Source organism: Carettochelys insculpta, chromosome 7 (assembly GCF_033958435.1).
Source record: "Carettochelys insculpta isolate YL-2023 chromosome 7, ASM3395843v1, whole genome shotgun sequence".
Classification (NCBI taxonomy): domain Eukaryota; kingdom Metazoa; phylum Chordata; order Testudines; family Carettochelyidae; genus Carettochelys; species Carettochelys insculpta.
Window position 1 is genome coordinate 73,465,581 of NC_134143.1, and position 286,982 is coordinate 73,752,562.

The following is a 286,982-nucleotide window of genomic DNA, read 5'->3' on the forward strand; positions in this document are numbered from 1 at the left end:
TTTCCCTGCCACTTACAACTGAGCATTGAGTGCCTTGAAGCAGAAGAGGGTTACTTTCCCTTTAGTTCTTTACTACCTCGTTTGTTTAACTCTGCACTGCGTTTGCTGGGCTTTGTGTTGGTTTGGGGGGTTGTCTCTACTGCCGCCAGAGTGCAAAGTCCCAGTTCCAATCGCAGCGTGTGATGGCGTGATCAGTTCATAGCTCCGTTGGCTGAGAAGAGTGAGCTCGCCCTTCCCCGTGCACTGAAGCAGCAAGGTTTTGGAACTGGTGTGTAAGACGCTGCATCTGAATTCCAGCAATGCATCTCCCAGGCAGGCCCGGGGTGACGGCCAATGTGCGCAGCAGGCGCGTCTCTCAAGGTTGCAAGGGGAGTTCATTTCCCAATTTGTGTTGACGTGTTTCACACCTGGTAGATTCTACAAGTGCATGTGTCTGCTACAGCTGTGAACAAAAAAGCCACAGATTCTGCTCAGGCAGAGGTTTATGTTGCACTTCCTTGGACACCTTCGTCCTCACATGGAAGTAGAAGCTGTCTCATGCATGTCTCCCAGTGCCTCTGCTTCTCAAGGGTGGGAGCTAACCAGATAGGCCCACAGGTGCTGGAATTAGGGGAGCTGGGAGTGTTCCCGCTCCCTGCTGCCCTGCATGGAAGAAGGAATAACAATCCAAACACATGGTTTTGCCTTAAAACTTGTCCCAGCACCGCTGGACAAGACAACAGCAAAGCTATCCTAAGAGCTCTGACATGGTCATGCCAGGCCGAGTGTCTGGTCTGGTCTGGCTATCACCTGAGGAAGTGGGTCTGTCCCACGAAAGCTCATCACCTAATAAGTTATTTTGTTAGTCTTTAAAGTGCTACTGGGCTGCTTTTTTGTTTTCATGGTCAAGCCATGTGCGGCTTCCTTACCCGTTTTCACCTAGCTCTTCATCCAGCGAGAAAATCTCCCCATCACTCCTCCACTCCTTCCCAGGATGCCCATTGACTGCTGCACCCCAGCCTGAGCATCTTCCACCCCAAGGTAGGGCTCCTTGGTGGTTTGTGGGTGTAGACTCAGTGTGTTCTGTGGGGGCACAGCAGGTATTATTGAATAATAGGAAAGAGCCTACCAGACAATACTCAGCCTTCAAAAGGGGAGAAGTTTTAACCTCTGATGTGAACTCCAGGATGCTGTCCCCAAAGCAGCCTTTCTTCCGCTGGTTCTGGAGTAACTCCTGCCACTAACTGGACTGGATTTGTGCTCTCTGGGTTCATTTGGCTGCCTCGACTGCTTTACATGCTGCTGTTTCTCAGTGCTGGCTCACCCTGTAACTGGCTCACCCTGCAACCTTAAGGGTTGGGTCAAGAGTCAGCAACCAAAAGAGCAATAAGAGCTCTTTTTTTTTTAATTCAGTAAAAAATTCAATAATTCAAGAGCTGCAACATATGCGAGCTGTGCTTTTTGAAACCCCTATTTTAAGAACAGTACACACACAGTGATTTGTCTTGTGATACATGTTTACAGCAGGACATTCAAAAACTTTTGACATGCTCTCTCGAGGTTGCTAATTTTTTTTTTTTTAAGTTGGTGGTGCATTTCTCTTTGCAAATGAGGCATAAAGGGAGCCCAGACGAACTCGATATAAATGTGAAGGATTGGATCCATTCAGTTTGAAATTCAGTTTTCATCTTCGATTTTCCTCTCTTTTTGAAGCCATTCCAACCCCACTTTAGTGATGCCAATTTTTCTTCACATTTAATTTCAGTTTTCTTTCATAAAATGCATGTTGCCCATCCCATCAGGAATGCTGCAAGCTTCCTCCTCTTTGTCAAAATCAAAACTATATTAGCAACATGATCAAAATACAGATACAGGATCATATCCCACAATGCACTGCATATATTAAAGGGGAGTTATCCAAAGTTCTGAGATCACATATTGTTTGCTGTTTAGATAGGAGTTGAACAGTACCAGAGAGATAGCCGTGATAGATTATAGACTATCAAAACCAAAAAGCAGTCAAGTAGCATTTTAAAGACTAACAAAATAATTTATTAGGTGATGAGATTTTGTGGCACAGACCCACTTCTTCAGATCTACAGCCTTACCAGAACAAACTCAATGTGTAAAGCATGGAGGTCCAAAAATTATAAATGTTGACAAATCAGAAAAATTGTTATAATTGTTGGCAAATCGGATAGAAGAGCAAGAGAGCAGGGTGAGGGGTAAGGAAGTAGGTGTTAGATCAAATATCAAAGTATATAAACAAGTCCTTGTAATGGGTCAGGTAACTGCTGTCCCTGTTCAAACCATGTGTTAATGTGTTGAATTTGAATATGAATGTTAGTTCCAAACATTCCCTCTGTAGGAGGTTGTTAAAATCTCTTTTCTGTAGAACACAAACTCTCAGGTCTTTAACAGAATGGCCCACTCCATTAAAGTGCTGGCTGACAAGTTTGTGTAGTTGGAGATTTTTGATGTCTGTTCTATGTCCATTCATTCACTGGTGAAGAGTATTTGCAGTCTGTCCCCTATATGTGGTGTGTGGGCATTGTTGGCACATGATGATGGCATATATGACATTAGTTGTAGAACATGAACTACACGAAAAAACTCACCCAGATCTAGACAGACGTCATCTTTCTCTCAAAATGCAAGAAAATGGACGTTGTACCCAAGGGACTGACAGGGGGAAAACCCCTTACAATCAACGTACTACACTGACTGCAGTGAAAATCTATGCCACACACTAAGAAACTGAGGAGTCACTTGATCAAAATCCTTTACAACGAACAAAAAGATTAAGAATGAACTCTCTGAACTTGAAACTCTCCTCAATAATCAGGCATCCACGCAAGATCCCACAGAACGAGACTTTACCTGTGCTAGACAAGAAATCTATAAAACACACTTCCACTCTCTACAAAAAAGAGAAGACAATAAACTATCTAAATTACTTCATACCTCAGGATACTACAACTACAACAACCACAGCTCACTGAATAATATTGTTAACCTTTCCAGCTACAAAGTCAGCTCAACAGAAGAATCTCTCTTATCTAGGGGTCATTCTTTCTGCCCCACTTCCTCCACGAACTTAATACAATTCTGTGGCGACCTCGAAGCCTTCTTTCACCATCTCCAACTAAAGGAATACTTCCAACACACCTATGAACACCAGTCTGACTTGCTCAACATGCCCCCTGCCCCAACACCAAAAGAAGAAGAACTCTATCTGGACTCCCCCTGAGGCCATAGTGAAAATTTGGATTTCTACAGTCAATGCTTCTGCAACCGTGCACAGACAGACATTATATGCAAATAATGCCAAATGAGACGCAATCTCAACTATGCTGAACTCTGTGCTATCCAGGCTACGTCTACACGTGAAGCCAACATCGAAATAGGCTATTTCGATGAATAACATCCACACGTCCTCCAGGGCTGGCAACATCGATGTTCAACTTCGACGTTGCGTGGCACCACATCGAAATAGGCGCTGCAAGGGTACGTCTACATGCCAAAGTAGCACACATCGAAATAAGGGTGCCAGGCACAGCTGCAGACAGGGTCACAGGGAGGACTCAACAGCAAGCCGCTCCCTTAAAGGGCCCCTCCCAGACACAGTTGCACTAAACAACACAAGATACACAGAGCTGACGACTGGTTGCAGACCCTGTGCCTGCAGCATGGATCCCCAGCTGCCGCAGAAGCAGCCAGAAGCCCTGGGCTAAGGGCTGCTGCCCACGGTGACCATAGAGCCCCGCAGGGGCTGGAGAGAGCATCTCTCAACCCCCCAGCTGATGGCCACCATGGAGGACCCAGCAATTTCGACGTTGCGGGACGCGGATCGTCTACACGGTCCCTACTTCAACGTTGAACGTCGAAGTAGGGCGCTATTCCGATCCCCTCATGAGGTTAGCGACTTCGACGTCTCGCCGCATAACGTCGAAGGTAACTTCGAAATAGCGCCCGACGCGTGTAGCCGCGACGGGCGCTATTTCGAAGTTAGTGCCGCTACTTCGAAGTAGCGTGCACGTGTAGACACAGCTCCAGAGTCTCAAAAATAACCCAGACATTGTAATCAACCCAGCCGACAAAGGGGGTGCTGTTGTCATCATGAATAAGTCAGACTATGAACAGGAGGCAGCCAGACAACTCTCCAACACCACATTTTACAGACCTCTCTCCCCTGATCTCATGTTTTAGAATTCCAAAAGAAACCGCACCATCTACTTAAGGAACTACCTGCTTCTACTTGGGACCTTATATGCTCAGACACACCATCTGAGCCCTGCCCTGGATTATTCTATTTATTTCCTAAAATCCACAAACCTGGAAACCCCGGATGACCTATCCTTTTGGGTATTGGCACCCTGACCACCGGACTATCCAGCTATGTGGACTCCCTCCTCAAACTCTATGCCACCAGCACTCCCAGCTATCTCCAAGATACCACTGACTTCCTGTGGAAATTACAAAACATTGGAAAACTTCCTGACAAGGCCGTCCTTGCCACCATGGATGTCAAAGCTCTCTACACTGATATTCTATATGAAGATGGACTACAAGCTGTCAGGAATATCATCCCTGATGTTACCACAGCCAATCTGGCATCTGACCTCTAACTTTGTTCTCACCCACAATTATTTCTGATTTCGGGACAATTGATACCTCCAGATTAATGGCACTGCTACGGGCACCCACACGGCCCCACAATATGCTAATATATTTATGGCTGACTTGACACAATGATTCCTCAGCTTTCGTCCCCTATTACCCCTCCTCCACTTATGCTATATCAATGACATCTTTATCATTTGGACCCATGGTAAAGAGACTCTAGAAGAATTCCACACAGACTAACAATCTGCACCCCACCACCAACTTCAGCCTTGACCATTCCATACAAGAGAGAGACATTTCCCGGACACCACAGTACAAATCATTGACAGACAGATTAATACCTCCCTCTACTGGAAGCCCACTGACCGCTACACTTACCTACATGCTTCGAGCTTCCATCCTGCACACACTACATGATCCATTGTTTACAGTCAAGGCCCTAGGTGACAACTGTTCTCTCCTATATAGACAGCCTCCTAACCTTATGAGGATTCTCACTTGCAACCACAGGCTATATCACAATAATACTAATCCTGGAACTTTTCCTTGCAACAAGCCCCATTGCCAACTTTGTCCACATATCTATTCCGGAGATACCATCACTGGAGCTAATCACGTTACTTACAGAATCATGGGCACATGTGAGGCAGCGCTCCCATGGTGATTTAAAGGCCTCCAGCCACCCCAGGGCTGCATGGCCTTTGGTCCCTTTGCACCCCGTCCCCCCCATTGATGGGCCCAAGGACACCCGTTCATTGTGACCATGCTCAAGGTTTCCTCTTAAGCATTGTTCCAAGTGCAGATTTTTTCCAGCCACGTGAGGAATAAACACATTCCTTGCACAGCAGACGGAAAAGGTTAGCAGGAACGTTGCTCCTCCAGAGTCTGAGTTTCATCTAAACCAGATCGTTTACCGTCCCCTTTTCTTTCCAAACCCATGCAGCTCCAAGCTGGTGGCTGCCTTCCTCCGAGATGGCAGGAGGATGTAGTTCTTCCATCTCGATAAGACTAGATCGTTTTCCTAAATCTCCTAGATTGTTTCATTCCTGGGCAGATCGAAAGGTTGTGTTATTTCTGCCCCAAGACTCTGTGACAGTGGATTTCAGGGGCACTATAGCTGATTACAGTCCTGGGGGAACGCCAGCCTGTTGGCGTGGCAGCAGGCCACAGTCGATAGCTGCGGCTATACTTGAAAACATCCTGGTATCTGCAGAGCTACCGCATAGTCCTTGGGCCATCCGTTCCCCAGGCACTACGCCTTAGTTGTCCCTTTAGTCCTGCTAAACCGTTCAGTAATGCAGGTCTTTCTCCTCCACCTGACTCAATCCCTTCTCCTTGCAGGGCGCTTCCCAGGCATCGCCTGAAAAGAAGCACTAGAGGGACACAACTTGGAGAAGAAAGAGGGGTTACCTGCCTTGGGTCATCTCTGTCGTTCTTTGAGATGCGTCCCACTACCTGCCTTCCTTCCCCTTGGGGGTTTCCTTTAGTTGGCGGAGCCCAAGGCAGCCTGCTGACAGTGGGGCCTGGCCAGTAAGCAGTGGATGTGAGAATGAGGCCCTGAAGGTCAGGGCCCAACACAACCACCTTGATCTAAGGCTGGGCCTATGTCTGTTTCAAAACCAGCAAAATGGAAACAACATCCAAAATGTTCGCAGCATTTTTGCCCTTCTGTTTTTTTTTTCTAGTGGGCTAAGTGCAAGGAAGACTGAGGGTCTTGAGATCCCAGGTATGGCAGGTTGACCATTCCCAGCTTCTGGCAAATAGACGCTAGGGACACCGTCCCTGCCCATCCCAGGCAACAGCCATTGACAGACCTGTCCTCCACAAATAGTTTCAGAAAAGTAGCCAAGTCAGTCTGCATCTTCACAGACCATAAAAGCAGTCCTGTAGCACCGTAAAGGCTCACCACTTTATTTATTAACTGATGAGCTTCCGTGGGAAAGACCCACTTCAAGCATGGGTTTGTTAGCCCACCCCCTTCCTTAGCCTGTACTGGCTGATCCTCTATACACCGTAAGCCAGCTAGCTTCCGTGTGACATTATACAGCTCTTTCAAGCTTCTCTGTCCTGCAGCTTGTTCTGCTTGCTGTGCCAGGTTTTCCACAACGTTCTTCTTGTCCCATTCTACAACCTTTTTGACTTCTCTGTTGGCTTCTGAATAGTCTCTCAGCTTCCGCCTTGGCTGCTCTTGTTTTGCTGTTGTTGACTGCTTCTTCTCTGTCCTTTTGTTCCTTCACTTTTTCTCGGACAACATGGAGATCTACAGAGACAGAAGGACAACAGCTGGGATACTCATGGGGTCAGCTAGGAGTTTGGTCTGGAGACCATTTAGTGGAGGAGATTTGTAGATGACCCTTGCTCCATGTGGAGTACAAGGGTTTCAGTCAAGTAAGTCCTCAGGGAACTACCCCCAATAACTCTTGCATCACTTCCCACAGCAGTAACAGCCATCTTAGACCCCAATATTTTATATATACACAGTTGGGTTAATGTTTTCCAGTGTAACCTACTTTGGATTCTCCACATTGAATTTCATCTGCCATCTTGTTTCCCAGTCCCCTGGTTTTGTGAGATCCCTTTAACACTTTGCAGTCAGCTTTAGACTTAATGATCTTGAGTAACTTTGTGCCATCTGCAAACTTTGCCACCTCACTCTATACCCCTTTCTCCAGATCATTGAGAAATATGTGAACAGCACAGGTCCCAGTACAGCCTGTGGGGGACACCATTAGTTACCGCTCTCCATTCTGAAAACTGATCATTTCATAGAATCATAGAACAATAGAGCTGGAAGAGACCTAAAAAGCCATTGAGTCCAGCCCCCTGCCCAAGGCAGGACCAAACCCATCAGGTCAGCCCAGCCAGAGCTTTGTCGACCTGAGACTTAAACACCACCAGGGATGAAGACTCCACTACTTCCCTGGGTAGACCATTCCAATGCTTCACCACCCTCCTAGTGAAAATGTTTTTCCTAATGTTCAACCAGGACCTTCCCAACTGCAACTTGAGACCATTGTTCCGTGTTTTGCCATCCATGACCACTGTGAACAGCCTCTCTCCACCCTCTTTGCAACCTCCCTTCAGTAAGTTGAAGGCTGTTTATCAAATCCACCCCCCATCAGTCTTCTCTTCTACAGACTAAACAGTCCCAATTCCCTCAACCTTTCTTCATAGGTCATATGCTCCAGCCCCCTAATTATTTTGGTCGCCCTCCGCTGGACCCTCTCCAGTGTGTCCACATCCTTCCTGTAATTGGGGGCCCAGAACTGGACACAGTACTCCAGATGCGGCCTCACCAAAGCCGAATAAAGAGGAATAATCACTTTTCTGGATCTACTGGCAACTCTCCTCTAGATGCAACCTAATATGCCATTAGCCTTCTTGGCTACAACAGCACAGTGTTGACCCATGTCCAGCTTCTCATCCACTACAACTCCCAGGTCCTTTTCTGCAGCACTACTACCGAGCCAGTCGGACCCCAGCCTGTAACAATGCTGGGGATTCTTCCAGTCCAAGTGCAGGGCTCTGCACTTGTCCTTATTGAACCTCATCAGATTTCTTGTAGCCTAGTCTTCCAATTTGTCTACATCACTCATTTAGTCCTACCCTTTGTTTCCTGTCTTTTAACCAGTTATTGATCCAGGCGAGGACCTTCCCTCTTATCCCGTGATAGCTTACTTTGCTGGAGAGGATTGGCTCAGACCTGCTTGGGGCATGGTTAAACCTCCTGGTGGTTAAAAAGCCAGTGCCAGCTGTAAGGTCGAGCTCCCATCACGGGCATGCTTCACCAATGGTGGCAATGGGGACAGCTAAAAATTAGAAGTTCTCCAGCAACGTACAGAAGCTGCTGTGTCCTTGCAGACTCCTTCCTGGAGATAGGTTTGGCTTCCCCTTGCAAAGCCTCTTGTGTATATTGTATGGGATAACCCAAGGAGCTGGCACTCCAAGCTGCAATTCTCTCCTCTCTAATTCAGCCGGTGCACCAAAGCAGCCAGCTCCAAGGCAGCCCCGTCTCGTTAGCTTTCCGAATACGCCAGCAAAAGAGGGGAAGATTTTCTTTTTAAATGATTGCTAAAGTGCAGCGTCGCGTGGGTCAGCCTATCCCAAACCTCATCCATAACCTTCTGCGCTGGCAGCTTAATCTCTGCTTCCGTGCGGGCGATGCGCTGACATTTAAACCCTGCCCACGACAGCAATGCTGGGAGGCAGGCTGAGGCCAGCTGAAGATGCTAATGCACTCTGAGCTGCGTGTGCCTTCTCGGGCGCAGACCCGCGCACGTTCTGAATTGTTCACCCCCGGGCCTTATTTTTACACAGCCGTTTGATGTTTGTAAACCACTCACCTGACTGCGTTTAAACCAGCATGTTTTGGCTGCTGGGCTGTTTGGGAGCAGTTCCTGGGATATCGCTCCTGCTGCAGGATTGGAGTGTCATGGCTACTAGCTATTACTGAATAACGGGAAAGACCGGTGCATGCCATTTGTTAGGCACAGACAGGACGATGCGGGCAGAGGTCAGACACTCAGCGAAGATACGTCTCTGGGCATGGCTCTTAGCCCCTTTTCAAGAGGCACAGACCAGCCTGGGCCAAGGAGATGCTCAGAACTTGACTATGGGTTTAGACCCCTGGAGGGGTCTGCAACCAGTGGGTTCCCTGGTCAAGATGCTGGTCTGAGCATCTCATGCTCTTTTTATTGTTGAATAGTAACAGAGAGGGAGCTGTGCTAGTCTGTACACTATCAAAACAAAAAGCAGTCAAGTGGCACTTTAAAGACTAGCAAAATAGTTTATTAGGTGAGCTTTCGTGGGACAGACCAGAAGACTATTTTGCTAGTCTTTAAAGTGCTACTTGGCTGCTTTTTCTTTTTATTGTGTTTCACCTCACCGCCGCCCTGTGAGAAACTGAGGCGGTTTGATGAAGGGAAACCAGGCCCTCCAGAAGGTCTGTGACACAGCTGGCCCAGCTCTGCCTCATGCTCACAAACACACCTTTGGAGCGCTCATCTGTCTCTCATCTGGGATTTCTAGTGCAGAGACCATGAGGGATAGACCACGTGGATTCTGGAATTTGGCCTGAACCAAACCCCAGCTCCTGCCATCCCAGTGCAGTCTGTCTCCCAAGCTGGCTAGGGCTCTATAGAAGTCCCCACAGAAGCTGCCAGTCCCTGAGCTGTGGGGAAGTCACACTCAGACTTATGCTCAGCAGCTCCTCTGTGGAGCCAGACCCGTTTGGATCAATGGCTTCAGGAAAAGACCCGAAGGAGCTGAAACGTCAGTATCTCCCTTTGCTTCTTACCTCTGCCTCTGCCCTTCCTTCCCCTCTGGAGCCAGGCCATGTGCTGTAGCTCCAGGGAGGCCATGCGCTTCTGTTCTCCTGCCCCACCACAAGCAGGCAGGGTGTAGAGGGGACCTGCCTGTGGAGAACCTATGCAGGTGGTGAGCATGCAGTGGCCACGGCTGGTAGGTGCAGGGCACATGGCGGACGTGGCTGGCACAGCCGAGGGGTTGGGCACAGAGCGCCTTTCCTAGCTGAGCAAGGCCAGACCACGCCAGGGTGGCTTTGGAGCAAGGTGTAAACAAGGAAAAGCAAAAGCTACCTGCAAATTCCTGGCCAATGCGAGTGACACAGCCGAGCGCCCTGTGAGCGAGGATAGTTACAACTTTGCTGCCCTGCCCTACTGGGAGCCTGACCTCCTCCCTTCCAGGGCTCCTTTCACCTGTCTTTATGCTGCAGCTGGGGAGAGGGAGCTCACACCTCTGCCTCGCCAGTTGTAACTCCCCCCGACTCCCGAAAAAGGGCCGAGCAATCAGCAGAGCGGCTGCTGAGCCCGGGTCACTCCGCAGCAATCCCATCAGGGTGGAATTCTTCCCGCTCTCCAGCAAAGCCCTCGTGAAAGACAATCAGGCTCGCTGTCAGCCAGCTAATTCCGCCCGTATAAAAGCGGTAATGAAATTCACGGCAGGGTTAGCCTCTCCATCCAATGGGCCGGCACAGCAGTGACATATCTCGCTTATGGCCCGAATGTAACACACCAGCTAATTTACGTCGTGTAGCGAGCGGGAATGAAATGTTCATAAAGAATTGCTGCATCTCGTCACCTTAACTGCGGCCCCAGGCTCTGAGGCATCTGTCAGGGAGAAGAGAGCAGAGAAGGAGGTGCCTGCCTCACGGAGCGGAGACCGGGGCTCTGGGAGAGGGAAGAGGAGGAGCGTGTTAATCTTCTGGGGCCAGGCACATCTGGCTGCCCATGTGCTATGGGGCGCTCAGAGGGCTGGGTGGATGGGGCAGCGGAAAGGCATGTGTGGATTGTGGGGTGAACATGAATGGGGCAGGTGTCAGGGGCCGCACTGGGTGTGTGTGTGTGTGTGTGTGTGTAAGGGATGAACATGTGAGGAGTCATCAGTACAGTCACAGGTCCATGTGCATTGATGTGCATCTGGCTGGTTGTGGGGCGTGTGTGCAGCTGGGGGTTACCATGCATATGCCTTGGTATGTGAGTCTGTGTGTGCCCTCCCCAGTGTTGCGCACACACGTGTGTGGAGCAGGCTGCGAGTTCCCAGCATGGCATGCGTGCGCAGTCCTCGTCAGCCCTCCGCTTTTGGCTCTGCCAGCTCTGGCACGTTGATTTGCAATTAATTTTCCTGGATAGTAATGGCCTGGATCCTGCTAGGGGTTTCTCTTCCTTGACTCTTCAGTCAGAAAGTTTGCAGCAGAAAAATAGCCCTTCCTGTTGTGTTCGGAGTAATAGCATTTCGGTGTCCGGAGGGGAGATGGCAAGACAACAATAAACTTTATTAAGAGGAAGAAATTGAATTTCCTTGAGCTTAATTGAAACTGCCTGGGCCGGCAGGGGAGGGTCCACAGCTTGGCCAGGACTGCAAAGGGCTGCTCAGGAGGCATCTGGCAGCTTGCAAGCTTGGGCCTGGTGTGTCCACACGGCAGGATCTCATTGGCTGATTGTGCGCCGAGGGGGTTGCTCGCGCATTAACCCTTTCAGGGGGGCGCCTTGGATGCTCCCGTCTCCCATCTCCCAGTGTGGCTTGTCTGGCTTCCCATGCAAAATCGACGGGGCCTTGGTGCAGCTCGGCAGGCCCATGGTGAGAGGGAAGGCAGAGTGGGTCTCCAGTCCCAGGGCCGTGGTAAATAGGACTCCTGCTCCCCCTTTCGCCCAGGGCCATTCGGCCCTCTGCCCAATTTATGACACGTGAGCAGCCCCCCCTCATGAGAGATGCAGAAGGTCAGTTTGTCCCCACTGTGCTAGTGCTGGGGCCCACAAGCATTTCCCCCGTGCAGGGCCTGTTGGGGGCTTGACATGGGAACAGCCAGAGCTCTGTGCTGTGACTTCCGTGGGGCAGCTGTTTGAGAGGGAGGGCCTGCCATTAGCTGAAGTAGCCCCTAGGATTGCTGGAGGCCCCGCTGGAGGCAATATGTATTGAAACTACATTTGTGTCTCATTTCGCACCCCCTCCTGGGCTGTCGGAGAAGCACCCAACACCAGCTAACCCCGAGCTTGCAGACTGCACCTGGTAGTGAAACTGATCAGCTGCTTCCAGCCTGGGAAGAACAGGGTGCTGAGTGAGCAGGAGAGCCCACCTCTGCAGATACAACTCTCACAAGTGTGCAGAATAATGTGGGAATGCAGCACCGGGGCTGAGAAATGAAGTGCTGGAAAGAAAACATAAATACAGCGAACCCCATCCCTGAAAAAAACCCCAGATACCCTTAGCTGTATAATTAATAACCCTTTGGAATGCAAGTGAAAGAAAGGTTAAACAACTCACTCTTGACTTGCTTGCTGCTTGCACTCCTCCTAGAGAAGAGAAACCGACTAGACTCGCGGGTTTCACCTTCCAAACGCCTGGCTCCTGGCAAAAGGCTACCGTGCTTTGGGGTTGCAAACTCTGTAGGGGACTGTCAGACATCAAAGAGCGCACAAACCTGCTTTAAATGTTCTGTGGCTCTTAGGTTTTGTGAAATCCATTTTTTTCCCCAAAAATCTCCATTAGCCTGACCTGACGGTGGGTTGGCTAGAGGGCAGGGTGCCCTATTGCAGGGGCCCACAAAGTGGGGGGCGTGAAATTTCCTAAGTGGGGGGCACAGCACAATCAGCTTCTGGGTCTCAGACTCAGCCATCTCAGTAAAAACGTTGAAATCTGTTATTGGGCTTTTTTTTTTTTTTTTGTGTATGCGTAGTCGCATTTAGACACCGATTCGTAAAGTTTGTACATTCTACAGGCTTATTTTCTTACATGTGCCAAGAGTTTTGTTTGTTTGTTTTGTTTTTTCATATGAACATAACCAAAATTTCCATCGGTTGGGATTACATGGGACAGGTTGGAGGTGTGGGGGGGCGGGACCTGCTAAAGTGGGACCCAACGTAAAAACTCTGCTCACCCCTACCCTATTGAACACACCCAAACTTGTCCCCCTGTGTATCTGTCATGTGTTGTATTCCCATCCATCCTGATGCTTGAACGTTTTGAATTCTCTTTGAAATATGACATGGAGGAGCTAAGAATCCTGCAGAAACCATGGGTTAGAATGCTCGCACATTGGATCGTTAAAGTCACGACTTTTTGTGTTGCGTAAAAACGGACTTTCAGGTCCGAAGGGACCTTCCTGATCCTCCAGTCTGATTTCCTGCGCATCGCGGGTCACAATATCTCGCCCACCCATTTCAACAGACTCCTAATCTCTGGCTGGGTTACTGATGTCCTTAAATTGTGATCTAAAGACTTCGAGGTACAAAGGATCCACCACCTTCTCTAGTTCAAATCACTCACGGAGATGTCTCTCCGATCCGTGGCGGATGAAGATTGTTCTTGTCCTGTTCGGTGTAGATTTTTGTACCACCCGCATCTCTGTAGCGTAGACGCTCCTGCTCTGTGGTCTGGCCTTTGTACCAAATGAGGAGATGATCTCCATCTAGACCCTTCTGTACAGTGACCGTGGTCACAGAGGTACCAGCTCTTGGTAAACCCTCCTCCTTCCAGACAGTTGCAGCATAGAGGTAAAGTTGTCTGATCTTTGGAGGCTGAATGGAGGCTTCTATTTCCTCTCAGCTGTGGCTGACCTGGTAAGCCCAGGCCCAAGATGGAGGTCAAATTTGAAAGGCTGGTTGAAGTCAAGGGAGAGAAGTTCCCCTCGGTTTTGTACAACACACGCAGGAAGACCTGGTGAAACGTGCTCCAAGCTTCTAAAGAATGCAGGTAATTAATACACTGGCAAGTAGATGTAGTGCTACGCTCTGGGAGGTTTCCTCTGTTTTTAATCGGTGGGGGCTTGTCCCTTTTTCGAACAGAGATTGGGCTCTTCCTCTGGGGGCCCTGCTCCAGAGCGCAGGAGGAATTTGACTGACGAGAGAAGGCCATTGATGAAATGTCCGAGGGAGTCAGACAGCAGAGGGCGGGTAACCGTGAATCCCACAGGGTCCAGCCCTGAAGCTCCTCATTCAAGCATGGAAATCAACGGGACCTTTGCCTGAGTAACAACTTACGGATTAGGTCCGCGACCTTCATGCCCTTCAACGCCACTCCCTGGTTCTTTCTGTCCTGCTCATGCAGCAATTCCTTTTGGACCTGAGCAGCATAACCCACCTCCAAAGGACTCGCTTCCTTGCGCGTGGGTATTTGCCAAGCAAAGCCTCGTGTGTAGTTACAATGTAAGTCAAGAGTATTTACAGGAGCTCTTGCTGCCTGTAACTTAAAGCTTTAGCGAAACAAATTGGAATTGCCTTCTGGAGGCCATTGTTATAAATTACAGACCCAACATCTGCAATGTCTAGACAACCCGTCTCGGATACAAGAGAGAGTCTGGGGGAGGGAGGGCTTGGAGCAATGAAGGGACTAAGCCAGCAGCACGTCCACCTCCCCCCCTCCAATGAAATTGTCACTCGGTCATCAATGTAAAGCTCGAAATGAGGGTCTGTCCCCTTTGTGCCCAGGACAAGAACCCCGCACCTGTACCACCCTCGAACAGAAGCAATTTCTCAGGGCTCAGCATCGGCGGTGGGACCAGAGAGCCCTCCCCACTAGCGTAAGACCCTGCCTCATTGTGAGTTCCGCTGCAGTCGGTGCCCTGACACCAAGGATGAATTTGGCCTTTCTAGCCTCTCTTCACTTATTTATGACATGTTTGGCAGCTGTCGAGGAAGCCGGTCCTGCAGGCAGGCTTGTTCCTTCCTTCCCCGGCCCCTGGGCAGCTTTTGCGCTAGGCCTTTCAGCTGAGCGGGAGTATTTTTTTTTTTTTTTTATACAGTTCCTAGCACAAACCTTCTCATTTATATGTAAAGCAGCCATTAGTCATAGCTCCGTTCCCTCACACTGCCTGATGTACAATCACATTTTGCAGTGGATGAATCTTTCCACACAGCTGCTCTGCTATGAATAATCCATCGCTGGGCCCATAAATCAGAAAAAAATCATGCACCTTCTTTGCCTGATCCTTACACAAAGTCATATATTTTACATGAGGACAAGCTAAATATTCATGAGGCTTTACAAGGCTTTTCCGACTCCGAGGTCCTTGTTGTTAAGGTGCTTGTTGTTCTGTTGGGTTTTGTGGGGGGGTCCTTTCTCCTTTGCATTGGTCGAACGAAGGGAGAGTGACCCTGGGCCTGACTCTGGTGATTTTCATTGAAGGATCTTGTCTAACATCTGAGCTAACCCAGGAAGGGATGAAACCGATTCAGGACTGAGCTCCACCCGCAGAGGCCTGTGTGAAGGCAGCCTGTGACTGGGTAAGCGAACAGTGCTGTAGATTGGGATGAAGGTGCATTGCCAGAGCTGTGTTTGGGAGTCTGATACCTGGAAGACCAGGAAGCCCCATAAGTCAGGACTAAGGTGCGTTGCCAGAGATGTGTGATTGGTGCCAATGACCTTATTGGCAGCTGCGTGGCGAAAGCTTATGTAGCATCCAGTTCGATTAGCCAGGCCCTTTCAAGGGAACTAAATTTGCTCTCATGTTAAAAATCACAGATAGGGACATTTACACCCCTCAGGGATGGTCAAAGTTCAGCCTACACCAGCCCTGCGAGGTCGGTATTCTCAGCCTCCCTGTACAAATGGGCAATGAGATGCAGACAGAGAGGCAGAGATGTGCCCAAGGTCACATGGCAAGTCAGTGGCAGAACTAAGACTAGGACACAGAGATCATTCCCAGCGTCCTGCCTGAACCCTCGCCATCTCCTGTGGCTCTGCAGTCACGTCTCCCAAGCTGTGTCTGTCGTTTCGCACCCTAACCAGTTAAATCTCCAGGGTGCGCGAGAGAGTGTGACGGAGAGGCTCTCGGCCTGCCACTGCACAAAGATCTCAGTGGGCAAGCCAACCAGCCACCTGCAAAGGAGAAAAATCCACGAGCAACCCCGTGAGTCACCTTCCTCCTTGCAGCATGAAGCACAAAGCCACAGCTGCTGCAGCACTCTGCTCTGCACGCCAGCTTCCTGCCCCAGCCCTGCGTCTGCCGGGAGTTACCGTGGGCAATCAGCACTGTTCTAGGGAACCTCCCGGCCCTAATGAAAGCACCACAGACCTTGTGAGGAGACGTGTGCCAGTCTGGATAATTGTGCCCGTCCAGGAGTCACAAGGCGCCTCTAGGACATGGGGCCTGCACCAGGGCTCAAATGCCAGCCTGCCACGAGCTGAGCCTTCCAGAGAGGGTGTGAAACGCTGAAAACTCTGCGCTGCTCCCGGCTAAACCCTGGGAAGTCAGGACATCTCCCCTGTCATCACAGTCCATTGCAGCCCCCTCTCCACTTCCCCACCACTGCTCTCCTGGCGGCCGATGTGGTGTTCCCAGTGGGCAGAGCTCTTGGGATGGGGTGTGGGGGTGAGAGGAGTTTGCCCCCCGGAACTCTTACCCAAGTCACTAGCAGCTCTGTGGCAGGACAGAAGCAGGCGCTGCCCCTGAGTCGTGAAGCGCAGAGCAGGGGACAAAGCTCGGCTCTGTGGCTTTGCAGGAAATTCCCAGTGTCTTTGCATTGCCCCTGGAGATCTCCAGCTCCATCTAGCCAGGGCCGGATCCTCGAAGCTCTGACAACTGGGCTAGGCACAGATCTGGATGGGGGAGGCCAGAAGTGGCCTCGGTCCCGGCGCTAGAGAGCGTCGTTCGTCCTTCACTCGGCTCTACCTTGCGCTGGCTGCTAGCAGCCCTGTTCTGGCACCTCGGGATCACTGCGGTGTCAGGATGCTTTAGCTAAAGCACTTCCCCCTCCCTCTCCCCAGCAACGCACCGGGCTGGCAGCTGGAGGCAAGAGGCACAGGGGCTACTACTTCAGGGCTAGGAACCTGGAGGGTTCAACCCACTGCCGGCATCCAAGTGCAACCACAGGTGCTCTGGGCAGCAGGGGCAGTGCAAAGCACCCAGCTGTCGCTGCAGAAGGGGGCTTAAGCCTCAGGGCCAGAACAGAGGGGACGTGCTGTTCACACCATCCGCTCCAAGGTGGGGCTGGAGTTGATGACTTCTCGAGGTCCCTTCTAGCCCTCCATTGCCGTGCTAATCCTTTGAGGCTTCCCGGGCTCAGCTATCCAAATCTAATGCTGGGCCTTTCCTCCCTGCAAGCACAGTATTAATTCACCCAGCGCACAACGGGTGCTAGGGGGTGCACAATATAGAACAATTACAGCCCATGCCCCAAGATTTTCACATGCCAAAGGGAATAACAAGGCTGTCTCTTGCCAATTTTCCTCTCCCCCTCCATACCCTCCCTTTATTTTTACTTTGACATGGGAAGAATTAAGGCCAGGGACTGCCAAGGAAGAGGAATATGAGTCCAAACACATGCAGATGGCAAGCCCACAAATTGAATTTAAAATCCTCCTTTATTATTCAAAATATGAAAATTCAGGCACTAATGCCCAAAGGAGCTGCTCTGATTAAAGCTCCCAATGTTTCCTGACTAGCTCCTGCTGCTTCCTCCGAGGGTCACCGGGACAAGCAATGAAAGCACCTCAGAATGGGGAGAGAGAGAGCAAAATACCCGCGGTAGATCATTTAACCAAACGTTTATTTACTGACCCAATCAACTTCACTTAAAGCACAACACCAGCTGTTCCTTATCCAATTAATGATTGCCGCAGCAAATTAATATGGAGTTACACCGTGGATGTGGTCCATGGAGTCTGCCAGGCACAGAGCAATATGACAGCACAAAAATATTCCCTGTGATAACGTTACAGTAAGGCGTCATCTTTCGTCGAGTCGGCTCATGGCATGTGGCTCGCTATGAAATGCAGCCATGTCTGCAGAGCTCAGCCACGTAGGACAGAATATTGGATCGCCTTGGAAACTGATGTTTGTAGAGCTTTGACCAGGACAACTGTGTGCTGTTGTAGAAAGAGCCATGGGCTCATTGGCCCTAAATTTCAAGGATCTCAGTAACTGTGGGCTGAATTACCCGGTCTAAAGGCTGGAGGCGGGGGGGCGGTGCTTCAGATTTGCTGTGCTTCATTCTCTAGTTGTGTAATGAGAGAGGGTAGGAAAGGAGGGACCAATCGGTTTTCTTTGGAACTGGGTCCCTAAATCAGGTACAGGTTGTACGGAAAGGTACTTAGAGGTAACGGTGGATGAAAGGCTGGACATGAGCAAACAGTGTGCCCTTGTAGCCAAGAAGGCTAACGGCATACTAGGGTGCATTAGGAGGAGCATTTCAAGCAGATCTAGAGAAGTGGTTGTTCCTCTCTATTCGGCACTGGTGAGGCCACATCTGGAATATTGTGTCCAGTTTTGGGCCCCCCAGTATAGAAAATATGTGGATGTGCTGGAGCAGGTTCAGAGGAGGTCAACAAAAATAACGGGGCTGGAGCACAAGACCTATGAGGAGAGGCTGAGGGATTTGGGCTTGTTTAGTTTACAGAAGAGAAGAGTGAGGGTGATTTAATAGCAGCCTTCAATTTCCTGAAGGGGAGCTCTAAAGAGGATGGAGAGAAACTGTTCCCAGTGGTGATGGATGACAGAACAAGGAGCAATGGTCTAAAGTTGAAGAGGGAGAGGTGTAGGTTGGATATTAGGAAAAACTATTTCCCCAGGAGGGTGGTGAAGCACTGGGATGCGTTACCTAGAGAGGTGGTAGAATCTCCATCCCTTGAGGTTTTTAAGTCACGGCTTGACAAGGTCCTGGCTGGGATGACTTAGTTGGGGTTGGTTCTGCTTGAAGCAAGGGCCTGGATGACCTCCTGAGGTCCCTTCTGGCCCTATAATTCTATGATTCTATCCAGCATGCTCAGCACCTGGTAGGTCCCAGACAAGAGAATTTGCCAGACCAGGGCTTCTGCACCCAGACAGCTCTGTGTTCCGGGGCTGATGCAGAACCAGCCTCCCTCTCCCAGGACACTGGCCCCCGCTTGGGCTACCAGAGTCTGCCATGGGACTCCAGCCCCTGCCCCCTGGCTGCTGTGGGGCAGCCATGTGGACATCAGTTTACGCCCATCTCATGAGTTCTAATAAGAACAAAACCGGTCACGTGCTAACGTGGGTTCATCGGAGCCTTATTCTAAGTACCTTACTGTTTCCTTATACTCTTGTACATAGACCGTAAATTCTTTAGGACAGGGACGGTCTTTTTGTTTTGCGTTTGCACAGGACCAGGCACAAAGACACGTCATACCATGACTCTGGGGCGCCTGGCTGCTACACTGGTAGAAACAATTAGTAGTTTTAATAACTTAGTTCTCCTGTCCAGACTACATAAAGTAGCTGAACTCTGACTTTATCTGGCACAGGCCGCATGTTGGATTCTGTAGTTCTCTCTCCAGGCCTGTGCTTATGAGGACAAGCAACTGAACTTGAGTTAATATAAATTACAGTGGTTACAAGCTAGAGAGATTAACCGTCCTTAAGGGCTTCGGGACTGGAGCGTATGCTCCTGTAGCGTTACACTTTTCAGGTTACCTATACTTGGGTTCGCGTCAAATAGTGTTGACAAATACACCACACCATCAAAACCACTGAGCCTTTCACACTGTTACAACAAGGTTCTTATCATGCCGCAGCCACCGACATCGAAGTTTGTATTGCAGCTGGAGCACTGACCCAGAGCTTGGGACACGGGGGCTCTAGGGCCTGATAGGCGGCCCACCAGCAGGGTGCGGGGTGGGCGAAGGAGGCAGCTTCCCCAGGGCCTGGCATTTCAAAGGCCCCGGAGATCTGGCTGCCGCTGCTGGAGACAGGGCCATTGTTGAGGTCCAGGCAATGCTATGGGCTGACTGCCCAGGCCCCACCCCTTCTAGGGTACAAAGTCAGGCCCCTTTCCTACCTTGTCCTGGCCCACAGTAGCTGTCTGTGCTCACGGCCCCATTGTATTACACCAGGGGTGGATGATAGTTTTTGTAGAGGGACCCTTCCCTGAACTGAGGTACTGGTCATGGGCCAGCTCTGGGGCCCCAGGAAGAAAGGGTGGGGCTGGGGGCTGCAGAGAAAGACAAAGCGTGTGAGTATGTGAGAGACACACTTTGTGTGTGAGACACTTTGTGATACAGGGAGCACATGCTGTAGTATCTGTGTGACAGTGACACACACGGTGTGTGCTGGTTGCTGGTAGGTAGGTTTCTAAGAGAAACCCCCTCCCCACTCCCTGCTGTGCAGAGATGGGGTGCAGGGACAGGGAAACCCCCAGACTTCAGCACAGCTCTCTCCTCCCTACCCGCTCCCCCAGAGCACAGCGAGCAGGAGCATCCTGGGAGCAGCGCAGCTGCAGACGGAACAAGGCGTGGAGGGGGAGCTGGACACATGCCGCTGGCTGTAAGTGTGCACGCTCTGCTCATCAGCTGGGAAAGACAGAGAGAAATGCTTGGCGGGCTGGATCTGGCCTCTGAGCCTGATTTTGCCCATCCCTGTATTATGCCCTTATTCATAATGATGCTTGTTTATACATTGCTGTAAGTGTTCCCCCTGCAGTACAGAACCAGGAAAATACCCAGTTCTTATTACAGTCTAATTCTCAAGCTGGTGAGTCTTTGCAACTGACAAAGACTCACAGGAGTGGGTTTAAGAAGAGCTTTATTTGTGTTGGGGTTGGCCTGGGCAGAGCCCAGCACCTGTAGGGCTTGGTAGTTCATAGCCCTGCTGCCTCTGGGCTCCCAGCCAGCAGCCACAGCTCTCCAACCCCTCCACCCCAGCAGGCAGCGTCACCACCAGCACCAATGCAGAAAGGTAGCAATACACCAGATCCTGTCACCCTTCCTTCTGCGCTGCTGCTGGCAACAGTGCTGCAAAAGAGCTTGAGACCTGACCAGCAGCCGCTGCCTCTGGCTGCTCAGCTAGCACTTCATCTGTGCCAGCGTAACCCACACACCTCCTGGGCGTGATTCACTAGCTCATGGACTGGCACCAAGACCACTTAAAGAGCGAAAGAACAAGCCCCCTCTGCAGCCTCAGCTGACAGCGAGCTGGCTTTTTGTACAAGCTGTAAAGGCTCCTGCACTAAGTTCCAGAGGCCCCAGGTTCAAGTCTGGGGTTACTCCAGCACCCTCAGGCTGAGTTCCAGCATCTCTTTGATGATAAAAGAAGCAGTGGCTCAAAGAGGAGGGAAGGGACTGGCACACAGGTTGCTTGTGGCTGTTTAGTGCCTAAGGGGAAGCACCAAGTGGAGAAGGAGGCAAAGGGGTAAAGGATGAAATGGCAGCAGAGGTTTGAAGAGCACATGTGGCAATGCAGCATTTTGAGAGCCAGCGAGCACTGTGATGCAACACTTGGGACGTTTATAGTCTCATACGCTCCTAAAGTTATTAGTTTTAGGTTTTGTTCAACCTACTAGACCAGCTCTCAGATCACCTGACGACATGCCACTCGACCCTTTCTATGCCCATTGCACAGTCACGTTTAACACCCTGTCACTTCTAATGTGAGTTTTCTGCAGCTCGGACTGATTTGTTCGGTATTTGTAGGCTCCTGGGCCATGACTGAGGTTCCCAGGTGTTACCTCTGGACAAACAGTACGTCTTAGCTAGCACAGCTCCCCATAATCGTATTCTGATGAGATCAAGGTTTCTAGTAGAGACAAGTGGTTAATAACCATCTCCTCCTATTCACTCTTTTTTTAATCTTCTGCATAAAGCTGTCTGAGGGCCCCAGGCCAGCTTGATCTGCCACTCCAGGAATGCGACCTTCTGCATCCTGATGTTCTAGAGCTCCTGCTCCTCCTCCACAGCAATCTGACCTCACCATTCAATATGCACTGGCTACGGCTGCAGCTGTGGCTGCTCTGAGAAAATAGATCGAACAGGAATACCTGACTGGCATTTCAGCACGGTTTGTCCTCTGGCGACCTCCTCTGCTTGCTGCTGTTCTGACTGGTGCGTGGGGGCCAGTCCAGAACAGCAGAATCTGCCTTTCTGCTGTCCTGGGGCAAGGAATGGCATATTTCCCTGGGCCTCATCCACACTGGTGGAGAACAGCCTGGAAATGGCGGGGCAACATATAATCTTAGAATACTAGAACTGGAAGGGACCTTAAGAGGTCATTGAGTTCAGTCCCTGCAGTCACACCAGGACCAAGCACCATCTAGATCAGGCATGTCAAACTCAAAGCCTCCTGAGGGCTGCACAGATGAAAAACGATAGCTTTCAGGGCCACCACAGAAAACATGCTTCTGTTGGAGAGCTGTTATTTATTATTATAGATTATGTTTTAGGTATATTTTGTAATATTTTTTCAGGTCTTGTCTGCATATAATACAATAATTTTAATTGAGAATGTAATGCTTCCTATGAATTTGATTGTTTATATCTTTTATGAATAGTTCATAAAATGTGATGTGTGAAATTATTTGCTCATATATAAAAATTTTTAATTTAAATGTAAATTGAAGGTGCTCTGTGTCCAGTCAGCTCCCAGGCCTGGAGCTGCTGGAGTTTCCTCAGCCCTGGCAGGATCCCCGGGGCTGGAGCTATTGCCAGAGCTCCATTCCTCAGCTGGTTCTCAGCCCCAGGGTTCCCCAACCCCAGCCAGGTCCCTGGGGCTGGAGCTGCTGGAGGGGTTCTGTGCCCTGCTTGGCTCCTAGCCCCGGGGCCACAAAAAAATGCGATGGGCCATCATGCGGCCCCTGGCTGCATGTTTGACGTGCTTGATCTAGATCAACCCTGACAGATGTTCATCAAATCAGCTCTTAACTATCTCCAATGATGGACATTCCCCAACCTACCTAGGCAATTTAAGCCAGTGCTTAACCACCCTGATGGCTGGAAAGTTTTCTCTAATGTCCAACCTAAACTAGCCGGGCTGCAATTTAAGCCCACTGCTTCTCGTCCTATCATCAGAGTTAAGGAAAATAAATGTTTCTCCCTCCTCCTTGGAACTACCTTTTAGGTACAAGAAAGCTACCATCATGTCCTCTCTGTCTTCTGTGTTCCAAACGAGAAAACCCAGTTCTTTCAGTCATCCTTTACAGGTTATGTTCTCTAGATCTTTATTTGTATTTTTTGCTCTTCTCTGGACCTTCTCCAGTTTGTCCACATCTTTCCTGAAATGTGGTGCCCAGAACTGGACACAATACTCCATTCGAGGCCTAATAAGCACCGAGTAGATGGACCAATGACTTCTTGTGTCGTGCTTATGACACTCCCGTTAATGCCCCCCAGAATGATATTTACGTCTTTTGCATCATTGTCACACAGTTGACTTGTGATCCCCTATGACCTCTAGCTCCCTCTCTGCAGTGCTCTTTCCTAGACAGTGATTTCCCATTTGTGTGAAAACGGTTGTTCCATCCTAAACGGAGTGCTTTACATTTCATAGAATCGTAGAACAATAGAGCTGGAAGAGACCTAAAAAAGCCATCAAGTCCAGCCCCCTGCCCTAGGCAGGACAAAACCCATCAGATCAGACCTATAACTTGTCCTTGTTGAATTTCATGCTGTTTACCTCAGACCGTTTCTCCAGTTTGTCCAGATAATTCTAAATTATGATCCTATCCCCCGAAGCTTTTGCAACCCCCACTCCCCCTTTCAATCCTAGGGTGCTGGGGAAGAGCCAGGATGATGAGCGTGGGACGTCTGCTCCCAAAATTCTCTCACAAGTCGACAGGTATCCCACAATCTGCCACGGAAAATGCTTATAATTCAGAGAGCCAGGAGGCAGTTCAAGGCACCTGCAGCGCATCCCACTTACACTGATGAACCCGGGGCTGTGCAGACACGAGTGGCTGTTGCTCGCATTTGTGCGAATACAGTAGTGTGAAATTCTGGCGTGAGTGTCACCAGCATAGTGCAGGGGCACAGCAGCACAAGTGTCATTTACCGTCATTTAAAATGCGCCTGTGTGAACTCCACTGACAGAACCAGGCTCCGCGATGCCCGGAGGGCAGGGGACTGCAGGGAGGTACCTCCCAGACCCATCATTCTAATCACGTGACTCCAGGAGCCGGGCCTCCAGTCCTCTCAGTGATCCTGGACAAACTACAGTTCCCATCAGCCACCGCTGCTCCCTTGCCCCGGCCCAGCATGCGCACAAGTGCGCTGGGGCAGGGAGGGACTTGCCCCGCGCGGCATGCCGGGAGTTGTAGTGTCCCTGCTCCGCCCCGGCCCTTCCCTGAGCTGCGGCCGGGGACTACATTTCCCGCGGGCCTGCGGGCGGCGCGCGCGCGCGCCCTGCCGGGGCAAGCGGCGGTTCCTGTCTGCGCTGGCTGCGGCCTGCCGCTGAGGGAGGGGGCGGCCAGGCCCCGGCGCGGTGGCGGCGGGAGTATGGACCCGGCGGAGGCCGTGCTGCAGGAGAAGGCCCTGAAGTTCATGGTGAGGGGGAGCGATGAGCTGGGGGGCAGGACACCTGGGGGGGAGCTACCGGGGGTGGGGGTGCAGGGGGGGGCGCTGAGCTATGGGAGTTCCGGGCGTGGGGGTGCAGGGCGGGGGGAGGCACTGAGCTATGGGAGTTACCGGGGCTGGGGGTGCAGGGCAGCGGGGGGGGCTGAGCTATGGGAGTTCCGGGGGTGGGGGTGCAGGGCGGGGGGGGCGCTGAGCTATGGGAGTTCCGGGGGTGGGGGCGCTGAGCTATGGGAGTGCCGGGGGTGGGGGTGCAGGGCGGGGGGAGGCACTGAGCTATGGGAGTTCTGGGGGCGGGGGTGTAGGGTGGGGGGTGCTGAGCTATGGGAGTTCCGGGGGCGGGGGGTGCAGGGCGGCGGGGTGGGGGGGGGGCGCTGAGCTATGGGAGTTTCGGGGGTGGGGGTGCAGGGCGGGGGGAGGCACTGAGCTATGGGAGTTTCGGGGGTGGGGGTGCAGGGTGGGGGGAGGCACTGAGCTATGGGAGTTTCGGGGGTGGGGGTGCAGGGCGGGGGGGGGCGCTGAACTATGGGAGTTCCGGGGGTGGGGGCGCTGAGCTATGGGAGTACCGGGGTGGGGGTGCAGGGCGGGGGGAGGCACTGAGCTATGGGAGTTCTGGGGGCGGGGGTGTAGGGTGGGGGGTGCTGAGCTATGGGAGTTCCGGGGGCGGGGGGTGCAGGGCGGCGGGGTGGGGGGGGGGCGCTGAGCTATGGGAGTTTCGGGGGTGGGGGGTGCAGGGCGGGGGGAGGCACTGAGCTATGGGAGTTTCGGGGGTGGGGGGTGCAGGGCGGGGGGAGGCACTGAGCTATGGGAGTTCTGGGGGCGGGGGTGCAGGGTGGGGGGCGCTGAGCTATGGGAGTTCCGGGGGTGCAGGGCAGGGGGAGGCACTGAGCTATGGGAGTGCCAGGGTGGGGGCGCAGGGCGGGGGGGGCACTGAGCTATGGGAGTTCCGGGGGCGGGGGTGCAGGGTGGCGGGGGGAGGGTGCTGAGCTATGGGAGTTCTGGGGGTGGGGGTGCAGGGTGGCGGGGGGCGCTGAGCTATGGGAGTTCCGGGGGTGGGGGCGCAGGGTGGCGGGGGGGGGCGTTGAGCTTTTGGAGTTCCATGGGTGGGGGCGCAGGGCAAGGGGAGCGCTGAGCTATGGGAGTTCTGGGGGGGGGGTTCAGGGCGGGGGGAGCGCTGAGCTATGGGAGTTCCGGGGGGGGGGGTTCAGGGCGGGGGGAGCGCTGAGCTATGGGAGTTCTGGGGGTGGGAGTGGGGGGAGCGCTGAGCTATGGGAGTTCGGGGGGGGGGCGTTCAGGGCGGGGGGAGCGCTGAGCTATGGGAGTTCGGGGGGGGGCGTTCAGGGCGGGGGGAGCGCTGAGCTATGGGAGTTCCGGGGGGGGGGGGGTTCAGGGCGGGGGGAGCGCTGAGCTATGGGAGTTCCGGGGGGGGGGGGGGTTCAGGGCGGGGGGAGCGCTGAGCTATGGGAGTTCCGGGGGGGGGAGCGTTCAGGGCGGGGGGAGCGCTGAGCTATGGGAGTTCCGGTGGGGGGCGTTCAGGGCGGATGGAGCGCTGAGCTATGGGAGTTCCGGAGGGGGGGTTCAGGGCAGGGGGAGCGCTGAGCTATGGGAGTTCCGGGGGTGGGGGCGCAGGGCAGCGGGGAGCACTGAGCTATGGTAGTGCTGGGGGTGGGGATGTACTGGGTTATGGGAGTGCCGGGGGGGGCGCAGGGCAGGTGGGAGCGCTGAGCTATGGTAGTGCCGGGGGTGGGGGTGCAGGGAGAGGGGAGCGCTGAGCTATGGGAGTGCCGGGGGGGGCGCAGGGCAGCGGGGAGCACTGAGCTATGGTAGTGCCGGGGGTGGGGGTGCAGGGAGAGGGGAGCGCTGAGCTATGACAATGCCAGCGGTGGGGGTGCAGTGTAGGGGGAGTGTAGGGCGTTGGAGGTGCAGGGCGTTGGAGGGTCACTGAACAATGGGAGTGCGGGGGGATGTGGGCACAGTGTAGGGGGTGGGGGGTGCTGGGGTATTGGGGTACCCAGGGCAAGGGGCACAGAGCAGGGGAAGGGGTGTTGAGCTTATAGGAGGGCTGGGCGCACAGGGTTCGGGGAGGAGGGAGTTGAGGGGAAGGCTGAGCTATGGTATAGTTGGAGGAGAGCTGTTTGTCAAGTTACAGGAGAGTGGTGGGGTGGGCTCTTTTCAAAGGGAGGGGTAAATGTTTGGGGGTCAGGTGGTGCTAGGATGTGGAATGGCCAGAGTGTGGGGGATAAATGGGTGGAGAACAGGGCATGGGGTGGGTCCTGAGCAATGGGAGTGCCATAGTGAGGGGAGGCAAAGGTCTGGGGCCGGTGGTATGGGGGAAGGGGTGGGTGGTAACGTGAAGGGTGTCAGAGCAATTGATGATGGTGAGGGAAGGTATTGGGTATCTCAGAGGGCTTTGCTAGGAGGGAAACTGGTGCAGGGGGACATGGGAATTGGGGATACTTGCATGGAGAAAGATGCCAGGGTCTGGAGTCAGGAAGAAGTGAAGTTCTGTCATAAGAGAAGCAGGGACCTTGGAGGAGTGGTGCGTGCTGGGATGTGGGAAGGCATTTGGGCATTTCTAAAGTTGCAGTGAGTTTTTTGTCTAGTGTTTGCAGTACATAGTGACACAAATAGCTGGGCAGGGGCTATTTTTGGCTGGGGTGGGAGATGCTAGCTGTTGATGGGGAAAAAGGACTTACTTCTAGGAGGTGGGATTAAGTGCTTTGATTTGAGTGCAAGAGCATGTGGACAAGAGACATTGTGCTGGAGGACAGGGAGGCACCTGCAGATGTTGCAGAAGGGACCTGCAGGTATGTTTAGGACCATTAGAGACTTGCAGAGATTCAAAACAAGAACTTTTGCCCGATTTGATGGTAAGAGGTGATCCATCGAGTGTTGGTGAGGGATGAGGATTTTGTTCTGCATGGAGTGTGTGTGATGTATTAGTTTTATCTCCACATCTGCTCTCCATAGTCTTTTTTTCTTATCCCTTTTTTATTCTGAGTGCGGAAATGTATATATTAATGTTTTAATCTGTTATGTCTTCCTGCTCCCTATCCATGCTAATAGGATGCACAGAGATTTTATATTGTCTTGGTTTATAAATTGGCCTGTGGCACAGAAAATAACTTTGGGCATCACTAACCAAGTCAGTTTTCAAATATAACTGGTCTTTTTAGATTGGGTATAATATAACAAATGAGACAACAATTATATTCCTTGTGTATCCTTGTTAGTATTTCTAGGCTGTTTAGTTGGAAAATAGCATCAAGAAACTAAAGCAAACAGTGATGCCAGCTTAATTGAAAGCTAATTTTAGATACTCTAAAGTGTTCTGCTTTTAAGAATACATTTCAAGTGACTGGCAACATTTGCTGAAAGTTTATTTGTTGTGGATTAATGCTTTCAGTGGCACAGGATTAAATCTGTTCATAAAGAATATAAAATGCTGCTAAGCCTTTTGAATTCATGCTGAGTATGGAAATATTGAAACACTAGATATAAATCTTGGCTTTCACTTGCACTCTGAAAGGTGGTAGAAATTCTCAACTCTTAATTAGCTTCTATTTTTATCTTGTAGAATTGGTATCTGTTTTTAAATCTCTTATTTCTGTTCAGATCATTAAATTCTTTTGCCACTTCCTATATCTTTGTTGGTCTTATGGGATCTCAGATAGTGGATGTCAAAATATCCTTGGCAATTAAAAAAAAAAAAAGTTCTCTTTATATGTGATTGACTAGAGGAATGTTCCCGGTCTTGTTGATCGTAGAGATGAGCATGATAGTCCATTCATTTGTGACCTCTAGACTTTATAATCGCGACTTATTGTAACTAGGAGTTACAAAGACTTGCATGCAGAAAAAACTCCAACTGTCTGCTTAGTACTACAGAGTCACCATATTGGCTCCTGATTCTTCATTAGGCCTCTGTTGAATAGAGACCAGTTCAAGGCCTCTGACCTGATGTTTGGAGCCCTCCATGGTAATAGCCATAGCTACCTGCCAGAATACCTGTTCATTCATGACCACAGCTTGACTATGTGCTGATGCAACACTGAAACTTCAGTCAATTGAGACTTTCCCAGGAACAGGCCATAGAATGCTGAACTTGCTCTCAGTGTTATGAATGACCAAGGAGTTCACTACATTGAGGAATAAATGACAAACCAAGCGCTATCATTTTTAGTTTTCCCTAAAAGAGTTCTTCATGTACAGATCTGCAAAATAAGCAAGTCAAAAAATGGCAATCCGACAAGGAGAAAAGGTAAACTAAGCATTTTCTTTAATAGACTCAAAGGGAAGAGAAACTTTTATTTGCAGAACTACGAACAGTTGTATGGAACCTATCTCTTAAATCAGCTTCCATACCAGTTGACTGGAGGATCACTAATATGATGCCAGCTTTTTTTTTTTTTAAAAGCTGTGAGGTGATCCTGGTAATTGTAGGCTGGCAAACCTAACTTCAGAATCAGGCAACTTGGTTAAAAGTATAGTAGAGAGTAGAATTATAAGCCATATAGGTAAACATGATCTGTTGGGGAAAGTCAACACATCTTTTGTAATGAGAAATCATGCCTCAGCAATAGATTAAAATTCTTTGAGGAGGTCAGCAAACATGTGGACAAGTGGGAGCCAGGGCCTGTTGTGTATTTAGTTGTTCAGAAAGCCTTTCACGGGATCTCTTACCAAAGGCTGTTAAGCAAAATAAGCTGTCATGGTATAAGATGGAAGATCCTTTCATCGATTGCCAGTTGTCTAAAAGATAGGAAACAGAGTAGGCATAAACAGTCCATTTTCAGAATGGAGAGAGGTAAATAATGGTGTCCCTTTGGGGTATGTGAATGGGGGCCAGTGCTGTTCAGCATGTTCATGAATGATGTGGAGGAATGCGTAAAATAGATGGCAAAATTTGCAGATGATACAAAACTATTTAGGATAGTTAAGCCCAAAATTGACTGCTAAGAGTTAGAAAGGGACCTTGCAAAACTGGGTGACTGGGCAGCAAAATGGCAGATTAAATTCTATGTTGATAAATGCACAGTCGTGTGCATTGGAAAATGTACTTCCAACTATTAATGCAGAACAGTATTCTGGGTGGAGGCAGTTGTCACTTTGGGCAGGGGTCTGGGATGCAGGGGTCTGGATTGTAACCTGGCACAGGAGGGGGTTGTGGTTGGAGCAGGGACTTAGAGTGCAGGGTCTGGGAGGAGGTATGGGTGCAGGAGGAGGGGCAAAGGGTTTTTTGGGGTGGGGGAGAGCTTGTGTTTCAGAGGTAGGCTCTGGCTTGGAGACTCCCCCTGGGTGGCTTCTGGCCAGCAGCACTCTGAGGCAGGCTCTCTGCTTCCTGCTTCATGTTATTCTCTGCTCCAGATGCCAAGGGAAAGAGGGGGGCTTCGCATGCCGCTCCCGTCCTCCAGCAAAAATCTCCCTGCTCCAATTGACCTACACCATAAACCAGCCAGTGGCAACAGAGATATTTTGCAAAGGAGCAGGAGCTTTACCTGAAGCCTCCACCTCCCTCCCTGTGTCCAGAGCAGAGAGCTATAAGTGAGCGAGAAGCTGCTTAAAGCAGCGGCTGGCTGCTGAGCCTGAGATTGCCTGGGGGATGTATTCCACACCCCCCAGTCTATGATATGCTCATCTCTTGAATACTGCATGGAGCTTTGGTCACCTCATCTCTCAAAAAAACTGTCGGAATTGGAAAAGGATCAAAGAAGGAACACCTTCCTTATGAAGAGGGACAAAAAAGACTGGGACTTCTCTGCTTGGAAGAGAAAAATCAGAAGGAAAATATAACAGAGGTTTGTAAAGTCATGAATGGTGTGGCGTAAGAGAATATGGTAACGTTACTTACCCCTTCCCATGATACACAACCAGGAGTCATCCAATGAAATCAATAGGCTGCAAGTTTAAAACAATCAAAACAGTCTTTCTTCACACAATGTGTAATCAACTTGTGGAATTCATTGCCTGAGAGTGTTGTGAAGGCCAAAAGTGTATGTGGAGTCAAAAAAGAATTAGCTAAGTTCATGGATGATAGATCCATCAGTGGCTATTAGCCAAGACCATCAGGATGCGCTCCTATGTTCTGGGTAACCTAAAACTGTAGCTGCCAGAAGCAGTGTGCGCATTACAGGGTACAGGTCTCTTGACAGTTACCCTGTTCAGTTTATTCCATCTGGCATTGGCCACACTCAGAAGATAGTATCCTATGTTAGATGGCGCATTAGTCTGAGCTAGTGTGGCTGTTCATATGTTATCTTATTTATATCTATTATAGAAGGGTTATATTGGCACCCATCACTATAGCTTCTGAGCCTTTCCCTCTTGAATTAACTTTGCAAAGCAAAGTCCCTTACTGGACATTTTGATCTTCTGTTCTTCTCACTTCTCTGATTATAGATGCTCTGCATAAGCAGTTTTTTGGAGGAGGTACAAGAGTCAATTGTCCATGGCATCTGTGTCATGTTGGAAAATTTGTTTTATGAGTCACTGAATGCTTGGGAGGTGCCTAGGTATTGTGGTGTAATGGGAACCGTATAAGTAGCCACATAGATCTGGAAAGACATATTTTAGTTCATTCAGTTACAGATCATCTACAGTATTGTTTCCATATCTCCATGAAGGTGATATTCTTAGTACCATCACTCTGTTTGTGTGGGTCATAGATTGGGCTGGTGTGCTATCTAATTAATTATTGATTTTCGTCTTCCACAAGTGCCAAGGCGTCCCTTAAGTTATCAAATACTGAGACACTCTTCATAACAACCAGACCCATTATCTATCTGGGTTCTGCTATTTTCATTTTGATTGCAGAGTGACATGAAATTACTGTTTGAAAATAACAAGCAGCCCCATAGCACCTGAGAAATTAACAAATTTGTTAGGTCATGAGCTTTCATGACCCCCTGTGAAATCTCATGATTTAATAAATTTGTTCGTCTCGTGGGTGCCACGGGACTGCTTGTTGTTTGCGAAGGTACAGACTAACATGGCTACCCCTCAGAGACTGAACATAGTATTTCTGTCCCTGTTTTTGAGCTTATTTTTCATTTTTAGAATGTTGCGTGCTAATAATCAGGAATGACATTGGACCAGTGTCTAAGCCACTAGATGTCATGCTAATTTTTTTGTTGCTTTCACACCTAGCTAACAATTGGCAATGTTGTTGAAACTTCATCCAGTGATTTAATCAGTGAAATGAAGGCCTATATAAAAACAGGAACATATTTTTTCTGTATGGCAGGAATCAGTTTATAGATTTGACATTTTGAAAAATTTTGGGGCAAAAACAACAAGAAGTCCTGTGTCCCCTTGTAGACTAACATATCGGAGCATAAGCTTCTGTGGGCAAAGACCCACTTTGTCGGATGCATTGGAGTGGAGATTCCAGCGACAGGTCTAATATACAGGCTCATGAAAAGAAGGGAGTGCCAATCAAGAGGAAGGCCATTTCGATGGGTGTGGGCAGGGGTTCTTCTTTTAGCTAGTGAGACTAGCAGAGGAAAGGAAGTTCTTGTCCCTGCTGGTTGGTATTGGCTTATTTACATGTCAATGATATATTTATGATGCATCCAGCCTCTACCTTGTATAGGTTTATTAGATAAGTCTGATCATATGTAATGCTTAATATTTAATTTTAGGTAATTACATTCTGCTCAACCAAATTACTTCAGCAGTTTCAAGTAGACATAGTATTCACTTACAGTCCTAAATTGGGTACTGTTAAGCAGTCCATCCTCAGATATTTTAGTGGTGAGTCAGGTGATTCCGTCTGTGTAGTTTATGGATCAACCTAATTCTACAAGGATTCCCGTGGATCCTTTGGATGAAAATCACTGTATAAATGCAATCTGAACTTTATAGGCCTCTGTACTGTAACAAGTGCATATGAAATTCTACAGCACTGTAAACCAGTGTTTCTTAAACTTTAAGACCACAGAACACCAAACAGTGCTATTTTTTTAATGAAAATGTTCTTCAAAAAATTATCAGGCCAAGAAAAACAAACAGCAAAAACAAAATGAAATAATTTAATTAGCTGTCATAGCAATGAAGAAGTAACTTTGTATCTGGCTTTAAGAACAGAAATTTTATGCTATCAGCATAGTTTTCTAAAGGCTCATGGCACCCCTGCGAGTTGTTCACAGAACACCAGTGCTCTGTGGAACAAAGTTTAAGAAACACAGCTGTAAGCTACTTGTGTTCCCATCATCTGTTCTGTGTTGTTTTTTAAATACTCTGGATAAAACAGCCCTCCTCATAAGTTTTAAATCATAAGACATACGGTGTCCTATTAATGCATAAGCTTAGAGGAGAATCACATATGTATGCTCTTCTAGTTTTTTGGAGGAAAAAAGCCCAACTTACTGCTTTAAATAAAACTTTGTTTTTGTTACAGAATATAGAATTTTATTGCTGTAACCATTTTCAAAAGTACTAAGAATGAGGAGTTCAATAAGTAACTTCCCTGTTTGAATAAACTGTTTAAAAATGTAGATACAGTACTTAAAGAATAAATGTAATAGGCTCAGCTGAAACTTTGATTAAATGTCATATAAACTAAACTATGTACTCCTGCATAGAATAGTAGATATTTTTTTCAAAGTAGCTTCAAATGGTTCTTTTAAGTGTATGAATGTTCTGATGATTATCTTTTTAATTAAAATGAGAAATCTTTGTTTAAAGTGGCATTCTTCTCTTTTTTTTTTTACAGCCTGTTACAGTCTTCGTAACAATCATTTCTTAAGTCTGAACGTTTTTAATTCCGGGAATCCATTTATATGAAACTGTGTTTAGACTTAATTAAGGAATGATTCTTACAAAGCTTGTAAATAGCCAGGAAAAAAGGGACAGAAAATAAAACTGACAGTCATGCTTAACAAAATGATTGTTACAAGGTATGTAATATGCTATAAAAATACAATAAAGGCCTTTTTATAAGAGTTCATATTCTTGAGTCTCATTCTGAAAGGTATTTAAGAAAAATATCAAGGCTCTGTGAAACATCTGTTTTCTTCAACGGACTAGTGACAACTTCAGTAGTATTTAATTAGCTGTGCATGGAGCTGTACCTGACCAATTTAGGATCCTGTTTAAAATATCTCTGCAGGCAGTATTTTAATATAGATTTAAGTTTTACCTTCTGTTTTTCACGGTATTTGAACGAGGCGTTCTCTACCCACTGGCATGCCTACTATTATTTGTGGGTAGGAAGATGCTGATACTGACTTTTTTTTAGTGATATAGTCTGTGTTTTTCACATACAAATTAACATTTTCCTTCCCTGGAATGGAGAGAAAACAAGGCCTGATCCAGAGAGATGCTAAATGCTCTTTATTGCCACAGGAATTTCTGGTCATTAGCCTTTAGAACAGATTCTGCCTTTGTGAACTCTTCCTGTTCTTTTTAATAAATACATATTTGTTTAAACCCCATTGAGTGGATCATCTCTGTAACTGACCTGGTGTTGATCTTCTGGGACTGTAAGTACTTTGAGATCTATGAATGAAAAGTGCTGTAGAAGAGCTAGTTATAGTTGTTGCTACTGTTACAGTGCTATTTAAATGCAGAGTATATAGTTGACAGCAGCTATGGGAACATACTGTCATTTTATTGCTAGAAAAAAACCCTGTTTCCTTAAATTTTTTGATTTACTAGATTTGTAGTGACTTTTGACCTCCTTGTAGTAAGCCAGCCGATAAGTTAAGCAGGATCCAGCATGATTTTAAATCTTGAAAGAGAAGTCAATCCTGAGCTGATTAACTGTTTTTCTCTGGCTGTTTAGTAAAGGCGTGTGCAGTGGAAACAGGCATTCAAATTCTTAGTCTTAGTTGGTCCTGTTTGTATTGACTGCTAGTGTGGGTGGTGGTAGGATTGAACCTTTAGTATCCCAGAATGTAATCGTTACATTAATACTTATTTTAGATGAATTGCTTTTTGCAACTTCTCTACTAGTATGTTTGCATTGTTTTCAATTTGATGTAAAATACCAAATATCCAAGACTTGGGAAACACAAGGAGACATGTATCTAAAGAATAAAATAATTCAGGAGAGCTGGTAGTTTTTCAAGGTGACGGTATTAAAGAGAGAGCAACTTATCCTGATGAGAAGGAAAGATATGAAGAATAATAAAAGGCCAGTATGACTTGGCTGGGAGGTCTTTAACGACCTGAAAAACAAAAAAAGAATCCTACAAAAAGTGGAACCATGGAGAAATTAATAAGGAGGAATACAAAAAATAGCACAAGCACATGGGGACAGAATCAGAAAAGTGACATTTATTTTGTGTGTTAACTTATCAAGGAACATAAATGGTTTTTAAAGTATATTCGGACTGAAAGAAAGTGAAGGTTCTTGACATGATGGAGAAGGAGTGTTAATAACAAATGACACCGAGACAATTGAGATGGTTAGTGCCTATTTTGCTTTAGTCTTTATTTAAAAAAAATTATGCATTGAATAATTTGTCAGCAGGAAATTCGCGTAAGGTGCTTAGGAATTAACTGAAGCAATCTCGAAGCAATATATAGAAGACAAATGAGAGCCCAGCATGACTGAAGAAGGGCAAATAAAATACCTATCTTCAAAAAGGGGAACTAAGAGCACCTGTGAAATTGTAGACCAGTGAGCCCAAGTTTGACACCTGAAAAGATACTGTACAAATTATTAAACAATCAGTTTATAAGCATGGGGAGGATAAAATGGTTCTGAGCCATAGGCAACATGGATTTGTCAAGAAGAAATCCTGCCAAACCAACCCAATTGCCTTCTTTGATAAGTAGGGCCCTGTCAAATTCATGGTCCATTTTGGTCAATTTCACAGTCGCCGGATTTTAATAGTGATAAATTTTGTTCGGGATATTTAAATCTGAAATTTCATGGTGGTGTAATTGTAGGGGTCTTGACACAAAAAGGAGTTGTACTGGGGTTGCAAGGTTATTGTATGGAGGTTGTTGTATTGCGACTCTTCTTCAGAGCTGAGCAGCTGGATAGTGGTGTCTGCTGTCTGGGAGCCCAACTCTGAAGGCAGCAGTGCAGAAATATATATGGTATGATATGGTGGTGCTACCCTTACTTTTGCTCCGCTACCTTTAGAGCTGGGCCCTTAGTCAGCAGCCTCTACTCTCCAGTCACCCAGCTTTGAAAGCAGCAGTACGGACGTAAGGGCAACATGGGTACCTAGACTGGTATGATAAAGCCTTCAGAGCTGGGCACCTGGCTAACATTATAACCACCTCTTTCCAATTGTCCAGCTTTGAAGGCAGTCCAGAAGTAAGAGTCGCAATTCTGTGAGTCTCTTAAAATTCCTCCTTATGATTCCCCTGCAATTTGTTTTTGGGTCACTTTCCCCAATTTCAGAAATTCTGGTCTCCCCTGTGAAATCTGTAGTGCAGGGTTAAAAGCACAAAAAAAGGCCACATATTGTGGGAGGACACCAGATTTCCAAGTCTTTAACACTTTTGGCATGGATATGAATTTGGTAGGGTCCTACTGATAGATTTACTGGGGGGAAGCAGTAGGTAAAATAGATCTTGATTTTTAGTAAGGCTTTTGGTACAGTCCCACAGAATGTTCTCACCAGTGAGCTAGGGAAATGATGTTTAGATGAAATTATTATAAGATTGTTGCACAATTTTGTACCATATGACCATTTTGATTAATATGAAATTAACATGGAAGACCTTAAACAGATTAAAAACTGGTTCACTGATAGATCTTGCAATTGTAAATGTGGAATGGTCATTGAGTAGATGTCTATCCCAGTTCTTGGCCTTGTGTTATCATACATCTTTATTGATGACCTGGAAGAAAGCATAAAATCATCACTGATAAAGTTTGCAGACATCACAAAAACTGGGGGAGTGGTAAATACTGAATAAGATGAGGTGCTGTTTCAGAGCAATCTAGCTTGCTTGATAAACTGGGCACAAACAGACTATGTAAATTAGTATGCCTAAATGTCAGTGTGTTTATCTGGGAGTAAAGAATGTAGGACCTAGTTATAGGATAGGGAAACTCTATCCTGAGCCTCTGAAAGATTTGGGGTTTGCCAGGCATAATCAGCTGAATGTGAACTCTGAGTGTGATCCTGGAATGAATGCATAGATGGGGGAATCTCAGGTTATTTTACATCTGTACTTGGCAGTAGTGAGACTACTGATGGAATGCTGTGTTCTGTTCTGGTGTTCATAATTAAATAGAGATGTTGCTAGGCTGGGGAGTCAGAGAACGGTCAAAGAGTTAGAAAACATGCCTTATTGTTCCAATCTAGGTAGCTTATTAGAGAAGAGGCTGATGGGTGTCCTGATTAGTCTTCAAAGATCTATTTACAGGAAGTCTACATTTCAGTTTAAGCCTGTGGTTAGTGGTACTTGAGTCAGCTGACCTGCGTTAGAGAAACCTGGGTTTGAGAATCTACGCCGATTCTAAATCTTATGTTAAGATTTTTCCAGTTGGGCTTGAACCTGGGATTCTGACATTCACACAGCAGCTCACCAAAATGAGGCAGACCAAACCTATACCAGAATATTTAGTGCCTCCTGAAATATGGCTGCTCTAGCCCTTTGACCATGATGCACTGTGGGAAATCTTTAGTGCCACCCTGCATGTTACAAGAATTTTGAGCAGCCTGCCTGGCAGTCCTTTTGGTCTGTGCACTCTGAGCTACTGAAGCCAGCAATAAGTTGCTTATTGAAGAACTTCTCCGGCTTGCGCTTTCACTCCCATGTCAGGAATCAGGGAGAGAGCTTGCACAAAGTGCTGCTGGACATTTCCATGGTATTTTGTGATCCACCAAAAGTACCTGATGAATTTTATCCTGGAGGTGGAGAGAGCAGTACGATGGCATGGCAGACTTGCACTGGCAGATGCTGCTTGGTACAATCTGTATAGTCTCTGATGCCTCGTATGTAGACTGCTGCATCTGGTGTAGAACCACAAGCACACAGACTTGTGGGATCTCATTGTCATGCAATGGAGAACGATAAGGCACAGGTCCAGAACTTCCTCATGAAGAGAGCTACGTTTCTGGAGCTTTGTGAGCAGTTTGCCATGACTCACCAGTGCAAAGACACACAGGTGAGGAACTCTTGTCTGTCTAGAATCCAGTTGCTATAAGCATCTAGAAACTGGCTACCCCAGACTTGTACAGGTCTTTTGCCTTCCAGTTTGATGATGGAGAACTGACTGCGGTTAAAGTGGTAACAGAGGTTTCTGAGGTAATCGAGCATGTGGTTTAGCCCCAAGATAGGAGGCATTGAAGATTTTTGGCTGGTTTTGACATAATGGGGTTTTTCTAAGTGCACTGGGGCCATTGACAGTACTGATGTGTTTTTAGAGTGCTGTCCTTAAGGAGCACGTGAGCATATAAGATGCAAAGTTTACTACTCTATTGTTATGCAGCCCTTCATGGATCACAGAGGCTGATTTATAAATGTGAGCACAGCTTGTGCTTGAAAAGTTCGCAGTGTCAGTTTTTTGCTATTTGGAAGTTTGCATTTATGGACAGACTGGCATGTTGCTGCCACTAAATGGTATTATAAATGGAGTTACAGTCCCCACTGCTATTCTGGGGACTCTGCCTACCCCCTTTTGCTTTGGCTTATGAAACCGTAGCCTGATTTCCTACGCCTTGGCAAAAGAAGGCTTAATTACACTCTCATCAGATGAAGAATGGTAGTTGAATGTGCTTTTGGCAAATTAAAATCCTCTTAGAGGTGTCCACAGAGCCATTTGGATGCTAATGTCATCAGTGCTGCCAGCATTTCTAGGGTTTGCTGTGCTCTTCACAGTCTTTGTGAAGTCAGAGGTGAGCCATACCCCAAAGTACCTATGACAGTGAGGGGTGGTTGTATGGCTGTTCTTAGCCAGACACCTTAGGTTGGCTGCACCCAGGCAACTGAAGTCAGGGATGCTTTGCGTTCTCATTTTGCAAACTTGCAAAACCCAGTAGAAAAGAGTGCCTGTACGAATGTGCTTGTGTGGGAAAAGGGGCTAACTGATTTTGTGAGATGGTGTGTTCGTCATGCAAAGCACTTGTGCATGTCATGTTGAGTAATAGATTGAAAGGTGAAGTTGAATCACAGTGTGGATTCATAGAAGGAAGTTATTGAAGTGCTGTACCAACTGCATACAGGAATAATGTTGCTTAGTCTTGTATAATTGCCCCATAGTTCATGATTTTGAGAGGTGATGCACTGATAGCAATAAGCTTTTTTGGTATACAAGACTTTATTTGTAACCATGTTAAACCCATGCAGCAGCCAAGCTTGCAATGCAGGCCAGCTGACGACACTCAAAAAAACAAGTAACAGAAGAACATTTCCAAAACAAAAAATAAAAGTGTAGGAAACAGTGTGAACATGACACCTCTACTCCCATACTACTGCATGTCCCCTGGCTTCATGTTCTCCATTCCCTTGTTCCACTTTCTGCACACTCCATCCCAGGCTTGCAGGTGGAAGTATCCACAGGAGAGGCTTTCAAGAAGGAAGGCTCCATGGGGTTTAGTTATTCTGCCCATCTGCATATAGGGCTTGAATGCGTAGGCTGCCCTGACATGGAGTTGTCCAAGGTATTTCTAGATTGTGGATACATTGTAGGGGGATCAAGCTTGGGTGGAATGGTCTGTGAAACTACATTGGGCCAGGGGTTGAATTTTGGATGTATAACAGCAAATGGATGTTGAGGGGCCGGAAATAGGACAAACAGAGAGGTTCAATTCCAGTTTTACAAAAATTCCCTAAGCGCTTGGATTACAGGCGCATGGTGGCAAGTGAATTTGCAACAAAAGGCTTATTATCATTTGAGGCCGTTCACGTTATGGAGGACAATTGTTTTCCTGGTGCCTTAATAGAAAAGGGAGATGTTATTCCTAGCTGTTGGTGGGAATTGTGCAGTGTGTGTGTGTGCAGCTGAAGTATTCAAATGTATAGTGACTGAACAGCACACTATGAATGGTGTGAGTTGGTCAGTTCCCAAGAATGCCCTAGGAAAAAATGGCTTTCTCTCCCTGCATTGTAACTATCTGATGTTCCTGCTTCAGGAAGAGTTTGCAGCTATCAGCAAGCAGGCGTGTGTCAAGAATGCATGAAGGAATTAATAGGATGCTGTGATAATTTACACAATGCTTCCCTTATTATAGGTGCGTGCAGAGAGACAGTCTTTCTCCTCCCTAGCCAGGGCATGTTTCTGGACAAAAATTGACACCCCACTTGTATTTGGGAGAAATGATTTTGTTACCCACGGAATGCATGGACTTCTGACCTGAAATGGATTAGATTGGGAAATAGAACAGAGTTTCCCAAACATGCACACTGAGTTCACTGTTTCTGATTTGCTCTGTAGACTGCTGAGTGGTTAAAGTGTGACAAACTGAAAATCACAGCAATGTAAGGTATTATTTATAGGAAACAGAAATGGCCCTCTGAAAAACTTGAGCTTGTTCTTTAAATCTGTCTTTTACTATTGCAGTTCTCAGTGTGTGGCCTGGGTTCATGGACTGTGTTTAAGGGGTCCCCAAAAGACTTAGGGTTTGTCTATGCTAGAGAGCTTATTGCAGTGCAGCTGGACTGCTGCCGGGATGCTGCTGGAAGGTCTTCAGTGTAGCTGCTCTAGGCTGATGGGCGAGAGCTCTCTTGTTGACACTTAATCCACACCAGTGAGCACTCTAGTGCTTATGTCTGCATAATCTGTCACTTAGATGTGTTTATGGAATGTTCACATCCCAGAGTGACATAAGTTTTGCCGACAGAAGTGGTAGTGCACACATAGCCTTAGATTGAAAACTGGCTGAATAGAATTCAACTATAGGCAGTATGTCTTTGCTATAACAAACTCTCGGGGACCGAGCTGTTTGCTCAGGATAGTCAGGGGGTCATCACAGCAAGAGAGACTTGCTGCAGCTCTGGGAGCAGTGGAGTGGGGAGAAAGGTCTGCAGCTCCTTCAGTCTCAGGGCTGAAGTTGGGATCAGGGGGCCAGGTCCATTATATCCAAAGATTTGTTATTTCCAAGGGTTTTAGAGTGAGAGAATTGTATGTGCAGACAATAGATTTCCAGAGAGGCCCACCAATAAAAGAAGGTTGAGAACCACTTCTTTACTGTTTGGAATTCCTAGCTGATGTTTTGAACTCCACATGGTTGGTGGAGGGAGGGGGAAGACATCAAGGTGCTGTGATACAATCAGTGATTAGCAGATACACACTGGAAGCCAGGGCATTTAATTACTTTTGCATTAGTTCTTAGCGTGGAAGTCCTTCTCATTACTATAGTAACAAATTTTCAGATTGGAGTCAAACTTACTGGGCTCTGGGTTTCCTACAAGCTCAGCAGCAGGGTGGTTTTTTGGAGGGTGTGGGCAGGGAAGAGGCATGAAACGTGTGTTCCCATTGATCCTGTCCCACAGCTGGCTATGGGACTGGTTTCGGAAGCAGTCGCTTCATCCTCCTCCCTCTGAGCTGGCTGCTATGGGTTACTAGCCTTGATTCACGGGACAGCAGAGCCACCATCCTGACTGATGAGGTTGCCATACACCAGTGTTAGCTCCATGTTGGGCACAGTGTCCAGCACCAGGTTAAACTCCTCAGAAAACAGGCATGCAGTTGGCGACCTGCCTAAGGTGCTCTGAGCCGGCGGTCTCCTGGTACATAATATTAAGCCTCTCAGCCTGCTCCCTACAGTGGTCGCCAGTCTGGAAAATTTGCGGAGCTGCCAGCTTTTTATTGATCTGCTGGTAATGCAAATTCCTTGGTACATTGCTTAAGTCCACAGTTTTACTGGCCTCATGCCAGATATTTGCCAATATCTGGCTGTGCTGCCATGACTATGAATCAGCACGCTTTGCAGAAGGCTAGCCCTATTCCAACTCCATTACGAACACAGGAGGCTCTCTGATGTTGTGTTTACAACTCGGTGATCAGGTGAAAATTGAAGGGTTAATGCTGGCTCACTGAGCTGCATCTGCACATTGGAGAGGGATATCTTCCGTTTTCACTTGAGTCAACTGGAGATTATTGGGATGGAGAGGACTAAGGAAGTTACCCCATGGGATTGTGGGCTACTTCTGACAGACTCCCAGGCAAGTCAAGCAGAGTTGCACCACCCCTGCAAAGCAATAAGGCTGTCTTGGTTCCCAGCTTGACTCTGGCTTAGACTCTCTTGCTGTTAGGGTCCCAAGTCTTTGATTAGCATGATTCATCTGCAGATGTAAAGGGGATTACACACTGTGAGCCTGAGTCCAGATACTTATTGGATGGCAGATATACCTTAGGGCAACAAACATTCAATAATGGGCTCTTCAGTCTAGCAGAGAAAGGTCTTACATGATCCAATGAACAATGAGAGTAATTAGCCATTGAAACAATTTAAAAAGGGCCTTGGTGAATTCTCTCACTAACAATTTTTAAATCAAGTTTGGGAGTTTTCTAACATCTGCTGTAAGAATTTTAGAGAAATTCTAGGTCTATGTTAGACAGGAAATCAGAATAAATTATCACAAAGTCTCTTTTGGACTTAGAATCTATGAAAGTGTTTGAAAGGCTGCACTTGGAGTAGCTGTCAGTGGTTTGTTGTCAAACTGGGAGGATGTATCTAGTGGGGTCCCAGAGGGCCAGTCCTGAGTCTGATGCTATTCAGTATGACTTGGCTCAGGGAGAGGAGAATATGCTTATAGCATTGGCAGATGATGCCAAGCTGGGAGGTGTTGCAAGCACTCTAGAGGACAGCATTAGAATTCAAAATGACCTTGACAAATTGGAGGATTTGCCTGAATTCAACAGGGTGAAACTCAATAAAGACAAGTGTGAAGTACTTCACTTAGGAAAAAAACACACACACAACTACAGAATGGAAGATAACTGGCTAGGCCAGGGATGGGCAAATAGTGGCCCATGTGCCAGCTCTAGTTTCCCATCGTTAGCCTCTGGTGGGCCACTGCCGATGTATTTACCTGCACTTCTACAGGTACTGGCGGTTGCAGGTGCTGTTGACCACAGATTGCTCTTCGCTGTCCACACTGCTTCTTGGTGCTATGATTGTCTGGGAGCAGCAATCGTTGGTCAACAAGATCTGCAGTCACCTATACCTGTGGAGGCACAGGTAAATATAGTGGCAGCAGCCTGCCAGGGGCCAACCCTGGTGAACTGCCACCATTTTATTGCCCATTCCTGGGCTAAGCTCTAGTATTGTTGGGGAAAAAAATCTGGGGTTATAATGGATTGCAAATGGAATTTGAGTCTCAGTGTGAGGCAATTATGAAAAAGTCTAATACCATTCTTGGGTATATTAACAGGAGTATTGTATGTCAGACACAGAAGGTAATTTTCTTGCTGCACCAACACAGGTGAGGTCTGACTTGAGGTAGTGTGTCCAATTTTAAGAACATAAGAATGGCTATACTGGGTCAGACCAAAGGTCCATCCAGCCCAGTATCCTGTCTGCTGACAGTGGCCAGTGCCAGGTGCCCCAGAGGAGGTGAACTGAAGACAATGATCAAGCGATTTGTCTCCTGCCGTCTGTCTCCAGCCTTTGACTAAAGGCTAGGGGCACCATACTTTACCTTTGGCTAATAGCCATTTATGGACCTAACCTCCAAAAATTTACCAAGCTCTTTTTTAAACTCTGTTAGAGTGCTGGCCTTCATAGCCTCCTCTGGCAAGGAGTTCCACAGGTTGACTGTGCACTGTGTGAAGAAAAATTTTCTTTTATTAGTTTTGAACCTACTACCCATTAATTTCATTTGGTGTCCTCTAGTTCCTGTCTTATGGGAACAAGTAAATAACTTTTCTGTATTCACTTTCTCCACACCATTCATGATTTTATATACCTGTATCATATCACCCCTCAATCTCCTCTTTTCTAGACTGAAAAGTCCCAGTCTCTCTAGCCTCTCCTCATATGGGACCCTTTCCAAACCCTTAATCATTTTAGTTGCCCTTTTCTGAACTTTTTCTAATGCCAGTATATCTTTTTGGAGGTGAGGAGACCACATCTGCACGCAGTACTCAAGATGTGGGCGTACTGTAGTTTTATATAGGGGAAGTATGATATTCTTCATCTTATTCTCTATCCTTTTTTAATAATTCCTAACATCTTATTTGCTTTAGTGACTGCCGCTGCACACTGTGTGGATGTTTTCAGAGAACTATCCACTATAATTCCAAGATCCCTTTCCTTCTCTGTTGTATCTAAACTTGCCCCCATCACATTGTATGTATAATTGGGGTTATTTTTCCCAATGTACCAATTTTGGGTACCATGCTTTTAGAAAGATAAATTAGAGAAATGGTCTGAGGTAAACAGGATGAAGTTTAATAAGGACAAATGCGAAGTGCTCCACTTGGGAAGGAACAATCAGTTTCACACATACAGAGCGGGGAGAGACTGTCTAGGAACGACTACAGCAGAAAGGGATCTAGGGATTATAGTGGACCACAAGCTAAATATGAGTCAACAGTGTGGTGCTGTTGCAAAAAAAGCAAACATGGTTCTGGGATGCATTAACAGGTGTGTTGTGAACAAGACATGAGAAGTCATTCTTCCGCTCTACTCTGCGCTGGTTGGGCCTCAGCTGGAGTATTGTGTCCAGTTCTGGGCACCGCAGTTCAAAAAAGATGTGGAGAAACAAGAGAGGGTCCAGAAAAGAGTGACAAGAATGATTAAAGGCCTAGAGAATGTGACCTATGAAAAAAGGTTGAAAGAATTGGGCTTGTTAGTTTGGAAAAGAGAAGATTGAGGGGAGACATGACAGCGGTTTTCAGGTATCTAAAAGGGAGTCATAAGGAGGAAGGAGAAAACTTGTTCTTGGCCTCTGAGGATAGAACAAGAGGCAACGGGCTTAAACTGCAGCAAGGGAGGTTTAGGTTGGACATTAGGAAAAAGTTCCTAACTGTCAGGGTGGTCAAACAGTGGAATAAATTGCCAAGGCAAGTTGTGGAATCTGCATTGCTGGAGATATTTAAGAACAGGTTAGATAGATGTCTATCAGGGATGGTTCAGATAGTACTTGGTCCTGCCATTGGGGCAGGGGCCTGGACTCGATGGCCTCTCGAGGTCCCTTCCAGTCCTAGTATTCTATGATTCTATGTGGACAAATTGGAGAGAATCTAAAAAGGATAGAAGTTTAAGAAAACCCAACCAATAAGGAAAGGGTAATAAAACTAGGCATGTTTAATTTTGAAAAAGGAGACTGAGGGGAACTTGATAATTGTCTTCAAATCTTTTAAGGCCTGTTACAAAGAGGACTCTGATCAATTGTTCTCTATGTCCACTGAACATAGGCCAAGAAATGCAGATTAAGATCATTAATAAAGGAAATTTAGGTTGGATATTAGGAAAATCTTTCTAATTATAAGTAGACTTGGAAGGGTTAGAATATCACTAAATGTCAATAAATGTCAATTTTGCCATACTCACAAATGGAGGAAGAAATACTTCCATCAATAATTCAAATTTACAGTGAGGCAGTAATATAAATGTTGCCTGAGAAAGTATTAAAGGTTGATTTAAGGATAATTACTTCATCTATTTTGATGTGATGTTGACAGTTTTCTGTTTTAATGGCTACCAAGTTCTAAGTTTTTGAATCCTAATGTTTACTGCCATTAAATAATTGTCTGACTTTCCCTATGTAATTTACTGCGACTGTGGAAAACTTACCTACAAATAGAGAAAAATCTTAAAACCCATAATTTTGCACAGCTGTGAAAAATAAATGAATTGATAAATATCTTTGAAAGTGCTTAAAAATAAACATTTATCTATTGAAAGCATCACAAAAATAAAAATTCAATTCTTCTGGGCCTGACAATAAGGGTAGTTAAGCTTTGGTACAGGCTTCCCAGGGAGGTTGTAGAATCCTTATCATTTGCCTGTTCTTTAAAACCTTCAAAGCAAAAAATAAAAAAAAATGACTTGTCTGGAATTAATTGGTCCTGCATCAGCACAGGAGGCTGGACTTGATGACAAGTCCAAGTCCATTCCAGCCCTACATTTCTATGATTGTGTCATGTGAGATGTGTGTTTCTGTAAAGCAGCTGTTGTTAAATCTAGGGTTGCAGGGGATTGTTGCATTTCAGATGACTGTTTAGTTGTTAAGCTAATCACATCACAATTGCGTTTTCTGTTCAGGTTGTGGGGTTTTTGGAATCTGTGTATATCTGAATATAAACTTTGATTTTTTTTTCTTCTACTCAAACTGCCTGCTTTTAGCAGCAGGTTTTTTTCTATGGTTGGTATGGGCTTTAGGTAGTTCACTAACTCGCCCCTACTCTTCTAATTTTTCATTTTAGCCACTTAGCTCCATTAAATGTATGCAATTATAAAAGCAAATGGAAGATTTGCTATTACAGCATTGAAGTATTTAGTTTCATAGACTTAAAAGCAGAATTTGGTGCTCCATGCCTTTACTGTTGTTATATATACTATAAACATCAGAGAGAATAGGCTGACCTTAATATTTGCTTCCCATACTAAATCACTGCCTTGCAGCAGTTATTTCACACTGAATAAAAAGTTTAATTTCACGCCCTGATTAGTGCTAGAATGTTCAGGTGGATATTTGTTTTATGCAGCTAAACTAATCTGCTTTGGCAAATGATTTGCCAGTCAGCAGAGCTCTAATTCCTCATGAGTATTTGGTGCTAAATTGTAGTTTATATAAAATTTATATATAATATATGGTGTGTGTATATAAAATGACTGGGGAGAAATTAATAGTGACAAGGATGCAGCATATGGTGTCAGACTGGCACATGATATAGAAGTGAGCGGATAAGGAATGTTTCTAGGCAGAATAAAAGAAGTGACTGTTATGTGGTATGTGTGTGTATTCCCCAATGAGGCCATGCATATAACACAGTAAAGTGCTTTCATATCTGACATGCCCGGGACTGAAAGGTTGCCAGATAGTCAAATATTCTGGATAGTAAAGAGGTATACCTAGCAGTGTATAATACTAAAGAAGATATTTAAGAAACAAACAAAAATGTCTGCAGAGTACTCTATTTACCAACAAGAGTAGCATTGTACACTGTAAACTTATACTGTATTTGCCGTATTTATTTATAATTACTTTCACTAATAGTAGTTATGAAATAAGTAACTAAAATTTACTTATGGGTTACAATGTCAGTTATTTGAGAGTTCTGGATGATAGATTGCCGGAAATGAAAGAGTTTACTGTGTAAACTGCTTTTAGGTTGCCTAGTTCAGTAGTTCCAACTGAATAAAACTACTAAGCTGTGGTCTGTGGTAGATTTATTAGTGATCTTCTGAGTTGGGGCTGGTTGCATAGTGCTGACTCCTCGTTTTGGGTGCTACGATATGTTAAAAGGAAATAAAAATATTTGTCTTTTTTTGTTCGTTTTCCACGTACACAGTTGTCAGATGTTAGTTGATTTTAGTAATTGTCAATTGCAGGAAAAGGGGTGAACCGATATTTGTGTGAAGATGTGATCCACATACTGGAAATGTTTTTAAGAATTGACCAGAAAACACTTCTGCTACAAATATTTGTTGGCAGCTGGGTCGGTCCCGACAGCAACCTCTTATGCCAGGATGTTTCCATGTTAGCAGTTTGGTTTATTGTCATTATTCTATCATTGAAAAATACCTATTTCTGATTACAGGAAAGCCCATTTATCATTAACTTGAAAAGCTTGAAACTTTGGTTCCAGTGACATAAGCTATGGAGTTAGCAATTGCAGTTTCCTCATTCACTTATTCGTGTGTAATGCCTGCCATATTCTGTGCCAGTATGCGGTGGTGGAATTTTATTGGTAAGGCATATGTGGATAGCTCTGTTCAGCCTGCCTGGTTGTAACATATTAATGTTTCCCCAACCCAACCTTTTTCTCTACAATATTTTGTTTTGAGAATGTTCTGCCAGTCACTTATTTATATACCATCTTAGATGCTTACATAGAATTGCTGATGGTATGTCTCTATGGAAACAGAAGTGTTAAAGGAAAACTGCAGGGTTTCTAAGTGCTTCAGCTAAATATTAAGTGTTTAAAATGTAATTATTAAGCAGTCAAACATGAAGTTATCTTGGCAACTTGCTGAGGCAAGTTGGGACTGAAAATTCTGGAATCCATTTTCAGAGTGATATTAAGGTATACATCTTATATTATAATGCACATGTGTGTCTTTGAGGCTATCAAAGCACTTTACAGGCATGGGTATATGTTATTCCCAATTTGCAGGAGGGGAAACAGTCTCAGAAAGGTGAAGTAATTTGTGTAAGGTCACAAAGTAAACTGGTAATGGCGAAGAGAGGGGAATCCAGTCATGTGTTTATTGCTGTATTTTGGTTAATTTTACAATTCACTAGCCACCTGTTAAGAGAACACATTATATCATTAAAGTTGATTTAAAAATGGTTTGAAACTTGTCTTATTTTTAATAGGATATGAATATTATTAGTTCTAATTTGTCTCATGAAACTTGTGATTCTTCTGGGAAATACGGTATTGCATCATTACTGATGCCCCCTGCTTTTTATGCTCTAACTCCCCTCTTTTCACAAGGGGTTGGGGAGACCTGCCCCTCGCCCAATCTGTATGCCACCCTGGAATGCTTGGGGGAAGTGTTTCTGGATGGCTTTGGGGTGGTAGTAAGGGAGGTGGGGTGGAGTTGGCCCAGCTGTCTGTAGCTTAGTGGTTTGAGCATTGGCCCGCTAAACCGAGGGTTGTGAGTTCAGTCCTTGAGGAGGCCATTTTGGGTCTGGGGCAAAGAGAGTTTTGTTTTGTTTTGTTTTGTTTTTTAAATATCTGGAAGGGATGGTGCTTGATCCTGCCAAGAGGGCTGGGGACTGGAGTTGATGACCTCCCAAGCTCCCTTCCAGCTCTGTGAGATATGTATCTGCATATATGATCATCTCTGGCTGTGGGTGAAGGGAGGAATTGGAAGCAGCCGCCACTGCTGCCAGGCTGTGGCAGGGAGGGAAGGTGCTGATCAGAGCCGTGCTCTGGCCGCTGCTACTGATGTAAGTCTGCATCCTGATGCTCAGCCGGGGGGCGGGAATAGTCACTAGCAGCAGCTGGAGCTTGGCTCTGGGAGGCACCTTCCCTCCCTGTCATGGCTTAGTGGTGGTGGCTGCTCCCAGCTCCTCCCTTTCCAGAAGACTCCCAGGGCTAGAGGTGGGGAGAGGGTCCAGGGTGTGGGTAGAAGGTGGAGGAGCTGGAGACAGGCAGGTGGAGGCAGGAAGAGGGTCCAGGGCCAGGTGTAGTGGAGAAGGCAAGAAGAGGGACCACAGGAAATGTAATAATCGTGAGGCTTCTATACTGTCTGGTTTAGCCGATGAGAGAATCTCGGCTATTTTGGGGAACGTGCTCTCGAATGAGAGTTGGCCAATCTAAGAGTAGTGAATCCCTAAGACCATCTGGTTCTTGCTCCCAAAACTCTTGATTCTCAGCCAAAGCAAAATGGGATGGAGTGACACACTGCATGGTCTCTGAGGGTTTGGAATGGGTGCCATATGAAAAGATTAAAAAAACAGGGACTTTTCAGCTTAGACAAGAAGAGGTTGGGGGAGATGGGAAAGAGGTCTATAAAATAATGAGGTATGGAGACGGTGAATAAGAACATAAGAATGGCCATACTGGGTCAGACCAAAGGTCCATCCAGCCCAGTATCCTGTCTGCTGACAGTGGCCAATACCAAATGCCCCAGAGGGAGTGGACCGAACAGGTATCAATCAAGCAATCACTCTCCTGCCAAATGATGAAAAGTTATTTATTGTGTTCCCATAACATAAGAACTAGGGGTCACGAAATGAAGGTAATGGGTAGCAGGTTTAAAACAAAGGAAGGTTTTTCTTTTTTTTTTACACAGTGCACAATCAACCTGTGGAGCTCCTTGCCCAAGGATGCTGTGAAGGCCCGAACTTTATCAGGTTTCAGTCAGTAAATAGATACATTTATGGAGGTTAGGTTCATGAACACTTATGAGCTAGGATGGGTAGGAATGGTGTTGCGAGCCTCTGTCAGAGTTTGGAAATGGGTGACAGAAGAGGGATGACTCGATTACCTGCTCTGTTCACTCCCTCTGGGCCACTTGGCGTTGGCCATTGTTAGCAAACAGGGTGCTGAGCTAGATGGACCTTTGGTCTGACCCAGTGTGGCCGTTCTTATGTTTATCTCTGTTATGTGGATTCTGAAATTTGTCCTAAGAGATTGTGCATTGGATATAGTCACATACCCTCTTCCCATTCCCAGGAACCCCCAGGAGTTTGGAAATGCAGCCCATAATCCTTCATGTCCTGCATGTTAGACCAAGGAAATGAGTTGCAGCCCAGGAATGTACTCCATTCTGTTCCTGGTCAAGAACAAATCCGGGGGCAGAAGAGCAGTGCTTGACCTGAAACTCCTCAACAGATTCATGTCAAAGCCCAGATTCAAAACGGAAATGTTAGTCCATAACAGCAACCTTCTGTTATCAATAGGCTTGAAAGATGCAAACCTCCCCATTCGTCTGTCTCATTGCAGACTTGCCCATTTTTTTTTATCACTCAAGTCTAGCACTTCTAATATAGTTCATTATCATCTGGCTACATCCCTGCACCCATGGTACTTATGAAGGTATTACTTGTCTTGATAGCTGCTTTTATGTTGGAAGAGATTTACCTCTGCCCATTCCCTTAATGACCTGTTAATAAGAGCTGCATCCAGAGACAACTGGTACAAAGTGCTTCAAGGACATTCTGTATCCCAGAGAACCATGATTGTATTGTGAAATGGAAAAAGAGTCTCTTAAACTGAAGATGGCGAATAGCTCGTGCAGGGTTGGAAAGTAACACACAATCTCTCAGGGATTTGATTTCTGGACAGAAAGGACAAATTATCTTTGTTTTGGTCAGATGATCAGCAACCTCTGGGATATTTCAGTCTGTTTTTGAGGTATTTTTTGTTGCTATTTGTCATGTATAAGGATGCTGCAGTGAGTTTCAACTTACATGTGAGTTTTCCAACTGTTTCTGCTATCCCCGCTGCCTTTCATTCATTCATTCATTCCTTCTTTAATACCTCCTTGAAGGCACATTCCTGTAAAAGCTTCTTTGGCTATCAGGTCTTTTGACCTTGTAGAGGAAACAGAATGGGAGAATTTATTTTGACTTAATAGGGCAATGCGGTGTAGGTTAAATGTGTATAAGACGGGTGTATACCTGATTGAAAGACCACACTCAAGATAGTATTAACGGTTTGCTGTTAAACTGGGATGGTGTATTTAGTGGGGTTTCGTTCATGGGGGGGTGGTGTCAATCTTGAATCTAGTACTATTTAATTTGATTAATGACTTAGGTAGTGGAATAGCAAATAGACTTACAATATTTGCAGATGACACCATGGTTGGAAGTATTGGAAGCACTTTAGAGGATGGAATTAGGATTCATAATCACTTTGACAAATTGGGCAATTGATCTGAATTCACCAAGGTGAAATTCAGTGATGACAAGTGCGAAGTATTTCATGTCAGAAAGAAAAATCAAATGCACAGCTACCAAATGGGGACCAACTAGGTAGTTCGTCATTCTCCTGAGAAGGGTCGGAGCATTTCAGTGGATCACAAATTGAATCCCAGTCAACAACGTGATGCAATTGTGAAAAAGGAGAGTCGTATGTAAGACATGGGAGGAAATCATTTCACTGTACTTGGCACTGGAGAGGCCTGACCTGGAGAAATGTCTGGTTCTGGAGCCACTATTTTACAAATGTGCACAAAATTGGAGGGAGTCTTGTGGCGGGGGGGTGTGGAGAAAGGTTTAGCAAGCCCAACCTGTGAAAAAAGATTAAAAAAAACTTGGCATGTTTAGTCTTGGAAAGACAAAGAGACCACCTGTTAATTGGCTTCAGACATATTAAGGGCTGTTATAATGAACACTGGGGTTTTTTTTTTAGACTTTTAAGTACTACATTTCTGCTGTTTTGTTTTGTTAGAATAGAGAGTCACATGGCTACCTCTCCCTTACTGTGACTAGTAATTCTGTGTGTCCACTGAAGGTAGCTCAGAGAAGAAGTGGCTTAATCTGCAGCCAGGGATACTATCTTAGATACCAGAAAACATTTTCTAACTATCAGGGCAGTTAAGATATAGATCAGTGCTTCTCAACATGGGGTATGTGTCCCCTTGGGAGTACACTGAGGTTTTCCAGGGGGCACATCAACCCATCTAGATATTTGCCTAGTTTTAGAACAGGCTACACAAAAACACACAAAGTCAGTACAATCTAAAAGTTCATTCAGACAGTGACGCCCTTCTACTGCTTAATGTGTCTTATGCTGAAAGGTAAGTACAATATTTCTATTCCTATTCATTTAGTTGAAAATAAGATGGTGTAAAATGAGCAGATTTTCAGTAGTAGTCTCCGGCGATATTTTTGCATGGTTTTTGTAATTGTTTTTTAAGTGAGGTGTAACTTGTTGGATGCCAAACAAATCTGACTCCTGAAAAGAGTGCAGTAATCCAGAAAGGTTGAATGGCACTTGTTTCAAGACCTCAGATTACCTTAGGCCCAAGTTTCTCAACCAGTGGTATGCATACCCTTAGTGGTATGGGAGAGAAGTCTGGGGGTACTTACAATTTTTTGAAAAAGGGGTACTTTGTGAAAAGAAAAAAAAAAGATTGAGAAACACTGCTGTAGATTAGCATTCCAAGAGGAGCTGTGGAACTTCCATCATTAGAGGTTGGGCGAGACTTGGTCTAGGTTTGCTTGACCATGCCTTAGCACAGAAGCCTGGATTAGAGGACTTCTCGGGGTTCTCCTAGCCCTATATTTCTATGATTCTGTGAAATACAGTAATCCTCTCTGAGTTACAAGGTTCTGTCTTTTTTTGAAATATTTCTTTAGTCACAAGAATAAGAAATCCTCTTTATGTCATTTAAATTGGGTCATAATGTTATGCTTTACAGTAGGTGTTCAGATTGTTGCTGTAGTAAACACAAACTCATTAAATTCCAGTCCATCATTCTGGGTTATGAAAGTGGTCTCAACTGGATGGCTTTTCAGTGCATATGGGTATGCCTTTTCCCGTCAGTGACGGACTGGTCTAATTCTGCCCACATAGCTGCATGGAGACTGAGAGTCCAGTGGCTAAGGGATATGTGAACCTTGTAACTCTGAGGAACTTTCAGCAAGTCTGTTTTCCTATTCAGTAAATTCCATGGTACAACAAATTACTGCACAGAAATGTTTCTTAAGATACAATTTAAAAGGAATTAATAGTTAATCAGCCCAGCATTTGGTCTGTGGAGTCATGAAGGAGATGCGGGTTCAATTTTATTTCCAACTTTGTTGATGTGATTTCATGGGGTGGAGAAGCTGAGGCTTTCTCCTCCCTTTTTTTTTTTAAATGCTTTATTAGTGTTATTTAATCAGACTTGCTAAAATCTCATTCCGCTTTGCTAAATAACTAGCAAATAGAGAGTCCATGCTGATTCAAGCTTGTTCTGTTTTTAGTGCACTTCACCCACTTCTCTTCTGATATAGGATATGCAGATATGGCAACAATCAGACTTTGCCTTTCATGTATCACGGAGGTTTCCAATTTATAGTTATCCCATTCTGATATATTTATCCTTTTTTAATCAAAGTGGAGTTGCAGATATTTAAGAACCCTTCTTGCACAAGGATCACTGTACCTGCTGGGTACTTAATTAGCCCTTGTTTATGACACGGTGTCTGATTTGATTTTTAAAATAAATTGCACTGTAAAGTGGTGGATATTTAAACTGTATACACAGTAACCACAGCTCCAGCTGTGACTCAGATATTATAAGCCTTTAGGGGTTATGTTAGGCTTAGAAAATAGGAACTCAGGCCTGTAATTTAATGTCCTCTAAAATCAGTCTTTCAGAGGATAAAGAAGGGGCTTTCATAGGATTTTAAAATCTTGACTTGTTCTGAGAAGTCAGCCATTCCAGACCTCACAAGGGACTGCTCAAATCTATTAGGTTAAGCCTAGAAAAGGGGACAAGGTAACTAAAGAAGAATACAGTCAGCTAATGCTTGTAGGGAAAGGACAAGGGCAGCAAAAAACAAAATGAGTTATTCTGGTCCATTGGGTTATGAGGAATAACAAGGATTTTTAATATAGCTGGGGGTTGGGGCAGGGAGAAGAGCTAGGGAGAAAGCAGGCCTATTAATAAATACAAGTGAAGATTAAATTTGACTCAGAAAAGCCTGAGATATTGTGAACTCCTTTTTAAAATCAATCTTCAGCAGTAATGATAAGCACCTTTCAAAACAAGGAGGACACTACAGATTAGCTGCTGATACAGGGCAGAAAATGACAGTGTCACAACACTGTTAACTAAGTTAGCAAATCAACTTCCTGTATCACTGGTGGTTATTTTTATTTCTTTTGGATAACAGTGTAAGATTAGAGGAAAAGAAAAAGTAGCACCAGTTATCAAGGGAGAGGAGAGAATTTATCTTGGCAGGGATGACCCCAGTAAATCAGACCTCTGTCAGATGTGCTGTAATGGAGCAACTATTAAGATGACTCATTAGTGGAGAATAATAAAACCATGAGAAGTAGTATATATTTATAAAAAGGAATAGATCTTGCCAAGCCACTTGATTGCTTTTCAGATATAATTGCAAACTTATGGAAAAACAATAAATCTGAAACATTTGAGTGATGATTGATTTAAATGTAATTTTAGTGAAAGTGATGCTGCTGTGTCTTGTAGAAAAGGCCTCACCCCATATTTATTTAGTTGCTTTACCCCATATTTATTTAGTTGCTTTAGTTGCCTTTCCCCTTCCCTCAGAAGTGCCAGCAACACAGCTCCCATTTCAGTCATTTGGAGTTGTAGTTCAATTATTTCTCATATGTGGGGCCCTAGCAAAATCACAACCATAAAAAACACATCACAGGCTGTGAAATCTGGTCTCTCACCATGAAATCTAGTCTTTGGTGTGCTTTTACCCTATATTCTACAGATTTCACTGGAGGGGACAATTGCTTGTCACACTGGGCAATTCTGACCCAAAAGAGAGTTAAAGGTGTTGTAGCAAGGGTATTTGCAGGGGGCCCACCCTTATGTCTGCACTGCCTTCAGATGTCGGTGCCCAGAGAGTTGTGGCTACTGACTGTAGTCCAGCTCTGATGACAGCAGTGTACGTCTCTGGTTGGGGAGGGGTGACGGCAGGGGAGAGCCACGCAACAGGGTCCCAGTTCGAATCCACGTGAGGATTTTAGTGTGATTCCGGCTGGCCTGGATTTTATCAGGAGCGGGTTTTCAGGCGGCTGTCTCTCCAGCCTCGGCAGTGGGGCGGCAGGTGGCAGGGCCCACTGACACCACCCGGAATGGGCACAAAGCCAAAGGGCTCTGGTGAGCTGCAGATCTAGAGCGGCAGGGCTGTGGTGGCGGTGGCGGCACCTGCTGCCACCAGCCAGAATGTAGCCAAAGGCAACCAGATCAATGCCAGCAAGAACAAGGAGGACACAGGGAGAATGTTTGTTGGTGGTTTCAGCTGGGATACAAGCAAAAAAGACTTGAAAGACAAATGTGGTGAAGTGGCTGACTGTACAATCAAGGTGGACCCAAACACAGGAAGATCAAGAGGCTTTGGATATATTTTGTTTAAAGAAGCTGCAAGTGTTGACAAAGTTTTGGAACAGAAGGAATACAGGTTAGATGGATGACTTATTGATCCCATAAAGGCCCTGGCAATGAAATAAGATCCAGTGCAGAAAATTTTTGTTGGAGGACTTACCCTGAAGCCACAGAAGAGAAATTCAGGGAATGCTTCAGAGAGTTTGGAGAAACTGAAGCAATTGAACTTCCAGGGGATCCAAAGACCAACAACCGGAGAGGTTTTTTGTGTTCATCACTTTCAAGGAAGAAGATCCAGTCAAGAAGACTGGGGCACCTGGTACTGGCCACTGTCAGCAGGCAGGCTACTGGGCTGGATGGACCTTTGGTCTGACCCAGTGTGGCCATTCTTATGTTCTAAGATCCCAGAAAAAAAATTCTATAATGTTAGTGGAAGCAAGTGTGAGATCAAGGTAGCGCAGCTGAAGGAAGTATATCAACAGCAACAGTTCGGTAGTGGTGGAGGAAGAGGCGGAAGAGGTCAGGACAATGCAAATTATGGGAAAAGGCCAAGATGTGGTGGTCATAAGAATAATTACAAGCCATATTGATCAATTTATTCAGGCACACGGCGTCATGGTTTCTTTTAGAAAATAACTGCATAGGCTTTGTGCTCAGTGCTCTAGATGGATATTACATGAATGACACACCCAAGAACAACCTTGAGCAGATCACGATGGATTATGTAGCTCTGAGACGAAAGATCAAGGAATATGGAGCACAAGTAGTATTCTCAACCATCCTCCCTTTTGAAGAAAGGGGTCCAAGTAGAGATCATCAAATCGTGGAGGTAAATGCGTGGTTACGCAGATGGTGGTGGATGGTTTTCTTGGTTTCTTCGACTATGGGACTCTGTTTTGCAAACAAATATTGCTAGGAAGATATGGGATCCAGCTAATAAAGAGAGGAAAGAGCATCTTCTCAGGCAGGCTTGCAAACCTAGTGAGGAAGGCTTTAAACTAACTTTGTCAGGGGATGATGACACAATTCCTGAGGTAAGTGGGGAAGGAGGAGGGAATAGCAAAGGACCACCCCTGGTTCGCAAGGAGAAAGTAGGCCAATCAGGTAACTGTCTAAGGTGTTGGTACACAAATGCAAGAAGCTTGGGTAACAAATGGGAAGAATTAGAGGCCCTTGCACAGTCAATGAAGTGTGAGGTGACTGGAATAACGGAGACTTGCTGGGATGATTCACATAACTGCAACATGGTCATGGAAGGGTGTAAACTGTTCAGGAACGACAGGCAGGGGAAAAAAAGGAGGAGGAGTTGTGCTGTATGTGAGAGAGCAGTATGATTGCTCAGAGCTCCCGTATATGGAGGGAGAAAAGCCAGTTGAGAGTTTTTGGATTAAGCTTAGAGGCGGAAGCAACAGAGGTGATGTTGTGGTTGGTGTCTGCTATAGGCCACCAGACCAGGTAGATGAAGTGGGCAAGCATTTCTTCAGACAACTAAGAGAAGGTTCCAAATCACAGGACCTGGTTCTCATGGGAGACTTTACTTAGCCAGACATTTGTTGGGAGACCAATAAGCAGTGCACAGACAATCCAGGAAGTGTTTGGAGAATGTTGGGGATAACATCCTGGTACGAGTGCTGAAGAAACCGATCAGGGGTTATGCGCAGCTTGACCTGCTGCTCACAAACTGGGAAGAACTAGTAGGAGAAATAGAAGTGGGTGGCAAATTGGGCTGCAGTGACCATGAGGTGGTGGATTTCAGGATCCTGACAAAAGGAAGAAAGGTGAGCAGTAAAATACAGACCCTTGATTTCAGAAGAGCAGACTTTGACTCCCTGAGAGAACTGATGGGCAGGATCCCTTGGGAAACACATGTGAAGGGGAAAGGAGTTCAGGAGAACTGGCAGTATTTTAAAGAAGTCTTATTGAAGGCATAGGAACAAACCATCCTGATGTGCCGTAAGAACAGCAAATGTGGTGGGCAACCAGCTGGGCTTAACAGGGAAATGCTTGCCAAGCTCAAATCAAAACACGTGTATAAGAAGTAAAAACTTGGACAGATGACTAAGGAGGAGTATTAATATATTGCTGGAGAATGCCATGGGGTAATCAGGAAAGCAAAAGCACAGTTGGAACTGCAGCTAGCAAGGAATGTGAAGGGTTTTTACAGGCATGATAACAATAAGTGGGTGATGAGAGAGGGTGTAGGGCCCTTACTGGATGAAGGAGGCAAGCTAGTGATAGATGAGGCAGGAAAAGCTGAAGTACTCAATGCTTTTTTTTGCCTCAGTCTTCACAAACAAGATCAGTTCCCAACCTATAGCACTAGGCATTTCACTATGGGAAGAAGGTGGGCAGCCCTCGGTGAGGAAAGAACGGGTTAAGAGCTACTTAGAAAAGTTAGTGGTGCACAAATCTATGGGTCTGGATTTAATGCATCCAAGGGTACTGAGGGAATTGACAGAGGTCATTGCAGAGCCTCTGGCTATTATCTTTGAAAACTCGTGGAGATTGGGAGAGTTCCCACATGATTGGAAAAAGGCAAATGTAGTGCCCATGTTTAAAAAAGGATAGGAGGACAATCCAGGGAACTATAGACCAGTCAGTCTTACCTCAGTTCCCAGAAAAATCATGGAGGGGATCCTCAAGGAATCCATTTTGGAGCACTTGGAAGAAGGGAAAGTGATCAAGACTAGTCAACATGGATGCACCAAGGGCAAGTTGTGCCTGACCAATCTGATTAGCTTCTATGAGGAGGTAACTGGCTTCGTGGACATGGGGAGGTCAGTGGGTGTGATATAGCTTGACTTTCGCAAAGCTTTTGATACTCTCTCCCACAACATGCTTGCCTATAACTTAAGGAAGTATGTATTGGATACATGGACTGTAAGATGGATAGGTAAGCTGGCTTGACAGTTGGGCGCAATGGGTAATGGTCAATGGCTCATTGTGTGGTTGGTGGTCGGTTTCAAGTGGAGTGTCACAAGGGTCGGTTCTAGGGCTAGTACTGTTCAACATCTTTATTAATGACCTGGATGAGGGGATGGATTGCACCCTCAGCAAATTTGCAGGTGACACTAAGCTGGGGGGTCAGGTAGATACGTTGTTGGGTTGGGATAGTGTTCAGAGTGACCTAGACAAATTGAAAGCTTGGACCAAAAGAAATTTGATGAGGTTCTACAAGGAGAAGTGCAAAGTCCTGCCCTTGGAACAGAAGAATCCCAAGCTCTGTTACAGGCCGAGGACTGACTGGCCAAGTAAGAGTGCAGCAGAAAAAGACCTGGGGATTATAATGGATGGAGAGGCTGGATATGAGTCAACAGTGTGCCCTTGTAGCCAAGAAGGCTAATGGCATATTGGGGTGCATTAGGAGAAGCATGTCTGACAGATGGAGAGAAGTTATTCCCCTCTATTCAGCTCTAGTGAGGCCATATCTGGAGTATTGCATCCAGTTCTGGGTACCCCGAGTATAGAAAGGATGTGGATGCATCTGAGCGGGTTCAGTGGAGGGCAGCGAAAATGATTAAGGGGCTGGAGAGCATGGCCTTTGAGGAGAGGCTGAAAGATTTGGGCTTATTTAGTTTGCAGAAGAGAAGCCTGAGTAGAGATTTGATATCAGTCTTCAACTTCCTGAAAGGGAGCTCTGAAGAGGATGGAGAGAGGCTGTTCTCAGTGATGAGAGATGGCAGAACAAGGAGCAATGGTCTGAAGTTACAGAGGGAGAGGTGTAGGTTGGATATTAAGAAAAACTATTTCCCCAGGAGGGTGGTGAAGCATTGGAATTCGGGTACCTATGAAGGCAGTAGAATCTTCATCCCTAGAGGTTTTTAAGTCCTGGCTTGATATGATCCTGGCTGGAATGATTTAGTTGGGGTTGATTATGCTTTAGGCAGGGGCTGGACGACATGACCAACTCTGGTCCGTTCTGGCCTTAGAATTCTATGATTCTGCAATAAATAAGGGTGACAATACCCTACCAGGCTCCCAGCCAGCAGCTGCTTCTGTCTAGCTGTCCATCTCTGAAGGCAGCACCGCTGCCAGCAGCAGTACAGAAGTAAGGTTAACAGTTCTGCAACTTTCCCTCGAATAACTTGTGACACCACCTCCTCTCCCACTAGTCCTTTTGGGTCAGGACCCCCAAAATTACAACGCCATGAAATTTCAGATTAAATATCAGAAATCATGAAATTTGCCATTTAAAAAATTCAGTGACCATGAAATTGTGTTTGGTAGGGCCTTACCAACACGACTTTCAAAACTGCTGTTTCTCAGGGCTCCCTACTTAAACTGCTCATTTATGCTGAAAATGCTAAGTTTGGGCTCTCATCCTCATCTTTAGTGTGACAACACAAAGTGAATCACAAAATTGATAAACAAATAGTCCATCCTTTGTTTTGACAATGAATACCTCTTCTCAAGTACATCCAGTTTCCACATGTCAAAGCTGCAATGCTGTGACCTAACTCTGCCCTTCCACTAGAGTTTGCACTTTTGACATTAACAAGACGTGTGTAGACAAGCCTTTAGGAACTGTAATTGCACCAGTATAGTTATTGGTACAGAGCCATAGTGTGGATGCAGTTATACCAGCATAAAAGTGTCTTCTACTGGCATTGCTTATTCTAATATAAGGAAGAAAATAAGCCATATTGGTATGAGGCACCTTGATGACACTATTCACAGGAAGGTGTATCCTGGTACAGCTTCTTTGGCAGAAGATGACCCTATTCAAATAAGTTACTCTGGTACAAAACCTATACATACTAGGTTAAGCTGCTTTTGAAAAGCCCTACCCTCTGGTACCAAATACGGGTAGAAGCCAACGCTAGGTTCTTATTTTTGTAAATATGGCCTGTGTTCATAAAAAAATGTTTACAGTGGCTTTGTTAATCCTCTGGAAATCTAAATAACTTCTAAAACCTGAGGTGACAAATATTTTATGCCGCTAAGAGGTTTTTTAACAAAAATACAATTTTAATCTGGTGCTGCAGACACTTGTGCGCATGCTTAAAATTAAGCATGAGTAATCCCACTGAAATTAAGTATGCACATGTAAATGAAGTTAAATGTCCAAGTAAGGCCTTGTCTTCACATACAGGGCACAGCTGCAGCACTTCAGAGAAAATTGTTATGTCGGCAGGAGAATTTCTTCTGCTGGTGCAGGTAAGCCAACTTCCTGAGAGGTGGGAGCTGTGTCTCTGGGAGTAGTTCTCCTGCTGATGTATTGCTGGCTTGGTGGGAGAGAGAGAAGTTAGTTAACTACCTTGCTTAGGTTTGTGGGCTTTTTCATATCGCTGAGTGCTGTAGTTATGCCAGTTAGGTACGTACGGTAGCCTTGGCCTTGGTGTTTACACAACGACATCTTCAATTTTCAAGGTTCTATTTTTTTTTTTTGCTTGTAACAGTTTTTTATAAAATTCCAACAAGACCCTCAGTCAGTGCCAGCATTATGAGAACAGTGCTTTTAATGTAGCTCATTACACATTTTAATCAAAACCTCGATGCTGTGAATTTTCAAATCAGTATTTCAAAGAAAGCGTTAGCCTGATTTAGATCAGTTTTTTTAAACCAGGGGTTTACAAAATAAATGTAAATCTCTTATCTGAGAGTGCTTTACAAAAGTGAGTGCCACTCATAGGAGAAACACAAGAAGTCCTGTGGCACCTTGGAGACTAACAGATAGGAGGTAGGTTAGTGTTATCCTCTTTTTACAGGTCAGGTGACAGAAGCATAAAGGGAAGCATAGCCATTGTGCACGTTTTCACTGGTAGTTGGTGGTAAGTCTGGGACATGTATCCAGGCCTAACTTCCCGTACTGTGCCTTTGTCTTAAGTTCATTATTTTGCCTTAATTATGATTTTTTTCAATTCTTTAAAGGAAAAAAGTATCTACAGTGCTTATCAAACAAAATGTGGTCCTGTGCAGTGCTTCCTCCTTGATGATTAGTATTTACATTGAATAGAGAAGTCTGTATGTACAGATACATCTGCTCATCATGGCAATCCCCTGAGATGGGATAAATAAGTATTATCGTTGTTTTACAGTGATAGGCTAAGCACCTGTCAAGCTAGTGGCAGAGGTAAATTTAGGACTTGGGGGAAAAAATGCTCTCAGCCATGCACTCAGTCCACCAGAGTAGTGGTTGTTAACTGTGTTTGGGGTGGAGGGGAGATGCTCCTTGATATTTGCCTAGTTTAACAGCAGGCTGTGTAAAAAGCAGTAGCGAAGTCTGTACAAACTAAAAATTCCTAGGCAATGTCTTATTTTTACTGCTCTATGCTCTTATACTGAAATGTAAGTACAATATTTATATTCCAATTGATTTATAACAGTATGTTTAAAAATTAAGGAAGTAAGCAGTTTTTCAATAGCGTACTGTGACATTTTTCTGTATGGTTTTTATCCGATTTTGTAAGCAAGTAGTTTTTAAGTGAGGTGAAACTTTTGGTGTGTACACCAGACAGATCAGTTTCCTGAAAGGGGTAGAATTGTCTGGAAAGGGTAAGACCCACTGCACCAAAGCACATTGTGGGTCTGTTAGCCAAATGGTGCATCAAATGCTGCCAGTGCAGAAACTCAGCTGCCACATTGCCTACAATCTATATTTGGCAATAGCTCATCGGCAGTCTGGGTTATTACAATTTATGTTTGACGGAGATTGTGGCCAGGACACTGGGATAAGTGTGTGTACTGCTTTAGAAAGGTGTTTCAGGATTTTAATGTCCACCAGAGTTAAGCAAAAGGAACTTAGTAAATCTCTTTTGAAGTGCTAATGTTCAGGCTTCTGCTCAGCAGTATGACTGGAGCTGTGTATGCCCTGCTCCCTAGGGTCTGAAATAAAAACAAGGATAACCACCTCCTCCCTATTTCTCTAAAGGTTTATTGCTCCACTGTCACTTCATTTTCTGCTTCACCCATTCTGTGTATATAATCTTCTTCAGTCAAGACAGGAACAATTTATGTAAGAGACAGTTTTGTCACTTTCTAAACTTCTCCCACTTTTGGGGGCACCATTGAGTCCATTAGACTGTAAAGGTTCTGTTGGGTTGCAAAGTAATGTTTTATGACAGACTGTTTATTGCTGGCAAATATACAAAAACTAGCTACATCCATCAATAGTGTACCAGGACCAACCTAATGGCTTGCGTTTTCCTGGACTCAACAGGGGAGGAAACAATAATTATATATAACAAGTTGGGGGAGGGATTGTATTTGTCTCTAACTTATAAATGTAACTTGTTTGGTGCCAACATTCACCATCAACAGCCACACAGAGGCTATGCCTACACTGGTGTTTTTGACCATTATGCTATGGCTGGAGCAGCTCCACTGGGGCGGGAGTGGGGGAAGTAACATGGTGGAAGCCCTAGTGTAGACCGGCTGCTGGCATTCAACTACTCCCCAGTGATAGAAGTACCACTGGCTCATCTATGCTAGTACATCTGCCATGAGAGGTGCACTTCGAGTGTAGGGGTAAGTGAGAGAGAGCAGAGGGGAGATTTGAATAGGAGTGGCAGTATGCATAACATAACATAGTGGAAAATGGTTTTTACTGCTAACGAGGAGAAAGTATCAAACCCTCAGACAAGCTGATGTTAGAATAGTAATTTTTAGCAGGAGCTTATCTGGGGACTGAAATTTTGTATGTGTGGCCAAAAAACATTTATATTGCTTAAGATCATCCAGAAATTAGGTTAGATTAGCCAGGTCCAAATGTAAAAGGAGATCTCTCTTATGTTTATTCTCTCCTAGCCCCGAATACACATGCCCAAAGATGGATTCCAACTTACAGCTTCTGGATACCAAGCATGGCTAAAGCAGGTTGGACTGTATTCCTGTTTCTCATCTCATGTGAGGGATTGTGCCAGACACTTGTGCTTGTCTCATTAGTAAAGTATGTGTGAAGGTCCAATTAAGTTATAGTGCTCTGTAAGCTAATACCTTGCATAGTCATATTTGTGGCTTTTGTATACGTGTGTGTTATGTGTGCATCACCTTTTCTTCATAAATCGTAGGAATTTATATTACTTACTGAATGAAAGTTCAAGACAGAATTGCTGTAAAGGGGAATGAATCGGAGTCTGGAAAGAAATCTGCTGCTGCAGCTCAAATTACAGAATTAAAATGAGTCTTCAAATGTAAGGCTGTTCGGTGGTGGTAATAATGTGAAGGCCAGTGGGTTAATACACACGAGACTCACATCTAGAGCCTAATTCAGATTTGATTGGGTGAAACAAGTGTGGACATTTGCTCACATCACATAACAATCCAGTAGTTTGACACAATCTGACACTATTGGGAGTCCCTGCTCAGAAGTGGTCTCATGCTATATTACTTGAGCTATTATTAAAGGCAAAGCTTTCAGTGTCTCAGTAGTCCAGCGCTAGCAGTTTCTGTCAGCCTCTCACTTCAACGAGTATAAAACTCCCTTCAAAACAATCTTGTAATTTAAAAATTGTGTGAATAAAGCTAATCCTTGCCCATGTATCTTCTTGGGAGAATCCAGTGTCCTTGAGAAAACGGAGTTAAAGTTGCTGTTTTTGTAGGAAGCCAGAATGATGGCGTTGTTATGGCAACGAAAACTGGAAAAATGAAAACAGCACAGATAAGCTGCATCTTGTTGTCGTGGCAACTAGAGTTGTGAAAATGATTAAGGGTGATGTTGAAAGGATCTATGGTACCGCGAGCCCAATAGAAACAAAGAAAGAGCCAAGTCACTGGTGGTAGATGGGAGAAAATAAAAAAAAAAACAAAAACAAAATAAACTTAATCTCACATGATCAATTCCATAACAGGTTTGAGTGGGGTTATTGATGGTCTTGAGTCTTTCCAGTCATCTCTCACTATCTTCTGAGTAATAACTAAGACCCTGATCCTTCCAGGTACATCATACCCTTAACTCCTATTGATTTCAGTGGAGTTAAAATTGCTTGTATGCTCAAGTGACGATGAAGATCTGGTCCTATTTTGCCAATCCAAAGCAATAGTGTTGTTATAACGACAAATGTTTGTTAATTTCTAAAATTCCAGAAGGGTTCTCTGGGCCATGGACTGTGGCTGTCTGAGAAGTCACCTTTTGCTTTATCTTACTTCATTGACTGTCACAGTAATGAAGGTCAGCCAGGACACTGTGGCTAACACTCTTAATTTAAATATAATGGCAGGAGACAGGTGACTTTAGTAGAGGCCTTTAACTTTTGCAGTTTGTGTGGTTTTGCTGCCTGAGTTTGTCGTCCTGTAGAGCACAATGTCCTTTTTGAACATAGGTGGTAAGGTAGGTGCAGTAGGGAAAGGGTTATGAAGGTTGTTTGGGGTAGATTTTCAGACGTTTTTACTGAGTGCTCAGGTCCATATGGAAGTGTGCATTTTATAAATAAGTGTGCAGATATAAATGAAAATTAACTATGTGGAGAAGCCAGCCTTTTACATGGAGACTTTGAGTGGAGCAAATAAGAAAGTATTTTTAAAAAATCAGTGTAAGTAATGGCATCTCTCTGATTTCAATGTGCTGCTGTTGAATGTTAATAAACATCTTCCCTCGTCTTATTTCTTTTTCTGCGTGATCCTTCATTGAGATTACAGACCGCTGCTTGTGACACCTCCTTCCAGCCTATGTGATGGAAATAGCTGTTCCAAATTCGGTGCTGTGAGATTGCAATAGGAACTGCTGGAGTAAAGTGGCCCCTCTCTGTGTGGGGTGGGGTTGCAGGGAGTCTCTTTTTATACGCACAATTTGGGTAAGTAGCAAGGATGGTAAGAGAGTGGAGTAAAATGCATTTAGTTTTAGGTTACTTGTAAGCTTCTCCCTTGTTCTAGTGGCCTTTTAAAAACAGGATTTGAGTCAAAAAGCCACTTTACAAATATGCACAAACCTGAATATTTATCCAAGCAGAATGGAGCTCTGGTTATTCATTAAATTTATTCTTCTAAGTGTGCTTTTAACAGGATTCCGCAGCAATGCTTCATTTCTTCAGTGTAGCTGAGTATTGATCTGCTGCCTTGCTTATACAGAATGTGAGAAGTATTCCAGTAACAGTGTATTAATGTGGGCTAAAAGCAGTTTATATTACAAATGAGATGGAGGAAGATGGAGTTCTGCAAGACTGGACGCGTGCTATAAATATCCATAAAACTGACACTTTTATCTAAAAACTGTGCTGACTACACTTGCATATTTTCAGCCTGCTTAAAGTGGAGTTAATAGATGAACACTACCTGAGCCTGGGTCACCCACACTAATGCAATTGCCCCCTTCCCTTTAGTAGTAGGTTGTTTTATGCAATGTTGCTGTGCTGTAGCAGTGAACTGTGGTCTATACATATGTGCAGAGGTCTACAACCTGTGGCTCCAGAACTGCATGCAGCTTTTTAAGGACATCTTTGGGGCTCCCAATGCTATGATTGCAAAGTAAAAAGAAAAAAAACCCTTCTAATTATTTTAAATAACGGTGAACGTCTAACAGCCCAAAAAAGAACAACTTGTATCTAAATAGCAACCTACATGTGATCTTAAAATGTTGGCTAAATCCCATTTTAGTATGTGCAGTACATTGTGGGGTATGATCCCATATCTGTGTTTTGCTCGCGTTACTAATAAAGTCTTGATTTTAGAAAGGAAAAGGAAGCTTGTGGCATTCCTGCTGTGAAGGGTAAAGTGCATTTTAAGAAAGAAAACTGAAATTAAATGTGAAGTAAAATTCAGCGTGCAAGGCGCTACATTTAGCTGTTTGGAATGGAGCTCCATCAGTTATAATTAAAGTGGGGTTGGAATGGCTGCAAAAAAGAGGAAAGTCGAAGATGAAAACATAGCATTTCAAACTGAATTGATCCAATCCTTCGCATTTATATCAAGTTTGTCAAGGCTCCCTTTGTCTCATTTGCAATGAGAAATGCACCACTACCCCCCAAAAAAAAATGCAACCTTGAGAGAATGTCAAAAATTTGGGAAAGTCTTGCTGTAAATATGCATCACATTAAAAATAATTGCATGTGCTGTTCTTAAAGTAGGGGTTACAAAAAGTACAGTTCAATGGTATTGATTAAAGAATGTCTCATATTCACATGTATTGTGGCTCTTGAATTACTGATTTTGTTACTGAAATAAAAAAAAAAAAAAAGGTTGCCAGCCCCTGCGTATGTGGGCTAAAGGAAATACATTACAAATGACCAGATATGCATGTTGATGACAGGCTTTTAATAATCTGTAAAACTCTATTTTCTGTCTGGTTCTTAAAAGTTCATCTTTTGGTAAAAGAAACCACCTGCAGTTCTTTTGTTCAGCCTTGTTCCTGATTTAACCCTCTTTCTTCAAATGGCAGCACTGTCTTTACCAAGACTACGGAACATCCCATCCCATCAAAGCTGAGCCTTTCAAAAACTGGCTAAACTTAGCCAAGGAAGGGGAGGGCTTTTTTAGGGTTGATGCATACATACATAAGATCAATAGAAATATTTTGCTCCCTTTCCTGGTTATATAGCGATCCTAAATTGGATTGTGAAATCCAGATACATTTGAGCTGTTAATTAGTTGAAATGTCTTTGATTATATTCAAAAGAAAACTAAATATTTTAGGTGACTTGTGACAGCAAGATATTTACTCTCTGTTACTATTCAACATGCAAGGCACTACAAGATATTTCAGAGTTAAAAGTGACCATTTCTCTTTGTGTGCCATTATGCCTTGGTATTGTATCACATAAAAAGCTCTTCTGACCCTCTTTACTGCCCACAGTGTCTCGGAGTAGAATTTTTAGAGCATTTATTTATTTTATTTATTTTAGAATTTTTATAAACCTCTACAGATGTTCTGTACTGGAACCTCTGATGGTACCTTAGCTAGACTGGTGCCAGCAAAGGCCTCTATAATCCGACAGAGTATTTGAGATACAAATCAGCTGTACGTCAGTCAAGTCAGATGGAAAAATCGATATAAAAATCTCAGTGAAATCTGCACCACTCCCTTTGAGCTGAGCTTTCCTGGAAGAAATGGCTAGAGTGATTGTCCTGTTTTGTAATATTGTCTCTGACTTACCTTCCAGAATATGTATTCTATATTTCCAATGAATACCTAGAGACTGTAGATTATTTTAATTTTAAAATTCATTTATTTCTTGGGGAGGAAAGTTTAAAATAAGCACCTTGTTAATATGTGGTGCTTTTAACATGTATAGTGCTAAGCTTTTAACATGCTATAGTGCTAATTTCAGGAGTCCTCAGAACACTCCTGTGTGGTGGTTGCATAATGTAACAGTCTCTGAGTATGCTGTGTGTTCCCAAGAGATTGTCTAGGATTACACAAATTGGAGATAGAAAAGACAAATTATCCAGTTCCTCTCCCTGTCTGTGTAGGTTTGCTCCCTGTCATATAGATTTTTGAATGTATAGAGCAAAGTTAGATAAAAGTCCCAAGTGTGGAGTTCCCCTCATAGCCTCAATAAGTCTTCACAGCAGTTTAGAAGGCAACGTGGTTAGGTGTTTGATGTTTCAGGGCTTCTGATGATTATTGTAAAGGAGATCATTTCACTGTTACCTTGCTCTCTTTCTTGGCTGCGTGTTGTCTCTGTTCAGCTTAGATGCTAATCTGGCCCCCCAGCACCACAATATCTGAGGACCTCACAACCCTTCATATGTTTATCCTCAGCACACCCCATGAAGGAGAAAGTGCTGTTATCTCCATTTTGCAGAAGGAGGACTGACGTATAGAGAGACTAAGTGACATTTCTCAAGACCACAGAGGAAGTCTGGCAGAGCAGGGACTTGTACTTAAGTTCTCCCAGTCCCAAGATGGCACCTTTAAAGGGAAAAAAAAAGTCATCTTTTCTTACCATTCATTTACTCTCTTGTTACCTTTAACGATTTTAAGCTCCTTGAGGGAGGCACTGTTTTGGGTTTTTTTACAATTGCCTGTGTGTATAGCACTTAATGCATCAGGTGCCTCCAGTATAAATAACAGAATGAACAATCGTTGCACAGTACTTAATAATGAATGACTGGTGCTTTGCACATTCAATTCTCTGTGTACATATGAATCAACTCCTATTAAATGGTCACAAATGAAAAGTTGAACCCAAGGTTAGTATCATATATAGTGCACCATTGTATGAAGTGTGACACAAAAAAGTCAAGGCTGAGGTCAGTGGTCATGGGGAATTGGTCCAAGGAGAGGATATAGTAAGGTAGGAGAGTATATAAGCAAGTTGCGATGACTCAGCAGTTAAAAACTGGGAATTAGTCATAATTGGTATTCACTTTCTAAAAAGTTTAAAATTTTTAGCCTACTTAATAAAGAACGTTGGTGAAGGAACTTCAAATAATTCCACGCTTCAGATTTCAGTGAGCGGTAGTTCATAAGGGTGCTTTTAATGGGTTGGCGTATGGAACCTTTTTGTTTATGAAGAAGTAATTCTGAATGTCTATATAGTATGAAACTCTCTACTTCAGTACCGCTCAAGAAGGGCATGACATCTGCATTTGTAAGCTCCACAGAGGCACTGCATGGTATTTATAAGCTCTGTGAAGCAAAGGACTACATCTCATGGAAACAGATGCAAAGATTGTAAATTTCAGAAAAGATTTTGGATTACCAATTTAAATGTAATTGTTAGAAATTTGAGCAAGATTCCTTCAGTAAGGCGTAATCTCTGCTAGGTTTTTGGAGGCATTTGTAACTGACATGGGGAAATCTTTTACAAGTAGGACAGGCTTATTCCTTTTTGGGCAAGAAATCTCCAGTCACCTTTAATCTCAGGACCTGAGGGCATGCCTACGGTAGAAATATAAGGCAACCTATGTTAGGTCAACCTACATCCAGTGCAGGCTGGGCGTGCACATCCTCACCAAGAGCACTTCCACGAGCTTTAGAGGGGCTGGGAAGGCAAGAGACCAGCCGGGAGTGGACAGCCACCTAGGTGCCTCAGTGACAGCCCCACTTACAGCCCTGCTTTCTTGTCGGTTTCACAGGTGGACGATGCTTCGCCCTAACTACACCAGCATGGGCCCTATGCCACTTGTGGAGCTGGAGTTATGCGGCTACGGCAGGACACACGTCTGCGGAAGCAAGTCTGTAGCGTAGTGTGTACACAAACATAATTAGGTTGAGGATAATCTGCCTTACATCAGCCCAACTCTGTCGTGTAGACCAAGCCTAAGAAACTCATAACCACTCTGGGTGAGCAGACGTTCACTTCTGCCACATTTAAAACTGACACTCTCCTCCTGGTTCTTATGCAGGTGAAGAAATACAGGTTGAACCTTTCTGGTCTGGCATGATTTTGGTTATCTGGATATCCCTTTATGGATATTGCCAAGTTTTCCACAAAGTTTGTTTACAGCTACCTGTCCTGGCTCTCAGTGTTCTGTGCTGTTATTTAGCTCTAATTTATGCCTAAATATCTTCTAAGAGCCTGGTATGCAGTGAAAGTATTGGTAATGCTGCTAAGCAACACTGATCTCTCTTGGTTTCGGCAAATTGTCTTATTCGGCACTGGTCAGTTACGGCAGCTGCTGGACTAGAGAGGTTCAATCTATACTTGGTTATCTCAATGTATACAAATCAGTCCATTTGTGTGACTGTTAGCCCAATAAATTTGCTATAGCACTGGAAACTCATGAAAACATGGTAAATTGGGAAGGTATCGGAGCTTTAGGTCTTCTCTACACTATGGAAGTGTGTCAACAAAAGTATTGTTTTTGAACAAAACAATGGAGGTGTCTGCTGTGTTCATCCCAGCGATTTATCTCTCCTGTTACACCAACATAATAAAACCACTTTAATGAGTGATCTAGATTTTTATGACACGGTTAAAGCAATACAATGTGTAAACAGTGCATTTGCTTATATTGCTCTAAGTGAGCTCCAGGAGGTGTCCCACAATGCCCATTATGACTGTTCTGGTGAGCAGTTTCAACTCTGCTGCCCTGGGAGCGGAGGCTCAGTATGATGCCAAAATCTTGCCACTTTCACAGAGCTGCATGCCATCCTCACTAGCAAACCAAACTCCACTGTAAAGAGCCCAATGGATACTTCAGGGTGAGGTGAACTAGTGGTCAGCATAGTCAACCCTGAGGGTGAAGTGATTGATGAGGAGGTCAAGTTTGAGGAGGTGTACGGGACAGGTTCCTCTCATGGTATGATGAGTCAGAGCCTTTTTGGACTCCAGAGGGTCTAGACAGTCTCAGTAGTCCAGCTCTGGCATGTCTGAAGCAGGACAGGTGAGCTCTAGTAAATGTTCGTTTTCTGTCCTAGTGTGTGGTTACATGAGGTAGAATCATAGAACACTAGGACCAGAAGGGGCCTTGAGAGGCCATCGAGTCCAGTCCCCTGCCCCAACGGCAGGACCGACCACTATCTACACCATCCCTGATAGACATCTATCTAATCTGTTCTTAAATATCTCCAGCGAGGGAGATTCCACAACTTCCCTTGGCAACTTATTGCAGTACTTGACCACCCTGACAGTTAGGAACTTTTTCCTAATGTCCAACCTAAACTTCCCTTGCTGCAGCTTAAGTCCACTGCCTCTTGTTCTCTCCTCAGAGGCCAAGAAGAACAAGTTTTCTCCCTCTTCCTTATGACACCCTTTAAGATATCTGAAAACGGCTATCATGTCCCCCCTCAATCTTCTCTTTTCCAAGCTAAACAAGCCCAATTCTTTCAGCCTTTCTTCATAAGTCATGTTCTCCAGACCTTTTATCATTCTAGTTGCTCTTCTCTGGACCTTCTCTAATTTCTCCACATCTTTCTTGAATTGGGGTGCCCAGGACTGGACACAATATTCCAGCTGAGGCCTAACCAGTGCAGAGTAGAGCAGAAGAATGATTTCTCCTGTCTTGCTCACAACACACCTGCTTAATGCATCCCAGAATCATGTTTGCTTTTTTTGCAACAGCATCACACTGTTGACTCATATTTAACTTGTGATCTACTAGAACCCCTAGATCCCTTTCTGCTGTACTCCTTCCTAGACAGTCTTTTCCCATTCTGTATGTGTGAAACAGATTATTCCTTCCTAAGTGCAGCACCTTACATTTATCTTTATTAAACTTCATCCTGTTTACTTCAGACCATTTCTCCAATTTATCTAGATCATTCTGAATTATGACCCTATCCTCCAAGGTAGTTGCAACCCCTCCCAGCTTGGTATCATCTGCAAACTTAATAAGTGTAGAGTAAGGTAGAGATGGCCTTTATTTTGTTGCATGGTGCACATGGGAGAAGGGATGGAAATTAACAACACTAGGCAGTGTTTGTCTCTACTTCACATTCCCCTGTGCAGCTACATTGGGGTCAGCAACCTTCCTGAGGCAGAGTGCCAAAATTTGACCTTTTCACCTCTTTATGTGGTCCAAGTGCCAGTGATACTTTTTAAAGTCACTGATGGTCCTACTTATAACAGCTTCATTAAAAAATAAAAAGGTAGAGCTTTGTACTGTTTAGGTGGTGTTTGGTAGCATCAGCTGGTCTTTTGTCAGTCCTTAGGCAGACGTTCCTGACTTCCTGCTGCCTTAATCAACTGGTTTACATCCTTCACGTGACCTCTTCCTCATTACAAAGCCTGGCATTTTTGGAGCAGCCCCAAGAAGAATTGCTTGGTTCTAGAAATTGCTGAAAGTTCAGGGGAGGCAGCAAAGCCAAGAGGAAAGAGCTCCTAAAATCTGATCTGCACCTGAATCTTGTCCCTGCCACTGACTCTCTGCATCCACTGGCCAGTCACTGCGGTGTGTTGAAGGTTGGGGCAGAGGTTCAAAGACGTCTTGGGGAGCTGGGACCCCCACCTTCAAAGATATTTATGCATCTGCTGTCATTTGATACTTAATGGGAACTGGGCATAGAACTCCTGTAGGCGCTTTTGAGAACCTCAGACTTGGCCTCTCCGTGCCTCAGTTTCCCTGTCAGTAGAAGAGGATAATTGGTTCTCTCATTCCTTGGTAGGGTGCTGTGACAACAGATGTGTTACTGGTCAGGACTGCGTTCAGCAAATTACTTAAACATGTGCTGAGCTTCCAGTCAATATCCCTGAAGTCACGGACACACAAGCAGGTTGTGACATTGTGAGGTGGAGGTGGTGGGGGTTTGTGTCGGGGGGGGGCTACAAATATTTTAATAGTAAGTAATCATTACAAAGCACTAAGGGTAGTGGGTGGATTCACGTGTCACCAAGAAGAAGAGTCCTCCTTACTATTGGCTTGCAATGGGACAGGCTGAGCACGCAGATTTGGGGAGCAGCTGGCTGGAGGCGCCTGCCGTCTTCTATAAAATAAGTGGTCGTGGTGAACGGGAGTCGGTGAGGGAAATCCGCCTCTGCTTGCCTCTCTCTGAGAGTGCCAGGCCAGCAGAGCGCCCAGTGCCTCGCAGAAAGCCTGAGGAACTTACTGCGTGACAAGCACAGAGCAGTCCAGGTACTGGCCAGGGGCAAACTTCCCTCTGCCCAGGATTAAGGCTGGCCAGGTGGCAGCACCGTAAATTCTCCCCCACCTGCAACAGCTGCTCCCCAAGTCCCTTTGCCCCCCTCAAACTCAGGTGGCGGCAGCTCCCTCTAACTTCTGCCAGGCTGCCCCAGTACACTGCACAGCGCACCTCTGCAGCATGGCAACACTGGGATGGGCCAAGTCCTCCTGTGCCCCTCAATTCCCTGCCGAACTCCCGGGGTGGGTCATGGGTGTGCAGCCGGCAAAGGCAGGATTGGGCCCTGGAGTTCTGGCCTTGGAAAATGGATACCCAGGCTATGGTTTGCATAAAGGGCTGGTGGCAGACCCTTCCAGAGGGGCTGCTCCAGCTCAGAAGCCAGGGAGGAGCTGGACTGAGGCCTGCCACCCTTCTCTGAAGATCTAGTTAGGCTGTTGTGATCTGCTTAGGGCGCTGTTTCTGCTGGCCTCTCATCCTGCCTGGCTGTGCTTCCCGGCACAGGAGCTCTGCAGCCTGTTGCCCTTTCTGACCTTAGTCATTTTCCACTCAATCCAGAGAGAGGGGCTGGGCCAAGGGCAGCAGAAAATACTGCTGTACAGGGTGCCCAGAGCAGCTGGCTGCTGACCTACGGGAGAGATTTGTGGGAGCTGAGGTGGGCACCTGCCACCTGGGGGTAGGAAAGCAGCCTGACAGCTTTTGGATGTGCAGGAGGAGGGGTGGCTGCATGGGGCAGGTGGGGCTGAGCTCCCACCTTGCGCACCACTCCTGCCTTGCCAACCCCTAAGCTACACAGTGGGAGCCCTGCAGAAAGGTTTAATACACACAAAGGTGTCAGGAATCCTTCACAGAGTTCTCTAAGAAACTTTCCTGTAGATACTCTGCAATTCTCTTCTGACGGTTCCTTGGAAGAGTTGCTTTGTTTCTTCTATTGTAGGAACTTTGCCATGCAAGTTGATAGTTACTTCTGGAGGAACCAAAGCAGCGCAAAGATTAGTAGCATACGGACCCACTCTGAAGTTACAGTCCTGCAGAAGATGTGTGTTTGCATTTTCAGTTATCCTTAATGGAGAGATTTAGGCTTTGAGTGATTCCGTCCATGGAAAACATTCCAGTATTCAGAAGAGTAGCCCAAGGCACTTGTACTGATATCCTTCAGAAACTACACAGATTTCATCCCACCTTGCACCACTCCACTCACCATGTTTGGTGCTCACAGTGCTATGTTTGCCGATGGAAAGTGAGGGAGATGTGTATGTAACTTCTATGATTCAAGACCATAACAATATTGGCTCTGTATAGTGTTTCTTTTTCTTCTGCATGTGTGCCCTTGAGGGCTTCTCCATTCTTCCAGAGTGCCTCCATCAAAATGGAGGCAAATAAGTGAACGTGTTTTGTAAAGTGCTGCAATTGGATCAGGCTGATAGCGAGCATAGGGCTTGGAGAGGGACAATAAATGAGAAATTAGGAATGGGTTGTCAGAAGAGGAGACGGGGCCAGAGATGAGACAGGATCAGGGACAGATAATAAAGTTCATGGAGGACCCAACAGCGACATTGAGGTTTCTGATTACATGTGTGTTCCACCAGTAGTACGCTTGACTCCTCCTGTAGCCCAGACAGACCTTCCTTCTTTGCCCTCCCCAAATTCTCCTGCACATTCCCAGTACACTGCAGTACACCATGCATTCCACTCCTGGGATATTTTCCATAATGACAGCTGTACTTTCACTCAGCTGTGAGATGCTCACTTCAGATGGTGTTGCTCACTGTCTCGTTCCATTCAACAAATGTTAATCTGTGTATTGCTGTTTAATAAAAATATAGTCTTATGAAGACTGTGATTATTTGTGAGCTACACAGAGTGGGTGCAACAGCAATTCTTGCACAGTGGCAATTGGCACATTTGCTTACTACAGCTGGGGCAAGAATCATTAGTGGGATTGTTCAAGGTGGCCTGGCTCAATGCATTACAGAAAGACAGTTACTGAGGCTCATTGTCAAAATGCTGCTTCGAAACCTTCCTGAACTGACTAGGGCCTCCAGTGACCCTATCTAAAAGCCCTGGTGTCTGACACGTAATCAACTGCCAGGTGATCCACCTCAGAGCTCTACCCCAGGCAAAGTTTTCTCCCTGGGCTTCACAAATGTTGTGCAGAGCACAGTGGACCGCTACGACCATGGGCCTGTTGTCTTCACTGAGCACTAACCTGCCAAAAAGGCAGCATTGGCAGCCCTTTAATCTGCCAACCACACATTCTGCACTTGCTATCCCTGTTGTTGAAGCACTACTTGCTGCTGTCAAGGTTTCTGCCTTTTCTGTGAGTAAGGGGTAGGCTGGGTCTCCCAGAATGACTATGGGCATTTCCACGTTCCCTATTGGAATCTTATGGCCTAGGAAGAAAGTCCCTGCCCATAGCTTTCTGTACAAATCGGTGTTTGTGAAGTTCTGCGTTTCATACTTTTCTTGAACATTTGTGTCGATGTCAGTGAAACAACATTGGTGGTCCACTAGTACAGTGGTGTTCAAAAGAGTTCACAGTCGCCCCCAGCCACGTGCTCCCCCCTCCCCCAATTACCTACCCGAGTCATGTCTGGAGATCATGGTAGCCTGCTGGGGCCAGAGGGCGCTCCATTCTTGCACACCGCAGTTTGCATATTGGACACTGTGGCACTAGTACACTCAATACTATAAAGAAGTAGGATATACCGTGATGCAAAGTTAGGAAATGCGTACTATCTGTTACCCCCTCGTGATTAGGGAATCCTGTTGCCATATAGCCATCCGCTATTTCTCATGCACTGCTCAGAGTCACAGTTGTTCATAGCAGGAGGTGATTTATGGCCCTGCACACTTGCATCACCACAACCCTCGCGGTGGACTTCCCAACTCCAGATTGATTCGTGACTGACCAGCAGCGCTGTGGAGTTGCCAGCTTCCACACAGCAATCGCCACTTACTATTTCACTGTTAGGGTAGCTCTCATTTTGGTATCCTTCTCCACAAGGCAGGGGTGAGCTCTCTCACAGGTCAAGGAAGGTAGCTTTGCACATTCAGAAGTTTTGTAGCTAGTACTTGTCATCCTGTACTTGCATCACAGTGTAATCACAACCACATGGTGCTTCCTTCTTCCCGAGCTCAGTAGCAGTGACGGTCAACTGTGTGCAGGTGATCTGTGAACGCCAACATCAGTCTTGAATTATTTCTTTCCATGGTGCACACCAGGGTAGGCAGCACAGGTTTGTGTTCTGACTCACTGCTCGGGGGATACTGCGGTATCGGCCACACTATGTTCCACACAACCACACTTATCGTTAAGACCAGTGATCAGGGCAAGATTCCTGCTTTCAGGAAGAGATGGAGAGTGCAGAGTTTACCGGGGCAATGGAAAGACAGTGCAAAATGCAGTCGGAAGCCATTGGAACAAATATGGAGAAAACGGCTTCATAGGGGGTGGTGATCCTAACCCCGATGTAATATGAGCCATTCCCAAAATTCCTCGCCAGTGAAGGTGGCTATTTACACAGTGAGAAATCTACACACAGCACACTGCTTTCTCTGTCCATGCTGCAGCACCAACTGTGACTTGCTCCACCAGCACAAAAAGCATTGTGTGAAGATGCACAAACAATGGCATTGCAGTGGTTTACCGTCACTGACGTTGGTGAAGTTGACTTAAGTCCATAGTACAAATGCGGCCATAGAGAATTTTTTGTATGATACAGGAGAAATCAATAGAAATGAATATGAGAGTATGGGAAGTCACTTGGATGGTTTGAGGAGTAACAGAGAAATAGCTGTGTTAGTCTGTGTACTATCAAAACCAAAAAGCAGCACTTTTATGTTTAAGGCACAGTGTCTGGCCCTATTGATTTTTTTTTTTCTCCTTCTCCTGGTGAGTGATTCAGGTTTATGAATATTTGGTAGAGATCTTGTAGTTTTTGGTTTCTGCCAGTAGGATCACAGCAAATGTGTTTGTGCCTTAAATATTGAGTCTGTTCTGTTCTGGTATGGCTATGGCCTGAACAAGTGGGTCTATCCCACGAAAGTTCACCTCCTAATAAATTTTTTTGTTAGTCTTTAAAGTGCTACTGGACTGCTTTTTTGTTTTGGATGGTTTGAGGTTTGTAGAATAGCAAGGCTTGTAATATTTACCAAACGCTTACTAGTCAAAGAACTAATCCTACTTAGCTACAGGTTCATGTGAAAGATGAATGGGGGAACCCAGCAACAATCAGCGCATTGGTGAGAAGTCCAGTACTCACCCCTAAGCTATTGGACGTGGGAAGGTGCTAATGAGTGTGCCAGCACTGCACATTGCTAAAGGGCTTAATTCTCTGGTTAGTGGAGGCCAGTCGTTCTCAAGATGACTCTTCCAAACTCCCAGGATCTGGTTCATAAGTGAAATATACCAATACCTTCTGTTTTATGGTTTTTGTCTGGTGAATTGTGTGATTCTGTGTGTGAATTGTGTTAGTGCTTGAGGGTCCTTAATTGTGATGGCCTGAAGGATTTCACTGTACGTGGACAGTAAAGCAGAAGCCTGGAACCAACTCTTTTCTAATTCCCGTGGTTGTTTTTGGAAGTATTCTGCCCAAATATGTAAATAATTTTTGTTGCGGGTTTAGAAATACTGAGGCACACAGGTTGTGATAGAATGTAGTACAGTTTCTTCTTCGAGTACTTGCTCACACCCATCCCATGCTAGGTGCATGTGCTCCATGTGTTGCACTGCTGGAGATTTTTCCCTTAGTGGTAGCTGTCAGACTGCCTTCTCAGTTCCTTCTTATTACCTGTGAGGGTTGCTTGGAACAATCCCTCATGCTCTTTCACGGTGTGTTTCCTGGCAGTTTGGACTTTGTAGTATATTGTCTAGATTTGTAGTTCGTGTATGTAGTTCTTAGTGTATGTAATGTGAATAGTAACAGAGAGAAAGCCATGCTAGTCTATATACTATCACATCTAGCACGCCTTTCTCTCTGTTACTATTCAATATGCAAGGCACTACATTTAGCCGTTTGTAATGTGAATAATGGCCCTCCTTGTTGAGGGACTTTTGCCCAAGGGGTTGAGCATGCCACAGTCACCGTGCTTCAAGACATGCACTTTCTACAGCCAGCCCATGCTTGTGAGTGACCCACACTGCAACTATCTGAAGTGCATCAGGAAACTCGCGTTCAAGAGAAATGCCAGTTCTGCAGGAGCTTCAAACTGCATGCTCAGAAAGACAGAGCTTCTTCTGAAGGACTTACTCATGGAGACTAACCTCAGAGCTGTGCTGCTGCAGGTCAGCACTGTGAACTTTGGCTTCCATGCAAAGTACATCACCAGCACTCTGCTCTTCCTGGCACCATACTCCATCCCCAGTGCCGAGGAAGAAACTTAAGAAACAGCGAACTGAGAGACGGTGCTCTGCGGTGCTGAAGAAGTACAAGTGGGGAGTGGGTGATGTAGTGAGATCTGTGCCACTTGTCCTCTTTAGAGCTGCTGCTTCCTCTGGCAACTCTGCCTAGAACATAGAGTCAGAGTCTGATCCAGGCATGGCTCATGCCAGCAGGCAGGGGGCCTCATGCCCATGGGCCCCTTTGACTCCAGAGGCTTTTCAGATGGCAAAGGACCCGAAGTCCCCCGATCCTACCCACCCCCAGAGGACTGCTGCCAGCCAAGATGACCAAAGATAGACATACCAGTCTTGGCATTAGATCCGTCCCTCCTTTTGTTTTTGTATTGCCTGTCACTCACTCTTCCACCCACTATGGTTTCACATCACACCAGACCAATGGGTGCTTAGCACTGTAACGGTTACATCCTGGAGTTTTCATCCGAATCCCTTCTATGTTCCTTTCCTCCCCTGTCCCTCTTTAGGGATCCATCTCACAAGCAGCTTTTCATCCAGGAAGTCCATGCCCTCCTATATGTGCAGGTCATAGTGGGAGATTCCTCTAGACTTTACTCCTGTTGTTTCTTATTCCTGAAGGCCAAGTAGGAAGGAAGAGGTGTCTACAGCCATCCCTGACCTGCATCACCTTAACATATACTACCTCCGAAAACAGGGTCTGCATGGTCTCCCTGGTGCCGCTGTCATTCTCTCCCTGGATTCAGGAGACGGGTACATCAGCCTTGATTTCCACATTTCTGTCTTCTGCAAAGACAAGAGATTCATCAGGTTTGTGGTGGGTCAGCACCGCTAATGCACTTCCTTTCAGCCAGTCGTCAGCCGCTTAGATTTTCACACAGTGCATGGTAGTTGTACCCTCAAATCTTTTCCGTCAAAATGCCTAATTAATTTTTGTATCTGCATGTGGACCACCAGTAGAAATAAAAACCGAGCTGTGGAAGCTCTGCTCGTCGTCTGGGCAGCATTTGAATCTCTCCTGGCAATTGTACGCATTCCTGGCTTGCAGGCAGCACTGGTTGCAGCCCTCCTGAGGTGTCTACCCATGCCTCAATGACTGGCTGATCAACGTCATCTTGCAGGCTCAAGTCCAGCATAGTATTGGCATAGTATGGGCCACTTTTCAGACACTGAGTCCCTTAATAAATAAGCAAAAGCCACGTTTGTTTCCTGTTCAGAGAATAAAAGTTAGTTGAGGCGGTGCTCAACTCCACCAAGGCCAGTTTTACGGGACACCAGATTCCAGACTATGCCAGACCTAATTTCCCTCCAGTCACAGCCTCCCCTCTTAAAGCCTCCTGGCTTTGCCTCAAATTATTGGTTCACATGGGAGCATGTACCTATGTGGTCTTGTACATGTAACAGTGTGTCAGACATCTACGTATGTGGCTAGCCTCAATCTATTCCCCAGGCAGACACCTCTTGGACTTGGTACTCACGATTCTGCAGCCTGCCCAAGCTTCACTGGCTTGGTGGAGAGACATGGTTTCTGAATGAAAGGGATGTCTTTGACTCCCCATATCTGCCAGGAACCTTTGTTTAGGATATCTCAGACCTGGGGTGAGGAGCCCGTCTCGTTAGTTGGAAGACTCAGGGTCTCCTTTCCCAGGAAGAACTCTCCCAGCATATAAATGTCCAGGAGCTCAGGGAGCACACTTAACTCACCAGACGTTCCTTCCTCCTTCAGCTCTCAAACAAAGTAATGCAGGTCTGGATGGACAACATGGCCTCAATGTTTTACATCAACACACAGGGAGGAGCTCGGTCTTCAGCCCTGTGCCAGCTGTGGGATTTCTGCGTGAAACATGCCTTTCACCTCAAAAGGTCATGTATCCTGGAGAGCCGACTCTAGTGGGTGACCTCAGCAACAATATTCCCTCTAATTCTTTCCAGCCATGTGTGGAGTAGGGTTTTTTTATGTGCGCAGAGGCATGTGTGAATGTGCAACACCGGTAGAAACATAAAAATGAGCTGTGGGTGCAATGCTGGTCCGCTCACAGAAAACTCAGCCAGCCAGAATGGGCATGAGTGAGCACTTGAAGAAGAAAAATTATTACTGAACTTTTATACCTGTTGTATTTTGCAACACGTTGCTTGTGTCTATTCCATGATCCATCCTCCTCCACCTCTGTCCAGGTTTCTGGCAAGAAGGAGCTGAAAGGATGTGGAACTGGCAGTGCCCCTTATACTGACACACATCTCAAGGGGGTTCTAGAGCCAGTCCTACAGAGACCTCTACGGAAAATTCTTCGGCAACTGTGCACATGGCATGCATGCATCTAGCATGGAATGGGCACGAATAACACATCTCAAAGAACAATAGTTATGATAAGTTCATAAATGTGTTTTCCATAAATCTGAGGCAGTAGCCCTCTGTTGAGAATTGGCAGCATGAAAGCCAATTGTCTGATATCCTCCTAATCATGACCTTTTGGAGCAGGCTGCCATTCTCTTTTTATTCCAGATCTGTAATCATCTTCAAATCAGTGTTTAAAAAAAAACTTCTTCCAAAGGGTCATCACATAATCAAGTCTGAATTATGTCTTTTTTAAGAGAGTGTTTTGACTATGTTCAGGGCACAGCATCTTTCAATAGCAAGTGAACGTCAGAACTATCTGTTAATTTCAAGGGTTTTCCTCTTGGCTGAATTAAAGCCTAAGGTTATTTTTTTCCTATTTCCAAACAAAAGCAAACAAAACAAAACAAAACAACTTTCTCTAAAAGTTATGGAAGTATTAATTTGCTCAGGGCCCTTTTCGTCTCCCTGGTAAATTCATAATTAGGCAGAGGGGTTTTATTTCAAATTGTGTTTTCTAGTCTCTCTGGTACATGTAACTGTTCCACAACCAGTAAATCTGTATTCATATATTAAGGTTTTTAAAGGCATGTTATTTACACAATTCACTGGGGTGGCTCCTATGGATGTTGGGGTATGCACTCATGTAATTAAGTATTTAGAATGCCTGGTAGCCCCAGTTTGAGAGAGAGCAAGACAGCATGTGTGTGGATGTCAACTTCCAACAAAGAAGAGTTTACTGGTTGTTCAGTGTTTTGCACAGATTTAGAAAGCAGTGTTAGTTTTCTTTTCCCATAAAAGATTAGCTGCTTGCCACATGCAGTCAGTTTTTAACCTGGTTTATGTTGGATTGTGACGGAGCAAAGTATGCACTGGAAACTTCTTGTTTTCTCTGAATGTTCAAAGTTTTTTTAAATCCTTGATCCGAAGTTGCAGGTATTTGTGTGTGTGTGTGGTTGTCTGGGCAAGGGAAAGGTTGGAGGGATGAATACTGTTCTTCGGCTTGGAATTTGTATATCCAGCTTAAGCCAAAATGAGTATCTACAGCTGTTATAAATGCCTGGGAATGGCAGTTTGCAATGTAAATGCTAGCTGATTTGTAATTGCTATGTTGCCTAAAATGAAGTTTCATCATGACAAGAAAGATGCACGTTGGGTGCACATGGCAGAATGGTCGAACTCGGTACTGTTTTGGCATTAATATAGTGGCAGAAAGGCAAAGTTGAACAGGAGTGAAGAGTTACAGATACGTACATTCTTATGCTTTTTATTATATATGATCCATATAATAATAAAACGATGGACGATGGCAAGAATGCCTCTCTGCTGGTAGATCACAAGACTCTTGACATGTTTGGTGTATTATGCCCTCACCGGAATCTGTGCACTGATTGGCCTTGTGACTGTTAACTGCTCAATGTGAGTGCTTGGTATAAGCTTAGAGACAAAAAGTGAGGGAGGTAATACATTTTATTGGATCAGCTTCTGTTGGTAAGGAGACAAGCTTTCTGGTTTATACAGGGTTCTTAATCCTAATCTTACACAGGTCAAGGCTCCTAAGCCATGTTGCCATCATGTTATTTTAAAAAGTATATGAAGAGTAATATTCCAACGAAGATGTTTTACTGTAAGAGCCTTCATTCTGGCTGGCCAAAATTTTGGCCCCGTATTCTGTTTTACACAGTGCCATCTTTTCAAAGAATCAGAAATGGAGTGTTTGATTACCACTAGCCCAATCCCAGCCATTGCATGATTGGTCCACAAGTCTCCAGCGTCTTGTTTCTTTGGCTTTTAAATGATTGCGCTTTTCTTGCTTCCTTTGGGACACAAGTGTAGTGTCTACTCTAGATGGAACTCATTGTTCAGGTATGTTTTTCTGATCTTCGGCATTAATTTTCCTCTGCTCAGTCTTTTCTCATTCCCCTTGCTTACTTTGTGCACTGGCCCAGTGGGAACAGTTCCTTTTCTCAGTTAGCATTTGCACTTTTCATACCATAGTAGGTTGTGATCATATTCTCTCTCCACACTTACAGCGTGTGTGTTGGGAAGTGGGACATCAGACTACACTTTCCCAAGAGAAGCGGAAGCCCTAATGCTTAATCATTTAAAATGAACTGCACAAAGCACTGGCCACTCTGCTGGCCTGAACAATCCTGCAATGGCTGTAGATGGAATTAGATGTGGACAAGCAGCTCGTGTCCAAATCTAATATCAGATTATATTGACCAAATAGCAGGAGTTGGAATAAAGAGATCTGGATTCTTTTCTGGCTCTGCACTGACTTGCTAAGTGATGCTGAACACGTCCTATAAAATGAAAGGCATTGTGGCTATGCTAGAGGTACACAAATTACACTGTGTGAGGTGCTGTATTGTGGACATGAATTGTCAGCTTTGCACCTTAATTGTGGTATAGGTTAGGTTGTTTCAACCTTCTTTACGCAAAAGACTACAATATTCCTTCCCATCACCTCTCTTATTCGTTTCAGTTCCACCACATTTGCTTCCCCTGCCCCACAAATATCTAATATTTGAACTACTATAGCGTATTTTATTTCTATAGTGGTCACATTTCTGTTTTCACACACATTGTGTGCACTATATTTTTAAAACATTGTGTTTCTGGAAATTATCCACTTTCTTCCCCAAGTAGGGACCATTCAATTTTGCAGGAAGGGATGAATTTCTGACCTCTAGCAAAATTTACTAAAACAATATTTAGTGACCTCTGACATGACCCACATATTGAAAGGACCCACAAGAGAATAAATTTGATAAAACAGGGCTGGTAGGACAACTTTGTCAAGGTAAAACGGCGTTGTCAGGGTTTAGAATCTGGCCAAGAGGCAACAAAGAGCAGAGATAAATTGCCTATTTTCAATGTGGCAAATGTTAACAGTGAGATTTGTGCTGGGACTGGCTTTCGTTTAATATGTTAAATGATTTGGGAAGGTGGAGATGGAGGGAAGAACCAGTGACAAAAATCTTCCTCATCTTAGTCTGGAGAAGTACGAGGATCTTCAGAGGTATCTCCCAAAGCTAGGTGAATGGACAACCCACTAGACACTGAAATATATTATCTTGTATTCATTCAGAATTGAGACAAAAACAAACAAATGAATCTAATGCTTCTCTCGAAAGAGAAATTGAAAAGATAGTGACTATTTCATTGAGAAGGATATATAAAATAAGGACTGATCTAGAGAAGAGAAAACGGATACTCTATTTATCCTTTCATATAATACAAGGTCCAGGGGATGTTCAGTGAAATTGAAAGGCACCTAATTTAAAGCAATAGGAAACAGTCTTCTACCACATTCCTAATTAGTCTCTGGCTGTCTTTACCACAAAATGTAATTGATTCTAAAGTTTTGCCAAAATGAAATAAGAAAAGAATTTACATATATGTATTTATAGTTAAAATGTCAGTGGGATATAAAATCCCCTTATGTTTCGGCATTTAGGCCAAACACTAAAGCCATGTCTGTGCTGCCTTGGAAACCCAGGTCCATGGTAAATCTGCATGTTGGTGTCCACCCTGCACTGTAACTCTGGGTTTATAAGTATCAGACAGGTAGCCGTGTTAGTCTGTATCTTCAGAAACAACAAGAAGTCCTTCCTGTGGCACCTTATAGACTAACAGATATTTTAGAGCATAAGCTTTAATGGGCAAAGACCCGCCACCACCATTTATGCATCTGATGAAGCGGATCTTTGCCCACGAAAGCTTATGCTCCAAAACATCTGTTAATCTATAAGGTGCCACAGGACTTCTTGTTGTTTCTGTACAGTGGCTTGACCCAAATCCCACAACTGTGGCAACACATGCATATTGCACCCACAGACTTTGACTCCGGTCTGTGGTGTGTGTGGCGTCCTCACTCAAAAATGACAAGGGTTGGAGGGATGTTTCAGAGGTACTGTTACCCACTCTCATAGAAGGAACAGTCTTAGGACCCAGTCCTGAGTGATTGCTGGTTTGAGTAACACTGCTTAGTATGTGGACCGAGGTGGGGCTTGGGGTCAAATGTGAGGCAGAGCCCCAGGCTTAGTCTGCAGTGTATATGAACCCTCAGTGATGGGAATTAAAAAGAAAATTCCCTTAGTGGAAAGTTTTGTAGTGGTCCATCTTGGGATGCCTTTCAGCTTCCTCTGAAGCAGCTGGTGCTGACTGCTGTGTGAGAGAGGATTAGGGGAGTATATAGACCACTAGTCTGATCTGCTACTGCTCTTCCTCCATTCTGTAGTAGCAGTGCATGTTTGTGCTTGCAGGAGAGGACTGGGAACAAGAACAAAACTTCTGTTTGTGTGTGTTGGGTGTCTGCTTTGTGACCTTGTGCAACTCTCTTCTCCCACCTCAGTTTCTCCTTCTATGAAATGGACATAACTGTTGTGTTGTGGCTTATTAATTTGTAATAAAGCACACATGCGTCCAAAAGCTATGCAGAAATCCAGAATATGAGTATAATTAAATGTAGAGGTGCAGACAAACTGCTGTAGTTTAGGATCAGTTCCTTGTGGCAATATCAATGTTCCCATTTGGTTACAGTCAAAATTCAGCATGTCTTGCACCATTCAAGCATAAATGAATATAGATGCAGATTGACATGGGTTCAAGAGAGGATTTCCTCAGTCAGCTTCAAATAGTAAATGCTGAGACCAGCCCCTTGTTGGTGGAGCTGTCAATATAAAAGTGAATATTTGTTTGACATCCGTCTTGGCCGGTGACTGGGGATGGAGGATGTTGGGGTTTTCAGAGATCAGGCTGTAAATGAAGTTTTTCTGTTGGGTCACTCATCTGATTTACACACGAGCTGTTTCTATTGAAACACCTGGGGCCTTTTGTTCCAGCTTATGAATAGGCTTCTTTCAGTCCCCAATTGTAATTTAGAGTCCCTGCTTCTTTCAATGGGCAGAAAGCAAGTACAGGAATGACATTTTCCCCCAATGTGTGAACCTTTGCTCTTTTAAAGACAAATGTTGATTAAAAAAAAAAGGAACAGAACTCCAATGGTAACATGAGAAAAACCCTAGCTGACTTTCTCAAAAGTCACATAACGAGTTGGTTATTTTCAGTTGCATGTTTCTTTACAGATCAATAATAACTGAGGTGTGGTAGACCATTATTAAGTAACTAGTTTGCATATGCAGATAAGTACCTCCTGATTTGCTGTGGGAGTTCTGTGAAACAGATCTCTAACTTCCCTATAAAATGTCAGTTTCAAAGCAAAACAGTTACTTTTTAAGTGTCTTTTGTTAAAGGAGCAAATTCATTTTTATAATATACCAGATGTATGCAATAGTAGGGCTACGTCTACACGTGCCCCAAACTTCGAAATGGCCATGCAAATGGCCATTTCGAAGTTTACTAATGAAGCGCTGATATGCATATTCAGTGCTTCATTAGCATGCGGGCGCCAGCCACGCTTCGAAATTGACGCGCCTTGCCGCCGCGCGGCGCGTCCAGACGGGGCTCCTTTTTGAAAGGGCCCCGCCTACTTCGAAGTCCCCTTGTTCCCATGAGCTGACGGGAATAAGGGGACTTCGAAGTAGGCGGCGTCCTTTCGAAAAGGAGCCCCATCTGGACACGCCGCGCGGCGGCAAGGAGCATCAATTTCGAAGCGTGGCTGCCGCCCGCATGCTAATGAAGCGCTGAATATGCATTTCAGCGCTTCATTAGTAAACTTCGAAATGGCCATTTGTATGGCCATTTCGAAGTTTGAGGCACGTGTAGACACGGCCTAGGTGTGCTGACCTCTGTTTTTTGTGGCTTCAAGGCTTGGTTTCTCTGCCTCCAGTGGGTCATGTTTGATACTGACGTCAGTAAAAGCTGCTTATTGTATTATGAAAAACAAGTGCATGCAGACTTTGTGGGGAAAAAGAGGAGTAACCAGGGTGGGCAGAATATTTGAAGATGAAGGAATTAGAGGCATTCTGCTCTGTAGGGCACTTGAATGGGTCTGTAATGGGTATGTTTTAAATCACTAGAATATGCACTTGTGAGAAGTGCCCATAGTCGGCCTCTTTTTGCTTTGTAGCCATACATTTCTTACAATTTTGTTTATAGTCCACTTAGCAAAACATCTTAAGGTGTCAGCGATACTAAAAGGCTGGGTCTACCCAAGTCCCTTCCTTTCGAAAGGGGCATGTTAATGAGCGGGTTCGAAAGATGGTGGCCGCAGCAATTCAAAAGTGCGGCTTTTCGAATTGCGGGTTGTCCATCGAGACGGGACCTTCCGAAGGGACACCCCCCCCCAGTTTTTGAAAGCCCTTCCTCCTATCTGGTGTTAGGAAGAAGGGCTTTTGAAAACTGGGGGTGTCCTTTCGGAAGGTCCTGTCTCCGCGGGCGGCGCACAATTTGAAAAGCCGCACTTTTGAATAGCTGTGGACGCCATTATGCTAATGAGGCGCTGCATATTCATTACAGCTCCTCATTAGCATCTTTTGAACCCACTCATTAACATGCCCCTTTCGAAAGGAAGGGGCTTGTGTACACAAAGGGGAAGAGTTTGGAAGTTCAATGCTAATTTTTAGCTTTTCATTAATGGGGACACCGCATTGTGGCAGATAATCTCCTGGTTGCTATTAGTGACAGTAGGCTCAATGAAAGTGGACACTGATGAATAAACAGCTTTGAATTGGTTTTAAATTAACACATTATTAAAAATGTCAAATGCTTAAAATGAGAGTAAAATAAGACTTTTGTTCCTGTTAATTTTCAAGCTACAGTTGCCTGGACATGATGATAAGAGATTTATAGATAAGAGTAGGATTCTGGTTTTTTTTTTTTGTTTTGTTTTTTCTCCCGTTGGAATTTAAAATTCATCTGCATATAGGAGCAAAAATTGCTGGTAGGTAGAAGAGCAGACTGAGAAGTATGACTTGAGCCCTTACTGCTTGCTGTGATGTCTGGTCCATAATTCCTGCTCTCTCTCTATTTAAGTTTGCCTGACAGTAAAATAGGTGACACTTTAACTTCACAGTTCCCTGTGAGCTAGGAATGTTTAAAACATGTACAGATTCTAGAATTCTAGGTTCTTTATAAAGTATAGACTTTATTTATAAAATTGCAATAAGGTTATATTGGAGTAATCAAAACTTCTGAAAAGCACTTTCCCCTAGGTTAAATTCTCCAGTGAATTTGGAAAATATTTTTATTTTGGAGCAGACGTATAAATTGGAGCAAAATATCCCAAGTGACATGGTGTAAATAGGGTTCATTCAAGTGTGGTTTCCCGTGCAGTAACGAATTATGGATATAAGAGGCTGTCCTTTTTCTGCCCATTTCTGGACTCCTCACATGGCTCCCACATACTAAATTTAATGCAGGACTTTCCACTCCTCCCAGAGCAGTGAGAAATAGTGGCTCAAAAGGCAGCTGCCGTTTCACACCATTACAGCTGTCCCTTCCACTCAAAGTTTCTCTCATCCCCCCGCTTCTTAGAAAAAAAAGGCTTAATGTGGTATGAGAGTGTAGAGATGAAGAATATAATGGTGTGGGATTTCATGCAACTAATCTGTCATATCCTACTTGTTTGTAACTAGCTGCCCAGTTAAATGCATTGGCATTGTACCACCATTCCAGTGATACAACAAACAGCAGCATTTATGGCTCAAAAGTTCTGCATCTGATAAGAACAGCGTTGCTATCAAAATTCAAGTCATATGTTTAACCTTCAGTACTAGTGATATAACAGCTATGGATCAGAATGGAACGGTACTTTTTTTAAAGTGCTTTCCTTTTTTCATGGGCTGAACACCCCTTTTATTTTTGTGTTTGATCCATTTTGAAAGGTACTCCGTTTTCTGTGGTGATTGCCGTTTAGTTAATGAATAGCAGAGCAAGTAGAAAGTGAACTCTTCTAAACAGTGGCTGAGTTATTATTGCCCTTGGACAGTGGGACCTTCCTGCTTGCTCTGGGTGCGGGGGGCAAAGAAGGGGGAGGGGTGCATGGAACACAATCTAGAAAATCTTTTCTCCTTCTCTGATACTATCCAGTGTGAATCTGATGTTCATTGTTCTGCTTACCTTGCAGAATCTTTTTACTCTGTGGTGTATTTGAGAGTTGGCTGTGCATGGAGGGAGACAGAACTGATTAATTTGGAAAGAAATAACTTTGTTCGGCACAGTATAGACGAACACTGATACAAAAAGGTGGTTAAATGATTAATCTGTTAGACCATAACCTCTTTTTAACTTTTCTTTTTCCCCCGTCAGTGTCAGCTGAGTGTTTCTGAGGGGACAAACCACTCAATAATGTGTGCTTCTTGAATTTGTTTCAGTCTTAAAGGCCAGTTGCATCTGAGTCAATGCAATTCAACTGAGCTGTCAAAGTTCCTGTAATCTGTGCCATCCTGTCTCATATAGTCCCATCTCATAGTTGTCCTTTCTCTGCAGTGCTCTATGCCCAGATCTCTGTGGCTGGGCTGCTCCAGCCTGGCGGACAGCATGCCCTCACTGCGATGCCTGTATAACCCAGGGACTGGCGCACTCGCAGCTTTCCAGGTACTTTCTCTCTCTCTCTCTCTCGCTCTCTTTCTCTCTGTTTCTCTCTTTTGTTGTTCACGTGTGCATGTCTGTTTCTTGCTCTCTCTTACTTGCTTACCTCCATTTATTCTGCTTCCAACTGCGTGCTTTCTCATGCCATCCAAAACTCATTCAACTCATCTCATGTAGATTCTGAATGCGTCAGTCTGGGGTGTTTTCACTGCATTGTTTTTAATATCATTTTGCTTGAATTGGCCTGGTACCATCAACTTTCCCAATGGTTCTCAGAAGCGTGCAGCTGAAGTTTAACAAGTGTAACTGGCAAATAATAATACTCATACAGTCTCTGATCTGCAGCTATGTACAGCCAATTTCCTTACTTTGTCTATCAACCTTTTTCTTAAATTTATGAGAAGACTTTGCAATGTGCTAGTGAAGAAGTACTCATAACCAGTGCCCTGCATTCATATTCATTATGGCAGCGCAGAAGGTTAAGTTACAGAAAACTAGAACCCAGGAATGTTAATCAGATGTCCCACAAAGCAGTGCATTTTGTACTGTTTGCCCGGGTTTGATAGATTATGACTCTGAGCTGTCAAGAAAAATAATTTCAAAGATGGGAAAGGGTCTGCTGCTAGACAGGAATTATTAAGACTTTGGTTCTGATAGCAAGCCTGTCCCATCCAATTTTAACTGCCTTACTAGGGGGTATAGAGTGAAGACAATTCTTGAGCAACCATGTCCCAGACCATTCAGGTCTTCAGGTTCATTACCAGCAACTTGAATAGCAACTGGAGAGGAACAGAGCGGCAGTGCCAAATGAGCAGACAGAGGCTGCTTTTGCAGAAGCTGAGAACTGATTCTGTACTAGCTCAGGCTTCTGGAGTATTTCACGGGTGGCACAATGGTATGAGTGACTGCCCCAAGGTCTGCACTAGGGAGAAACAGCTGCAGTCTCCTGTCCCAGGCTGAGGGTGGCCTCTGGGGGCTCTAAGAGCAATCCCTGATTCAGGAGGCTCTTCAAGTTGTGAATCATTTTGACAAAAGTCAGTTACCCTGCCTTTAAGAAATGGCGTGCAAAAAACCGGTTTTCTTGTTGATCTGGTTTCCTGTTCCCAGGACTGTCAGAACTAGGGAGTTATGTGGAGAGATGCTCTCAGTCCCAGGGAGGCTTAAATGTCTTGCATCATTCTGCAGCAGCCCTTCCTTCCAGCTGACCTAGCACTGGCTAGCGTTGATGGGCTCTGGAAGGCGTCCTGTCCGCCCTCCTTGGCTGAGGCAAGCTCTTTGCAGAGCTTTCAGTGGGGAGGGGAAGAGAGCTTTTATATCCCTGTAAGAGGACTCTGGAGACGCGGGCAGTATTTAGATTCCTGATTCTAATCCTGATTTGCATAATTTGGCTGAATCAGATGGGTCTCTTTTTGGGTTTCTGCTGAGGAATAAATATCCAACATGTTTAAGCTCTGTTCAAGGGCAAATGCTGATAGTATATGGGGTGCAGTTTGCATATGGAAGATAGCACCCCTCTTTCTGCTTGATCTGTTTCTGATAGCATGGTACAATAAACTCTTTCATATCTGGCAGCCCTGGGAGCGGGAGGTCGGCAAATAGTCACATATTCTGGATAACAGAGAGGTATATCTAGCAATGCATAAAACTAAAAAAAAAACCAGGATTAGATATTAAGAAATGAGCAAAAATTCCTGCAGAGTACTTTATTTACCAACAACAGTAGTACTGTACACTGTAAACTTGTACTGTATATTTGTATTTACATTCATTACACTGTACTTACAGAAAACCTAACTAAAATTTACTTATAGTTAAAATGCCGGTTATTTGTGAGTTCCAGAAGATAGAATGCCAATTCAGACAGAGTTTACTATATGTACATATGTTTTCAGAAGAATCATGCATGTATGTAGCACTTTTTTATCTCAGGGTATCCCATACTGCTGCTATTCACAAATCATGTCACCGCCTGCCCCGTGTGTCCGCGTCTGAAGGTGAACAAATCAACTGTTTAATGGGGACACAACAGTTTAGGACTGGAAGTGTTGATTAATACTCTGTCTCTTTGAAATTACATTGAAAATTTGGGAATTAGCTATACTCAACTCCTGTGAGAAATTTCCAAGGTCATTTAATGACCATAAGTGCCTAGCAGTTCTGCCCCATGTGCCATCTGAAACACCTATAGTCCCATGTTGGCGTATTGACTGTGTATTAATTGAGGGGAGAAACTTTGAATGCCCAACAGTTTCTGCATCATTTGCATTGTCTTTATCCCAATCGGTTTTTGAATAGGCTTTGACCTTTATTAGCTTTCAAGGGCTCAGATTTCATCATTAGGGAGTATGGTTGCTGCCTGTGTTGTTTCTGTAATCTGAATGGGGTTGGAACATGTCAGTGAGTAGAACATGGAGAAATGTTCCCACTTCTTTTTGGTGCTGTACAGAATTTTCAAACTTGTTTTTGTAGCCCAGTAAATTTTCTCATATTGAGCTACATTTTTTTCTTTCAGCAAGCTTGAAGTAACTGGAGAAGAATATCAATTTTCTTTGCTTGTGGCAAGAAAGAAGGTGCCATCTGGAAGGCCACTTAGTCACTGCTGAATTTGTCTAGTTATTTACATGGTTTAGAGATGCTCAGACAGAAATGGCAGAATAGGCACTTTCTGAGTAGTTCAGCTAACAACCTGCTGACATCTCATGGGAAGCATTGGCAAATATTCGAGTTAGCGAATTCTCTTGTTATGTCAGATGACATCCAGGTTTCTCTTCCTGTGTTTTGCTATCAGAAACCTTTGTTTGAAAACAGGCTCTTGCAGTCCCTCTGTTCATTTTGCCTATGCTTTGTGGCATCACAACAGGTAATGGTGTCAATCCTGGGGTTCTGACTCTATGTGAGGGATTAAACTGCAGGAGTGATATAGTTCTCTAGTGTCTCTTATCACAGAATTTCCCAGTGTGCTCACAAACCATTATGGACCAGCCCTTGCTGGAGTAGCAGCTGAGGGTAGGGGATGAACGTGAACTTTTAGCAGAGGACAGCAGCAGGACTGAGCCCCTACTCTTAAGAGCAACAACACAGTCAGGCCATTAATGTCCAGGAAGAACATGCCATTCCAAACTGATGCCAGTTTTAGCACATTGTGACCCTCCTTAAATATCAGAAATCCTATTTGCAGATGGATGCTCTTAATAATAAAAACAGTCTTACGGAGAGTTGGCTCTGAAACCGAATAGTTTTAAGTTTCCAGGACAAACACCAGAAGGTGTAATTCTATTCTAGTGAACTTTTTCACACTGAAGAAAATTGTTTACTTCCCCAATTAAAATACTTGTCAGAAAATGAAGGTTAGCAATTCAGACGTGTCAGCATATGTCCTATTTAAGAGTGCTAGCTGCCTGTGAACCCTAGCATACAGCTAAATTTGATGTTAAAACACAAGAGTGGAGTGAAAATGGAATGCGTCTCAAGATATTCCAGGTTGCAGGGTTTGAATGCGCAAAAAATTGTAATAGTCTGAGTTTTCTTGCTGGATTATTTGGGTAACAGACCTTTGATAATGGGATTTAGCACTTCTCTAGAGACAGTCATCTGTAGATCTCCAAATGCTTCACAAAAGTGGGTGTGATTATTCCCATTGTACAGGTGAGCAAACTGAGAAGCAGTGAGTTTAAATTACTTGCCCAAACTCATACAATATGTCCAGAGAGGAGGACACGCCTGTCCTTATTTGTCAGTTTGACTCCCACGTGAGTGCCATGTCCAATACAGACTGGAAACTCTTTGGGACAGGGGCCAAGTCAGGTGCCTGGAACAATTTTGGGTGTTCAAAAAGAAAAGCAAACAAAGTAAAACCAGGAGTAGCACTAGCAAGAGTAGCTGCCAATTCTGAGACCCAGTAATACGGTGACGGGTGGCACAGAAATGAGAAAAGGGTTAGATTCCGCAGGGTGGAGTCAGAAGTATCCTTTTGGGTGAAGAGGACTGAGATCACATTGAAGATGAAAGTTACTGTGATCTGTCTGTTTTGTGCAAAGTACTGTGCCCTTTTTCATGGCAGAGGGTGCTGTCATTGGTTGGGCAAAGCCCTTTGAATGGGGTATATGGGAGAGTAATTTTGACATTGTGTGATCAAGCAGGGTTCAGCAGTTAAGCACATGTGTACCCGCTCTTCTCATGGAGGCCATTTTTGGAGAAGGGTGAGGGATAAAGATGTGTGAGGACTGAGATGGATTGACCACAACCTGTACACGCAGGCAGCAGAGGGAGAGAGAGTGGTTTGTTGTTTTTTCTTGCTTGCTTGTCATTTTTTTACCACGGCTGGTTTTGATATGTATGAAGTGATTTCTCTGAAGAGGGGAGGTTTTCAGTCATTTATGTCCTGTATTCAGCTTTCTTTGTAAATTTCAAAACAAGCTTCCTTCTGACTATTCAAGGGTTTTGTTTAAAACATTGAGTTTTTCATTACTGAAAATTACTGTGTAGGTATAAGTATGAGCATAATAATGATGATATTATTGATGGCCTTCAGGTAAGTAACCATACGACGCAAGCTGTACATGCTCTGCAGTCTCTGTGTTGGGTGTAGATGCCTGTTACCGTTTCTCTAAAATGAATTATTCAGCACGGAGAAGAGCAATTATTAGTCTGGGTAGTTTTCCTGTCTAATTGGAGGTGAAATATACTGTCTGGTCAAGAGATGCCATTGGCATAGAGAGTGAGCTGCATTTGACCAACTCATGCTTTCCATTCCCTGCTCTGGTTCTGTTCCAGTGGCCCTGTGAAATGTGCCTGCAGGCTATTTACAGTGAGATTATAAAAGTGAATGATAATTTTGGTGATTGAGATCCAAAGCATGTGGCTCCAGCACCCCCCAGCTGGTGGCAGGCTCACCCCTGTTTATGAGTGTAGTTAGGTGGCCCCCAACTGTTTACAAGACAGCAGAGGTGAGATCGTTGATTGACAAGTCAGAAATGCAGTAGATCATTCCCTCTGCCAGTCTCTGGTTCATGCTGTTAAAAATGTCAGCCTCTCCAAGTTTGAATGGCAGCCCGAGGGCCTCAGAAGCTTTTTGTTTTCTGAGATGGAAACACAAATTGGATGTGTGCCTGAGCGCTTCATCCTGGGCTGTAATTTCATCTTTTAGCTAAGAACCACAAGGTACATGAGCAAAGTACCCTGTAAACAATAATACTGGGGAAAAAAATAAACAAGGTCGTGTTTCTGGTACGTTGATCCACCGGTGTCCTGACCTCTATCACGTTGAACATCTCCACTCTGATTGCTGTTCCCTTTGGCATTACAATGAGAGGGAGAGAGACTGACAGAGGAGGCAAAGATTTAAAGTTGCAGTGTTGTTGCACATTCCTTGTATTCCTTGTATTGGCTATGAAATATTGAACTGCCACAGTGTGCTGCTTGGACTTTGAAGCAAAGTTTCTTACGTGAGATGTTCGGTGTCCATTCCTTCTGCGTCCCTCACCCCAGTTCATCGATAAATAGGGCTCTGCCAAATTACCAAATTGATAGCCATGTAAAACTTGTCAGGGACTGGAATCTCCCACCATCCCAGCGAAATCTGGTCTTTCGTGTGCCTTTCCCTTATAACATACAGATTTCACAAGAGGGCGGGGGGCAGACCAGTGTTTTTCATCTTGGGGATCCTGACCCAAAAGGAGTTGCATGGAGGTCACAAGGTTATTTTAGGGGGATGGCGCTATTGCCACCCTTATTTATGTGCTGCCTTCAGAGCAGGATGGCTTGCAAGTGGCAATTGCTGAGGGAGGGCCCAACTTTGCAGGCAGCAGCCTAGAAGTAAGGATGGCCATATCATACCATGCCACTGTTGCTGACAGCAGCTTTGCCTCCAGAGGTTGGCTTTCAGCCAGCAGCCGTTGCTCTCCAGCTGGGCAGCTCTGAAGGTAGCACCACCACCAAGAGCGGCGCAGAGGTATGGGTAGCAGTGCCACAGCCCCATCTGAACACCCTGGCGATTTCCCCATGACTCTGTTTTGGGTCATGACCAATACAATTATAACACCGTGAAATGGACCGAAATGGACCCTGAATTTGGTAGGTCTTTATTGATAAGACTGAAAACAATAGAAATTAAATGTAAGTAATGGAATAAGAGAAATGACAGAGATGCAACCAAATTAGCTGCTCAGTGGCTAGAGGTGTGGCAGAGCTAGATGTTCAGGAGTCTAACAATAGAGTGACGTGTGTACGTCCTCCCCTAGTCTGTGATTTTTAAATGGAAGGACACTGTGGTCTTAGTCTCGCTGGTTGTGCCTGTGTTTTTAGGGACTTTGTTAAACAGATACTGTGCTATAGGGCAGTGCCCCAACAACAAAAGATGTTAGAGAATCCTACATAACACCCTGCTGCTTCAGTGACCTTGATATCTGGTTGCTTTGTTAAGCTCCTCATAGCCAGTGCTTCATGTCCTCTCAGAATCCACTCTAGGATCAAAGCTTCCATTAAAAAAATGTTTTTTGTCTGTGTGATTGCAAAGGAAACCTTTGAACATGGCAGCAGAAGAGTCAGGGGTGATGCTTTTGCTGTTAAATGTTTTTACAAGGGAGAGCTACAATTTAATAACTGGAAAAATGTGTTTCTTTTCCTCCTAGATGTCTAACATTTTTAACTTTTAAAAATATAAATGTCTGTTTCAGCTTTCCAGCTGGAGACCTGGTCTACACTAGGAAATTAGGTAAGACTATAACTACATCACTCAGAGTTGTGAAAAGTCCCTACCCTGCGTGATGCAGTTAAACCTGCCTAACTCCTGGTGTAGACAACCCTAGGTGGACTGAATTCTTTCATCTCTGTACCTAGCGCCTCTTGCAGAGGTCACCTGTTCCTGTGGGAGACTCCCCCTCCTCTTCGTCAGCATATGTAATGTTTTCACTGAAGAACTGCAGCAGAGGCTAATGTGTAGGCAAAGCCCTGAGCAGCCAAAACAGTGGTCCAGCTGAGCCTACACCACTCAACTGTGGTCATTAACATAAAAATGTTTTGGAACCACTAACCTGCTGCTACTTCTACTCTGTATGAATGATCCTGTCACTGTGTAAACCCAGGTGCTGTTCCTGGTAAGCAGAGTGGAGAGGTCTAGCAGAACAGCACTGGTTGGCTGATCAATTTGAAAAAAAACAACTCTTCTGCCCACCAAGCCTGGATTTTCTCCCCTTTCCTGTTAGAAGTCAGAAAGGTGTATAAAGCTGTTTTGACAAATGGCAGACGTAGTGCCACATTGAAGGGATGCAGGTATTTTTAAAGCTAGCTCCAGTTCCTTAGGATTGTGAACATCTGCTTAGAGGTATTGTAGAGCTCCACAATGCACTAATTGAATTACTCTTTTCTGGAGTTGCAGACTGCACTAATTGAATTACAATCAGCTATTGTGTGTGTGTCTCGGTGTTGAAATGAACAGAGCTGAAGCCTTGGGGAGCAGGGCGGGTAGTAGGACACATGACCGATCATATGTACTGTGCTGCTATCTAATGGCTGTTTGCGGTACTGCATGGTCTCAAGGGAAGAGACAGTATTTCAGTCCTTTGCATAACCTAGGGCTAAACTCATCCAATTTAATTCTGGTGGTCCCAGGACATTTTTTAAAGCTTTAAATAATGACAAGAAGGAAGGAAGTTTCATTCACTAGGATTTCTAGTTAACAGTTTCGTTTTTAAAAAGGTTTAAAATAACTTAACTTTAATAGGAACGTAAGATTGAACTTCCCAATATTTTAACATAGCTCTTATTTGATATGAATCTTTTTGCTATGCCTCTAATGGCAACTTTAGTGCCCCATATTGGGGGTAGCAGGGAGTGGATTAAGCATGCTGCATCAAAATCCCTGCCTGCCTTTATCCATGGGGCCGTTAGCACCAAGACAGCCTGTTGTAAATAACTGGACTCTATTAAAATTTTGTGTTTGAAGAATTGTATGGGAAGTGCTTAAAATGTAGCCAGCTACACAAGATCAGGGTCTACAAATCTCTGCTGAAATGGCAGAGTTAAGAATCGGATTTTATTACAAACCTGGGAAAGTTTCGAAACGCTGAGAAGTGCAGTAAATCTTTCTCATCCAGTCTTTTAAGACTTAGTCACAATTCAGTGATTCATGTAAAACAGATATCATGCATTCATAATTCCAAGGAAGAGGAACTTCAAATGCAAGCAAACACAGGAGAACAGAGAAAGGGCTGTCCTCTTATAAAGCAGGAATTTAGCTGGGAACATACCATTTGACAGAGAGCTCTATAAGAGAAATGAGCTTGCAGAAGCCTAAAATTCAGAAGTGAAGTGAAACTTTAGTCACATTTTTGACAATGTCTGTTCTGTTGAAAAGCAGCATATAAAAACTTCCTGGTTTATGTACAAAATAATCAATGTTCTGTTTTTCATGCTCTTGACTGTTATGAGAACCAGGCAGCTAGATACAAATTGCAGTAATTTCTACTGTTCTATTTCTGACTATTTTCATAAACTAATTTCTCAACAGAAGTCCGGTAGCAGAGATGGCACTGTGGCAAGGTCTCGTTAGCAATACTTCCTTACTTTTCAAAAGATGCTAAGGTAGCTTACTGGAATGCTATGTGGTGTAGGTAAATCTAAACTACACTTGTCAGAATAAATGAACAACATATCCAACAATACGTGAGACCCTTTTTGTTGCTTTTGTCACTTACTTGTGATCTCTCAATACCTAGTTATTCCAAATGGGTCTTCCAGTAAATTTTGTGAATCCACAAGGTTCTATTATATGTACGATTATGGTGACATGTCTGGTTTCATTGAGATCTGCAAAAAGACAGAATAATTCTGCAGATTAACATTTTGTCTTAAGTGCCTCTTTTTGAGGAGATGTGTTAACCAAATCAGTCTGCAGAATTTATTTTGGTTTAGAGAGTCTTCTCTTTAGCTTTGTATCAGATTGTCAGCATTCTTGGGTGCCTTTTGAAATAGTCAAGCAGACTGTTTCCAGGTGACATTGCCAAACAAATTCTCAAATAATTAATTGCAGTCCTAGTGCTCTTGTCCAAATATTACACTTTTTGAGGGCGGGGGGGGGGAGGGGGAGGGGGATTTTAAATAGTTGTCAATGTAATTTGACACTATTGTCAAATGTTCTATGACTGTGTCCATGAACACAATAGTCTTCAGGCCTGCCACATACATGCAGCTTCGTAGAATAAACATCAGATCTAAGTCTCCAAAAACATAGTTGCACATCTGGTAAACTACAGGAGGAATTCTTGTAGCACAACCAGTGAAAGGAACCAGTAAACATACGAATATGTGCAGTATCTCAGTAGTATGCTCTGCATTCCTGTAGCACTTTAGAGGTGATGAATTAAGTCTGTGGTAACCCCGTGAGGTAGATGATACGTGTTTGTTCATGCCATGCTCTCTCAATACCTTCACTTGCCAAGTTTTAGAAAAATAACACATCAGTATTTTGAATTGTACATAATAAAAATCTTTATGCTCAGCAAGCCCCTTCGTACAGTGGCTCCTGCTGGTAATGCCTGGAATTGCATGTCTTTATTTTTTTAACAGTGTGAATCACCTTCATGTGGTGTAGGAATGAACTCAGTGCTTCTTTAAGAAGCTGTAAGTGGAAATGAATCCAATACATACAGTGTATAAAATGCTGTTTAAAATAATCTATTTCTAAAACCTAAATTGTCCTGGGACCAGCTCTTGATATAAAAATTCATAGAAACCTGTTTTTCAGAGTGTAGTAACTTCTTGCCATAGTGCTGGAGTGTTAGAATTCACATTGGCCAGGTTGTTCTGTAAATTAAACACTGACAGCTCCCCTCAGGGGAACAGCCAATGTATTTATGATGATGTGCTGATTACACAAAATACACTGCAAGCAGAAAACAGCTGCAGAGAACAAACCTCTTAAAAGAATACAATTACAAATAGCACCCTCAGTATTTCTAGTGGTGAGAATAAAATACTGCATGCTAATGGAGGTTTTCTAGTCTGCTTCAAAAGAAGAAAAGGGCATTATGAAGGAAAGAAGCTCAAGTTAGTTGGATGTGCATGCACTGCCGATACAGAATGGTATAAAATGTGTTCCTGAAAGCCTGGGTAAAGAAAACCCCTCAGAGCTTTGTCTGTCGTAGCCCTCCTTTCTTAAAATGTCTTTCTATTATAGCTTCACCCGCATTGCCAACAGTGACTATGCAGGCCAGGTGCCGGCATTTTAACTGCTGCTCCAGCCCTGGCCGAATGGACCTGTGGGGGGTTCTTCGAGTGCTGTCCCTGTGGGTGCTCCACGGTAGGTGTTGGGCTTGCCCGGCACTGCAGCACGTTGATCTTTCATAGCAGTCCTGAGAGGGGCTGTGCTCACGCCGCCCTGGTGCGCTCCATTCTGTTCTACATGACTGTGGGGTTTGTGTTTTATTTTTTCAGCACCCAGAGGTGTGGTAGACGCCTCCTTGCGCCCATAAGAAAACAAGGCCTGTGAGCTGAGCGCTTACCATTCAATTTAGACATGACAGAATCAAGGCGGTGGGGAGGATGGTAGAGGAAGAACTTTACATTATTCTGCTTAGAAAATTGATAGGACTGAAAGAGGTTACTCTGAAGAGACTCTGGTGCATTGGCAGAATTGTGTAGCGGAACAAAGGGTGGGATTGGTGGGGGGTTAGTGGGCAGGTGTCAGTAGCTGTATGCAATAGAGTAGCTGTGGAAGGACTAGTCCAGCCAGATTGTGAGAAGGTGTCTCCAGGCTAGCAGAACATCGCTGCAAAATACACTTAGGGCCTGCAAGTAGCAGGTACACAGTCTTCTGTTTACAGCCCTAGAAAATGGGTTGAACTTTTAGGGGGTAAATTTCTTTTTATATCTAGCTGAGGAAACCACACTGGGACTTTGTGATGAGGAGCACTTCAGCTCCCTTGCCTAAAACAAAGAGTCAGTTCCTCCATCTGCAGATCCCAAGCATGTACTAATCAACTCTCCTACATCTGTCCATCTCTTTTAACTCAGTTGTGAGCCTCCCTGCATTGTGCTGCTCTGCTGACATCTATCCCATGTGGCAAACAGGAGCTTTGTATAATCACCCCCACTTTAATCAATAGAATAATTGATAAACCAGATAAGATTTAAACTGATTACTTCCCGACTAGAACTCCCTAAGGGCCTTGGGCTCTCTTAATTTTGACATGTGTGTTGTGTACCCTGCGGATGAAGTGCAGTTTGAATTATCTGTTTTTATTTGCTTAATGATGGGGAGGGTGTTAAAGTCAAATGTTTAATTAACCCAGCAATGGGCTGCGCTGTCACTTACACACACATCCGGCTGATTGAGATATCTCACCACGAATACTGAATAGGAATGATAATGTGGCACTGAGACGGAAGATTGCTTTTTCAATCCATTTGCTGGGTCACTGCTTTGAATGTCTTATTGGATGAAAGGCATTCAGCCTGGGAAAAAAAAAATCAGCATTTAAGTACATTTTGTTTCCTAGCCCTCTCTCCCCACCAAGAAGTTAACTAAAACAGATATGTTGTGGGTTTAATAAGCCATTCATGTCCTAGCAAAAGGCTGCAAGTAGTGGATCTCAATAGCCAGTGGCCCAGAGCTGTATTATTTCCTTTAGAAACTAGCCCCAAGGTATCGCAATACAAGCTGTTATATACACACACCCTTACCCTTCATTCTTTGGTTGGTCGATTACTTACTTCATTTTATAGTCACTGCAACAGTGGTAACTCTTCCTCTCCAGTCAGGGGATGCATCTCTGACAGCTCCCTCAGAAGACTGTTGTTTCAAGGCAGGATTTTTTTTTTCTTTAATGGCGTAGTAGGGTTTTTAATTTGTGTGTTATGGGGATGTTGCATTACTACATGCATGTTTTATTACATCACAGCATCAGAACAGCCCGTGGCTTTGCTTCTTGTCCTGCAGCCATTGTTCCGGCACACTGATATTGGCTAGTTACATATTCTATGGACTCTCTAGTCCAGCAACCTCATTTTCCATTGTTTCATTAGAATGGGTGCATCGGGTTTTGCCATGTTTATCAGAAGATTGATACACAGTTGGCGAGATGCATCTTTACAGTGAGTTTGTCCGTGGTAGTGTGTAGAAATGGATACATAATAATGTACTAGAAGTTGTCTGAGTTTGACTCATCGTCTTAGGCTAGATAAATCTTATGCCCATTTTAAGCAAATATAACTTGGTTACCCCTTGGTTATCACTGGGAAGGAAGTTTCTTTAGAGTAGAGAGCCACTTCTATGGAACCAAATGTTTCCAGGAAGGGATGTGATCTAATGGTTAGAGCAGTGTCCAGGAGTCAGGTGTTCTGGCTTTGTGCCTTTTCCACAGTTAGCTTCCATTGCAGCCAAGGACAGATCACTTTTCTATTTTGGGAGCAACATGAATGGTGGTGCAAAGTTTTGCACAGAAGGAGAAAAGCAGAGCAGAGACTAAAAGCAGGGTGAGATGGGGTCGAAGATGAGGTCAGCGAGCTTGAAGCTTGTGCTTTTGGTGTTAAGAAGCCATCAAGGTTTTGAGGAGAGAAAATGAAGACAAGCAAGGACATTTTTTGTTTCTATTTTGTAGAGAGTGGGGAAATCTGAGATTAAGATCAAAATAAAAAAGGCAGGAGGTTGTCAGGATGTTGGCAGGGCTTTTAGTACTGGCACTAGCCAGGCTCTGTTCGTTGAGGAGGGTTTTGGCTACAAGAAGCGAAGGCTGGCCTGCATTAGAAAAATAGATCAACCTAGTTACTTTGCTGAAGGGTGTGAATAAGCCACACCTTTGAGAGATGTCCTGAAGCTGACCTAAGTCCCCTGTAGGCAACACTCGGTTGATAGAAGTTACTGCCTCTTGTGGAGGTGGACTTACCACAGCAGGGAGGGGGAGAACCCCTTCCTTTTCTGCAGTAAGTATCCTGGAGAAGTGTTGCAGTGATGCTGCTGAGCTGCTGCAGTGTGTTAAATGTGGACATAACCGTAGAAGTACAGTAGTGCTTCAGCAAAGAACGTAGAAACTACTCTGACACTCGCCAGCTTACTATCCATTCATCAAAGCACTTGCCGTTCCCATGCAGGTGAAGCCATAATAAATATTGAGCGAAGAAAGTTAACCTGTGTCTAGAGAATTTTAATAAATAAAAAGTTTTAAAAAAAACCTCTCCCCAGACCTGTTGGCTCTTGCTAACTCTTGTTAGTACTAGAAATATGTCTTTGACACCTCCTTGAGATGGTAGCTTATGTGCACAATGTTTAATATTTGACTGTGGTATTTTCCCCTCTTTGTGGGGAAAATTAAGAAAGCAGGTGGTTTGAGAATAGATGAGCTCTGGTAAAAGCTTTAATTCATATACAGAAAAAAAAACAGAATGTAAGTGACTAATCCTAAAATTTGGTGGCTTTGCATGCTGAAATTCAGTGTTAAAATGCAGTTTTGTGTTCATCAAATGAAGGAAGGCACTAAAGCAAGCGAGCGAGGAACAGAGCCAAATCATATCTGACACCCCCAAGCCCTTGAAGTGTTTCTGTTTCATGATAAATGTGCCTCCACGAATTGATCATGGCGCTATTTTTCAATCTTAAGCACAAAATTCACTATAGCTGAAATCGATGGTAGGACATATTAGCAGAAATTGGAAAGATCAGAGAAACGGTTAAGGGTGTCCTAGGCAGTGGGGACACAGTTGATTTGCTTGGAAGGAAGGGGAAGCAGAACAAGCACTAGAGTGAGACTCATCAAAGCAGAGCATGATTGCATAGGACAAAAATAGTCTCATAGCCAGTCTTTGATAAGTTCCCATGTCTGGTCTTCAGAAGTTTATCTTGTGTTCTTGCCAGCTTGAGGTGTGTGTGGGGTTGGGGGTGTGTGTATATGTATATGGGCCCTTTGGGGAGGTGGGGTTTCAGGTACCTAAAAAGATGTAGGTTCTCTTGATAAACCACAGAAAAATTGAAATACAAAATGCAAACTAAATACCACACCTATACCTGCCAAGCAGCTGACTGATTTTATCATTCAGGAAAGAGATTCTAAAACAGACCTTCACTGACCGGGGGCGTCAACCTGAACCTTTAAGGTTTCTTTTTCTCTAACCTGGTTAAGAAGAAGGGGGTAGTAGCACAGCCTAATGCAGATGTCTGGAAGTTACAAAAATAACCAGATGTACTGATTAGCAGAGGCAAATGTTCTCCCCTTAATCCACATAAAATTATATTCAAAGGCTCTCCGGATGTAATGCTTGTGTAAATAAGGCACCAACAAAAATTGAAATATAAACGGCCTTTGGCCAACTTACTTGAAGGCTTGAATGTTAAAAACAAATTTACCACTGTTGACTCTCCTAAATTCATATAACAGAAATGTGAAGCTGCTTCCCAGGGAATATGGAAAGATTGTTCTCGTTAGCTACATTTTCATGCTCTGTTTTGAGAAATTTCTGGTAAAGCAAAGCTTACTTTTTAAATTCCTGTGACTGCTGTCCTCCCACCACCTTGATCCCCGTTTATTTTAAAACAAACTTTAGAGTGTTGAAATATTTCATTGTTTCATAATCTAATTGATTACTGTTTGCACTGACTGTTAGGGATCTGTTTTCTACATCAGATTCTCTATTCTGCTGGAAGTTTTAAGACTTCCCACAACTTTATCTTCATCTTTCTAATAAATTAATAACTGGATCTGAAAATTCTCTTTAATTTCTCAGTGTTTTGGTATGTCACTTTGCTGCAGGTGGACATGCATTCAAATCTGTCATTTATTGGGTTGAGCACAAAGCAAGAGCACACAGAATCTACATCTGTTTATTTGAGGGGGTAGAATGCTATCAAGTTTTTCATTTTTTTATTTAATTTTTTATGGGGAATGTATTATCATAAGTGCAAGCCATACTCTCTTTATACAGGAAACCCCTGAGACACGCGCAACCAAATTGTGCATGTCTCAGGTTAACACGACTGCCACCCCTGACAGGAGCAGCAGCCTGCCTCGTGCCACCCCTGACAGGAGCAGCAGCCTGCCTCGTGCCACCCCGGCAGGAGCAGCAGCCTGCCTCGTGCCACCCCTGACAGGAGCAGCAGCCTGCCTCGTGCCACCCCTGACAGGAGCAGCAGCCTGACTCGTGCCACCCTTGGCAGGAGCAGTAGCTGCTCCTGTCAGTGCCAGCAGTGAGAGTCAGGCTGCTGTCCCTGATAGGGGTGGGGAAACAGTTTCCCATCCTGGGAGTGGCGGGGAGCTGGGAACCAGGCAACAGCCTGGCTTCTGGCTCAGCTCCATTTTCAGAGCCTGGAAACTGACCAGGGCAACAGCCCTGGTCAGTTTCCTGGCTCCAAGATGTGTAGGGCAGCTGGGAATCAGGCTGCCCCTGGTTCTGGGCTCCCCTCCACTCCTTGGAGCCAGGAAACTGACCAAAGTTGCTGCCCTGGTCAGTTTTCCGGCCCTGCAAGGGGAAGGGAACCCGGAGCCAGGCTGCTGCCTGGTTCCCAGCTCCCCACTGCTTGTAGGACCTGGGAAACTTACCCAGCTCATGGCTGGTCAGTTTCCTTGGTCCCCCAAATGGCGGGGAGCTGGAAACCAAGTGCCAGCCTGGTTCCTGGCTGCCCTGTGCTGGCAGGAAACTGACCAGCCAGGAGCTGGTCAGTTTCCTGGGTCCCACAAGCAGTGGGGAGGTGGGAACCAGGTTGTCACTTGATTCCCATCTCCCCATTGCTTGCGGAACCCAGGAAACTGAACAGCACATGGCTAGTCAGTTTCCCAGGTCCCACAAGCAGTAGTGAGATGGGAACCAGGCTGCCCCCTGGTTGCAGGCTCCCTGCCACTCTGGGAGCCAGGAAACTGACCAGCGCTGGTGGGCTGGTCAGTTTTCTGTCTTCTGCATGCCCATGGGAGCCAGGAGTCTCACTCAAATTTGCAGAAAAATTTGAGTTCTGCAGGTGTTGCAGGCATATAACCCGCACATACTCAGGGGTTTACTTTATTTTTCTACCTTTAATTACTAAATTGCTCAAACCCTTGATTGAAAATTTTTTTTGTGTTGCGGTAGCATCTGCGGGACCCTCCGTGGTCATGGATCAGTGCCATGTTGTGCTAGGTGCTGTACAAACACACACAAACCTGTCCCTTGGCCTGAAGAGTCGACTCTGAGCCAGTTTAACTGTCTTACCTCTTTCTCTCTATTATGAATGGCTGCAAAGGATGGGAATGAGAGCATCCATTTTCCTCCTCACCCCACATCCCACTTCTCCCTGTATGTCCTTCCTTCTAATAATTAAATGTCAACGTCCTGCAAAGATACCACTTAACTAGCAACTTGCAGGAGCAGGGAAACTTACTGCAGTCATTCCATGCTCAAGTCACCCCCTGATGCCTACATGCTGCAGTTTACAGTGTTTTCAAAGAGGATCTCATAGCAGACCTGCAAATGCCAAAGACTTTTGAGGTATAATCCAAACCTCTGCATTTTCATTGCTGTAGATCTCCCTGTGTGTGGCAGTTGTCATTTCTGTTTTATTTACTGAGCTTGTAGAGGGCATGACTTTCAAACTTGCCCTTTTCATACTTGTTTTCCTCACAGTAACAGCTCACAGTAAGGACTTGCTTTACATGGGGTAGTGACTAGTCAAATAAGTGTGAATTTGAGCATGCTGTTCCACTCAGGAGCAGCTCTAAATGTGTTAAATGATGCTCAGGCTATAATTTTAAAACTAAAATATTGCTTTCAGTCTGGCAGCAGCTTTGCCAGGTTTCATCCTAGCACTGTTTGAAATGGCTGAGGTGTTTATAAACTGACAAACAGCTTTTATAAAATCAGGAAGCTGACAGTCCCTTAACAATAACAATGCTCTTAGATTCATCTATCATTTACAAAGGTTATTGGAAAGGAATGTAGGGCCTTTGCTATCACTTATTCCTCTCCCTCCCTCTTTTTAATCCATATTCTGGCTCTCAGAGGCACAAAATAATTCAGGCCAGTGTTTCCATCTTTTCATCCCTTTTCCTAATCCCACAGACTGATGACAAATCCTACTTTCATGCCTCATGGGATGACTACAGGTGAAACTTCCTGTCTCCCAGCCCAAGCTGCTGGCCTAAATTGGAACAGAAAACTATGCACCCGGACTGGCACATATAACCTGGCGCTGGGTGGGAAACAGGCGTTCTGCTTCATCTTCCTTATAAATTACATCAGTCAGCGGACAGAAGGCTGATGTATCCCCCTTGGTTTACCCATTTGCAGTGTGGGGTGACTGGGTAGGAGCACCCACCGAGAGCACACATTCCCCAAAGTATATTATTGGGGCTGAACTAATGTTTGACCTCTACAAGAAGCCAGGAACTGGAAGTCAGCATTCAGTTTCAGTCTCTGAGCTCAGTGATCAAAGTGACGGTTTCTCTACCGGAGAAATTAATGATCTCACTGCTTTGTGTTAAAAATTTATAAAAACAGCTACAGAAATTGCTGGACAGTGACATTGGACATCCTGATTGTTCTTGGAGTAGCCTCTAAGCTCATCTCAGCGGCTTCTGTTTGTTACTAACTTAAGGAACTAACATACCTGTGAAGACTCAGGCTTTGTCTATGCTACTGCTTAAGTCAGGGGTCGGCAATCTTTCCGATGCAAAGTGCCAAAATGTGACCTTTTGACCTCTATGAATGATCCAGAGCTGGTGGTGATACTTTTAGAAGTCACTAATAGTCCTGCTTACAACAGCTTCGTTAATATATAAACTGATGTAGAGCTTTACCCTTCAGGTGGTGGTTGGTAATATTAGCTGGTCTTTTATTGCTCCACAGACAACGTTGGCTTTGAGCAAGTTCCTGGCTGCATGGAGGAGGAGGGTGGGACTGAGCCTCCACCTCGAGTGCCGCTGAAAATCGGCTCGTGTGCTGCTATTGGCACTCTTGTCAGGGGTTGCTGACCCCTGGCTTAAGTTACGTCACTCATGGATGGGGGAAAAAATATCCCACTTAACAGCGTAATTTACATCAACTTAACGCAGTACCCACGCCGTGCTGTGTTGGCACCCACCTATACCTTCATCATAGCTCCCACCTCTCGTTGCAGTGAATTAATTACAGCGAGGGGCGAACGCTCTCCCATAGACTTACCGCACCTTCACCAGGCCCACCGAAGTGATGTCATTGCGCCAGTTGCAGTGGTGCTGATTTAGCGCGGTAGGGAAGGCAAGCCCCCATCCCCTTACAGTCAAGCTTGCCAATGGCAGGGGGCAGCTGCCCTGGCACCTGGCAATTCAAAAGGGCCCGGGGCTCCTGGCCACTACTATGGCAAGAGCAGTGGCCAAAGACCTTGGCCCTTGAAATCACTTCCAGAGTCCCGTGCAGTATCCAGCCCCCCACCCCCACCCCCTTTGCCCAGTGGCCTGGCAATTCTGTTTGCCCCCCTGCTTGCAATGCTTGTGTCACGAACAGCCCAGCTAGTTTTTGCTTTGCATTTTAACCAGTATGTGTATGCACAACTGCGAATTGATTGGAAGGGACGTGGTTGTCTGAGACCTCTGTGAAAGCATAGATTGGCCTAGCAATGAATTTATAATAGTTTTTGCAAAGCAAGTGAGCACTTCTTGCGTTGGTTGCAGGTGTTAAAGCAATAGTTTCTTTTAAGAGCCATTGCTGCACACATTCTGGCCTTTGGGGTAATGACAATTGCTTTGGCTGCATAAATAGTACATTTTCCCCCTCTGAGGTCGGAGCACACCTAGTTTCCCTCAAGCACATCATCTTTGTCAGGTTAATCAATAGGCACCGTATGGCAGAGGGTCAGTAATCAGTGTCATCGTGCCTTTAAATCGTGTTGAAAATTTGCTTAAAGCCTGGGCCAATTAACATCGAGATGATGAATGGATGGGTAGATGGGAAGAGCCTGGCGCTCAGGGGCTTGTGAGAAGTAGATGCTCAGCTGTTGAGCAGCAGACACCAGCGAATAAAATCAGCCATTCATGTTAGCTCAGTCCACCCACTCTTAATGATAATGTCAATCTAGCAAAATATATACACATTGGAGTTGTCATGAGTTCATAAATCAAAGGAGTTTGTCAAAGGCATTCAGATTAACGAGGCAGCAGCAATAACAAGTCAAATTTGCATAGAGAATTGCCCGAATCTCAGTAAATTATGATCCTGTTTTTCATTTGATTATTTGCTAATGTCTCAAGAGGGAGAATGATTACATTAGCATGCAAAATCTACTCCAGAAGTAGAAATCTGAGGTATAGAAGACCAGCACACGATGACAATTAATCAGTTTCTGCATACTAGCATAAACGTGCAAGGCCCAGAAATGAACTCTTTTTTTTATTATTATTTCTCCTTGCTACTGATCCAAATGGTTCAGCTTGACAGAGACTTTATATTGCTTTAACAGTGTTCTGAATTGTGCCTGCAGGCAAGACATAGTTATGCAGCTATAACCAACCTATCCATCTGCCAACCAGATTGGAATTCTCCTATCCAAGGCTTCCATTAACCCCCACTGACAGCTCCAAACAGGATTAAGAATTTGAAAGCATAAAAAATAGTTGTGCTCTTTACATAGATGCACAGTTCTGCCCCACCCCCACCTCTCCACATGTGGAAGAAGACTGCATCTGTACTGTTTTATATTTAGTATCGGGTACCACAGCACCAAAACAAATGCCCTGTTGGCAGGTTTCTGATTTCCACCCTGACGAGTAAGGCAGTGGTAAAGGTAGCCCTGTCGAGTTGGTATCCCTGTACGGTCATCTATATAGTATAGCTGAGTCACGGTATTGCATTCATGGGTTATAGACAGAAAATAATGCATGTCGTCACCCGTCAGACAATTTAGCCGTGTGCAGCATAACACAGGACATGTATGAGGTGGTGGGGACTTCGTCTGGAGAGTCAGATATTGAAACAGATTTGTGGTGGTGACAGGGATGATAACACACTGTGGAATTATATCCTCTTGTTTACAGGCCGAAGTCTTACATCCAAATTGTATTTGGAAAGGGTCTCTTGTAATAGACGGTAACCATTTCAGGATCGATAAACTGAAAGGCAAATACCCTACATGTGGAACTCTCAGGGGAAGGCTAGCGGGAAGGGATAGCATTTAAAGCAGAGGTTTGGAAATCCAGACTCCCAATTTCTATTCCCAGCATTGCCACTGACTTTCTGCGTGACCTTGTGTAAAACCTGTGGTCTCTGTATCTTATTGATCCATGCAGACAGAGGTGAAAATCTCACAGCAGGGGCTGAGAAGCTTAACCAGTTAATGCTTTGTGGGACTCGACTGAATGATGCAAAAGTTGAGCTAATCCTAGTTTCTAGAAAATGCTTTGTGCGTTCTTGCCTTAACTGGTTTTGGTAAGTAACAGACAGATAGCCATGTTAGTCTATATTCTATCAAAACAAAAAGCAGTCCAGTAGCACTTTAAAGACTAACAAAATAATTTATTAGGTGGTGAGCTTTCATGGGACAGACCCACTTCTTCAGACCATAGCCAAAGCAGAACCGTATTATGGCTATGGTCTGAAGAAGTGGGTCTATCCCATGAAGGGTCACCACCTAATAAATTATTCTTAGTCTTTAAAGTGCTACTGGGCTGCTTTTTTGGTTTTGGGTAAGGATGGTAGCTAAGAGCATTGTCACCTACTCCTACACATAGTATTGTATAGATGTGCAAAACTGACCTCTCAGGGGTCCCAGTTGATCCTGTGCTCCTTGCAAGATGCGAGGGGCAAGAGAGGTCAATGGGAGAAACTCTCCTGTCAACCTTCCCCAATAGAAGTGGCCAGGATAGCCAAGCATAGACACATCAATTCTAGCTACGCATTTGCCATAGCTAAAACTGAATATCTGCGGTCAACTTAATTTGCCCAGAGTAGACCTACTCTTAAAGGCAGTGGGATCTCAGAATTTGACCCAATCCGAGAAGTTGTTTGGGTTTTCAGCTGCGATCTGGCTTTTTGTCTGCTGCTTCTGTCCCCACCTCTTCACTCTAACAGAGTCCATCTTTGTCTTTGCTACACATCGGCTGCAGGTCCTGTAAACCTTGGGCATTTCTGATGCATGTGCCATGTTATATATGGGCACCAAATGCCATATTTCAGAACTGCAACGAAGGGTCCTGTGGCACCTTATAGACTAACAGAAAAGTTTTGAGCATGAGCTTTCGTGAGCACAGACTCACTTCTTCAGATGCTTGGTCTTGGTGCTCACGAAAGCTCATGCTCAAAACTTTTCTGTTAGTCTATAAGGTGCCACAGGACCCTTCGTTGCTGTTACAGATCCAGACTAACACGGCTACCCCTCTGATATTTCAGAACTGTGACTGCAAAACACCAGTCTGAAAACCTTGTCTTCCTCTCTTGTGGCTGGAAGCATCACTCCTCATGTGGAAAGAGACTTCAAACTCTGGCCCTTAAGTAGATAAGCAGACCTCCCTCTCATGGTTCAGCAATAAGACATACATGGAGATGTAGTTTTATGGTCACTAACAGGGAGCATTGTTCTGTTGAGTACAATTCACTTTAATGCTGGCTTGGTTATTTTTTGAACTGTTTGGAGGGTTGTAGTACACCTGGAATGGTGATTTTCCTATTCCTAAGAAATGTGCGGGAGTTGGAAACATCTGTGCTTTGTTTCGTATGTAAGGCTTTCCAGCCATTCTGTCTTCACCAAGCGGAACTTACTTGCCGACAAAAGTGCATGAGCAGCGCTCCTCTTTAATAGTCTGTGATTGGAGCTGCTGCGTTGGTACCGTAGAATGGAGAGACGCCAAGCTGTGAACCACCATATGCACTTGGCAGTCTTTGTCTGGTCTTTGTTCAGCCAACCTCGTAGCCTTGCCACCTATAAAGATAATGAATGCAAAAAGGCCCTCTGCTTGCTTTTAAAATTAGATCTTTAAATTAAAGAAAAAGAAACTGGAAAACTTGTGGCACGTTGTGATAACAAGAAATTTCAGTATAAAGGTTGTTTTTTAACCTCTGCATTGAATTTCCTGGCTTTTGACATGGTTTTAACCTTAATGACGTTGAAAGGCCATTGGAGAGACAGGGAAAGATGAGATTTCACTTTAATAACCGTTTTCTATAACACACACATCCTTGAGAAAAATAGGATTTTTGAAGCTGTTATGGGAAGGAAGATTGAATATTCAAAATACATCTTTAAATAAGAAAAGCAGTCCCAGGAAATAATTGCAACATCCTATATCTCTAGTATTTAATCTGTTTGCAGAAGTACCAAAATTGTAGCCATTATCAGTTGTTAAACTGCGCAGATGAGAACAGACCAATTTGTACAGAGATGCATCTTTATTTCCTTTTTGCTCTTGTACAGTTATAACCTGGGCATTCACAACCTTCTTAACCCAGAGTTAATATAATACTTTCTCAGTTTTCCTAGGGGGAAACTTCCTAAGATTTGGTTCTTTTACTGAGTTATCAGGCCTGTTTAGGATTGATTTACACTCTAAACCCTGGCTACTTTGCTACTGTTGCTCAGATGCCACTGTGCCTTGTCAGTTGTGTCTTATAAAGCTCATTAGTTGGCTTGCAGATCTTGATTCATTTAGAATCCTTCGGCCAGTTTATACCAACTTGAGGTTTTATTTTTTATTTATTTATTTATTTTACATCTCTCAGTAAATTTTGCTCATGTTCTTGAGACCTTCCCACTCTCTTCCTCCTCTTGAATGAAACTAGAACCTTGTAACTTACCTACACCCTGCCTGGTCACACAGCATCTGCTGTGCCACTTACGGCTTCCTGCAGCCTGCTTCCTCTCCGTGGTCCTCCTCACTCAACCATGCTGCTTGCAGTATCCCCCAGCTTCCTGGACTGACAAATATTCCAAGCAGTAAATGAAATTTGGGGTTGGGAGCTAGTTCGATGTGGGAGTCTGGACAGGTTAGGAGCTTTACTATAACTGGCTGAGTCGGATTCTGGGAGGTGATGTTCATAAGGAGATTCAACTTCAACTTTAAAATCCTACCATGACCCCATCTGCCAGAAATGCTTCTTGTTACTGACATAGCATTCCTAGTGGCTCTCCTTTGTGCCATTAAAAGCTGGCTAGTCTCCAGGTATGGAAGGCATAGGGTTGTGACCTCACGGCTATTCAATGCTCACTATAAATGTTTGTACAGAATTCCTCTAAGGCTTTTTAAGCAAACTAGTCTCTCCTTAGCCTGTCGGAGGGAAGGTGAAATTGTGATAGTGACCACCATGTTCTAGTATTGCTTCCCTGGCCAACATGGACATGGTTGTTCCCTTACCTCCCCGGATAATTGTTCGCTGAATGTGTCCCAGAGACTGCCCCTGTCCTAAGATGAGCAATAGCACGGCTTTATAATATTATTCCCAGACAACTAATCCTTGGCTTGAACCATAGCATGAAGAGAACAGAAGTCTGCTGTCAAGTATTCTGAGACCATTACTAGCTGAAGAGCGTTTCTGCAGCAACCTCTTTTGTTCCTCCTCAACATCCTGTATTTCCAACTAGGTGGTGGTATTGTAGTACAGCTCTGCTTTTCTGGAGAGTGCGCGAGCGCACGCACCCACAAAAAGGGTGACACTGGGAGGCATATCAGAAATGGTGCTAACACTGATATCACAGAACTTGATAATCTGGTTCACCATAATTCAGAGGTGGGCCAGAGAAATCTGAATATTGGCAGCTCACTAAACTCCTGTGCAAGCAATCAGTCTTCGTGCTAATATCAGATACGGGAATATAGAGGGAAAATTGCTTTTTATTGCCTATTTACTCATTTTTAAACGGAATCTTTTGAAAATGAATCACTAGATTGAATTCAGGATGTAAGCCGTGGTATCTTAGGTCAGGCAATCAAATCACTTGCTTGGCATTCCACCTCCAACAGTGGTCAGTACCAGCTACTTTAGAGAAAAGTCCAAAACAAAAACTTCTCTACTACACATATCCAATGGTGCATCAGTTATGAAGAATGAGAAAAATTTTGCCTTAGTCCTGACAAGCCCGTTGGCTTGTACCTGAGGCTAGCTTTTACTCGTAAGTATAAAATCTAGCCTGTATACCTTACAAGTATTCAGTTTCCTTTTCTCCCACAGGATAATACTGGATCTAAACAGTGAATTAAAGCTTCCTTTCTTTCGCAGAATTCCTCCGAGAGAGAAGACTGCAATAATGGTGAGCCCCCTAGGAAGATCATTCCAGAGAAGAATTCACTTAGACAGGTATGCAATTAGTCTCTTACAAATACAATCAAACTTTCTAATGGCTTGAATCTTAAAAAGCTTTAGGAGTCTGGAGTCTGAATTTAAGTTCTCGACTTTAATCTGGTGTAATCCTCATGCTCAAACTTGAATGTCCTTTCTTACTCTTCTTGGTGGGAAAGAAGTGCTCAGTGATGTACAATAAATACAGGAAGATTTATTCCCTGCTCTATAGAAACTAATTTAAATTAAGATGGTAAGGAATCTGTTTTAATACCAAGAAGGGATCAGAAGAGATGTTAAAACTTTTGTGGGATGTGTCATTGTACCTGGCAAAGTCAGAGCTTTTGGGCTTTTATGAATATGAACAGGACTATCTATTTCTGAGCAAGCCTATTTCACTGTGTATAGCACTATCAGCTGAGACTTTATATCTGAATTGTCTTTGCTTGTTAATCATGGGGAACTCTCAAGTTTTGGTCTGGAGTACTCCGTCTGTCTCATTACTATGGTAAAAGCTTGGTTATCCGGCACCTAGCTCTTTGAGTTAACCGCATGCTGGTGCCGACTGCCACGGGGCCACCGGCCGTGCTCCAATATCCAGCACATTTGATTGCCTGGCACCCCAAGGGAGCTGTGGCGCTGGATAATAGACCTTTACGGTAGTATATTTTGCCTTTCTGTAGTACCTAGCATCTCAAGGTGCTATCACAGAATCCTTGGGCTGGAAGGGACCTGAGGAGGTCATCCAGTCCAGCCCCCTGCTTCAAGCAGGATCAACCCCCACTACGTCATCCCAGCCAGGACCTTGTCCAGCCGGGACTTAAAAACCTCGAGGGATGGAGAATCCACCACCTCCCTAGGTAATGCATTCCAGTGCTTCACCACCCTCCTGAGGAAGTAGTTTTTCCTAATATCTAACCTACACCTCCCGCTCTGTAACTTCAGACCGTTGCTCCTTGTTCTGCCGTCTAACACCATTGATAACAATTTCTCACCCTCCTCTTTAGAGCTCCCCTTTAGTAAGTTGAAGGCTGCTATTAAATCACCCCTCACTCTTCTCTTCTGTAAACTAAACAAGCCCAAATCCCTCAGCCTATCCTCATAGGTCTTGTGCTCCAGCCCCTTAATCATTTTTATTGCCCTCCGCTGAACCTGCTCCAGCAAATCCACATCCTTTTTATACTGGGGGCCCCAAACTGGACACAGTATTCCAGATGTGGCCTCACCAGTGCCGAATAGAGTGCAATAACTACTTCTCTAGATTTGCTCGAAATGCTGCTCCTAATACACCCTAGTATGCCGTTAGCCTTCTTGGCTACAAGGGCCCACTGTTTACTCATATCCAGCCTTTCATCCACCGTAACCCGCAGGTCCCTTTCCATCGTACTGTTGCTGAGCCAGTCGGTCCCCAGCCTGTAACAATGCTTTACAAATAACTGCACTTCATACCGTACCTGGAAGGTAAGCTTTCTTCCAGCCACTCTTCAGACTGACAACCTAAAAGTAGAGCTACTTTAATTTCCTGCTAAAAGTTTAAGATGAGTCCGTGCTGATCTGCTCTGCCCCCCGCACCCTGCAAAAGTTTTAAGATCCCTTCTCTATATTAAAACAGATTGCTTGCCCTCTTAATTTAAATTAAGTTCTGTGCTGCAGGGAATATATCTTCCTGTAGGTATTGTGCATTGCTGATCACCCCTGGTGTTCAACAAACTAATGCTTCAATATCCTTAAAGAGCAAATCCCTGCTCCCCTTCTCCCTAGCCCCAGCCCAAAAAATATGTTACTTGCCTAGCACCACCAAAAGATCCAATTCAGTGATTCTTTCATCCTGGCTGAGAGAGAACGTAGATTTGTAAACTGGCTATGTGCCCCTCTGGTCAATTTTTTAATATGCGTTAAGCACTTCAGTCCAACAGTAGAAGGTATAATATAGATACCTACACATCAACTCCTTCAATAATATTGTCTAAGGAAAAATAAGGTTTTATTGGAAAAGTTTTGATTTTTTACCACAGTTCAGGGGAAAAGGATGCTTGTCTTAGCTCAGGAAATGGCCATAGAAAGTGTCAGTGATGTAATCTGTGGTGTACATTGTGCACAGTCCTGCTGTGAACAGCATCTGATCTAAAAGATGGAGCTAATACAAAATACAGTAGAAACTCCAGCGGGGATGTCAGATAACAGCGTTGGATTCCCACTCCCCCTGACTTTCCTGTCTTTCTCCTTCCTTAGCCTGCTGCACTTTGGTAAAGTTACACTACATATTTTCTATGAGTGAGGGCTCACAGACACAAGTAATTGATCTTCAGCCAGCTTGGGAGTCAGAGAAAGAACTGCCTGTCTCAGGCAGAGTTATGGGTCCCACCAGCGAGCTTCTGGGTTTAGTTCTGCTTCTTCAGCTGAGGATAGGCTTTTGCAGGCCTTCCTGCTGCTTCCACAAGATGCACAAGCATGCTGAGCAAGCCCAGGAAGAGGAAAGGAAAAGATTTGCTCATCTGGCAAATGTTACCAGAAGGGTGGTGAAGCACTGGAATGGGTTGCCTTGGGAGGTGGTGGAATCTCCATCCCAAGAGGATTTTAAGGCCAGGCTTAACAAATCCCTGCCTGGGATGATTTAGTTGGGTTGGTCCTGCTTTCAACAGGGGATTGGATTAAATGGCCTCCTGATGTCTCTTCCATCCCTAATCTTCTATGATTCTATGTTCTATCATTAACTACATGAATGGGGACCTCTAAATCTTAATGACTTGTCAGAAAAGGGGAAGGAAAACTGCAACCAAGCAATAAAGAAAGCTTCCTACAAAGCATGTCGTTCTCTTTGTTGTTCCTTGTCTTCTACATACAGCCAGTGAGTCAGTGCATACAATAGCAGAACATTGAACAAAAGCATGGCAATGGGAGGGATGCAATAATAATTTCTCTGACTTGCCATATGCCAAGAAATCAGCCTGATTCCAACTCAGACCAATGCAGCATGAAAGCAAGATTAGTTGTAAACTTCTCCAGTTAGCACAGAACTGCCTGCCTTTTTTGAAGAACAATGTGTCCTTGACTTTGTTGAGGAAGGATAGTTGTTAGAACTGATCAAATGTCTCATACAACACATTGATGGTTCTCCTAACCTCCAGCAACACCAAGAGGAGCCAGCATAAGATTAGCCATGAAGTACCCTCTGTAGATAAGGTCCATAGAGCAAGTTCCTCCATCAAAGAGAGGACTGGTCTTAGTCCATGGTTCTAGTTTCAAAAAGGCTCAAGAAGGGATATGGCTATTCCAAATATAACATTATTGAAAAAATGCACCAGCAAACCAAAACTGGAATGGAGACGTTGAAATGAACCTACAAACCTGTCTCCAAAGGGGGCTTCTGATCTTCTCTACCTCTAGGCAGTATTTCCACATATCCTAATATGACTATCCCATTGCAGGGTCCTTCACTTCAGTTTTGGAAGTCAGTATTTCCAAACTTCTTCTTTACTTCTTGGCCTGGTGGCAGCTTTTGCACCTGTTGGACTCTGTCTTCCTACAAGTTTGGAAGAGTGAAATGCACACCTCTTTCTCCCCTGTTAGTGAAGGACAAGAAAGTTTCCAAATCTAGGTGTAGCATGCCAGAGATATACACAGCCGTATATTTATTTCCTGTCCTCCAGTATTGGGGCACACTGAATAAGGGCAATGATGGGTTGGTACACTACAAGTAGATAAGTTTGCATCTGATTGCTCTGATTTCACAATGTACTGAAGCATAGCCTTCACTTTGAATGTAAGCTTGGGCTGGCAGGCTCTTTTGGGATGAGGGCCTGTGATGGTCAGATTTATAGACTCAAAGGCCAGAAGAGACCCTTGTGATCACCTTGTCTGACACAGGCCAGAGAAGTTCCACAAAGTAATTCCTGGAGCAGATCTTTTAGAAAAAACATTCCATCTTGACTGAAAAATTTGATAATGGAAAATCTACCCTGAACCTTGATAAACTGTTGTAATGGTTAACTACACTCACTGGTAAAATTTTACCCCTTTTTTCCTGGTCTGAATTTTTGATGCTTCATCTTTCAGGCCCTGGAAGGTGTTATATCCTTCTCTGCTAGACTGAAGAGCCCACTAGTGAAATATTTGTTCCCCAGCGAGGTACTTAAAGGCTGATCAAGTCACCCTTTAACATATCTTAGGGGAAGGCATGATTTCCAGTCCTTTCATTAGTCTTATGGCTCCCTTCTCTGAACGCGCTCCAATTTATCAGCTTCTTGAATTATGGGCACCAGAACAGGGCACAGTAATCCAGCATTGGTCTCCTCACTGTCAAATGCAGAGGTAAAAATAGCTTCTCTACTCCTGCTCAAGATGCTCATTTCTATGCATCCCAGGATCACATGAGCCCTTTTGGACACAGCATGGCAATGGGAGCTCATGTTCTCTAACTATCCACCATGACCCCCAAATCTCTGTGTCAGTGCTTCCCACAATAGTTCTCTGTCCTGTAAGCATAGCCTGTATTCTTTGTTCATAGTGGTCTGTATTTACATTTAGCCCTCTCAAAACACACATTGTTTGTGCCCAGTTTACCAAGCAATTCAGATAGCTTTGAATCAGTGACCTATTCTCTTCATTATCTACCTCTCCCTGAAATGTTGTGTCATATGCCAACTGCATCACGGATTATTTTGTTTTCTTCCTGGTCACTCAGAAAAATTATTAAGACACTATTCTGCTTTCAGAGCTATACATAAGCTGCAGGCTGTTTGATTCAGCCCAGTAGACTTTTGTACTAGAAGAAATGATATTTTCTTGTTGACAGAAGTGGACTGTGTGAGCAAGGGGAGTTGCATGAGTGTAGTTTGGACCTTGAACATACTGGAGCTGGGAAGGCTTTCCATCCCCGGTGAGCAAAACGGAGGAAGACATGGGGATAGGAACAGAGGAGAAAACAGAGTTGGGAAATTGAAGTTGTTATTGTTGGCTAGGACTTTACAAAGAAATCAGAGCTTTATGGAGCACTCTGAAGCAAGGATGTGAAGGTTCTATGCTTGACAGCTGTTCAATATGATAAAATAAAATTTTGAGATGGAAAGGGAAAGCCACGGTGGAGAAACAGCCTCAGAAAAACAATGACAAGTGGCAAAAGTTTTTGGCAACTTTATTTACGCTAACAAACGAATTTTCACACTGCAAAGTTATAAATTAATTTTAATAGGCTGATCCAGATGGTCCATTTGGAAAATGGATAGCTTGATCTGTTGAAAATTAAACTAAATTTATCTCTCTCATACTTCAAACTGAAGCAAGCGTGAGAAGAGTGCCCATTAAGTCCAGCACATACAGATGGACCGGCAGGTCACACATGGGACTAATCTGATTCATTTTAAAAATAAATGCATGAGTTATTGAATCAGGTTCCCGTTTCAAGCCATGTGCATTTGTATGGGTGCGCGCGTGCAGCCTTTTCAAAAAGACTCACAAATGCTTCAGTGCCTTTTTAACCTGTGTGTTTCAATTTTAATTCAGTCGCCTTGCCAAAAAACATAATTAGTTTTGGGGGCCTATCATTTAGTGTTGGACCCAAATGCTAGATTGATTAGGTCAGGCATTTGTTATTTTAAGGGCTACATCTCCATTCTTCATTTATGAAGAACATGAGCTCAATAGTCTTGGGGAGAGAACTGGCGTTTAGAAACTGTGAAGCTCTCTGGGGGCCCCTCAAGCCTTTTAGCTCCTGGGTGTTTTAAACAGAGCCATGAATGCAGATTTGTAAATTTATTGCAGTGCCATCTGTTTTTTTTGCAGGAACCATATTATTGTTGGCTTGTATCTGTCTATTGTGGTGGTCACTCCCTGGGAGCTTGCCCTGATAGTCCTAAGGAAAGCGATGAATAGTGAGGGTCAACATGACTAGGTCACAGGGCAGCTGTCCAGGGCTGCCCTGAACTTGATTACCCCACTGTTCTTCAAAAAAGACAGGCACAATGCAGGTTGTTTGAAAAACCTCCCCTCCCTCCTTCGAATGGAGTAATAATGAAGTGCCTTTTGCTGCTGCGATTCCTTCTGTGGGCGGGCTTTGTGGAAGGAGAGCTGTGTCAAAGGTGCCTTGTGGGGATGCGCTGATGGCAGCGGGGTTGCTGTCATGTATGTTGTGCTTTTTTTATAAATAGGCGCAGCACCTAAAGCATATTCCCGGCACTATTCAGAATGTAAAGCAGGCCTAGTCCCGAAGGGCTTGAAGTTGAAGTATAGACAAACTACAGCAAGGAAGAACAGACACGATTAGAGCAAGAGGATGGGAAGATGGGGGATAGCAACCATTGGACACCTTTATTTTTAGTCTATGGCTTTGCTTCTGGGGCCTTTTCTCCGGATGAATCTCTGATGCCCAGTGCTTAGTCTCATATCTCAGCTGCTTATTGACTGTTACAAAGGGAAGCGTACAAGGGCTATGGGCGATGCAGCCCTCCTCTCTTAATCTAGATAAGATATTTCGTAGTTCAAGTTTTCCTTCCGCTGAAGAGCGCAGGGGCTGGGGAAAGAGTGGTGTTAGTTTTATAGTATCCTATTTAACTCACCTCTCACTAAGACTATGTGGCTACGTCTACACTAAAAGCATCTGTCGACGGTAACGTCTGTCAATAGAGTTGTGTTGACAGAAACTCTTTCGACAGAGTGCATCTATACATAAAAGCAGATTGACAGAGCAATCCTCTCTGTCAACAGAGAGCAGCCAGGCTGCCCTGCCCTCTGTCGACAGAGCAGCTGACTGGATGCTCTGCAAACAGGGCTACCCAGTGAACCCGAAGCCCTCTCTGTGAATAGAAGTGTCTATACTGCATTTCTGTTGACAGAAGCGCTATTCCTCAAATTTTCGAGGGATAACATTGCCAAGACAAATGCAGAGTTCTGTAGAGACTTCGTCAGCAGAATGCTTTATGGGTGTAGACGCTCCCTGACTTATGGCAACAGAAGACCCCTTCTGTTGACAAAACTCTCTAGGTGTAGACACAGCCAGAGCGTTAGGAAAAAGTCGTTGGGAGAAAAGCCTTGTTAAAGGAATAGAAATACTTTGCCATCTGTTTGAAAAACAATATGCTTTCTTTCATCCGGTGGTTGCAAAATTAAAATAACTACTTGTCTTTGATTTGCATTAAGCCTTATAAAGTGTTGATGAAGACCATGCTTGTGCCGAAGTCCAAGTTAAAATGACATTGTTGCCTTGGTTCTTCCAGCATTAGTGCTAATAAGAGCTGTCAGCCTTGCTGCATTTCTGCATTCCTCTATAATTGCGTAAATTGCAAGTGCTGTCTACTCCCCCTGCCCTTTGTGTTCATGTCCACTTACCATCCGAAGAACGTGGGCAGTGATAAATAAAGCACTGAGCAGGGCTTTCTCAGCTCTTTGAAAGCAGCATGTTGCCAGCCCCTAGTTATATTTCTTTAAGTGTTTATGTTTTTCTGTATGCTCTCTCTTGTGTGGCTGGAACCCTGGGGATCCAAAGCCATGAGAGAGGCCAAGAAGCTAACAAAGTAGCTGTCCCCTTGTTAGCTTGTTCCTTTCTTCTTTAAAAAAACAAGATGAAAACCATCTGGCTCAGGGCATTACATTTTCCTCCCCCATGCACCTCTATAGATGAAGAGTTTCACCTGCAGTGAGGGTTTACATTGATTAGGGAGGAAACAGTAATTCAAGCCTCCATCCACTTCAGTGATACTTTGCAGTCTTTAAAGGTGCTGACCCATTGAGTTAAACTGTCATGGGAGGATAAAAAAGGAGCTGCATCCCAGGAGGTAACAGCTGCCAGGTTTTCAACACCTTGCACGCTGCTGGAGAAATGTCACAAATTGTCAATGGGAAGAAAAATCACTTGGCTGCCATCTTCCCTTAATGATGATGAGCCTGATAAAATGAAGGGTTTAAACCTTTTAAGATCAGCAAGTCATTGTGTAAATAAATCCACAGGGATTTTGAACAATGCCATGGAAATGCTGTACCCCAAGAAGTAACAAATAAACCATCCAATTTAGAATAATCTGCACAGTTGGACAAGAGGGAGCAAAAGTAGAAGCAGCACAGAAGTCAAACGTTACTTTGTCTATATATTTTTAAAAGTCTGATTCATACGCCAGTGAACGGAGAGGAGATGCACTATATTTCTGCTCTTTTGAGGACCATTTATTTTCAAACAGCAACCAGATGGCTCAACACCATGACTTTTTTCTTTTCTTTTCTTTTCTTTTCTTTTCTTTTCTTTCGCACAAGACCTCCAGTTTTTCTTGCTCATTGTTTTTGTTTAAATGCTTTTGCTCGGTTGACTAGCCCTGTGGTGCGTGGACATTGTGATGTACACCCATTTTCTCATTTATCAAAGCAAGAAAAAGGGTAAGATTTAATGAAGATTCTGAGAACAGGCAGGGTGGGGTTTGTTTGTTATGGGTTAGTCATTTTAATTGTAGTGAGTAATTAGAAGGTACATGCAGCCACACAAGCTTTGTTATGGTAATTGCTCAAGAAAACCCATTCCCTGTCTACCATGTGTTGAGACACTTCCCTCTAGTGGCACTATTAAGGATTCAGGCTTTGCACTAGGCAAGGTGTAATTGCAATATGACAAACGACACTTTAGGGACAATCTAGTAAATGTTCTAGTTTTTGTTTAGCTATTCTATATTTTGTCTTATGACTTCCCACAGAGACCCACCCCCTCCCAGCACAGTGGGCATTTGATAGCAAAAATGTAGTCTTAAATGTGCTTTAAAACAAAAGCAAAAGCTCCTCACAATGGATTCTGGGTAATGTTTTGCAGCTTGACTTAATTTTAGTCTTTTGTTTAATTACCTATTTATAAAAATGCTTTTAAATTTGTAGACATTATTTAATACTTTCAGGAGGAGAACCTCATTTGAAATAAATACATAAATTTGCATTTATTTAAGATAGTCCATGTGAAAGACCTTAAGGATAATTAATGCAAGTCTCCTAAGACCTTGTAAGTGAGATGAAACTGATCTCTCCAAATCTTCAGGAATGATTTGTTTATATAACTTCCCAATTCTGCTGAATCCTTCAGAGTCTAATAACCCCCTTTAAAAGAAATGGGTTGGTAATTTATACTTTGTAGCTAAGTATAAATTACTTGAAAAGAAGCAGTTTTAATAATGTGTGCTCTGACAATGACTTGGGAAGGCTATGGGTTTTGCCTTTTTGCTGCGTTTTTATTAGTGTTAGCGTTCTCTGATAAATCATGTAATTATTAACTAGTGAAAAAAATCTTACTGAACTTCTGCGTTGTAGTGTGTATTTAAAAAGTGGAGTTTCATCCAGAGACTGGGGAGTCTCTAGATAAATGGCCAAAGAAATGACTTTTCCAAGGGTTGAAATCCTTCTGAACGCAATTCCACTTTGTATTCAGAGCTCAGTCTGGCATTCCTTGCTCTTCCAAAGCTCCGTTGGCATCAGTGGAAGTCTTGTGTCTGCAAGGAGTGCAGAGGTCATGCTCTCTCTTTAAAAAGGAAGAAGTCTATCAGACTTAGTCACATAAGCATTAGAAAAATCTAATCTAAAATACTGGTGGAGTGAGATTAGATATGTTTAGTGAACTATGGTCTAGCATCTGTATGGCATTTTAAGCCTTTGGCTAAGAACGCAGGCAGCTTTGTGGTTTCTCTTCTCTGCATCACATTCCTGCTCCTGACGTGATTTGGTGCTACCGTATATTTGTAGACTTTTTTTTTTTCATTAGTTCTTGTTTTGCTATAGGGCTGCTTAACGTTCTTCTGGAACGGCTTTTGCAAGGCTAAAGGAATGCAGCTTGGTAACAAGTTTGTGTCATTTTAAATATATACCTCCTAGTAAATAAGGAGGAGTCCAGCAATCAATCCCTTTTAGTGTGTTATATGTTTCACCTGACAACTAAACCCTCTATTGATTAGCCATTACTTTGTTAGATAATCCCATGTCAGTGAAGCCACTGTAAAAATTAAACTCTTTAAAATGTTTTACCCTAGCAGCAGTGTGAAAATTGAAAACTTGTTCAGAATTACAGCCAGCTTTCGCAAAGAGGGTAGCTTTCAGCAAAGTGGTTTATGTTTGCATGCTTTATATGCAATATAAAAACATAATAAAGCACTCCAACGCAAAGCTATCTGCCTCTGGCGTAGAACCAGGTTACCATTTCCAAGTGCTCCCTCTGCAAAGAAACCTCTTCTTCTGACTTGAGCAGTCTGGGGTCAAACTAAAAAAAGATTCTTACTTGGATCCAATTATAAAGGTGAACTGGAAAGGATTTTACCTTGCAATGCCTGGTTTTCATGTTTTGTTTTTTTTTCTTAGAACAGTAGCAGATTGTCCAGGAACTTCAAACGGTGTGAGGCGGCTGTAATGCTGCAATCCCCCTGCTTAAGATGTCGTCATGTTTCAGTTGAAACATAGAGCTGCGAACTTAGGCATTCGTAAATAAGCGAAGGGAAAATAAATATCGTATGGTGTGTTCATAAACTCGGTGTAAGCAAGTGCATTGCGAATGATTTGGTGTCTTAAACTTTTTATGTTGGTAAAAGAATACCTCGATCACTTGTAAAGTTTTAGCCTGAGACCTTGTTGCCACCTGCCAGGCAAGCGTATACTGCCTCGAGGGTGCAGTTATGTTTATTCATTACATATGGTGAGTGCATTTCCACAGCCTTAAAAAAGAAGTTACATACTTGGTGCAGTTTCGTTTTCCTTCTCACCTTTTGTAGAAAGGTGAGGAATTATACGGCTGTTTTATAATTAACACTTAGATTGTGCTTTATACTGCCAAAGTACTGTGATAATGTCCCTGTGAGAGAGACAGTACTATCCGTGTTTCGCAGATGGGGAAGCTGAAATTCAGGCCAGGTCTGCACACTAAAGGGGGAAGGTGAATTAAGAAACACAGCTCCAGCCACATTAAATATGTAGTTGGAGTCAACACACCTTAGTTGGCGCTTCCACGCAGTCTCCACTACGGGAGGTTGATGGAGCGAACGCTTCCGTCGACTTCCCCACTCCTAAGCTGTGTCTACACGTGCACGCTACTGCGAAGTAGCAGCACTAACTTCGAAATAGCGCCCGTCGCGGCTACACGCGTCAGGCGCTATTTCGAAGTTAACTTCGACGTTAGGCGGCGAGACGTCGAAGTCGCTAACCTCATGAGGGGATCGGAATAGCGCCCTACTTCGACGTTCAACGTCGAAGTAGGGACTGTGTAGACGATCCGCGTCCCGCAACGTCGAAATTGTGGGGTCCTCCATGGCAGCCATCAGCTGGGGGGTTGAGAGACGCTGTCTCTCCAGCCCGTGTGGGGCTCTGTGGTCACCGTGTGCAGCAGCCCTTAGCCCAGGGCTTCTGGCTGCTGCTGCTGCAGCGGGGGATTCATGCTGCATGCACAGGGTCTGCAACTCGTTGTCGGCTCTGTGTATCTTGTGCTGTTTAGTGCAAGTGTGTCTGGGAGGGGCCCTTTAAGGGAGCGGCTGGCTGTTGAGTCCGCCCTGTGACCCTGTCTGCAGCTGTGCCTGGCACCCTTATTTCGATGTGTGCTACTGTGGCGTGTAGACGTTCCCTCGCTGCACCTATTTCGATGTGGTGCTGCGCAACGTCGATGTTGAACATCGACGTTGGCAGCCCTGGAGGACGTGTAGACGTTATTCATCGAAATAGCCTATTTTGATGTCGCCACATCAAAATAGGCTACTTCGATGTAGGCTTCACGTATAGACGTAGCCCTAGTGAGCAGCAGGAGTACCTGCACTGACAGGGGCACCTTGTGAGTTCAGTTTAGCATGTTACTAACAGATGCGCTAAATCAAACTCCCGAAGATCGACCACTGCCGCATCGATCTTGCGGGTAGTGAAGACACACCCTCAGAGAAATCTGATGACTTGTTGTCTAAGGCCAGAGAGAGTCACTAGGAGGGCAAGTGGAGTTTCCCAGCCCCTCAGTGGGCGTTGTGCACTGCTTTGAGATAATCGTTCTTTATTTATACACTATTTTGCTCACTAGTGCTTCAGTGTGGTTGTAATACAGGTCTCACTTCCTGCTGAGCCAGTTCTAGTTTTTTAAATTCTTCTCTGGGGACTCAAAATGGAATGTTGCTGATTTTGTATTCAAACAATCAGTTCTTTCCTGTCGTCGTCGCTACTCATGTTGTTATTGGGTAGTATATGATTCTAAGGCTGATTTCTGAAAAGTAGGCTTGTTCAGCAGGTTTGTTTGTGTGCTCTGCTTGGAAAAAGAGAGTGTAAGACAAGGACTAAGGAGCTGGGTTCAAATCCTGGTTCTGCCACAGAATGACTTTGCATCCTGGGCAAATTACTAAAGCTGGCTCTCTCTTACCTTGCATCTGTAAACAGGAATCAATACTTTTTTTGGTTTGTTGACTATTTGGTTTGCTGACTATTTAGATTGGGTCAGGTACAAATTGAACCTCTCTAATCCAGCACCCTTGGGACCTGACCAGCGCTGGACAAAAGAATTTGCTGGACCACAGAAGGTCAATATTGTCTAGCACATTACCAACACTTTCACTGCTTACTGGGCTCTTAAAAGACATTTTGGGGTATATTACAGCTAAATAACAGCACAGAACACTAAGAGCCGGACTGGTGTCTGGAAATGAACTTTATGGGACCATGGAAAACTTGGTCAACCCCATGGTAAGTGGTCATCCAGCTAACTAAAATCATTCCGGATTACAGATATTGCTAGATGAGGGAGTTCAGGATTAAAGAGGTTCAACTGTACTGTATTTTAATATGTGTCTAGCCTTTAATTTATTCAGTGCCTAGTAATACATTCTATTGTGTATAACCATATATAATAATTGATTTGCAAATTGGTGGGGGGAATCAGAGCAGACAAAATGCAAGTACAAAACACTACAAATGTAAGATATAATGAAAAAGAGAAAAACCAGGTGTTTTTATTTAAAAAAAAAAAAACCCAGTCATGAAAAATGGAGAAACAAAGCATCTCGTCTCATTTTCTTCTCTCAAATTTTGGATTGGATTTAGTGACTGTTGATCCTTATAAAACAAGGTGTAGATACATTTGCTGGAACAGCGTAGAGTAAGAAAGTGCTGTCCAAATTTCCTCATACCAGTTAAGTCAGTGCATCTAAATCGTGATTTATAATGGTTTTATTCATTCTGATCCCTCTCCTGAGCAGGAAGTGCTAAACATGACCAAATGGTGGTTTTATGAAGTGTGCAAATGTCCACAAGCGTGTGTACTTTTGACTTTTGTCCCAGTGTGACTCTAGACACTCCAGCCCATCCTACCCACTTCTGAAAGACTGAAGTGGTTACTCCACATAGCACAGATCCGTTTGGTAGGGTTCATGTATTAATTTGTTCTTTCTTTTTTTTCCAAATTTCTGCTTTTGGATCAAGCATCAGGACTTGCTGAATTCTCCCCATTTGCTAATCCCTGGCCGCTCTCAACAGATATTGGTGATATGACTTGTAAGGAGAGCTGGATGAACCAGGCTATTCTGCATTCATTTACTTTATGCTTCCACTTAAAAAATAAAAATATATCTGAGCATGATGAGCATGAGCAATGCTTTTTCTCCTCTCCAGTACCATGCCCACTGGATAGATTTATTTTATAGACTACTTTGAATGGGATTTGAAACTTCATTTCACCCTGTTTTTTTCTGTTTTGTTTGGGAAAAGGAAGTGATTAGAAATATAGCAGAATGGCTTCACAGAATTATTAGTGTCTTGCACCAAAAGTCTGACACCTTATAGGAAATCGGGTGCCTCTGTTCAGAACTTTTTAAATCTTTCCACAGACTTACAACAGCTGTGCCAGACTGTGCTTAAACCAAGAAACAGTATGTCTAGCAAGCACTGCTATGAAGACTGAAAATTGTGTGGCCAAAGTAAGTAATGTAGTTTGGTTATCTTTGTGTCCATTTTATGAGCCGTACTTTTTTTTTTTTTTTTTTTTAATTTAACCTACTTTAAACCGAATGCAAGTAGTTGGTGCAGGCCTTCTGTCTTTCACAGTCGTATGACAGGTTGACAGGGCAGTGTGCTGCAACCTGCAGACTGTGATAAATATGAGTACAGATCCCCCGCTACCCAGATCCTGTGCAAGCAGTTTTCCATTCCATTGTGCTATTGTTTGCGGCACCCTCTGCTGGTCAACATATGAGTTACATGAATGTATGTTGGATGGAGGCTCTTTGCAAAGTGGGGCATTGGGCAAGAGGAAACACAAAGAATCATAGAACAATAGAGCTGGAAGAGACCTAAAAAAGCCATTGAGTCCAGTCCCCTGCCCTAAGCAGGACCAAACCCATCAGACAAGCCCAGCCAGGGCTTTGTCGAGGCGAGACTTAAACACCTCCAGGGGTGGAGACTCCGCTGCTTCCCTGGGTAGACCATTCCAATGCTTCTCCACCTTCCTCGTGAAAAAGTTTTTCCTAATGTTCAACCTGGACCTTCCCAACCACAACTTGAGACCATTGTTCCGTGTTCTGCCGTCCATGAACGTTGAAGGAAAAACACTATAAGGCCAAACCTAACACAATACATGGTGGGAAGAAAAAGTGAATACATTTATTTTCATAGCACTTCCTCCGATCAGATACATTTGTAGGGAGATATAATAACAAGGATGGGGGTGACAAGAGGTGAAATGTCAGGAACCACCCTGTTCTCTGTTTGCTTTTCCTAAAACTAAGTGTAACTAATGTAAAATAAGATGTACAAGGTGTGATTGTCTATGAGAAGGAAACACTTCGGCCATGACACTAAAAAAAAAAAAAGGCTGCATGAAGGACCTGGTCTGTCCTTTATAAACTCTGTGTTTCCATTGGAAAGAAGTTCAATGGACATGCAAGACAGATCAGTGCATGTCGCCATCTGTTGCAGAAATCAGTGGGCATTCTATTGCTCTTCTGTCACTATGAAGACACTATGACCAATAGAAAGTTTGCTTCCTCTTCTGACTGCATATTGCTTGAATCTTCTTGTGATTCCCTTTTCTCAGAGTTAGTTCTGAATGGCTATTCAATCTGTCCTATCTACTGTGAACTATTCCATAGCACAGATGTTGGCTTCTTGTAGCACAGCAAGGGACCCAAACTGCAGCATGCATGCACCCTCTGGGAGAGGGACACAATCGTGTGGAAACTATAGATCCCAGCGTGAAGTGCCGCTGCTTGCCTCTTGCTGCCCCGTTAATCTGTTGGAGATCAAGGTGTACAATATTGTATGCTGCCATCTGCAGTTGTGCCCATTGTTCTACAAAATGGGTGAAGCCCTTTGAGAAGATACCAAGATACACAATTTGAAGCCAATAGCTGAATTCACTTAGTATGACCTAGTGGTCACGAAGCAGTTCACCAGCATCCTGCAACTGACCCAGTATACCACTGCTACTAGTAACAGAGAGGTAGCCGTATTAGTCTGTACTCCAACAAAGTAAAACAGTAGAAATGTAGCACTTTAAACACTAACAAACGGTGCGTCTACACTAGCTGGCTACTTCAAAGTAGCCAGCACAACATCGAAATATCACGCGTCGCGTCTACATGCACCGTGTGCTATTTCAACGTTGAAATCGACTTTAGGCAGCAAGACATCGAAATCGCTATCCCCATCCGAAGATGGGAATAGTGCCCTACTTCGACATTCAACGTCGAAGTAGGGCGTGTGTAGACGATCCGTGTCCCACTACTTCGCAATAGCGGGGTCCTCCATGGCGGCCATGAGCTGAGGGGTTGAGAGACGCTCTGTCCAGCCCCTGCGGGGCTCTGTGGTCACCGCATGCGGCAGCCCTTAGCCCAGGGCTTCTGGCTGCTGCTCCTGCAGCTGCAGCTGAGGGTCCATTCTGCGTGCACAGGGTCTGCAACCGGTTGTCGGCTCTGTGGATCTCGTGCTGTGCAGGCTGTGTGTGTCTGGGAGGGGCCCTTTAAGGGAGTGGCTAGGGGCTTTGCTGGCCCCTTATGTCAACGGGGGGTACTTGTGTGTGTGGATGCTCTGCATTTCCTTCCGGGGCGGCTCCTTTCGACGTTCTCCATCACTACTTTGACGTTGAACGTCGATGGCACCAGGCCTGGAGGACGTGTAGACGATACGCGTCGAAGTAGCCTATTTCAATGTTCTTACTTTGAAATAAGCTACTTCAATGTAGTATACTTGTGTAGACGTAGCCAAAATGATTTATTTGGTGATGAGCTTTCATGGGACAGACCCTCTTCATCTCATTTCCAATACAGACTGACAATTATAAGTACAGAAGACCAAAAAAAAATTGCAATAAAAACTGACCAATCAAATACATAGGACTAAAGGAGGGGGATGAAGAGCAGGGGGATGTTAATTGTCGTGCCTGAGATAGTTACGAGCATCAAAGGAAGGGAAGCAATCCTTGTAATGCATGAGGTAATTGACGTCTCTGTTCATACCATGTGTTAATGTGTCGAATTTGAATATGAATTCCAACTCACAAATTTCTTGCTCTAATCTGTTTTTAAATTCTTTTTGCTCTAGGACACAAATTCTCAGGTCTTTTTACAGAATGGCCCACTCCATTGAAGTGTTCACTGACCAGCTTCTGTGTATTGAGTTCCTTGATGTCTGCTCTGTGTCCATTTACTCTTTGGTGAAGGTTTTGCCCAGTCTGGCCAATGTACATAGTGGCAGGGCATTTTTGGTACATAATGGCATATATAATGTTTCTAGAAGTGCACAAATGTTAGGTCTGGTGATGGTATCCCCAAACTTAACTATCCACCAGGAGAAGTTTAAAAAAAAAATGACAGCCAGATGAAAACCCAAAAACCAGCTACTTCAAGATAGGCCACAGAAGATCAATAACAGAACACCACTTATCACCTATAGACACCAACTCAAACCCCTACAATGCATCTTTAAAAACCTACAACCTATTCTGGATCATGATGCCACACTCCAGAAGGCCCTAGGTGACAGGTCTGTCCTTTCCTATAGACGATCTCCTAACCTAAGAAGGATTCTCACCAGCAATGACAGGCTATACCACAGTAATATGAATCTTGGAACTTAGGGGTGGAAGAGACCTCAGGAGTTCATCTAGTCCAACCCCCCGCTCACAGCAGTACCATTCCCAACTAAATCATTCACTTCAGCTGTTTACATTTGCATTACTTCCCCATCCCTTTGCACTCCCAGCTCATGTGGAGAAAGGCTCAGACACCTCCAGAGGGGCAGGGTGCCCATATCTCAGCACACATGTAGGGGAAATTGAGGGCTCACAGGCCCCCTCTCTGCCACCCCAGCCATTGTGCAGTTCCCCATGCTTTCGCTTCTCCTGCTCCCTCTGGCTACATCTACACTAGCCAAAAACTTCAAAATGGCCATGCAAATGGCCATTTCGAAGTTTACTAATGAAGCGCTGAAATACATATTCAGTGCCTCATTAGCATGCGGGCCGCCACGGCACTTCGAAATTGACGCGGCTCGTCCAGACGGGGCTCCTTTTCGAAAGGACCCCGGCTACTTCGAAGTCCCCTTATTCCCGTCTGCTCATAGGAATAAGGGAACTTGGAAGTAGCCGGGGTCCTTTCGAAAAGGAGCCCCATCTGGATGAGCCACGCGGCGGCGAGCCATGTCAATTTCGAAGTGCTGCAGCTGCCCGCATGCTCATGAGGCGCTGAGTATGTATTTCAGCGCTTCATTAGTAAACTTCGAAATGGCCATTTGCATGGCCATTTCAAAGTTTTTGGCTAGTGTAGACACGGCCTCGAAGTCCCACTCCTTCCCCCTAATCTGAGCTCTCTACTGCTTTTCCTTTCCCTACCACTCTCTTGCATGTATCTCCCTCCCCATAACACCCACATTCCTCCTTGCAGATCCTACCCCCTCTGTCCATATTCTCACCTGCTGATCCACCCCCCATCACTCTGCGCACCCAATGGGCATTCACACGAATAACATATTTTCTTTACAGAGCTGGTTGAACACTTTCTGAATTAGTTGCTCTACTCAGATTACATTTCTTTGGGGGGTGGATTTGAGAGCACCTGGAAGAGTCGCCCTATAAACAGAAAAGTCTTATCAAACTAAACTAGCCCAGCTGGCTCTCTGCCATATTGTTGTATGAAATTAATCATCTGCTATATCCATATCCCCCTGCTTCCTGTACACACGGGATAATTCTGCAAGTTCAGGGGGCTCTGGGAGGTGTGACGTGGCGCCTTCATCTCAAAGTGATGGTTTCAACTGAATGAGAGCATCCCATGGAGACAAATGAAGCCTGAAACAAATCACTCCGAGGTGTGCAGTGCTCTATTCCCGTCAGCGGGTGTTCCTGTCCTCCCTCCCCAGTGCTTGAGAAATCTGTGATGTGCATCAGGCCTGCTGGTTCTTAGCTCCTCACTGCATTCTCAGCAGTGTGTTCGCAGTGCATGCTTCCAGCTTGCCTATTTTTGGCTTCCCCAGATGCTGACTCCCATGTAAGGCTCAAATCCCTTCTGAGGGAAGCGGCAGCCACCCCCACATCCTGGCTCACATGGACAAGGGTTCAGACCCACTTTAGCAAGACAAGCACTGCTAGTCCCACAGTCGGGGCAAGCAAGAAGCTGAGAGCCCCACAGATCCCAGCTCATATGACGAAGGGTGTGGGGAGGCATACTATCATATGGGGCAGGGATCACATCCAAATCCTAGTGCACACACAGCAGAGCAGGGAGAGAGGCAAAACCCCTATATTCCAGCTCAGATGCAGAGGTAAGAAGGGAGGATTCAACCCCACCTAAGGAGGAGGATGGTACCTATCCCCCAAACCCAACACACACATGAAAGTGAGAGAGGGGCTTGGACGCCAGAAGAGAGGAAGGCCTACTCTGCACCCTGCTGTACACCGGAAGGGAGAAGTGGGGCTGACAGACACCCTTGCTCCTATTATTCTCCAGACCTCCTGCCAGTCACATCCACGTACCCCTTCCCAGTCTCCCTTATTCTCCTTTAATTTCCACTCTTCCAACCCTTAATCCCCCTTCTCTTCTAGCTAGCATCCACATGCCTAATTTTCCCCAAAAAGGTAAAAAAAAAAATGCATTTAAATTTAAAAAAAATAAAATAAGTCGACTGGATTCAGCATTATCCCTTCAGACCTTTCCAGGTTTCTGCCCTTAGTGAGGCTTGAAGAGACACTGGCTGGGTGATCCAGACTCCAAGGACAACTGCTTAGTTCTTTGAACTATCCACCTGGGGTGAGACATTCCCAGATACACCTAGCAGCCCTGCAGGCGCCTCTCTCCGCATGTTTAGTGTAAGCCATTCTCTCTGGAGCATGAGGTGTGTGCCTATAAGGAGAGCTTGAATTCCAGCACTCAGTGAAGGACTTAAGTGGACTTAAGGAGTTCATAGGCCATGTGTTTTCCCTCAGACCAGGAGTGGATTTCACTCTCCATGATTGATATGTCTCATAGCCTTGAATGCTACACTGTTTTACTGAAAGGGGAATGTTGGCAGTGGGGTGTGGAGTTCCCAGATGTCAGCACTCTGTGTCTAAAGTCCAGTAGGATTTTTAACCTCTGTTTACCCATCCAGTGGTGAAAGACAGAAGGGATTAGCAACTGATTCCAAGGCCTGCACCTTTACCAGGATGGTTATCCTGTCTAGTATTGTACTGTCATGTCAGCACTGGGTGGGAATCAAGTTCTACACTCCACATCAGAATCATAATTCAGCCTCTCATAAGCGTTGCCCTTCTTTTTTTTTTTTTAATCCTTCTTTTGCATTATTCACCAGAAAAGTGGCTTGTTCACCACTGTGGCTGAACTTGACATTGTTTGCTGGGTTTCCGTTTGCTGTTTATCTTAACTGTACAGTGGCTGATATTCAGGCACCGTGACTTCCATGTCCCAGAAAAGCTTTTATTTGTCTCTGCCCGGCAAAATCTGTCTCTATCCAGTATCGTCTTTGCAGCGTCTTTCCATTGTAGTTGACCAGCCTAGTCAGTGCCCTTCTTCCTAATTCAGAGAAAAACAAAGGAATTTTTCTAAAAACAAGATTTAAATCTCTCTTTTCAGCATGAGGCACTGTTACCTGGGAAAACCATCTCTAGGCTCCCTCCGTGTGCTGTCTGGGTCTATTTTAAGACTTGGGATAGTCAGCGTTCAACTCACTAGCTGTATTCAAATAATCCGTAGATAGAGGAAGGACAGGTTTGTTGTTTTGGAGAATGAAATGCTCTGGATCCTACATAAGGGGGTTCATTCTGCTCTTCAGGCAAGCTAGCCTTTGATTTTCCTTTTGCTGAGATTCTGCTACTGTCCTCTGTCCTGCTTCTTTTGTCTTCTGAAAATCCACGTAAGAACTTGACCCTACTTGACTGCAATAACTTAAATAAAAAGCAAATGTGGTCTTTCGTGTTACACTCGTTTGCAGTTAGAGCGCTGGTGGTGGAGTTAATCACGGTAAACATTTTAGTTTAGTGTAGGATGTTCTCAGTGTGTAACTGTGTTACTCTACATCATTATTTGTTTTGCTTCTCCACTGATCTTTGACATCCTACCCTTTGCTCTTGGGTACACTACACAAAGATCGTGATTCAGACCAATCATTTGCAAGGCATATGTGTATTAAAAATTTATGCCCACTTCCATAGGGACAAGTATCAGAGGGGTAGCCATGTTAGTCTATGTCTGCAAAAACAATGAGAAGTCCTGTGGCACCTTATAGACTAACAGATTTTTGGAGCATAAGCTTCTGATGGAACAGGTCTTTGCCCACGAAAGCTTGTGCTTCAAAAAATTTGTTCGTGTGTAAAGTCCCACAGGACTCCTTATTGTTTTCACTTCCGTAAGGCTTAGTCCCCACACAGGTCAGAATATGACTAGGAAACAGTGCACACACCCAACCCCTCTTACGTGGCTGCTATTGTTGTGAAACTGCAAGAGAACAACCTCCTCAAAAACTAGTGATCTATGGCGAAATAAACAAAGGTCCTGCATGAGCGGCAAGGACAGGCGATTGATTTATAATGAGGTTTATTGAAAGCTGACCAAATGAGCATCTGGTCCCATTGTTCATTCCATAGTTTGTAAGCCAGCATCTCCACACCGGAGTGTGATGGTGGTGTGTGTCACACTCTACAAGCATGATGCACGTTAAAATCCCCTTGCAAGTAATATGCCACGGTGTTTCCTCTCTGGTGCTTGTGTGTGCAAATAGAGGTCTCGTCACTGTTCGGCTTGCCGTCCCGCCTGCTGTCTGCCGTTGACTTGCACCCTGTATTCACCACCTTTGCTCATTTGATTGTCCCTGTGCCACGGAGGTGATCTGGGTTAGTTTGGCTCTTCTGGCTTCTACCAACTGCTAACTCGGAAGGGTCCACAGTCTCTGTTGGCTATACGTTTGCTCTGGATGGTTCATTTCCCTCTCTCAACAATGTGGTCTTGTCTTTGAACCTTCTCATAAATTGGACTTTGTTAGACTTGGGTCACCCTAGATCAGTGGTGTCCAAAAGCAAGACACCCGATCACCACATACTCTCCCACCCTCCCCCAGACAGGCACCCTACCTCCTTGCCCCTGGTGACTCCCTGGAGCTGCTGTTGGAGCTGTGCCACCAGAGCCTCACAGCCCCGAGAACTGCATGGCACCCGAGCCAGCCGGGCAACACCTGAAGAGCCACTTCACGGCTCCTGAGCCGCCGCACCAGCCTGCCGAGCCACATTCGCCACAATACGCTTCCCCATTCACCACATGTGGCGAACAGGGAGCACATTGGACACTGTGGCTCTAGATTTCCTCTTAGATTATGTTCCCCTCTCCACCCGCTTGTCAACTCATAAGGCCAAGGATGGACAGGATTATGGGATTCACTTAAACACAGAGCTGATTAGGGATAATGTACTTTATTAAGCTTAACTACTCCATAGCACTACAGTTTCACAAGGCACACATTAGCAAGCAAAAAGCACAACGGGGCAATGTACTCAGTAGGAAAAGAGGCTCTTTGGAATGCTCATGTCCCTTCTGCCACAGGGAGTCCTGGTCCCAAAGTACCTCACATCAGGGCCGCGATGGACATGGCGCCAACTGGGAACAAAGGGCAGAGGCACCCCCTGAGGCCAAGTGTGCCTGGGGGGACTCAGCTAGGGGTGGGGTTTCTCACGTTTTTATCCCTTAGCTGTTTTACTGGGGGTGTGCATGCTGGCGCAATGCCACTTTCCTCGTTTCCATGAGGCTGAAGCCAAGATTGCCCTGTTTACTGGTTCCCTAGGTTCCCAGCTCAAATGCAGGTGTCAGGCCTGATATGGCTATCTGGTGTTTATGTTTGTGGGGTTTAAGGCTATAACAGGCTGTAACGTGGGGATGGGAACTTGGCTGTATTGCAGGAACGGGAGTTTCTACTTTGGCTCTCTGAGGCCTGCAGGCTGCTCCTTAAGGTTGGCTGCCATGTTACTTGACATAGCTCTGGTATATTCCCTTCTAATCTGAAGGGTTCTTTGAATAAAGAATTGACTTGTAAGTCGATTCCATAAGGTTCAATTTCACCATCAATCCATTTTTCTGTATTCAATTGGCAATTCCTGTGCTTTACATTATCTGCAGCTTGTTCAGCCTGGTACCTGTGTGCTGTCCCGAGTGTTCACTCTTCTTCATGCTCCACCTGATGGTACCTATGCAATCCCAGCTTTGTACAGCATTTTTCTTTCAAGGTCTTTGTCCAGCCCCGCTCCAGCACAACACATGCTTGTACTTACACTCTTGGTTTGGCCTGCTTAGGATGGGGTAAACTCCAGCTTAGACAGAGTAATAGAAAGAATTTGCTTGCTTTCTGCTTTTCTGATGGCCTGTGTTCGGCTATGCTGCAGTGATTGCTGAGTCTTTATTTCATATGCAGCTTATGGTGGTAGACAGCGGGTTCATCTAAAGCGTGTTATCTGTTCTGGGTATTGTCCTTCCTGGCTGGTGGTCGTTATATTTTTAGAGCCTTAGGGCACAAAGTGGTTGGACAAGGGACTAAGTGTGAGGGTTCCTGCACTCTATTTCCGGCTCTGCCATTGTTTCTCTGAGACCTGGGGCAAATCATTACCCCACTGTCTCCGTTTCCTCCTGTCTCCGATGGGGCTCACAAGTATTTCTTGTTTATACTTTGGACACTGTGTGCTTTGGGAGGAAGGATGCCTAAAATCGTGTGAAAGAATGACACGAGGGTTAGGAGCTGGGAACTGAGCTTTTCGTTGCTTCCACCGACTTGTGTGGTCCTGAGCAAGTCACTTTGCCTCTTTGTGCTAGAGCTCTCCCCTCCCCCCCCCCGCCCCGGCCACCATCTGCAATATGGGGATAATGTGCTGCCTGTTTTACAGGTATGTTTCTGGTGATTGATTAATGTTCTAACAGTGCTTTGAACACACAAAGAGCATCATAAACATCTCAGTATTTTAGACCTTGGAACAGCAAAGAAATTCAGAGGTGCTTGTAAAAGCTTTGATGTGATCTTCCTTTCACGACCATACCTCTGCCTGGGGTTTTTACTTTAATCTGCTGTTTGCTACCTTTGATAAGGTCAAGGGCGCGCTTCAGCTTCTCCCTAGTCTAATGATCTCTTTGCAAATGACTGACAGAAATGTGATATTTGCTCCCCTCCCCCAGCCCATGCTCCAGATTTTGGTAGACTTGTTTTATTTATTTGCAAAATTATATCCGCAGGAAACAAGCTGTTTAAATTCAGATTATGCTGAAGCAAAATGGTCCTAGTATGAGCAGCAACGTGCTGTTTTATGAGCGCAGAGTCCCTTTTCTCATAACTGATTGATAGTAAATATTTTCCTGAAGAATTATTGCCAGCCATGAACAGTGCAACTGTTTCACTTTTTTTGCCCTGCTACTTGCTGTACCAGCCATTGTCTGTAATTAAGATCTACAATTCACAATGCAGACGTTTGCACTTCCTCTGGGTCTGAGCTATTTATAAGGCATTTCAGCTGTTCAGAGTTTCTTTTGAGTGTTAAGCTACATGTTAACTGGCTCCTTTAGTCTCCAAAGATGCAAACACTGTCTCCTCTTCTGCCCCTCGTCCCGCTCCCACCAAGGCCCTTTTATGTCAGCAAAGCAATGTCTCAAATAAAAATTAAAAGTGCCTTTTTTGAATTGTCTTTAAGAAGCATTGAATCAGTGTAACAATGTAGAACTCAAAATCATCTCTCGGCCAAGCATCTCTGAATGCCCTACAAATGGGAACTAACCCTACCTGGGCCGGGGAAGTGGGGATGGGGAGTGAAGGGGGCAGTTTCACGCTGATAATTGTGGCTGTCCGGTCATCTCTATGGGGATCGCTCACTGGTTTGGGCATCAATTCTGACACCTCTAGAACTAGAATTTCAAAACATGTTACCATCAGCTCAGCCCATCTGTCCTAGAGGGAGAGAAACTGAGTTTTCTGCTGTAAACTATTGAGTTGTCTTCATGAGATCTTAGAAATTGAGCCATTTGCCTTTTCTCCTTTTGTATATTAATGAGGCTTTGGCAGTTCTGTGAGAGTACGAGCTTGCCTAGCTGTGCTTGGTCATGATCTCCTTGGGTGCGCAGGGCTGCACAGTGTGATGTGCACTGGTTCTTAGCATCTCTCCACCCCAGAAGTGGCTGCATTAGATATGGAATCACTTTGAACTAGATAGGGCTGCTCACTTGAATAAGAGCTGCGGCCTTGGGCCTGTCGTTTAAATTGCTTTGGGATCCTTCAGGATAGAAATGTAAAATATTACAAGTGACTTTACTGAGCATTTTAAACCCTGGATGGCTGGAGAGGCAAACAGCACATGCATGAGAAGCAGTGCCCATTTCTGAAGTGCTCACTCCTGGGCAGTGCCAAGAAAGGAATTGCCACCACAGATGGCAATAATGGTGGCTGCCAATATGGAAGCATCCACTAGACATTGCTCTGTATGTTACCAAATTTAAGACTTAAAAATAAAATGTGCTTCGAAAACACGACAATTCTTTATTACTGTTTTCAGCATGACCGTGCGACTGACCTGCTGCGATTGCAGCCCTGCGCAGGGCACCACCGAATAGGTTTGAATGAGGTGTGTCAGAAGCTAAAATTACATCGGATTTTAATCTAAGCCAAGGAGCTACTATGCTTGAGCCAGTTTTTGTAGGTGGATCTAGATGAATGTGGAGGAGGCTCTAGAGCATCATCTTTTCTGGGAGGAGGCCAGGGAGGAGAAATAGTCAAAAGCGAGTTCATCATCAAGCATGTACTGCAGCATTGCCCACTGATGCATGCCGGATCACCCGCACACAGAGATCACATGGCTCCTCCAAAAGTCAAACGATCAATTCGCCTCGTTTTGGCTCTGTACTTAATGCACAAACAGTGCGATCTGCAGGGCTGTAATTGCATTGTTAGGGCCAAGGAACAAGCCTGTGCCTTTTCAGCAGACAGCTGGCAGGGAAAGAGGCATGTTGTTAGGAAAGAGAGAGGCAAGGCAAATAAAATTACTGCTAACGCTCAGAGATCGGCAGGAGTCCTACTTGCCTAATCTTACCGGTGGGAGCAAGCGGCTGTTGTAATCCAATTATAGCAGCATAAGCAATTTGTTAGACACTCCGCATAATGTAACAATTTCCCAATAAACTCTGACTTGTAATAACGTCGGCAAGAGCCCACATAAATCTGCCCGAATGGTGGGGGCTGGAGTGTTCGGCTGGGGGCTTGTAATTTGTGCCATCAGCACGTTTTGCAGAGTATGGTATGGCGCAGCCTTTCAGTGCAGGAATTTTAAGGAGAAAGCGTGGCACACCCCTCAGGAAGAGATGCATTAAAAGAGGGCAGGGGGGCACCGCTAGGCAAAGCAGAGATTTGGCTCACTGGCAGAGGAGCAAAAATTAACCCAGCCAGGTAGACTCTGCTGCAGATTTTTTCAAATATATTTTAAAAAACATTAATGACAATTATCATGTACATTACAGCCAGAAAAGTGAGGGGGAGTTAGATTTCCATGACTCTGGGAGGGGGAAATAATCCTTTTATATAGAAAGTCTGCTTAATTATTGACAGAGGGCTCAGCATTGTGTAAGACATGAAGGTATTCAGTTCCCAACCAGAGCAATTTCTGATCTTCAGAGGCAAACAGCTAAAGCTTTCCTGGTAGCCAGTTACCTTTTTGTTCCCTTCCTTGCAGTTTCAAGCTCACCTCTTATACACTGGCACAGCATCTTGGCAATAAGCCCGAAGGATAAAACGTAGGTCTAGAACTAGTCACTTTGGATTTACCCCAGTGGATTTAACTTTTTGGCACAATGATGAATGAGTCCCCTCTGATTTGCCCAGATCGACACAAAGATCTAATCGAATCTGGGTATTTCTTTCAATGTAAAAGTCAGTCGGCTGTGCTCTTTGCCTTTCATTTCTAGGGCATAGTCAGAGTTGCAGGGTGGCAGGCACCCGTTTGGAGCTTATGTTTAGCAGGGTTTAAGATATCATATACCTGTTCATCCCCCTATTTAGCATTTCCCTGTACTAAGATGCAATAAGCGGCAGCAGAACAATACAAATCCCTTGCTAGAGTGAGGTCACACTATCCATACAACATAGACGTCAAAGGGTTCTGGACTTATGATATCCTCAGTATAAAAATAATGCCTGACTGGTAACCACCACTAACAATACTTCATTTATTCATTTGGCTGGAGAGTCTTTGGAGGCTCAGTGTGAAGTAACGTTTTCTGCGCTCGCTGACTGACTCCCAAATTGTAGCAGTGTGATACTTTTCTGCAGGAAAAGTAATTCTCAGCTACTTTTGAGTCTATGTCTGTGTCGGATCATCTGGAAATCCTGCTAGCGGTCCCTATGTTTTGACTCTGTTGACCTTGGGGAAACTGGATGGGTTCCTCTGCTTTCCTAAAGCCAATCTTTGACCCCGGGTGTTGCTCGTGTTATCCCAGGCACATTTTGATGCAGCCCTTTGTACAACTGGTGACTAGGGTTTCAGTTGTATTTGCTTGTGTCCATAGTTTCAGCGATAGGCTTATTTCTGTGTCAGTTGTAATGTAGCCACTGAGATATGCAGACAGTCTTGTGTGCAGATACCCTGTATGTTCTGCTCTTCCTAATATGTAACCTAGACTGCCTGGGTTTTGAGTCTGCATTGCACATCAACGGTCCCAAGATAACTGCAACAGGACAGCAAGCATCCGGTTGCCAAGAGTAGTATTCCAATACTTGTAGCCGTTCTACATCAGCGTTAAAAAGCATGTTTAGATAGGGCAGATATCTTTTTTTCCAGAAGCTGCATCGTTCCTAATAAAGCCACTCAGTGTCTAGGTTTAACTAATGGCTGATTTTCATGGCTTTGACAGTGAGCTGTGTGAGTTATTTTCTCCTGATATTGTAAAAATAATGAGAGCAAATTAGAACAATCAGTTTACACAGATAGCTCCTGATTGGAGGTGATGGGCAATATGGCAGCGGGTAATCCATCTTCGGGCTCCTGTCACATTAACTTCAGCAGCGTGGAAAAGATCAGGCGGAGCAAACCGGAATCCTGCCCAATCAGAACACGGAAATTAATGAGAAGAGCATTGTTCTGTGATCAACCTTTTAATTAGCAAGCCTGGCGATGAAGGGAGTGATGAAGCTGGCAGTACAGCTGCACAATGGCAGGCATGTTTTCTGTGCAGGGGGAGGAAAAACAGGGGTTTCAAATTATCCCTTCTGTGCTCCCTGAACAGCAGCAGTGTGTCTCCATTCTCAACCTCTCTACAGATCTTAACAGACAAACAGCCACATCCAGAGTAATATTGCAAAACATGGCTGTTACTAATGAGTAGCTCAGTAGCAGATCACTGATTTAAAACATGGAAATCTCATAGGTTACATATTGGATTTCAAATTTCACTCTGTTTCTAATCAGGCAGGGTAGGGGAGAGAAAACAGCAACAAGGGTCTGCTTATTGTATCCCTTCCTCTTTAGGTTCCCCTTACAAATTAGATTCCCTCCCCAGTCAAGAATATTACTCTGTTCTGCACTTTCCATAGTTGAAGAGTGGGAATGAGATACTGCACTAATTTCCTAATGCTCTCTGGTTTTCTCTTGCACCTGCATATTTTGTTCTGTTTTTCACTTTTCAGTGTGATATTATTACTGGAAGGATGTAACTTCACCTCATTTGTAAGGTGAGAGGCTCAATTTGATAGTTTATGTAGAGGGACAAGAGGGAACCTCAACATGGTTCTGAAGTGCATGCTGACATCCAAAACCAAAATTAATGGTGGTTCAATCTGCGAAGACCCATCTTCAGGACTGACTTTTTTCACAAAAGTGGGGAAGTACAATCTTGGCAAGAGAGTGAATTCAGAGAGGGGTCTATTTTGGAGGATGAGGAAGGCAGTAGGAGAATACTAGAAAATAGTGGGAGCCAGGGTAAAAAAACAGTGGCTTGAAGCTTTAAATCTCCAATACTCCTATATCTGCATGATATTTTCAGACCCCATTTTACTCTTCACACATCACCTCTGATGAAGGCCTAATTTTGAAAAAGCAATGCTAAATTTTTGTTTTCAGTGTCAGTGCTAAATATTGTTTGATTTTCAGCAAAGACATTTATGAATCCCTTCCCCAGTTCTGTGCATTCCACAATCTGATACAGATACACAGAACTGCTTTGAGAATTTCTTGGGAGAATGTAAACTAAAAGGATGAACCAGAGCCCTGTATATTTCCTGCTTTCCAAACTCCCTCTTACTCCTCTGTGATAAAAATACACATATGCTTAGACATAGGCAGTAGCTAACAAGAGGTGCTAAATGCAAAGCTTTATTCTTATGCTAGACAAACCTCTAGCTCTTCAGTTACAATAGTACATCTAGATCTTCTGGTGCTTTGCCACATTTAAAGTAACTGAGATTATTTTTAAAGCAAGTGGAAGTTTGTCTATTCTGTCGCACCATTGTCCATGACATTTCCTGCTATATACTTTAATTTCACAACACAGCACAAAAAGAAAAATGAGAGCCCTGTGGTTTTTAGGTTATATTGGGCAATTATGCACTAGTAGCAATTTAATTTAATTGGGGCTCATAGTGTCACCTATTATTAAAATTTTCTGACATTTCCTGTTGTGTTCAGTTGCTTAGCATTTTGCCAAATTTTCATGTTTGGGTTGCAGTGTTGTTTCTGGCTCATGCTGATTTTTTTTTCAGCCTGAGGCAGAGGTAAAATTCAGTGCGCAGGCTGACTGGTGCTCATTTAAGCAGCTATTCAATATTTTGTTTTGTCATCGTTTAGTATGTGGCCCCATGCTTTATTTACTGCTCATTTATTTCATCCATGTTTATTTAAACCCTGTTCTGAAGACAAAAATATAATCTCCATGTGGGTTTTCCATGAGGTTTATCACTATAATATTTGAGTGCTTCAAAAACATTAATTACATTGATCTTCGCAGCACCCCCATGAAGTCAGACGATGAATTGCCGTCATTTTGCAGATGGGAGCTGAGACGCAAAGATATGTTTCCATTTATTTTGTGTCCCCAATTTGAGACCCTGATTTTTCAAAGTGGTACTTGTATAGCACTGCATATGTTCAAAGTACAGTTCCCACTGGCTTCCATTACAGTGTGCGTGCTCCACACTTCTGCAAATCAGACCGTATGTGGAACATGCCATTCGTGATCACCTGTGACAAATTTGGTTTGAGTGACCTGCTCTGTATCTCATAGGAATTCTGTGGTACAGGCAGGGATAGAATTCAGTTCTCCAGGACAGCATTCAAATGCCTTAACTATAAGATTGTCCTTTCTCGTAATTTCCTGCTTTGTCACTGTACGCCTTCCATCTTCTGCAAGAAATGAGGCAAGGGTTCTATCAACAAAACCTCAGTCGCTACACAACCTTAAAGCCATCCTGTACCCTGAATGACATGGTCCCAGTGGATAAAATAGTACACGATCTCATAATTAAAGACTGAAATGTAATGCATCCAAAGGGGCTGAATTAAAGTTGCACAGGCAAACTTAACACTGACAGCTCCTAACTTTGGAGTGCTCAACTGTGCAAACTTTGTTAAAAGAATATGGTTTAGCTTTTTGTGTGTGTAATTTATATAGTCTGGGGACTTGATGTTTAGAGTAGAAAATCATTGGCCCATAGATTGAAAACTTGCCTATAAATTCTTGAAGTTACACTCATCCCTTGTTTAACGAGTACTCTACTTACGAGTATTCACTAAAATGAGGGACACACATGCCTACAGTTGTTCACTATGTGAGTGAGCTTCCCCCGCTCATATGAGCCAACCCCCCCGCTGCCAGGGGGTGGGGAGACCCACAGCCCCGCGGCTGGAGCAGAGCTGGCAGCGGGGTCCCTGGCCAGGGTGCGGGGAGACCCGCAGCCCCTCACAGCCCGCTCCCAACACTCCCTCTGTGGCAACTCCCCACGCACCCCCCCATCCAGTCCGAACATCCCCTAGCACACAGCTCCCCAACCACTCCCTGCCAGCCTGCTGCCAACACCCACCCCATCCCGTTCCAAACATCCTGCACCCCCTCGGGTACCTGTGCTGCAGCCAGGAGGAACAAGCCGCCACCTCCTCCACCTGAGCTGCCTGCAGGTGTTAACCCTTCCTCCCGCTCTTGGCCCCAAACTAGCCCCAACCTTTAACCCCCTCCCAACCCCAGGTTCACTTACCTTTCAAAGCAGCTCCACCTGCTGCCACTTCAATCACTTGGAACCAATCAGAGACTTTTACACACATTTTAATAAGAATTTACTGTCCCTCTTACGAGTTTTCGCCTACGAGCAAGAAGTTCGGAACCAATTGTGCTTGTACAGCGAGGGATGAGTGTATATAATAATAGTATCAAAAGAGCACCTGTACTGATCAACATCCGAGTCAAAAGACATTCATTTACTATGATGATGATCACTACAGAACTACTTGCAAATGCAGTAATAGCAAAGAAGGAACATGAACAAATTCCACCTCCGTAATATAAAAGGCACCATACATGTTACAGCTTCATTTATCCTGTGCTGAAGCTTCTTTTGCTCACGGGATCATGAAAACATCTTGGCCAATAAAAACGCTGCAGTTTACCATGTTGAATCCAAGTTTGGTCATTCTCAAATTTTACATTCTTCTGTCCTTCTGTATTTATTCTGAAATTCCTTTTGCTCTGACGTTGCTGCATGGATACTACATACTATTCCAGGAGCGTTTAAAAGGCTGAGTGTTGTATTTTTTAATCCTGCTTTCATTTTATTTTTTTCCATCTGGATTTTTTATCCTATGTGGTGTCTGGGAAGCCAGAAAACAGAATGAAGGAGAAAGTACACCCCAAATGCTACACTGTCCAGCATAAATGAAAATTCCTTCTGTGCTCAATAACTATCTAGGAAAGGTATTCAGATGGCAGATTGGGGGACAAATCCAGAGGACGAGATTCTTTTCAATGCACTCTTTATTTAATCAATATTGTTATGGTTGGGATTGGAGGTGACTTTTTTTCTCTGGAGTCTGGATCATGGGTTAATTGAAGCTGCAACATGGGTAGGGCAAAAAGATCCAGTTATGTTAAAGATGTGGAATTTTTACATGCAAAGAAGGAACAAATGCTGCATCTGCAGGCACTTCTGTAGTGCTCATCATCATTGACCAAGAAATTTAGATCTTGACAAAAAGTGGACCAACCCTGGTCTGGAGCATCAGCTTTAAAACAGTCATGTGATCTTCTCTCAGCCAATGACTAATTGTTTGGGCTTTGCCGTTTGGAAGGCGGCAAGACAAAACACTTCACAGAATCGCAGGGCTGGAAGGGACCTCAGGAGGTCATCTAGTCCAGCCCCCTGCTTCAAACAGGATCAGCCCCCACTAAGTCATCCCAGCCAGGACTTTGTCAAGTAGGGACTTAGAAACCTCAAGGGATGGAGAATCCACCACCTCTCTAGGCAACGCATTTCAGTGCTTCACCACTCTCTTGGTGACGTAGTTTCTCCTAATATCTAACCTACACCTCTCCCTCTTCAACTTCAGACCATTATTCCTGGTTCTGCCGTCTGACACCACTGAGAACAGTTTCTCACCCTCCTCTTTAGAGCTCCCCTTCAGGAAGTTGAAGGCTGCTATTAAATCACCTCTAAGTCTTCTCTTCTGTAAGCTAAACAAGCCCAAATCCCTCAGCCCCTCCTCATACGTCTTGTGCTCCAGACCCTTAATCATTTTTGTTGCCCTTCCCTGAACCTGCTCCAGCAAATCCACATCATTTTTATACTGGGGGGCCCCAAACTGGACACAATATTCCAGATGTGGCCTCACCAGTGCCGAATAAAGAGGAGTAACTACTTCTCTAGATCTGCTTGAAATGCTCCTCCTAATGCACCCCAGTATGCCGTTAGCCTTGTTGGCTACAAGGGCACACTGTTTACTCGTATCCAGCCTTTCATCCACCATAACCTCTAGGTCCCTTTCCATCATACTGCTGCTGAGGCAGTCAGTCCCCAGCCTGTAACAATGTTTGGGATTCTTCCACCCCAGATGCAGGACTCTACACTTCTCCTTATTGAACTGCATCAGATTGCTTTTGGCCCAGTCCTCCAATGTGTCCAGGTCCCTCTGGATTCTCTCTCTACCCTCAGACGTATCTACCTCCCCCGCTTCTGATTCGCATGTCTCAAAACACAAGGCTGTAATGGCTTTTGTAGAATGAGAGGCTGTGTAGTCCCTTTGTGGGGCACTGAACTGGGAAAGGGGGACCAAGGTTGCATTCCCTGGCCAGCGTGACACCTGTTTATGTTCTTGACTAATTATTTCACTTCCCTGCCTCACCCATTTTTAAAATGGGGATAATGATTCTCAGCATGTCTTTGTAAAGTCTTTTGAGAGCTTGTGGCCAAAAATATTACATAAGAACTAAGTATTAATATTTGTATACACGAGCATTTTTGAGTAGTAACAGAGAGGTGGCCATGTTAGTCTGTATTCTAACAAAACAAAACAGGAGAAATGTAGCACTTTAAAGACTAACAAAAGGATTTATTCAAATAAATTGTTTTGTTAGTCTTTAAAGTGCTAACATTGTTGGTCATGCAAACCAAAGCACCTTTGCTCTTCCTTATGGAAAATTACTGAAATGTATTGTTGATAAATTATTCCAGCTGCAAAGGATAAAGAATATTTGTTCATTCCTTAACCTTACATGGAGGGCTCGTCCAAGACTAATTAAAATTTTTCAAAGCCTGCCTTTTCTGAACTGACAGCATAAAAGGGTGGAGAATTATTTTTATAAAACATACAGGCTAGTAAATCAGCCCTTTAACTCCATTTAGAAATTGACAAAGTGATTCACTCATTTCGTGGGATTAAATGATAAAATTTCTGTCCAAAAGTCATTTTTATTCAGAGAAGATGCTAACAAGAGTGGAGGAGATTTTTCCTAGAACGCACTGGCTCCTGACACCTTAACTATAGAGTCCGCTACTGTGACTCCAGAATGGAGTATGCTGGCATGGGGTATAATAATGCAAATAGCATGAATATTCCACATGTGAATTAATAGCAAGCCTAAGGAGTGCTAATATTTACATATATGTGAAACTGCACATTCTGCATTTCTTGGTCTTCTTTATCTTATCGATCAAGTTTTACCTGCCTCACTCCCGTTTACCTTTAACATCTAGGTGATTTGTCACTGGTGTTCTTGGTGGGAATTTTTAAAATCTAGTTTTCTATAATTTGTCTGAGATTGTGGTGTGTTTTGCATGTTTAATGTACTTGGAACACTGACTTGACTTCCATGGTAATTTTTGGTGTGTGTCATTTCTCCCCTACATTTTGACAGATTTCTGTGACGTAGGCTGGGGCAGGACAGTTCTCTCTGCTGTGCTGTTTTCTTTTCCTGGGGCTGGTTCTGAAGTTTTTCTCTGTTTTGCTTTCCTTTTCTTAACACCGTCACTTGGATTTATTTCAAGCTATGTGAAATATTATAAACTACAGTAAACTCTCTTTTAACCAGCATTCAAACAACCGGACTTCTCTATTAACTGGCATTTCCTTGCAGCCAGTGGCTCTTCCGCTCTCCTGACCGCAGCTGCTCCCTGCATGGTGCAGCCATGCACGAGCCACTCAGAGCGGCTTTCCATGTGGCAATGTGGAAGCCTCTCAGAGCCGCTCCTGGTGCAGCACAAAGCCCCACCCAGAGTATTTGGATCCTCTTGCGTATCCGGCATATTGGAATATCCGGCAACCTCCTGGTCCCGGGGCTGCCAGATGTCGAAGAGTTTACTGTACCATCTGTCATCCCAGAATCACAGCATGCTTAACACCAAAGCCCTTGTGAGTTAGGTACGTAGTTTTCCAAGAGAAGAATGGTGACTTGAACAAAGTCACACAGAGTCTGTAGCAGAACAGTAATAATTAATAAACAAAATCTGTAGGTCTACAAACACCCAGTCTTTTGCTTTAATGACTTCCTTTCCTTCTGGGTGCATAACAGCTTTCATTAGAGCTGTGCGCTGCAGGTATTTGTAAGTATCATCTAACTGATTCAAGTCATTCTGCATATTTAAAAGAGCGTTGATGTGGCCAACACTGGCTACAGAGGCTGTGTCTACATTTGCCCTTGATCAGAGCAACTTTTGCTGTTCGTGGGGGCTTAAACCCCCTTCCCTTATGAAAGACAAAGTTTTGTGGTGGTGAGTGAAAGTGTGAACACTGCTTTGTTAGTGTTGGAGAGTATTGTTCATTTTTTTGGAGTGAGATTTTTTCTGTTGTGCTGGGTCTGATTGATGCAATTAAGGTTGCAAAGGAGTTCTCATCGTAAGCCTTTTCTTCCTGAATTTATATACCTTTTTAAACAAATCACTTGGTTACATTAAACTTTTCCAACATCTTTTGGAGGCTGGAACAAAAAACAGTCTGGTTCTTCAAGCTCTGAGTTAAGTTTTCAGAGTCAGGAGATTCAAGAGTTACTAGTGAACATGCAGACTTCACTCTGCCCCATACATAAACATTATAACAGTCCTTATATTCCAGTAGTGTCTTAGATTATGTGTATATGTAAGACTGCCAGAAATTAATTTGAGACACAGTTAGGGGTTATATCATTAGGCTGTAAAATGTATATCTTCAACCGTAACTTTCAAATTTCCTGACTCTTGAGGTTTAACTTGTGCAACTGTGGTATTGAATAACGTACCTTTTTGTACTACATGTGTTATATGTTGTTAGAACACATGCTTGTTTTGACATTATTTGAATTTCCTCTTCAGTTAAAAGACAGCAGCATTTGTTTTAAAACATAAAAGCACAAGTAAATTTAATAAATATTTGTAAAAATGCTCCTCTGGTTCTCACCTTGAAGACTGGTGAATCACCAGAAAAGCTGCTTTTCTTATCAGCCTTATAAAATAATTCATAAATGTGGCAGTTGATAAAGCCTTTTCAAAAGGTAGACCATCACAGCAGTGTGGGAATCTTATACCTCTTGAGGGTTTCAACACCATGAGAATGGGTAAAACAGCTTAATGTCTTGCTTGTCATAGGTCAGAAGGATACCCATACTATGTTCCTGTTAAGAAGGGAAGCAATTCTCCAATTTGTAGTGGTCATTAGGGAACCCATGATGCTTATCATAGGAATCAGGGTTTCTAACCTTGATGACATGGCTGAATTCAACACTGGTGATCACAGCTTGCCATTCTAAATTGCATGTGTTGTTTCTTCAGAACTCCTTTGATTACTTTCATCTTCAGCCAGTGCTTGTCGATCCATCTTGACCAAGACGCTATGTAGACCTCATTTAATATGACAGACTCAGAGCCATACTTACCCATACGCAGAATACTCAGTTTTGTGGGGCACCTGAACATTTGGGGCACCACTGACTCCCTGTGCCTCTTCCTATCCCTATTCTGTGGCTCTGCTTCCTCCAGAGAGGATCAAAACTTCAAAGTGAAAAAGGCTGACGGACCGATTAGCAGAATGTCAAACCTATGAAAGAGCTGTTCAGGTGGTAATGAAGCCATCTAATGTGCATTCTCAACCCCACGTATATACAGTCCATTTCTGAATTTACTGTGTTAGTCCCCAGGAGCTTTGTTTGTATTTGTTCTAAAAATATGTTTAGTGTGTTGCTGAAGATTATAAAATCACATCTCTAAAAACTCGTCCCCCTCCTGCCAAGACTCTCATTGGGCTTAGGGGCACCAGTTTAATAGTACTTTGTAGTGCTCCATAAAGCCTAAGAACAGTCCTAGGCGGACTCAAGAAACCTGTCGGCTTCAAACCCTACTAATGGATGAATTAGTAATCACAGGTTGTGTCTTCACTAGACTGAAAAATCGATCACAGCTGGGCAGTTCCAGCAATGACTGTTGTGTAGCTGGAATCCTTGTGTCGAAGATGGATTTTTCTGGCCATCCACACGGAGGGGGAGGTCAACATAAGAACATAAGAATGGCCATACTGGGTCAGACCAAAGGTCCATCCAGCCCAGCATCCCATCTGCCGACGGTGGCCAATGCCAGGTGCCCCAGAGAAGGAGAACACAAGACAATGATCAAGTGATTTATCTCCTGCCATCCATCTCTTGCCCTTGTTCTGAAGACTAGGGGCACCATACTTTATCCCTGGCTAATAGCCATTTATGGACCTAGCCTGCAAAAATTTATCAAGCTCTTTTTTAAACCCTAATAGAGTCCTGGCCTTCACAGCCTCCTCGGGCAAGGAGTTCCACAGGTTGACTGTGCGCTGTGTGAAGAAAAATTTCCTTTTATTAGTTTTGAACCTACTACCCATCAATTTCATTTGGTGTCCCCTAGTTCTTGTATTATGGGAAAAGGTAAATAATTTTTCTATATTCACTTTCTCCACACCATTCATGATTTTATATACCTCTATCATATCGCCCCTCAATCGCCTCTTTTCCAAACTGAAAAGTCCCAGTCTCTCTAGCCTCTCCCCATATGGGACCCGTTCCAAGCCCCTAATCATCTTAGTTGCCCTTTTCTGAACCTTTTCTAATGCCAATATATCTTTTTTGAGGTGAGGAGACCACATCTGCACGCAGTAGTCAAGATGTGGGCGTACCATAGTTTTATATAGGGGAAGTATGATATCTTTTGTCTTATTATCGATCCCTTTTTTAATAATTCCTAACATCCTATTTGCCTTACTAACTGCCGCTGCACACTGCGTGGATGTCTTCAGAGAACTATCCACTATAACTCCAAGATCCCTTTCCTGATCTGTCGTAGCTAAATTTGACCCCATCATGTAGTACGTGTAATTTGGGTTATTTTTTCCAACATGCATTACCTTACACTTACCCACATTAAATTTCATTTGCCATTTTGCTGCCCAATCACTCAGTTTGCTGAGATCTTTTTGTAGTTCTTCACAATCCCTTTTGCTTTTGACTGTCCTGAACAACTTGGTGTCATCTGCAAACTTGGCCACCTCACTGCTTACCTCATTTTCTAGATCATTGATGAACAAGTTGAACAGGATCGGTCCCAGGCCTGACCCCTGGGGAACACCACTAGTTACCCTCCTCCATTGTGAAAATTTACCATTTATTCCCACCCTTTTTCTGTCTTTTAACCAATTCCCGATCCATGAAAGGATCTTTCCTCCTATCCCATGACCACCTAATTTACATAAAAGCCTTTGGTGTGGGACCGTGTCAAAGGCTTTCTGGAAATCTAGGTATATTATGTCCACTGGGTGCCCCTTGTCCGCATGTTTATTAACCCCTTCAAAGAATTCTAATAGATTAGTTAGACACGACTTCCCTCTGCAGAAACCATGCTGACTTTTGCCCAACAATTCGTGCTCTTCTATGTGCCTTGCAATTTTATTCTTTACTAGTGTTTCTACTAATTTGCCTGGTACTGATGTTAAACTTATCGGTCTATAATTGCCAGGGTCTCCTCTAGAGCCTTTTTTAAATATTGGCGTTATATTGGCCGTCTTCCAGTCATTTGGTACCAAAGTGGATTTAAAGAATAGGTTACAAACCACTGTTAATAACTCCGCAATTTCACATTTGAGTTCTTTCAGAACCCTTGGGTGAATGCCGTCTGGTCCTGGAGACTTGTTACTATTCAGCTTATCAATTAACTCCAAAACCTCCTCTAATGTCACTTCAATCTGAGTGAGTTCCTCAGATTTGTCACCTAAAAAGGCTGGCTCAAATTTAGGAACCTCTGTAACAGGAGAAACTCTTCCATCGACTTCCATACTCTTCACAAGAATGAGGAGTACCAGCATCGACAGTAGAGGCCTGATGGTGCGATTTAGCATGTCCCCTCTAGGCACACCTAATCAAACACCCACCCCCAGAAGGAGTAAGGCTTCTGGTAAGCATACACGTACCCTCAGAGATGCATAAGTGCCTCTTTCTGGAATCTCACACAGCCAGCAGATATTTGTTTGCCAGCCATTTTTTCCTAAGACGTGAGATACCAGGCTCAAACTTTACCTTCTGGAACAATACATAAAGGTCTAATCATACCCTGAGGAGACCAGCCTTCAGATTCTGCTAGTGGACAAACCAGCATCATCTCTGTCCCCATCCGCAGACAGGCTGCACAGAAAAGTTTGCCACTAGAAAGGACCAGAACCAAAGATCTCACCTGTAACAAAACAGGCGCCTATGAAGTCCAAGTCGAGCCCTGACAGAGACCATTCGAAGCATACAGCGTAGCGGCTCCAGGCAAACTGGAGTGTCCTCCCATAAAGACAGGCAGAGCGGAGCCTCTGGAAAGAAATCCATCAGGGCCTGAAAAGAGTCAAGGGATGGGGCAAACAAGCAGCCTGCACCTCTTGACACCCAGCCAACACCAGCCCTACCTCCAGGGCTGTCCCCTTTGGCATTGGAGAGAACAGGCTTGTCCACCAAGTCAGACACCTGCTGGTGCACACCTTAGTACCAGTCGTGCCGGTCACATCAGCATCATGCTTACAGGATGTTTATTGCTCACCACCACCAGAGCAGGAGTTTTCGCTGTCTTCCAACTCTGGAGTCCTGAGCTACCAAGGGTGTTGAATAGTAAGGGAACTGAGGCAAGGTTGTGGCTGCTCTGACATCAGATGGGGGCACAAGGAGGCCCAGGGCACACGTGTAACCCAGATTGATACAGCTGGAGGTGCATGGGAGTCGGACTAAATCATCTTGAAGAGCCATGGTTACGCACATTGTGATCTAGTGGTTAGAATACTGTGCTGAGGCTCAGGGGGCTTCCATTCTATTTCCAGTCTTGCCAACCTGTCTGCTGGGCGAATATGGGTGAGTCTCCTTAGCTCCCTTTGCCTCAGTTTCCCCCTGTAAAATGAGGGAAGTAATACTGCTTCCTTTTGTAGAGCACACTGAAATCCACTGAGGCAAGCAAGTAGCTAAGCAGTGGGTGGTATTACTATTATTTATTAACTGGTCGTTCATCATGCTGCCGCCTGCAGATCAGCTACAATGCGTGCTTCAGCCTGCTTGCAGGTTGGGGCAGAACCAGACCTGTCAGGCACTATCCCCCCCAGCCTGGGCTGCTGTAAAGCTTTCCTGAGGAAAATTCTGCACTTGATTTTCCAAGCTCCAAGCCCAAGTGTTAGTCAGAAAAACACATCTCGTTCCCAGCTGTGTCCCTGGGCTCCATTTGTCTTTAGGTGAGACTGTCTCCTGGGCTCCCCTTCCCCTTCCAAGGTGTTGGTAGCAGCTGGTGTGCCTTGAGGCTGCAGGGAGGAAGTTAAGCCAAGAAAAGCCAGAGGTGAAAGGAGAGATCTGTGTCCAGTGTTCCCGGTAAGCCGTGCGCCTGTGCGGGCACTCAGGAGAGATTTGAATTCTGCCCAGCTGATCTGCAGAGTACCCCCAGCTCGGGTTTTCGTTTCTGCTAGGGGAGCGCATTCGCGTGTGCCTCTGTGCACATGAACTATTTTATTTTGCATATGGGTGGAAAAACTATGCACATCAACAGAAAAAATTAGAGGGAACGTTGTGTCCCCTGCTCCGCGTCACTGAGTGCCGTGCTGTGGGGCTGGAGGTGCTCTGTGACCTGAGCTCAGTTCCCCGCCTCACCCTCATTCAGATGTAGTCACTCAGCCATGCGTAATCTCCTGCATCATTCATAAGCTGCTCAGAGGGATTCCCCTGTTGTCATAGTGGGCACTTAGACGCTGGCATTGGCGGCATCCACAGTGAGAGTACAGTAAGGAGTCTGTAGGCCCAGTTATCTTTGTTGCTACCTTTATAATAGATTTCCCAGGTAATTCTGCTGTATGGCCTAGGCTGGAGCCCCTGAGGACATGCAAATCCATCTCTGGTCAGTGTGGAGCCTGTGCAATAGAAAGGGATTCAGAAGGGAGTTCCTTCCTGCATCATGGACTTGTTCTGATTGTGTCGGTCAACCTGTCTGTTGGGTGTTCATAAATAAATTACGCAGGATGTGCTCACCCTTCCCCACAGAGGAAAGTAACGTCTCCTGTCAGGGTGGGGCAAAGTTTCCTAATTCTGTGTGCTTCCCGTTGAGAGGGAGCGGAGCACCAAGACATCCCTGGCAGATGCTGGATTAGCAGAGTTGAACCTGCACCCAGAAATATCCTCACGCGTCAAGTCAGTCTGAAAACAACAATGAAGTACCCAGTGATTCCTCAGTATGTGAGGGGATGACCTAATAAAGCTGGTGATGTCTCTGTAATACGCTGTCCCATATACTCAACCACTCCCTGGGATCATGCAGAAGGTTGGAATAAGGGAACAGCAGTATTAGTGTTTATGCATTTGTTGCTGCAGAGCCTGTGAATTCTCAGCCCCGTTGGTCTCCTAGTGAAGGTCACTGCAGTCCAGGGCAAAGCAGTTCAGAAGGACACGCGGGTTAAGTGATTATCACTCTCCTGTACCCTAAAAAGAGAGACTTATTCTGCTGGCTGGTGCAAAACCTGTATTTTAATCAGTAGGTTAGGTATGCGAAACAAGACATGGGTTCTTCCAAGTGGACTTTAATGTGGATAGAGAGGACTGCCAAAGCAAAAAGTCGAGTCTCTGGTCTTTGGAAGATGGAGAATATATATAATACCTGCTTTGGATGGCTGTATTTTAAGGATGATCCTGCCCCTCCCCAAGGCTTCCATGCAGTGAAAATCTGTTTGCCGTAGCCCAATGAAGAATGGGAAAATTTCCTTTGAGCAATGAAGTTCACTGACCTGGCCCATGGTGAAGACAAACAGATCATCCAGATAGAAAGAGGTAATGCAAAATATGAGCTGGTTTCATTCTGGGGAATTTCCCATGCTCTGTAACAAGAGAAATTATATATTTACCTGAAAGTAATGTAATGTGATCAGTAATTTTGGAAGTGGAATTGAATCATCCAACCTGTAGAAGTTGGTTCAAAAGAAGGACATTTTAGAGTGCAGGGCATTCCTTGCTGCCTCTGACTGACGGGTCTAGTCCTGCCCCCAGACCACAAGCAGACTGAAGTCTCTCTTGTTGGAATCTATGAATCTAAGGGCTTGTCTACACAGGCAAGTTACTGTACTGACACTGTCTCACCCCCCTGTGCCAGTGTAGACAGGCTCCCATCGCTGGGAGGTGGTCTTCCAACTCTAGCACCGTGACCACGTTGTCGTGTTAAAGCTTTAATGCTGCAAGCATAGACAGAGCCTCATTCTTTTAATGGCAATAGTCAGGTAAGTACAGATAGATTTTCCTAAGCATTCCCGAAAACACTTTGTAATGAAACAACTCCCTTCTAGCAGTGAAGTAGTTCTTATATGTTCAGCCTTTTAAGTACTTTGGAAACTTCAAGGGTAAAATAAACTAAGTGGAGCAGATGTATAGTTGCTGTTTCTCCTAGGTAGGAGTGGAGAATTTGACTCCTGAATACAGGGGGATATAGGCTATTTGCACAGTGTATCATTCTGGATTTATGAAGCATAACGGTAAAGCCATCCTCATTGTACACTCAAGTTCACTTCTGCTCTCAAATGTGCTGGCTTCCCTTTGGCCGGAGAGCTGCCCATTGCTTCTGAAGGGGCAGAAGGGCCCTTAGCAGCAGCGCTTACATATTAAGAATTGATCTGAAATATCAGTTAATTATTAAAATATTGCAGCATGAAGTCTTCTGACCTCAGATTTTTCTGTTAATTCACCTGATTACTGTTATTCTTAGGCTGACCCCTCCTGTATAATATTCACTTACATGAAAATAAAAATGAAAAATACCTCAATTAGCATCAACACCACAAAAAGTTAAATTGTTAATTGAGTGAGGCTTCTAATTTCTTAGCAGAGCTGTCTGATAAGCCCGCCTTGTGAGCCTTTGGTTGTAGGTAATAAAACTGTTGTTTAATTAATGCCAGTGTTTTGATTTTTGTTTTGTTTTGTTTTTTAAAAAAACACCTCTGGATTTGACAAAATTGAGTGGAATATGTGAATCAGAGTGGAATCAGATTGCTCTTTTATCATGTTAATTTAGGTCTGTCACTCCCATTCTAGATCATGATTTACTGTCCCAACAGTTATTAAGTGGATTGCAAGAGAAGAGCTTTACTACCATCTGAATTCTGTCTGAGGAGAAACCAAACATGATTAGTCTTCAGCGTAAGTTAATGCATCATTGTTTGAAATCTGGGTTTCAGAATTGGCTTAGATCACAGATGAAAATGAGTTCGGAGTTTAATGCTTCATAGAAGGCACATGTAATTTAACACAATTAACAGATTTGAAGACTGTGGGGCACATTCAGAGAGCTGCCTGAAGGTCCAGATATGGATCAGGAAAGGGTGTAGTTGGACAGGGATGAAGAATCTTTTTTCATAAGTTATGCAGCGCACCTTTCAAACACAACCTCCAGATTCCCTTATAACAAATAAAATAAAAAACATCATCATAAGCCAGTTTCAGTCAAACATCCTAAATTACATTTTCCTGTGCTATTGCCCCAGGGTATGGGAGAGACAAAGTAGGTTGGATTGTATCTTTCATTGGCTCAACCTTGGAGGAAGTTACAAAGTATCAAGTGAAAAAGAGGACAAGAAGAAGTCCTGTGGCACCTTATAGACTAACAGATATTTTGGAGCGAAATTTTTCATGGGCAAAGAGCCATTTTTCGGGTCTGGAGAATGACTCTGTGTCGTTTGAAATTTCTGCACCTTCCAACAAAGGAAATTGATCCAGTAAAAGACATTATCCCCCCCGTACCTTGTCTGCCTTACCCTAACTAGCACTATGGAGAAAGTAGATCTTTGAGCCTCAGGGCAGGCTGCAGCTCACTTGGACTCTGTAGGACCAAGACAGCAGTAAATTCCAGAGTTGAATCCTTCACTGAAAGTGATTTGTCCCAAACCAGACCCATCTAGGAACTGTCAGATCCCAGCTGACCAACCAGCCTATTGTTGGGTATAGCAACCACCGAGAAGCAGGTTTCTAGGCCACCTTCAGCTTCCATTTCATCTGTCCCCAGGAAAGCACATTTCAGTAGCTCAATCTGGAGGCAGCAGAAGGTGGGGATAAGTGTGGCAAAGGCCATGTTCAGAAAGAAAGGCTGTAATTTCCTTGCCAAGTGTGGATGGAAAATGCGGTTGCTGTCTGCATAGACAGAGAAGCAGTCAAGGATCATGTAGCAGGACGAGAGTCTAAGACATAAGCCCTTATATCAGGGGCTTGGTATGAGGCACAACCTGCTCAAGAGCGGGGCTGATACTGCAGAAATGCACACCCCGAAAAAATGCTGATCAGACTACTCATGCAAACACGTCCCGATAGGAAGAACGGCACAGAAGCATTCCCCAAGAACAACAAGCACCCACCCACACCTCCCATCCACACCCACCCCACTCCCTGGAGAAGGTCAGGATGATACTACATAATAGAAATGTTTTAATGAAACACACCTATACAAGGTGATGTCGGGGCAGTAAGTAACCATGTCAGAGGAGCAGTGCTAAATCGTTTGTATCAGGGTGTAAAGCTGTATCTGAGAAGAAGTGTCTTTGTCCAGTCAAGGGGAAATTAAAAGTCTTACAGTTCACTGAGCTGCGTCCATGGTCATCGGCATGCGTATCTTAGTATCTGCATAGAGTCTGCCAAGTGCTGTTACCAGGCTGCTTCAGCAATAAACATGGCCTAGTGCTTCGTCCCTCAACAGATCTTGTGTTCGTTGGGTGGTTTGCTCAAGACTGGCCACACCAATGGTCAGCATAGGCCTAGGACAGCATAGAAGGGAAACACACATGTACAGCCAAACATCTGTCAGGATCCCAGCCAAGATCCAACAAGAGTCCAACACAGTGAACACGAGTAATGAAAACATCCATGCCCCTCCAAGATACAGACCATGCCACTTCCTGCAGGAGTGCCTAGCAGTATTACAGGTGCGATAGGGGAGCCCAGACCTAGCATATCAGAGAACTGTCGATCAGGACCGAGAGGTATTGATAGGACCGTGAGAGGAGGTTTTCATGGTTTCAGTACAGTACTCCGGAGTATACTTGGCTGTAGTTGTTATTTTTAGTCTTTCTCACTCCAGCAGATTTTTGGGAAAAAAGAAAAATGTAACTGAGTTTATCCTAATGCATCCTGTTGTATTTATCTATCACCTTTGCTATAACTCTGAATGACAGTAGTATTAATCACTAGCTTCCAAAATTTAGCAAAGTTCGGAAGTCCCCTGCTGGTTAAATATTGAGCTTACTATGATAAGTAAAGCGACTTAACAGAAGTGCACCCTCTCGAGGGCACTCGTTTGGTCTGAAGGAGAATTTGTTAGCTTGCTTCATAACTGTATTGATTTTAAGGCAGTTGTGAGAGTACACTTTGTCTTTTTGGAATAGTCTGGAAACTTCAGCAGTGAAACTGGTTTTTTACCTTTGGGGTTTGGGTCCTTGCTTTAAAGGCTGCTTAATTTTTTGGGATTATTTAGCAGATTGTAAAGTATGGTTGTAATTTAAGTAAAATATTATAGGATCATTTAAGACATGCCACTGGTTAACATTTGGAAGCCTTCCCAGGTGATTCTTAGTAATAAAAATATCCGTGTTTCAGTTGGTTTGTATTGCCTGAGAGGAAGATGCACTCTTAGGACTATGTGAGAAGTCATGTTTAGTGTGGCATGCCCTTTTGGTGGGAGCGCTTTCACCCGAGTGCCACTTACCTGCCTGTGAGATGAATGGTTTTATGTCATGCCCATTCAGCAAATGGACAGCTGAAGAGAAGTGAAATGATTGTCCCAGGCCACACAGCAAGTCAGTGGCAGAAGTGGGAGTATAACTGGGGAGACCTGATCCCAGGTTGTGGCATCAGGTTGCTACATCCTATCACCAGCACAGTTTATTGGTGATCACTAAATAAGAGCCTTGGACTCAAAAGGTCTTTTCTTCCTCTCATTAGCTATTGCCAGGGACCATTGGCAAAAGTACTGAATTCAGTGTAATATGGTTATACCTTTCTAGTCTCACCTAGCCCAGTCTTTTTAAAGCTCAGTGTTGAAACAAAAGCCTCTAATTTGGAAGCCATTCCTGACCTGTAGTTGACTTGCCAACTGCCTATGGAGGATGATTGATACCCCTCCTCCCGCTCCCCCGCTGCCCAGGAGAAGAGAATAGGTGACCAGTACTGAAAATTAAAGTTTCTAATTATCTGATTTTTAAAGTAATTACTGGCATGACGCAAACGGCTGACGTGATCAAACTGGCTCATTGAACAGAGCCTGAATCACAGGAGTTTAAAATGCACTCCTCTACCTCTAATAGCAAGCTGAGTATTTTTAATCTCGTTTACTCTTAGAAGGAATTCTCCTCTGTCATTTGTTTTGCCTGAACTTCACTGGAACTGGTGGGGCAGCCTATTAATTATTCACGTACCAGCAACAATTAAAGCAAATGAAAATTAAAAACAGCAACACTGCAGCTAGCTGTGGGCATGACCAAACTGTCACAGCTGGGCCCGTGGCTGTTCTGTTGTGAGCATGCTAGAGGGAGCTCTAACCTTGTTCAGAGGGCCAGAATAGGAACCCTGCTTATATTTCTCTAGCTGGCTCGCTGGCAGCAACCGAGAGATTCTTTTCACGTTTAATTTTCTGTTATATTGAGAAGTTGTGCGTCTATTTCCCAAGACTGATCTGATGTTGTTGTTCTTAGCAAAGCAGAGGGTAACAGTAGGCTCTCCAGTATGACAGTGCCCGGCACAATGCAGTCTAGTTTTTAACTGCCCCAAGACAGAGGAGAAACAAGGAAGAAATGTTATGCTAGAGCAGTTACTTACCTGTATGATACAGAGAAAGGAAATTAAATGGTCCTATTTACTCGTTCTCACAATATGAGAAGACATGCACACCCGATGAAATTAAACGGTAACAAATACAGTACTGATAAAAGGAAATGCTGTCTTGCTTGATATAAAATGAACCATTTGGAATACAGTGCCTTAAGTAATCTTGATGGAAGGCCACTCCAAGATTTTGATCAGTGGACAAGGTCCACACCTTTCTGTGGAGGGAGTAGGGGTCTGGTGTGGGGGTTGAGAGCAGAAGGGAGCTCGGCACAGGGGAGGGTGTGGGGTTTGAGAGGGAGTTTGGATGAAGGAGGGGATTGTGAATGACCTGTAGGAGGGGAGCATGGTGGGGTCTGGGAGGGGATATGAGTGCAGATGAGAAGTCTGTCCTGGCAGAAGGGTGTAAGTGGCCCTGCAGGATCTGGGAGGGCCCTGGGTCGGGGGGGAGGGTGCAGGAGGTTTGGATGTGTAACTGGGGGCTGGGAGTTGGGGTGAGGGAGGCGGTGGGGTGCCAGATGCAGGCTCTGCAAGGCAATTATGAAGTGGCTCCCAGCCAGCAGCCCAGTGGAACCCTCAGGCAGACTTCCTGTGGGCCACAACCCCAGGCTGCTCAGAATAGCTGGCTACTGGGGCCATGTATGCTTCTAGGCGCCACTCATGGGGGTGGGGGTTGGCGTAGGGGTGGAGATCGCACTTGCTACCCCTGTCCTCAGTACAATGGAAGTGATGAGCATTGTGCTGGGGGTGGGGGCAGCATGCAAGGTCTCCAATCCCCACCCCAGCATGCTACTCCCATTGTGCTGGGGGCAGGAGCAGTGCAAAAGGAGCCTCCCCCACGCCCATGGCACCTAGAGGTACATGGTCAGAGCAGCCCACTGCTTTGAGAGACCTGGGGCTGCAGTGTCCCAGCGGGCTAGATGCAGCCCATGGGCCGTAATTTGCCTGCCCTTCCATAAGATGTTCAGCCAAGTACCCTGGCAGATTTTGGAAAAAGGATTAGCTGTTTTCTGTGACCAACACCACCTGGAGCTGCACAAGGCAGAATGAGAATGCAGGAGTGATGCCAGCCCTCTTGTTTTAGGACATAATGCTCCACTTTACTGCCGGGGACAGATCAAACTTCTCGTGTGAATTTGATGAGCTCCATTACTTAATTTAATCTTAGGTCTCTTGGTGCAAGGGAGCATTGGGGAGGGGGGATTGTGAGGCAATCAAGCAAAGGAAAGCACAGGCTGAGTTGGAAACAATAGACTTCCAGTCTGGAGCCTGGTGCAGTCTAACAGATCTCTCGGCTGAGCATAGTCCTAGAAAACAGAGTGTGGAGAATAATCCTCCTTTGACTACCATAGGATGGGCTGAGTGGGAGCTAAGAGGTCCCTTCCCATCCAATTTGATTCTGTTACAGGCAGTTGCACTCACGCTCTCTGACTCTCTTGAGGTGGGTATAACTCTGGCAGAGTGAGTACCTCCTCTGCTTGGAAAGTCTTGATTTATTTGTAGAGAAAAATAGGAGTCAAGGAATATAAGACAAGGTGTAACTCTGGAACTGAGTGAGATCTGTAAGCTTTTCTGGTTGCAAGCAGAGGTTCCTGATTGTTTCAGCTATGTCAGGGGAACCCCAAGGCCCACCTAGCTTTGTTGTCTCGATTGTGAACTCTAGGCCAGGAACCATCTTTTTGTTCTCTTTGTACACAAGAACATTAGAACATAAGAACGGCCATTACTGGGTCAGACCAAAGGTCCATCTAGCCCAGCATCCCATCTGCCGACAGTGACCAGTGCCAGGTGCCCCAGAGGGGGTGGACTGAAGACAATGATGAAGCGACTTGTCTCCTGCCATCCATCTCCAGCCTCTGACAAACAGAGGCCAGGGACACCGTTCCTACCCCCTGGCTAACAGCCTTTTATGGACCTAACCTCCATGAATTTATCTAGCTCTTCTTTGAACTGTTATCGTCCAACCCTTCCCAGCCTCCTCTGGCGAGGAGTTCCGCAGGCTGACTGTGCGCTGTGTGAAAGAGAACTTTCTTTTATTAGTTTTAAACCTGCTACCCATTAATTTCGTTTTGTGTCCTCTAGTTCTTATATTATGGAAACAAGTAAATAACTTTTCTTTACTTCCCCTCTCCACACCGCTCAGGATTTTATAGACCTCTATCATATCCCCCCTCAGTCTCCTCTTTTCTAAACTGAAAAGTCCCAGTCTCTTTAGCCTCTCCTCCTATGGGACCCGTTCCAAACCCCTCATCATTTTAGTTGCCCGAGCACCAAGTACGTAGGTTCCTGGTCCGTGATGGGTCAAATAGGCCCTATAGCAGCACAAATAAGGATGGTGATGGACGGTGCCCTCTTCTGAGGGTCCTACTAAATTTATTGTCCATTCAGGTCAATATTCGTGGTCATAGGATTTTAAAATAATGAATTTCATGAGTACAGCTATTTAAATCTGAAATGTAACCCTGTCGTAATTGTAGGCCTGCTGACCCCAAAAGGAGTTGTAAGAGGGTCACAAGGTAATTGTGGGGGTGGAGGGTGTTGCAGTGCCACCATTCCTTCTGTGCTGCTGCAGGCAGTAATGCTGCCTTCAGAGGTTGGTTGCTAGCCAGGAGCCCAGCTCTGAAGGCAAGAGCCGCATTCAGCAGCAGTCTAGAAGTAAAAGATGGTCTGGTATGGTATCACCATCCTACTTCTGTGGTGCTGCCTGCACAGCCAGGCCCTCAGTCAGCAGCTGCCAGTTTCCAGCCTCCCAGCTCTGAAAGCAGCAGTGCAGAAATAAAGGTGGCAATAACACAATCCCCATAAAACAACCTAGTGACCTCCCTGGCAGCTCCCTCTTGGGTCAGGCCCCTCAGTGTGAGAAAGGCTGGTGTCCCCTGTGAAACGTGTACCATTTGGGGTAAAAGCACACAAAATGGCATTCTTCCTGGCCATGAGTCTGGTAGGGTCATGAGGTTTAGTTATGTTTTATGGGAGGGGCACTCTGGCAAGTGATGCTTTCTGATGACTGGAAGCAATCCGTTTCCCACTTGTCTCAATGATGCTTCTTCCTGGCTTACTGTAGAGCTGTAGTCTTTGACTAACATGCTCGTCTTGTCTAGCGTTTAATTCTTTTGTGATCTGGTATATCCCAGACCAGTATATTCTTCTCTAAAGCTAGAGGGGACCTGGAAGAATTTCCTTTGCCCACGCATTTGGAGGCAAGATCCCAGGCCGTCCTCTACTGAGAAATGATGGTCTCACATAATCCTGAGACAGGAGAGGTAAAGTCAGCAGAATGGCTGAACAAGCAAGTTAAGATGTATGGTGGTGTATAGCAGATTGCTGGCCACATCTGGTGGGTGAGGAAAGGCTTCAAGATGACCCCAAATGGGTTTTGGCCATAGCCCACTGACCAGCCACAGCCTGAAACCACACGTCAGTAGGTCCCAACCTTTGTATGTTGGCACCACTCACGCCGTGGTCTGGTAAATGGGCAGCCCAGCTCCAAGTGCCCTGTGCAGTATCCCAGAAGAGTTCCTGCCCTCTCTCCTTTTCATTCCCATTTTGTGTTTCTTTCTTTGCTTCTTCCCTTCCTGTCTGTCCAATTCAAATAAGAGCTACATGGTGGTCACAACAGCAGGGTGGAGACATCCTTGGCGCCACCTCTACCTAAACAGAATGGGAGTAAGTAACCTGAACGGAGAAGACACCCTTAAGCTGGCTAGTACCAGAGAGATAGCCCTGCTAGTCTATATACTATCAAAACAAAAAAAGCAGTCAAGTACCACTTTAGGTGGTGAGCTTTCGTGGGACAGACCCACTTCTTCAGACCGTAGCCATACCAGAACAGATATATATTCAAATTTGACACATTAACACGTGGTTTGAACCGAGATGTGAATTTTCTGGGTCATTGTAGGGGCTTTTTTGCATACTCGGCTTAATCTAATTCTTGACTTCCCCCCCACCCCACCCCACCCCACCCCTCTACTCTCTGATTTCCTCACCTTGATAATTTTTTTCTGATTTGTAAACCTTGATTGCTTTTTTGGTTCTCTGTGCCTTAAATATTGAGTCTGTTGTGGTCTGGCTATGGGCTGAAGTGGGTCTGTCCCACGAAAGCTCACCACCTAATAAATTATTTTGTTAGTCTTTAAAGTGCTACTGGACTGCTTTTTTTTTTTAAGCTAGCTAATGTGAGCTGCTAAATTGCACCGAGCAACATGTAGGAGTGAGTTCACGGGGAGAGGAATGGTGGATTAGGAGTCATGGCATTTCCTTGACCACTGCTCTTTTTGTTCCTCCTATAAAAGGAGGAAACCTGGGATGATCTGATATTGAAAGGACCCTGTTGTATCCTAGCCTTTATTTCTGAATGGGCCACTAATTCTGAGCATGACCTTGGGCAAGTCACTGAATTTCTTTATTCCTCCTCATTGCAGCCAGCAAAAAGTGTTCACAAGCAAGAATGTGAGTGAAGAGTAATGCCACAAATGAGCTGTCCTCTCCAGAGTGAACTGAGCAGGGAATATCCAAAAAGCTCAGAAAAGGCTTCACACTCTTGATGCCAAAAGTGTATTAACTCTTTCTGCAGACACAACCAAGATGTTCCAGAAACCGTGAGCCAGCTCCTAACTAATTTGCAACTGTGAAAAATGTGTCAGAAGCTGTGAAATCTGGTCCTGCGTGTGCTTTTATCCTATACAGATTTCACTGGGGAGGGCAGCATTTTTCTAATTAGAGGTCCTGACCCAAAAGAGAATTGCCAGAGGGATCATATGCTTATTTTAAGGAAATTGTGGTATTGCCACCCTTACTTCTGTGCTGCTGCCTTCAGAGCTGGGTGGCTGACAAATGGAGGCTGCTGCTGATCGAGGTCCCAGCACTGCGGCTGGCCGTGGCTTTGTCTCCAGAGCTGGGCTTCCAGACAGCAGCTGCTGCTCTCCCCTGCCCAACTCTTAAACCAGCACTACCACTACCAGCAGCACGGAAACAAGGGTAGCAATGCCCTGCCTCTGCAATGATCCCCCTTGACACTTTTTGGGGTCAGGTCTCTACAATTACAGTTCCATGAAATTTCAGATTTAAGTAGCTCAAATAATTAAATTTATGATTTTTAATTCCTACAACTATGAAAATGGCCAAAATTTGCTGTGAATTGGGGGTTATGGGGGCTCTACTCATGGTTGTCAATGGCCTGTGCTCCACAATGTAGGATTGGAAGAGGCTTACTGCCATTCATACTTTTATCCATTGCAGCCATGCCTGGGTGTTAGACCTCTTTGGTTTCCCCTTCTTTTAATGTGTTGTCCCGTTTCATTTTCAGTTATTCAGGTTGGCCTGCGTTCCTGTTGGCTTTCAGCCTGGATTAAGGGAGTTCATGAGGGAAGAAAAGAAAAGCTTGAGTAACACCCCTAAAGGGACCTATGAATGTGGTCAGAAGTGGATGTTCTAGAAAACTGCTGTTTGGAGCATAGCCTGTCCCTTGCTATAAGCATAAATGAGCCCTTTGCTGCTACTGTTCCAAGCTGACTTCAGTAGATTGTTCTCCAAGTAATAATGTGCATATTCCTCCTTTCCATTCACAGTGGTACTATGTAGTAACATCAGCTGCCCAAAGGTGGGGCAGGGCACATATCTGAAAGGGGAACATAAGCAAGTAAGACTGGCCATACTGGGTCAGACCAAAGGTCCATCCAGCCCCAGTCTCCTGTCTGCCGAAAGTAGCCAACACCAGATGCCCCAGAGGCAGTGAACCAAATGGGTAGGGTGCATCTACACTTGCATTCCTCTTTTGAAAGAGGCACGCAAATGAGGTATAAATTTGAATATTTAACACCTCATTTGCATATTCTAATTTCAAAAGCGCTTCCTTTGAAAGAAGAAAGCTAGTGTAGATGCTGCTCTTTCGAAAGTAAACCCATCTTCAAAAGACTCCTTCTTCCCTTTAGGAAAGATTCTCTCAAAGATGGGGTGTGCTTTCAAAAGAGCAGCATCTACACTGGCATTCTTCTTTCGAAAACAGCTCTTTTGAAATTAGAATATGCAAATTAGGTGTTACATATGCAAATATATACCTAATTTGCATTTTTGCATGCCTCTTGCAAATGCAAATGTAGATGCACCCGCAATGATCAAGCAGTCTCTCTCTTGCCATCCCTCTCCAGCCTCTGACAAACAGAGGCCAGGGACACCATTTCTTACCCACCCTAGCTAATGGGTCATGAACGAGCATTTCCAAATCATTGGGAGATGTCACATGGCTTCACATTGGCCTTTAAGATGTCTTTATACCACTTATACTGACCACCAATAGAGCACTTTCCATGAGCAAGCTGGCCATAGAAGACCATCATTTGGTATCCATGTATCATCCTCATAACATGATCAACCCGATAGGTGCTGCTGTCACAAGATGATTCCCCACCAGCAGCTTTTCATGTGAGCAGAGCGCTTGGGCAGCCACCAGGAAATGTTAACATGTTACCCAGCTGATTAGCTGTGGATGCTCTGCTAACCATAGTGGGCAGCTTGTGGTGCACATCCACACATCTCAGTGCACATAACAAAATTTATTCCACCCATGGATGGAAAAATATCAAGGAAATGCTGCTCAGTACCAGAGGAAACCTGCAGAAACTGGCCAAACTTATGGGTAAGGTAGGGGGAAAACTCCCAGTTCACTTCCATTTCTCCCAGTACGGAAAGTTTATTTTGGTGCTTTTACTAACATTTGAAATCCAGGTGGGATACCTATGTCAAAAGAAGGTATACGGTAAAAGTCACCAGATTCCAGACAATTAACCTTTATTGGTCTGGCTGAAACATTAAGTATTAGCTTAAAACAATAGTTTTTCATCTGCTCTCCCTATTGCTGTTTACAGTTCTGCAGTGTGGGAGAGGAACTTCTTTTCCAGCCAGCATTGTTATTGCTATGCCTTGTCTAGCAGGTGTGCAAGCATGCATAGCTTAGTCTGGCCCTCCTCAGTCTCTAGAGAGGTTCAGCACATTATATCTCTGGCGCCTGCAGCTTTCTGTGGCCCCAGGAGAACGCACCTTTGTCTCTAAATGTCACTTCTCTGATTTGAAGGTGAAGTCCTTAGCCAGGGACCCCTTAGGCCAACTGTGTATCCTGTGTATTTACATGGTCTGAAAACTCTTCCCCACAGGATCTCATGGGTAGCAGCCTGGGCTTCTGAGTCCCTTGACCTTTCATCTGACTGCATCTTAGTTTTCTACTGAATTTGCCACTGTGAAATTAGAAGCCAAATGTAGGCAAGCAGCTAACAACTAAATACAGGCAACATTGTTAGTTCTTGGGTGTCTGGGGGATTGTTAATTTCAGTTTCAGTGTTCTTTAAATTTTCTCCTGGAGATAAAATCCTGGCTCCTTTTGTGGTACTTTCCTTCATCTCAAATGTGATTGGTGATGATGTCTTCCTGAGGTGTGTTGGGTGCTGAAAATGTTTCAGTGAGCTTTGCAATGTGGGAACTGTAATTCAGTACTGAGCAAATAAGCCCAAGTATTGGTAACTAATGGTTAACTTTCACAGACTCTGTTGGGAGAGAGAGAGGCAGATGTAATGGGTAGCTTCTAAACTGAGTTTTTAAAATAAAAGTAATTGGACTGAGTTGTTTAATGACCTTGTGCTGTAAGCTTTGATTTCTGTCAAGTCGCATATAGGAAAAACAATTCTAGCTAAAGAGGGGAAATGAGAAATTGACTGTCCTGCTGATATGCCAGTTCTGTGGCTGATTGGACTTTGGTTCTTTGTCTGATCCCTTTTATGTGGAGGTGGTTCTCTAATATGGACATTTGTCCACTGGGTTCTGGCCTGAGCAGCCCTCCCCCCCAGTACACACACACGCACACACACACACACACCAACTCAGTCTGTCAAAGCCACCATTTTTTGTTTTAAGATCTGGATTGTTAATTTCTGTCTGAGCCCTACAGGTCCTCCTGTTAAACCTGAACTATCAGGCTGCTCTTGGGCATCCTCAAAACAATGCAGCTCTTGAGTTAGAAAGGTGACTGGTCAGTGACTTCAAAACATGTCCACCCTCGGTCCCACCCCACTAGGACTAAGTAATTTACCTCTGAAGCCTTTGGTAATTACTGGCCCAAGAAGGAAGAGACAAGCCCTGGGACATGAGCCGGGATGTCATGCTGGTTGTGTTGTGTGCTGCCATTAGGCCACCGAAGCAAGCCCCCTTTCCAACTTGATTTTAAAATGCTAGCTCTTATTAGTTTGGGGTATCATGCAAAGCACATTGGGGCACATTCTGTGCTGCATCTCAGCGCTTCCATCGCTCCAGTACATCAATACGTTTAGTTAGGGTTGGTACTGTTTCAAACTGGGGATTGGATCAGCCGAGCTCCTGAGCTCCGAGCTCTCTTTCAACCCTAATCTTCTGTGATTCTGTGCTCAGCGTGCACTGAGTGATATCTGGTCATGGCCCAATGATTTTATGGCCACAAGGTGTCTCAAAAAGCCAGTAGTGCTGGAATTGTTCACCTGACAGTGACTTTTCCAGATCTAGAACCATGGAGAGAGAGAGTGACATTTTGCTGCTGTTGCTGTGCCATTGGATTCTTCTGCCTTTGCCCCACAGCTTCTAAAAGGCTCCAGACTATTTGAGCACTTATATTGCTGTTTAATTGAGTTTCTTGTCCAGATTCATTAGAGTTTTTCAGAACACGCTTGTGGCCATGACTTTCCTTTCAGTGCTGTTTGCTTCCCTGTGTTTTTTCCCTCCCCCCCCACCCCCACCCCCCACATAGTACCTTTTTCTATTGTGTCACTGCTTTGACTTTTCCCCAGTGTCTTTTATCTTGAGAGCAAAGTTTGAACAGTATGCAGAAAGTTAACTGCCTGGAGTCTTTTAAATATAAGTAACACGCACCCAGTAATAAGCTGTTGGTTGTTTTTTTGCTGCCTGCAAAGAAACATAAACACAGCGCTCGTTTCTGGCAGGTTTTTACTGTCAGAGTTTCTCCTATTATATTTATCTTACAATTTGCCAGGGGGTGAAGTTATTAAGTTTTAGCAGCAGCCATCGATCAAGTTCACAAGTTAACACGATAAAGGCTCTGAGCCGCTCCGATCCAGGAAAATGATGATCCTCACTCGGTAATTAACTAAATGAGAAAGTTAAATCTTACTTGAGAGCTGGGAGAGATGAAAGAGAGGTGTTTGTCAGTTTCTCAGTGGAAATTAGAAGCAGTTTTCTGCAATTCCCTAAGCTGCTGCTCTGTCATATTTTACATAAGCACTGGGAAAACGTCTTGTAATTAGTGCTGTCATGGAGGATTTTTTTTGCTGAAGGATGTTGGAATAATTCATTAGATTATCAAGAAGGGCTTGTGTCCTGAAATGATTAGCACAGTGAAATTTAAACCATTAACGATAACAAGTTTAGAGCTTGCTGCAGTGCAGAGGCACCCAGGGTAAGTCTGTGCCTATTTCAATCATTTCTTATAATTAAACATTATGTCCTTCTTTTTTCCTCCCCTTCAGTAGGACCCATCCAAAAATCCTGTTAAGGTGGCTCTGTCTAAATCAGAATGTTTATCAGCACAGGTGGTGTCCATAGCTGGTAACGTAAAGATGCAACTGTAAATAAGCAACACAAAGTGTTGGAGTTTGAGAACCAAAGCACCCATGACCTCTGCTCTTTTGTGCCAATATAAGTAACTAAGACAGGTCAGAGCTGGAATATTATTGTGATACCTTTCCCTCCCCTTTCTCTGTAGAGAGAACTCAAATGAGGTACTCTCAGCATTGTTTGATTTTTCTCTGAACCTTTTTAGAGCTTCGCGTACATGAAAATGCATTTCTTGTAGAGTCAGTTGTTGGGTTTTTTGCAAGAGACAGGACAGTTTCTACCACAAGAAGTTTGCCACCTATGTCCATCTGTACACAGCAAGAGCTCGAACACGGCTTTCTACAGTGAGCTGGAGACATCTGTGTTGCAGCCCTTTAAAAAACTGCTGGTGTGGCTGGAAGAACACAGAGGTCTGTAACGGTAGCTGAGAGCTGTGCTGGCATTTGATTTTTCCCATACTGTAGATGGACCCATAAGCCCCAGATACATAACAGAAGTAAACTGTATGACTGTGATCGTGGTCCTGCCATGATATACCACGCTTCTTTCTGTGTTAATCACAGAAATATAGGCATATCCAAACTAAAAGTTGCCCCTTCTTGTAGGCTATTATTTAGCCCAGGGTGGGCAAATGTTTTGGTCTGAGGGCCAAATCTGAGTAGGCAAACTGTATGGCAGACTATAAATGCTCATTGGCCTGACCTCCTCCCACAGGCCCGAAAGGGCATGCGCCAAGGCCCCAGCCGATTGGGGAGCCCTGGAAAAATGGGCACCCCTGCACCATCACCAGCTCTGACTCCCCACCCACTGTTCTATCCAGGTAGTGGCAGCTGGAGTGGGGCAAGCATCCTACCCCGCACTTCAGCTGGAGGTCGGGGGCCAGATGAAACGGTTGGGTGGCCTGGAGGTGGCCTGCTCGTCGCAGTTTGCCCATCCACACTTAAACTCAGGTCCTATCTTATATTTGTTCTCTCCTGCCTCCTTGTGCATACAAGTAAGGTCCACCGTGTTAATTGGAGCACTCGGAAAAATGGCCTTGTAATTGTTGTTTGCAGTGTTATTGTGACCATGTTTGTTGCAGGATATGAGAGAGATGAGGGGAGGAGGTAATAAATTATAGTGGAAACAACAAGAAGTCCTGTAGCACCTTATAGGCTGACAGGTTTATTGGAGCATAAGCGTTCGTGGGCAAAGACCCACTTCATTAGATGCATGTAGTGGAAATTCCAGAGGCGGGTATAAATATACAGGCACATGAAAAGAGGGAGTATCGATCAAGAGGGAGGCCAGAGTTAACAAGGTCAGTTCAGTCAAAGAGGATGTGGCCCACTTGCAGCAGCTGATGTGGAGGTGTGAACACCAAGAGAGGAGAGAGTGTTTTTGTAGCTGGAATGGTAGAATACAAAAACCTGTAGGAGAACACTTCAATCTCCCTGGACACTCGGTAGCAGATTTAAAAGTAACCATCCTGAAACAAAACAAATCTTCAAAAACAGACTCCAAAGAGAGAAACTTCAGAGCTACAATTCATTTGCAAATTTGACACCATCAATTTAGGATTGAACAGAGACTGGGAATGGCTGGCCAACTGCAAAAGCAGTTTGATTTCCACCGAGCTCTTCTTCCGTTTCTTCATGTCCAAAGAAGAGCTTGTTGTTACAGACAGCTTACTAAAACAGTCTACCCAGTGCCAGGATGTCTAAGTAGAATTGAAAGAGCATTGAATATTGTGTTCAGTTCTGCTCACCCCATGTCAAAAATGGCATCGCTGAAACAGACCTCTGCACGTGTAAAGGTGCCATACAGGTCCCAGCGTGCTAGACTGCTCAGATCACAGTGAAACATGGGGTTGTGGTGCCTATCGTTTCCACATCAGAGCCTGGGAGAGAAGAATGAAGTCAAGGTCTGTGATCTGCTCCTCTGGGGCTAAGCTTGGGTGCTTTCCCATGCCAAGACATGCAGTGGTTGTTTGTGGTTCCTCTTGTCTGTGGTTACTTCTGATAGCAAGGCAGGTAATAGATCTTCATACCAACAAATAGGAGAAAGCCCTTGGCTGAAAACCTTTCAGGTGGCATGTTTGTATAAATATTTAACTTTGCTTTATTCTGTGTATGTCTGGCAGCACTGCCTCTTCTAGAGGGGCTTCTTGAGGGTGACAGAGAAGAGGGCTTTTAACACTCTAGCAGATAGTGACTGTTTTCACTGAAAGGAGGAGACAAAAGGCAGAAGATACAGCTTTAAAAACCACGCTCTGTTGAGATAGCCTGCTGTAAGATTGGCTGTGCAGCAAATGAAATGAGAAATGAAATGAGGTCAGGCTGGTAAAGTACACCATTTGTCAACTATCTACAGCATTTCGTGGGTTTTTCTGTTTTGCAAACAGCTAAACTGCAGTAAAAACAGCCAGAGTCCCTCAAGGCTGATGTTCAATACAGTCCATCCTTAATCTTTGTATGCCGTGCCATTGCCAGGAAAAAATCCAACCTTTCATGCCATGGAGTTCATTCCCACAGTTGCCTCTGGGATGTCTGTGTATAAACAGCCAAGCAGAGTGTCTCTTTCTGTTCCCCTCTTTATGGGACAGTACTGTCTACACGAGGAATGAACATGAGACCACAGTACAAGGATTTTATATTCTGCCCTTAGTTTGCAACTCTACCACCAGCTATTGGCCATCTTTGATGCACCCCTACTGACTGCTCCAGGAAACACACATACACCCTCTGCTTGCGGCCTCTCAGCTCCATTTTGAAGGACATGGGAAAGGAAACCAAGTGAGTATTGCAGTCCAGCTTGCTTGTGATGCAAAGGCTAGTTGAGCAAGGACACGGTCTGATATCCTTGGACTCAGGTCTCGGAAAATCAGAGTCAATTCAAACTGTAGAAAAGAACCAGAATCCAGTGAGCTCTTTCATATCTGGCAGCCCTGGGACTGAGGGGTTGCTGGACATTCAAATATTCTGGATACTAGAGAGGCATACCTAGCAATGCATAACACTGAAGAAAAACAAGGTTAGATATTAAGAAACAAACAAAAATGTCTACAGAATACTTCTATTTACCAACAACAGTAGCATTGTACACTGTAAACTTGTACTGTATTTGCTGTATTTATTTGTATTTACTTTCACTATACTATATTAATAGAAAATGTAATTAAAATTTACTTATGGTTAAAATGCTGGTTATTTGAGTGTTCTGGATGATGCAATGCTGGATATAAAAGACTTTCCTGTATACTTTTTGTTAAAATGGCTGCTACCAAGGAAGTTCTGTAAGAAAAGTTTTGTAAGAAAATCTACCCAGCCATCTCTGTTAGAGACACTGGCAAGTAATTAGGCACACTATTTAAGTTCTGGTGTCTTATATGTTAATATACAAAAAATAAATGTTGAAAATTTAAGTAGATTGGAAATAATTTTACCACTTTTGATAATCCAAGGTGTGGGTAACACAGGTAATAATTTTAGGAGGATGGAGAGGCATGATCTGTGGTACAAGCCTAGGGGGCTGGAGTTTCTGAGTTCTTGTCCTAGCTTTAGCAAGCATTTTCTAAAACAAATTTTTTAGCAAATCACTTACCATCTCTACATTGATACTACCTCCCACTAAATAGATCATACATATCTTCCTATTAGGTAAGAATGAAATGTGGAGCACATACATTCTGGCTATTTTCTTTTAGATTGATTAAAATCATATTAATTGTGTTAATGCACACTGTAGTTTACCCAACTAAGTGAAACTGAAATACTACACCATAAAATATAACTTGTATTTATTATTATATGTGCAATTTGGTTTTAATTGTTTGATCATTCATAATACACTAACAAATGTAGGCTAGAGTGTTTTTGTAAAGGAAATTATCTAATAATGTGAACTGTCATTACACTGCCATCTGTTACTAAAGCTTTGCTCTGACATAGAGCTAAGTACCAGCTTTCAGTAGGAAATACCAGGTTTGCAGATTACCAAAATCAGACTCATCAAGGATCTGTGGTACATGGCTGTATCTAGAAATGTCCCTTTAGAACTTATCTTGGTTAAATGTAAGAATGTTGTACTTAGTTTTAGGCTTTTTCCCCCCTTTGGTTGGGTTAGTAGAATGCTAAAAATAAACAGACATTTCCTTAGTTTAGTATTTACTAAAACCTATTTAGCAACCAGCATGGGAAAACATAGATTTCCCAGTTGACAGCTAATATAGCTTGAGATGTGCTCGTGGTGTGATATGTGTGCTTTTCTTCCAGTTAAATCATTAAAAACAAAACTTCTGTACATTTTGCTTTTAGTGATAGAGTGAAGAGACTGTTTTCTCCTGTCCCTAGGAGCCTTCCGTCAAAATCAGACTATGTTGAGACCTTCTGGCAAAATATTAACAGTGACTATAAAGTTTAGTATTTGATTCTTTGCTTGAACTATGGATGAGCACCAGATGTTGGGGTGGTGGTTTAACAGATTTTACTGTATATTATGTGTGTTGTTAAAATGATCATGCAGTTTCTTATCCATCTCCTGTATTTTCTATTAATTTTAGCAGCAGTCCATTGCAGCCCTGAAGCAAATACTTTAGAAAAGAAACAAAATACAAATGCAGTCTTCCGTGCTGCACTGAAGTAGCTGAGAATGGCAAATTAGGAATCTGTCAGCATTTTACTGTGTGTAAATGTAACTAAAATTTGTTTGTATTAAACTGCCACTCTTGTTCTCCCATCTAATCATAATCCTTTGTGTGCAGCTCCAGCACAAGCTGTACTGTCCTCCAAGGTTACAAGTTTTTGTGGCCACTTGCAGAGTGACAGCAGCAAATTGGATGCGCAGAGTGGGCCAGTTTATTATATCATGGAATGTTTTTCTGATGTTTGCCTTGCAAAAAATGCTAGAGCCGCCCAAGCTTTATTTCATGTTTTGTTCTTTCCTTTCAAGACAAAACTTACCAATGGCACTTCCAGCATGATTGTGCCCAAGCAAAGGAAACTGTCTGCAAGCTATGAGAAAGAGAAGGAGCTGTGCGTCAAGTACTTTGAACAGTGGTCCGAGTCCGACCAAGTGGAATTTGTGGAACATCTCATCTCCCAGATGTGTCATTACCAGCACGGACATATAAACTCGTACCTCAAACCTATGTTACAGAGGGACTTCATCACTGCACTGCCAGGTATTTCCACCACATAGGGAGCAGGGAAGGATCTGCCACATTGTCCCTGAAAGTTGTGGCTTTAGGCTTCCTGTGACACTGGGCCTCCTGTAAGGAGAGTTCTTCACGGAGAAGTCTTGCAAAGCAGAAAGCAGCAGGTTGTAAATGAAAGGCTCTATAGAAGTGTACAATAACAGTAAGGCTTCACTCAATATTTCTATCCTTTTGATTGAAATAAATGGAAGGTCTTACCAAATGTCTAAGACATATCACAGAAATCAGCACTTGGTTGTCGTTAAGACCGTAGCATTGTCTGAATAACAATTTTTTTTAAAATTGTGACAACCATTTATCCTCTCTGATTGCTCGTGGATTTTTTTCATCTTTCATTCAAAATTTAGACCATTTTTATTAAGAAAATACTCTCTTGTAACCACTTATTTGAAAGATCTATTAATCACAGGTTGAATGTCACTAATCCAGAACTCTCTCATCCAGCAATATCTGTAATCTAGCATGATTTTAGTTATCTGGGCAACCATTTGTGGGTGTGGCCAAGTTTCCTGTGGTCCCATAAAGTTTGTTTCCAGCCACCAGTCCTGACCCTCAGTGTTCTGTGCTGTTATTTAGCTATAATTTACCCCTAAATGTTTTCTAAGAGCCCAAAAAGCAGTGGAAGTGTTGGTAATATACTAGAGAACATTGACCTACTGTGGTTTAGCAAATTTTCTTGTCCGGCACTGCTCAGGTCCTCAGGGTGCCAGATGAGAGCAGTTCAACCTGTACCAACATTGAGTAACATACCAGGGGAAAAAAAAGTGGACATAACATATTCATATTTTATGCTTCTGTAATGTTTTTTGTCTGAGGTCATTGGCCTCAGCCACATGTTTAGGTAATGTGGTAAAGAGGGACACAAAGTATTTAAGTAAATGAAAGCACTGAACAAAACATTCCTGTCGGTACTCCAGTGAGGTAGGTGCAGTTATTTTCCCTATTTTACAGATGGAGAAGCTGAGGCAAGGGGCAGTAAGTGACTTGCCCAAGGTTATGCAGTAAGACACCATCAGAACTAGTTATAGAATTCAGACGCAGTCCCATTCTCAGACCATTAGATCACATTTCCACAGAAGGATAGAAGTTAGTGTATTATAATTCAAATGGCTTGGTTCCTGAGCTTCTGGTGGAATTAAGTAACATGGGTTGCAGTTTTTGTTGAGAATTTGAAACACTTAATTGAAGAGAGAATTGTTTGGAAGAATTTCTCTCATGTATTGTTTATTCTCTGCAAACCTTGGCAGCACTTGCTCAGTGCCTACATGCTCCTTTTTTTTCCAAGCATTTGACTTTTAATGGGATTGTTCCACATAATACTTAAATTCTAGGGCTGAAAAAGGAGAAAACATGTTTAATTGTGGCTCTTATAAGGAATAAAGTCACCGTGGGAGTGTTCATTGGAATTTAAATACATAGATTCCTGGGATCTTATAAGCTATAACTCTGCCTCATAATCAAATGGCTGTGGTAGATCTTGAAAAAAAAATTGTTGTACTAACTGTGGTGTTGTGGTATTAGGTTCTAAAAGTGTGATGCAACAATCTCATGTACCAGAGCAGTATTAAAAGGTGTGGAACTCTTCTGTTACAAAGCCATGGGGAGCAAGTAGAAGAAGCATTTGCCTGTCCTTAGTTAACATTAAAGCACACGCAGTCCCTGTTATAGACCCAGTTTTCTTTTCAGTTCTTTCTCTTCCTGACTTCAATAAATGAAGCCACCTCATATTTCACCCATTACTATTGTCACAGAGGCCTTTTTCTGGAAGGGTTTGGCAAGGAGTGGAAATCATTTCAGAAGGGATTTAGAAATGTTCTTTGAATGGCCTCCTTTGGCACTGGAATCCTGTGTGGATTGTCCAGCCTCTGTCTTCAGCACTATCTAAGAGTTAGACCAACTCTACACTGGGCCAAAAAGTCAATTTAAGACACGCAATTCCAGTTACGACAATTGCATAGTTGGAATTAATGTAACATAGGTAGATTTTTCTGGCTATCCACACAGCGGGAGGTCAATGGGAGAAATTCTCCCATTGACATCCCTTAATCCTTGTGATAGTGAGTACCAGGGTCAACTGTAGTACCTGGAAGGTTTGATTTAGCACCTGCCCTCTAGGCACATTAAAATGAACCCTGGAAGATCGAGTCAGTCTTCTGGAGAATATAGATGTACCCTCTATAGGAGGTAATCTAGGTCAGCCTCCTTTTGGGCACCAAGGGGCATGTCAGCATAGCTGCTATCTTCAGCACCAATGACAACTGTGCAAAGCTCATCTTCAGGATTGGTACCATCCCTGGCTTCAGTCCCATCTTGTGGTACCAAGTGGAAGCACAGGGCTCTTGCCTGTACTTAAGACATCAGCTTCTTTCTCTGCTTTCGTTCCAATGCAACTGGCATGTGGGGCTTCAGACAAGGTTGGATGATTGGTTTCAACATCTGGGATGGATCCCTCATTGTCTTCAGATTACTGGGGAGTTTTTTGAGAGCAAGCTCAGAGGCACCCTCTCCTTTGTCTCCATGATACCATTCTTAAAGATTGTCGAGACCTCCTGTGCATCACAGTCAGTACCGAGATTGGTACTAGTCCAGCAGAAGGGACAGAGTCTCTTGTCCCACTGCCTGTTGCCCCCCCCACCCCACCCCGTCCTATCCCTGTATTCAGTGGCTTCCTTGGAATCTGTGGGATTCTCAGTCTGGGCATTCCAAACCTCAGCCCACTCCAGGGCAAGGTCTCCTGAACATCCCAAGTATTCCCTCTCTAGCAACCTTCATTGCTGCCTCAGAGCAGGTTCCACCTGGGCCACTCGTGCAGGGACCTGTGCTACCACAGGGAGGTTCCAAGGGCTTCACTTCCTCCATCTTCATCCCTGCCTGTTTGTGCAGTACTGGATTCTTGAGGACTTTGTCACACCAGGATCTCTTCCAATAAATAGCTTTGAGCCTTTGGTATGCAGAGTGAGCTTGGCAGGAAAATATGCACAAATTGGTGGAAATTCTTCAGCCTTCAGAAATGGGGAGAGTGGTTCTCTCTGTAATGTAAAGCGTTGGTGTAAGACTTTGTGGCATACCACAGCTTCCTTGCCTCTTAATGCCAAGGGTACTTTTTTTTTTTTTTTTAAAGGAGCCAGTATGGTATTGAGTCCAATTCTGAGCACCACATTTCAGGAAAGACACCTAGAAATTGGAGGAGGTTCTGAGAAGAGCAACAAGAATGGTTAAAGCTCTAGAAAACATGAGCTATGGAGGAAGACTTTAGTTTAGAAAAGAGAAGAATGAGTGGGGACATGAAAGCAGCTTTCAAGTACTTAAAAGAGCATTATAAGGAACAAGGAGAAAAATTGTTCTCCTTGGCGCCTCAGGATAGGACAAGGAGCAGTGGGCTTAAACTGCAGCAGGGGAAGTTTAGGTTGGACGTTAGGAAAATTTCCCAACTGTCAGGGTAGTTAAACACTGGAATAAATTGCCTGGGGAGGTTGTGGAATCTCCCATCACTTGAGATACTTAGGAGCAGGTTAGACAGACACCTCTCAGAAATGATCTAGACTAAAGACTCCGGATGGTATTTGGTCCTGCTGTGAGGGCAGGGAACTGGACTCAATGACCTCTTGAGGTCCCTTCCAGTTTTAGTGTTTTATGATTGTCTGTGACTCTCCATCCAGTCTCTCACTTCCATTGGGATTCATGTGCACCTGAAGTCACTAAGTCATCTGACTACATGTATTTATGGAAATACATCAGTTTCATAGAGCTGGAAGGGATCGTCAGAGGTCATCAAGACCAGTCTCCTGCACTCACAGCAGTACTTAACACCATCCCTGGCAGATTTTTTAATCCCAGCGGGTAGTGGTCAGTAGCTCAGTATCTGGATGGTGGTCAGTTTCAAGCGGAGTGCCCAAAGACTCGGTTCTGGGGCTGGTGTTGTTCAACATCTTTGTTAATGACCTGGATGAAGGACTGGGTTGCACCCTCAGCAAGTTTGCGGATGACGCCAAGCTGGAGGAGAGGTAGATGTGTTGGAGGGTAGAGAGAGAGGCTCCAGAGCGACCTGGATAAATTGGAGGATTGGGCCAAAAGAAATCTGATGCAGTTCAGCAGAGAGAAGTGTAGAGTCCTGCACTGGGATGGAAGAATCCCAGTCCCCTGAAAGTGGGCAGATTCTCATTCAGGTTCACCAGAACACCACATAGCATTGCCCATTATCCATCAGACAATTATTAACTTGGAGTAAGACTGCTTGATTACTCCTCTGACACTGTGGGCGTCAAAGTTAAAGTTGTTTGGCTTGTACTAAGAAGCAGACATGTAATGCCATAGAGACAAATATACTTATTAAGTCATGAGCTTTCATGGATAAGACCCACTTTTTCAGATGATTGAGTAAAAAAAAAAAAAAATTAGAATCCAGGGTTTGTATTGCAAGGAGGGAGAGAAGGAAGAAAAAGGTTAGCTGTCACTAGTAGGACCAGTTGATAAAGCAAAGTAAGTACGATACATCCCATTTCTGTGAATATCAAAGGTGGGAAAATTTCCCTTGTAATACATAAGATAGTTGAGATCTCTGTTAAGGCCTAATTTAAATATGCCATATTTGCAAATGAATTCTGGTCCAGGTGTCTCCCTCTTCAATCTTCTGGTAAACTTCTTTTTGTAGAAGAAAAGCTACTTTTAAAGCCATTGTTGAATGTCCAAGAAGGATAAAGTGTTCCTCTGTAGGGTTGTGTATGGTCCCATTCCTGATGTCAGATTTCAGTCAAGTCATCCTTTGGCACCGAGACTGTCCAGTTTGTCCAATGTACATGGCAGAGGGGCATTGCTGGAATTGCAGGTGCACGAGCCCCTGATGATGTGGCATATGTGGTTAGGCCCTGTGGTGGTACAGATAAGTGGACCAAGTATTTATAACTTGTATTTACTAGTGTACTTTGTTCTGATTTTGGAAAGCAATGCCACAACTTGGAATTTCCAGACTGTGCACAGAATGGCTGCATCTACACTATCGAGTTCTTTTGGAAAATCTGGCTCTTTTTCAAGAGAACACATAGAGCGTCTTCACACAAAATGGGCTCTTTCGATCTGAAATCGAAACAACACAGCTCTTCTTCTAGACGTCCTCTTCCACTCCCAGATCAGGAAAAACTCCTCTTTTGAGAGCTGCTTTGAAGAAAAAAAAGCACATGTAGATGCTCCGCGAGCAGGCCTCGTGGTGCCTGATTTTTCGATCTGTGGCCCACTCTTTTGAAGGAGCAGGGGCTGTGTGGACACTTACTTTTGAAAGAGCAGATCCCTTTTTTGATCCGCTTTTTTTGTGTGTGTGGACACGCTCTTCCAAAGGCGTTCTTTCAGAAGAGATCTTCTGGAAGGACTACTGTCCAAATATCCCTGTAGTCTATACGTAACCAATGTATGGTGTTTTTTTTGAAGGGAACATACATTTTTCATCAGACTTTTGTGTTTGAAGTGAGTGAAAGATTCTTTCAACTTCAGAAATATAAAGCTTGTCTGCCTAGGACTATATTGTAAAACCAGTACTTGACTAAAATAGAATCTGATATGGAAGAATAGACATCTAATTGTATTTCACATTAATTTACTGTAAGTTTTAATGAAGGAAAATGTCCATTTTTAATTGGCTTCCCTAAAGAAAAATTCTCTAAAATTTATACTCTAAATTAATTATACCCTTTCTTGGAAACAAATTATAAAATGGGATTTGTAATCATGACTCATGTGAAAATAGGTTCTGCCGCCTTTTCATATATAGTAGAAGCTGGCAGGGGAGTTCTACAATGGTAGGTCTTGTCTGACAGTGGTTAGTTTTCTCTCTAAAAATGATCTGAGATCAGCTCTCTGGATTAACTACAGTGAAACCTTTTTTACTCACATGCTGGGGGTATGGAGGGTGGGTTGGTGGTAACTTAAAAATGCCAGTTAACAAAGAGGGGGCGGTTTGGAGTATGGTGGAGAGGTGCAGGGAAAGGGCATGGGACTGGGTTTGGGGTGCCAAAGGAGTTTGGGGTTCTGAATGCGGGGTGGGTGCTCATTTCCAGTGTCCCAACAAGCAGCTCCCCATCTCTGCTGTTGGTGGTGGAGGTAAGGCCAGGCAGCTCTGCCAAAAGCAGACATGCTGTCCCCATCTGCAGGCACTGCCCCCCGCAGTGCCCGTTGGCCATGGTTCCCGGCCAGGGACCTGGCAGCCTCACAGTTAGCTCTCAGGAAGGGGGAACAAAGACATTGTGCCTGCAGAGCCACCTCTTCACACCGACCAGCAACAGCAGAGACAGTGAGCACCTCCCCACATCTGGTACTCAGCGTGCACCCCAAACTCCCTCTTGGACCTAAACGCCTGCCCAGAACGGGCCCCAGAGCCTCTTCCACAGCTCAGCCCACACCAGCCACGCTACACACCGGACCTCCTGAGAGGATCAGAAATGCTGGTTTATCAAGCTTGCAATTGGTGAAGTGCCACTTAGTGGACGTAGGTCACAGCAATGTGAATTAAAAGCCAGCTAAAGCCGGCTCCGTTTGGGGTTTGCCAGGTAAGATGGGACAACTAAAGGTACGGCTGAGGAGGATTGATTGGGACTCAGCTAAAAGATCTTCTGCAGCATAGGCCCAGCTCTTGCTGTCCTTTCTCCTTCCTTCCCTTGTCCTCACGCAGAACTCCTCTGAAGCTCAGGGTGTTGAGCTGAGAGTACCGCTGTCGGCTGTAGGCGTGGACACGCCGTGCCCATGAGTGTGGCCAAGGTGTCAGTGCAGGCTTCGTGGAGTGGGAATGCACCCTGACATCACCTGCCCCCACTGGATGAGGTTTGTGACCCACCAGTAAGGGGTGACCAGGGAAAATGCTCCCCATGCCGCATCTGCTCAGTAGATAAACAGAGCACATCAGCCTCCAGAATTGACAGTCTACCTTCTTCCACTGTCAGTGTCGGTAAAGCTCTGTGTGTAACACCCGTGTGTATGAACTGAAACTACAGCAGGGAACCCTGGTGTCATAATACAGCAGAAGAGCACCCGAACACTGCGTTGATGTAGACGCGTTTGGGCCTCTTTCTCCACCACCTGGTACCTTGTAGCATCATCTGCGCCCTCTTTTTTGCACAGGAGTAAATTACATGAGGTGTTGGCAGTGGAGGATCAGATCCAAAGCATCATAAAACTGTTTCTCTGCAAGTGCATTTAAAACTGTTGCATAAGGAAGAAGAGAAGGACTCAGGAGCCATGCTGTGTTATATCATATTCATGCCTAAGAAGCCTGTTTTGAGATCTTTTCTAACTTGCGGGTCTGACACCAAAGCTAGAACAGACAGTGTCCTGTGAACGCCGATAAGAATCAGCTGTTACTTGCCCTGCTGCCCATCTGCTTAAGCACAGACATGTGACTCAACCAGTCACAATTCATTTACTGCTTCCTGCTTGGTACTGCTGACAAATGAGGCTCAGTTTTTGAGGCTATTGTAATAAGAGTAAGAAAAGTGGCATTTACTCCCACTCTGGATGTTTACTGGGTTTCATTAGGGAGAGGCGGGAAGTTGCATGTAATACCAGTCGGGCATGCTTGCTCTTTGTGGGGCAGAATTCGGGGCTTAGAGGAGGGCGGACTCCTCTGAACTACCAGGTCTGTGAAGCCTGTGAAATGTGATCTGTGACGAGTAACACCCCCTCACTGTGGCTGTTTCACACGTGAATTAGAACAGCAGCCAAGAGAAGCTTTATTAGTGCAACCATGTTATTTTACAGGCTTCTTATTCCTCTGAGGCCTTTGTGTGGATTAAGGGTGAGTGGGTGGTGGAGAATTTTAATGGACAAACCCCTCCACTTTAAACAACACCAGGTGAATCCCCCACTGTATTCCAATGTTTTACCCTAATATATATCCACTGGAGTGTTCACCAGACTATTGGTCTTTTTTGAGTCAGTTGTCTTACACTTGACTGCAGTGCTATTGAAACACAGAGCAGCCCTTCTGGTATTCACACTGGATGATGTTTGCAAATGGCACCGGGTGCTCTTTCTTCCCCCTGCTGAAATAAACGATACCAGCAAACCTGCTTCGTTCTTTCCCAGACTGTCTCTCCTCTATGTATTTACATATCCTTCCCCTCCTCCCATGTCTTAAGGTACCACTACCCTTCAGGGTACGCATTGGGAATATATATTTTTTTCTTCATTACGTTTAAAAGCCTCTACTTTAGCAAAAACAGCTTTTGAGCCGTTGGAACATGAGAACAGCTGTAGCAGCAAGATGAGAAATGGTCCTAATATAGAGATATTTTGGGGGCTGCATCACCGAGTTGGAAATGCCATCCATAGAATATCCCCCTAGTGCTAAAACCCATTGAAATAGATTGGAATGACTTCCTGGATTCTTTATTATTTTTAATGCCTTGTTGTCTTTTATCCAAAACAAGTTGGGAAAAAGCTGTTAGTTCCTGAACTTAGCAGCAAATATTCTTCTGTGAACTTGGTCCAACTCTGTGTTCAGGTGAACAGATGAGCAGTTATAGAGAAGAGATTGCATCTTCATCATAGGCAAGGGTGGTTGTCTGCACTGACTTGCAATCTTCCTAATGACTAATGCTCTTACTTTTTTTTTCCCAGCTCGGGGATTGGATCACATTGCTGAGAACATTCTGTCGTACTTGGATGCCAAATCGTTGTGTGCTGCCGAGCTGGTGTGTAAGGAGTGGTATCGGGTGACATCCGATGGCATGCTGTGGAAGAAACTCATTGAGCGGATGGTCAGGACAGACTCGCTGTGGAGAGGGTTGGCAGAGAGGAGAGGATGGTGAGGGAACTGCAAATTCAGCTTTCTGACCCATTATATTATAAAGTTGCATATGCTTGAGAAGGGCAATACACTCGCCAGCAGTTCAGAGCAGAAGAGCATTTTTAGGTGTGGGAGCTGGGGTTTGCAGTAGGCATTAGTGTTGTGTGATGGTTCGGTTCTCCTCGGAGGGCATTCACTCTACGCTGTTTCTTTGCAGTCCTCAAGCTGGAAGCCGATGGTAGATACCGTGGAGAGTCGGGGACTCTAGAAATGCAGATAGATTAGTTAATAATCAGCTGGAGTAGCCTTCCAAGGGTCTCACTTGGGTTTGAAGCTGCTCTGTTAACACTTCATTAGAACTTTTCCTCTCTAGGGTAAGGCCTTTAATACATAATTCTCTTCTCCAAGGGTGTCCCTAGGAGGTTGGCTGCGAAAAAGCTGGGTATGAATATTTCATAAACAAGATAAAAGTGACAGCTTAGGCATTTTAGTTGCTATTAAAAAGAAAAAAAGATACAAAGTTGCAAGCAAAGATTCTGTTATGTGGTTTGAAGTTAATTTCGTTACACTGTCTCTTGATTATAAAGACAAGTAAATCATTATTATGAACTGTCCTTTAAATACTATGCAAATCTGCTTCCGGGAGAGTAGTGATTATCAGAAGTGTTCACTGCCTCTTTCTGTGTCAGTATTAGCTGCAGACACCGGGGAAATATTGGAGAAACCCTATGATTATCTCCAGACCAGTATTTCATTCTAGATTTAGAATTTTACACTGATGCCCATTGATGATCACGTGACTATTTCATATTTATAAACAAGCCTGCTTTAGAAAACCAGCTTTTCATCTTGAAGGTCAGCAATACCCCTGCCCCATCATTCTCATGCTGGCCCCCCAGGATTGCACTGTGCCCTGTTTACATTGGTTGGAGTATGTAATTCCCTCAGTGTGTATTCCCAGAGAGGATACCTTCTGGTGGGGAGAGGGAGCTAACCCCAGGAGTAGCTGTGGGTGGAAAAGAGGCAGGCAATATCTAATTTAACTTAGAGATCTGCCATATAGCACTCGACAGCTTGGAATCAGTGCTTTGCATGTCACGGGGAAGGGAATAGACAGACAGTTCATAATGACAAATGGCAGGTGTTGTTTGCTCATAGCTCCTCTCCTAGCTTGGTGCATGAGCCACCTGATTTCTGCACTCGCTTCCTGTTAGCTTATACCAGGGCGCCCAAACTCAGCCACACTAAGAACCACACTGACAGCTTGCCAGGAATGAGCCGGGGTTGCACAGATTCTGACAAATGTGTACCGAAAGTTTATGGTAAGAATTAAAAACCTGGGCTCTGTGTCTGTTTAGATAGCTGAGCAAAATGTACTTGGTTTTCTAGTCACCAAAACCTGCAGCTGATTGAATTCCTTTTACCCTACTGTCATTTAAAGAGAGAATACCTGGTTACATGTCCCTCAGGCACTGTCTTTGGAGGACCGTGGCAGGATCCCATTACCCTCGGTTGAGATGGGGGCATGAAATAGTTACTTTTATAAGAGAAACTCTTGTGTGGGTGCTCACCTGGGATATAGCAAAAATTCTAAGCACCTCTTTAACTAAGCTACAATTGATTCCACGTGAAGGCCAACCAAGATGTGAACTAAACATCCCAAGGTCTGGTTCAGGCATTCCCCACCTCCAAAGCATGTGCAGTCCCTGAGAGCCTCTAGTACTCCCCCGGATGTTTTAAGAACATTGCACTTCTGATTAATCTTCACTGTCCTGAAAGCACTCCACCTGTGCAAATTCTGCACCAACTCCTCTCTTCAGTGCCTAGGACTTGTACACATAATTGCTGCATGTGCCCACATCTTAGAGAGTGAGAATGGAAGCAAAAACCTTTATTCCAATGCCGTTAATGGCTGATGTGTCTTATAGTCTAAAAGCCTGCAGGTGCCTAAGTATGAAGCTGAAATCAGCTCTGCCTCAAAATGTATTTAAAACTGATTTCTTAGGGAATTTAAAAATATGCTCAGATGCTTATTCTGTACTGTATGTTGTTGCTGTCCTTCATAAACTGAAAACTTCAGCTCATTTTTGTAGCTTCTCTGCTGCAGGGTTCATGCTCCATATAGCTGAGACATAGGCTGTCAAGGTGTGCTGTGAGGAGGGGACAGGCGAGAAAGGCACATGGAGATTGGGAACAATTAATTATGCGGTAATGGGGTAGAGGAAGGGAGGAGCAGAGAGCTGGCCCAGTGTAAACACCACGTCTCTGATGCCAGGATTACACTCCCAGGCATTTGTGCCTATCTCCACTTTGCAAGGCATGTTGCCAGGCAGAACAGCAGTTAGTACGCCCATGGTGGGGTTTACTAGCTTCCACACCGTGTTTGGTGACTTCTTAACTTCAGGATGAGGAATTAAAGTTCTTTACACAGCAGGAAGTGATTGCCGTTTACTGGCTTTTTTTTTGAAGCAAAAATCTAGCTTGGGATATGAGTATTCCAAATCTGTGTTGAAATGGGAAGGAGCCACTAATGAAATGTTGCTTACCAGAATCTAGCAGCAGCCGTAAAATGTCCATGTGCCAGAGCAGATGTCACGCCTGCTAACACAGCTTTCAAGGCTTGGGCACGTCACATATTTGGGGGAGCGGGAGCAACCATCCTTAGTTTTCTCCCATTGCTGGCCTTCTCTGCAGGACCTCCCTTACCTATTGGCAGTAGCGATGGCTTGATCTCTTTCTTTTGAAAGTGACACACACAGGAGATACACAAGACGTGTTACTCACACACTGGGCCACAGAGGTTCATGTCCTGTATGCATACCAGGTTCGTAATTCCCTTGGTGTCCGCTAATACAGTTTGGGCACACTTAGGTCAAACAGCGATAGGAATTCCCATCTTACAGCACACACCAAGTCAGAATCTTCCCCAGTCTTATACCCTACAGTCAGCAGCATATCCAGTAAAGTGCCTTAAAAATCTTTGCTCAAGACTTCTGAGCCTTGGATCTGTGTCGAATGGGAAATATTCCTTGTGTTCCAGGGGACAGTATCTATTTAAAAATAAGCCACATGATGGGACGGCCCCACCTAACTCCTTCTACAGAGCACTTTATCCAAAAATTATACAGGACATAGAGGTAAGAAACAAATGTTTCCTGTTTATGCGATTGGTTTTTTTTTAACTTTCTGATATGCGAAAATGTCAGCAGAACCCTCTGACTAGTTTTGATATGTTTTGTACGTGGCATATATACGTTTTGCCCCAAATTCGCAGGTTTGGGGTTATCACATAAAGATCATGCGGATGGTGACTCCCTTTCCTGAATGTAAATTGCACAACCGGTCAGATATATTTAAAGCAGCAGATTTTGGTGAATTTGCACAACATACCTGCAACTGGCCAGTGCTCAGGCATCTCGTGGCTCTTTCTGTGAAGAAAAATGAGGCCTAGTGAGGGATTGTGGGGAGGTGCCAGAGCTGAATCAGGGAGACCCATGCCTGGCTGGAGTGGATAGTCCATGAAAATGAGAGAGAAGGGCCTCATACACCAGGCCACTGCCCCATAAATGGTTCTGTGCAAGGTGCCAACTCTTGTCTGTGCTTGAGCACTTAATTGCAGGAGAGATGCTCAGCTGCTCTGATGCTGGGGGCCCTATGACCACCCAGCAAGACCCAGGTTTTTTTTTTTTACCACTTGTGGTTCTTTAGTCACTGAGTTGCCTCTTGTTGAAGGGACCACAGAAGCTAGAGATGGAAAAAGCCTTTGAGGTCACCTTGTGCATCCCCAGCCTGGCCAGTGCAACAATGTTCTCTAGTATTGCCATTATACATGGCTCTAACATTAGTGTTCCCGCAGCCACTGCCTTTGGGAGACCGCTGAGTCATAATGGGCCTCCAGGTTGGGAAATACTACAGGGCTTTCACTAGTGGTTTTATTTGTGCTTCTCTTTCTCCTCTGCTCCCCATCCCCAAGACAATAGAATCCAACTGGCGGTGTGGAAGGCACAGTTTACAGCGAATACACTGCCGGAGTGAAACTAGCAAAGGGGTTTATTGTTTACAGTACGACGATCAGAAGATCGTAAGTGGCCTGCGAGACAACACTATCAAGGTGAGAACCCCCTGAAGTGGTCAAGAGAGGGTGGATGAAACAAGCTGCATAAACAATACTGCTGTCCAGATTTCCAAATGGGAGGAATCATTTGGTCAGAGATGTTCTTAGAAAGTGCCCCAGTGACCAGTCTGTGGGATGGCACCAGTTCCTGGAGTCTTCCTGACATAATTTAGGAAAGCAGCAAGCTGGACATTGGTGTCAGAAGGGTTGAGAAACACTGCCCTAAACTCGGAGTGGCAAGAAACGCTCTGCTTCCTTATCGAATGGACTTCACTAGCAGTATTATTGGTCCTCCCATAATTACAGCCTCCCCTGTTCCCTGCTGAAAAGCACAGAGCCTGTATTCATATTAAAACCAGAGATATTAAGGATGTTTTATATTGCGCCAAAGCGCCTGTGGACTTACAGAGTGCATTATGTGCTACTCAGGAACCTCAGTCCACAAACAATATGCAATAAAATCCAACCCACCCCTGTGCTCCATTTACACAGTGATGAACACCGTACTTACCAGGCTCTTTGTGACTGTTTGCCACCCTAGATCTGGGATAAGAATACATTGGAATGCAAGCGAATTCTCACCGGACACACGGGTTCCGTCTTGTGCCTACAGTACGATGAGCGGGTGATCATCACTGGATCTTCTGATTCAACCGTCAGGTAGGTACTTCAAAATCTGAGCTTTGCCTCCTCCTGCCAATGCTGGAAAGATTTTAGTTGTTGTCTGTTTGGCCTTTTTCACTGACTAGTTCATAGACCTCTTCCGTGAGATGCGCCCTACGTATCAGTTTTCCACTCCAGGTTTGCTGCCTCCCTCAGGGGAATGGACAACAAGCAGAGTCTGAGGGTTTCCAAGCGGGATTAGGGAGACTTGGTGATTTTTTTTAAAAGAAGAGTTTGCATATCTCCCTGGGACACAGAGATTTTTTAAAGACCTAGATTAGGTTTTCAAAGCCGTATAGGGATACTAGCTGCTCCTCTTCCGTTACATTTAACACGAGCCGCATGGCTGGATCTCCTGTGTGGCTTTAGTACATTTCAATTAAATGGTTTTTTTTTAGCTCTCTGCATTTGTGACCTTGTTCTCTTCCCCATGATCTCAGATGGGCAGATCACTACAAATAGCCCAGGAGACCGGAGTGGGCAAAATTATGATGATTTCACTTTGTGAAATGAAAAGATCTGTAAATGTTAACCTGGTGTGCTCTCCTGACTCACCAGCTCCCTGTTGTGTGTAGCAGGAAAGGCCTGGGGAGAGAATAGGCCTCCCTGTGCTGGTTTGGAGAGGGGATCACCTCTCTCTGCTTGAGTTTGAGCTGTGCAGCTCCAAGCAGCACTGTTGGAATCAGGCCAGGCTTATGGCTATTGCTTCTCTGGCAGCATTTGTACATATGTCCTATTCCTGGGGCTGCAGGCTCCTGTCTCTTGTCACCTAAAATCATTTTGAAGACACCAGTGATCAACCGGTGACCCTAAAATTCAGCCCCTGAGTATTGCACATGCCAGCTTCCAGGGCAAAGACTTCTGTTGCTTCCTGCCTTCTGCATAAATCCAGAACCCATGTCAGTCTCTTCTTGAGAGGTTTAACCAGCACTGAGATTGGGTGGAGGCAGCATCAGGCTAAACTCTGCTGTGGGTGAAAGACACTCAGTTCCCAGTCTTTGGTGAGCAGGTCAAAGTGCAGAATGGCTGCTTGCCTAGTACTTCATTTCCCACTGCTGTCAGCCCCAGAGCTGCGAGGATGGAACCCCATTACCCTCCTTTTCCCCCATCGAGAAGGCTGGCTTCATCCAGTTGGATGCAGAGAGGGACTTCAACGTTTCTCCTGTGCAAAATCTCAGTGTCATACCTGCCCAACACCAGCCATAAGCTCTCCAGCTCCTGCTCGGTTTGGCAGCCTTTTCTGCACGCAGCTGATTTCCTAACGGCGCCTTTTTGTAGTCTGTGGCCTTTGTTCCTTTGTACCCTAGAGTCAGACATCTTTGTGCCCTGCACCATAACCTGGGAGACTCCATGATTTCCACTGAACTGGCTGCTCAGCTACTTACCCATCTCTATCCATGCACAGCTTTGCGACAGTGATTCTTGACCACCAGAGCATGTGCCAGTCAGTGAGCTCTCAGGCATTTGCGTCTGATGCTCTAGAATCGTTTGAGCCCCAGCATATAGCTGCTGTCCCCTACCATGCAGTTGTGAGCTTGAAACCTGTAACAAAGCATGGGTGGAAATAAAGGTGCATATGTGTACGTACCCACACACAGAGCAATACGTCTGACTCCCAAGGGAGTGCAAGAGAAGGGCCTTCCTTTAAAAATATACCTCCTGTCTTGTTCTTGCTGCTCTCTGTTGTTCGGCAGTGTGAAGCTGTGATTCCCCTGGAAGGGTTTTGTAATACCGACGTCAGGCAATAACAGATGCTCCACCAACACAGCGATGTGCGCTTCAGAGGTGCCTGTAAATGAACGCAGTGGGAAGGCATGTGGCTTCTCTACCTTTGTGCAGAGATCGTGCTTTCCGATTTTAAAAACAGGGCACAATGACTGTAAACGTGAGACTCCAGCCACCGGGTGTGTTTCACCCAATCGCATTGCTGTTAAGGAGCAGTGACTCAAAGGAAGGTTGGATGAGTTCATCCCCCATTCCTTTGTTACTGTTAAATTTTCCAAGCCAGCGATAACTCTTCTCTTGGGCCCCTGCCGAGCAAATTTTGCCTTTGGCAGTCACCAAATGTATTCCAACACAGCAGCCAGTACACTTCATGGCATGAGTAGACAGAAGTGCACTGGCTCTGCTCGAGCTGGTGCACTAAAAATAACAGCACAGCCACAGTGCTCCCAACAACCCACCTGCATACGAGCCTGGGGAGTTGGGCGTGTGGCTAGTCTGAGCTGTCGCCCCTGTCGTCGTGCCCTCAGACCTGTTCTCGGCATGCTTGCTCGAGCAGTGCCAGCGTGTCTGCCTGCCTGCACGGGGAAGCACCCTCCCAGAACTGTGTGGACATATGTCAAATGGCAGGTGTAAAGCTACCTGCAGTGACTCAATAGCATGGGTACCGTCCACAGGGCACCCTGCTGGGAAGCCAGGCACAGTCCCCAAATTGGCCGTGCGTTTCGCAGTGACACTTCACCAAGGAGAAACAACCTAACTGTAGAGTCACAGATGGTCTTCTTGGTGTTCTGATCCACTCACCAGCCAACTGAGCCTGCTTGTGTTTTACACCCCAGATCACAGCAGTATTCAGACTGCTCCCAGGCCCAAAGGATCAGTCACTTACCCCAGGTCAGTTGCACCTGAGACATCACAGCCTAAGACATTGCTGGTAGCCAGTCCCATAATAAGCTTTCTACAGGCTGATTAACTAGGGAAAGAAAACGAGTTGTTTACAAGGTTAGAGCAAGTAACAGGCATTTCTGTAATCAGCAAGGTCTGTGTGACCTGAAGGGCTAACCCAGGCTGGGCACTGGGGACGTCTTGCTTATATCTGGGCGCCTTGTCCCAGAGTCCAAGCAGCGCATAGATCCACTTCCTTCTTGTTCGGCATTTTATATCCTTCCTTACCATGTGCTCTGAGCTGCAATCTCAGCTGACGGGCGAAATCCGCTTGCGTGGCTCATTTTCAGGGAGGAAGAGGAGGGAGCGAACATTTGTCCTCTTCATCATCTCACAGTAGTCCGTGAGGGGTTGATGTACCTTCCCTGTGGGGCAGGATGCGACACCTTGACCAGAAATCAACACTTCGCACAAGATCATGTCACTTGCCTGTCTGGTGATTTACACAGTCACAGGGGCTCACAATGCTGCCACTCAGATATTGTCCTACAACGCCTGCAGCCGTTCACAGCTATTCAATAAAGCCTAACGGCATTCTTCTAATTCTAATACCTGTTTTACACACACGAACACTCAGGTGAGCCAAACTGGTTCCTGGTCCCTGTGTTGTCCGTGTTCAGTTGAGACCTTTGCATGGGTGGGCATGTGCTCTTCCACGGTCACTTAAGGTTTTCCGTCAGGCTTGTCCTGTGACAGGAGTGGAATCTCTGGACCCTGCCAGAGGAACTGTGGCTTGAGGAGAGGTTAATGGCGGGTGACATGCGCTCCTGAGAAGCTCTAGGATTTTCGGGCAGAGTTGCTACAGCCCAAGTCTCATGGTTGGCTGGCACACACACAAAGCAGAATGGGCATAGTTGCTGTAGCATATGAAACAACCGGTTGTATTTCATAAAGATGAGTGATACTTCCCCTCCTTTCGTGTGCCTGCCGTGTTTAATTGCAAGCTTCGTTAAGGGAGGAGGCACTCAATTGCCATGGCCTTTTGCTGTTTTATGATACAGCCATTATGCCTCTGGAATTCAGGGGAGCTGGGGTTTGGGGTGTGACAGTGCTACAGGAAGCTGCTTGAAAGAATTGTGCCTCAACGTAAATTTGCACTCAGTGTACCAAAAGGAACCATGTCATTTTAAAGTTCCCTGCCTCCGTTGACGTAAAACTGCCATCTTAATTCTGCCTTGTCAACAGATTCCTGACGTCTAGTTGCATCCCTTGCGTATGTGCAGGGTAAATAATTTGCTGCTATTAGAACCCACTCTAACCCAACAGCGTAATTTTTATAATAATTCTTTTTGATGTGCTTACGAAGGAAAAAGCAGGCTCTGGTCGCCTGGTGCTATAGAAAATTGTCCCCCTTGTTGGCAGTCCCAGCAGAAGGGGCTAAGAATGGGTCCTTGGGGGCGAACTTGTCATAGTGCTTGGTCTCCCCAGGTAGACGGGCATAATTTTTGGGGGTGGAGAGAGCTGCAGGCAGAGCTAGCAGGGGACTTCAGTCTCCAGGGCTGTCAATCTGGTACCTTTCCTCAGCACTACAGAGTCACTTAATTACAAAATGCTTTGCTGTGTTGTTTTTATGGGGCTAATTGCATTGCGGGCTTTGTGGCTGCTGGACTCCTTTAATATTTTTTGTAATCAGTAGAGCTCTGTTGTATCTGCATCTGTATCCACAAAAATAAGCCATGGATATCTGCAGCCGCACCCGCAGATATATCAGATATAAAGCTGATAATGGTGGATTTGCAGTCACCTGGTTTATATGATATATCTTGTAATGGGGTATAGAGCAGATTCTAGGTGGAATATGAGGCGTTTGCTTGCAATTGAACCAAAGTCTTGGGGGTTTTTTTCTTTTCCTTTAGAGAAATCCAGCGTCATTTCTTTCCCACCCTCTCTCCTGCCCATCGGTTTGAAACTTTGTGTGACTTTCAGGGTCTGGGACGTAAACACGGGCGAGATGCTGAACACGCTGATTCACCACTGTGAAGCAGTGTTGCACCTGCGCTTTAACAACGGCATGATGGTGACTTGTTCCAAAGACCGCTCCATTGCCGTGTGGGATATGGCTTCCCCGACGGACATTACCCTGCGAAGGGTCCTGGTCGGACACAGAGCTGCTGTCAATGTAGTGGACTTTGACGACAAGTACATTGTGTCAGCGTCAGGGGATAGGACTATAAAGGTGAGAAGTTTCAAAGGCTGCTTATTTACGGCTCTAGGCGTTGATAACAGCAAAAATCACCCAGGTGCCTGAAAAGACCAGAGCTGGTAATATTAAAACTCAAGAAAAAGCCTATTCATACGTAAACTATGAATCCATTTCAAAAGTGCTGCGGTTTAACTTGGGGACAATCCCTAATATTATACAGTACGAACTCTATGGATTAGAAATAAGCCTGTCAAATTCACGGCATCATGGCTGATATTGGGAAAACGACCTCACCAGTGAGACACGGCTACAGCCTCACAGGTAGCCTTACAGCTGTAGCCGTGTCTCACTGGTGAGGTCGTTTTCCCAATGTCAGCCATGATGCCGTGAATTTGACTTGTGACCTCGAGGTTGTGATGCCTTTGAACATTCCAGGCACACCCGTTCCTCTTGAAGGTCCCTGGCCTCTTCGATCCCTCTGACTCATTAGGCCCTGTGTGTTTTCTCGCCCCATCTCAGGTCTGGAACACTAGTACCTGCGAGTTTGTCCGCACCTTAAACGGCCACAAGCGAGGCATCGCGTGTCTGCAGTACAGAGATAGGCTCGTAGTGAGCGGCTCTTCAGATAACACTATCAGGTGAGAGGCAAGCTCCCTTGGGGAGCTCAGTGTGGGGCGTTCTTGGTACACGCAATGGTCTCCCGTTCCCTTGGGACACGCCAGGGTTAGCTAACCAGAAGGGTCCGTGCCCATTGCTCCAGGAACTGTGCTGCCTTTGATGCAGAAAGCTGGCCACTACCGAAGAAGGTTGCGGAGAGCCGTTTTTCTGCGTTGCCTTGTACACCCCTATCTCCAGAGTGCTGTACGAATCAGTGAGGCAGACTGGTTACACAGCTTCGGTGTGTGCAGTAGCTGGCAAGCACCACTTTACATGACGTCCTTTGTGATGTTTTATTTGGCCTGCGTGTCTAGTTAAAGGGTCAGACATGCAATAAGAAGCCCGTAATCCTCTGCAGAAACTCTCCTGGGCTCGCACCAAACTCCTCTTTTGCTATACTTTGGAACAGCTGGTTGAGAGCAGGAAGTTAGTTCCGTGTTTTCCCTCTTGCACTTTCCTGGCTGCCCTAATAGCAGCATGAAATTTAACACCTTTCATGCTGGGAGTCAGGCTTTCTTGGTAGATCATGCAGCTGCAGCTAGCTACAGGGATGTAGCAGCTTCTCCTTCCTTAGGGTCTGTAAACTCGAATCAACGTGTAACAGACACGAGAAAGCAGTTGGATCATCCGAATGAGTAGTAGGGCTGCCTCCCTTTTGCTCTGCACCTACTGGATTAACGGAGGACTTTTCCTTGCAGCTGAAACTTGGGAACAGACTGTCTAAGGAGCAGAGGTGGGAAAAGCACCCAAAAAGTTACTTAAGTAAAAGTGCACCTGCTTTGGGGGAATGTATTTAAGTATACGGGGGGTTTTTTTTGTGTCCTTCTGGAAAACTACTTGAGTAAAAGTACACACGCCTGTCACCTCTAGATTGTACTCAGGTATCCACAAATGAAAGCACCTGCAATTTTACTCAAGTAACTTTCTGATTACTTTTTCCACCTCTGCTAAGGAGCAACAATCTACTTTCCCTTTTTATCAGTCCTCTGTTGTCAGTGGTGAATACTCAGACCCTTGTTTGCTTGAGGGCCTTTCCCTGCATCCGCCCCCTTTCCCTACTCTGAATCCTACAGGGAGGTGAGACTCCTGGCTGGGGCAGTACAAGGGGATTGAAGTAACAGTGCTGTGCTAAATTTTGCATGCTGTCTGCTTGATGTCACAAGCTTGCAAAAGGGCTGGCTGGATTGAGGGGGCACCCACTCCTGGCTCCGTTTGCACAATGAAATGGGGGGAATACATAGACGCTAAGTGTACCAAGAAGATAGTTCATTTCAGATTTGAATACGTATTTCCTTTTTGTATAGCACTTTGAAACTCAGAGCCAAAAGTAGCGTGAGTAGGAAATTAACTACAGCAGCATTTACAAAATCTACTAAATGCCACATGTAATAACCAAAGAAAAAAACCTCAGTATAGTAATCAGCCTAAGGGGAAATGCAGTTACTCTTATACACTGAGTAAGATTCCTATTTGATAGGTAAATCGTCCAAAAATTTCATGAGAGTTGGCAGCAAATCCTAGCTGCAAAATGCAGTGCCCCTCATAGCATGGTACGATGTTCACTTGATCACAGGCTCTGCCAGCTTTTCGCAAGTGTTGATTGAGGGTGAGGCTCTGGGTAAAAGTGTTGAGGGCAATTTACGAAGTCATCTATAAGGCTGACCTGTGGAATGTTTGATTTTAACTTACTTGAGATACCATAGGCTGGCCCTCAGTGGGGTGAAGCATGATGTGAAATTTGACATTAACTTCTGATATTTGATATACAGGAAGAAAAGCCTTTAGAATCCCTAAGAAAATGTTTTCAAAAGGCAGAATTTCTTACAATTTTCCAAGTCTGTTATGACAGAGCAGACAACAGACCTAGAAAAGCAAAGTTAGTCTTCATTCAAGATTTGAGTGGGATTTCAGGTCAGCGCTTCAAGCAGGTGTAAGTCAAATAACACCATTGACATTACCATAGCTGTCCTGATTTTCCAGCTGAGCCACTGACCCTTCGCCTTTCAAGGCATATTTGTACGCAAAGACTTGATTCATGGAGCCACTGAGGCCAGGGTATTTCATTGTTCCAAATCAGATATCAGCAGAGAAAAGGGAAGTTGAGAGAATAGGTCAAGCAGAGAAAGAATAGCATAAATTCTTGGGTTTGTTTTTAAATGTGGGGTTAACTTAGATAATCAAGCATTGCATCAGGCTCCTGATAAAGATATGAGAAGCAAAGGGATTTTTTGTAATTGTTTCAGGTATTTCTAAAAGTGGAGGGCAGCTTGGCAGCCACGTGTAAAAGATGCCCTATTTTAAATTGCTCTCCATGGTTAAAATCCTTTTTGGAAGTCCCAAAGGGTTATTTTTGCATGAAGCAGCATGTGGTGGTGTTGAGACTAATGGTTTGTTTCGTTCTGCTGACCACATTTTTAAAAGGATGGTGAAAAATTGGAAACAGTTCAAAGGCAAAGCCACAAAAATCACGCAAGACCTGGAAAAAGTGCCTAACGGCGAGAGACTCAGAGTGCAACCTCTTCAGTTCCCCAGAAAGATCAAGCAGTGACTTGTTCCTGGAGTGGAAGTACCTTTACCGGGAGAAAGTAATGGATAGCAAAGGGCTCTTTCTTTAGTGCTGAAAGGCATAACAAGAGCCAATAGCTGGAAGTTCAACCCTGTCAAATGTGAATTAAAACTAAGGCACTAGCGTTTAACTGTGTTGATGATTGACCACTGGGCCAAGGTTCCCCAGGAAGCTGTGGAGACTCCATCTCTTGCTGGCTTGAAATCCAGACTTGGTGCCTTTCTGGAACTTGTTTTAGTCAAAGACCAGTTATCAGTCTCAGTACAGGGAGAACTGGTTGGATTCTCTGGCCTGTGTTATGCAGGAGGTCAGGCTAGGCAATCAATTGGCTCTTCTGGCCTTAAAACACGAATGATTGCGCCAGCCACTCAGTGCACGGAAGCTGCACTTCGGTCTCTGTGTAAGACATCCTGCTGAGCTGAGTCAGTCTCAGGCTGCAGGTGTTGCCCAGGCAGAGAGATGCGCTTTGTGGCAGTGGGGCTGCGTATCCTCCACCAGGGAGACAATGTGATTGAACAGATTGGGAGGCAGTGCTGATGATTCAGTCGCTGCTTTGCCATGCATCAAGTTGCTTGACTGCTTCCCCTGGAGAACGTGAACATAACTGCAGAGGAAGGGTGGTTGGTTGTGGGGTGATGCATTTAAGATGTTCCACATTAGGTCATTGTCATCTTTATTTCCAAATAACCCACTAGCCAATTATCATCAGAGACAAACATTTCATTGCAATAATAGATTTTCAGACCTCCTTGCCTCTTTTCCCTCACCTCTCCCAGGCTGTGGGATATCGAGTGTGGGGCATGCTTACGAGTACTGGAAGGCCACGAGGAGCTGGTGAGATGCATACGCTTTGATAACAAGAGGATAGTGAGCGGCGCATATGATGGGTGAGTTGCTTAAAATCTCCTAACCTCCCTCTTCCTTCCCTGCCCCGATGCCTCCCTGAAAAAAAATTCAACCTGTTGTCAGCTGTGCCATTCTCACTCTTACAGCCGATAACGGCTGCGTCTACACTACAGAGTTTTCTCGACAACACTCCTGGAGCGCCGACACTTAAAATGCATTCTTCGCGAAACTGTCGAGTGAACACAGCTGTTTTCTCAGGAGACTTCTGCAGAATGCCTCTGTCGACAGACTCTGTCAACAAAACCGTAGCATAGATGCTCCAGGGGGCCCTCTGTCAACAGGCCGGGCAGGGTGTCCAGTTCACCGGGCAGCCCTGTGTGCTGTGCTTCCAGCTGGCCATTCTGTCGGGAGAGGGCCTGGCAGTCTGACTGCTCTCTGTCGACAGAGCAGTTTGCTCTTTAGAGCTGCTTTTGTGTGTAGACGTGATCTGTCGACGGAGGTTTTGGCAGAAGATCTCTTCTGACAGTAACTTCTGTCACCCGATCGCTATAGTGTAGACACAGCCCATGTCACATTCTCCAGGCTTTTCCCTTTCTTGGAAGGGGTTTTCTCTGGTGGGTGTTTCCCAGCAGTCCCACATGGCAGATCCGTGCAGCACTCACGTGTGAACTGCTGACAAGCCAGATCAGCTCATTCTCTGCCCAGGAACGTGGTAGACCAGAGCACTGAATCCATAAGGTCAGTGTCTCGAGGTTAGCAGGGGCCAAATGTGAAAAGGCTTTTTCTATGGTTCCCTCAATTCCAGCTGTTTGTTTTGTTTCACATAAGCGTGCGTGTGTGTCTAGCTCACCCCTTTCTGTCCTGCGGGTGGCCTCACAGCCTAGGGCTCGTCTGCTTACAGCAGTGTACACCAGACACCACAGCTTCATAAAGAGTGTTTGCTGTGGATCTGCCAGTCTTCCTGTATGGCCCCCACTTCTGCCCCGTACATTGTGCCTGGCTCCCTGAGCCACTCGAAGACTCTAGCAAAAGGGAGGCTTGCATCTCCGGGTACCTCCCAGCAGCCCTCTTCTGCACCCTGTCAGAGTCTGGAGGAAATGGAGCAAGGCCTTCCAGGGCAGAGCCTGTCTTCCAAAACACAGCCTTCCCCAGCGACAGCCAGAACTCACCAGAGGCCAAGCCAAGTCCCTTCATTCCCCCACACCTCCTAGCAAGACTCCACAGCTCCTGGGCACCAGCTGTGATGGCAAACTGCTTTTCTAGTTCGAACTCCGGGCGGTGTTTTCACTCTGCCCGTTGGTTGTTGGCCGCAACTCTTCCGCTGGTTTCTCGCCCTGATCCCTGATGCTTTTCTCCAGCCACCCATCCACCTCGAGATTCCTTGTGACCACCTCCCATCTCTATCTATTACTTTATCTCTACACCGGAAATGAGCAGAACAGAAATCCACAGAACCAAGACATGTGTCCACCATCCCTGATCCCTTCGCTTGGGTAGTAGATCCATTTCCCCACCCCTTGCCTGGGTGCTGGCCTGTCTTTTAGGCTGTTAGCTCTCTGGGACAGAGACCGACTGTAAATGTGTGTGTTCGGCCTCCAGGGTCCCAACTGGAGACCCTGAGCACAACCCCCATGTAAATATGAAACTGGTTCCCTGTCATTGGCAGCCCATTTGGTTGGATAGGTTCAAACTACCAGGCAGGGTCTTAGTCCCAACTCCCACCACCTTTCATGGGAGTCACATAACTGGAAGCTTCTGTTGTGAGAAATCAGCTGAACCAGGCCACCTTTAGCCAGAAGATGGGGTAGGTGGGCAGGATGAATTTGGGGAAACATCTCAGGATCTACTCCTGCTGTGTCTAGAGAAACCAGGTGCATCTCAAGGCCCCACAGTGCTACTGTGCACCAGTGCCTATCCCCTTTCCCCACATAACTGGGGTCTGCTGCGGGGGGGACACCACAAGCAAGTGTCAGGGGTTCCTCTAAGCATGGCCAGTGTTAGATTCCTGGGGCCCAGGCCAGAGAGCTGAAATTCTGCCATCTGCGGCTGAAGCCAAAGCCTGAGGAACTTAGCTTTGCATGGGGCACTGGACGTGTGCCTGGCTTGACCCCTAATGCCAGCCCCGGCATTCATATGCAAAAATCCAGTTGTTGTGGCACAGGTGGGGCACGGAGTTTTTATAGCATGGTGGTGGGAACCGGGGGAGACTTGGAAAGAATGAGGCTGGGATTCCCTGATATACAGAAGTGAGTGAGCAGACACGCAGCCAATCAGAGAAGCCAATGAAGTACAAAGGGAGTGTCTTGCTGTGGGAACTCCTGTCAGTCATCTAGGAGGCAGTGTGCTGAGCTGTGTACAGCTGTGGGTGCTGTGAAAGGGAGTCCAGTGAGCAGGGTCCTCAGCTGCGGGGGTGAATCCATATAGTGGAGACTGAACACCCTGTTCTTCGTGTCCAGCAAGTGGCTTTGGATAATGTGTCGCGTTATCTGTATATAAACCAACTGCGCTGCCTCACAGCTGTGGTCACTCCAGCTCATTGCTTTTGGCCCATTTACCGCTAAGGAGAAAGTCTCTACATTTACCTTCACCCGGGTTGCTACGTGAGTCGTGCCCCAGCCTTGTGTGGGTAATTCATTTATACATCGATCATAGACTTCCCCCTTTAACATCCGTCTGCACTACCCTGGACAGAATGCAAGAGCCGGGTGTCAGAGCAGAACGTCTGGTTTTCCATGAGCTGGGTGCCACGCTCCCTCTAATGTTTTACATCCAGGGCAGAATAAATTTTATTCTGCACACCCAGGCAGGTGAGGACGTGCACCGCCACTAGAAATGCACGCTGCCAACTGTGGGCGCTCTGCTCATCCGCTGGGCGGTACCTGAATCCCTCCTGGGTGGCTGCCCAAGCGCTCAGCTTACAGGGAATGCTGTCCAGGTGTAATGTCTAAGCTGTGGTACGCGTAGTGGCTGGTGAACCCTTTACACTTTCCTCTGTGACAAAGCTTTGGTGCTTGTGCCTCTTTCTTCCCCAGGAAGATTAAAGTGTGGGATCTTGTAGCTGCTCTTGACCCACGCGCTCCAGCGGGGACCCTGTGTCTGCGCACCCTCGTGGTAAGAGCTTTTGGTTGGGGGGGGGGGCTGGGGGAGGGCAGGCTTTGTCAAGGCTCTGTTGCACCATGGAAGTTGAGCTGTTGGCAACAGAGCTCACAGGAGGTGATGATTACTGGCCTCAAAGAGGTTGCTGGCAGATATGTCTGGCTCAAAGGATGTCTGGGACCAGAGGGACTTTCAAACCATGCAGAAAATGCCCTGGGACCTTTAACACAGCTAAGGAGTCCATTTTACAGCCTCTTCGACAGCCCTGAATGATACACCTGGGTGGCAGCTTGCTGCCAGTTCCCAGGGAGAAGGTTTAGCTTAGAATACCCCTGTCTCCACATCAGATAGTGGAGGGCAGCGGAGACAGGATAGTTTGCACCAGCTATGGGTCTGACCTCCAGCTGCTGATACCTTTCGCTGAGCTTCCCCATAGAGTCTGCCTGATCTGTGTGCTTCTGGGCAGCCAGTCCCTTTCCTGAGCCTCTTCCTTCTCTCTGGCTGTATTCTGACACATTTTTGTGTGGCCAAACGATTGTGCGTTAATTGGGGCAGTTAGAAGCAGCGCTTTCCTCCTCTTTCCAAGCGGCCTTTAAGTTCCTAACTAACATCCGTCGGAGAGATTTTCTCTTTTGCACTCACATGCTGGTGTGTTTGTCGTAAGGTTGCTGGTGAGGACCAACTATTGGCATGAATTATTAGAAGACCAGTCTAGCTCCTCAGGGCACAGACCAAAGCTTCGTCACAAGTGCCACTAATGGGCTCCCGGATTGGAAATCTAAGCAGAGAGTCACAGACACTGAGTCCCTTTCAGCCCATGCACTTTTCTTCTCTCTCACTGGCTTTGCTAGTGGTGAAGGGGTCGTTCGCTCTGGCTTTCAGCAAAGGAGTCACACGGGTTGTAGAGTAACCGGAAGGGTGTTAAGGAAAACGCTGATGCAGACGTGGTCTCAGGGTGACCCTTCTAGCTCCGCGTTGAGCTGTATTCTACTAACGAGAGGCCGAAAGAGGCTTAACCTGCTGCTGTGCTTTTCCATGCATGTGTGGGAGGTTTCGTTCCAGCCTCCGACGCACAGGAAAGAGTCAGAGGCCAGGACACGGAAGCACTTGCTTTTGAGGGAGAAACGCTCAGACGTCACTGGGGTTACTTATCAGAGGGGTAGCCGTGTTAGTCTGGATCTGTAGCAGCAACGAAGGGTCCTGTGGCACCTTATAGACTAACAGAAAAGTTTAGAGCATGAGCTTTCGTGAGTTAACTCACTTCTTCAGATGCTGGGGTTACTGTTACTTTCCAGTTCTTGTAGTTAGGGCCCTGGAGAGCTGCCTCTGCCTTGCTCAGTGCCGTGTCTTCAAGCAATACATTGAAAGCTCCACTTGTTAACACAGCACCGCAGCAGATAACCCTCCTTTGTCACATGTCACTCGGCTGCAAACCAAGGAGCAGCCCTGTGCCTGTGCGTGTGCAAACCCAGAGCATCTGAGACCAGTACGGTAGCACTTCTGCTCCTGCGCCAGCCTGAGACCCTGCTCGAGCAGTGTGTGTGTCTACTAACCAGGGAGGCTTACTTTGACTAGGGCAAGTCCAGCTGCATTTCCCAGCAGTGGTAAATATGGGCACTCTGAACAATTGCATTATCAATCAGACAATGGGGGATGAACACGGTGTAGGAGCTGAGAATGGAGGCCTCCCAATCCCTCTTTGTAGGAGCGAGTGAGCTGCAGGAGACAGACAGAGGGCACCAGGCATTACTTGTAGGGTCTCTCAGGCCCATAACTGCAGAATAGCCTAGTATCAGTGTACCCAGGCTCTCTGTTTCCTCCTGCTCCCTCCTAAAGGAAACCTTGCCAGGAACATCACAAGCCCCCTGCTGCTTGTGGTCAGCCAGAAAAGGCTGCAGCTAACGAATGCTCACCGCACACCGGTTCCTCGGTTTTCCCTCCTTTGGCTGGAGCAGGAGCCACAGAAGCTTGACAGCAGCTTCCGAAGCTGAGAGATAAGTACAGCACAGCTCTGTATTTCAGGCTAAGGAGGTCAGGTTCTTTTGGCTTTGACTGCCAATATGAAGCACCAGCTGTCCTTGCGATTCCAAAGGGCAGACCTACTGCTTAGTGCTTGGCACCTTGAGGTAGAGGATCTCCTTTAGTAAGTTTTCAAAGCAGCCTTTCGAATCCCTCTCTTGCATCTCTCCTGTTGTAGTGACTTTTCCTAGAGGAGCACCTCTCCGGTGTTGGAACAGGCTCAGGAAGCCCCATACCAATTTGAATATATGCAAAAACAAGCTCTAGAAGTGGTAGTTTGTTTAATCAACTAGAATTTCAAAACTTACGAAGGTTGCTGCCGGTAAGCTGCACATTACTTAAAATAAATTGAAAACCAGACGGATTTGGCCTTACATCAGCTCTGCAGTGGTCCTTTCTCCAGGCACTCAGACAGGAGCTGCACTTACCAGAGTCCTGCGCTGTCAGAACAGCAGCTTCCAGTTTGGTGGCAAGCAGGTCTGCTGATTAGTGTATTTGAGAGACCGTTTCTTCCTCCCACCACCTTTTTTTTTAAATTGACCCTTCTTAAAACTAGCTGCAGCAGCTAGAATCTCTGACCGCGTTTTTGTGTATTTCATGACCCCCGCTGCATGGCAGGCAAGCGAAGGAGGCATACCAGTTGGGCAGCATTGTGCTTGTGTTGTTTGCACTCCATTATGACTAGAAACTGCCATCAGGAGACAAGGGAAAGTCTAGTGCGTTGTGCTTTACGGTGTGCAGGGTCTGGCCAGTACCTCCAATCTTTTGAATTCCTGCCCCGTTGCCCACCACCGCTCAGAAGAACGCACGCTGCCTCTGGAGAAGAGCCTTTCCCGTGGTTACGTTTAGATCTGCCCAGGAGGAATCATTGCAATGTCATTTGACTTGTCTCCTCCAGTTTCTGCGGTTTGCTCCTTCAGCAGTGCCAAGCTGGGGACTCCACATCAAGTCCCGAACTGTCCCCGGGTCCCCCGGCCACTGGGAATGCTGAGGAGGCAGTGCCGAGCAGTGTAGCAGGCGGGGGGAGGGGGAGATACCACTCCAGAGCAGAGCTTGGTGCAAGGCCATGTGTCTGGGGGCTTGGGAAGCAGTGCCTCCACCCAGGGGGCAGCCTGACCTGCACTCCCTGCCGAGGGGCCAGGTTCCAGGCGTCTCAGATGCTCTTGCGCCCCTGGAGAGGGACAAGCTCGTAGCACAGTGGCCATGTAGGGCATATTTGAATCCGTCCAAGCCCTTGTTGACATTCTCCACACATTGCCAGCAGCCAGGCAGTCTGTAAAGTAATGCCTGCTCTGTCTCTGGCCCCCTGCGTAGGAGCATTCGGGGAGAGTCTTTCGCCTCCAGTTTGATGAATTCCAGATCATCAGCAGCTCGCACGATGACACAATCCTCATGTGGGACTTCCTGAATGACCCAGCTACCCAAGCAGAGCCGACCCGCTCCCCATCCAGAACGTATACCTACATCTCCAGATAAAGTGCCCTGGGCTGTACCGCACTCGTGCACAGGTAAAACAGGGCGCAGGGGCACATAGGGCCCTGTGGCAAATGTCGGTGGGAAACATTAGCTTGGGTGGTCTCCTGGCTGCTGGTAATTATCCTGGCAAAGAACCTCATTGTCGGGTTCTTGGCATATGGCATCTGCAGCCCTTGCAACCAGTTCCCCTTTCAGTCCAGCTTCCCCAGTTGCTAAATCAGCTGTCTCCGCCCCCAGGTAGAGCAGGGGCAGGGGATTCTGCAGAGTGAATAGCAGAGCTGCTGCTTGACCCTGGTCAGTTGTTGCCAAGCTAGCGGGTTCTGCCAAGTCTTGCGGATTGTCCTGCCTCCTACAAAGTGACCGCTCCATTCTCCTGATGCTGGGGAACACAGGAGCATGGATTTAGCCAGTGGAGGAGGAGCAAACAAGCAAGTCTAACCTGATTAAATGGAGATTTGCCACTGTATAGCATTACCTATTACTAGGGCCCAACCCTCTAGCCACATGGGTCATAGGCTGCCGAGACAAGCCCTGGCCTGCACATAGTACTATCCCACGAGCTTTTATCCCAGCAAGGAGAGTTACCACTTCTCAGCTGTTATGGAGGGTCTCTGCACGGCCAGATCAATGGTAGAGCTGGCTTTGATCTGGTCATTGTGGAGGTGATACTGAGGATGTTCTCGGGTTGCGCTCTTTGGTTGGCATCTCTTCCACCCTCACATATGGCACCCGGTTGGCAGTTTCCAATCCCCGGTGAGGGTGAAGCTGGTTTGCACATTCTCCTGCTTGAGGTATACATACACCTTGCTGTCCAGAGCCCTCAACTCAGCACCTGACACCTGCTGGAAATACACGGTAAATAAGAGGCTTTCCTTAAAATGAGGAGAGAATTTGGTGCACAAAAGGGTTCTTCATGTTTTTTGTTTTGTTTTGTTTTTCCAGAACTCGTTTAAGCTGCAGTATTTAATTATCTGCCAATGCCAGGACAAAAGAACTATCCACGTAACCAATCCTTGCGGAAGAGGGAGCCTCTCGGATCCATTGCTGGAACTAAGTTGGCATGGGGTTGATCTCCGGCAGGGTCTGCTCGGCGCGGCTGACTGCTGAAGTGCTGCTGTATCAGAAGATGTTTCTGGTCCTTTATGAACGATTTGCATTTTTAAACGCCCGCTGCTCCTTTCCCCTCTGCCTGGCCACTCTTCTCCTAAGGACCTTGTTCTGCCCCAGTCACAGAGAGCCTATAAATATACGTAATGTGTTGCCAGAATTTGTTGCTTTGGTGTTAAGCAGAAGAATCATTGCACTGTGCACCCTGCTGAGGCTCCCTTCCAGGCTGGGGGAAGGGGCTGCTGCTTTGAATATTAAACAAAATCATTGCTGGGCTTTTGTAAGAGCAGGTACCTGCTGACTCTGCAAAGCAACAGCCACAGTGCTGGAGGGAGAGGGGAGCCCCAGAAGCCTGGGCCTGTGCAGCTGTTAGGCAGCTGAAGGTGGCATTTGGAGCCCCATCCACCTCTTACTTTCTTCTCTTGCCGGCTCCTCTGACCCTGAGAGCCTGGATGTGTATTGCAATTTCCCTCCACAGTGCTTGGGCTGCCAGTCTTGGGTTCAGCTGGCTTCTGCCAAAGTCCCAAGTCCAGTGTGGCCTGGGGATGGGCTTGGGGCGGTATTTCACAGTCAAACAGCATTATCTGTACCAGGGCAGGGCTGGGTTTCCTCTGGTGTTGGCCCTGAAGACAGCCTGGGTTTTGTTAATGGGTTAGGGTTCGGTCTTCTGATTAGAGAGAGACATGAGGCGGGGATGGGAAGAAGACAATGACGCCCCTTTCCTCCTTCCCCTGGAGATGTCAAAGCCAGACGATGGAGGAGGGATTTGCCAGGCTTGTGCCCAAGGGCTTATGTAGCTGGCCGCATTCCTAGATCAGAACATCAGAGCTGCAGTGAGTCAGCTGAGTGGTCCACCAAGCCCGATGTCCTGTCTGACCAGGGCCAGCGTGAGGCACTGTGACTCGACTGCAGGGCTGGGTTGGGTCCTTGGCTGGTATGACAGATGCAAGGACAGGTGAGTTTATCCTCGTTGGTTACCCAGTGATTGCCTGTCTTGGCCCCCTGGCTGTACAGCTAAGCCAGGGCAGGGGAGGGTGAGGAGTTAGTCCTGCGACCTTCCTGAGCCCTTGCCTTCTCAGCAGCACAGCCTAGGCACAGGACAGTAACGTCTCCTGGTGATCAGAGTCTCCATGCACTAGCTTGGATGGTTGAGAACCACTAGGCCTCAGAATGGAGCAGGGCATGGCATGAGCGGCGACTCTACGTCTCAGCCAGTGAGCTCGATCGAAAGGACGGTGGGGGTCCTGGAAGGCACTGCATGGGAGCAGGAGTCCAGGAGGCCTTGCTTTTGGCAGAGGAAGGGTTAGGTAAAATTATCTCCAGTCATTCCAGCCTCATTTTAGGGTCTGTCAAAACCTATGGCCCAGCTCTGTCACTGCAGGCCTGGAATGTTACCCACATGATCTGCTGGGAGTCAGTCCTGTCCTGTACTGGGCACCGAAGGCCCTTTCTCTCTTCTGCTCTAAGGGGGGGTTTGGCAGATGGGAGATTCAACTGATACGTTCTCATCAGCTCTGCTTTGCTGGGAATCGCTGCTATCTTTCTACAGTGCTTGCCGTCCTTTTCCCACCCGCCGCATTTTGCACTTGACTAGCCCAATATTCGGGAGTTGCAGTTGGTGAGTCCAGATGAGCCAGCAGGTGAGAAGGCCGTGGAGACGTGCAGGATTGGAAGGGAGCCGGGAGAGCTCAGAGCAGCTCCAAAAGGGCACGAGAATCAATGCAAAAGGAAACGCCCAGCTCCCAAATGGCTTCAGGAGGGCGTAGGACCCGGAGCGACTCCAAAGAGCCTCTCTGTCAGAGCTGGCTGCTGGTGCGCCTCCTGCTTTCTATTTGTTTCAATTACTCGTGTAAAAAGAGCAAAATAAGTGAACTCCGTTCAGATAACGTTCACGGTCCGGCTTCCACCTGCAGAGGCTAAGAATGGCTGAGTATCCTTTCTACTGCACTGAACTGTCGCAGAGGTCATTGGCTGCTGGGCAATCAGACATCTCAGGCATGCTGGGCCCCCGAAGCGTGGGGGGAATGAGGGGATCATATTTTTCACTCTGAATTGCTCCTGGTGACATCTAACTGCATGTCTCATTCTCAGTGTTATTTGAACCCAGCTCCCTTTGGCTCAGGTGTTACAAAACGGCAATGCAGCCGTGTGAGAGTGGCCATTTATGTGGCGATGGCGGCAAACCCAGCGGCTTTTCTTTCGTCCGTTTGTCCTGTCATTTTCCATCTTTCAGCTGCAGACTGCACTCGGCGATCGTGGCGTTTCACCCTGGATGCTGCAGAGGTTCTCGCCGTTTTAACGGCTTCCTGGGGGCCAGCACCTGCTACTGTGGATTTGATTTTGCTAGTTCGGAGGACGTGGGAAGAGCCAGAGAGCTTACAGTCCAAACACAGAGACAACACTGCTGCAAATCATCCTGGGCTGTCCTAGCCCTGCTGTTCCATGCTGCTCGTTTGAAACTTCTAAGCACCGTTGGGTTTTTCAGTGGTACCAGAAGTAATTCTGCTATATTAATCTGCTTGTAAGGTACAGCTGATGAGCCACTGCTGCAATATATACATTTATATATATTTGGACAATGGGAGAGTAATATTAAACTCTTCAAGAGGGACCAGGTCTGGGTACTTAAGTACAGAGCTACTCAATGGGGAATCCTCCCCAACTTGTGCAAAGTCCTACCCTTCTCCCAGATTCCTTCCGCTGTCTAAGGAGGAAATGAACTAAGAAACCACCATAACTCCCTCTTGGAGGTCATCTGCTGCTAAACATAGGAAGGACAGCGTGGTTATTAGACCCGCGTCAACAGAAGGTGGCACTTTTGTTTTCTTCACTCAGGATCCGGGTCTGAAGAATTGATGGCAGAATCCCCTACAGGGCTGGAATAAATGCAGCATTGAAAAAGGAAAGACAAACCCAGTGAGCCTGCTGAAAGGACCTAGAAGCAAGGGCTAGAGGTGTTCCTGGATGTTAAGTGTTGCACGTCACTTTGAAATGAAACACATCCACTGCCTGCAGACTCACTTCTCCCATGATAGCCTTGCTTCTTTGACGAGGAGACTGGAGGCAGGAGGTGGGACTGAGAACAAGACAGTCCATTGCAGCTCAAGGCCAGGAGAGAGTTTTGCTGCAAACACACGTGGGCCTGATCCCCAAAGGAAAGCTGCTTTCTTCAACGTACGCACGCTGACAACGGGCCTAAAGGAATTTGCAGCCCTGAGATCCTTTGCAGCTGCCCTGTGCACCCTGTTAACTTTGGGGCTGGCCGCTCGCTGCTGAAAGGGAGGGTTCCCAGAGGCAAGAGCGGAGATCTGTGAGCGTGGTGACCATCAGAACACTGATCTTGTTTCCGAACTGGAAGATGCTGTTGCTGCTTGTGCTGCTCCTGCGTGGGAAGGTGGCTTCATTCAGTATTTAGAGTCCTGCTACACTCAACGGCCGGCGAGCCTGGTGCGCATTTCTCCTCTTCCAGGGTCTCCCTCTCCGTAGTGTCTGGCCTCAACACTGGTCCTGTTTGTGGGACTCTGCTCACCCGCAAGTCTGGTGGGCATGAATCAGCACCTGTCAGGGTCAGGCCTTTCACTCAAGTGTCTGTTGGTTTCCTTCAGCTCCCTCTGAGATCCACTTTCATGGCCAGGGATTCCTGACCTGGCCCCCGGCGCATTTGCTGGTGGTCTGTGAAGAGCGAGCGGCTCAGGTGATGCTGGCTGCTGCTCCTGTTTGGAAGCTGGTCATGGGTCAGAGCAGCCAGCCTGCCTGGTGCAGGGATGGTGTGGCCCATTTGCCAACGAGCTCTTGGGTGCAGGCCAGGAGGGGAGAGCCCGGTGACGGGAAATGAGAGCAGGGGAGAGGGGCCTCTCAGCGAAGGTGGGAACTACCCTGCAAATAAATGTCCTGGCTCCGGTTTTGCCTGTGCAGCTGCACTGTGTCGAGCGGTTGGTTTGGAAGGAAGGAGATTCTTCTGTGTCAGGGCAGGTGGAAAACCCTGGAACCCATCAGAAACAAATGCTTCCTACCATGGCCTGACTGGTCAACGTCCCCCTTTGCTTTGGTGCCTTTGGGATCAGGAGGACAACCTGAAGTACAGGCATTGGCAGTGCCAGCTGCCCAAGAGAGCTTTACCAGTGAAGCTTGCCCGGTGCTTTTAGCTTCCTGAGCTTTGCCTTGTGCTTACCCCTCCCCGCCCCAAGCGTTTCCAGAAAGCAAGGGGAACTGCAGCTGACGCTCCGGAGGAGGGGCCTGCATGTGAACACCCTCCCTCTTCAGCTGGTGGCTGCTTGCTGCTTTCCTGCTTTGCCATCATCCAGCCCTCACCACAGAGGTGTGCTGCGTAGGGAGGCTGCACATCCCTGCGTGCCGTGCCGTGTTTCATCCGAAGCCAAGCAGCCATCGCTTGGGCTGGACTGGAGGGGATTTGTGAGCTCTGCTGTTGAATATACTCTCAGCTGCTTTCGGAGACTTTTAACATAAGGGTTGACCTTGGGGCTGCTGCTGGAGGTTCCCCACTCAGCCCTCAGTGGCCAGCGGTCGGGCGCCCTGTCGGGATGTGACACCTCATCTGGGTCAGAAATCTACCCATTTGCTACCTTTTAAGTCACCCTCTCGGTGCCCTTCCATACGCCCGGGTGGCTGGCTGCCCTGTCTGCTGGGACACAGAAGCACCCTTCCCTGCACAGAGATTTCGGTCCCCAGTAGCTGCTGCTGTGTTTCCTTCAGTCACACACACATCCGTAAAGTTAGAGTGACCCTTAGGCCTGCTCTGGAGTACCAGCTTATGTCACTGTGGGTCGGTGCGCAGAGCATCCACGCGCTAGGGACGGCAGACCATTCTCACCCTCGCTGTAGACTGCCCTGGTCGATGGGGCAGCTTCTTCCATTCACGTGGTCACTCCCTCGGGAAGGTGAGTACCTGTGTCGACAGGAAAAGCTCTCTTGCGTAGGATCTGCAGCGTTGTGAGTCTAGCTGGGCCCTGGGTGTACGTCTGCACACCCGCTGGCAGGCGTAATCCCAGCTAGGGGAGACGCACACACACACCAGCTCTGCTTGAGCTAGCATGCTAAAAACAGCACGGCCCTGTGTGAATGCAGTGCCACCAGCCATGCACGTCCTTCCCGTGCAGGCTCACACGGCAACCCCGAGCCATCGCTGCTCCTGTGGCCGTGCTGCTACTCTGAGGTGCAAACTCACGCAGAGCCTAAGGGATCGAGCTACCCAAGGTAGATGTTACAAGCCCCAGCTGCTTTGTGGCTGTATCCTGGGGGCTGCGCTGCTCACAGGCCCCTCACCGTACTGCCCCGGCTGCTCATTACTTTTTAATTATGTTCCTCCCTGAAAAGTTTTCAAATTCCTGTTTGAGAGGAAAACTGACTGACTCCTCTGTGATGCAGTTCAGGCCAGAAGAGTGACTTGGTAAAACTTTCCTCTTTATTCAGCGCTTCTGCCCGTGGGTCTTACAATCCCAGCTGCTGATGTCACTCAGATAGTTAGTTGATCCTGCTAGCGCTGCAGAGGTGATGAAATTGTCAGTAAAGTTCCACTTGCTGGATCGTTTCTGCTGGAAGAGGGTGACCCACCTGCGTGGCCGTCCGTTCCCCCAGCTGATTTCAGTGCTCGTGAGCTGCCTTGTCTAAAGGATTTTTCCTGCTGTGAAAATCTTTGAACTGATCAATGTGCAACTCGGTTGTCCCCTCTCAGAGGGTAACCAGGCTGTCAGCTCTTTGCTTCGGTGCTCCGGCAGAAGATGCTCGGCTGCTATGTCCATCCATAGCCTAACTGGTAATCAGCCAAATGTAATCAATCCAGTAACGTGTAATTACTTTTACAGCGTAGCTTTTCAATACCCCTGAGCACCCAGCTGGTGGTGCCTTGGAGAGAGGTGTGCAAGTGGAAGGAGTAGAAAGAACTTGTTCCCTTCAGAGTTGTCTGTCTGTCACTCTGCTCTGTGTGTTCTCTAGATCCTTAAGTAAGGAGCGCTTTGAATTTTGTGATTATGTTCCGGTGACGTGTAGCTGATGTACTAATGTTCACTTGAGCTAGGATCATGGTAACTGTGTGGGGTGTTCTTTTGTTTGTTTGTTTTTTATTTTAACTGTTCAGAAAATAAGTTAAATACAAGTGTAATATGAAGCTGTGAATCTGTTGTTTCATTTCTGGTCTGGAGGATGTAACCTGAAATACAAAAAGTCTCAGTAGTTCTTTGATTCTCTGTCCACGTGAGTTCCTCTAACGTTCTGCCTACAAACAAAACATCTCAATCAGTTCCTGCGAGGCGCAGAGCTGTCCTTTCCCTTTTTGCCCTGCAATCAGGATAAACAGGGCCTCCTGTGTAGCAGACCCAACCTGCAGTTAGCCAGTTACTCAGCAGTCAGTTGTCACTCATTGATGAATGAAGCTTGAGACAGTGCTCTGCCAGACAGAAAGCAGCATCTTCCTAAAACCGTAGCATACTTTCTGATGAACAGACTGCCCATTCATGGGTGATGGTTCTGGGAGTCAGGGAATGAAGGCAGCTGAAATCCAGCTTACCCGTTGAAAAGAGGGAACCACCCGGGAGGGGAGGTCTGTAAAGGATTTGTGCTTTCTAGATAATCTCTCAGGATCATGGTCGGAACAGCACAGATTTCTTGTAAAGCTAATCAAAGTCCAGCTGTTCGGTAACAAGTGAGTAATTCGCCCATCACAGCACCAGCCTATGAGATGCAGTTTAGGATGCTCTCATCGCAACTGGCCTAAAATGTGACTTTCTCACCCTGAAAACACCCTTCTTTTTACATGTCCCTTTAATAGGAGACGTGTGTCTCTTGTTTCACGTAGCAGCCCCTTTTAAACCAAAGGCTATGTAGGTTTTATGATCCCAGCTCCTAGGGTGGTCAGAAAACACACACACTGTGCCGCCGCTGGTCTCATGAGTCGGTAGGGGACTGGAAATTGCTCAAGACTCCTGCTCTTGGAAGTGCAGGGAACAGGAATGGTGTCAGTTCCAATCCCCTTCTATCTGCCAGAGAATTCCCAGGGGTTCGTTAGTCTGCGAAGGGGCAGGGGACAGATTTACACCATTTTTCCTAATCTTTCACTCCTTACAAGAACAAGTTTGTAAGAGGAAGCTACAGTAGTCTGCATAAACCACTTCCAGTCCCGCAGGTTGGCTCTGCACCCCTGGCATGCGAAGAATTAAACCTCTTCTCATTTCTATAGAATCCCCTTTTTCCTTTCCAGGGTTCTCTCTGGGCCCTGCACATTTTCCCACCAGTTGCGAGCAATTCCATAGTTAAGACCCTGTCTTGCCAGCTGTGCCTTCATCTCCTCCCCACAGCTGTATCATTTTAATAAATCTGTTTTGCTTGAAAATTGGTAGGCCAGATTAGTTTTGTTACATTTTGGATAAAAATGATCTAACTCGTTTCTATATACTATTTCCGGCCAACACCATTTTCCTAATCAGGTCTGACCACCTGGCTAGCACAGGCCAGAGAATTTCACTAGAAATTCCTGGATGAAACCCAGAAACATGTTTGAGATCCTGTCTAGAAAGAAAAGAAATATCAATTGTAGAAGCGTTCTAGTGATGTAGAGTCTGCAATAATCTGTCATGAGTTCCGCTGGTGAACAACCCTCGCTTTGAAAAATCTCTCATTTCCAGGTGAAAAAAACAAAAGTGTAGCCTGCCTTCAAACTAACGTCATTTCATGTCTTCATCACTAAAAATTATTGCACTTAAAGCATTCTAAGCTGCATGGTACAGGTTTCTGAAAACCAGCCTGGGAGAGGGGGAGTGGGCCAGATTTAGACCCACCGTATAATTACGTTTAACTCCCGCAAAATAGTTGTAATAAATTGAGTAGTGATGGGAATGGTGCTGTGATTTACCTCCCTTGGAAGTGCATTAGGAAAACAGATGTTGGTTGAAAAGGCAGTGTGGCCTAGTGGCTAGCACGGGTGACCTAGGAGTCCGGTTCTCAGCTGTGCTTCGTAGCCACAGGCCAGTCCTCCCCCGACAAGCTTCAGTTTTTCCCTCCCCCAACTTTGGCTGCCTTGTGTATTCAGACTGTAAGTTCATGCTGTGGTTCTGTGGGGCTTCTACCCACTGCGGGAATGATACGTCCAACAATAAACCCTTCTGAGGCAACGTGGTGAGACTGGTGTTGATTTGGTTGTCGGGAGCAATGACATCACAGCTCTGGTGCAGGGACTTTGAACAAGCATGAGCCTGGGGCACTGGAAGGGTCACTGAGGTTGGTGTGACTGGGGAGGTGCCAATGCCTTCAATTTGCTCTTTGGTGGGGAGAAGAATTGGCCTGGTAGAGACCTGCAAAGTCTGATGATCTCAAGTGGCTTGCAGGGCTCTGTAGCAACGCCCTTTCTGTCACGTAGGACCAGGTGGACGGAGATCTCTGCGAAGCATCCACAGCTTGGCTCTCGCCTCAGCACAAAGGTCAGGTCCTACAGCCAGCCCCGAACACTCCACATCCGGCAGCCTGGTCTTTGAGGTTTCTGTGTATTTCTCTGTGCTGGTCACGTGTGGGCTTGTGGCATTCCAGCCTTCCCCCCCGGAGCCAGGTGTGACTGGCCTGGGAGGGGTGCTGAACGGAGGAGCTGGTGAGGGGCTGGGTGGGCGATGGAATGGGAAGGAAAGTTTGTGACCGCTCAGCCAGTGAGGTTTTCATAGCCCTTTTTGGGAGCTCCTAACTCACAGGGGCCGATTTCCAGCTTCTCTTCGTGTCTTAGAATCCCATCGCCATCTCAGCTGGGTACGGCGTTTCTTCCTTAGCCGGGGCTGTGGCGTGGAGATCCACTCTTAAAGTAAGGTCCCTGTTGCACCCTAGAAGTGGCTCCAGCCAAGTTTGGTTGAACAGTGTGGTGAGAACTTCAGAAGTGCTTCTCCAGGGTCCGGCAGGCAGGATGGGGCAGAGGACATCAAAGGCTTGTGCTTACTCCCCTTTTCACACCAGTGCTGCTTTGATGGGCCACCAAACAGTCGTAACTGCAAATGCATCACCAGAAGCTGCTTCCAAGGGAAGTTTTTTTCCTAACAAGGCACCTCTTGATTCCAGGACCCCCAAGTATAAGTGGTGCTGGCCACCCTGTCACAGCAGCAGCAGGGCACCGTCCTGAGGAGAGTCCCTGACTTAAGGGAGGGTTGAGAGTGTTGGAAGAAAATAACCCTCTGCTAGTGTGACTTCCCTCTGCATATCCAAGTAACCAGCCACCCGGCTGCTCCCCTCCCTGTTCTGATCAGCTGTGGGTCTCGAGAGTAGAGCTTCTACCGACAGAGCTCAGCAGCCACGTGTCAGCAGTCAGGACCCTCCCTGTCAAATGAGTGACAGACACGCTCCAGGGGTGGTGTAACCCAGTGTGCAAGGAACATTCCTTCAGCCGCCTTCCAAAGTTACGCAGGCAAGTGGGGATTGCGCTGAAGCAACTACTGGAGGCAGATGAGTGCATCCCTGTCCCGACAGCACCTGATCGTCTACAATGCGAATGGGAACATTTTGACTTTTTGCAATGTAGTGCATTTAAGGCTTTTATAGAACAGCTGATAAATAGTTGATGCTTTAAAAGGGCCAGTTTCTAAAGGCTGGAAACAATTAGGAGCCGGTCCTGCAGGGAGGGAGAATTTAATCAGAGAAATGTGAATGGTAATTGGAAATTGCTTAAGAACACTTTGTTGGCTGCCCAAAAAGCCACAATCAAAGAGGGAGACCATACTGGTCACAAAGCATACGTGGTCTTAGAGGGGAAGTGAAGGCAGCGAAACAATAGAAACTGTAGAAAATTGATAAAGGAAGCTAAAAGCAACATGGAGAAGGCCAGCAGAATTAAGGACAATGACGAGTTTTTTTAAGTATATTCGCAACAAAAAGTATCATAACAAAGGTACTGATTTACTACTAGATGGAAATGATTTGAATTATCAGTAATGCAGAACAGGCAAAAATGTTCAATGTGATGGAGTGGGGGATACCTGCGTGTGTGTGAGTGGCTCACAGAGGGTGTGGGGCTCCTGCTGAGGGTAACCCTGACGACCAGGTAACACCTTTGTACTGCAGACAAAGGAGGAGGTGGAGCCTGAGGGGTATGAATTGGAACTGGGAGTTGGAAGCAGTTAGTCTGGGCTGAGGGAGAGAAAGACAAAGGAGGGGGCCAGGCCCCGGCCCTGGGGGCCCCTCGGGGCCTCCTCTCCCCAACATGGATTGAACTGGCTGTCTCGGCCTGCTGTAGTGACTCCTCTGTACGATGCTGTGTCTTGTCGGCTAATAAACCTGCTATTTTCCTGCTGAGTGAGAGACTCTCCTGCCTGCGGACAGGGTGCAGAGCTTGGGGGACCCCAGAACCCCATCACACTGGTGTCAGAAGTGGGATGTTCTGCACCCCGAGGATGGAGCATCCAGCAGTAAGTGACCGGGGCCCCGGAAGAAGTGGGGCCTGCGAGACCCAGGTGTGCTGAAGGGCAGTGAGGTGCAGTTCCCCAAGGCGGAGGGGCCTGCGGCCGAACCCAAGCAACTGCGGTTGTGGTCCTCGAGAGGGGGTGTCACACCCGAGGAGGGGTTACTCCTGGGAATCTGTTGGAGTCGGTCCCAGAAGGTGGAGGGGCCGAGAGCCCAACCCCCAGGAACAAGTGACCCCTGAGGAGGCTGACGCTAAATGAGTTCTTCCCAAGACAGTGCGCTCATGGTCTCTGAGAGCGGGTGTCGCACTGAAGAAGGGGTTCCGCTGGGAGTCTGTTGGAGTCGGTCCCAGAGGGCGGAGGGGCCTACAGCCTAACCCCGGGCAGCTTGTGACCCGCAAGAAGCCTGGCACACTGAAGGGATTCTTCCAGGAATCGTGGGGTGCAGAGGGCATCAGCCTGAGAGCCTGCAACCACGCTGAGCAACTCCGCTGTGAAGTGGCAGCACCTGGAAACCGAATCGAGATTAAAGAAGCTGGACAAGGCAGCGTGGATGTGCAGTGGCGGAGCTGAGGGCTGGGGAGAATCCTGCAGAGGTGAGCCCGGATTGGGGCAGGGAACCCTGGACTGCCTGGAGCTCTGAACCGAGTGGCCTGCCACAGCTCAAGGAGGGAAGGAGCGATTCCAACCCATCATCTACTAGTGGCCAAGACAGACCTGCGAAAAGTTTTCCAGGCCTGGGCCGAGGAAGGTGCCTGTGTGTCTGTGCAGGAAAGCAGCTTGTCCACTGGGAATGGCAAGTTGTCTGTGAGAGAAGCTGTTCCACCTTCTGTGTGTGTGTGGAGACCAGCCGGGGGGGCTGGGACAAAGGAGAGAGTGTCTCCCATTGTCTGTCTGTGTTGAACAGCAGCAGCAGCCTGGGGAGAGAGCAGAGCCTGCGTTTGGAAAAGGTGCCAATGAGGAAACTAGCCCATTGTCTGAGGAAGATTCCTCAGCCTAGGGTGGCTGGAGAAGGATCCACCAGAAAAGAGCATTCCAGGTGTGTCTCTGAATCCAGCCATGGGGGCTGGAGCAGAGGGAATGGCTCTGGGATGGGCAGTGGTGTCCCTGCTAAGGACACTGGTCCTTGGTGCAAGAAAAGTGCTTCTGCTTCTGGGGAAGTGAATCCTTTGCCTGAGCCTGTGGGGGCTCAAGATGGAGCCAAGATCCCAGAGCTGGATCTGAGGGCAGCTGAAGCCCAGATGGGAAGTGGGCCTGCCTCTGTGTCTCTCAGGGGGGATAATGCTTTAACTTGGTCTAATCCAGTTAGGATCATCAGGGAATCCCAGAGACCAGACGATTCTGGTACTTGTTCTTTGCCTGATGCTGAGGTGTTACTGGGAGGGGGTGAGAGGACTCTGTCCTACCAGAGTCATCCTCTCGCCAGGACACAAGAACAGACGGGCAATGGAGTTACGCTGACTAATGAAAATAAAGGAGCTGGTAGCAGAAGGGAGGAAAGGGATCCTAACCTTCTGTCCGGTGGTACTGGCTGTCTGCCTGGAGGGGGATTACGTGGGAATCTGCCTGATGGGCCAGAAGTGATCCTGGGTGTAGGTGAAACCCAGGAGCTGGTTGTGGCTCAAGGGAGCAGTGCCCCCATGGAGGCAGACAGGGGTGAGTTATTGTTTGGGGGAGCTCTTAAGGAAAAAAATTTCCCTGAAACTTTTCCTGACCCGTCTGTGGGGACTGCAAGAAAATGGGAGTGAGGTGAAGGAGAGTGAACAGGAAAGGTGCATGTCTGTAAGAGCCAGAGCAGCCCTTTGCCTGGGGAGAAGTTTGTTTCAGCTCCTGATGGCCAGGACCTGCCTAAGTGTGAAACCACTGGCTGTGCTCTGGAAGGGTCCAAAGCAGGCAGGGTAAAAGTTTCTCAAAAATTGAAAGTTAATGCAAGTAAAGTAAAAACTATCAGGGAGTGTGAGCAGCCCTGTAAAAACCAAGTAAAAGAGCTGCACAGCCAATCTCTGTAGAATGCAGGAGAGGTGCAGCAATTCCCCATCTCCAAATGCTAGAAACACTTATATTCTCACACTGGACTCCAATTCTGATTCCACGGGGAGGCAGAAGTTGGAGGTAAAAGGACAAAGGAGCTGTGGGCCTGGTGGGCCAGTAAGAGATAAACAGGAATTCCTTCATGTGGATTCTGCGTCTGGGACTCACAAAACAACTCTCAAAAAGCAGTTTGGTTTGCAAATTTCCAGACTGGCTGAAAGGGGGCCGTCTTCCTGAGATCATCAATGGCCCAGCTCTTGTTAGAAGAGAGGGCACAGCCAGAGAGATCAAATTTCCACCCCAGGGGGCAAGGGAGAAAATTAAAACTTGATGGTGCTAAGAAAGGCCTCAGCCATTTATCCCCAAAATACCAGATTCTCAAGGGGGTTACACAAAAGTTGTGGTCTACCAAAGAGCAACGTAAATGTACAGTTGCAATGGGTTTGTTCTGTTATTCACGCTAACTGCTGTAACCAAGGGGTGCTGCTACCAAAAGCTGTAGAATTGTACCATGCACTAAATGTTTAAAAAGAGCCATGTAACATAATAACATTAATGTAGAAGCATAAATTGTATGCTAAAGGAGTCTGTAACTCTAAAATGTCACCATTGTTCCCTGTAACTAGTCTTGCAACCTCTGACATAAAAAGGAACATTCCAAACCTATTGTGTGGCATGGAAGGGGAAACTAAGGCACACAGCCATTGTGGTGGTCTGGCTAAATGCCAAGGATAAAAGCATTTGTACCTTCCGTTACTGGACTGTAACTGAATTCCAGACATTGGCTGGAGCAGCTGTATGGACTGGTGGTCAGATGGGGCAGGGCCCAGACCACAAAAAACCTGTTTAATCTGTTGGTGCTGCAGCATCTGTATGGGCTGTGCCCGCCCAACTTGAGAACGTGGCTGACGGACCGGGGCCGAAGCAGCAAGACCGACCAACCTGAGGGAACTAAAAAAACTTGTCCGGCTGCATCACATGAAAAGGGCCAATACCAACCTCCTAAGTTGGAGCCTCCCCCAGCAGGATTATGACATGGAGGTGGTGCACATCAAGGGGAGCACTGAGGGTACAGCCGATGCCCGATCACGAGGGGAGGGCCCCAAACTTCCCCAGGTCACTGGCTGAGTGACCCCGCTCAGTTCGGTCTGGAAGGGGGGAGAGATGTGATGGAGTGGGGGATACCTGCGTGTGTGTGAGTGGCTCACAGAGGGTGTGGGGCTCCTGCTGAGGGTAACCCTGACGACCAGGTAACACCTTTGTACTGCAGACAAAGGAGGAGGTGGAGCCTGAGGGGTATGAATTGGAACTGGGAGTTGGAAGCAGTTAGTCTGGGCTGAGGGAGAGAAAGACAAAGGAGGGGGCCAGGCCCCGGCCCTGGGGGCCCCTCGGGGCCTCCTCTCCCCAACATGGATTGAACTGGCTGTCTCGGCCTGCTGTAGTGACTCCTCTGTACGATGCTGTGTCTTGTCGGCTAATAAACCTGCTATTTTCCTGCTGAGTGAGAGACTCTCCTGCCTGCGGACAGGGTGCAGAGCTTGGGGGACCCCAGAACCCCATCACATTCAATAACTATTTTTATTCAGTGGATGAGGGAAACCAGAAAATGTAGTCATTGCGTGATAATCCTCCTCCAAGTCTACAGCTACCTCAGGAGGGTGTTAAAGAGCAGTATTAATGTGAGAGACTGCGTCCAGATAAATTGCATCCAAGAGTTTTAGAAGAGCTTACCGAGGCGCTCTCAAGATCATTAATGCTGATTTGCAGTGTCTTGAAACAGAAGGCTGAAAGAAAGGCAATGTGTGAATATTTGCAAGGGTTAAATAGGACAGTGTGGGTAATTACAGGCCCGTCAGTCTGACTTTCATCCTGGGTAAGGTAGTGGAGCAGTGGATTCAGGAATCTATTAATAAAGAGTAAAAGGAGGTTAATATAATCAATGCCAATCAAGAGCCTAGATCCTGTCAAATGAACATCTCTTTTAATGAGCTTAGAGGTTTGGTTGATAAAGATAACATTGATGTAATACACTTAGGTTCCTGTAAGGCATTTGTCTTGGTACCCCATGACATTCTGATTAAAAAATAAAATTAATATAGCATACATGAAGTAGATTAAATGCAAATGCAGTTGTCAACGGGTAAATTTCTATTAGGGTCCCGCAGAGCTTGATTCTTGGCCATATGCTGTTTAACGTTTTTATTAATGGCCTGGAAGAAAATACAAATCTATCAATGATAAAATGTGCCGATGACACTGATATTGGGGCAGTGGTGAACGGGTTATGGAAGACAGGGATCTAAGTGCAAGTAGTATGTGCTGTAATATGGCTACATGTAACCGTACCCACATAGGGCCCAAGAGCGTTAGCGGTACATACAGGATGGGGGACTCAACCCTGGGAAACAGCACCTGTGAAGATGATTGGGGTAACGCGGTGGCTAATCAGTGGAACATGAGCTGCCAGTGCAACACCATGGTCATTGGGTGCACAAAGGTGAACCCCAAGTAGGAGCAGAGAGGTTATTTTCTCTCCCAGTTCGACGCTGGGGCGACAGTGCTGGAATGCTGGGCTCAGGTCTGATATCGGATGCTGAGTGGGGAAGGTTCAGAGAAGAGCCGCAGAGGGATTCACACCTCACCAGGCAATGCTCACGCTTAGTCTGTGTAGCTTAACACAGCAAAGGTTAAGGGGTCACTTGACTCCAGTCCCTATGTGCCTACACGGGAATAAATACGACCACTGGGCTCCTCCGTCTAGCCGAGAAAGTCCTAGGACTGGGCTGGAGTTAGGCAAACTCAGCCTGAGAATTTGGGGTAAATTGTTAATGGGGAGAGTAATGAGCCACTGGAACAACTTAGCTGAGGTTGCGGTGGAGTCTCTCTCGCTGGCCATTTTAATCCAGATGGGATGTTTCTACACCAGCCCTACTGTAGGAATTATGTGGGGCAGGTTCTCTGACCTGTGACCTACACCCGGTCAGAGCAGCTGACCACAAGAGTGTGATGGGGTTCTGGGGTCCCCCAAGCTCTGCACCCTGTCCGCAGGCAGGAGAGTCTCTCACTCAGCAGGAAAACAGCAGGTTTATTAGCCAACAGGACACAGCATCGTACAGAGGAGTCAGTACAGCAGGCAGAGACAGCCAGTCCAATCCATGTGGGGGAGAGGAGGCCCCGAGGGGCCCCCAGAGCTGGGGCCTAGCCCCCTCCTTTGTCTCTCTCTCCCAGCCCAGACTAACTGCTTCCCAACTCCCAGTTCCAGTTCAAACCCCTCAGGCTCCACTTCCTCCTTTGTCTGCAGTACAAAGGTGTTACCTGGTCATCAAGGTTACCCTCAGCAGGAGCCTCACACCCTCTGTGAGTCACTCACATACACACAGGTATCCCCCACTCCATCACATCGACCACAAGAGTACTTTCTGGCCTTAGAATCTCTGAACAGAAGATAGAAATTGCATCCTCTCGCTAAGCCGCATGCTAACACCCCTCCGTAGGGTTTGAATCTGAGATGATCTGAACCATGCCACAGACCTCTGGAGCTAAAACGGTAGCTCCCTTAGCCGGCAGCAGTAGTAGGCTGTGATTCTCTAGGGGACCAGCTGCTGGATGGGGACTCAGTAGCCTTCAAAGGCGCTTACAGGAACACAGTTTATCACCCCTAGCTCAGTTCTGCAGGACCAGAGGTACACAATGTCCGCCTCAGGCCACAGCTGCCCCGTGGCCAAGCCATGCAGATGCACTCTGCCGTGAAGCCAGGACACGACGCGAACTCTCCTTAAGAAGTGGCTGGAGTGTGGAGCTGATGGGGGGAGTGGGGCAAGGGAGACCACGGGGTTGTTGAGCAAATGGGCGTGGGGCAAATAAGACTCACCTGTCCGGGTAAGTGGCATCCCTCAGGGGCCAGGAAGTGGAGATAGGGGAGGACGCGTATGTTGTTAACAGCCACTGGGTCCCACCCTGGAGAGGCTGCATCTGACTGAGGGGCAGATTTCCGGGATAGTTTGGGAGCGGCCAGCTGCAGGGTGCAGGGAGGATGGGGAAAATCATCCACTGTATATGCAGTATTGGGGGCGGGAGCAGACAGGTCCTGACTGGAGCCCGGCCTTTGAGGCAAACCATGGGCCCAAGACAGGCAGGGTAGCTGATGTGTCCGACTCCTGTCATGTTCCCAGGGCATCATCCGGCGCCTCGCAAAGGCCAGTCCAAGGCCTCTGAACGGCATTTGGCACAGAGCGGACGAGGAGGGTCGGTCTCTCTTGGGGTTCTGCTTAGCTTTGGCGGAGTCCGTGCTGGGTGTTCACGCTGCTGGGCCGCGTCCATGGGTGGAAGCACAGAGGTAGCTGCTGCATCACTGGGGAAAGCACAAGCTGCTTTTCTTGCCCAGAAGGATCCGCGTTTTGGAGGAGAGAAATAGACGAGGAGGGTCTCCAAGTCACGGCTGATGCTGCCCGGAGCGTGTGTTCACCTGCCACGTGGGTCTGACAAACGCCACACAACAGGGGAGTCTGGCACTGACCCGTGCTCCCTGTCAGCTGAGCACTGGGGCAGCTGTCCAGATTAGCAGAGCGCCCGCAGCCGGCAACGTGTGTGTCTGGGTGGTGCACATCCGCACATGTCTCGGGGCACATCATAAAATTTAATCCACCCCATGATGGAAAAAATTAGCAGGAATTTTGTCTCTACTGGGTCTCTTCCTCCAGCTCCGCTGATCCCCACCAGCAGTCCTCCTATGACCAGACCTGCCCTGTGCTGCCCTTTACCTACCTGGGCAGCTATTGTAGCTCCTCGCCATGGGGAGCGCTCGGTTTGAGGTCTGGTCCTGCCAGGGGGTTGGAGGAGCAGCACAGGCTGGGAGCCCGAGGCTGTGTGCTATTCTCAGCTGCACGGCCAGGCTGGGGACAGTGTCCCTGAGCCCCTCGCTTGGCTTCTGCACCTTCCTTTTCGGTCCCTCCTGGGCGGTCAGAGTCTCTCTCTCACTGGCCCTGAGCTCTGCTGGGACACCTGCTTGCTCCCATAATCCAAACCCAAGGTGCTGTTGGCAGTGCTCAGCGTTGGTGGCCGGGGCAGCAGGATCTTGGCCCTTTAGAACTAGCAGGGCCCCCGTTCTCAGGGCCCCTTCCACTCACAGGCCTGGTGGCCTGGAAAATGCTGCGGCTGAGGGAGGCGAACGGGGGGCTGAAGAGGGGAGGGGGGCCCTCTCTGCAGGCCGGTGCGCAAAACAGCTCAGGCACGGCCGAGAACATGACGCCTGCTGCGGGCTGAGTGCTCCATGGCTGTGCCCTGCTTCCTTCGCCTGCGCCCCCTTGCCCTGAGCCGGGCTCTGGCGGCGCCGTGGCACCTGTAAATTACCCTGATGAGCCCCCGGACGGCAGGACCCAGCAGGCGTTCGCCGGAGACGCTCGTCAACCACACGCCAGGCACAGGGGTCGCAGGGTCAGGACGCAGGAGGGGCTCCACTTAGCCACACTGCCTGACGGCCCCAGCTTGCCTCCCCCCCGCCCTTCCGTGCTCAGGGTCCCACACCTGAACATCTGCTCCTCGTGGCTCCCGGAGTTCTCCCGCCGCCGGCACGCTCTGCACGCCGATAACCCAGATTCAGCCTCTCCGCTGCCCCTGCTGCGTGCTGGCGGGTGCCTGCCCCGCCGAGCTGCTCCCAGGTTGGTGCTGGGAGCCGGGTGTCGCCTCGCCGGGGGCAGGACTGGCTCTGCTTTCTGGCCTGGGGTGCCTGCCCTGCCAAGACCCCCGTGAGCTGGCTGGGGAGAGCTCAGACACAAGCCAGGAGAGGGGAGGAGCAGGGGCTGGAGCAGAGTCACTCTAATTTGTTCCTTCATGGGTGGAATAAATTTTATGCACCCTGAGGCCTGTGCGGACGTGCACCAGCAACAGACACAGGCTGCCAGCTGCGGGGGCTCTGCTAATCCGCTGGGCGGCCCCTGAACCTCTCCTGGGCAGCCGCCCCAGGGCTCAGCTTACAGGAAGCACTGCTCTGTAGTGATGCAGGTTCAGGCTCTGTGCTTGGGTTGGGGGCTCTCCCTGTCCACCTGGCCCGAGCGGGAATACTCCAACTCCTGCTGGACGGGGGGGCCAGGACGGCTCATGTCACACAGGTGACACCGTCAGTACTTGAGCCCTTCTCTGAGCCCAGCCTGGCCAGTCAGTGGCTGCCCCGAGAACAGCGTGGCCCTGATAGCTCTGGGGAGGCCCCTTTCTCCTTCCCCCACTGCCCCACAGCAAGGGAGGCGGGAGAGTGCTGGGAGGGGCGGGGGGACAGAGACAGGCCCTCCAAAGCAGAGAACGCCCCAGGAGAGTCGAGCTGGCCACCTCCTTCCGGCCCCTGTGTGTTTACATAGGGTCTGTAATGCCCCATTTGCCAGAGGTCGCCCCCCACCCCCGGCTCCTTCTGTGCTGCAGTGGATGGGCATCCGTGAGCCAGGCAAGGTTTTGGTTTCTCCCTGGTCCTGATCCTGGGCCCTGACTCGAGATGCTTCTCCCAGCCCCGCCCCAGGTCCATTGCTCCTGCCTGGCAATATGGTCCCTGGAGGTCCCATGACCAGTGGGTTCCCACAGCCCTCCAACTTGGGGCGACTGGCTCCATTGGGCTGAGGGGAAACTGAGGCAGAGCATCAGGTCAACCATTCCCACTAACTGGGGGGCAATGTGGGGCTCCTGCAAGGCAGCGCAGGAGGCTGCATGTGGGGAGACTCCCATGTGAGCACTGGAAGCTGCCTGCAGGGGAAGGGACTCGCGATGAGACGCTGCACCCCTCTGTCTCTTCCGCAAGGCCCAGCCCAGCACCGGCCCCTCCACCCAGGCTTGCCACTCACCCATCTCCCCGCCCCTTTTTCTGAGCCCTCCCCTCCCCCTGCTCAGCGGGTCTGGGGCGCTTTGCTGGTGGGTTTCCTGGTGCTGACTGTGGGGCAAGCAATGGGGAGACTCGGGAGCACCGTTCCCAGATTCCTCCGCCTGCCCTGCCCCACACCTGAGCCATCTGTCCCAGCCTCCAGCTTGTGCCTGCTTTGCCTGGGGAGCTGGTCAGGATGCGGTTGCAGGGCAGGTGTTGGCACCATGGGGAGTGAGGTGCTGGAGTCAGACTGGCTGGCTCTGGGCCGCAACCCTGCTTCACTCCCGACCCGCAGCCCCCTGGTAGCCCAGCCACACTCCACAGCTCTAGCTAGAGTCCAGGACCTGGTGTGTAGGGGTGAACCCTACATAGGTTGTGCGGGAGAGTCCCAGGCAGCTGGTGCCCCCCCAGCCAGTCATTGCACTGGGACACAGCTGGCCCTGCACCCCCAGGACTCCCCCATCTCCCCTCCCAGCGTGCCCTGGGCTGGCTGCCTCCTGCCGGCTCTGCCCAGGCCGAGCTGGAAGGCAGAGGCAGAGAAAAGGGTGGGACAGGACAGGCTGGGCCCAGCTTTCACCACTGGCTCGCTGGCAGGGGTGGTGGTGGGGCCAGGTCAGCCAGCTGGGCTTGTCCCTTTTGAGCCTGTAGGGACTGTGGTTGCCACTGGCTTGGGGGGGTCCCGTCCTTTGGAGGGGCTGTTTGGAAACGAAGCGCTTTGGATGAGGCTGCTGGTTAAAGGCACTTCATGAGCAGCGGGGAGGCAGCGCCTGGCTGTGGTGCTGCTGCCGCCAGGCAATTGGATTCCTCGGAGCCCCACATGTGATCTCTCTGCCCAGGTGTGGGGGGCCCCCCGGGCAAGGCCGGACTGAGTTCTGTGCCTGTCAGTCCCAGCTCCAGGCCACCTCAGGCAGCTGCCTGCCAGTCCACCAAGGGACACAAAGTCCTGTTCTCGCCCAGCCTGGTTTGAGCCCTCTGCACCCTACCCCCAGCACGGCCCATCCTCATCCCTTCAGCACGGCCCTGGACTCCTGCAGGCCAGAGCGGTGCTGGGGGGCCGGGAAGGCCAGAACCGCAGGGCTGCAAGGGAGCCGTGCCAGGGGCCCCCGGCTGCAGTCCCAGTCCAGGTCTGGGCTGCAGAAGTGTTTCTGTCCCACCAAAGCTCATCACCTACTAAATTATTTTGTTAGTCTTTAAAGTGCTACTGGGCTGCTTTTTTGTTTTCACCACATGGAGGGTTTGTGACTCACCCCTCTCCTGTAACGGTAGAACCCAGGTGGCTTCTCTCTCGCCTAGAGCTCTTCTGCAGCTGGAATAAAGAGCAGCGGCCAGGAACCACGAAACTACAGGTCACACGGTCACATCCCAGCTACATTCTGGTACAGCAGTGTCACACCAGGCTGGGAAGAAGGCGACCACATCCTAATGCCACCCACTGTCTCCAGACGAAGAAACGTGTCTCGAGATGGGTAAAGAAAATTTAGTTAATAATTTCATCTGGCAAGCGACGACTTCGCCGCCGCTGAGGTTGTGGAATCCCCATTCTATGCTGAGTGTCTTCACTTTTCTACTGTTTTCTGTCTGGTTTGTAATTGTTCCCCTTGGCTGTATAATTGATTTTGCTTGGTGTAAATCAGTGAAGGTGGTGGGTTATGATTGGTTAGGTAATTCTGTTACAGTAGGTTATGATTGGTCAGTAAAATTATACTAAAATAATACAGGGTCAAAATAAAGCTCAGCAGGACTCAAGCTTCACTCCTTAAACTGGGGTCCAAGAGGGAAAAAGCAGGAAAGGAAGGGAAGGAGGAAGGCAGGAGGGGAAGAAGGATGGAAGAAGGAACACCTTAAGGAGGACTCACCCCCCAAGACCAGCACTGCTGGCCCCTGAGATGCAGCAACCAGCATCCAGAGAGCGACTTCGTCTGTCCAACGGGGGAAGGCTGCTGCCTGATCAGGAGTGGTGAGCATGACACGGTGTGCTTAGCATGTGTTCTGCTTTCTTGGCAATTGTCAATAAACAGAGACTAAGACTATTACTGTGGGAGGTTTGTTTTTTTCTGTGGCCCAGACCCGCAGGGAATTACACCAGAGCCCTAGGAATTGGGTCAGGGCTGGGGGTTAAATTAACAGGGTCCTGCTTGGAGCCCTCCGGATTGGGTAAAGCTGTGTGTGCCCCTGAAGTGTGGAAGGGATAAGAAATGTGTGCAGGTAACACCCCCCCACCCACCCCCCCCGCAGGCAGGCTACTCGCATAGGGGCTGGAGTACTGGGCTCAGAGGGGCTGGGCCCAGCAGCTTGAAGTCTGGAAGAAAGCAAGTGGAAGGAAAATTTTCTGCCTCTTTTGCGACCTGGGGCTGCCACGGGGCTGGAGCTGCAACACAGACGCCATGAGCCCCTGGCCGGGCTGGGTTAGCCCCGACAGAAGGGCAGCACTCACAGCGCTGTCCCCTTGGGAAGTCTGGGCTGTAGCTTGTTTGTCACAAGGAGGAGGGAGAAAACTTGTCCTGCTTGGCTGCTGAGGACAGGGCAAGAGGCAGCGGGGTTCAACTGCAGCAAGGGAGGTTTAGGCTGGACGTTGGGAAAAAGTTCCTAACTGTCAGGGTGGTCAAACAGTGGAATAAATTGCCTGGGGAGGTTGTGGAATCTCCATCGCTGGAGATATTTAAGAGCAGGTTAGATAGATGTCTGTCAGGGATCGTTTAGACAGTACTTGGTCCTGCCATGGGGGCAGGGGGCTGGACTCGATGGCCTCTTGAGGTCCCTTCCAGTCCTAGTGTTCTATGATTCTATGCACACAAGTCACCTGCTTTAATCTCTAACTCCCTCTTGTTGGCCTGGCTCAGAAACCCTGAGTTAGCCCACAACTGGCCTGGCTGCACACACTGCCTTGGTGTGAGATCTGACATAGCCATGGACCTGCGGCCAGTGGCTGATCCCCGGGGACTGGGAGAAACCTGAATCTTTTGTGACCTTTGGCATATGGCAACCCAAGGCCACTCCGTCCAGCGTGCCCGGCTGGCAAGAGACGCAGCAGAGCCCACAGGGTCTATCTGGGCCTTGGGGATGCAATGCCTGGCACATTTGTTCCAGGGTGGTGACAGCTAATTACAGGTCATGTCACCAGTTGGGGGGCTGCCCTTCTCCCCGCCAGTCCAGCCTGAGCTTGGCGTGACGTTATCGGGCTTTAGGTGGAATGGGCAGAACATGGCAAGCCCTGGCCTAGCTTTGCATGAAAACTTCTGTCCAGGGAGGTGTCTCGAAAGCTGGGGGGGCCACTGGCTCGGTTTGAAATGTGGGGGTACAAGTGCTGGCGCTGGGCTTGTATTTGAAATGTTCGTTTCTGGGCGAGCACAGCAGGCAGTCGTGCGGTTGGGAAAGGTTCCTAGCCAGGGGAAGCCACACATGACCAGCAAAGGGCCTATCGGATTCCCATCACCCTCCGAGGAGCTGGGCTGTGGATGTGTTACCCAGCAGAGAGGCGATGGCTGATCGGCCAAACAGGACTTGAGCTGGTGTCCTGCTCATGGGGCAAGCTCCATCTCAGAGGTGCTGCCAGGCAGGGCGGAGGACGGAATTCCCTCCACATGGGCCAGGGATGAAGGGGCCGTCAGAGGTCCTCCCTCTTTGTCTTCACGCCAGCTCCTCGCTTCAGAGCAGCTGTGCTATGAACTGAGCCTGGCAGGATCGCAAGCCCAGCCTAACAAAGGATGTACTCCAGCCACTTGTAAGAGCTGCTGGGCCATCTGCTGCAGCCTGCCCCAAGCCCCGTGTGATGGGTGGAAGGGCTTGGATTGCTTTAACGGTTTCACTCTCCCCCATTCTTTCTTTGTATTAATAAATTCTTTAGCTGTTAGATGCTGAAAGATGGGCCCAGTGCGCTCTTGCAGGTAAATCTAAGGTGGACATTGACCTGGGAATGGGCTGGTCCTTTGGGATCAGGCAAACCTGTGTGGATTTGGTGAGGTTGGTTGTTATAACCTCTCCTCTGCATGAGGAGCGGGCTGGTTGTGACACAGGAGATGCTGGAGTGGCCGAGGGAATTGCTGGTGTGACTAGGAGCAGGTAGCAGGGAGTTTGCCTGGGAAAGCATCCTAGAGGAGCTCAGGTGAGTGTGGCAATTGGCAGGGGGGCTGCATAGTGAGCAGGTGGGTTGAATTTCTGTCTGGGCATTTGTTTGATTTTTGCAGAGAGGGGCGGTTTGAATCGCTGCCTGTGGGCCGGAGCATCTGTTTGGCAGAGAGGGGCAGTTGGAAAGTGTGTTTGGCAGTTTCTCAAGTTTGCAAGGTGTGAACTGGGAGAGCTTCCTTCCAGGTGGGCCTTCAAGGGCTGATTAGATTGGAGGCAAAGGCTTTGAGCTGGGCCTAACCAGCCAGCAGCTCTATAAGAAGGCAGCCACAGCGAACCCTGTGAGCAGTGAACAGGAGCAGCTAACAGGGAGTTTGCCTGGGAGTTCGCCTTCGGGAGGAGCCCCAGACCTGTTTTCCCTTTCTTATATGCGACCAGGGGAGCAAAGCAGACAGGGCGCTGCAGACAGGGGATTTTAAGAGGGAGTTTAACAGAGGGAGGCCTACGATGGTCAGGAAGACCCGCAACACCTGTGCCAGCACTGCTTCTGTCTCCTCCGCCTGTAGCCAGACAGACTGCCTGACTATGGATGCCTCTACCCAGACCCGGGGGTGGTTTTGCAAGGACTGTGGCTTGCAAACAATAAACGTGTTATCAATAAACGGGTTATTGGAGAAAGTGTGGGGCTGTTAGTGGATGAGAGAGGTCACCTAGTGACAGATGATGCAGGGAAAGCTGAAGTACTCAATGCTTTTTTTGCCTCAGTCTTCACAGACAAAGTCAACTCCCACATGACGGTCCTAGACGATGCAGTATGGGAAGGTGGAGGGCAGCCGTCTGTGGGGAAGGAACAAGTTCTGAGCTATCTAGAAAAACTAGATGTGCACAAGTCCATGGGTCTGGATTTAATGCACCCCAGGGTACTGAGGGAATTGGCAGAGGTCATTGCTGAACCTTTGGCTGTTATCCTTGAAGACTCTTGGAGATCGGGGGAGATACCGGATGACTGGAAGGAGGCAAACGTTGTGCCCACCTTTAAAAAAGGCAAGAAGGACAATCCAGGGAAGTATAGACCGGTCAGCCTGACCCCAATCCCTGGGAAAATCATGGAGGGGATCCTCAAGGAATCCATTTTGGAGCACTTGGAAGAGGGGGAAAATGATCAGAAGTAGCCAACATGGATTCACCAGGGGCAAGTCCTGCCTGACCAATCTGATTAGCTTCTATGACGAGGTAACAAGCTCTGTGGACATGGGGAAGTCAGTGGATGTGATGTACCTTGATTTCAGCAAAGCTTTTGATCTGGTCTCCCACAACATTCTTGTCCATAAGTTAAGGAAATATGGTGTGGATCCTTGGACTATAAGATGGATAGTCATCTGGCTTGATGGTCGGGCCCAACGGATAGTGGTCAATGGCTCAATATCTGGATGGTGGTCTGTTTCAAGCTGCTCAGTTCTGGGGCTGGTGTTATTCAACATCTTTATTAATGACCTGGATGAGGGACTGGGTTGCACCCTCAGCAAGTCTGCGGATGACACAAAACTAGGGGGAGAGGTAGATACGTTGGAGGGTAGAGAGAGAATCCAGAATGACCTGGATAAATTGGAGGACTGGGCCAAAAGAAATCTGATGCGGTTCAACAAGGAGAAGTGTGGAGTCCTGCACCTGGGGCGGAAGAATCCCAAACATTGTTATAGGCTGGGGACCAACTGGCTCAGCAGCAGTACGATGGAAAGGGACCTAGGGGTTATGGTGGATGAAAGGCTGGGTACGAGTAAACAGTGGGCCCTTGTAGCCAAGAAGGCTGATAGCATACGAGGGTGTATTAGGAGGAGCATTTTGAGCAGATCTAGAGAAGTAGTTATTCCCCTCTATTCGGCACTGGTGAGGCCACATCTTGAATATTGTGTCCAGTTTTGGGCCCCCCCGGTACAAAAAGGATGTGGATTTGCTGGAGCAGGTTCAGCAAAGGGCAACCAAAATGATTAAGGGTCTGGAGCACAAGATCTATGAGTAGAGGCTGAGGGATTTGGGCTTGTTTAGTTTACAGAAGAGAAGACTGAGGGGTGATTTTAATAGCAGCCTTCAACTTCCTGAAGGGGAACTCTAAAGAGGAGGGTGAGAAACTGTTCTCAGTGGTGTCAGATGGCAGAACAAGGAGCAATGGTCTGAAGTTGAAGAGGGGGAGGTGTAGGTTAGATATTAGGAAAAACTACTTCCCCAGGCGGGTGGTGAAGCACTGACATGCGTTGCCTAGAGAGGTGGTGGATTCTCCATCCCTAGAGGTTTTTAAGTCCCGGCTGGACAAGGTCCTGGCTGGGATGACTTTGTGGGGGTTGATCCTGCCTGAAGCGGGGGGCTGGACTAGATGACCTCCTGAGGTCCCTTCCAGCCCAAGGATTCTGTGATTCTGTGAATTCCCACTTACTGATATCCAGGCTTGGGGGGGCATCCAGTGTGGAAGGTGCCTGCTGGTGGAATCTCTCAGGCAGCAGGTGGGAGAGCTGCAGGAGGAGGTGGCCAGGTTGAGGAGTATCCGAATTCATGAACAATTCCTGGACAATATTTATGTGGAGACAGCTGAGGTAGCTGTCCCAGTACACAGGACTGCTGACACACCACTGGTGGAGGAGGAGATGGCTCAGGGTGGACACTGGCAGTAGGCAGTGCTCCACCCCTGTTCCCAACCCTCCCACTGTGGTACTAGGAAACCGTTAGGCTGTGCTTGGTACAGGAGACAAGGAATCACCCCGTACAGCAGAGGAGAAGCCTCGCACCCCCAAGGCTGGGAAGTCTGCTGCCACCACTGCGAGGAGGAAACGGAGAGTAGTGGTGGTCGGGGACTCTCTTCCGAGGAGGACGGAGGCGCCCATCTGTCGCCCTGACATTTCATCTCAGGAGATATGCTGCCTACCGGGGCCTGTATCCGAGACATTACTGGGTAATAAGCAGGAAGAACTGGAAGTCCTAATAATGTCTGAAGGAGTTTGGGGCACAGGTGCTATTCTCTTCAATCTTTCCTGTCGAAGGTAGGGGCCCAGGCAGAGAGAGGTGCATCCAAGAGGTGAATGCCTGGCTGTGGAAATGGTGTCCCCAGGAGGGCTTTGGCTTCCTCGACCATGGGGTGCTATTCCAGGAAGGACTGCTAGGCAGAGATGATTCTGGAATGTATGTGATGGAGTGGGGGATACCTGTGTGTGTGTGTGTGTGTGTGTGGCTCACAGAGGGTGTGGGGCTCCTGCTGAGGGTAGCCCTGACGACCAGGTAACACCTTTGTACTGCAGACAGAGGAGGAGGTGGAGCCTGAGGGGTATGAATTGGAACTGGGAGTTGGAAGCAGTTAGTCTGGGCTGGGAGAGAGAGAGAGACAAAGGAGGGGGCAAGGCCCCGGCTCTGGGGGCCCCTCGGGGCCTCCTCTCCCCAACATGGATTGGACTGGCTGTCTCTGCCTGCTGTACTGACTCCTCTGTACGATGCTGTGTCCTGTCGGCTAATAAACCTGCTGTTTTCCTGCTGAGTGAGAGACTCTCCTGCCTGCGGACAGGGTGCAGAGCTTGGGGGACCCCAAAACCCCATCACAATGTATTAACAGGTGTGTTGTGAACAAGACACGAGAAGTCATTCTTCCGCTCTACTCTGCGCTGGTGAGGCCTCAGCTGGAGTATTGTGTCCAGTTCTGGGCACCACAGTTCAAGAAAGATGTGGAGAAATTGGAGAGGGTCCAGAAAACAGCGACAAGAATGATTAAAGGTCTAGAGGATGTGACCTGTGAAGAAAGGCTGAAAGAATTGGGCTTATTTAGTTTGGAAAAGAGAAGATTGAGGGGGGACATGATAGCGGTTTTCAGGTATCTAAGAGGGAGTCATAAGGAGGAGGGAGAAAACTTGTTCTTCTTGGCCTCTGAAGATAGAACAAGAGGCAATGGGCTTAAACTGCAGCAAGGGAGGTTTAGGTTGGACATCAGGAAGAAGTTCCTAACTGTCAGGGTGGTCAAACAGTGGAATAAATTGCCAAGGGAGGTTGTGGAATCTCCATCTCTGGAGATATTTAAGAACAGGTTAGATAGATGTCTGTCAGGGATGGTTTAGACAGTACTTGGTCCTGCTGTCGGGGCAGGGGGCTGGACTCGATGGCTTATCGAAGTCCCTTCCAGTCCTACTGTTCTATGTTTCTATGATTCTTGCTGGCGGGTGGCCACAGATGACGGCTTTGCTGCCCCGCGGTGGAGAGCCCCAGCCTTGGGCTGCGCGTAGCCCTGTTTTGAGCAGCTCCCCCTGGTTTGGAGCTCTCAGCTGTGCCTGGCAAAGCCCCCAATGTTACTGACGGCGCCGGCCCTGCTCACGTCAGTCCCTCAGGATAACGGTGCAGCCGAGCTCAGCAGCCCGCAGCACAGCACGAGCAACGGCACTGTGGCTAGGCAGAGCAAAGCAGGGGTGAGGGCACCATGCCAGTGGGGTGGTGAGACTCCTGGTGTGATCCCAATGTAGCTGCGCCCCAGGAGGCCAGCGCCCAGCCCACTGGTGGCCCGCGGGAGCTTGGCTTGAGGACCTGTGTGCAAGTGTTGGTGACCCAAAACCCCAGCCCATGGCGTGCTGTAGGAAATGCCAGCCCTGGGCTGCTGGCATGTGGGAGCTGCTGAGTGCACAGTGCTGCCCGCTGAGGGGGCATGAGCCCGTAAGGTTGGGGCTGCAGAGCCCCTGCCCGGTGCCACCCATCAGCCGAGTCCCCGCCCGGTGCCACCCATCAGCCGAGTCCCCACTCAGTGCCACCCATCGCCACATCCCCACCCAGTGCCACCCATCAGCCGAGCCCACACCCGGTGCCACCCATCAGCCAAGCCCCTGCCCCATGCCACCCATTGCTGCGTTTCCCCATCCCAGGGCTGAGATCCTACCCAATGCCACACAGTGCCAAGTCCCTGTCCAGCAGAACCCATCAGCTGTGCCCCCACCTGGCACCACTCAGCACCGAGCCCCCGCCCAGTGTGGCAGAGGAGGCCATGGCATTGGGGGCTTCAAAATGCCGCCGTGATGCCCTGGGTGGGCACCAGCAGGCAGCTCTTGCTGTACAGATGGTCTGCTCAGCCCTGAGTCGCCTTCCAGTGGCTGCCTCCCCGCACTGCCCAGCTCCCCAGGCAGGCCCCAGGGGCTGGCACCACTGCTCTGGGGGCAGCAGGGTGAGAGGCCGAAGAAGCTGGCAGCCCGGCAGACTATTTGCATGGTGCCCGGAGGGTTAAAAGTGGCCAGGCCCAGCTGCCTCCCCCAAGTGGCAGAACAAATCGCATTAGCCATCATGTGCTTCCCTCCTGCCTGCCAGGGCTGAGCCACTGGCACCATGCCAGGCTACAGCCCCACGCGGCCCCAAGCCTCTTCCACCATCAATCAACCAGGCATGCCTGAGGCCCACCTCCCCGGGCAGGACCCCTCCAATAGCCGCCGGCCCCCAGGGAGCACCAGCCCCTGCCCTCCCGCTAGACAGAAATCACCCCAAGAACGGGCTGAAATGAGCGAGAGGGCGGGCGTCCGGCAGCCTTCCTCCCCACCACCTCCCATCCTCTGCCTCGCTGGGCCTGCATCAGCCCCATGGACGGGAAACCGGCCCTGCACAGCTGCCGGCACATCACCGGGGTGAGTGCCGTGGCTGGGGGGAGCAGCTGGTGGGCCCCGGCGTCTCTCCCTCCCTCCAGGCTCTGAGCCGGCCGGCGGCCCCGGCTGCCATTCCGGGCGGGATTAGAGGGATTGGAATGGCACCCAACTGGTGCACCCCGGAGCAGGCTGCAGAGCCCTGGGCCAGAGTAGTGCAGGGGGCTCAGCCGCTCGCTGGCCCAAGCCCCGGCCCAGGGGTTTGGTGGGGCAAAGAGGGGTGGCAGAAGAGCTCGATTTGTCCTGCGTGCTGTGGGGTGGGCTCTAGTGGGTCAGCACGGGGGGGCTGGGAGCCAGGACTCCTGGGTTCTATCACCAGCCCTGGGAGGGGCATGGGGCTAGTGCTTAGGGCAGGGGCGTGCCTGGGTTCCAATCCCAGCCCCGGTCTGTCTGGGGCGCCCCGGCTGCGAGCCTGGGCCAACCTGGGCTGTCTCCCAGGCAGCTGGCGCATGTCGCTGGCTCGGGCAGCGGTTGCCTGAGGAGAAGTTGCTGGCGTGTGCAGCGCCAGGGGCAGCAATGGTCTGCTCTGACTAGGCACCTCCCAGCCAGGCAAGGTCTGAGTCAGGCCTGGTATGGGCTGGGCTGGGCTGGGCCAGGGGGTCCCCAGCCAGGTGAGGTTCAGCCTGTGGAGCCTTTCAGGGCTCATCCACCTGGAGAACAAACCTTTCACCCTGTGCGCTCCTGCGGGGCGGCCTGGCCTCGTGGCAGACCCCCCCGTCCTGGCTTCTCCGCAGCAAGCAGCTAAGGGACCCCCCCACCTTCCATGCCCAGCGCCCCAGCCGCTGAGTGAGGTGGGAACACCCCATTCACACCCCCAGCTGCAGGAGGGGCCATGGGCCTGGCTAGAATCGGGGTGAGGCAGCTGGAAGAACCCCTGACCCCCCACCCTGCCCATTCCCAGCCCCATTGGCATCTCCCGCCCACTCAGCCGGGAGCAGCCGGACCAGGGGCGGCGTAAGGAGCACTGGCCCTGCTCTAGGCCAGCCGGGAATGACCACAACCGGTGAGACAGGACTCGGCCAAGGAGATTTACTGGCCCCTTTTGGCCTTGGGAGAGCAGAGTGCCCCGGGGAGGGCAGAGCTGAGCTGCCTGCCAGGAGGATGAGGCTGGAGCCGGGACCTTGAAGGGCAGGTCGGCTGGGCAAGGCCATGACAGCACCTTGGGGTGGGGACCAGCCATCCTGCCCCTGTTGCTTTCTTATCCTTGGCAGGAGAGAGGCCTGGCTGCCCTCCCGCCATGGTGCCCGCCCGGGGTGCTTCCTTGGGCACCAGGTGGGCACAGGCGCCGCCATGCTGCTATGCTGAACCGCAACGGCGCCTCGGGGCCTGTTGCCACATGGCAGCTCCTCGTGGCTGTCTGGCCACCAGCTCAGGGTAAAACAGCGCCTGCCCCTGTCCCTCTCCAGGCGCCTGTGACCTCCACGCTCCAGCGCCACGCCCAGGTGCCAGCCTGCTGCCCGCCAGCCCCTAACCTGGCCACAGGAGCCCCAGAAACGCCCTACAAAGCCTGCCCCCATCTGCCCCCAAGGACCTGTCCCTGCTCTCCCGTCCTGTCCTCACACTGCCTGTTCTGCCAATGGCCCCCCTTGCTCCCCCTCACCTTCAAGGCTCCGGTGCCCCTGCGCTGGGCAGTGCCGGGCTGGATCTGTGGCCTGATGCCTGAGTTTGGCTGAGCCCTGGCTAGTCTGTCTGCAGAATGTCCCTGAGGTACAGCCCTGCCCTGCCCCGTCCTGCACACAGCTAAACGCACCACCTCCTCGTGGCAGCGTCCGGCTCTCTCTGGCCCAGCCGAGCACCGTCTGGTCCCCAAGCGTCAGTTCAAACTGCTACCGTGCTTGGTCACCCCACTGGGCCTCCCTTTGCTATTGCATCCAGCACCTCGCTGGCCAGGCCCTTCCCGGTCAGGGCCCTCCAGCTGACACCTCCCCGGCTGCGGGGCTGTCACCGCACCACCAATCTGCCTGGACACCAGCCTCCATCGCCCACTGCATAGACTGCCAAATGAAGGCCCTGGTGCTTTCTCCCCTGCCAGCCCCCCATGCTCCCTGCACCCACTGCAAAGCTCCTTCACTGGCCACCACCCCAGACCCCCACCCCTCACAGCTGCCCTGTGCTGGGCCACCCACAAACCACTGACTGGTGAGCAGGGCCCACTGGTTCTCAGAGGCCTAACGCGTTCAGCAGACCCCGGCCTGCTCCCCACAGCATCGACTAACCAACAAACTGGGACAGCTTCTGTCTCCTGCCCGAGTTCAGCTGCAGGGTGCAGTGTCCAGGCAGTGAAAACTGCAGCCCTCTGGGGCTTAGAAAAATGGCTCTTTGAGGCAGTCAGGCCACCCTTGGGGCTTTTCTCCCTTTTCTTCCATTTGCGGCCAGTTGCTGCCCTGCTGTCTTTGGTCGCCTCCACTTTACTTCTGACGCCATGTCATGGACCCAGTGCGGCCTGACCTGGGCTTCCGTCCCAGAGTGGATACCAGATCCTTTGCATGCTTAGATCAGCTATGAGAGACACAGTGAAGGGAGGGCTAATCTTTTATTGGACCCGCTCCTATTGGTGAGAGGGACATGCTTGTCTCTCCAGTAGCCTGTGACTGACACGGCTACACCATCATGTACATCCCACGTGGTGCTGGCCCCCGGCCGCAGTGTAACACCGCTGAGCCTTCTGGCCCTGAGATACAGCCCAGCCCCGCAAGGACTTGCTAGGCCAGGCTGGGCAGGCATTTCCCATGGGAGAGGGCACTCCATGACTCTGGTAAGCGGCCAAGGGCTGTGCTTTCCTAAGCTGGTAATGGAGCAGGGGGGCTGGGATGGAGGCTGGGTGCAGACGGGAGCTCAAGAGAGGAGACTGGGAGGGAATTTGGGGCCAGGAATGGGCAGGAATGTGACCTGGGCAGGAAAGGGGGTGCAGGGTCAGCGACGGGGTATGGGTGCAGGAGAGGAGTCTGAGCTGGATGGGGGGAGGGCCTGGCAGAGGAGCATTCCCTGGGGTGGGGGTGCCCAGGGCTGGTTTGTGACCTGGGCAGAAGGTTGGCAGGAGGGAGAAGGGGAGTGCCAGGTGCAGGGTCTGGCCAGGAGGCACTTACCTTCAGCAGCTCCCAGCCAGCAGGACCTCAGGCAGGCTCCCTGCCCACACACACCACTCAATGTGAGCCACACTCGCTCTGCACCCCCCCACGCCCGTCGGGGGTGGAACCTCCATGCGCTGCCTCGGCTGCAAGCACAGCTCAGGCAGCTTCCATTGGCCAGGCCCGTGGGCTTGTGCTGGGGGTAGGAGCAGCACGGGACGCCCCTCCCCAGGGGCATGGTGGCCAGCAGAGAGCACATGGCCCCTGCAGCTGGTGCCTTTGCGTGGGGCACAGGGGCCCGGATCGGCAGGGCTCACGGGTGGTTGGGGGGGGCTGTATTTTGCCCACCCCAGCGGTAGAGTAAATTGCACACAGTCATCATCTGGCCACCTCGTGTGGTTCACCGTGCGCTCATTCACCACCAGCGCGCTTAACTCCGGTGTTTGCCAAACAAGCTGCATATCCCCCTCCCGGGCTCTGGGGAGAGACGCTGGGCTCCGGGCATGCTCCGAGGTTAACACGCGCAGCAGTATATTTTCCAGTTACACGTTCGGTTGACGCTTCACAATGCCTCCCCAGGGAGAGGCACACAGAGAGAAGGTCGCCCCGAAAGCCCTGTTAGGTTAAACTCAAGCTCTTCAATTTTCATTGTCGGCCAAGTCGCTCCGGTTGTGCAGCTAAACCAGCGTCGAGAACAACGTCTCGCTGCTCGACAGCTCAGCCCACCGAGCGGCGGGACCGGCAAAGCCAGGCCTGGTGGGGTGCATGGAAGGGGGTGAGAAAAGGCACCCGGCTCAGTTAAGGCCAAACCAGCAGGTGAGATTTTTAATGAGTCGAATTTCAACACAGACAGACCCTTAAGTCTGTCGAGTTAAAACCCCTCCCGGGACGAACTGGGCCAGTGTGAGAGACACACGCCTGCACGTACGTCTGTAGCGTTAAAATGAAGGGGTGACACAGGGATGGTAACCCCGGATAGTGGGTGGGCCGGATGAGCAGCCCACCTTCACCTCCATGGGGCTCAGCACCCTGCAGACCACTGGGGGTGCCCCTGCAGTCCGTCCCCATCTGTGCACCTCCCCACACACCTCTCATGCACCACAGCTGTCCCCCACCACTTACTTGCTCCTCCCCATCCCTCCCAGAGCTGGAACACTGTCAAGAGCTGATTGGTGGCCATCCGGCTCTGGGAGGATGTGCTGGGCGCCGGTGCCCTGGTGCCCTGGTGTGGCAGAGGGGGCAGCCGGGGGAGGGGGTCTGTGGGCCGTGGAGTGGCCACTACTGTGCTAGGCCAAGCCATGGCGCTCAGGAGGGAACTTATGGGGCAGGGGAGGTTGCTGGGCAGGGTGCTATGGGGCCACCTGGGCTTCTGGCTGCCCCAGCTGGGCATTGCTTGGGCTGCAGCTGGACAGTGGTGGCTGGACCCTGGTTGGCCATAGGATAGTTTGGAGCAGCCACCCCCCCGGCTGCAGGGCCAGGAGCAGCCTGGCGGGTTTAAGGGGGGCTGGCTCTGGCAGTGGGGCTCAGGCCAACTCCTGCGCTCCCCGGCGACGTGGCTCCAGCCCACCCGGCTCAGCCAGCGCCCCGCCTCGCTCAGGGAAGGGTGGGGAGCGGGTGGAACAGAGCAGAAGTGGGTGGGCTGCCCTGGGCCCTGCACCCCTCTAGGGGTGGCCCTGGTGGGGCCATGGTCAGGCCCAGCAGCTGCACTGGAAGCTGGAGGAGCCTGGGGCTGGTGGGACCTCTATGTGTGAGGGTCCCCTCGGCCACCGGGGCGACCTGTGCCCAGAGAGGCTCAGCCGGCGGGGCAGGTGGGAGGACGCAGGAGCCTCAGCTGCTTCCTCACTGTGCTCCCCTTCCGCTGGCCGGCCCCTTCCCGCGTCCTGCAAGGCACCAGCCGGAGCCGGGGTTGAGCCAGAGCCAAAGCACAAGCGCAGAGGAATGAGACCTCCCCAGCTCGTCTCACTGGTGGCTGGCCGAGAGGGGCAGCTCCCCGGGGCAGGGAGAGCAGCTGGTGGCTCTGCCCTCTTCCCACACCCACCGGGGCCGCGTCAGACCTGGGGCTGGGCTGACCAGCAGCGGCTCCTCTCTCCTCTCACCCAGCACCTCACCTTTCCGCTGCTGGCTGCTGCCCTGCTGGCTTCCTTCGGCTCCTCCCTGCTTTACGGCTACAACCTGGCCGTGGTGAACTCGCCGGCCCTGGTAAGGCGCGCGTCTGTCCGTCCGTCTGTCTGTCTTTGCGCCGGTCGGTCGCTATGCCCCGGCCTGAGATCCCGGAGCCGGGGGAGCCACGCTCCTTCCCCATCTCTCTGCCTTGCAGCACGTAAAGACCTTCTACAACACCAGCTGGTCACAGCGCTACGGGCGCAGCCCGAGCCAGGAGCTGCTCACGGTCATGTACTCGCTGACCGTCTCGGTCTTTGCCCTGGGGGGGCTGGTGGGCTCTTTGCCGGTCGGGATGCTTGTGACTCGGTACGGGAGGTAAGAGGGGGGCGCCCGGGAGGGGCTAACAGGGGAGGGCAGCTTGTGCGCCCTGGGGCCAGTCCTGGGCACAGCGCAGGGGGACGCCAAGCAAATGGAGCCGGCAGCGTTCTGTCCAGCTGCGGAGGGGAGAGAAGAAGCCGGCCTGGCACATGCCCGTGCTTACAGGAGGCAGGGCTGCCAGGAATGCCCTCTGTGCCCTGGGGCTGGTATGGAGCCAAGGGGGAGGAGTGGGTGGAAGCGGAGGGTGAGGAGCGTCCTGCAGGGGCAGGGGGGGGCACCGCAGCCCTGACGTCCGGCCTGTCCCCCGGCTGGGAACGGCACCCTGGTGCGCAGCACCCTGCTGGTCTTCCTGGCCGGCGTCCTGATGGGCTTCAGCCGCTACCTGGAGCTGCCCGAGATGGTCATCACCGGGCGCTTCATCACAGGGCTGCGCTCACGTAACGCCACCACCTGGCCCAGGGCTCTGCCTGGCTCCGGCCCACAGCTGGGCTCACCTCTGTGCCATCCCCCCAGGCACCCGCCCCTTGTTAGCCCAGCACTGGGCTGCTGGGCCTCTCCCTTGCCTGCTGGCATTGCAGCATGGCTGGCTGCCACTCCAGCCTGCCCAGGGCTGAGCTGCTGCAGGACTGCGCTGTCCCCGCATGGGGCAGAGGGACCCACCAGGGCTGCGCCCACTGTGGCCTCTTTTCTGGCACGTGGGGAGCAGAGGCACATGAGCCAGGGGAGCCCAGGAATTGGACAGCCAGCCCCAGGGCACTGTGGGAGACGGGGAGCTTGGAGTGCCTCCTGTTCTCTCTCCCTCGTCCACCCTGTCCTGCGTGGCTGCTCCTGGCTCCCAGCAGCGTTCCTTGCAAGCCGAGCGCTTGGGCAGCCACCCGGGGAGAGTCAGGGGCTGCCCAGCTGATTGGATGAACGCCCGCAGCTGACAGCGTGGGCTTGTGTGGGTGGTGCACATCCCCCATGCCTCTGTGCACAGAACAAAATTTATTCCACCCACGGATGGGGAAAACTAGAGGGAGCTCTGGCCCCCTCACCCTGAGTTTCCTTCTCCTCCCCACTCCAGGCATCTGTCTCAGTGTGGTGCCCATGTACTTGGGAGAAATCGCCCCCAAGAACCTGTGTGGCTCCCTGGGCCTGGTGCCCACCATCTTCATCTGCCTGGGCGTCGTCTCCGCACAAGTCCTGGGCCTGCCGGAGCTGCTGGGGGAGGTGGGTGCTTCTGCTGGGATCCATGGGGCACCCAGCCTGCTCCCACCCTGCGAGGGGGTGGTTTGCGGGCACTCTTTGCAGGTGGCAGGTCGTCCAACGGAGAGCAAGAGAAATGACGCAGGCTTGTGAACCACTCGGGAAAGGTTAAATCCTGGGGGGGTGTAATCTGGAGACAGGACAGCTGTGGGAAGGGTCCTATTGCTGGCTGCGAAGCTGGGCTGGACTGGTATGAAAAGGTCCATTGTTCTGCATGTCCAGATAGGGAGGACAAGAGGCAATGGGCTTGCTCTGCAGAAAGGTTGCTCATGGAGCCCTACCAAATTCGTTTGTCACCGATGTGAACGCTGGTCTTTCGCAGGCTTTTAGACTCCACATTTCACCAGGGAGTTCCGCGTTTCCTGACCCCAAAGGGTGTCGTAAGGGGACTGCAAAGTTATTCTAAGGAGGGGCCCTGGTATTGCCAGCCTTACATCTGTGCTACCTTCCGAGCTAGCTGGCTGGAGAGCAGCGGCTGCTGGCAGGTGCCCGGCTCTGCAGGCAGCCCCTGCCAGCAGCAGTGAGACTGGCAAAACCATCCCATGCCACCCTTACTCCTGCACTGCTGCTGCCACCTTCAGAGCTGCGGGCGGGGGGCCAGAGATTGGCGGCTGCTGACTGAGGGCCCCCCTGTGCAGGCAGCAGTGCAGAAGTAAGGATGGTAACACCACATCATGTCTTCTGTGCTGCTGCTGGCAGTGATGCTGCCTTCAGAGCTGGGCTCTCAGCCAGCAGCTGCTGCTCTCCAGCCAGGCAACACCGCTGCCACCAACAGAAAGGGAAGAAGCACTGCAACCCCCCTACAATAGCTTTGTGATGCCACAGCCCTACCATTACAACACCCTGATGCTTCAGATTTCAGTACTTGACATCATGAAATTTGCCATTTAAAAATCTTATCATTGAGAATTGGACCAAAACATCTGGGAGCTTGGTAGGGCCTGAGAGATGCAGCTCAGCTCTCGGGGGAACCTTTCTAATGCCCCTACTTATACTCTGGAAGTGGAGTCCCAAGGAGATTGTGGTGTCTACCAATGGTGGTGTTCCTGATGTTCAGCCTGCAATTCCCTGGCTTTGCTTCGTCCAGCTGCTCCAAGAGCAGCCCCCAGGGACCCATCTCCCTGCCCTGCTTCATTGCAGGATGGATACTGGCCGCTCTTCCTGTCCCTGGGGGGGTCATCCCTGCCTTCCTCCAGCTCCTGCTGCTGCACTGGTTCCCCGAGAGCCCCCGCTACCTGCTGATTGAGAAGAACAACGTCCGGGGGGCCACAGATGGTAAGTGGAGCCCTCCTGGCATTGGCCTGCAGGGCTGGAGATAGGAGGGCAGCTGAGCTGGAACAAGGGGAGAGATTAGGTCTTCCTGAGCCCCTGTCCCAAATGGGCACGTGATCCTGGAACTACAGACTCCTGTGCCCCTTTGGGCCAGATTCTCAGCTGGTGCAAATCAGCTACAGCTCCAGGCAGAGCACAGCCCTGTCCCAGCCAATTGCAGGGAGCCTGTTGCCCTCTCCAAGTTCCTGGGTTCAAGCCACAGCTTGTTGTGTGCAGAGGTGGCTGCCTCCTTTCTGGGGGGCAGGAGAGTTCTGGGATCAGGGGGGTCTGTCCTTCCCCAGCCCTGTCCCAGCAGAGGGGCGTCCTCTGGCTGCTGAAGGGGGCCGGGGGGGGGCATTTCCTTCTTTGTTGCTTTCCCCAAGAGTCCATCACTGCAGAGTCTGAGCCAGTCCCGTCCTCCTGGCTTTAGCCTCACACCCCGGGGGCAGGGCAGGCCTGGGCAGAGAGGGGCTGTGGCCCAGGGGCAGGCTGGGAATTGAGCATGGGTCCCCTGGGTCCCAGCCCAGTGCTGTAGCACCCCGCTCCCCGGCTGGGTTTGCTGGGCTGGGGGCTCAGTGGTCGGCTCTGGTCGGCTCTCCCCACCGCTGCACTGGTTCCTGGGGAAGGAGGACGTGGGGGACGTGATCGAGGAGATGCGAGAGGGGCGGCGCTCGCTGTGCTCAGTGGAGACGCTCTCCGTCCGGCAGCTGCTGCGGGACGGCGCCGTGCGCTGGCAGACCCTCTCCGTGGTGGTGATCAACGTGGGCATGCAGCTCTCGGGCATCGACACGGTGAGGGCTGCCCTCCCCGGGGCACAGCTTCCCAGACCCTGCACCCTGCAGGGAGCTCCCTTGCCCCCTGGCTCCTGCCTCCCCCACTGACTCTGCCCCTGAGGGGAGCTCCCCAGCCCCCACACCCCTTTACCAGGCGTGCCGCCCACCCCACGCCCTGGAGCAGCTCCAGTCTCCCAGGAAGCCCCTGGCCAGTTAGCACCTTGGCCTACAGGGAAGTGGCCGCCCAGCTCCACAGTGGGTCCCAGCCCAGGAGGAGCTTGGCTGAGCCCCCCGGTCCCAGCATGCCCCCACCCCAGAGCCAGCGAGAGCCCCAGGCTGGAGCCTCCGTCAGGCCCCGCACGAGGCATCTGGCTTTGAACCACTGATGGGGGTGCGGGGGAACCCAACGCCCAGTGTCAGAGCTGGCACCCCCACCCATGCTGAGGTTGCTGTCCCCCAGCCACCCTGCTCACGCCCACTCTCCTGGCTCCTCGGCAGATCTGGTACTACACCAACACCATCTTCCAGCACGCCGGCATCCCGGGAACCGAGATCCCCTGCGCCACCGTGGGCACCGGTGCCGTCGAGGTGCTGGCCAGCCTGCTCGGTGTGAGTCTGCCAGGGGGTCGGGGCCCAACCAGCTGTGCCAGCCGGGGCGGTCTCTGGGGTTGGGGGGACACGTGGGATGCTGGTTGGGGGGGTCATTCCGGGCAAGCTGGGGCTGAGCCCCCCAAGTTGCCTGTGTGCTGAGTGTATTTACAGCACTTGGGTGCCCGTCCAGGTGCTGGGGCTCTGGTGGGGACATGGATGAGCGACAGAGCCTGGGGGCGCGGCACAGCCAGACCCCAGCTGCTCTCCCCTCAGCCCCTCACAGCAAGCAGGCAGCGCTGGCAGTCCGGGCCGGGGGGGGAGGGGGGGGAGCTGAGCTGCCTGGCAGCACCATCGTGGGCTCACCCCACAGCACAGACACAAACCGCCCCCAAAGACGAGGCGAGATGGGGGCTGGAATTCCCAGCAGCTGTTCTGCTGTCAGTGGCACCCGGCTTCTGCTCCAGCTCCTGCTCTTGCTGCTGCGCCGGCTTCACCTACCTGCCCTGCACCCCCTCTCTCCCCACCCCACACCTCTCTCTGCCTGCCCTGCGCCCCCTCTCTGCCCACCCTGCACCCACCTTTCTGCCTGCTCCCTCTCTACCTGTCCTGCACCCCGCTGTCTGCCTGCCCTGGGCACCGTCTCTGCCCGCCCCACACCCCTCTCTGCCTGCCCTGCGCCCCCTCTCTGCCCACCCTGCACCCACCTCTCTGCCTGCTCCCTCTCTACCTGTCCTGCACCCCGCTGGCTGCCTGCCCTGCGCCCCCTCTGCCCACCCTGCACCCACCTCTCTGCCTGCTCCCTCTCTACCTGTCCTGCACCCCGCTGGCTGCCTGCCCTGGGCACCGTCTCTGCCCGCCCCACAACCCCCTTCTTCCCACCCCACACCCCTCTCTGCCTGCCCTGCGCCCCCTCTCTGCCCACCCTGCACCCACCTCTCTGCCTGCTCCTCTCTACCTGCCCTGAGCCCCCTCTCTCCCCACCCCACACCCTCTCTGCCTGCCCCCTCTCTGCCTGCCCTGAGCCCCCTCTCTCCCCACCCCACACCCTCTCTGCCTGCCCCCTCTCTGCCTGCCCTGCACCCCGCTGGCTGCCTGCCCTGCGCCCCCTCTGCCCACCCTGCACCCACCTCTCTGCCTGCTCCTCTCTACCTGTCCTGCACCCCGCTGGCTGCCTGCCCTGGGCACCGTCTCTGCCCGCCCCACAACCCCCTTCTTCCCGCCCCACACCCCTCTCTGCCTGCCCTGTGCCCCCTCTCTGCCCACCCTGCACCCACCTCTCTGCCTGCTCCCTCTCTGCCTGCCCTGAGCCCCCTCTCTCCCCACCCCACACCCTCTCTGCCTGCCCCCTCTCTGCCTGCCCTGAGCCCCCTCCACAACCCCCTACCTGCCCCACAACCCCCTCTGCCCCTTCTTTGCCCCCCATGCCCCTCTTCCCCCCCACTCCACACCCTCTCTGCCCGCCCCACAGCCTTCTCTGCCAATGCTTCGCCCCCCCCACCCACACCTGCCCCACAACTCTCTCTGTCTGTCCTGCACCCGTTCCTTGCCCAGCACACAGGGCCAGTTCAGGCCTGGTTTGCCAGCTTGGCCCTGGGATTCCAGTCCGAGGGAGGGAGCCAGGCAGCTGTTCCCATCCAACCTGCCAAGCCTTAAGGTGCCAGTGCCCCTGCTCTAACCATTAGTCTGCGCTCCCTCCAGGGAGAACCCAGAAATCAGAGCGGTTTCCAGGAAAGTGTCCCACCCTCAAACTCTCGTCAGCCAATGAGAACAGGCCCTGGTGATGTCATATATCTGTGCTGTGCGCTATTGGCTGACTGTGCAGTGGCGCCCAGCCAGGGGCGCTGTTCAGGGCTAGTGGGGCTGATGCACCCCCTGCTGGCCTCTCCCTGCAGTGCGTCACCATCGAGAGGCTGGGCCGCCGGCCCCTCATCATCGGTTTCTGCTGCATGGGCCTCTGCTGCACCGGTATCACCCTGACCCTGGTGCTCCAGGTGAGAGCATCCCAGTGTGTGCAGTGCAGGGGAGGCATGTCGGCTGGAGCATCCCAGTGTGTGCAGTGCAGGGGAGGCATGTCGGCCAGAGCATCCCAGTGTGTGCAGTGCAGGGGAGGCAAGTCGGCCGGAGCATCCCAGTGTGTGCAGTGCAGGGGAGGCATGTCAGTCGGAGCATCCCAGTGTGTGCAGTGGAGGGGAGGCATGTTGACCGGAGCATCCCGTGGTATGCAGTGCAGAGGAGGCATGTCGGGCGGCACGTCCCATTGTGTGCAGTGGAGGGGAGGCATGTCGACCGGAGCGTCCCATTGTGTGCAGTGCAAGGGAGACATGTCAGCCAGAGCATTCCATTTTGTGCAGCGTGGGGAGGCAAGTCAACCAGAGGGTCCCGGGTGTGCAGTATGGCGAGGCATGTTGGCCGCAGTGTCCCAATGTGTGCGGTGGGGAGGGAGGCATGCCATTTTGCACAGTCTTGGGGAGGCATCTGGGCCAGAGCTTCCCACTGCATGCAGTGCTAGAAACATGCATCAGCTGGAGCATCCCATTGTGTGCAGTGCAGGGGAGGCATGTCAGCCAGAGTGTCCCAGCGCATGCAGTGCAGGGGAGGTGAATTGCCCGGAGACTCCCATTACATGCAGTGCAGGGGAGGCACATCGGCTGGAACAATCCATTGAGTGCAGTACTGGGGAGGTGCGTTGGCCAGAGCATCTCATTACGTGCAGTTCAGGGGAGCGCCATAGGCCGGAGCGTCCCCGTACGTTGTGATGGAGTGGGGGGAGTGCATGTGTGAGACAAGCAGAGCAGCTCCCAGTGGCTAAGGATGACCCTGGGGCTATAACGTTGGCTGGCAGGTAACACCTCTGCCCTGAACAAAGAGGAGGGAGGAGCCGAGCTGGTTTTTGAATCGGGGGCAGCAGTTAGAGGCGAGGGGGAGAGGGAGCTGGAAGGCAGCCAGCCTGGCGAGGGGGAAGCTACACCCCAGAGGGGCCCCCCTCGGGCTCCTCTCCCCAGGACGGGTTGGAATGACGGTCTCTGACTGCTGTACTGTCGCTTCTGTGAGAAACTGGGCATCTGTTGCCTATTAAACCTCCTGTTGTACCTGCTGAGTGAGAGTCACTCCTGCCAGCGGACGGGGTGCAGTGCAGGGGGACCCCTGAACCCCATCACGTGCGTGCAGTGCTGGGGAGCTGTGTCGGCTGGAGCGTCCATCTCAGAGCAGCAGAGGCAGCGTGCTAACCCTGGGTAGGGACCCCTCCCCTGCAAGTTCTCCTGGGCTCCTCTTCGGCCCCTACTGGCTGGGCTCTTGCAGCCAGTTCCGTTGGTGGGGCAGAGCCATGCCCCACTGCAGGGCAGCCGGGAGAGAATGGAGCGTTTAACCAGAGCCGCTCTGTGTCCTTGCAGGCTGGGCTGGGCTGGGAGCAAAGGGGGCTGCAGGTCGGGACTGAGGGTGGGCAGAGTAAGGGTTAGGGGGGCTGTGGGTCGGGAGTGAGGGTTCACTGGCTGAGCCATGCAGGGGCTATGCATGGCAGGTTCCCGCTGGCTTTCTCTTTCTCCTCCCTTCAGTTTCGCAAAAAGCCCCTCCCCAGATTAACCATGCAGTTTTGGAGGCGGTTACCAGGCTCTTAATGTCCAGCCACCCCCAGCTTCTGCACCTTCCCTCCGCAGACTGCAGTGCCCTGGACGCGCTACCTCAGCGTAGCCTGCGTCATCGGCATCATCGCCGGCTTCTGCATGGGACCAGGTGCGTTCCGGGCCCCAACCACCTCTAACCCAAACAATGCAACAGCGAGGGCTGCAGGCTGGGATTGCGGGGGCCCCTGCGTGAGAGGAGGGTGCTCAGGACTGGCCTAGCAAGCTGCAATCCACTAAACTGGGTGGACGGAGCTTCCCAGAGTCAGAAATGGCCCCGGTGCATGAAGGATTGGGATTTTCCTTTCCCTGAAACAGGTGTCATAGCTGGTGGGACCGGGCTGCGGATGCAGTCGGGCACGCGGGACTGGGCACACGAGGCTGCGCTTGGTTTGATCCGGCAGGGTAGGAGGTGGCATCCCTGGCTGGACAGCTGGACCAGTGGTGGGACCCAGGAGGCAGGGGAGTGGGATGAGACCCTCACACCACCGACCCAGGGAAGGCTGATCTGACATCACCCACCCCCATACGTTTAGCAAACCCCTCCAGCCCCCTCAGCAGACACTAATAAACATCTCTCACCTACTGGCTGGGCGAGCTGCTTCCTGCCTTTGCAGACGCGTGGCCATGAGAGCTCCCTAAAAATGATGAATGAAGCCTGGAATGGTTTACCCGACTGATATATGAGCGGGGCTGCCAGCCGATCTATAATTCATTCTCAGCCCAGAATTTATTTGCTGTAATTACATCTTTAATTAGGATTTTAATGGCTCATTGTTCACAAACAATGATGAATCAGACTTAAAAGTATATATACATATTCCAGGCGAGCTGTGAGTAACGGTCCAGAAGGGGCTGCTTCTCCTCACATGACTTTTTTTGCAGTCAGTATCTGTAGTGAGGAGGTGCACGTGGCTGCATCCCTGCTCTGGGAGGCGCTGGCCAAGCCATCGTGGTTAATATCATAACTGGAGGTACAGCAACAAACCCCAAGCCCCCAAGCTACTCAGGGATCCATAGCAGCCCTGGGGAATGTGCTTGGTCTCTCTTACTCCAAAAGCTCAGGCCCCAACACTTGAGTGAAAGGAAAATCTTCTATCCATAGCAGTATAGGGCTGATGAGACACAGTGGAACTGTTCTAAGTTTGCACACTAGAGGGCAGCGGTGTGCAAAGCCCCATCTTCTCACCATGGCAACAGTTCCCAAACTGTGGGTCAGGACCTCCAAAGTTGGTTGCAACCTTGTTTTAATGGAGTCACCAGAACTAGCTTAGATGTGCTGAGGGCAGGGGCCAAAATCCAAGCCCCTCTCCCAGGGCCAAATCCCAAGCCCAAAGGCTTCAACCCTGGGTGTTGGGGTCAGGTTGCAAGCCCCTGCCTGGAGCTAAAGCCCTGGGGCTTCTTTCTTGAGCCTCCCACCTAGGAGGGTGGGGGGATCAGGCTTTGGCTTTGCCCCCCCATCCCCTTCCTGGGTGGTGGGATATGAGTCAGATGAGGCTTCAGTCTCCCCTCCTGGGATCGAGTCATGAGTCGTGTTGGCACACAGGGTGTGATGGGGTTCAGGGGTCCCCCTGCACTGCACCCCGTCCGCTGGCAGGAGTGACTCTCACTCAGCAGGTACAACAGGAGGTTTATTAGGCAACAGACGCCCAGTTTCTCACAGAAGCGACAGTGCAGCAGTCAGAGACAGTCCTTCCAACCCGTCCTGGGGAGGAGACCCCAAGGGGTGCCCCTCTGGGGTGTAGCTTCCCCCTCCTCAGGCTGGCTGCCTTCCACCTCTCTCTTCCCCTAGCCTCTAACTGCCGCCCCCGATTCAAAAACCCAGCTCGGCTCCTCCCTCCTCTTTGTTCAGGGCAGAGGTGTTACCTGCCAGTTGTAGCCCCAGGGTCATCCTTAGCCACTGGGAGCTGCTCTGCTTGTCTCTCACATCCAGCCTGACTCACACATGCCCTCCCCCGCACTCCATCACACAGCGATTGTGGCATAATGGAGATTGAGAGCCCCGCTCTATGGTGTCAGAAATGCCATTGGATATTGTTTGAATTAACCTCTTGTGGTTGCTCACAGTGTCCAGCTGCTTTCCCCTGGGATTGGATGCAGGGTGCCCATGGGTTGCAGTCTTTCCCCTCTTAAGTAGCCACTTGAAATCCAGCCCCAGGTAAGATGGTTCTGATGGCCCTCCCCAGCAGACAGCCACGCAGCAGACTGCTCGTGAAATGAACAAGTGGTCTCAGTCCAGTTCTTGGTGGACAAATTGGGCCAATGAAAAATTTCCCGTCAAACCGTTTTCCAACAGCAATGCGTAGCGCTGATCGGAAAATGGTGTATCCGTCCCACGGGAAAATCCAACTTCTGCAAATGTTGGTTTTGACCTGCATTGGGCTGCAAAGCTGGACTGTGTCACAGGGAAAAAAAACATTCCAAACTGTTGTATGTGAAAACACAGACGTCACCCATGTTTCACTTGAATAAGGCTGATGTGTAATACACCATTTGTATCTGATCACAATGAAACGAGAGGCAGAACAAACGCGTGGAAATGACACGCTCCTTTGGATTTTGAATTGTTTGTGACCTTTTTAACACCAAAGTGGTCCGTCAATTTTTTTTTAACCAGCACTATTCATTTTCAACAGCAAAAATCAGGAAACGTGTCGGCTTTCTCCCAAAAACTTAATTGTTTTCATCAGCAAATAGAATGTTCAACACCCAAACGATTTCAGCTGTGAAACCCTGATGCCTCCTGGGCGTTACAATTCAGATGCCTCATAGCCACATTCTCCTCCATAGGCCAGCTACCTTTTCTAGACTACACCTCCCATGATGCACTAAAGCCAGCAACTCCCAAGATGCACCACCTGCCTGCGGAAAGATGAGCCCCGGTGCATTATGGGAAGTGGAGTTTGACATGGGAACTTGGCCTGTGGAGGAGAATTGGCACATGAGAGCCCTGAACTGCAACTCCCATGAGGCTCGGCGGTGGAATTTCCAGGCTGAATTATTTCAGCATTTGAACTTCTGACCAAAACCTCAACTTGACGTGGAAATTTTCGATAAAAAGGGTTTGCCCCCCGGCTCTCTGGAGCAGCACCTGCAGCCCAATCAGCCTCCTGCTTCGCAGGGTGCACGAGCCCCCCTCTTGCACCTGGCGGAAGTGAGGGCAGCTTGCCCTGCAGCAGCCCAGGCTGTACCTGCCCTGGCTATGGAACCTGGTAGTCTGTCCCCAGGGTACCTTTGCCAGAGAGCCAGCCTGGTGCTCCCCAACCATACTGGCAGAAGGGACAGTGGGTGTGCGATGCTTGGGAGGTGCCTGGCTCAGGGAAGGGCAGAAGAGACTCAGGGCAAGGGCTGTGCTGGGGAGCTCAGAACCCCTACCTACTCTCTCTCCCCTTCTGGCCACAGAAAGGCACTTCCAAAGCAGCTTAGAGACTCAGCCTGTCCCTGTTCTGAGCTCACTCCCCACCTCTTGCTCCGGAGTCACTCCTGAGTCACCCGCCTCTTGCTACGGAGTCACTCCTGAGTCACCCGCCTCTCGCTCCGGAGCTACTCCCCAGTCACCCGCCTCTCACTCCACAGTTGTTCTGGAGTCACCCGCTTCTTATTCCGGAGTCACTCCTGAATCACTCGCCTCTCAGTCCAGAGTCACTCCTGAATCACAAAAGCATTGAGGGGTCCTGTGGCACCTTATAGACTAACAGAAATGTTTGAGCATAAGCTTTTGTGGGCAAAGACCCACTTCATCAGATGCAGGTAATGGAAATTTGCAGAGGTAGGTATAAATAGGCGGGCCAGAGCAAGGCTGGAGATAACGAGGTTAACTCAGTCAGGGAGGGTGAGCCCTACTACCTGCAGGAGTGGCTCTGGACTGAGAGGCGGGTGATTCGGGAGTGACTCCAGAGCGAGAGGCGGGTGACTCAGGAGTGACTCCGGAGCAAGAGGTGGGGAGTGAGCTCAGAACAGGGACAGGCTGAGTCTCTAAGCTGCTTTGGAATCGCCCAGCTCCTCTTTGGGCCTAGTTTTGAGAATAGGCCCCATGTGCGCCCTTCTCCAGTCCTCTGGGACCTCCGCCTCCCTCAGTGCCTCAGAAAAAGCTGCTAATGGCTCAGAGATGGCTTCAGCTAGCTCCTTGAGCGCCCTCAGGTGCACGTGCTCAGGCTCTGCTGGCTGAAATCCAGCTAACTTAGCGGAATATGCGTGAGCTGTTCCTTCCCCGGGGCCCTTCCCAGTTTGCTAATGTTACTTGCGTTAAGCAGCTGGAGTGAAGAAAACTGTCCTATGGAGCAGCAATCTCATGCTGTGGGGTCTCTCCAGGGGGCAGGGTTAAACCACTGACAGCATGGGAGAGGGTTCTCCTTCCTCTCTGTTAGGATTGCCCTGCCACAGCCAGCTCACCCCAGGAGAGAGCCTCACTCACGGGTATGGATTTCTCCGGGCGGCCAGCCCCGTGCCAATACCAGTGCCCGCTTGTGTCCATGGGAAGCAGCGGCACAGAGAGGCTAAATGACCAGCCCATGGTCATCCACAGACTCAGTGGCACAGTAGGACTTTAAATCTCAGTTTCCTGAGTCCCAACCCTGCATCACAGCCACAAGCCCCACCTTCTTCAGTGTTTGCACAGCCCTGGCCCCGCTGAAGGGGAGGCCCCTGCGGCTCAGTGAGAGCAGGTGGAGCCCATGAGGGAGGAAGGCAGAGAGTGTGGCTCGGTGGGGTGCCGTGCGAGGTGCTGATGCCATGTGAGTGGGATTCCATGTGAGGTGGGATGCCGTGTGAGTGCGAGGCGGGATGCTGTGCAAGGCGGGATGCCGTGCAGGTGGGATGCCGTGCGAGGAGGGATGCTGTGCAAGGCAGGATGCTGTGTGAATGGGATGCCGTGCGAGGAGGGATGCCGTGTGATATGGGATGTTGTGCGAGTGGGATGCCCAGCAAGTGGGATGCCGTGCGAGTGGGATGCCGTGCGAGTGGGATGCTGTGTGAATGGGATGCCGTGCGAGTGGGATGCCATGTGATATGGGATGCTGTGCGAGGCACAATGCCGTGCGAGGAGGGATGCCGTGCAAGGCAGGATGCTGTGCAAAGCGGGATGCCATGCAAGTGGGATGCCGTGCGAGTGGGATGCCATGTGATATGGGATGCCGTGCGAGGCACAATGCCGTGCGAGGAGGGATGCCGTGCAAGGCAGGATGCTGTGCGAAGCGGGATGCCATGCAAGTGGGATGCCGTGCGAGTGGGATGCCATGTGATATGGGATGCTGTGCGAGGCACAATGCCGTGCGAGGAGGGATGCCGTGCGAGGCAGGATGCCGTGCGAGTGGGATGCCATGTGATATGGGATGCTGTGCGAGGCACAATGCCGTGCGAGGAGGGATGCCGTGCGAGGCAGGATGCTGTGCGAGTGGGATGCCATGTGATATGGGATGCTGTGCAAGGCAGGATGCCGTGCGAGGTGAGCCTGTGGTGTGCACGGCCATTACAGGAGGCCAGAGCCATGGGTGATGGTCCTGTGACCTGCTGGGACTCCCCGCTGAATCCCAGGGCCGTGCTCTCCCCTTTCCCCAGATGTCGGCCGGCGCCTTCGGCTACCTGGTGTTCTGCGGCATCTGCCTGTGGGTGGTGCTCTACGTCTACCTCGTTATCCCCGAGACCAAGAACAAAACCTTCATGGAGATCAGCAGATCTTTGCCGCCCGCCACTCCCTCCTCGCTGCCCCGGCCAACGCCCTCAAGATGACCACACTCGGCGGCTATGGGGCCCTGGACAACAGCTCCCTGGAGCTCTCAGGCTCCAGCCAGGCGTGACCCAGCTCAGCAGCCACCAGGCTCCTGCCTCTTCACTGGCCTGTGGCACCCCAGGCCAGGGGAGGGCAGGGCTCAGTGCCTTAACCTCTTCCCGCTGGGTGCCTGGCTCAGCCCCTGGACCTAGGAAAGCCATGAGCAGCGTGTAGGGTTGGCGTCATCACTGGCATCAGGGCTGCTGGGCCAGTCCTGGGGTCATGGATCCAAAGGCCATGGCCAGGCTCCATCCCGCCCTGTCCCGCCGGTTGCCTTCTCCTCCAGGCATCCTAGGGCAGGGGCTCTGGAGGGCTGGAGCACCGCTCTCCGGCCCCACGGGGCCCCACACCTGCCTCAGCAGGGCAGAGCCAGTGCCAGCCTAGTTCCCATGGTCAGGGAGAATCTCCTCCCCCCGGAGTCAGATCGCTCAGCCTCAGGATGGCGGCACAACCCCCAGGAGGCCTCGCCTTTCCCTGCAGCACATGCAGCCAGCACCTGGGCAGGGCAAGGGCAGCTGGCCCCGCCTCCAGAATCAGTGATGTCACAGCAGTTGGCAGGTGCTGATTGGCTGATGCCTCGATGGTGTCACTTCCAGAAGAGGCGGGACACCTTAAAAGGCCAGGGCCGGGGCGATGGCTCCTGCCAGGGCTGGGCACATGGTGCCCAGTGGGGCAGGCGGTCCTAAGGTACTTAATAAAGGAAGGTGCCAGCTGAGGCTGCAGCCGTGTGCAGTGGTGGGGTGGGTCCTGTCAGTCCCTGTCCTGAGTCGGGCTCCACATCCCCAGAGGGGCACCAGCAGATCTCTGGGGCGAGGGGTCGGGAGAGAGGGGCACCGCCAGTGCCAGGGGGCAGGGGCTGGGGCTCGGGAGAGAGGGGCACCGGCAGGGCCAGGGAGCAGGGGCTGGGGGTCGGGAGAGAGGGGCACCGGCAGTGCCAGGGGGCAGGGGCTGGGGGTCGGGAGAGAGGGGCACCGGCAGTGCCAGGGGGCAGGGGCTGGGGGTCGGGAGAGAGGGGCACCGGCAGGGCCAGGGAGCAGGGGCTGGGGCTCAGGAGAGAGGGGCACCGGCAGGGCCAGGGAGCAGGGGCTGGGGGTCGGGAGAGAGGGGCACCGGCAGGGCCAGGGGGCAGGGGCTGGGGCTCGGGAGAGAGGGGCACCGGCAGGGCCAGGGAGCAGGGGCTGGGGGTCGGGAGAGAGGGGCACCGGCAGGGCCAGGGAGCAGGGGCTGGGGGTCGGGAGAGAGGGGCACCGGCAGGGCCAGGGAGCAGGGGCTGGGGGTCGGGAGAGAGGGGCACCGGCAGGGCCAGGGAGCAGGGGCTGGGGGTCGGGAGAGAGGGGCACCGGCAGTGCCAGGGGGCAGGGGCTGGCAGGTGGAAAAGAAGCCCAGCTTTGGGATGGGGTGGGGCAGGAGCATCAGAGCCATAACCCCGCCCCCTGCATCAGAGGCCCCGCCCATGTGCCGCCCTTGCTCCTGCCCTTGGGCTGACCATCCCCCCAGGCTCTGCACTCCCGCTGGCCCCATGTGCCCCCTCCCATCACTCCTACACTCTTTGTGCTGCCTATTCCCCCAAGGCCCCGCCCTTGCACCGCCTCCTCCCCTGTGGCTCCGCCCCCACCCACCCCCAAGCTCCCATCCCTGCTCACACATCTCTGCCCCCTGCCCCCCGACTCACCCATCTGGCTGGAAGAAAGGGCCCCGCACCCCCCGTTAGAAGCGATGGGGTCATCTCCCTGATCCCAGCACCCCAGTGTGACTCCTGCCAACCATGGGAGAACTACCACAAGACAGAGACTCGGTTACTGCAACACCCGCCCACCTGCCGGGAAAGGGGGGTCCAGCCCAGTGCACCCCGTAAGCCGCTCAGCAGGGCGCCCACAGCCGGGTTTTGGGTTACTCAGGGTGGTGCACACCCGCACATAGAATCATAGAATCATAGAACACTAGGACTGGAAGGGACCTCGTGAGGCCATCGAGTCCAGCCCCCTGCCCCCACGGCAGGACCAAGCACTTTCTAGCCCATCCCTGAAAGCCATCTAACCTCTTCTTAAATAGCTCCAGTGATGGAGATTCTACCACCTCCCTTGGCAATTCCTTCCAGTGTTTGAGCACCCTGACAGTTAGGAACTTTTTCCTAATGTCCAACCTGAACCTCCCCTGCTGCAATTTAAGTCCGTTGCCTCTTGTTCTATCTTCAGAGGCCAAAAAGAACAAGTTCCCTCCCTCTGCCTTATGACACCCTTTTAGATACCTGAAAACTGCTATCATGTCCCCCCTCAATCTTCTCTTTTCCAAACTAAACAAGCCCAATTCTTTCAGCCTTTTTTCATAGGTCATGTTCTCTAGACCTTTAATCATTCTTGTTGCTCTTTTCTGGACCCTCTCCTGTTTCTCCACATCTTTTTTGAACTGCAGTGCCCAAAACTGGACACAATACTCCAGCTGAGGCCCAACCAGCACAGAGTAGAGCAGGAAAATGACTTCTCATGTTTTGTTCACAACACACCTGTTTATGCATCCCAGAATCATGTTTGCTTTTTTTGCAACAGCATCACACTGTTGACTCATATTTAACTTGTGGTCCCCTATAATCCCTAGATCCCTTTCTTCTGTACTCATAAAACGCTTCCGCACACGGCTGGAAAAGGCAAGCGGGAGCCCTGGCTGGACTTACCGGCGAGAGGGGGAGAGTGTGGGCGGAGCCAGGGGAAAAATGCGGGCGGGGCCAGGGGGAAAGTGAGGACGGAGCATAGACTGGGTCATGGCCCAGGCAGCCGCACTCACAGAGGCAGTGGCTTGGCTTAGCTTCCCCTGGCCTTGGCTAGGAGGGCTTTTTCCCTGCTGTGTGTCATAGGCCCTGTACTGCCCCCTGAGTTATTTTTTTGCATCTCCTGTCGCCCTGTTCTGACAGAGTGCTGGTCGAAGGGGCTGTGAATGGGTTGTGATTCCCTGGCAGCAATTGGCAAGTCACAGTTCAGCCGCTAGATTATTGCTGCTTTAGCCGCGAGGAGCTATGCATTGCTCACACCCTGCGAGGGGCAGGCTGCATCTCACCTATGCTTCAAGGTAGCTAGCCGGGGCAGAGGTGTGAAAAACACGCCCTAGCGACAGCCTCTGGCGCAGGAGCAGCTGTGCCCTCCATCAGCAGAGCTAACCAAGTCTGGGGAAGGCGAGGGACCTGCTCTGCTGGAAAACCCCATCTGCTGCTGTACCGGAGAGCAGCCCCAAGGAGCTGCGCTGTCAGGCGCTGCAGAGTGGGCAGCTTCAATTCCAGCTTCTTTTTTCTTTTCGCTGATCGGACCCCTGGAGGTTTCGCTGTTCACGAGCTGTGAGCTGGGTAAAGGCCTGTCAGTCTGGGGAGCAAACGCTTGCACGTCTTTTCCACAGGGACAGGCCAGGTCTTTCCAGGCCAGTAGCTGAGTGTGGGTTTCCTCGCACAAGTGGTCCACCCCTGTTTTGCTTTTGAGACACACGTGAAAGCCTGGTCACCTGCCCCAATGTGCACGGGAGCAGCCTGACACCACTCGGGGTGCGTGGGGAGACAGGGAGGGGAGTAATGAGAATATTTCCACATTCCTTTGTTCCGAATGCACCCAGCTCTGGGGGGGAACGCTCACGCCGTGTGCCCTTCCCGCAGCAGGGCTCAGTGCTTGCTATTGGCCGCACGTGTGACACCTACTGGCCAGCAACAAAGGGTCCTGTGGTACCTTATAGACTAACAGAAAAGCTGTGAGCATGAGCTTTCGTGAGCACAGACTCACTTCATCAGATGCCAGTCTTGGAAATCTACAGGGCCAGGTATAAATAAGCCAGAGCAAGGGTGGGGATAACAAGGTTGGCTCAGTCAGCAAGGGTGAGGCTTACTACCAGCAGTTGATCTGGAGGTGTAAACACCAAGGGAGGGGCAGCGGCTTCTGCATTTAGCCAGCCATTCGCAGTCTTTGTTTAAGCCGGAGCTGAGGGCGTTGAATTTGCAGATGAATTGTAGCTCAGAAATTTCTCTTTGGAGTCTGGTTCTGAAATTTCGTTGCTGTAGGATAGCTACTTTTAAGTCTGCTACTGTGTGGCCTGGGAGATTGAAGTGCTCTCCTGCAGGTTTTTGTATATTGCCATTTCTGATGTCTGATTTGTGTGCGTTTATTCTTTTACGTAGAGACTGTCCAGTTTGTCCGATGTATATAGCAGAGGGGCATTGCTGGGACATGATGGCATTAATTATATTGGTAGATGTGCAGCTGAATGAACCCACGATGGTGTGGCTGATCTGGTTAGGTCCTGTAATGGTGTTGCTGGTGTAGATCTGTGGGCAGAGCTGGCAACAGGGTTTGTTGCATGGATGGGTCCCTGAGTTAGAGTGACTGTGCTGCGGTGTGTAGTTGCTGGTTAGGATTTGCTTCAGGTTGGCAGGTTGTCTGTGGGCAAGGACTGGTCTGCTTCCCAAGGCCTGTGAAAGTGGGGGATCATTGTCCAGGATGGGTTGTAAATTCATCTGCAAATTGGACGCCCTCAGCTCTGGCTTAAACAAAGACTGCGAATGGCTGGCTACATACAGAAGCAGCTGCCCCTCCCTTGGTGTTCCCACCTCCAGATCAGCTGCTGGTAGTAAGCCTCACCCTTGCTGACTGAGCTAACCTTGTCATCCCCACCCTTGCTCTGGCTTATTTATACCTGGCCCTGCAGATTTCCAAGACCGGCATCTGATGAAGTGAGTCTGTGCTCACGAAAGCTCATGCGCAAAACTTTTCCGTTAGTCTATAAGGTGCCACAGGCCCCTTCGTTGCTGTCACAGTTCCAGACTAACAGGACTACCCCTCCGGTACTTGACTACTGGCCAGGGCTCCGTCACGCTGGGCTTCTTGCGGTGGAGCTGCAGGCTGGGGACTGAGGCCTCCGTGGCACCGGAGTAACTCCAGAACAAGCCCGTTAACATCCGCACCGCCTCTGGGCTGCTGCGGGCGCCGCTGGGCTCCGGCTCCGGCTGGCGCTTGTGCAGGGATGCGGCGGCCGAGGCAGACAGCTGCTCCGGCGGCTGATGCCACAACTGTGCCAGCGCGGAGGGCAGAGCCCTTTGCCACCGATCGCCGGGACGCGCCCTACCCCGGCAGCTCCCCGCGGCGCGGCTGCGCTCCGCCGCAGAGCCGAGCGGTAAATATGCGCAGCATTGCATATGCAAACCGGCTAGTAAATAACCCAAAAAAGCGCACTGTAAATAGACTCCGAGTTTATCCTTTATTAATGAAGCACCGAGCGCCCCGCTGCGTTCGAGCAGCGCGACTTCCATCATAGCAAAACCTAAATTACACTTGAGTCCCTCGTCGCCGGCAAACGGCGGGAGCATTTCAGGCCTCTTTGCCGCCGGTATTTATTTATTCTTTTATTGATTTCCGCCGGCGCGCGGCAGCCGCGCTGGGCTGCGCTGCAGCGGGGGGGGGGCACCGGCGGGGCCCCTGCGGGCTGCGGGGAACCCTCTGGGGAGGCCTGAGTCACAGGGTGTTCCGCGTTCTGGGCGCCCCAGCTAGGGGGGGGACTCCTCTTGGGGTGGGGGGTGGGGAGCGTTTGGTGGTGCCCCAGCCGGGGGGGGCGCTCGGCGGGCCACCCTCCGCCCTGTTGTTCCTGGGGGAGTCCCACGGGCGTCCTGCTTTTTTTAAGACTAAGAGGCGAATTCTCCTGCGTTTTGCCCAGCAGCCCGGGCCCCAGGGCAGCAGCCTCCTCTGCAGGGTGGCTCCTCTTTGGGGGGGGGGCAGCTGCCCCATGCCCCAGCACCCCACGGCAGCAGCCCCCGCTGCCGGCGAGCTCTGCCGTGGGGCAGCTGCCTCATTCCCGGCTGCTGCAGGCCTAAGGGATGCAACTCCTGTGTCCAAGGAACGCCTCTGCGGGGTGACTGCCTTGTTCCCCAGCGCCCCACGCCTTGGGGAGCAGCTCCTGCTGCAGGGAAGCTTGGCCTTTGGGTGGCGGCCCCGTTCCCAGGGGAGGCACCCCACACTGCCAGGGACCCCTGCCCTGGGGACCCCACATCCGTGGTGTGCCCCCCCCCCCATTGGGAGGCTGTGGACTTCTCCTCCCCGGTGCCTCACCGTGGGGCAGAAGCCCCCCACACCGAGGATCCCTGACAAGGGACAGCAGCGCCCCGCACCCCTGGGGGCTGGCCTCCTGGATTTGCCATAGGGCAATGTGGGCGCCCCGGCTCTCGGACGAGACCGATGGCCGCTTTGGCGGATGAAAAATCCCAGGGCCCTTCTCGCAGGGCCCAATGCGGGAGAGCTGCGAAAGGCTCGTGAGTTCGAGGCTAACTCCTGCGCCGGGGGCTTGGCTCAGGCTTTGGCGCTTTGCGGGTTGCTGATGCTGGGGAGGAGCAACGGCGCTGCAGTGTCGTTCTGCGCCTCCACCCCCACCCCTACCACGCCCTGCTCTTTGGGGCACTTCTTGGCCCGGCGATGCTCAGGGGCTGCACCTTCACCAAATGCTGCCCTTGAGAGCACTGGTTACCCGGGGCGGCGCGGCCCAGCGCTGCCTAGTTCCCGCCACCCCTGCACGCAATGGGGGGGAGCTGCACAGACCCAGCGGGTCTCTCTTAGCCAGGAGAGCCCCTGGCAAGCTCGGAAGCGGGCCCGGTGAGGAGACCTGCAGAACAGGGGCCGGGCTTGCGGCCGTATTCACGGCGTTGCACCCGGGGCTGGGCGCTGCCCGCCAGCTGGGGCGGCCGATCAGGGTGACGGTCCCTGGAACAGCCTCCGGGTCCCACGCAGGCCCTGGGTGTGCCGGGGGGGACAGGCCGGGTGAGCCGCGGCTGCAGAGCTCGGGGGCCCTGGCGCGCGTCCTGCTGAGGCTGCTTGGGAGCGAGGGGCAGAGCGGGGGAGCAGGCCTGGGCTGGGGCGATAAGCGGGGCCGGCCCTGCCCTGCCAGCGCACAAGACGCGCAGCCCTGGCGGGAGCCACAACCCTGCCCCGGATTTCCCACTGCCCTGGGCAGCTGCATATGCTGCTTTGCTGGCTCTGGTGACCGCCCCGTCCCAGTTCCCGGGGGCCGCGAGGCCCAGGGAAACCCCCCTGCGCCACCCCCCCCATCCCGCCCCCTCTCTATCCCTTCCTCCAAGCGCCGTGGCTGGGAGCCGGGGGAGCCCAGGGGGCTGCAGCCAGATCACGCTGCTTCCTGCCTCGGCCGGTGAATGTGGAGGTGGGTATCGCCCTGCTCCCCTGCCCCCCGCCCTGCTCCTGCCCCTGCAGCCCTGAGGCCGCCCCCCACCGCCAGGCGCGGGGCTGCTGGGAAAGGAGAAATGATTCCCAGCTGGTCGCTGGACTGACTCGGGCGGCGTCTGCTTCGCCTGCGCGTTCGGCCCCTGCGGCGTCAAGACAAGACAAGCCTCGGGTTTAAACTCCCACCGCCAAGTCCCCATCAGGCGCCGGCTCCCTCTCGTGCCATGGGCTGGAAATGGTGCAGCCGCCCGTTTTCCCTGCAGCATCGGGAATCGGCTCCGCGGCTCATTTCAGGATCCCACCGCTGTCCGCCTTGCAGCTGGGCCCAGTTCAGCTCCGAGCTCGGGCTTCAGCCCAGGTAAATCTCAGACGCCGGTCAGCAGCCTGCCAGCAGGAAGACAAGGGACGAGCTCTTCCGAGCCAGGAAGGGCGGGCCCGTGGGCAGTCCCGGTGCCTGAGGCGCTTCACGGGTGTAAAGGCAGCTGGCCGCGGTGCAAAGAAGAGCTGCAGAAATGATGCGCAGCCTGGCGAGGTTCCTGCCAGGGGGAGATGGAGACTTGGAGCTGTTTATCCAAAAAAAGCTCTCGAGGTGCCCGGGTTGCAGCGTTCCCAGCATCCGCGGGAGGCAAAAGTCCCAAGTATTAAAGGGCTTCGTGCAGGGGGGTGAAAGACAACAGGAGCGGGCCGCGAAAGCGACAGAAATGCAAAGGCGGCGGAAATGTTTCATGGCGCGGCGGGTGCGCACTGGGACGCGCGCCCGAGGCAAGCGGGGTGGGCCGCCTTCCCGGCGCATTTGCTTGGAGCTGGTGCGGCTCCGTCCCCTTCTGAGCGTGTCCCCGTCCAGGGGCTCGGCTATTTCATGCCGCTGAGACTCCCGGGGATCCCCTCCGCTGGTCGATCCCGGCGGAACCAGGCCCGCTTTGCACCGGCTGAGTTACCGGCTCCTGCGCGGGCGTGTTCCAGAGCGGCCGGGGTGGAAACGCCTCCAGCTCCCCCGGCTCTGGGGACAATCCCCTATTGCAGCGCTAAGGAGAACCGGCTCCGCTGCGTGAGCCTGGCAGGACGCCCGAGCTGCCGCCAGCCGGGGGCGATTTCCGCTTAGGAGAGCGCAGGAGCTCAGCCCGCCAGACTCCCAGCAGATGGGGCAAAGGGGGTGAAAGATGCCCACGCAGGGACATGAGCTGCCGGGCGTGGGGAGGACGGCGGAGCCCAAAGCTCGCAGCCCGGCTGTCCTGTGGGATGTGGTGGAAGCTGGTGGAGAAGGTGAAGGCACCTGGCTCTTCCTCTGACGCTGTCTGGGCAGGAGCAGGATGGACCTGCATCCCAGGAGACAGTGGGAAGCAGCATCCAGGCTCTCTCCCCTCATTGACGTGCCAGCCCACGCTTGTCCTGACCCCTTCGCCCATTTCTTTCAGCTTAGGCTGGTACAGAATGGACTGTTGGCCGCTGACTCTTTTAAATGGCTTGGTGTGACAGGTGGAACTGGACTCTTGCTACCTTGCACAACTCAGCATAGGGGCACCTGTATCATAGCGGCTGCTAGACAGCTCTGCATGCAGTATGCAGCTCCAGGCAGGAGGTGATCATCCCTGGTAAACAAGCGGGACAAAGCTGGGACTGAAGCAGAGTGGAAGCCTGTTTATTCAGGAAAATAGCTACAGATCCCAACACACTTCTGATTTTTAAGAAGATTGGTGATTCCATATGTCCCAGAGTTTGCCTGTGTCCAGCATCATCAATTCCGGACCTTTTAATATTCGTAACAGTTGAACTGTCTCCTTTGTAATGACACTATGGGGCCACCTTCTCCCTGTTCCTTAGATGCTATGATTAAGATATGTTGACATATTTTGTCAAAGCATTTTTAACAGGAAAAAAAAAGACTTTTTGGCCAAAATGAAACTTTTGCACAAATTGTTGATTTAAGTTTTTGGTTAATGGGCAAAAAGCCTAAAATCTCCAATTTTCAGTGAGAAAAAAAATAAAACAAAACGAAGCATGCTTTGGTCTTTGAAAACCTAGCCTCTTCCCCACTTTATGAAAACTGACTTTTCATGATTTATTTTGGCTTCTCAGTAAAAACCTGAATGTTTCCAAGAAAACCATTTGAAATGTTCCCATCCAGCTCCAGCAGGGGCGCTCACTTGACACGGACTGGGGGCAGCTCAGAGCAGGCCATCAGCTGCCCTGAAAGAGGCATGAAACAGAGGAGCTCTAGGAATAACTTGGGGCAAGTTCTCCGGTCCGCGTCCTACAGGGGGTCGGAGGAGAGAACCCCAATGGTCCCTTCCAGCCTCTGAATTCCTTGCGTGATGGAGGACGTTTACACGGTGGATCCGAGTTGCCCGCCCAAGGTTGTGTACCAGCAGACGGCAGTAAAAGAATTTATTGCTACAGCAAGCTGCCTCTCGGAGCTCAGTCATGTAGGAGATGTCCTATTATATGGGCAGTTGACTTTAATAGTCATTGTGTGCTTAAAGCACGGCAAAACAACGGTGGGGAGAAAAAATCCCTTCTCCACTTAGCTGGGCCTTTTCCCCCCAGCCCTCATAGACTATTTGTACAGTAAATTAAAAATATGAATCACGTCTCCCTATTGCCTCCCCAAACACTCATCCTGTCAGGCGCTGTGTTGTCTTCATTTGTATTACCTTAATTTAATGTTAATTATGTTCTTCATTTACAAAGAACAAGCGTTTACACTCCCCGTCTGGGGATTTCCACGCTCACTGGCTCCCCAGACCCAGCAGAGAGGGGAGAAGCAGAAGAGGGCGTGTGTGTGTGTCTGTCTGTGTCTGTCTGCGTCTGTCTGCGTGTGCCTGTGCATGTCTGTCTGTGTGTGTCTGTCTGTCTGTCTGTCTGTGTGTGTCTGTGTCTCTGTGTGTGTGTGTGTCTGTCTGTGTCTCTGTGTGTGTGTGTGTGTGTGTGTGTCTGTCTCTGTGTCTGTCTGTCTGTCTGTGTGTCTGTCTGTCTGTGTGTGTGTGCGCGCGCTGCGGCTCCTTAGCACGCCGCTCACAAAGCAGAGCAGGAGGCTGCAAATGGCATCTCCCCCTAACGAATTGACTTGCCGGGTACCACCAGGTGCCATTGCGCTTCCACTCGTGAGCATCGGTATCACTCTTGCCCCCCGATGAACCCTTTGGAAAGTTCTCAGCGGCCGAAGAGAAACGCCCCCTAGTCAGTGGGGCGGACGGTCAAGGGAACTCCCAGCTTGTCCGGGAAGTGCCCTGCTATGACGTAGTGGGGGCTACCCCTGTGTGTGTGAGGGGCTCACAGGGGGTGGGGGGCTCCTGCTGAGGGTAACCTTGACAACCAGGTAGCACCTTTGTACTGGAGACAAAGGGGCAGGTGGAGCCTGAGGGGTTTGAATTGGAACTGGGAGTTGGAAGCAGTGAGTCTGGGCTGGCGGAGGGGGCAAGACCCCAGCTCCGGGGGCCCCTCGGGGCCTCCTCTCCCCAGCGTGGTTTGGACTGGCTGTCTCTGCCGGCTGCACTGACTCCTCTGTGTCCTGTCTGCTATAAACCTGCTGTTCTCCTGCTGAGTGAGAGTCACGCCTGCCTGCGGAGGCGGGGGCAGAGCTTGGGGGACCCCCAACCCCCATCACACCCGGGTTCGACGCCTCCAAGCTTCCCTCATGGGACTGCCGGACAACCGGGCCTGCTTCTGTGGCTTCTTTCCCCACTGTGCTTTCGTTGCCCTTCCTTTCGGGCACTGGCCTGGCCTGTTTCAAGTTTGCTGTGCCAGGTTCGCAGCCCCACTCCCCTTGTTCCTGAAGGAATTCTGCACCAACAAATTAAAAATTCGTTGCACAGGAGCGCCACATGGACGTAGTTTCTCCAGCAAAAATAGCACGATGTGACCGTGCCGGTTCAGGTTCTTTTGGCGATGCTTTGCCGAATACCGGTCCACTCCTCTGCCTGTGGCAATGCAGACAACGAAACGCTTCGGGAAATGCGTTTGGACAAAGAGATTCCTCGCTAGGCCTGTTTCTGCAGCACTCCCAGGCATGACTCATTCCAATGACAATACAGACCCAGGCTCCCCATGCCCCGCAAGGGCTTTGGGGGTGCCGAGGAGCTGAGGGAGCCAGAAAGAGCCTGGGAGTGAACCTGGAGGGCTGCTGGGTGTGGGTGTGTAATGGGGTTCAGGGGTCCCCATGCACTGCACCCCCTCCACTGGCAGGAGTGACTCTCACTCATCAGCTACAACAGGAGGTTTATTAGGCAACAGATGCCCAGTTTCTCACAGAAGCATCAGTACAGCAGTCAGAGACAGTCCTTCCAACCCGTCCTGGGGAGAAGACCCCGAGGGGTGCCCCTCTGGGGTGTAGCTTTCCCCCTCCTCAGGCTGGCTGCCTTCCAGCTCTCCCTTCCCCTAGCCTCTACCTGCCGCCCCAGATTCAAAAAACAGCTCGGCTCCTCCCTCCTCTTTGTTCAGGGCAGAGGTGTTACCTGCCAGCCTAGGTTGTAGCCCCAGGGTCATCCATAGCCGCTGGGAGCTGCCCTGCTTGTCTCCCACATCCAGCCTGAGTCTCACACATGCACTCCCCCCCACTCCATCACAGGGTGGGAGCAGTATGGAGCAGGTTTTGGAAGGGAGAGAGGAAGAAGGTGGAGAGTTCCCCCCCCCCCCCCGCCCCCGAGCGCCGCCGAGCCTGGCTGACCCGAGCATCTCACATCAGCCGGGCACATCTGCCCCAGCCCCATGTGTCACTGCGCCCCCATACCCATATGTAGCTGCATCCCCCTCCTGTGTGGCCCTGCACCCCCTCCCTGTCCCCATGTGACCCTGCAGCCCCACGCCCTGTTCTCCCTATGGCCCTGCAGCACCTCCCCAACTCAGCTCCTGGCTCAGGGCTGTCACCCCACTACCTCCTGAGTCCACAGCCCAGTCTGCCCCGCCCCCCCGGTAACCCGCCTGACCCCAGCCCCCCAGCACCCCCGGTGCCCCACCTTTGCCTATCCGGCGGCGGGGCGCTGGGGCGAATGGGTGTGGTGGCGCTGCAGCGGCTCCTGGTGGGTGAAGGCGGAACTGCGGCACTCGGTGGCAGAATGTATTTTCTGCAGAGGTAAATTCTGCGCTGGACAGGACAGCTGCATGCAGTGACGCAGACACCCCCCCACACACACACACACTGGGACCGGCTGGGCCTGGCTTTGCAAGGCGGGTTTAAAACACACACAGAGACCCTGATGCTTTTCCCCCCTTCCCCTTCAGAGCTCGAACGAGGTGTCTCTCCTGCCAGGTCCAACCCTTCCCTCCAGGGGCCCTGCAGACCCTTTTATGGGTCCACTGTAACCCGCACACCCTGCTATCTGGGGCCACCTATTCGCTCATGGTGTATGTTTGGGTTGTGAGCACCTGGTGGCGCGGATCATCAGTTTGTCCAGTGCCCAGAGCAGCGGGGTTCTGGGTCACGGCTGAGGCTCCCAGGAAATGATCAATAATAATCGATAATTGTTGTTGTTATGTCCTATCTGTGACGTTTCCAGAAGGGCTTTAGGGGTCCAGAGCTCTCTGACACTCTGGGGTTTGTAAAGGTACTGCCGTTGGGCCTCAGGTGGCCTGTATGTTTGCTCAGCACAGAGCCATTCTGCCCATAGGACAAGCAGGCCCAGGACCAGCAGAGGGGGAATCCTACAATCCTAAGGCTGGAAGGGACCTCAGGAGGCCATCAAGTCCACCCTCCTGCTCAAAGCAGAACCAACCCCACTAAGTCATCCCAGCCAGGGCTTTGTCAAGCCGGGACTTAAAAGCCTCTAGGGATGGGGATTCCACCACCTCTCTAGGCATCGCATCCCAGTGCATCACCTCCCTCCTGGGGAAAGAGTTTTCTCTAATGTCCAACCTGCGCCTCCCCCCATTGTCACATGTCTGGGTTTTTATTTTGGGTCTGGAAGCCATTTTAATGCCCAGTGTGGCTATTGGCCCAAAATATTGTGCTAGCGGGGCCATGTGAGGTATCTCATGAGTACCAATGAGGCCCTGACTCTATGTATGCTACTTATATGTCTGTGTCATTTATTTGCAATCTTAGCTCTGTAGCTCAGTGGTTTGAGCATTGGGCTGCTAAACCCAGGGTTGTGAGTTCAATCCTTGAGGGGTCCACTGGGGCAAATAGATGTCAGGTATGGTGCTTGGTCTTGCGAAGGGAGCAGCAGACTGGACTAGATGACCTCCCAAGCTCCCTTCCAGTTCTAGGAGAAGTGTGTATCTGTGTTAGAAAACGTTTCCGTGCTAAGCTTCACAATGGGCGGTGTGAACTCAGCCCCAAGCAGGACACTGGGCTGAACAACAGGGTGAACACCAGCTGCTCATATGTCAAATCCACATCCCAGATGCTTGGGACTGGTCGATGGGATGCAGCCCACTGGTCAGATGACCTGGGCTGAGCCAAAGGGACAGGCTCAGCTCAGAAATTGGAGACTGCCTTCTGGGAGCCATCCAATGGCAGTTTGCCCCAACAGCCCACCTGCGTCAGGTGGACACGGACCCGCAAGGGGCTGTGGGAAGAAGAAAGGGCTTTGTCCCTGAATACAAGAACAGACAGGAAGGTGTGGACTTGGCAGCGTCCAGCTTGGACCTTTCATCTTTTGGTCTCCAAGGGTCCGTGTCCAGCATGTGGACCCCACCGGGCCAGATTTACAACACTCCAACGACTGAATCTGTGTGACCTGAAATGAGCTTTCAGAGACTTTCAAGAGTCAGCAAACGACACCACTGGCTGCGTCAGTAGTTATGACGGACGGGTGTAAAGTGTCGCCTTAACAATGCTTCTCTCTAACCCTGGTCCTTCTTTTGTATTCATAAATCTTGAGATCTGTAGATCTGAAGGATTGGTGAGCGTGTTGTTCTTGGGTAAGATCCAAGTATATATTGACTGGGGACTGGGGCTGGACCTACTGGGGCCCAGAAGCATCTGTGTGGTGGTGGGTGAAACATGTTTAATAACCACTCACCTTAATTTGAGTCCCAACGGGCTGGGCCGTGCGGCTGGGGGGCAGTGACAGCCCATGGGCCCTTTGGCCATGCATGGGCCTGTGCTGGAGGAATTAGCAGCAGGAGAAAGCCGGTAACAGGCCTTCCTGGCACAGCTCGCACGCCCTGAGTGTTGCCCCTGAGCACCTCAGGTGGGCGCCAGAGCTGCCCAGGCCACTCAGGTCCTTTGCCTTGTGCAGCCCGTGGTGTCTGGCAGAGGAAGGGCTCATCCCCCCTGTGGTGAGGGAGGGCAGAGCCACTCACCCTGCCAGGGGGCAATGGGGCTCCGTCTGCTTTAGCTCCAGCTGCTGCTTTTGGGAGGGCATGGGCAAGCCAGGGGCAAAGCCCAGAGGCAGCAGGTCCGGCTGGGAATGGGGCCAAGAGCTGAGGGCTCTCAAAGTCCAACTAGAGTCACCCCGATCCTCAGGGCTCATAGAGCCGCGGTGGCAGGGGCGGCTTCCTTTCAGCCCCGTCCTCCCGGGCCCACCGCCGGCCGCTCCATTGCCTGGGGCTTCTGGCTTCCAGCTCACCACGCTGGCGCCTGCTTTGCGTTCCCTTCCGTGTTCAGCTGGGGCCACGGCCTGGTTCCTGCCCCACTCATCTCGCCCTGCAGCCGCTGAGAGCCGGCTCAGGAGGCAGCTGCAGCCTCCTACGCAAGCCTGGGTCAGTCTCAGCAGCCTGCCCTTGGCTGGGGTGTCGCCCCAGGAATCCAGCCTCGCCCCAGTGGGTCTCCCCCGGTGGTCATTTCCCTCTCGTCGGTGATCCCTCCAGGGCGTGCGGCCAGCCCTGGAGCCCTGGCTTATGGGCAGCATTTCCGGGTGGTGCTGGAAGACGGGCCAGGCCGGGGTTGCTGCATGGCATTTGTCTTTTCTTTATTTTCCAGCGTGCTCCTGAGGCCAGGGCAAGGCACTGTCCCCCCAGAGGCGGACACCAGTCCAAGCCCAGCTGGGGCTGCCGGCTCCCAGCATGTGTCAGTAACATAGCGCTGTGTTTAGCCTTCCCTTTGGCCTGCCCCTTCCCAGGCTCCTTGGGATTGCTGGGCATGCTGCGGTTTTCTCCGCAAGTGCCCAGCAGCCCCCACACCGCAGATGTGGGCCTCTGGGAGCGCCCCAAGATGAGCGCCATCACCATCCCGCTTGGTGTTGCAGAGACCAAGCTGGCACTGCTCTGGCAGGTGTTCTGGGTGTTGTCTATTGGTCCCCCAGGCTCACCGCCCTAGAGGAGCACCGGGGTGTCCCTGCCCCCCTACATTACAGACCGGTCCCCCATCACCATTGCTGAGCAGCCGGTGGGACGCTCTGCCCAAGGCCAGGCTGGCGCTGTGGACCCGCCGCTGAATCTTGCCAGCCGGGTCTGCCCCCAGAGCAACGGCTGCCAGGGCAGATCTTTCTTGCTGGGCCGGCGACTGCCAAGCCCGGCTGGCGGAGAACTTTCGTTTTGCTGCTGGTAAGAGTTAGCCTTTGACTCCTGTTAGCGGCCGAGTTGCAAACTCCAGCTCCAGCACTGCAGCCTCGTGGGAGCAGCCAGGCAGCTCCCCCCCCGCCCCCGTGGTAGTAGGGTTCAGCCCCCCCAAATCATCTCTGCACTGCCTGCCTGACAGCCCCCTCCAGCTCTGGGGCTGCCTCCAGGCCCAGCCAGGGAGGCACTGGCTGGAGGGCACCTCATGTTCCTTCCCTCCTGGGGCCCATTCTGTGCCCATGGGAGCCCTGACCCTGCTCCCCAGGAGCCGCTGCGCTCCAGCCTCTCACAGCCCTGCAAACTGCTCAGAGGGTGGCCCCCCCATGCCTGAAATGGGGCACGGGTTGCTAAGGGAACCCCACATCCCGGCCAGGCAACAGGCCGTCACCTCTGCCCCCTGGCCTGCAGGGACCGGCCCTTTAGTGCCCAGTCAGAGCTACTGGCCAGACACTGCCAGGGTCCCGTTTTCACTGGGAAGTCCAGCTGGAAATCAGAGGTGACAACCAGAGGTCTGGCCCTTTGCAGTCTGAGCCTTGAAGGGGCTGCCGGGAGCAGGGCTGCCCGGCCTTTGAAAACAGCCATCACCTGGGTGGCTCAGGAACCAGCCCCAAGGACTCTGCAGCCCTGGCCAGCCCAGCTCTGGCTCCCCCCACCACAGCTCTGCCAGTGGCCTCTCACTCTGACCCACAGCCCTCACTTAGTGGGGGCTGACCCTGCTTGAAGCAGGGGGCTGGACTAGATGACCTCCTGAGGTCCCTTCCAGCCCTGGGATTCTGTGATTCTGCCAGCCCAGCCCTGGGCTCCCCCACCCCCAGCTCTGCCACTGCCCCTCACTCCTGACCCACAGCGCCTGCCAGCCCAGCCCTGAGCTCCCCCCACACAGCTCTGCCGGTGCCCCTCACTCCTCACCCACAGCGCCTGCCAGCCCAGCCCTGGGCTCCCCAACCCCAGCTCTGCCGGTGGCCCTGCCAGCCTAGCTCTCGGCTTGCTCATACCAGAGATTTCCCTACACCCCGAACGCCCCCCCACCCCCAGCCAACTAGTGGCATGGCCGTGGTGCCCAGGTGGTCAGTTTTGCCGGGGGGGTGGGCTCACAAACCACTTGAACACCGGGGCCTGACCTGTCCTGCTCCCTGCAGCGCCTGAGAAAGGGCAGCAGAGCCCAGCCGAGCCTGTTGGTGCTGTGGGCGTCTCCCACCAGTGAAATGGCACAGCCAGTGCAGGGGCTGGTGGGCTGCCTAAGGGCCTAGCTGACCTGCCTCCTCCGGCGCTGGAAGCCCCAAGAGAGGGAACTGCTGTGGTGAGGGGGCAGGTGGCAGGGCTGTGGGTCGGCAGGAGGGGCACTGGCGGGGAGCCAGGGCTGGGCTGGCAGGGGCTGCGGGTGAGGGTGGGGGGCACCGGCAGGGGCAGTGGGTCAGGGCGGGGAGCCAGGGCTGGGCTGGCAGGGGCTGTGGGTCAGGGTGGGGGGCACCGGCAGGGCTGGGGGAGCCGGGGCTGGGCTGGCAGGGGCTGCGGGTCAGGGTGAGGGGCACCGGCAGGGCTGGCAGGGGCTGTGGGTCAGGGTGGGGGGCACCGGCAGGGCTGGGGGAGCCGGGGCTGGGCTGGCAGGGGCTGTGGGTCAGGGTGGGGGGCACCGGTAGGGCTGTGGGTCAGGGCGGGGAGCCAGGGCTGGGCTTGCAGGGGCTGCGGGTCAGGGTGGGGGGCACCGGCAGGGCTGGGGGAGCCGGGGCTGGGCTGGCAGGGGCTGTGGGTTGGAGTGAGGGGCACTGCAGGGCTGGAGGACCCAGGCTGGGCTGGCAGGGGCTGTGGGTCAGGGTGGGGGGCACCGGTAGGGCTGTGGGTCAGGGCGGGGAGCCAGGGCTGGGCTGGCAGGGGCTGTGGGCGGCGGCACATGGCCATTGACAGCAGCACCGCCCCCGGGGCCAGAGGGAGCGGTGGGAGGAACAAGCCAGGGGCCATCACTCCCCGGGGGCGAGCGCCCCTCGGAAGCGGAGTCTCCGCCAGGCAGGACAGCGGGGGCGGGAGCGGCGCCCCGGGGGCGCTGGGCGAGGGTTGGCCCCCGGGGGTTTCACGCCGGACTCGCGAGCAGAACACGCGTCCTCGCAGGCCAGGGGCGGCGGAGCCCATCGGCTGCCCCGGGCGTCCCCCGCAGCGCTGCCGCCGGGGGGGCCTTTCTTGGGAGCCGTTTTCCTGCAGTTCAGCTCGCCCCCAGCCCGGCGAGTTTCCAGACCCGTCCTGTCCTCGGCCCTTCTCCAGGCTGGGAAGGCCCCGTGGTTTTCCCCTCCCCGCCGCGGTCACAGCACCGGGGGGGCGCCGCGTCCGTCGGGTTTCCGCCCGGTGTGATGGGGTTCTGGGGTCCCCCAAGCTCTGCACCCCGTCCGCAGGCAGGAGTGACTCTCTCAGCAGGAGAACAGCGGGTTTATTAGCCGACAGGACTCAGCATCGTACAGAGGAGTCAGTACAGCAGGCAGAGACAGCCAGTCCAATCCATGTTGGGGAGAGGAGGCCCCGAGGGGCCCCCAGAGCCGGGGCCTGGCCCCCTCCTTTGTCTCTCTCTCCCTCAGCCCAGACTAACTGCTTCCAACTCCCAGTTCCAATTCAAACCCCTCAGGCTCCACCTCCTCCTTTGTCTGCAGTACAAAGGTGTTACCTGGTCGTCAGGGTTACCCTCAGCAGGAGTCCCCCACCCTCTGTGAGCCACACACACACACACACACACACGCAGGTATCCCCCACTCCATCACACCCGGTCCCTGCGCTCTGGTCGCCGCTGCACGGGGGTGGCTGGGTGCAGGGGGGCCCCGGGCGGAGGGGAATGATCACTGCAAAGGAGCCGCTGCCCGGGCCCGGGCCCAGCTCACCGCCCCGCACCCAGCGCTGCCAGGAAGCACAGCCCCCCGCTGCCCCACAGGAGGGCCAATGCCCCCCCTCCTGCCCCACAGCCCCCCGCTCGCCCAACCCGCACCCCAGCCCCTGCTCCTGCCCCCCACGCCAGCTTTCCCACGAGCCGGCCAAGCGCTGGGAGCTGCGGTCCTGACAAGGAACTCATCTGCGCCCCAGCCTCAGCTTCCCCCCGTGGGGGCGGCGCGGCCCCGAGGGAGCCCCACGCACCGTGTCCCCTCCCCTCCCCTGCAGGGCGAGCGCGTTGGCCGCTGGGGCTGGCGAAGGCAGAGCCCGAGGCCCGTGCCCCGTGGGGCTGCTGGAGCAAATGCCCCCCTTCGCGCCGGGGCACAGGGAGGACCCCCCCCCCCCCCCCGGCCCGTCTTGAGGCTCGGCCTCTCCCCCTCCTTCCCAGCAACCGTGCTGCTGCCCTGGCTGCGGCGCCCCCAGCCCCCCGCGGCTCAGAGCCCGGACCCCCCGCTGGGGCCGGACCGGGCGGCAGGCCCCGGAGCCCCCGAGCAGCCTGGCTGCAATTCACGACCCCGGCTGGCGTCCCCCTCCTGCGCGCCGCCGGCCCGGCCCGGCCCGGCCCCCGCAGCCGGGCAAGCACGAGGTTGACGGATGCGGGACGCGGCGGGCGTCCCCCGGCGGGGCCCAGCTGTCAGCCCGCCGCCGGTGCCATCAGCGCGGGCCCAGAGCGATGACAAATGCCCGGGCTCGGGGAACGAGGCCTGTGACAAATCGGACGGCGCCGCGCGAGCAGCCCCATTAGGCTGCAATGACAGAGGATGGATGGCTCGGCGCGCCGGGCCCGGCGCTAATGCGATTTCCCGGCTCCCAGTGCAGGCAGCGAGCAGAGCGGGGGCTGGAGAGGGGCTGGCCCTGCCCTGCCCTGCCCTGCCCCGCAAGCCCCGCCCCGCCACGCCCCCCGGGGCCCCGCCACGCCCCGCGCCGCGTGCGCGGTTCCCACCTCCCCGCAGGGCCCGGGTGGCTGGGCTGGGAGAGCGGTGGGGTGTGGACAGACACTGCACAAAGGGGGCCAGGCCAGGGCTAACGCCCCCCCTCCCCGCCCCTGACACTCAGCGGTGGGGGACAGAGCCCGGCCCAGCCACCCTGTGGGGCAGAGATGGGTCCGGCACCTCCTCCAGGGGAGCCGTCACAGCTGGGCCCCGGGGGCGGGGAGGGTCCGTCACTCCCAGGCCAATGTCACCACCCCTGGCTGCCCTGAGTGTGCCCTGAGGGGCAGCGGGGTGAGGGCCCAAGGCTAAGGGGGGCAGCAGATCAGGCCCCTGCGGCCTCAGGCTCAGGGCTTGGGTGGAGTGGGGGGGAGGCTGCAGCCGGAGGGGGCTCAGGCCCCTGGGGTGGCTCATGGGCTGGACTGGGGCTGGGGGCAATAGAGGGTTACCTGCCCCCTCCCCCGCTCGCACAGGGGGCTACCAGCCGAACACAGGCGCTGACTGGCCCCCACCAGGGCCAGCCCCCTGCAGCCCAACAGCACAAGGCACCCAGCCCCCCCCGGCCATCCCCGCTGGGCATCCCGGGCTGACCGTGGAGCTGAGCCCACGGCAACGCTGCAGCGCCCGGCGCTGGACACGCGCCGGCAACAAGCAGGAGCCTGCTGGCCCCGGAGGGCAATGCAGAGCCTCAGCCCACTGCACCTCATGCCAGCCCCCGGCCCCCTGACCTGCCTGCAGCCCCCACCCCCCGCTGTTCTGAGTGTGCAGCAGGCTCAGGCGCGTGCGTCTCACGAGGCGCACGGGGGGGGCAGTGGGGTGAGGGCCAGGGCCAAGGCCCCTGAGTCACAGCCGGCCGCCGCGTGGGAGCAGCTGGGGCGGGATGACACAGGCCCTGACCCCTGACCCCTGGGAGGTGTCCAATGGGGCAGGGCTGTTGAGGGGCCCCCTGGGGATCAGGTGGTTGGGGGGGGCTGGCTGGAACTCCTCCCCCACCAGGAGGAGAGGGGGACTCCCGGGGGCTCCCCCGGCTGCTCTGGCTCATGCAGAACAGAGTGTGGCAGGCCGGGGGTGGGGGGGGTGGGAACTGCACGGGGGGGCAGTGGGGGAGCCCCCAGCCCCAGGGCAGCCGGGGAGGGTCTCCGAGAGGTGCAGAAAAGCTGGCGGGGCACTGGGGGGTCCCTCCCAGCAGGACACCTGCCAGATGCAGGACGTCACAGCCGAGCCAGGTGCGGGGGTGGGGGGCTGGGGCTGGGGCAGAGGCAGAGCCAGGTTGTGGGGCCCTGCCCTAAATGGGGGGTACAGGGAGGTGCCATCTCATGGGCCTCAGCCACTCACCCTGAGGCAGTGTGGGAAACCCGCCCACCCCCCAGTTCCCAACATAAGGCCCTGGTGCCTGGGCCAACACCCCACCATGTATTCCCCACTAATCCGCCTCCAAATGTACCCCCAGCTGTACCCCCCCGTTAACACCCCTACAACTGTACCTCCTACAACACCCCCCCCCACGTGGAACCTCTTAACACGCCCCCAACTGTACCCCTTCAACACCCCCCCACGTGGAACCCCTTAACACTCCCCCATCTGTACCCCCTTCAACACCCCCCCACGTGGAACCCCTTAACACTCCCCCATCTGTACCCCCTGCAACACTCCCCCCACGTGTAACTTCTTAACATGCCCCAGCTGTACCCCCTTCAACACCCCCCACATGTAACCTCTTAACACACCCCCCAACTGTACCCCCCCATGTGGACCTCCTTAACACCCCCCAACTGTACCCCCACAGTGTATTCCCCATTAACCTGCCCTCCAAATGCACCCCCACAACTGTACCCCCCCAGCAACACCTCTCCAGATGCACCACCTTCAACACCCCCCCCCACGTGTACCCACTTAACAACCTCCAGCTGTACCCCCGGCAACACCCCCCCCAACGTACCCCCCCCACATCACTCTCCAAAAGTAACCCCCCTGAACACACCGCAACAGTCCCCGCCCTTAACACTCCCCCAACTGTACCCCCATATTACCCCCCAACCATACCCCTTAACACCCTCTTGACGTACCCTCTTTCAAAAGCCCCCCCCCGACTCTACATCATCCTTGTCCCTCACCCCTCCACATATGCCTCCCTTCAGCCCTCCCCCCTCCCCCCCCCGGCCCACCCCAATTGGTACCCCCACACTCCCCACTCTATCGGGCACCCCCTCAAACCCACCGTTCCCACCCCATCCAGCAGCACCCCACATGTACCCCACTCAAGCGCCTCCCCACTTTATCCCCCCAAACTCTACCCCCCCCTTTAGTGTCCCCACATAACGCACCCCCATCTGACACCCCCAAATCACAACCCTTCCTGCCCCCAATGCCTTACCCCAAGCTCCCGGCTGCAGCCAGCTCCCCCCCCACCCCATTAACAGCATAGAGGAGTGCAGCCCTCTGCCACTGACCAAATCCTTGGAGGGCCCCCCCCACGGGCCCCCCCCAACATTACCCGCCAGCCCCTGTGCATGGGCTCAGCCTTTCCCGCCTCATGACTGTTGCCTCAGGGGGCTCTTGGCCGGGGGGGGGGGGGGGGGGGGGGGGAGGGGGCAGCCAAGCCACCGGGTACCGGTCAGGGCTCCCCCAAAGCCCGGGCGAGGGGAGCGTCTCCCTGGGGTGCTGTGTGAATGCTAATTACCCCTTTCCAGCCCCCAGCCCTGGCCCAGCACAATGGCGGGGAGGGAAGCGTCGCAGGGAGCAGCCACAGCCCAGTGTGACCCGATCCCACCTGCTGCTCTGGGGTGGGTGACTCACGAGGGCAGACTGAGGGTCCCAGCTCACAGGCGGCTCCGTGGCCATGGCTGTGGCAGCTCCTGCGGTTCCCACGGCTCTGCAGCAACCCTGGCACCCCAATGCCCACGAGGGGGCAGCCAGCCGCACCTCCGGCTCAACTCCTCTGGGCTGGATCTCGCCTCCTGCAGCCCCAGCCAGCCAGGGACTCAGCATGCCTGGCGCACAGGGCAGCACATGGCCCCTCGCGCCCCAGCTATGGCCCACCCCCTACGACCCGAAGAGGGGACCATCCCCCACTCGCTTGTGAGACCCCAAAAGTGGCAGAGGCACCAGGGGGAGGGGAGCAGCCCGCCCCCGCTGTCACGTCTAACCTAAAGCTGTGGCTGAGTTATTACCAGCAATGGATCTGGCACTTCTTTTGTGCAGAATAACTTTTATGCGCACCGCCGGGTGTGCGGAGGTGCCCCAGCAGCCGAGCTGGGGGTGCTCTGCTTGCCAGCTGGGCGGCAGTGCACTCTTTCCTGGGCGGCCTCTCTCACGGGGGCGCCCCAGGTGACATCACAGCCCAGCCCCATCCCTGCTAAGGGGCAGACGGACCAAGCGTAACCTGGCTTTGGGGACAGCGGTGCCATCTCGGTTTCCCGGGCTCCCACTCTGCAGTCCTTCCAGCCCCTCCCCGTGTCCCCCACGCACCCCACCCTGCCAGGGTTGCTTTGCAGGGCCCAGGCCACAGCCAGCTCAGGACTCACGAGAAAACAGAGAATGGGGAGTGTGGGGAGGGGGTGCTTCACTCAAGTTAAACTACACGAGAACCCCAGAGAGGCCAAGGCGGGGTGGACCAGCTCCGGAATGCACATAGTGCCGTGTGATGGGGTTCGGGGGGGGTCCCCATGCACTGCACCCCCTCCACAGGCCGGAGTGACTCTCACTCAGCAGGTAGAACAGGAGGTTTACTAGGCAACAGAGGCCCAGTTTCTTACAGAAGAGTCAGTGCCGCAGTCGGAGGCAGTCGTTCCAACCCGTCCTGGGGAGAGGAGCGCGAGGGGGGCCCCTCTGGGGTGTAGCTTCCCCCCTCGCCAGGCTGGCTGCCCTCCAGCTCTCTGTCCCCCCCCAGCCTCTAACTGCCGCCCCACCCCCCCCAATCAAACCCAGCTCGGCTCCTCCCTCCTCTTTGTTCAGGGCAGAGGTGTTACCTGCCAGCCTAGGTGATAGCCCCAGGGTCATCCTTGGAGCTGCTCCGCTTGTCTCACACATCCAGCCTGAGTCTCACACATGCACCCCCCCCCCCCCCCACTCCATCACGTGCCGTCCCCAGAGCAGCCACATCAGAGCTGGGTGAGCCCAGGGCCCAGCGTCCAGCACGAGTGCATGTGGGGCAGGGTGATTATTGTGGGGCTGCCCCCCCCTTTGCCAGTTGGAGGCTTAGCTACACCCAGCGCTTGTGTAAGGCCGACGGGCCCAGGGCCACCGCATGGGGGTGGGGAATGAGCCTGCAGCCTTAGGGGCCAGAGCCAGGTGCTCTGCCCCAGGAGTTCAAAGCCAGCTGGCTCTGAGCCACTGCTGTGGAGCAGAGACGTCCCTCTGCCTTGTCAGCATCTCAGCGCCTCTGGGTTACACCTGGTTTGGGCCCCGGACCACGGACGGCCCCTTTGCACCAGCAGCCCAGGCACCAGCCCCTGGGTAGGCAGGAATTCACTCCCTCGGGCCTTGGGGACCCAGAGCCCAGCTGAGAAGCCGGGGACAGGAGGGCTCAGCGGAGGTTGGCGTGGGAGGTGCTGGCAGCTCAAGCCGGGCCTGTCCGGGCTCGCTGAGGGATCCTGCTCCAGGGAGAGCCATTGGCAGAGGAACAGCTACAGGGAGAGAGGCCCCCCACCAGACCCATTTGAACGCAGCTCAGAGCAGAAATGCCCCACACCCGCCTTTCTCTTGGCTGCAGCACCCCCCGCTCCCCCAGGCCAAGCCCAGAGATGTCTCACCTCCCGCAGGCCCAGGATGCTGAGATGACTTAGAGGGGCCTGTTGCAGCCGCCTCCCGGACAGGCCAGTCACAGAAGAGGCCGCTCTCAAATCACCCAGCAGCTGCACCTGGGTCGCAGCTGGTAGCCACCTTGGCCATCACTGCAGCGGCTGAGCTGGGCGCAGGGGGGGCTGCGGAAGGGAAGTCTTAGACAAGGCTGAGCCTTGGCCTGATCCTTGCAGGGTCTGGACCACACTCTCCTCGTTCCCTTCTGCCCGTTCCCGGCCCAGGGATGATGCAGCTTGGAGCCTGGGACCTCTGGAGCTCAGTGCAGGCGACTCTCCAGCGGGAGCTAAAGGCCGGCCGGCTCACAGCTTAGGCTGGAGAGGGCACTGACTCTTTCTCAGGGAGGTCGCCTAGGTACCACTACCTGGAACAGTGACCCACTCCTAGGTGTGTGGGTTACATTCTGGCCTGTGTGCAGCAGGAGGTCAGACTTCTGGCTTACGAATGAGTCTGGCCTAGTCTGAAGTGTCAGAGCCACATCTAGTGAGATGCAGAGACGGAAGAGGCCTGGATCAGTGTCAGTCTGCAGGACCCATTGCGGCTCTGCCTGTGACTGTACCGGCTAAGAGCTGGCTGCTCTTTGGAGCATGGGCTGGTTCCCCAGTTTAAGGATCATTCCTGAGCAGGAGTTGGCTTTGCAAAGGGTCAAGTATTACCTGGCTGCCCCAGTCCTTCCAGCTGAGGAGGAGGGTTTGGAAGAGGCGTCAAGGGCAGAGGAACAGCCAGTGATGATAAAATCACTCTGAAAACGGCTCTGAAGATCAGGGCAGCTCCCCCAGCTCATCACTCTCACACAAGGACCACTCACTCCAGGCAGGATCCTGCCTCCCGCCCCCCACAAGTGTAAAAAAGCACCCAGCAGTCAGGCACAATGAGATAAGTCCTGGCACTTTTATTAAACGCATGAGCATTCCGTTCAGGCCAAGCCTGCTCAGCTGGCTTGTAGTGATTTAATACCATAACTTCCTTCACTTTCCTCAACCCCTGCAAGGCCCTTTTTGAGCAGGTGCAATGAAACAAACCGAGACCTTTTAATTTAAAATGAAAGCAACTAGTTGTATTAGAAGAAAGGAAAAATGGCTTCAGTTCCATGAGTGGAAAAATTCCACAAATTCTTTCCAAGCTTTCCAACTTCTCCACTTTCATTTGACAATTTCCAACCCTGCACTTACTGGTCCATTGAGCAGAGTTACTTTGGAATGACTTTTTCCAAGTGGTTCATCATCCTCTGCCATCTCTATAGTTCTTTACACACCACACAGGCGGCTGGTGGAACTCCTGGCCAGAGGACGCTGTGAAATCACAGAAACCCAGGGCTGGAAGGGACCTCAGGAGGTCATCTAGTCCAGCCCCCTGCTTCACACAGGAGCAACCCCCACTAAGTCATCCCAGCCAGGACCTTGTCCATCCGGGACTTAAAAACCTTGAGGGATGGAGAATCCACCACCTCTCTAGGCAACACGTTCCAAGACAATACCGGGGTCCAAAGAAGAGCTGGATAAATTCATGGGGATGGGTTCATCACTGGTGGTTAGCCAGGCCAGGCAGGGACGGTGCCCCGGTCTCTGTTTGCCAGGGTGATAGAGGATGGATCACTCACTGATTCCCACTCATGCATCAGACGAAGCCGGTCTTTGCCCACGGAAGCTGATGCTCCGAAATATCTGGTAGTCTATAAGGTGCCACAGGACTTCTCATTGTATTTGCAGACACAGACTAACACGGCGACCCCTCTGGCACTTGATTCCCCTTTCTGTTCGCTCCCTCTGGATCATCACCCACTGTCAGAAAACAGGAGACTGGGCTGGATGGACCTTTGGTCTGACCCCTTCTGTCCATTCTAATGCTCTTATGCAGCGCTCCTTTGCCGTGTGAGTGGATTCACTAGCTTTGCGTTATCTTTTTGCAGTTTATGTGCTGTAGTGACACCACTAGGTCCGGGTTTTTTAACCCTTTAAAGCTCAGCATTACGTTTCCCTCTCTTTCTCGTGCTGCAAAGCCTGTCTGAAGTCTTCTTTAATGTGCAGCTTTTTCTTCAGTTTGTCTTCTGCCCCTCGCAGCCCTGCAGAGATGTGTTTGACAGCCCTTCGCAAGCAGTAATCTCGGCGGCAGCCACTCACATGCAAAATACCTACATTGCGTATGGGACGTTCCTAGTTCAGACCCCAGCACATAGTTTGCCGAGCTGCACATCCTGCGTCTAACATGGAGAGTATTTATGCTTCTGAGCACTTCGCTGAACCGCCTTCCATTGTGTCCTTTGGCTAATGTTCCTATGATAGGGCTGCACTGAAGTGACACAGATTGAAATTCAAGCTGAACTCATTTGGCTTTTTGCCTGTAACCGTAGAATTAGCCCATTCCTGCGGTTCCCAATTGCATTGGGCTGCGGAACTCTTTGAAACTCAAAAGAATTTTGTGGAACCCCTAAAAACAGTCATATGTGGAGCTGCAAAAGTCGATCACAAACAAGCAAGGCTAATACTACATCACAGGGGGAGCCGAGTTAGTCTGTGTCTTCAAAGACAACAAGAAGTCCTGTGGCAACTTGCGGACTAACAGATATTTTGGAACATCAGCTTTCATGGGCAAAGCCCCATTCTGCAGACGCATGGGGCGTGGTTTCAGAGTGGGATTTAAGGAGGGGGGGCTCAGTCATGGGAGGGCCAGAGCTGACGAGGTCTGTTCAGTCAGGGTGGATGCGGCCCATTATTGGCAGTTAACGTGGAGCTGTGAACATCAAGAGAGGAGGAATCCATCTGTTCAATCGGGGGGGGAATACATCCTCCTCTCTTGATGTTCACTCAGTCAGGGTGTTGCTAAACGGGGACGCATCACGGATTCGGAGGCCAAGCAGCTCCAGGGTTCCCATTTCACAGCACTGCCATGGCACAGCACTTGCTCAGAGGTGTAACGAGGGTGTAGGCCAAGTCCACAGCTCATTTCCTGACCTGCTGGGCGTGACCGTGGCCCCTGAACGGAGCTGCAGGATGGAATGGCTGGAGGATTGCTCTGTGCCTCCCCAGAGCTGGGTGCATCGCAGCAAAGCAGTCCCTGGTAGTAGTGCGCCTGGGACTTTGGGCTCCTGCAGACCACGTGGGCTGGACTCTGATTCCACCTGGGCAGATCTCCCAGATGTGGAACCGAGGGAGACTGGGAAGTCAGGGGTCAGGAAACCTTGTGAGGCTCCCTGGCCAGAGCAGCAGTCACTCAGGTGGCCTCCCTGTGTGGGAAAACCTGGACAGCGACACATGCAGGATGGGGCACCAGGCGGCCTGCAGGGATTGGGTGCTGGAGGGACGGCCTGGCGTGAAGGAAAAGGACATCCAGCCCAAACCCCCAGCGACACCCAGCCGGGAAAAGTAGCAGGAAGCAGCCGGGGCCCCGGGGAAGCATGCCCTGCCCACAGGCTGAGGGACGCAGCAGCAGCTGCCTGGCCTGGCCTGGCCTGGCCACCGCAGCAGGACTGCCGGCCTCCCAGCTGGCCCCGTCCATGTGCCCACCTGCAGGGGCCTGCCAGTAGAGCAGAGCTGTGCAGCTGAGGGTCCTGGCTCTCCCACTCACCCCATGGGACCTCCAGCCAGGCACTGCAAAGCACTGGGCCTCAGCCCTGCTCCCCAGCTGCCATGGGGGGTGATCCTGCGGCCATCTCTCATGACAAGTCAGCCCTTTGGGGCAAGGCTTGGCTTGCGCTGTGCCCAGGCTGCCCTGCCACCACACGCTGACTGGCAATGCTGAATGTAAAAATCAAGCGCTATTGGCCAGAGCGGCGGCTGGGAGGGGTCCTGGCTGTCATGCCGGGCTCCTCAAGCGACCGGCTGTGATGGGGTTCAGGGGTCCCCCTGCACTGCACCCCGTCCGCTGGCAGGAGAGACTCTCACTCAGCAGGTACAACAGCAGGTTTATTAGGCAACAGATGTCCAGTTTGTCACAGAAGCAACAGTACAGCAGCCAGAGACAGTCCTTCCAACCTGTCCTGGGGAGAAGACCCCGAGGGGTGCCCCTCTGGGGTGTAGCTTTCCCCTCCTCAGGCTGGCTGCCCTCCAGCTCTCCCTTCTCCTCCCTCTAACTGCCGCCCCCCGATTCAAAACCCAGCTCAGCTCCTCCCTGCTCTTTGTTCAGGCAGAGGTGTTATCTGCCAGTTGTAGCCCCAGGGTCATCCTTAGCCACTGGGAGCTGCTGCTTGCCTCGGACATCCAGCCTGACTCACACATGCACTCCCCCCACTCCATTACATCTCTCCCCCCTTCCAGACCGAACTGAGCGGGGTCACTTAGCCAGTGACCTGGGGAAGTTCGGGGCCCTCCCTGCGTGACAGGGCATCGGCTATGGTGTTGTTGCTCCCCTTGACGTGGACCACCTCCATGTCGTAGTCCTGCAGGAGCAGACTCCACCGCAGGAGCTTGGCGTTGGCCCCTTTCATGTGATGCAGCCAGGTCAGGGGTGAGTGATCGGTGTACACGGTGAAACGCCGTCCAAACAGGTACGGCTGCAGCTTCCCCAGCGCCCACACCATGGCCAGACATTCCTTCTCTATGGCCGCGTAGCTCTGCTCCCGGGGCAGCAGCTTCTTACTCAGGTACACAATGGGGTGTTTCTCCCCTTTGTCATTCACCTGCATTAGCACCGCCCCCAGCCCCACGTCCGAGGCATCGGTGAACACCAGGAAGGGTTTGTTGAAGTCTGGATTTGCCAGCACTGGGGCCCTGACCAGAGCCTCCTTCAGCGCGCAGAGGGCCTCTTGGCACTGCTCGGTCCAAACCACCTTGTCAGGCTTTCCCGTTTTACACAGCTCCGTGAGGGGGGCTGCGATGGAGCTAAAGTGGGGCACAAACCTCCGGTAGTACCCCGCCATCCCAATGAAGGCCTGGACCTGCTTCTTAGTCTGGGGTGTTGGCCAATCTCTGACAGCCTCCACTTTAGCTGGCTCTGGCTTTAAGCAGCCGCTGCCCACCTTGTGGCCCAGGTAGGTCACCTCAGCCATTCCCACCTTGCACTTCCCTGCCTTGATAGTCAGACCAGCCTTCTGGAGTCGGTCCAGCACCTGCTTGACCTGGGACACATGGTCCTCCCACGTCTGGCTGAAGATGCAGATGTCGTCCATGTAAGCCAGGGCAAAGCTCTCCATCCCCTTCAGTAGCTGGTCCACCAGACGCTGGAAGGTAGCGGGTGCCCCCTTGAGGCCGAAGGGAAGGACCAAGAACTCGTAGAGCCCCACAGGAGTGATGAAAGCCGACTTCAGCCGGGCATCTTGGTCTAATGGCACTTGCCAGTACCCCTTGGTGAGGTCTATGGTGGTGAGGTAACGGGCTCCCCCCAGCTTGTCTAAAAGGTCATCAGGCCTGGGCATGGGGTAGGCGTCCGAGACAGTGATGGCGTTAAGCTTGCGATAGTCCACACAAAACCGAACAGACCCATCTTTTTTAGGGACTAACACCACGGGAGAGGCCCAGGGGCTGGACGAGGGTTGGATCACCCCCAGAGCCAGCATGTCTTCAACCTCCCGCTCTATGTCCTGAGCCGTCCTCCCTGTGGCTCTGAATGGCACACACTTGATAGGGGCGTGGGTGCCTGTCTCTATTCGGTGGACAGCCAGGTCAGTGCGTCCGGGTCTGTCCGAGAACAGCTGTTGATGCGAATGCAGCACCTCCTTGATCTCCGTCTGCTGGGCAGGGGTCAGCTGGTCTGAGAGGGGAATAGACTCCAGCAAGGAGCCGGCTCCAGTCCTTGTGAGTAAATCCACCAAGGGATCATCCCCCTGCCCCTCCCAGTGTCTGCACACGGCCAGCACCAAGTTCTGCCTGTCCCAGTAAGGTTTCATCATGTTCACGTGATAGACCCGGTGGCTGTGGGCCCGGTTCGACAGTTCCACCACATAATTCACGTCATTTAGCTGTTTGACGACCTTGAAGGGCCCATCCCAGGCCGCTTGCAGCTTGTTCCGCCGCACAGGTATAAGGACCATCACTTGATCCCCGGTGGCATAGGCTCGGGCCCTGGCGTTACGGTCATACCAGACCTTTTGCTTCCTTTGGGCCATGGAGAGGTTCTCCCTGGCCAGGCCCATGAGCTCGGTGAGTTTTTCCCGGAAGGTCAGTACATACTGTACCACTGACTCCCCTTCAGGAGAGGCCGTCCCCTCCCACTCTTCTCTGAGCAAGTCCAAGGGTCCCCGTACCCTCCTTCCATACAGCAGCTCAAATGGGGAGAACCCCGTGGATTCCTGGGGCACCTCCCTGTATGCAAACAGCAGGTGGGGTAAGTACTTGTCCCAGTCATGGGGGTATTGATTCATGAAGGTTCTCAGCATCTGCTTCAGAGTCCCATTGAACCTCTCCACCAGCCCATTGGTCTGCGAGTGGTAGGCTGTGGCCCAGGTGTGCCGGACCCCACACTTGTCCCACAAGCTTTGCAGTAGGGCCGACATGAAGTTGGACCCCTGATCTGTGAGGACCTCCTTGGGGAACCCCACTCTGCTGAAAATGGACAGCAGTGCATCTGCCACGGTGTCAGCGTCGATAGAGGTCAAGGCCACTGCTTCTGGGTATCGCGTGGCAAAATCTACCACTACCAAAATATATTTCTTCCCCGAACGCGTTGCCTTGCTGAAGGGGCCCACTATGTCTATAGCCACTTTCTGGAAAGGCTCCTCTATGATGGGCAGTGGCCTCAAGGCAGCTTTCCCCTTGTCCCGGCTCTTCCCCATCCTCTGGCAGGGATCGCAGGACAGGCAATACAGACGGACAGCTGCAAAGATCCCTGGCCAGAAAAAGTTCTGTAACAACCTTCTCCTGGTGCGGTGGATCCCCTGGTGTCCTGCGAGCGGGACATCATGAGCTAGGTACAGCAGCCTGCGCCGGTACTTTTGGGGAACCACCAGTTGCCTCTGGACCTTCCATGGCTCCGCTTTGCGTCTGGGAGCCCATTCCCGGTACAGGAATCCCTTTTCCCACAGGAATCTCTCCCTGCAGCCCTCCCCCAGCTGCGGAGCTGGGCTGAGACTGGCCAGTTCCCTCAGCTTCTGCAAGGAGGGGTCTCTCTGCTGCTCTGCCTGGAATTCTTCCGCTCGGGCAGGAGCGGAGGCTACTTCCCCATCCCTGCCTGGCTCCAGCATCCCTGGCCTGTGAGATCTGGTTTTTGGGGGCCCCCTTTCTCTCAGGGTTGGCCCCTGTGGCTTTGGCTGGGCCTGTACCCCTGAATCTGGGGAGCGCACCCCTCGTTTTCTTTGGCTACGGGTCAGGACCAGGGCACGAGGGCGTTCACCTTGCCAGTTCTCCAGGTCAGCCCTCATCAGTACATCCGCCGGCAAATGGCTGTGCACGACCACTTCCTTGGGGCCTTCCTTCTTCCCCCATTTCAGGTGCACCCTCGCCATGGGCACCTTGAAAGGGGTCCCATCAATTCCTGTTATCGTCAGGTGGGAATCGGGTATCATGCAGCCCGGTGCCACCACCCCGGGTCGGGCCAGCGTCACGTCAGCGCCTGTGTCCCAGAACCCCGTGACCTTTTTCCCGTCTACCTCGAGGTGTTTGAGACACTTGCTCCACAGAGGTAGCGCTGCCTCCACTCTGTAAACTGGCCTCTGAGCATTTGGTCCCCCTGAGGAGCTGGTCTGTGGGGCGGATTCGGCCCAATCCGAGTGCCCATTGTCAGCGCCACCCGCCTTGGCCGCCAGCCCCTCTGACTTCTGGGACCCCACCCAGTTGACTCCATGACCCCCCGGCCTGCTCAACCTGTCTGGGAGCCTGGGGCACTGGGCTGCTCTATGCCCCTTTCGCCCACAGCGGTAACAGCCTGGGTCTGGTTGTGTCCCTCGGGCCGGCTGCTCTGTCCGGGCTCTGTTTGGCTCTCTGGGGGGGGGGTGGCTGGCCCCTCTTTCCTGGGCTTGCCCAAGAGGTGGTCCCCTCTGTCGTACAGTTAGGGACCGGTCTCTCTGAGATTCTCGGTTTCTCCAGGACTCCCTCTCCCTCCGGGACTCCCTCTCTCTCCGAGACTCCCTCTCCTTGTGGGGCTCACTTTCAAACCTGGCCCGGCTGTTTGTGAAGTCATCTGCCAGTTTCCCTGCATCATGTGAGTCCCCCGGCTTCCGGTCCACGAGCCACACCCTCAGGTCAGGTGCGCACATCTCGTAGAATCGCTCCACGACCGCCAGCTCGATCAGGTCCTCTACGGACTGGACTCCCATTCCGAATGCCCACTTCTGGTAGTATTGCTTCAGGCGGGCGGTTGTATCTACGTGGGTTTCCTCTGGCCTCTTCTGCGCCTCCTGGAACTTCTTCTTGTACATCTCCGGAGTCAGCCCGAACTTATGCAGCAGGGCCTGTTTGAACCGTTCATAGTCCCCAGGCTGCAGCCCCACCAGCTGGCTGAGCACCGCTGCACCCTTCCGGCCCAGCAAGGGGGTGAGGTGCCGGAGCCACTCATCTGGGGGAACCTCATGCAACTCACAGGCTCGCTCGAAGGCGGTAAGGAACTCGTCCATGTCCCCTGTGTCCTGACACTGGGCCAGCACACGCGTCTCCAAGTGACTGGCCACCCCGAGCCGTCTGGCCCTCTCCCCGCTTACCGCAGCTGGGGCCTCTTGGCGTCTCGCCTCTGCCATGGTTCGCTCATGCTCCCGCTCTCGCTCTCTCTCCTCCCGCTGTCTCTCTTGTAGCTGGCACTCGTGCTCACGCTCTCTTTCTCGTTCCTGGCGCTTGTGCTCACGCTCTCTTTCCCGTTCCTGGAGCTCACGCTCACGCTCTCTTTCCCATTCCTGGCGCTCACGCTCTCTTTCTCGTTCCTGTCGCTCATGCTCACGCTCTCTTTCCCGTTCCTGGTGCTCCAGTTCCTTTAATTTCACCTCGAGTTCCAGCCGTCTCAGCTCTGCGGCGGGGGACTCTGCCCGCGATGGACCACCGCTAGCTGAGCGCGACCTGGTGGGCACCGCGTCTGTCGGACGGCGTCGAGCCCCTGCTCCTGTCGGAGAATCCGAAATGCTTCCCGAGGCTGACGGGCCACTTTCTGCCGGGACATGCTCTGCCCCCCCGGATCGGTCATTCTCTTCCAGCTGTGCAATCAGCTGGGCCTTGGTCGCCTTCCCCACGGTCAGGCCCCTCTCTCTGCACAGCCCTGCTAGCTCTGCCTTCAGGAGTCGGGTATAATCCATCTCCCCGCTATTTCCCGGGGTATCCACTCACCAGCAGCAGCTGCAGGAATGGCTCTGTTCCCCCTCTGACTCTTGTGAGACTCCTTCCTTCTCTGGTGCTCAGTCAGCCACTGCTGGGAGCTCATCCGTGGGTGCAGTGCATCCCACTTCTGACACCAGTGTGATGGGGTTCAGGGGTCCCCCTGCACTGCACCCCGTCCGCTGGCAGGAGAGACTCTCACTCAGCAGGTACAACAGCAGGTTTATTAGGCAACAGATGTCCAGTTTGTCACAGAAGCAACAGCATAGCAGCCAGAGACAGTCCTTCCAACCTGTCCTGGGGGGAAGACCCCGAGGGGTGCCCCTCTGGGGTGTAGCTTTCCCCTCCTCAGGCTGGCTGCCTTCCAGCTCTCCCTTCCCCTCGCCTCTAACTGCCGCCCCCCGATTCAAAACCCAGCTCAGCTCCTCCCTGCTCTTTGTTCAGGCAGAGGTGTTACCTGCCAGTTGTAGCCCCAGGGTCATCCTTAGCCACTGGGAGCTGCTGCTTGCCTCGGACATCCAGCCTGACTCACACATGCACCCCCCCCACTCCATCACACCGGCACACATCACTAACTTGCTCGGTGCCTCAGTTTCCCCCAGGGCTGACCGCACTGACCCAGCTCCACCCCGGAGGCCCTTTGGGTGAAGGGTGCTGGGGAGGGAGGCTTGGGACCCAGAAACTCTTTTCTCACCAGCACCGAGGCCTCCTGAGCCAGCGTCTGTCTGACCTGCCGGGCTCCAGAGCCGGACGTGAGCGGGGAACGCCCCCCCACCTCCTCCACCAGCCTGCTCACTCTCTGCTGTCCTGGTGACCTGCCCATAGCAATGATGCTCAGCCCAGATCACCGCCAGCCAACCTGGCCATGAATCGGCTGTGGCCCGTGTGTGTGTGGGACAGAGGCCTGCGTGACACATGTGGCTGATGCTGGGAATTTTCTGCCGTGGGCCCCAGTGGCTGTGCAGGGACCACGGGGTCAGACTCCAGGACGCTCCCCAGGAGGGGGCCAGATTTTGACAAAGGATGGGTGGGACATACAGACCCCCACCGGCAGCCCCAGCCACAGCATTCCCGGCTGGGGGCAGGGGGCTCTGGCAGCCCTGCAGCTGGGAGCTGGCTGGGGTGCAGAGCTCTGCCCACAGCCCCAGCCGCGGGAACCCAGAATTTCCCTGACCAGTCCCGGGTTCCCCATTTATGCAAAACTATCGGGGGGGATGTGAGCCTGGTCAGGGAAATTGGGGCTGTCCCACACATTGTGGGACATTTGGCAACCCTACCCCTGGGCAGGGCCTGGCCCCAGCCCCCAGTGGAGAGGCCCCAGGCCCTGGGAACACCCTGCTAGTTGATCCTAGCCCACTCCCGTGCAAGGGGGGGGCGGTGCCCCTTCACTTTGCTTCACTTCAGAGTTTGCTGCCTGTGGGCTTGTTCAAACCCAACCCCCTTCCCCCGCTCAGCCGCGGCACTGCCTCAGCCCTGCCAGCCAGAAGCCGCCACGCACCAGCCCCCCAGTGCCCCTCAGTCCCACTCCATGGCTCTGGGCTCCCCACAGCCCCAGCTCTGCCATGCCCCATACTGTTGCCTTGCAGCTCCCCACTAGCCCAGCCCTGGGCCCCCACCCCGCCACCAGCTCTGCGGTGCCCCTCAGTCCCGATCTGCAGCCCCTTCGTAATGTCCCAAATAGAGGGCGGTGCTGCAGGGCCTGGCACTTACTCCACCTTGGAGCCAGCGTGCGGCTGACACGTGAAGAGCGGCGGGTGGGTGTGATCCATAGAGCAGAGAATCCCTGAGCCGCCTCAGCACCAGCTCGGCCCGCACTGACCCGGGGACAAGAAAGGAGCAGGCCAGGTCCGAACGCAGCCCCCAGCCGCTCTGTGCCCTTGCCCCCGTGGGAAGCCCAGCCTTTTCATTGGCCATTGAACCCAGTGCCCCGGGTG

The 286,982-nt window shown here is 49.1% G+C and overlaps 1 protein-coding gene and 2 pseudogenes across 9 annotated transcripts; all 3 read left to right on the top strand.

Annotated features, from left to right (window-relative positions):
* Positions 1 to 24,184: 24,184 nt before the first annotated feature.
* Positions 24,185 to 212,010, top strand: BTRC (beta-transducin repeat containing E3 ubiquitin protein ligase). 9 transcript variants are annotated; one of them, XM_074999282.1, is made up of 16 exons: positions 24,185 to 24,327; positions 62,658 to 62,756; positions 88,395 to 88,502; positions 112,629 to 112,706; positions 126,482 to 126,571; positions 173,417 to 173,648; positions 182,283 to 182,469; positions 185,492 to 185,588; positions 186,425 to 186,562; positions 187,107 to 187,225; positions 191,822 to 192,071; positions 192,558 to 192,676; positions 196,038 to 196,148; positions 199,140 to 199,215; positions 202,537 to 202,730; positions 203,641 to 212,010. In XM_074999282.1, the coding sequence occupies exons 1-15, from the start codon at positions 24,280 to 24,282 to the stop codon at positions 202,696 to 202,698; spliced, it is 1,914 nt and encodes a 637-aa protein (XP_074855383.1). In that variant the 5' UTR covers positions 24,185 to 24,279; the 3' UTR covers positions 202,699 to 202,730; positions 203,641 to 212,010. The 9 variants fall into 9 exon arrangements, with proteins under 9 accessions (XP_074855383.1, XP_074855382.1, XP_074855384.1 ...); XM_074999281.1 differs by having other exon boundaries at positions 199,140 to 199,218; positions 203,641 to 212,004; XM_074999283.1 differs by having other exon boundaries at positions 62,658 to 62,726; positions 199,140 to 199,218; positions 203,641 to 212,003.
* Positions 54,734 to 55,501, top strand: LOC142015954 (heterogeneous nuclear ribonucleoprotein A/B-like; annotated as a pseudogene).
* Positions 212,011 to 232,706: 20,696 nt separating the features above from the next.
* Positions 232,707 to 251,650, top strand: LOC142015956 (solute carrier family 2, facilitated glucose transporter member 9-like; annotated as a pseudogene).
* Positions 251,651 to 286,982: the final 35,332 nt, after the last annotated feature.

What these genes read in the sequence shown, in the direction of transcription:
- BTRC (XM_074999281.1), top strand. Translation starts at nt 24,280, where the DNA reads ATGGACCCGGCGGAGGCCGTGCTGCAGGAGAAGGCCCTGAAGTTCATG. An exon ending in AGAAGAATTCACTTAGACAG is followed by an intron (nt 112,707 to 126,481) that starts GTATGCAATTAG and finishes ATCTTTCCACAG; the next exon opens with ACTTACAACAGCTGTGCCAG. An exon ending in GTGAGCGGCGCATATGATGG is followed by an intron (nt 196,149 to 199,139) that starts GTGAGTTGCTTA and finishes TTTCTTCCCCAG; the next exon opens with GAAGATTAAAGTGTGGGATC.